The sequence below is a fragment of the Nyctereutes procyonoides genome, unplaced genomic scaffold, assembly GCF_905146905.1.
Source record: "Nyctereutes procyonoides isolate TBG_1078 unplaced genomic scaffold, NYPRO_anot_genome, whole genome shotgun sequence".
In the NCBI taxonomy this organism is placed as follows: domain Eukaryota; kingdom Metazoa; phylum Chordata; class Mammalia; order Carnivora; family Canidae; genus Nyctereutes; species Nyctereutes procyonoides.
In genome coordinates, this window is record NW_026575146.1 from 36725923 (window position 1) to 36980296 (window position 254374).

Sequence of the window (254374 nt, forward strand, 5' to 3'; positions counted from 1 at the left end):
GCTATGATTTGTTCAAATACATATTCTGGCCCTCTGTCCCTTTTGGCGCCCTCAGGAATCCCAATTAAACGTAGGTTTTTCTTCCTCAGGTTGTCGTTTATTTCCCTTAATCTATCCTCATGGTCTTTTAATTGTCTATTTTTTCCTCAGTTTCCTTCTTTGTCATCAACTTGTCTTCTATGTCACTCCCTGGTTCTTCCACCTCGTTAACCCTCCTCGTTAGGACTTCTAGTTTAGATTGCATCTCATTTAATTGACTTTTAATTTCTGCCTGATTAGATCTAAATTCTGCAGTCATGAAGTCTCTTGAGTCCTTTATGCTTTTTTCTAGCCACGAGTAGCTTTATAATAGTGCTTCTGAATTGGCTTTCTGACATTGAATTGTAATCCAAATTTTGTAACTCTGTGGGAGAGAGGACTGTTTCTGATTCTTTCTTTTGAGTTGAGGTTTTCCTTCTAGTCATTTTGCTCAGTGCAGAGTGGCCAAAAACAAGTTGTATTGGGAAAAGGAGAAAAAGAGAGGAGAGAAAGAAGGAAAGAAAAGAGAAAAAGAAAAAAGAGAAAAGGAAGAAAAAAAGAAGAGAAAGAGAAAAAAAAAGGAAAGAAAGGGGGATAAAGGGTGGGGGAAGCAAACAAAAAGCAAAAAGCAAACAAACAAAAACACAAACAAACAAACAAACAAAACACAGGGGAGCATCTTCTGATTCTGTATCCTTTAAGTCCCTTGATTCCGGGCAGCCTGGCGGAGCGGTTAGCGCCGCCTTCAGCCCGGGGTGTGATCCTGGAGACCCAGGATCGAGTCCCGCGTCGGGCTCCCTGCATGGAGCCTGCTTCTCTCTCTGCCTGTGTCTCTGCCTCTCTTTCGCTCTCTCTAAATAAATAAATAAATAAATAAATAAATAAATAAATATTTTAAAATAAGTCTCTTGATTTCCCCTTGTCTGTCTAGCTGATCTTCTGGGGGAGGGGCCTGTTGTGCTGATTTTCAGGTGTTAGCACTTGGGGGAGCTGCTCAGCCCCCTGCCTGGTGCAGGGCTCAGTGAATAATGTTTATCCTGTTTATCCTGTGAGGCCACCGTGAGGCTCAGTGGGGGTTGTTTACCCCGTGAGGCCCCAGGACGAACGAGCTGGCGGGGCCAGCTCTGGAGCCCTGGATTCAGCCCCCGCAATAACTACAGAGCTCTCGGTCTGCAGTCTCCCCAATCCTGAACTTTGAGGGGGGTTTGGTGGGGGAGGCTGTGTTCATGGCCATGGTGGGAGGTCAGACAGGTGAGTGTCTGCAGATTTAGTATTTGGCAACTGGCGAGGCTGGGAGGCTGGAGGGTAGGATCTGGGCAAGCCGCTTGGAGGAGGGCAAAGATATGCGGCCCTGCCCCATGGGACACTCAAAATCAGTTTATAAAAATTGGGGGCCAGAGAGTAGAAGAGAACGGAATCATCAGAATCGAAAACTAAACAGTGGAAAGATTTTTTTTTTCTTTTCTAAAAGGCAGAAAACTACAAACACCCCAGGTCCTGAGCTCCCCAAGACTTGGGTCCTCCACCACCCCCCTGAAACCTGGCAGGAGGGGGCTGGGGAGTGCGGAGAGGTTGGGTCTTTAAAAAGTCACCCCTGGGGATCCCTGGGTGGCGCAGCGGTTTGGCGCCTCCATTTGGCCCAGGGCGTGATCCTGGAGACCCGGGATCGAATCCCACGTCGGGCTCCCGGTGCATGGATCCTGCTTCTCCCTCTGCCTGTGTCTCTGCCTCTCTCTCTCTCTCTCTCTCTCTCTCTCTGTGACTAACATAAATAAAAAAAATAAAAATAAAATAAAAATAAAATAAAAATAAAAAGTCACCCCTGGACGGGAAGGGAAGGCTCTTCGTCTTTCGCTGCCTTCCTCTGCGTCTCTCGGGCTGCCGAGGAGAGGGATGGCCGAGCCCAGGGCTACGCCGGCAAACTCAGCTTCTTCCCCTTCAGGACTTTGGTGATGTAGAGGTAGAAGAAATCGCAGTAGAGGACAGTCTGGACTAGTCCTGCTACGATGGCAATGAGGTCGAAGAAGCCCTCGAAGTGGTAGCGCTAGATCCAGTTGAAGAGATAAAGCGTGCGGTAGACGCCCAGAGCAAACAGGTAGTGGCTGGTGATGGTCTCTGCCTCGCCGGTCTTGCTCACCGTGAACAGCTGTGGCAGGATGGCTACCGACTCCAGGTAGATGGAGAAGGTCCGGAGGATCTCTACAGGGGTAAAGTCATGGTTGACCAGGAATGCCAGAATAGCCGTGGGAACAACGAGGAACTCCACTCGGAATGTGTTATGGTTCCCATCATAAGTGGCTTTGAACTTGCTGTAAATCATCCAGACTGTGGTGAAGGAACAGGCAATGTAGACCACCTTCATGTACGTGTTGTACAGTGAGATGTAGTTGGTGAAGAGGTCCAGGTACCGGGCAGTGAACACCGCAGCAAACAGGACCTGGCTCTTCCCTGAAATCCCGGCACAAGAGCGGGACTTCCAGATTTTAAGCAGTAGCAAGATGATGGCTAGGAGGTGGGAGAGGTCTCCCAGGAATCAGAAGAGATTCATGCTTTGGGGAGGTCTGGCAGGGCTGGGCTGGTGGAAGGTAGGCTGGGCTGGTTTGCCCCCCGGGGCTGATGTTCTGGCCGGGTGGCTGGGCTGAGGGGCGGGAGAGGGGTCCTCGGGTGGGCTCCGCTCCGGGGAGGGGGCTTTGGGAGGGGGAGCCGAGGCCGGAGCTGGTCACTCATTGTGGGTTTTTAAAAAAGATTTTATTTATTTGAGAGAGAGAGACAATCTTTGTCAATAAAGATAGTGAGAGAGAGAGAGAGAGAGAGAGAGAGAGAGAGAGAACATGAGCAGGGAGGAGAGGGAGCCCAGGGCAGGGTTTGATCATGCCCTGAGCCAAAGGCAGATGCTTTACTGACTGAGCCATGCAGGTATTTATTCCTCTTGTGGTTTTAATTTGCATTTTCCTGATGATGAGTGATGTTGAGCATGTTTTCATATGTCTGTTGGCCATCTGTGTGTCTTCTCTGGGAAAATGGCTATTCAGGTCCTCTGCCTAACTTTAATTGGATTATTTGACTTTTGTTGCTTAGTCTTTATATATTTAGGATATTAACACCTTTTTGAATATGCCATTTGCAAATGCATTCTCCCAGTTCACTAGGTTGCCTTTTTGTTTTGTTGATAGTTTTCTTCAGTGTACAAACATTTTTTATTTTGAGGTAGTTCCAATAGTTTAATTTTGCTTTTGTTTCCCTTACCTTAGGATATATGTCTAGAAAACTGTCTCTACAGCTGATGTCAAAGAAATTACTGCCTAAACTGTTTTCTAGGAATTTTATGATTTCAGGTCTCACAGTTAGGTCTTTAATTTATTTTGAGGGTTTTTTTTGGGGGGGGGTATTCTATGTATTTTGGTGTGAGAAAGTCATCCAGTTTTATTTTTTTGTTTGTAGCTGTCCAGTTTTCCCTGCACAATTTATTGAAGAGACTGCCTTTTCTCCATTGTATAGTCTTGCCTCCTTTTCATAGATTAATTGACCATTAAATATGGGTTTATTTCTGGGCTCTGTTCAGTTCTATTGATCTATGTATCTATTTTCTTGCATTAATACTGTACTATTTTGGGGATCCCTGGGTGGCGCAGCGGTTTGGCGCCTGCCTTTGGCCCAGGGCGCGATCCTGGAGACCCGGGATGGAATCCCACGTCGGGCTCCCGGTGCATGGAGCCTGCTTCTCCTTCTGCCTGTGTCTCTGCCTCTCTCTCTCTCTCCCTGTGTGACTATCATAAATAAATAAAAAAAAATAAAAAAAAATACTGTACTATTTTGAATATTATAGCTTTGTAGTATATCTTGAAATATGGAATTGTGATACCTCCAGCTTTGTTCTTTTTTCTCATGATTGCTTTGACTATTCAGGGTCTTTTGTGATCCCATGCAAATTTTAATATTATTTGTTCTAGTTCTGTGAAAAATGCTGTTGATATTTCAATAGGGATTGCGTTGAAACTGTAGATTGCTCCGGGTAGTGTGGGCATTTTAACAATATTAATTCTTCCAATCCATGAATGTGGAATATCTTTCCATTTGTTTGTGTCATTTTTAATTTTTTTTATCAATATTTTATAGTTTTCAGAGTATGGGTCTTTCAACTCCTTGGTTAAGTTTATTCCTAGGTATCTTATTGTTTTGGTGCAATTGTAAATAGCATTGTTTTCTTAATTTCCCCATTACTTCAAATTAGTGTTTGGGAACACTACTAATTTCTGTGTATTAATTTTGTATCCTGGAGCTTTACTGAATTCATTTGTTACTTTTTTTTTTTGGTGGAGTGATTATTTTTTTTAATTTTTTAAAAATTTTTTGTGATTAGTTTTTTAAATGTATAGTATCATCTCATCTGCAAATAGTAACATTACAACTTTTTCCTCACCAATATGGATGGCTCTTTCTTGTCTGATTGCTGTGGCTAAGACTGCCAATACTATGATGAATAAAAGTGGTGAGAATAGATATGCTTGTCTTGTTCCTGATCTCAGAGGGAAAGCTGTGTTTTTCACCTTTAAGTATGATGTTAACTGTGGATTATTCATATATGGCCTTTAATTGTTGAGGTATATTCCTTCTAAATTCACTGTTGAGAATTTTTATAATGAATTAACGCTGAATTTTATCATATGTCTTTTCTGCATCTATTGAGATAATAATTTGATTTTTATCCTTTGTTTTGTTGATGTGCTGTATCATGTTGACTGATTTGTGAATATTGAACTGTTCTTACATCCCTGGTATAATTCCCAGGTGATCATGGCGAATGATTCTTTAAATGTGTTGTTGAATGCAGTTTGCTAATATTTTGTTAAGGACTTTTGCATCTCTGTTCATCAGGGATATTGGTCTATAGTTTTCTTTTTTTGTGTGTGGTGTCTTCATCTGGTTTTGGTATGAAGGATTGCTGGCCTTGTAGAATATATTTGGATGATTTCCTTCTTCTATTTTTTTGGAATAGTTTGGAGAGAATAAGTATTAACTCTTATTGACATGTTTGGTAGAATTTGCCTGTGAATCCATCTGGTCCTGGATTTTATTTTATTGGTAGTTAATTGATTGCTTTTAGATTTATTTATTTAAGTAATCTCTACACCCAACATGTGGCTTAAACTCACAACTCTGAGATTGTGGAGAAGCCTACTTTTCTGACTGAGCCAGCTAGGCATGCCAATTATTGATTATTGACTCAGTTTTGTTCCTGGTAATTGGTCTGTTTGGATTTTCTATTTATTCCTGATTCAGTTTTGGAAGATTTTGTGTTTCCAGGAATCTATCCATTTCTTCTAGGCTGTCCAATTTCTTGGTGTATAATTTTTCAGAGCAGTCTCATAATCCTTTGTATTCCTGTAGTGTCAGTTGTGACTTTTCCTTGCTCATTTCTGGTTTTATTTGGGTCCTTCTTTTTTATTTCATGAGTCCAGTTAAGGCTAAGGGTTTATCAATTTTGTTTATTTTTTCTAAGGAATAGTTCTTGGTCCTTTCTTTCTTTCTTTCTTTCTTTCTTTCTTTCTTTCTTTCTTTCTTTCTTTCTTTCTTCTTTCTTTCTTTCTTCTTTCTTTCTTTCTTTCTTTCTTTCTTTCTTTCTTTCTTTCTTTCTTTCTTTCTTTCTTTTTCCTTCTCCTTTCCCTTCTCCATCTCCATCTCCTTCCTTCTTCACCTCTATGTCATTTATTTCTGCTCTGATCTTTACTTCCTTCCTTCTCATCACCCTGGGCTTTGTTTTTCATTCTCTATTTCTTTTTAGTGTAATATTAGATTTCTTCTTTGAGCTTTTTGTTGTTTATTGAGATAGACCTGTATCACTGTATATTTCCCTCTTAGAACTACTTTCACTGCATCCCAAAGATTTTGGACATTGTGGTTTCATTTTTCATTTGTCTCCATGTATTTTTTTATTTCTTAATTTTTTTTCTTCATTGACCTATTGGTTACTTGGTATCATGTTGTTTGGCCTTTACATGTTTGTTTGTGTTTTCTCCTTTTTTTTTTTTCTTGTGATTGATTTCTAGTTTCATATTGCTGTGTTGGAAAAGATGCATGGTATGACTGAAGTCCCCTTAAATTTATTGAGACTTGTTTTGTGGCCTAACATGTAACTTATTCTGGAAAATGTTCATGTGCACTTAAAAAGAATGTGCTGATTCTGTTGATTTTGGATGGAATGTTCTATATATGTCCATCTGGTCTCTTATACCCATCCAGTCAAATATGTCATTCAGACATTGTTTTCTTATTGATTTTCTGCCCGAATTATCTATCTATTGATGTAAGTGGGGTATTAAAATCCCCTACAATTATTGTATTACCATCAATTTCTCTTTTTATTTTTGTTAATACTTGCTTTGTGTATTTAGGTTCTAAATACATCTAAACAAAGATGTTGGGTGCACCCAATGTACATATTTCCAATTGCTATCTCTTCTTATTAGATTGATTCCTATATCATTATGTAATGTCCTTGTTTGTCTATTGTTACAGTCTTTGCTTTGAAATCTATTTTGTCTGATATAAGTATTGCTACCCTGGCTATTTCTTTGCTTCCATTGCATGGTAAATATTTTTTTCATCCCTTCGCTTTCAGTCTGCATGTATCATTAGGTCTGAGGAGAGTCTCTTGTAGGCAGTATGTATGTACATATGTATGTATGCATCTGACATTGGCTGAAAGAGAACTTTTTATTACTTTTATATACAGAAAATTTAACAGCATATACTTAGTTCAGTATGGTGGCCAGTTCTTTAGCCTTTGCCTTTTCCAACTTGGCAATGTGATCCACTGATTTGAATCCAGAGTGTTGCTTCCTGAGTGACAGCAGATCTCTTCATATCTGTCATTGTAAATGGTCTTGATAGATTCCACCAGTTTAGCCAGAGCTCCTTTGTCTTCCAAGTCAAGCTATGTGAAGGCACAGTGGTGAAGGTCTTCCTGTGGATCAAGCCTTGCCTTCTCCTTGATAATGAGTAAGGAACCCCCATCTTACAATGCAGGGCAACCAGCTCAATGGATCCACATCATGTGCAATCATTACCAGCTGAGCCTTCTCATCTACTAAGGTGATGACAGTATTAACCCCAGCTTGAAGGAGAGTTGGCCTCTTAGTGGGGACATTCCCTTCATCAGCAGCTTTCTTCTCAGCCCAGACCAACAATCTGTATCTTCTCTTGCTTTGTCTCTGGTCTGTATTTTTAGGCCAGCTTAAGCAGTTGAGTAGCTATTTGGCAGTCCAAGGCCCGGGTGAACTGGCTAATTGTGGGAAGCACTTTTAGACATTTATAGAAAATAGCCCTTTTATTTTGCAGCTGGATGTAGTGGGGCCATTTGACAAAGTGGGTGAGGTCCCGTTTGGGTTGGATGGCTTGTCCCATGCCAAAATTCTTGGGTCTTTTCACAAATGGGATTGACCACCTTCTTGGCCTCCTGCTTCTTTACAACAGCAGGGTTGGGGCCACCTTCTTCCCTTTATCCTTCTTTCTTTTAGCATCTTGGATGGCTAGAGGTGAGAGCTCTTATAAGCAGCATTTAGATGAGTCTTGTTTTTTTTTAAGATTTTATTTATTTATTCATTAGAGACACAGGGAGAGAGGCAGAGACACAGGCAGAGGGAGAAGCAGGCTTCCCACAAGGAGCCTGATGTGGGACTCAATCCTGGATCCTGGGATCATGCCCTGAGCCTAAGGCAGACGCCCAACCGCTGAGCCATCCAGGCATCCCGGGTCTTGTTTTTTTAATCCATTCAGGCAATCTATGTCTTGATTGGAACATTTAGGCCATTTAACTTTAAAGTCATTATTGATAGATATGTACTCATTGCCATTTTGTTCATTATCTTCTGGTTGTTTTTCTTTTAATTTCTTCTCTGTTCCTTTTTCTCTTGCTCTCTTTCTTTGTGATGAGTTTCTCTAGTATTATGTTTGACTTCCTTTCTCTATTTATTATAGGTTTTGTTTGGGTTTGTGGTTACCATGTGATTCATTTATAATTTCAAGACTCTTCGTGCAATTATATCTAGGAAAGGGTCTATTTCGTGTATAACTTTGAATAATCAATTGAAATAATTCATTATAGTCTGACCAGCCTTATTTGAGTTTGTCTTAATTGTAGTTCATTGATTTTCTTGTATTTATGTTTTTAAGCAAATTTGGCCATTCTTTCTTTAAATATTCTTTCTGACCAGTTTTATATTCCTCTTTTTCTGGAACTCCCACTATGCACACGTCACTATGCTTGATGATGTCTTGCAGGTTTCTTAGGCTCTGTTTACTTTTCTTTGTTTTTTTTTTTTCCTTTCTGTTTCTTAGACTGGATAATCTCAAGTGACTTATCTCCAAATTCATGGATTCTTTTTCTGCCAGCTCCTATCTAACACTGAACCACTAGTAAATTTTTAATTTCTGTTACTGTACCTTCAGCTCTAGACTTTCTATTTTGTTCCTTCTTATAATTTCCATCTTTTTTTATTTACTACGTGGTGAGACATCATTCTTATACTTTCCTTTAGTTTTTAAGACATATCCTTAGGCTTTTTGAACATTTTTTGAACATGTTAACTGACTGAGCCACCCAAGAGCCCCCAAAACTGGACATTTTAAATAGCATAGTGTAGCAACTCTGAAAACTGGATCTGTCCCCAGCTTTGGTTGCTGCTACTTATTTTAGTTGTTGTTTAGTGAGGTTCCTGAATGAATGCTATAAAATCAGTATACTTTGTTGCATGTCCATACTAACCTCTCTGCTTTGTTAGCCTAGTGGTCAACTAGTGATTGCACAGAGATGCTCTTCAATGCCTGGAACCAATGAATCTACAGTCTTTCCTAAGGAGACAGTGCTTATTGGCACACAGTTCAACACTCAGCTGCAAAGTTTACTACTCTGCCTTAGCCTTCACTCTCTGCTTATGAGGAACCTCAAGATTAGCCGGAGGTGAAAACTTAGGTCTTTCCTGACCAAGTGCAAAGTTTCACACACTTGTCTGACCTCTTAGGTTCCAAAAAAATATCAGAGCTTTTCAAAGTCTGAATGGATATTTCATTTTTCATCTTTTCCTGTCAAGCTTTTCTGATAGTCTATCATTTGCCTCAACTATTACATTGCACTTAATCATTATCTGTCACCTCTGGCAGTCATAGCATTAAAATATTACCAATAAATATTTTTGACAAACACTCCATTGGCATTACTTTTTTTGGTAGGTCCCAAAAAAGTATTAATACCAGTATCTTGGGAAAATAAAATAATCACAATCTGTTGTTTCTATTTTTAATAACTTTTTAGAGAGGCTTTAAAAATCACTTTTATTGAATAAATCCACAAACAGAAAGTAATTATATGTAGAACAATATTCTCTTTACCTCCCACCCTTTCATTTTGATACTTGAAAAACAATTCTTTTTTTTTTTGATACTTGAAAAACAATTCTTATGTCTTAGATAAAATTTGATTACTTGAAAACTGCCGGAAATAAACATGAAACATTGTTTTGTTTTTCTCAGTGTATCTCTCCATTTCTTATTTTTAAAGATTTTTTTAAATTTCAAAATTATAAAATGTTAATAAATAGTATATTGTAGTTATCAGTGTATAGGTCTTTCACATGTTTTGTCAAATTTAACCCTAATTATTTCTATTTCTGATGCCGTTATAAATAGTATTTTTTATAGATTTTAATTTTTAGAGCAGTTTACATTTATTCGAAAAGTAAGCAGATAGTACAGAGTTCCTAAATGTTCCCTGCAAACAATTCTCCCTGTCATTAACATCTTATGTAAGTATGGTATGTTTATTACAATTAATAAACTAGTATTGATACATTATTATTGACTAAAGTATATAGTATATTCAAATTTCCTTAGTTTTTACATAATGTCCTTTTCTTTCCAAGATTCTACCAGGATACTATATTACACTTAATTGCTATGTCAAGGAAACTTGGTTCTTCTTGGCTGTGCTATTTCTCAGATTTGATTTTTTATTTATGATGGTGGCATTTTTGAGGAATTTGGGAGATATAGGATGTCTTTCTGTTGGAATTTGTCTGATATTTTTCCGACGGTTAGACTAGGGATGTGGATTTGTGGGAGGAAGATCACAGAGGCAAAGTACCATTTTCATCGCATCATCAGGATACATACTATCAACATGATTTATTATTGCTGCTATTGACCTTTATCCCCTGGCTTAAGTAGTGTTTGTCATGTTTCCCCAATGTAAAGTTACTTTTTGACCACCTCTTTCCATACTATATTCTTACTTGGAATTCTTCTGCATTGGAGATTCCTCTCTTCTCCCCCATTATTAATTTAAGCAATCATTTATTCATATAATATGGATGCATGAGTATTTATTTTATACTATATGTTATAATCCTATACCATATGGTATTGTTCAAATCACTCCAGTTTTGACAATTGAAAGCTCTTTCCATTTACTCTTCTGTCCCTTTGTCATACTCATATCAATGTAGGGCTTTTTTGTTTTTTGATTGATTGATTTTTTTTTTTTAGCACTTTTCTTATTTTTTGGCACTACAAGAAGCTTCAGGATCATCTTCAGTATTTCATAGTATCAGCCATTTCTCCAAGGAACCTTGGTTCTTAATATTGATGATTTTTATTAGAAACCAAGATCTAGGGATCCTTGGGTGGTGCAGCAGTTTAGCGCCTGCCTTTGGCCCAGGGCGCGATTCTGGAGACCCGGGATTGAATCCCACATTGGGCTCCCGGTGCATGGAGCCTGTTTCTCCCTATGCCTATGTCTCTGCCTCTCTCTCTCTCTCTCTCTCTCTCTCTCTCTGTGTGTGACTATCATAAATAAATAAATTAATTAAAAAAAAAGAAATCAAGATCTAAGAACTAGGCATGTAAAATACTTAAAAAATGATATGAAACTGTTTAATGAGTAGTTTCTTAAATATAACATCAAAGTAACAAGGAACAAATTGAATTCATCAAAATTAAAAGACCCCCCCAAGAAAAAAAAGACCCTATAAGGAGAGTCAAAGGATGCACAGAATGGGAGAAAATATTGTCCAGTCATATAGCTGAAAAGTCTAGTATTCAGAATATATAAAGAACTCTTAACAACTCACTCGTAAAAAGATAACACAATTAAAACTAGGGAAAGTATTTCTTTTTTAAAAAGATATTATGTATTTATGTGAAAAAGAGAGGAGTGCATGATCAGGGGTAAAGAGGAAGAAGAAGGCTCCCTGCTGAGCAGGGAGCCCTATGTGGGGTTCAATCCCAGGATCTTGGGATTATGACCTGAGCTAAAGACAGGTGCTTAACTGACTGAGCCACCCAGGTGCCCCTAGGAAAAGTATTTCAATAGACATTTCTTTTAAGAAGAAACACAAGTGGCCAATAAGCACATAAAAAGATGGTTAATATCATTAATCATTAGGCAAGTACAAATGAAAGCCACAGTGAGATAGCATATCACACCCACTAAAATGGCTATGAATTTTAAAGGAAAATAACATGTGTGTTTTCAGGAAGTGAAGGAATTGGACTTCATACGTTGTTAGTGGGAATGTAAAATGGTATAGCCACTGAGGGTATTTGGCAGTTCTTCAAAAAGTTAAATATAGAGTTATCACATGAACCAGCAGTTCCGCTGTTAGGTATATATCCAAGAAAATTGAAAACATGTATAGACACAAAACTTATACATGCAGCAGCATTATTAATAATAGCCAAAAAGTGGAAATAACCCAAATATTCATAAACTGATAAATGGATGAGCCTTGAAAACATGCCAGGTGAAAGAAGTCAGACACCTAGTCACATGTAGTATGATTCCGTTGATACAAAGTACCCAGAATAGACAAATCTATAGAGCAGGTAGATTAGTGATTTCCAAGGGATTGGGGAAGAAAATTGGAATCTGTGGGGTTTCCTTTGGGGTGATGGAAATGTTCTGAACATAGATAATGGCACTGGCTGCACAATGCTGTGAATCTACTAAAAATCCTTAATTGTATATTTTCAAATGGTTAAAATGATAAATTTTATGTTGTGTAAATTTTATATCAATAACAAATAAGTGATATGAATAATGTGATCATTAAAGGAAAACTGGAAAATAGAGATAAGCAAAAAGAAGGAAATCTATATCCTAACTCCAACCCCTCAATACACAATCTTCCTCATTATCTCCTATGCATCTGTATACATCTAAATAAATGACATCACAGCTTATCATTTCTGGTTTGCCAGAGCAGATTCTGAGACAAGGATCTGAGGATAGTAAGTTTTTTTGGGAGAGAGGAAACCCCTGGCTGGAGGGTAGGGAGTGAAACAAGGAAGGGAAAGCAGTTGGTAAAGTCTGCCTTTTCAAGCAAGCAAATTACCACTGTGGGCAACTGAAAGTGAATTTCACTGGGGAAATGCTGGGAGCGAGTGCAGATCATGCACCTGACCCATCACACCCGAGAGGAGCTGAGTATGTATACACCAACTGTTTCCATTGTTGGAGAGGTGCTGGGAGAAGGCAGTGGTATTAATTCCCCAGCACTTCTGATGCACCGCCCTAACATAAAATGGGGATTCTGGGGATGAGAATAAGTTCCCAAAGAGCTGCAGGTTCTAGCAGCTGGAAGTCCAGCAAAAGTATGTGCTGAAAAGATAAATATGAGAGGATATGAGCAGGGCACTGATAACATAAGACTACATATACTGTACATATATAAGAATCAGATTGATAGATTGATATAGCTAGATCTCAAACTATATTTATCTGAAATATTTTCACCAAAGCATCAGTTTGGATATACAGATTAATCCTTTATTTATGGCTAAATGCATTTTTACTTTATTAAAATGTTCATCACAATTGGACACTTCCAGAATGTCATTGAGTTTTCTATGATTCTAATAGAGAAATTCTTTTTTTTAAAGATTTTATTTATTCATGAGACACACACACACACACACACACAGAGAGAGAGGCAGAGACACAGGCAGAGGCAGAAGCAGGCTCCATGCAGGGAGCCCGACATGGGACTCGATCCAGGTCTCCAGGATCACACCCCAGGCTGAAGGCGGTGCGAATCCGCTGGGCTACCGGGGCTGAGAAATTCTTTGTCAAAGTAATTTTCATTAAGGCTATCATGAGAATACTAAGTTAGTTTAAATTTTCACTACATAATGTGAATATGAATATTATTACGTTTATTAACTCATGATTATTACATGAAGCTACATTTTGTATTATTCTGATGATATTGATATATATCCTTGCTTACAGGAAACAAAACGCCCAATGTTAAGGTGATGTTAATTGCAGAAAATATGATGCTTCATTGGAGTTAGGCTTTAGGAGAAAATATCTGGATGTATTATTAATAACTAATTTACATTGTCCTTTCTAAACCACGTTGTTTGTTTATTTTCTTTCTCTCCTTTTCCTCCCTTCTTCCTTCTTTTTTGCTTTGGTTTTTTTGTTGTGGTTTTTTTGTTTTGTTTTTGCCACTGGGGTATGCTAGATCATTTTCCTACCTGTTGCTGCAAGTCAGCCATGTGGCACAAAGGTAGCTGGTCAAACACTCTCCAAATCTTCTAAGTAGGGTGTTCTCTGGAGATTGAAAGCTTGGGAATTGCTGAAGATAGGGCAAAAAGTGTTGGGAAGAAATCTTTGGGATCTTTTCTCTTTAGCTAGAGAGTTTCTAAATTCAAAGCAGTACAGATTTTAGTCTTGTACTACTTTGAATTTAGAAACTCTTCAGCAAAGGGGCACAAGAGAACTTTCTAGATGGATGGAAATGTGCTGTGTTCACTGGGATGGCATTTAGGCAGGTGTATACTGTTGTCAAAAGTCACAAATCTGAATTTTATTGTATGCAAGTTTATTTCATTAAAGTTGATTTTGAAAAAAATAAAATATTGTTGGTAATAAAACAATAGCAACATAGGAAACAACAAAGCAAGTAAAATATCAAAAAACAAAAACAAATTAGGGGTGCCTGCGTGGCTCAGTTGGTTAAGTGTCTGCCTTTGGCTCAGGTCATGATCCCAGGGTTCTGGGATCGAGCCCCATGTCAAGGTCCCTCCTAGGAGGGAGCCTGCTTCTCCCTCTGCCCCCATTCTTGCTCTCTCTCACTCTCTCTCTCAAATAAATGAAATCTTAAAAAAAAATTCAAAGTAGTATGTACGATGTAACCAAGTGAAGAAAATGTTATTATTTACATGGTTACAGATGGTGAGCATTGAGTAATGTATAGAATAGTGTATTACTGTGTTGTACACTGCATGTGAACTATATATATCAATAATTTTTTAAAGGAAGAAAATGATATTACTTCATGTGGCTCCAGAATCCCTTCTAGGGAGACAGCTAATATTGGGACATTGTGCAGCTCTCCCCACTGTCTCTTCCATTATCTCAATGCAAATCCCACTATCCCAATGGATAGCTCTGTACCCATTCAATGATAACTTCCCATTCTCTCTTCCCCCAGCTCTGGTATCCATACTACTGTGTAATTTTTGAGTTGTGATACACTGAAAAAGGGGTAGAGGTGTACATTAGCATGGGCCAGTGGATGTTGCACATGAGGGAGTCAGAATATGGGAAACAGAGAGAGCTAAGAGAAGGAGGAGTCTGCCTCAATCTCAGGAACTCTGGGAAGATTGTCAACTCCTACCACGTGTGAAATTGGAGGACCAAAGCAATTTAATTTACCTCTCAAGCATCAGAAAGGCCTGCAACAGAAGATGAGATTACAAAAAGCACTTGCTAGTTTCTGCAAGGCTTACAAAATTCATTTATTTATTCAGTAAATACTGACCAAGGACTTACTATGTGCCAGGCACTGGGATGACAATAGTACCTAAGATACGTTTTCCACCCTTATAGAGTTTACCATCTAGGAGGAAGGCAGTAAACAAAAATCCCAAAACTTTAAAGTTATAAGTAATTGTATTTGTAATCGGCACAAAAAATCCTCAAAGAGTTTGCAATCTACTGAGGATGCAGTTGGGCAGGAATAACCCTAAATATACTACATTCTATAATATCCTTCCAGTAACAGCTAATATATCCTTTTTTCTTTGAGGATTTCTGGATGCCCATCTTTATAAGTGTAATTAATCAATCCGTTATCTGCTCTAGTACAGTTCACACCAGTCTTTAATTTTGGGCAATCACATTGGATTTAAGTTATTGTTATTTGGTCTTCCCCACTAGACTGTCATCTCCTCAAGGGCAATTAGTTTACTCAACTTGGCTTCATTTGATTGAATAAACTTTGGTTGAGAACCTGCTGTGTACTGGACACAATGCAAAGTGCTGGGGACCCAAAGATATAAATATCCTTAGCTGTTGGTTTCATACTTAAGGAAGCTCACTTCCAGGAAGTTGAATAGGACCAGGGAAGGGAGACTGACGGAAGGGGGTCCGGGGAGGAGGGCTTTTTTTTTTTTTTTTTTTTTTAGAATTTTAGAATTTTATTTTATTTTATTTTTATAATAAATTTATTTTTTTATTGGTGTTCAATTTAACCAACATACAGAATAACACCCAGTGCTCATCCTGTCAAGTGCCCCCCTCAGTGCCCGTCACCCATTCACCCCCACCCCCCGGGGAGGAGGGCTTTATAACAGGGTGAGAAGAAACAAGCAAAGTCTGAACTAGGGCAGTGGCAGCGGGAATGGAAAGGAGGGAATAAATTCAGAAGACATTCTGGAGATATGATTTGGCCATTCATTGAATATGGAGGAAAGTGGAGTCAAAGTTGAAGACAGTTGCTATTTTTTTCCTCTTCTAGTTGAAAGCAAATAAAAGGTTGATTCTGCTTATATGAGAATATATCTAAAAAAGGCAAATTCTTTTTTTAAGATTTTATTTATTTATTCATGAGAGGCACAGAGAGAGAGGCAGAGACACAGGCAGAGGGAGAAGCAAGCTCCCTGCAGGGACCCCGATGCCGGACTCAATCCCGAACCCCAGGGTCACGCCCTGAGCTGAAGGCAGACCCGCAACCGCTGAGCCACCCAGGCATCCCAAGAATAGGCAAATTCTTAAAGATGGTAAGTGGAATAAAGGTTGCCAGGGGCTGAGGGAAGAGGAAATGGTGTTCACAGTTTCTGTCTAGGTTGATGAGAAAGTTTTGGATGTGAATAGTATTGATGATTGCACAAAATTGTGAGTATACTTAATGCCCTTGAATTATACACCTAAAAATAATTAAAATTGTAAATTTTATGTTATATATATATATTACCACAATAAAAACTTAAAAAAATAAGTGAAAGGATATATTTTTAGAGAAACGATCAGCAAAATTATTTACACATCAAAATCATTCCTTTTTTAAAATTTCAGATTTTTTTCTTTTTTCTTTTTTTTTTAAAGATTTTAGTTATTTATTCATGAGAGACACACAGAGAGAGGCAGAGACACAGACAGAGGGAGAAGCAGGCTCCATGCAGGGAGCCCGACGTGGGACTCAATCCAGAGACTCCAGGATCACACCATGGGCTGAAAGCAGCGCTAAACTGCTGAGCCACCCGGGATGCCCAGAATCATTCCTAATTAGGGACATACATACATACTGTTGTGGCATGCTTTATATAATTAATTCACATGTGTTCACTGAAGAGTATTATATAGTTGACTCCAGGACAGCATAGGTTTGAACGGCATGGGTCCACTTATGTGCCCATTTTTTTCAATATATACAGTACTGTATTTTTTCTTATCATTTTCTTAATAACTTCTTTCTCTAGCTTACTTTATTGTAAGAATGCAATATTAATACACATAGTACACAAAATATGTATTAATTGACTATACTATTGGTAAGGCTCCTGGCCAACCTTAGGCTAATAGCAGTTAAGTTTTTGAAGGAGTCCAGTGTTATATGCAGGTTTTTGAATCTCCACATTGTTCAAGGGTCAACTGTAATCAGTGCTATAGAGAATGTAGAGAAATGACTTGCAAAGAGAGTCAATTTAATTTTTAAAAACTATACACTGAGTGCCAAATTTCACACTCCATCTCATTTACTCCTTATACAATCATGAGGAAAGTATTAGCTTCATTTCTTAATGTTTTTAAAGCTGGATTATTCTTAAGTAAGTCAGCATTTTCTGATTTGTCATTATAAATTGATGTGCATAGCTACTGAATCTTTTTCAAAACCAGTAATTGTTTACTGCATCTTTATGTAGCTAATCAGAGTTTTGAGAGTTTCAAGCATGAACACCATATTTCAAAGTTAAATTAGTGGTAGTGTCTACTTACATTAATTCATTCACTAAGTAGAAGAATCAGTGTCATATAATGAGTCTTGATCATTGACATCTCTTTATGAAGTTCTTTGGTTTATTTTTTTTTTTAGATTTTATTTATTTATTCATGAGAGATAGAGATAGAGAGAGAGAGAGAGAGAGAGAGAGAGAGAGAGAGAGAGGTAGAGACACAGGCAGGCTCCATGCAGGAAGCCCGACATGGGACTCGATGTGGGACTCGATCCTGGGCCTCCAGGATCATGCCCTGGGCTGAAGGTGGCACTAAACTGCTGAGCCACACGGGCTGCCCTAATTTTTATTTTTAAGATTTGTTTTGCCTCTTCTTGTAAATTTCGTAAAATAGTTTTATATTTTACCCTTGAAATTTATATATTTCCCTACATATTCTACTAAACTTGAGATAGTTCTTAGAACCTCCAAATAATAGTAAAAATGTTGTCATTTTTTTAAGTCCAGATATAGAAAAAAAAGACAATATCATTAAGCCTATGAATCATCCCACTTCCATTCCATGAAAGCCACACAAATATTAGCAATAAGGACAAAGATCATTCAAAAAGGGTCAGGAAGGTTATATTTAGGGGATAATTTTTCTTACTTCAGCATGTGCACATTTGGAAATATCAGTGCTTAGGGGTGCTGGGTGGCTCCCCTGGATAAGCCTCTGGCTCTCAATCTGAGCTCAGGTTCTGATCTCAGGGTCATGCATTCAAGCTCTGCATTAGACTCCATGCTGGTTGGAGCCTATTTAAAAAAAAGAAGAAAGAATATATGAGTGCTTAAGGTAACTTATTTGTAATATTCATTCACTTTATGACTTTTAATTAGAAAAGTTTGAAATTTATTGCCTAATATAAATATAGTGTTGTAATAGATCAGATATTTCCCCAGCAGTGCTTGAGAATGTAAGAGGCATTCCAGTTCAGGTTAGCAAGGGAGCCCCAGACCATCAGACCATCAGACCATCAGGGGGTCTGCTATTGTTTTTCTCATGTTAAGTTAAAAAAAAAAGATTGTAACCTTCAAAAATGGGCAAATCCTTAGAGACAGAAAGAAGATTAGTAGTTGCCACAGCCTGGGTAGAGAGGGAGGAAGGAGGAGCCGCTGCTTCATGAGGGCAGGGTTTCTTTTTGGAGTGATGAAAATGTTCTGGAGCTAGAGAGTGGTGATGATTGCCTGACATTGCCAATGTACTAAAGGCCACTGAATTTTCACTGTCACACGGTTAAATCGATAAAGTTTATGTTATATCTATTTTACTGCAATAAAAAAGTAACCTTATTACAAAATGGTAATTTAAAATTATTTATACCAGCATGAGGAGATAAACATCACTGGCAATCTGGCTACCCAGATGGAACCAATGCTGCCATTTTGGGGACTATCCTCCTAATTGTGCTTCTGTGTATGTAATTATGGTCTGTCTTAGTTAAGTAACACAAAACAGAAAGCAGGTGTCTTCTGGAGACCATGGGCAGAAATGCAGTGGGGCCTCAGAAAAGGGCCAAGGCCTCTGGGAGCTGAAGGGTCATCAAGAGGTCAGGCAGAATGGGCTCTGTGGGTCATAAGAGACACAGAGAAAGGCTGAGACACAGAGGGAGAAGTGGGCTCCCCGTAGGGAGAGCCTGATGTGGGACTGGATCTCAGGACCCCGGGATCATAACCTGAGCCGAAGATAGACGCTCAACCACTGAGCCACCCAGGCGTCCCTTACATTATCTTGCTTCACTTCCCCATCCACATGGCAGATTGCTGCCCCATAGCCCCTCAACATACCTGTTGACATGCCAGTTCCCCACAAACTGGCTGGTTTTCTCAGACCCAATTCCAAGTTCTGCTCAGCTTTAGCCAGGGGATTCAGGTCAGGCAATATAAACAAGAATTAATTCAGATCATTTGCTTTGAAAAATTTTGAGACAGAGGTATCATTAGCTTTAGGTGTTTTCCAAGGCATGAAAAAATCATAATGATAATAACAGTTATGATTATAATAACAGATAATAACAGGAACTTTAACAACATATTGTACATATACAGTTAACAATTTTCTACATTAGTACGTATTTCACAACCAATTGCAAAAGTAGGTGTGATTTAATTAATTGTTTAATTAATTTAAAAGTTGATGTGAAAAAAAAGTTGATGTGCACTATATCTTCAGTGAAGTCATCAATTTGGCACTTCACATGGAATGCTCTGGAATTATTTTTTTCTTAATTTATTCTCTGATTAAAGGCCAAGCAGTGCTTAGGATGCAGGTTCTTTAGAGAATTTTTCGATAATATGAGGATTTAAGTAAGTATTCTTTTTTTTAAAAAAAATTATGTATTTATTGGAGAGCAAGAGAACACAAGCTGGAGGAGAGGCAGAGGCAGTAGGAGAAGCAGGCTCCCCACTGAGCAGGGAGCCCGATGCCAGGACTCAGTCTGGGACCCTGAGATCACGAGCTGAGCCAAAGGCAGATGTTTCACTGACTGAGCCATCCAGGTGCCCCAAGTAAGTATTCTTTTTAACTGAAAAGGGCAATTTGGGGTTTTGTTAAAAATTAAAGTATAATTTACATTCTACAAAATCCTATTGTAAATGTACAATTCAGTTTAATGAGTTTACGAAGTTGTGCATATGTCACCACAATCTCATTTTACAGCTTTCCCTTCACCCACAGAAGACCCCTCTACCTAATCGCATTCAATCTCATTTCTACCTTTAGCCCAAGGCAACCACTAATTTCTTTTCAGTCTCCATGGATTTGTAAAAAGGATCATTTTATAAAAATTTTTATAGACTTTGTGGAGCCCTCAATATCATCATATACAAATAATGTCCAATTTAATGAGATAATCTCTCATTTGATCTTCATCAAAATATGTAATTTATTCACTACCCTGTTTTTTCTACTATACATTCAAAGTTATACATACACATAGCTGAAGTATGTAAATATATATTTATGGGGGGTGAGCTCATTTTTAAGTCCTCCTGAATTGTCCCACATCAGCTGCTGCTCCCTGACCCCATCAGCTTTTTTTTTTCTGCCAGTCACCATCTGAATTCATGGGCTCTAGAATGGGATGCTGCTTTGTCCACACAGGCCGAGGAATCATGAGTGAGGAGACAGCCAGACTTTCCTTTCTGCTTCGTCCCGTATTTTTCATATGACTATGCCCCATGCTTCTGAGGATACGCTAAGCTCATCAAACATTTGGAATTATCACACAAGGGTGGAAAAATTTGAAAGTATTCCTGAAGTCCTAGATATAAGTGCTGAAGGAGTTAACACTCACAGGGACTCCTCATTCCTGTTTGAATCTCTTGCTTCTGTCATTAGGCCTATGAAAGTATCTCCTTCTAAATCCTGTCATACATAGATGTCCCCCACCCCTGCCACTTTCCCGGAAACTCTAGTCCCAACACATAAGGATTAGTCTTACTGGAGATCCACACTTCTCTCAGCACTCTAAGTGTTCAAGTATGAGTTACTTGATCCCTGGGTGGCTCAGTGGTTTAGTGCCTGCCTTCGGCCTTGGGTGTGATCCTGGAGTCCCGGGATCGAGTCCCGCATCAGGCTCCTGGGGATGAGTCATGCACTGGGCTCCTCACAGGGAGCCTGCTTCTCCCACTGCCTGTGTCTCTGCCTCTCTCTCTCTCTCTGTCTCTCATGAATAAATAAAATCTTAAAAAAAAAAAAGTATGAGTTACTTCATCCAGGTTGGAGTTATATACTCCAGGAAGAGGGCCTAGGAACCAAAGTTGGTGGTGGCCTCTCAAGTGTCAGAACAGGTGGGCATAGGTGTGACGGAAGACTGGTGTTCCAATCTCAGGAAACGTGTCAGAGTAGCTGTGGGTAACTTAAAATTGAATTCTCTTGATAGCTCTCCTCCACTGGAAGTTGAACATAACTTTTATTCTCTGGCCTATCCAGGCTAACTACAGAATAAAATACACAAATATATCATCATGTTTATCATACCATCTCCCAAGGACAAATTTTAATTCTCAGAAGTCGTGCAGTAAAGTCATGAGGAGGAAGAGAAGTATTTTCCTGCTGACTCATAATTTGCAATCAATAAAATCTGTCTTGTACATTATTTACTGCACAAATATAATATAAGCAGTATTGGTTCTCTTCCCTCTCCCCCTTCTCCACTCTCTGCTTTCAAATTATGACCTCTCGGGTCTTCTAGGAAAACAAAGAAATCCTATTGTTAGCTCATAAACTGTATGTTTTCCTGGCTGTTCCCTTAGCTGTCTTAGACTCAGCTGAAGCTGCGAAATCAGTACTTATAAGTTCTTGATTAAATTCTTGGCCAAAGTCATACTCTGTCTAGGAAAGGGGAGAGGTCATGATTTCATTCTTCTAGTTAAAAGCACATAAATTAGTATATGTTCTTAATTTACATGATTTCTACTTACCCTATTTACTAAGCAACTCATGGATACAGTGGCATTCTGTTAGTCCTGTCCAGTGATGGTTCTCAAATATGGGGAATACAGTTTTGATGAGATAAAGCTGAGTTTACTGCTTGGATTGGTAAGAAGCACACCTCCACAGAGCTTTGGCAATGTCTCAAAGAGGGTAAGGTCAGGTCAGAATTTATTGAGAATTTGAAGTTTGTCTTAAGGTGAGTCTATCAATGCAGAGATTTGACTAGAATTGGGTAAGGATTAGACAAAACAGGATTGGTGGAGACAATAAGGAATGGGTTTTGAGGCTAGAGCTTCAAAGAATTGCAGGGCACAAACTGCCTATTGATGCCTTCCATTGGAGACTTTCTTTTGGGAAGTTCTGTGATGAACTCTCAAAGCTTGCTGGAAAAAGAAACTCCTAGAAAAGTAATGAAGATAGAGGAATAAAAAAAATAGGTTAGAGAATAAGGTAAGTGAAGTAGTTTCAGTTCTTAGTGTCCAGGGTAGGTGGAACGTAGTTGGTTTGGGTTATTAGCCCCCTTTTTCAATCTCTCCAAGTGAATTAAGCTGTTAGAAACAGATAAATTCCAAATGTATGTTGCTCAAATATGAAAAAATTTACTCTTCATTCAGGTTAAGTCCAAAATAAGTGTTCCTAATCAATGTATGGTTTTCCTCCTTGGGGAGAGGACTCCAGCTTTTTAGAAACTGAGCTCCTTTATCTCTTAAGGCAATGACCCTCACATTTGAGCAGTCACCAGAATCACCTGGAGGTTTTGCTAAACTATAGGTTGCTGGGTCTTATCCCTAAAGTTTCATGTCACATGACCCCACCTAGACACATAGATAACTAGGAAATCTTATCCCTTTGACTGAAAAATAATTTTTGTAGAAAATGAACCTTAGTGGATATATATCCACTTCTCTCTAGCCTAGCATGTAACCAACATAACTACAAGAGCACCCATTTCCCACACATAGAACACACTCAACTCCTCCAAAGACCTATCCAATTTACTATATCCTCTTTACAAAACCCAAAAGTGTCTCCTCATGATTTACACCTTATAAACCAAAAAATTGTTTGCTCTACAATACATAATGGTTAAACAGGGATAGGAAAAAATGCCCATTTAGACAAGAAAAATGGAGAAACACAGCAGTCATACCAATTTGTCCATAGCAATGACAAAATCCTGTAGGACAGGCATGGGTAGGAGCGGGAGAGCAGTTCACTTAGTGGATCCAAGCATGCTGTCTAGAAAGAACTCCCTTTGGCCATAATCTGTGATGCTTGTGGTCATGAATTCATTGTGACCCTTAGTAGGCTTCTGATCTATTTGCAATCAGGCAGTTCAATGTGCTTGTAACTGCACTTTAGGCAGAATTCTGAAGCCTAAATCTACTTTTCTTTTTTTTTTAATTTTTATTTATTTATGATAGTCACAGAGAGAGAGAGAGAGAGAGAGAGAGGCAGAGACACAGGCAGAGGGAGAAGCAGGCTCCATGCACCGGGAGCCTGATGTGGGATTCGATCCCGGGTCTCCAGGATCGCGCCCTGGGCCAAAGGCAGGCGCCAAACCGCTGCGCCACCCAGGGATCCCTAAATCTACTTTTCTATTTCTTTGTTCCCTATTGCTCTTTTAAAAAAAAAGAGAAATGCTTTTCTTTAAGATTTTTTCTTTTTCTTTCTTTCTCTCTCTCTCTCTCTTTCTTCATGAGAGACACAGAGAGAGAGAGGCAGAGACACAGGCAGAGGGAGAAGCAGGCTCCATGCAGGGAGCCCGATGTGGGACTCGATCCCGGGACTCCAGAATCACAGCCTGGGCTGAAGGCAGGCACTAAACTGCTGAGCCACCCAGGGATTCCCCACTATTGCTCTCTCAATGGGGACTACATTGAGGCCCTTTTGAAACAGTAGGTGAAAATGTCGCATTCTTGATGGCTTGTTGGTGTAGATATAAGTTTTGGTATCTAAGACCTCTTTCTCTGGTCTCTTACTGTTGGGGTCTGCAGTCATTTTCTGCAACCCTTGGAAGTCCCAAAACTTTGGATTCTCATTACCTTCCATTTTTCTGTTTGCAAGCTGGCCAGTTCTTCCCAAATGTCCATGACTTATGATAACTTGCTAAAAGCAAAGTAAATGTTAGCATACACTAACATGCCTACTCTTACTAACCATTTCCACTCAAGCTACTGACTTGTAGACTCTGGTCTTTTTTCCAATCCATCAGTTTTGCCAAATGTCTTGCGGCTGCATGAAACAATAAATCTGTGTGTATTCAGTTTTTGACTGCTTCCCCTGATCACTAACCAAGCTTCATATACTTTAGATTTTTGTCACATCAATATCCTATTTCTGATACTAATTTCTGTATTAGTTAAGGTAAATCTGGCTGCTCTAACAAATGAACCAAAAAAATGTAAGCTCAGTCATGATAGATGCTTATTTCTCACTCATGTGAAGTTTCATGAGATTCTTAATTGCTAGCAATTTCCATCTTTGTAGTGATAGAGCCTGATTGGGGCTCTGCTATCTCCTAGGGCTTCAGTGTTCTTGGCTTGATTTTCTGCATCTAGCTTACAGTCAAGAGACTGTGGGCTAGGCATATTCTCTTCTTAACATTGCTGGTCTGGAAACAACACACATCACTTCTGCTCACATTTTATTACTGAGAACAAGTCACATGGCCCTACCCAGATGTAAGGACTAACAAAACATTAGTCTCTACCTGAGTAATCCTTTTGTAGCAAAACTCCACACTGTGGAAGGGAAGCACAAATCTTTGGTGGCCATCAGGTCGTATGCCACACCAGCAAACCCTATCATTTATGCCATCCAGGCAAAATCTAACTTGGATATAGGTTAAGTATTCTACCAGTTAGAATTGCTTTGGGCTATTAGTAATATATTTCAGAAATAAGAGTGACTTAACAAGACCAGAGTTTATTTCCCACTCACATAAAACATGTAGAAATGTATCTACAGAGAGAAAAGAATGAAGCACATTTATAATGAGAGGAACTGAGGCCATGTGTTTTCAGAAGGTTCTGCTGACCAATTCCAGGTTCTAACCCTGACTTTGGAGTCCATTAGACACCTTTCTTTTTTCTTTCTTTTTTTTTTTTTAAGATTTTATTTATTCATGAGAGACACACAGAGAAAAGCAGAGACACAGGCAGAGGGAGAAGCAGGCTCCCTTTGGGGAGTCCAATGCAGGACTCAATCCCAGGACCCTGGGGATCATGACCTGAGCCGAAGGCAGAATCTCAACCACTGAGCCACCCAGGTGCCCCTAGACACACTTGTTTTCTTTTAATAATTTTCTTTGTTCTCTGAGCTGGTCTGACAGGCTTACTATTACTTGCAACCCAAATCAGATCTCCTATTTGAAACCAAAAGTTATTTCTAAGAATATCAGCAATACTATCATTGCTTATTAGGAGGTATTTGGGCACTTTTGACAGTATATAGGGCAAATTGATGCTAAAAATTATTTCCTTACTCTCTTGACTTGCTGAAACTTTCATGGGCAAGGTTCTTAAAAATTTTTGGGGGGAATGGTCTTTTGTATGAAAAACGTACCTAGTTTGTGCTTAAAAATTGCTTTGAAATATTGTGGGAAATGATTTCCTCCTTAGATTTGTCTTTATAAGATAACTTTTTGGAACTCAAATTTGAGTCTGTTGCCAAATAAAACATTGAGAAAATTATTTTGGAGAATTTTTATGGTAAAATATCTTCCTGTTACTCTCAAAACAAGTGATCAGATATTTTTATCCTATTTCACCTACACCTATTTGCAAAGCTATTTTATTTGCATTTTTCTTTGTGAAGACATCATTTAAAAGGATTTACGTTATGCTCAGTCTCCCACAATAACTAGATTTTTTAGCAATCAAGCAGCTTCAAATACTCTTATTGATATGTTTTCAAAGTGAGAAAATCTTGCTTTGTCTTACTCAGGTTTTGATTTATCTTAAAACTTTAAAATACATTTTAAAAAGAGTCGGGTTTGAGCTATATATTGTTAAAAAGAGACAAAAGGCTTTAGACAGAGTCACTTATTGTAAGTCCCACACCATCAAACTGAGACTTAATGCCTAACTTAATTATAGTTTCAACCTCTCCTTGGAGTAGAATTTTAAACTAGTCAATCTGGAATTACCTGGTCAGCACTAGTAAGGTAATCTTTCTGACAGACTGCTGTTGTCTTCTAAAGAAAGATAAGCTTGTCACAAACAATCCATTTTTGTCTACTTTCTTGTCCTTCCCTCACTTCCCCCACCCTGCCTATAAGTCATTTTGTACAACTCCTTGGAGGTCCCTTATTATTTGCTAGATGGGATACTGCCTGATTTATGAATCATTGCATATAGCCAATAAGGTGTCTTTAAAATTTACTCAGATGAATTTCATTTGTTTGTTTAACAATATTGGTGGCAGTGGTGGGATCTGAGAGAAACTTCTGTTGGCTTTAGGGACAATGAGAAACACAGAAACTGGTACACAACAAACTCTTTAAAAAGAAAAAGAAAGGAAGAGAATTCAAATAGATTTTATCTATCTATCTATCTATCTATCTATCTATCTATCTATCTATCTATCATCTATCTATTTTAGAAAGAGAGTGTGTGAGAGCATGAGCGGGGTGGGGGGCGGGCAGAAGAAGAAGAGAGAGAATCTCCAGCAGACTCCGCACTAAGTGTATAGCCCAACTTGGGGCTCATCTCATGACCCATGAGATCATGACCTGAGCTGAAGCCAAGAGTCAGATACTTAACCTACTGTGCCAACCAGGCACCCCTGGTGTTCTCTTTCTTGTCATTTCTGAGGGTTGTGGGTAAGTTCCTCTCCATTCTGAACTTCACTTTCTTTCTGTCAAGATCACAATCTAATTGGCTTTCCTGTCCAGGGCTCAGCATGTCAGCCTGAGCTGGCAGATAGTTCCACCTGGAACCCAAGTCTCCAGCCTTTAGCTAAGTCTGCAGTTCCCCATTTAATTGAAACCTTCAGCTCTTGGTTCAGTCCCAATCCCACATTAGGAACTGTTGCTGGTTCAGTTTGTACTCCCCATTTGTTTGGGTTTGCTGGTTCAGTACTTTCTTCAGTTGACAATTGCTGATACACTCAAGGCCTCTCTCAGTCAGTCCATAGTAACATCTCTTTCGTTACTGTGGTATGTTGATGTGCACACGTTTATCTTGTTTTGTGTAAATAAAATTAGTGGGCATGAGTCAAGACCTAAAAGCTGTTTCAGTGCTAACCACTTAACTCAAAGACTTCTGGGTTAGGATAACTTGGTCACAGATTGAGTTAGACTGATACTAGGTCACCTGCCAATCTCAAGAAAATTTCCATGCAGTGAGGTACACTGTAAAATACCACACAATCCCCAACACAGTGGCATGCTCCTCTTAGGTATTAATTTGGCTCTGTGGGACGTAAGGCTTAACTAAAGAAATGTGATCCTTAGTTCCAAAGAGTTGAGCTTGTCACTTTCTAGCACAATTGTTTATTTTATATCTAAGAACTGTGGTCCTGGAAGCTGTAGATGTCTACACAAATGGCAAGGTCTTACTAAAATTTGTGTCCTGAGAACTTGGCTTGGTAACTCTCAGGTTGGGGGCCCCAATATATGGCTGGACAGTACTATGGGTTAAACTCCATTTGTAGCTAGGGTCCTGCGAAACTGTCAGCCCTCAATCTAAATTTACAGTGGCCAGTATGAGAAAATGATCTAGTTAGACAAGATCATTCATTTAAAAGTGAACTTCAAATCAAGTGAACTCAAGTCAAACAAATAGAATGGGACACTTAGTTTAACTGGCATTCAGAAGTCTCCAAAAGGCTTCCAACATTCCAAAATAGCTTTATTGATAGATTCATTACAAATGGTTAATGAAAAATTAAAGATATAAAAAATACTGACATTAACTCCTATGATTCCCCTCTTTCTTCCTTTTAAAAAGTACTTATTGTAGTAATTCTGAGTTGTCTTTCTACTCTGAAGACATCACAAGATCATAAACAAAAGTTCACCAAGTTGATGGCCCTACAGATGCCTCTGTTATCTACCCTTGAAGGAGTACCCCCATAGAGCCCCTCCTAGGGTTGATGGTACTCTTGAGGGATTTTCTGATACAATGCTAGGATATTCTTTTAAACAGCCAGGAAAAAACTAAAATTATTATTATTTTTTTGAAAAGATTTTATTTATTTATTCATGAAAGAGAGAGAGAGAGAGAGAGAGAGGCAGAGACACAGGCAGAGGGAGAAGCAGGCTCCATTCCATGCAGGGAGCCTGACGTGGGACTCGATCCTGGGTCTCCAGGGCCACACCCTGGGCTGAAGGCGGTGCTAACCGCTGAGCCACCTAGGCTGCCTGAAGAAACTAAAATTAAAATTAAATGGAAAACTGTCAAGTTTTGATAGACACCAGAGTCTGCAGATGAGATCCTCAGAAAACTGGCAGAAGCCAATCAACGGTAAAAATTCTTACCAGAAGGAGAGGGGAGAAGATGGTGGCAGTGTAGGAGGACCTTAGGCTTGCTTTGTGTCACAAATACAACTAGATAACTATCAAATCATCCTAAATACCCTCAGAAATTGACCTGAAGCCTGGAAAAACAAACTCCACACCTAAAGTTAGAGAAGAGAACATATCAAAGAAGGAAGGAAGTGCAGAGACATGGTTCAGGGGAGAAATGGATCATGGCACCGTGGAGGTGAGGGAGCCATAGTCACCGAGAAGGGTGAGAGAGAGGAGCGCAGAGGGGAACACACAAGGAGGATGTTTCCCCATAGTTACTGGCTTGGAAAGCAAGAGGGGCTGAATTTTGTAAGTCCTTGCAACCAGAGAGGCTTAAAGCCTGAGCTGCTTACACTAAGCCCCACACCCTGCACTCTTGTGGAACTTCCCTTCTCAGTCAAGCTTACCTCAGTCCCAGATTCCGGGGTCCTATTCACTAGAAGACTGGCACAAAACTCCGCCCCTATCATGTCTCCTGACCAGAGAGTTTTGCATGGCCTTGGTTCTGGAGAAGGTGGTGACAAGTCTCATTTCACAAGGGGACCAGAGCACAGCTAGTTAAAACTTGTCATATTCAGACCAGAGACTAAACACTGCCCACAGAAGGCACTACACATGACTGGCCTGAAGGACAGAACAGCCAGAACACAACAGCAGAGTGCCTGCAGCACACACTAGAGACACTCCCTGATATGCCAGGCCCAGACTACTTCTTCGTAAGGCCATTACTTTCAAGAGCAGGAGACATAACTGGCTTTTCTAACACACAGATACAAAGACTTGGACAAAATGAGAAGACAGAGGAATATATCCCAAATCAAAGAACAAGATAAGGCCACAGCCAGAAATCTAAACAAAACAGTATAAATAACATGCCTGGTGGAGAATTTAAAGCAATGATCATAAGGATATTCACTGGACTGAGAAAAAATAGAAGATAATCAGTGAGACCCCTATGACAGAGATAAAAGAGTTAAAAAAAGAAAAAGTCAGAGATGAAGAGTGCAATCAATGAGCTAAGAAACACACTTGTTACAATAAACATCAAGCTGGAAGAAGAGGAATGAATTCATGACCTAGAAGACAAAGTAATGGAAAGCAATGAAGCTGAACAAAATAGAGAAAGAATTATGCAAAACAAGAATAGACTTAGGGAACTCAGTGACTCCATCATAGTAACATTCCTACTATTATAGGGGTCCCAGAAGAAGAGAGAGGAAAAGGGGCAGAAAACTTATTTGAAGAAATAATAGCTGAAAAATTCCCTAATCTGGGGAAAGAAAAAATATCCAGATCCAGGAGAAAAAGAGAACCCCCAACAAAATCAACAAAAAATAGATCCACACCAAGATACATTATAATTAAACTGGCAAACATATAGCAACAAAGAAAAACATCTTAAATGTAGCAAGACTAAAGAAGACAGTTATAAGGGAAAACCCACAAGGCTATCGGCAGATTTTTCAGCATAAACTCTCCAAAGCAGAAGGGACTGGCATGATATATTCAAAGTACTGAGTAGGAAAAATCTGCAGCCAAAAATACTCTATCCACCAAGGCTAACATTCAGATTAGAAGGAGAAATAGAGTTTCACAAACACTAAAGGAGTACATCACCACAAAATCAGCCCTGTAAGAAATACTAAAGGGGACTTTGTAAGTGGAAAGAAAGACCAAAAATGACAGTATGAAGGTAGTAAACACAAAAGCAGGTAAAAATGAATATTTCTATTAAAAAATCAGTGAAGGAACTCATAAAATAAATGGATATAAAATATGACAACACATAACTAAAATATGGGGAAGACAGAAGTAATGAATGGGTTCAAACATAAAAGACCATCAAGTTAATACGCAGATGTTATATACAAACCTAACCACAAATCCAAAACTACTAATAAATGTACAAAGAATAAAGAGAAATAAATCCAAATATATCACTAAAGAAACCAGCAAACCATAAAAGAGAGAAAGATAAGGATCAGAAAATATCTCCAAAAAAACCCACAAGTAATAAAATGGCAATAAGTACATATATATCAATAATTACTTTGAATGTAAATGGACTGAGTGCTCCAATAAAAAGATATAGGGTATCAGAATGGATAAAAAACCAGGACCCATCTATAGATTGCCTATAAGAAACTCATTTTAGACCTAAAGACATTTGCAGATTGAGACTGAGGGGATGGAGAAACATTTATCATGCAAATGGTTTTCAAAGAAAAGCCACAGTAGCAATACTTATATCAGACAAACTACAGACTTTAAAACAAAGACTGTAACAAGACACAAAGAAGGACACAATATAATAACAAAAGGGACAATCCAACAAAAAGATGTAATAATTGTAAATCTTTATGCACCCAACATGGAAGCACTCAAATACATAAAACAGTTAATAATAAACATAAAGAAACTAATTGGTAATAATACAATAATAGTAGGGGACTTTAACACCCTACTTGCTTCAATGGACAGATCATTTAAACAGAAAATCAACAAAGAAACAATGGCTTTAAATGACACACTGGACTGGATGGACTTAAAAGATACATTCAGAACATCCCATCCAAAATTAGCAGAATGCACATTCTTTTCAAATGTACATGAAAGTTCCTCCAGAAAAGATCACATATTAGGCCACAAAAGAAGCCTCAACAAATTCAAAAATATCAAATTCATACCATGCAATTTTCATGGCCATAATGCTATGAAACTTTAAGTCAACCACAAGAAAATCTACAAAGACCAGAAATACATGGGGGGTAAATTACATGTTACTAAACAATGAAAGGGCCAACCTGTAAATAAAAGAAGAAATAAAAAACACTTGGAAACAAAAAAATGAAAACATAATGGTCCAAAATCTTTGGGATGCAGCAAAGGGATGTTATGTAGCAATACAGGCATACCTCAAGAAGCAAAAAAAAAAAAAAAAAAAAAAAAATCTCAAATAATCCTAGCCGCAGCAATCAGACAGCAAAAAGAAAAAAAGTCATCCAAATTAGCAAGGAAGAAGTAAAACTTCCAGTATTTGCAGAAAACATGATACTATATATAGAAGACCTGAAAGACTGCTAAAAATTGCTGGAACTGATAAAGAAATTCAGTAAAGTTGCAGGATACAGGGGGCATCAGGGTAGCTCAGTGGTTGAGCATCTGCTTTTGGCTCAGATTGTGATCCTGGGGTCCTAGGATCTAGTCCCATCATTGGGCTCCCTACAGGGAGCCTGCTTCTCCCTCTGTTTATGTCTCTGCCTCTCTCTGTGTGTCTCCAATGAATAAATACATACAATCTTTAAAAAGTTGCAGGATACAAAATCAATATACAGATATCTGTTGAATTCTATACACCAATAATGAAGGAGCAAAAAGAGAAATTAAAGAATCGATCCCATTTACAATTGCACCAAAAATAATAAGATTACCTAGGAATAAACCTAACCAAATAGAAGAAAGACCTTTTTCATTGAGGAAAGAAACTGAAGATGACACACATAAAAATGGAAAGACATTTCATGGTCATGGATTAGAGGAACAAATATTGTTCTACACAAAGCAATCTACAAATTCAATGCCAATGAAATCCCAATGAAAATACTAATAGCATTTTTCACAGAGCTAGAACAAATAATACTAAAATTTGTATAGAACCACAAAAGAGCCAAATAGCCAAAGCAATCTTGAAAAAGAAAAGCAATTCTAGACTTCAAGTTATATTACAAAGCTGTAGTAATTAAAACATCTTGGTACTGGCACAAAAAGACACATATATCAATGGAACAGAATATAAAACCCAGAAATGAACTCAAAATTATATGGTCAACTTATCTTTGACAAAGCAGGAATTAATATCCAATGGGAAAAAGACTGTTTCTTCAACAGATGGTGTTGGGAAAACTGGACAGCCACATGCAAAGGAATGGAACTGAACCATTCTCTTTCACCATACAAAAAAATAAACTTAAAATGGATTTAAAACCTATATGTGAGACCTAAAATCACAAAAATCCTAGAAGAAAGAACAGGGAGTAATTCCTCTGATATCAGCCAGAGCAACTTCTTTCTAGATATGTCTCTTGAGGCAAGGGAAACAAAAAGAAAATTAATCTATTGGGACTTCATCAAAATAAAAACTGCACAGAGAAGGAAACAACAAAACTAAAAGGCAACCTACAGAATGGGAGAAGATATTTGTAAACAACATATCTAATAAAGGGTTAGTATCCAAAATATGTAAAGAACTTATAGTACTCAACACCTGAAAAACAAATAATTCAATTAAAAAATGAGCAAAAGACATGAATAGACATTTTTCCAAAGGAGACATAGTGATGGAAAATAGACTAGATGCTCAACATCACTCATCATTAGGGAAACATAAATCAAAATCACAATTAGATACCACCTTACACCTCTCAGAATAGCTAAAATAAAAAAACACAAGAAAGAACAGGTGTTGTTGCAGATGAGGAGAAAAGGGAACTTTCTTGCCCTGGTGGTGGGAACGCAAACTGGTGCAGCCACTCTGAAAAATAGTATGGAGTTTCCTCAAAAAATTAAAAATACAACTACTTTATGATGCAGCAATTGTACTATGAGGTATTTACAAAAATAACAATCCAAAGGGATACACACACCCTGATGTTTATAGCAGCATTGTTTACAATAGCCAAATTATGGAAACAGAGCAAGTGTCCATCAATTGATGAATAAATAAAGATGTGACATATATATTATATATAATATATATTATATCTATAATGGAATTTTACTCAGCCATAAAAAAGAATGATCTCTTACCATTTGCAAGAGAATATGATGCGGGATCTCTGGGTGGCGCAGCGGTTTGGCGCCTGCCTTTGGCCCAGGGCGCGGTCCTGGAGACCCGGGATTGAATCCCATGTCGGGCTCCCCGTGCATGGAGCCTGCTTCTCCCTCTGCCTGTGTCCCTGCCTCTCTCTCTCTCTCTCTGTGTGACTATCATAAATAAATTAAAAAAGAGAGAGAGAATATGATGCTAAGCAAAATAAATCATTCAGGGAAAGACAAATGCTATATGATTTCACCCCTATGTGGAATTTAAGAAACAAAAAACAAGCGGGGGGTGGGGGGGAGAAAGAGACACAAACCAAGAAACAGACTCTTAGCTATAGAGAACAAGGTGCTGGTTACCAGAGGGGAGGTGGGTGGGAGGACAGATAAAATAGGTGATGGGGATTAAGGAGGGCACCTGCTGTGATAAATATCAGGTGATGTATGAAAGTGCTGATTCACTATATTGTATACCTGAAATTAATATTACACTGCATATTAACTATTTGAAATTTAAATAAAAACAAAAAATTCTTACCAGAGTTAGCTCTCCTGAATCTGCTGCAGTGCCCAGCAGAGGAAAATAAATTTTTACACCGTCCCTTCCTTTACTACTTGTCCCCACTGAAAACTGACAAGATAGTTGAAAGGATTATTTTTCCAAAGTTGATTTGTGGCCTGAAATTGCCAAATTTGAAGAGCCTGATAGGACCTTTTTTTGGCCTTCATATGCTAAAAGTACACAGTGGCAAACAACACTTTACTTCTGAAGCCTTTGTGAAAGGATTTATTAAAACATCCCAAGGACACACAGCTCTCAATCTAGAACACAAAATCCATGAATTCTCATTCCTATCTAAGATAAAAATCTTCTCCCTGTTATAAAGAAGTGAGGATAATGTGGTTGGATGGGTAGATCAACCCATGATATGATGTAAATCATAGCCCAATTTCTTTTTTTTAATATTTTATTTATTCATGAGAGACACACAGAGAAAGAGAGGTAGAGACACAGGTAGAGGGAGAAGCAGGCTCCATGCAAGAAGCCAGATGTGGGACTCCATCCGGGGACTCCAGGATCATACCCTGGGCTGAAGGTGGCGCTAAACCGCTGAGCCACCAGGGCTGCCCATATAACCCAATTTCTTAAGGAATTAAAAGCTAACGTCTTTATCTTTAAAAATCTTAGTAAAACTAGAAAAACAGCTTCAGAAATAGTTCTACTTTTACGTATCCTTTCTACCAATCCCCAAACCTCCACAAAACCAAACGAACTTCTGAATATTATAAAATTTCTGGCTTTAGGAGACAAAAGTCCTTCTTAGAGGAACTTGCTTTCTTTCCTAGTAGCTTTGAGACATAAAATGGTCTACTTGGCCTTCTCAGGAACCCTTCTAGGTCATTTCTTTGAAATACAAACTGTAAGGAAGTAATTCTTATCAGAAGGAAAACAAAGGCAGGGGGAATGTTATTTGAAACTCAGGCAAATAAAAAATCTTAGGAGTCCTCCCCACAAATATTAGTAAAAAGCTTTAGCCACCTAAGCAGGTAACCTTAACTTATTCCATCTACCAAAAATAATTTGGATCTAACTTCTTTTGTAACCAGTAGGTTTTGTATTATTGCAAGTGATTCATGGGTTAAAGTTTAGAATGGGAGCCACTTAGAAAAGTCTCAGTTTGTGTCTGTCTGTGATTATGGGTATCTGTATATACACATATATTCATGTGTTGTAGATACATGGTATTTTTCTACCTCCAGATGATAGAGCCACAATTAATTTGCAAAGGAATTCTATTTAATTAGCTTAAAGAAAATTAAGGATTCTCTAAACTCTCAGAAATATAGAAACTAACCCAAATGTTTTTCAACTTTATGTGATCTAGGCTTAATTATTAGTAAATAAAAGTAGTTTAAGTTTGTTGATTTTTTAAAAATATTTTTGTCCATCTTAATGTGTTTTTATTTAAGATTTTATATGCTTATTCATGAGAGAAAGGGGGGGGGGGCAGAGAAACAGGCAGAGGGAGAAGCAGACTCCATGCAGGAAGCCCGACATGGGACTCGATCCCAGGTCTCTAGGATCACGCCCTGGGCTGAAAGCGGTGCTAAACCACTGAGCCACCCGGCTGCCCCAAGTTTGTTGATTTAATTAAAACAGGCATGTGTCTTTAGAGTAATTAGCATTAAATATAGTAATTTTATTCTGCCTCGATTTAGTAAAGGCCAATTAAGTTCATGTTATCTCTTTAAAAATTTGTCAGCAAGAAAAATACTCTGGGATGATGGCTGACTTCTCTTAACTTTTCACAGGTGGTCTAAACATAACTGTTAAGAACAAAGGATTTAAATAGAGTAGTTAGCTAAGTGTTTCTAGGTGAACTCTTCAACAATAATCATGTTTTAAGGTATTTAGTTTCCAAAATTGTGTTGGTTACTTAAAACCTTAAAAATATCCTGAAATAAAGTAAACGATGGATTAAATATCCAAATCATTTGCAAATAAAATAAAATATTAAAACATAAATCACTGAACATAGTTTTATCCATATTTTGGTTTCTTTTTAGAAAAGAACTAAACAGGGATCCCTGGGTGGCGCAGCGGTTTGGCGCCTGCCTTTGGCCCAGGGCACGATCCTGGAGACCCGGGATCAAATCCCACGTCGGGCTTCCGGTGCATGGAGTCTGCTTCTCTCTCTCTCTCTCTCTCTCTCTCTCTCTCTCTCTGACTATCATAGATAGATTAAAAATAAATAGAAAAGAACTAAACATATTTGGGTATATTAGAAAACATGTTTTGTGCCACATTGGAAATATTACTGTGAGGAAGAATATCCTTCTATAAATTAGAAAATGTACTTATAAATTTGCCAACCCACAGAATGTTAAGGTAAAGACAGTACGCAACTACTTACTTCTGTTTTTACTAGGAATTAAGGATTCTAAGGGTAGAAAACTCTTTTTTAAAAAGAATTTAAAAATTCTTTTTAAAAACAATCTCTACCCCCAACATGGGACTTGAACTTACAACCCTAAGATCAAGAGTTGCAAGTTTTGGGGATCCCTGGGTGGCGCAGCGGTTTGGTGCCTGCCTTTGGCCCAGGGCGCGATCCTGCAGACCCGGGATCGAATCCCACGTCGGGCTCCCGGTGCATGGAGCCTGCTTCTCCGTCTGCCTGTGTCTCTGCCTCTCTCTCTCTCCCTGTGTGACTATCATAAATAAATAAAAATTAAAAAAAAAGAATTAAAAAAAAAAAAGAGTTGCAAGTTTTATCACTGAGCCAGGCAGGTAACCCAACTACAGGTTGAGAACTCTAATCAGTATATGTAATTAAACTAGTTAGAACTAATAAGGGTAAGAGGAAAAAAAAAAATAAGGGTAAGAGGAAACAAGTTTGTATAAAAGGTAGGTAAGGAAAGTAAAATGATTCATTATTCTATAATGAGAAAGAAGAAAAACATAGGACAAAATCTGAAGGGATTTTCTTTTAAAGATTTATTTATTCATGAGAGACACATAGAGTCAGGGACACACAGGCAGAGGGAGAAGCAGTCTCTCTACAGGGAGCCCAATGCAGGCTCTCTACAGGGAGCCCGGTGTCCTGGGATCACGCCCTGAGCTGAAGGCAGCCACTCAACCACTGAGTCACTCAGGTGCCCCAGAGACAGAGAATCTTAGGGAGGCTCCATGCCCAGTGTGGAGCCTGACATAGGACTCTACTCACAATGCCAAGATGGTGACCTGAGTTGAAATCAAGACTTGGATGTTTGACCTACTGAGCCACCCAAGGGCCCCTGTACTTGCCACAATTAGACATAAATATCTTTGTAAATCATAGTACATTTGCACTCCCATGTTCTTATGGTTATCCTGTATCAAACCTACCCCCAATTGTGAAAGGATCTATCAGCACCCATCTTGGCAAAGAATTTAGAACAACTTTTTATTTCAGGCCAAGATATTTACTTTTCAAATGCACTAAAAACCTAACTGACTCCCTGGTTTGAATGGGTAAATGCAACAATCCCCATGAACGATTCCATTAACAGTCTCAACTTAGTGGGAGCAGTTTGTTCCCTGACAGGGTTTGTACTTGTCTGTGGTGGTTATTTTCCTTGAGCCTGTGAATGCTTCCATGTTGGGTGCACAACTGGGAATGTGCTGTGGGCAAGGTTGTCTAACTGTTCCTCTAAATGTTCACAAATAAATTGGGAGATCTCATTGGTCAATTCCCCTGAATTTACATTGTCAAATTAGAAAAGACATACCAGGAGGTATTCACAATTCAGGATTTGCTTATTATGGCAAGATTTCACTTACTTTCCTGGCTAGGAGTGAGTTCAAAGGAGCCCATGTTCAGGGATCTCTCCTTAACTCTTAAAAATATTTCAGAATCCAGTGTTAAAGGAATAGCTGCCCGATAAAATCCCTTATACTCTCTGGCCAAGGTTTTGTTTGTTTTTTCCCAAAGTTGTTGTTAACAATAACATAGCCTTTGATTATCTTTTAACTAAATGAAGTATTTGTGCTGTGGACAACATCACTTGTGGCACTGGAATGGACAACTCCAGGGAAGTTGAGATTCAGCTACATAAGATCACTGAATAGGCCTCTTGGCTTAAGAAAGTGACTTCTTCAATGGGATCTTTCTTTGACTTTTTTTTTTTTTTTTTTTGAGAGAGAGAGAGAGAGAAAGAGCAAGAGTGCATGGGGGCGGGGGGAGTAGGGGAGGGAGAGAGAGGGAGGACTACATGCTGAGGGGAGAGCCCTACATGGGGCTCCATCTCAGGACCCTGAGTTCAAGTCCTGAGCTAAAACCAAGAGTCAGATGCTTAACCGACTGAGCTAGCTCCTCTAGCTAGCTCCTAGAGGACTTATTTGCTCCTCTGACTTATTTGATTTTGATTGATTTGGGCCTTGGAGACCATGGCTTTGAAGTACACTCCAGATAGTATACTCCGGAATTATCCGGTTCATAATAATCAGAATAGTCTCCCTGTGTGCTATATTTTGTCAAAAGCTTTATTCATTTTTTAATATTTATTTATTCATGAGAGACATAGAGAGATGTTGTGCCCAAGATTGCGAATCCGAGAAACCACCAAGGAGCCGACAACAATGCAAACACACGAGGGCTCATTTACAAGCTCGAGCTTGGGTCCAAGTATACCCGACACAGCGGAACAGGGACTTGGACCCCGAAGTGGGTTACAGCTGGGTTTTTTATACGCTGGTCTAGGGGATTTTCAGAAGGGGTGGAGGAATTTCTCAAGTTCTGTTTACATTCTGATATGGGGCTTTTAAGGGCATTGAGCTCTGTTCTCATTCTAATATGGGACTTTTTACCACTGCTGTGGGGTCTGTTGTCTTTCTGATATGGGATTACCTGCCGAGGACATTGAGGACATTCTGCAGTTTTTCCCATAAAGTTCAGCTCCTATTCACAGGGGCTTAAGATGGCTGTATTTGTGTTAATGCTAAACTTGAGGTGGAATGGCCTTGATTTTTCTCGGCCTCCACAAGAGAGAGGCAGAGACACAGGCAGAGCGAGAAGCAGGCTCCACACAGGGAGCCCGATGTGGGACTCAATCCCAGGACCCTGGGATCATGCCCTTAGCCAAAGGCAGATGCTCAACCGCTAAGCCACCCAGGGGTCTCTCTCTCTCAAAAGCTTTAAATACATGTTCACAGCTGCAAATCACCAAACAGATAATCTCTCTGAGACTGCATCTTCAGGAAATGAATGTAATAAAGAGAATGACCAGTTTAATCAATGTGAACCTGAAGTGATGATGTGTGAATACCACAATGATTCAGCAAAAAGACATCATGCCCCGTGACTATCACAGAGCACTGGCAAACACTGCCAGAACCTCAGAGTTGTCTCTGGGAGCGGTACTAATATCTTACATTTTGATTACATCTTTCCATTAGGCTGAAAGCATGATTAAAAGGGGGCTATTGTTTTTTTTATTTTTAATTTTTATTTATTTATGATAGTCACAGAGAGAGACAGAGGCAGAGACACAGGCAGAGGGCGAAGCAGGCTCCATGCACCGGAAGCCCGATGTGGGATTCGATCCCGGGTCTCCAGGATCGCGCCCTGGGCCAAAGGCAGGCGCCATACCGCTGCGCCACCCAGGGATCCCAAAAGGGGGCTATTGTTAAGACAAAACAGGCCCTAAATGGAGTCAATTGTGCTAAGCCCCATGTCACTAAACAGATTTAATATCTAACTTAATTAGTTTCAACCTTTCCTAGGAGGGAACTCTTAAACCAGTAAATCTACAATTACCTTATCTCTAGGGAGATAACCCTCCTGATATAGACCCCTGCAGTTCCCTCAGGAGGTAACCTTGTTGCAAACAATCCAGTCTTGGCTAATTACTTCCCTTTCTACCTATAAAAGTCTTTCTTTTTGTATAGCTCTTCAGAATTCCTTTCTATCTACTAGATGGGATGGGGCCCGATTCATGGATCACTGAATAAAGCCCAACAAATCTTTACAATTTACTCAGATTAATTTTAAAAAACAATATCTCTATCAGAAGATGTCTGTATTTTTAACAACTGGAAAGATTACTATAATAATAAAAAGTATCCTGAAATGGGTTTTAGTATTCTTCAGAGTTAATATACACTGTGGGATGTTGATGTCTGGGCAGGACAAAGACATCAAAAATATGATCTCACACACTTCAGCTTCCTAGTTGCATGAACAGGGAGCCAAAGAAGCAGATCTTGCATGACCTCAGTCTGTTTCTGGAATCACCCTCTGTTCACTTCACACATTCCTGGCATGTCTTTCATTCTCTTGTGCGGAGAACAAGTAGAGTTGCCAGGTTACTGTTGATGAAGAGTAGTTTTTAGAAACAGAAAGTCAGTATCCTGGTTCTGAATAATTTATCATGCTCTCTGGGGCATGTTAAACAGTAACTATTGGTTGGTGCTTAATCTATTGGATCTTACTCAACCCATGATTTGAGTGTCTATGATGGATATATCACTTTTTCTTATCTTTCAAGTATAAATTGGATGTGTTATATTTCCCTTCCAGAAGTATATCGTGCAGTCATTTGGCATTAAATTGTTAAAGTTTACTAAATTAACTGAAATGAAAAATGAACTTTCAACTTTCCACATCAACTATTAAAGTATAAAGTTGGATTTAACCCCTAAAATTTGAAGGTTTTAAATATGAGAAAGTTCTCAGAAACGTGGGGGCCCCATTTTTCAGTGCCTTTTGTTCAGCAGACTCAATGAGGTATAAACCAGTAATTTTCAGAGGCCAGAAATATCAGTTATGAGTTATGTGACCTTGGACAAGTTTCCTCATCTGTAAAATGGGAATAGTAATATCTCAACATCACAGAATTGTTGAGAGTAGTAGAATGTAAGTAAGTACATCACCCAACCATATTAAATGTGTATCAGTAGACATATGCTATTATAGTAGGCCTCCAAAAAATGGTAACTATATACAACCTTATTTTTTGAAAAGATACTTTCACTTGGTTCAAAGTGCAAAAAATACAAAGAGTTCTATGTATCTCTTGAAATCTTTTCACTTATTTTTTCATAGTCACATATTACACTTCCCTGGTAATAACTGATGTGTCAGTTTCTTGTGTATCTTGCAAGAGATATTGTGTATATCTAAAAGCAAGAATTTAGGAGTGCCTGAGTGGCTCAGTGGAGTAAGCTTCTGACTTTGGCTCACTTTACCATCTTGGGGTGCTGGGATCTAGCACCTACTCTGCAGGGAGCCTGCTTCTCCATCTCCCTCTGCCCCTGCCCCCACTCAAGCTCACGCTCTCTCTCAAATAAAATCTTTAAAAAAAAAAATAAATAAAAGCAAGAATTTATACTTCTCCCTTTTGTGTGTAGCTGAAATTCTACAATTCAAGGTTTTCTTTTTATTGCTATATAAGTAACTTAGAAGTTACTTATATAGGTTAAATGTTTTTAAACAGTTGCGGCTACATTAATTTAGCCATAGCTGTGTATTTGTACGTCTCTCTCACACACACATACTACTCAGCCATCTATTATACAGGCATGTTCCAATTTAATGATCAATTTTAACCCAAACTACTGGATATTTATTCATTGATCGAACAAGTACTTACTGAAGGCTTACCATGAGTCAGGCTGTGCAGGGCAACGCATCAAAGAACAGTCAGTCACTTCTTTCATATCTAGTGAATGTGAGGCTGGACATTCCATCTCGCCCCATCCTTTGCAGCTTGGGGTTTCTGAGCCCCCAGCGGCTCCCAGGGGGGTGTCAGACAAAGCTCGCCGTCCAGCATCCCTCCCGTGCGGGGTGGGATCCCTGAGCCAGAGCCGGCAGACAGAGGAGTCCGGAATGAACGGAAAACTCCATGCAGGAGCGGGGAGGCAGGCCGGCCCCGTGACGGCGTGGAAGCAGCCCCGGAAAGGGGTGGGGGTCTCGAGGGTGGGAGCAGATCCTTGCCTGCCTTCTTGTCCCCTCCGCACTGTGAGCGGCACATGGGGGCTTCGGAGACGACTTCCTACCTGTGGATGGGAGACCCCATCTACACCGGAGAGACCCAGCCCCGGAAGGCGATCCCACCGGACCCCACCTCAGCCAGGGGGCGGGGGGAGACTGAGTTGGGGGACATGGCAGGGTCAGCGGAGCCAAGAGCTGGGCAAAGGGAGTCGGCTAGGAAACTAGGCACCTTTGGGTGTCTACCAGAAACAAGCGGCGGCGGGGGCCCAAGCCCTTTAAAGTCCCTGCGCGGGGGAACGGCTGCCCAACAGCCGCGGGCGGGGCTGCAGGGAGCGAGCCCCCGCCGCCCAACGACCGTGCCCCCGGCCTGGCCCCTCGCCGACGCCTCTCCAGTCAGAGGTTGGCCGCCTCCCGCCCCGGCCCGCGCCCCCGACACGACACCCCGCGCAGACCGCGGGGCGGCGCTCCCGAAGGGTGTGTCTGCCCCAGGGCAGCTGTTGCGCGCTTCCCCGGAGTTTCGAACGCGGTTGGCCCGCGAGGCAGAAAAGAGAGCAGCGCGGTGACCAATCGCGCGGCAGGACGGGCCCGCGCGCAGGCTCGGCCCCGCCCCCCGGCTGCAGACACGTCCGGGCGCGGCCATTGGCTGGCGCGGCCTGTCGCTCGGCGCTGCGGCCAGCGGGCAGGGGCCTCGCGGTGACTGGTTCCGCCCAGGCGCGAAATGTAACGCGGGAAAAGCCGGAGCGGTGACCCAGGCGGCAGGTTGTTATTTTCGGGGGCTCGGCGCATTACGTTCTGCTGTCCCGTCACCGAGGGCTGGCCGCCCGCAGCTCCCGCCGCTGCAGCCTGCGCTGGGAGCACGAAGGACGGAGGGCGGGCCTGACCGGGGCTGGGGTTTGGGGCTGGCCGCCGGCTGCCGGCCGAGCCAGAGGGTTCCGGGAAACGTCCGCCAGCCATGAGCCGGCGGCACTGAGCGCCGGCGCCTCGGGAGCAGCGCGGGCGAGCGGAGCGAGGGGCCAGAGCAGGGCGCAGGGAGTGCGGCTGCCGAGCTGCACCGGGGCCGGGCGATGATCCGGGGCGCGGAGGCGCCCATGGCGGACAAACCGCCGCAGCCGCCGCCCGTCATCTTCTGCCACGACTCCCCGAAGCGGGTGCTGGTGTCGGTCATCAGGACCACCCCGATCAAGCCCACGTGCGGCGGCGGGGGGGAGCCGGAACCGCCGCCGCCGCTCATCCCCACCAGCCCCGGCTTCAGCGACTTCATGGTGTACCCGTGGCGCTGGGGCGAGAACGCACACAACGTGACGCTCAGCCCCGGGGCCGTGGGGGGCGCCGCCTCGGCCGCCTTGCCCGCCGCCGCCGAGCACCCGGGGCTCCGAAGCCGGGGCGCGCCCCCGCCCGCCGCCTCGGGAGGTGAAGACGAGGAGGAGGCGAGCAGCCCGGACAGCGGCCACCTCAAGGTGAGCGAGGCGGGTGGGGGGCGCGGGGCAGCCGGGGCCCGTTAACGGCGCGGCCGGGGAGCCGGCAGCGCCCGCGGACGCGGCGGGTGGGGCGGGGCCGAGTTTAAAACGCGAGGTCTCTCTGGCCGCGGCGAGGGCGGGGGCGGCTGACAGGACGCTGACGTCACTGCCGCGCGCCAAAAACGGGTCCCCGCGGGGGAGAGGCGGGGCGGCGGTCACGTGACGCCCGCGGAGGGGCGGTGGCCGACCGAGGGGACCCGGCGGCAGATGCGGTGAGCCGCGGCGCCGCCTGAGGTCGCGGATGATGACGCTCGGCCGGCGGAAGAAAGGTTGAAGGGGCTGCGGGCGGTCCGCCGCTCCTCGGTGCGGGAAGGGAGGGCTTTGCGCAGGTGCGGCTCCATCAGAGCGGACACCCCGGCCTTGCTAAGGGTGCCCTGCGGAGATGGCCGAGGAGCGAGAAGGGACTCGGGGCACTCCTCTGCCGCTCGTGCAGCCAGAGTGCCGCTGGGCCTGTTGCTGAGAGCGCACGGTGCGGTGGGACGCGCGAACTGCTTAGAGCTGGGAAAGATGTGACCACCTGGTTCTGGTTCAAGTCTGCGCTTGACAGCAGGCAGCTAAGCCTGAGAGGGATTGGTGAAGGGACTTCCCTAAGGTCACAGCTAGGTGATGGGAGAACGGGGACTACAGTCGAGGTGTTGTGGCTCCTGCTCCTGAAGCGTGTGTTCATGGTGACATAGTTATCTCTATAGACTTTGAGCTCCTCGAGGGCGGGAATCGTTTTCTCTGGAAGACTGTTCAACTATAATACCTCACACTCTAAATGCTGAATAAAAGTGCTTGGTAAAAATTTCTATCATGAATGAATTGTGCCGATATAAGGTTAATATTCAGGTTCTCTTTGCTAAATAGTAGGTTAGATAAGCAGTTGACTGAAGATAAAGCAAGTCAGTTTACTGCAGTAGCAAAGATGTTGAAACTCCGTTTTTTGAGCCCTGAGGAAGTTGATATACTTTGTTGCTAGTGGCATTGTTATCAAAGAACTACAAAGTTATAAAACTGCTTTGACGCCCTTTTGGCTCTTGAAGTGTCACTTGAGTAAAAATTTGAAACAAATTTGAAAGAACAAGCAGTGGAAATATTAATGACAGTGCTGAGTGACTTTGTAGAGGAAACAATCCCTGTTGCTGTCTCTAGGTAGCCCTTGGGAACATGGCTGGATAGCCTAGAGATCTTTCCTATGTTAACATATTTAGCCTTTTAAAAAACTAGGATATATAGCTGAGAACCATAAAGGCATACGTGCACAAATAATTGTGGAAGATTTTGCATTGACTATTAATGATAACTCAATTTAATTTTGCATTATCCAGGATATTAGTGTTATAATAGATAAATGAAATTTATAGGTATATTCTTTGTGGCCCAAAATAGACTTAACTTCACATATGTTGCATAAGAGTTGCTCACACATTGCATGTGTTTGAATTTTAATTCGTTTGCCTCTTTTCAGGGGTAAAATATACCTGAAATTATGAAGAACATGAAAAAGTGAAAACGCTGTTTTATATTTCACTTTTTTTTCCTCTTCACAGTAATATTTAAAAATTACTAGATGAATTCATTTTAACTTGTCCTTTTAGTCAATGTAGCAATCCAACTGCAGCTCCAAAAATTCACTTAGCTTTCCCATCTTGAGGGGAAGGGTCTAGAATATACCTTTATTTAAGGATATTAACCAGTTTCATTTGTGATCAGTACACTCTAAAGATAGGAAGATCCAGCCCTCTTCCTTGTTTTGTTTCTCTAAAGTACTTGTAGTTCTTTATCTCTACATGCATCGTGGGTGAATCATGCAGACTGAATCTGTTTACTTTATGGAAAGATGGGAGACCAGTAACATGTTTCCCCCATCCCCTTCTCTCAGTTACAGATTAGAGGCAATAACAGCTGTGAGTTTAAGAACAACCTTTGTGTTCTTTATTGTCTATTTGTTGCCACTACTTCCTGGGGAGGTGTTAACATCTGAGACCCTCCTACCAAGTGTAGGCTCTTGCTTGCTCTCTTGTTTCTGCCCTACGCTCCCTCCTCCCCTGCTTGTGGGGAGAACATCCATCATCTACTAATTTATTTTGGCTCCTCATTACAGGATTGCTTAGCACCGTCAGGGTATAATTATATATTAGCACTATCTTCTTAGTTTATAGAATTCCAGGAGGGGAAGGAAGGGAACAGGTCTAATTTCTCTCTGCCATAGGTCATTTCCAAGCCTCTGCATGTTGTGCCCTCTACTCAGACTGTGTTCATGAGGTTACTTCAATGTGGGATCTGTGGTTCCGCTTCTCTGTGCATAGCCTCAGATACTATTCACTTTTCAGGACTTGCCAGCTGCCTATCCCACTTACCCTTTCTATCACCTGCACACTACACACAGTCTTACAAATAGATTAGTACATATAATTTTGATCACCATGTTAAACATGTAACATAGTAGCCACCATTTATTGCCTGGCATAGCAAAACTGCCAGGGTCTGTGCTGAGTGTTTTGAATTCTTTATCTTGTTAACTGGATGAACAAGGAGGAATTAAAGAGTCTCCAAGATTAGGTTTAGTTAACATCATATAGTAAGTGGTAGAACTGAGTGCAACCTTCCAGAGCCTTTGTTCTTAATCCCTACATGATACTACTACTCCTGTATATAACATGTGTAAATTGACTTTAGGGATTTCTTATTTTTTTAGTATTAAGCTGATGAAAGCAGACTTAGGAAATATACACTATTTATACCTATATGTATCTCAACTGAAATGCTTTATGAGGGTACACACAGAGCAGACAAATGCAAATTAAGACTCAGTTGCACAGATAGGTCGAGGTGGGGGATAGAATGAGAAAGCAGATATGAAAGCCAAAGGAAATTTTTATCTAAACCTGAATTTGAAAAGGGAAAGATGATTAATTACTTTTTTTTTTCATTTTCTTGTCAAGGTGCATGTGCCTTCCTCTGAGACCCATTTCCTTGTAGGTTGTGTTTGTGCACTTTATTTGAATTTTAGTTTGTATGAAAATGTGTTGACTTTTAGGTTTTTTGGTTCTCACATGAATACCCAGTTTGACTACACCTTTCTCTAAAATCTAGGTAAATGTGTACATTGTTCTAAATGGCTTGAGAAATAACCAATGTTTTATAAAATAACCTTTTAAAGATAGTTGTTGACATTGAAAACTCAAAACATCATGTACTATTTCAGAAATCACTTGGAAAATCACTAATCTACCTTCCAGTGGTACTGAAATTCTGTATTAGAAGTTAAATGTACTAGTGTGCAAATATTTTTGGCAATCAAATCATTTTACTTCTTTCTAGTAGCTTATGTCACAGGTGTTGCCACATAATAGAATGTGTTGCATTTCTTGTTAGCTCTTGTGAACCAGCAGGCAGTTCTGACAAGATCTGTTAGACTACTGGTATACTTGATTGCTAATGAGTTAGTTAACACTTTGTTATTGTCAGAATGTACCTAGAAACATGGTTTTTTAGCTAAGGCCAAAATGAAGAGAACCTTCTTTAAGTAACAGCTTCTTTTTGTATGTATCGTTAAAAGATACTCTTCATTCATTTACTTAGGGCATCAGGTGATTATTTACCTTCTTTGATTTTCTCAGAAGAAATTAAACACTCAGTGAAGCCTTACCTGTATATAGGATGTTGTGTCATACTATATTTTTTAGCTCTCTGTTTCTCATTTGGAAAATACAAATATGTGATTTAAGCTGGGAAACAGCCAAATTGTTAACTTTTAAAATACTCAGTCCCTTGGGAATGCCTGGTTGGCTCAGCAGTTAAGCGTCTGCCTTCTGGGCAGCCCGGGTGGCTCAGCGGTTTAGCACGGCCTTCAGCCCAGGGTGTGATCCTGGAGACCTGGGATCGAGTCCCACGTCAGGCTCCCTGCATGGAGCCTGCTTCTCCCTCTGTCTGTGTCTCTGCCTCTATCTCTCATAAATAAATAATATTTTTTTTTACAAAAAAGTGTCTGCCTTCTGCTCTGGGTGTGACCCTGGAGTTCCGGGATCGAGTCCCACATTGGGCTCCTCACAGGGAGCCTGCTTCTCCCTCTGCCTGTGTCTCTGCCTCTCTCTCTCTCTCTCTCTCTGTGTGTGTGTGTGTGTCTCTCGTGAATAAATAAATAAAATCTTTAAAAAAACAAAAAAAAAACCCCTCAGTCCCCCATAAAACATACTTGAAAATACATATACATATATATATATTTTTTTTTACTAGAAAGGGAAAATAGTAATGGATAACCTAAAAATTTGGATTTTAACTCATCAGTTATTTCAAAGTATAATAGAGGCAACAGTATATTTTTATGTATTTAAAAATACTGGGAGGGGCGCCTGGGTGGCTCAGTTGGTTAAACATCGGACTTTTAGTATCAGCTCAGGTCATGATCTCAGGGTCTGTGCTCAGTGTGGAGTCTGCTTAGGATTCTTTCTCTCTTCCTCTCCTTCTCGGGCTCCCTCCCTCTCATCTTTTTTTAAAATATTGGGAAAAGAGTGTTTTATGGCACAAGAGTTGTATCATTAAGGTTTTTTAAAAATTAAAGTATAATATGTTATTTGTTTCAGGTGTACAATATAATGATTCAACAATTCTATACTTTTCTCAGTGCTCATCAAGATAAGCGTAATCTTAATCCTCTTTATCTATTTCACCCATCCTTCTATCTACCTCCCCCTGGCAACCACCAGTTCTTTAAGAATCTGTGGTTTTTTGTTTTTGTTTTAAAAGATTTTATTTATTTGAGAGAGTGAGAGAGCACGAGAGGGAGAGGAGAAGTAGGCTGCCAAGGTGGGGCTCTATCCCAGGACCCTGGAGTCCTGACCTGAGCCAAAGACAGATGCTTAACTCACTTGAGACACCCAGATGTCCCAAGAATCTGTTTTTTTTTTTGTCTCCTTTTTTTCTTTGTTATGTTTCATAAATTTCATATATGAGTGAAATCATATGGTATTTGTCTTTCTCTGATTTATTTCCTTTAATGTTATACTGCTAGATCCATGTTGCATATAGCAAGATTTCATTCTTTTTAATGGTTGAGTAATTTGTGTGTGTGTGTGTGTGTGTGTGTGTGTGTGTGTAAGACTTTCTCCATTCATTGATGGAGAGATACTTCGGTTGCTTCCATATCTTGGCTATTATAAATAGTGCTGCAATACACACAGGATGCATATATCTTTTTGAATTAGTGTTTTTGTTTTCTTTGGGTAAATAGTAGTGGAAGTTTTGGATCAGATTAATTTTTAATTTTTTGAAGAACCTCTGTACTGTTTTCCTGGTACAGGATGCTGCACCAGTTTGCGTTCTGACCAATAGTGTTCCTTTTTTTCCACATTCATGCCAACACTTGTTATATCTTGTCTTTTTGATTTTAGCCATTCTGACAAGGGTAATGTGATATCTCACTGTGGTTTTAATTTGTATTTTCCTGATGAATAATGATGTTGAACATCTTTTTGTCTGTTGGCCATCTGTATGTTTTTGGAAAAGTGTTTGATCAAGTCCTCTGCCCATTTTTTTTTTTTTTAATTTACGATAGTCATACAGAGAGAGAGAGAGAGGCAGAGACACAGGCAGAAGGAGAAGCAGGCTCCATGCACCGGGAGCCCGACGTGGGATTCGATCCCGGGTCTCCAGGATCGCGCCCTGGGCCAAAGGCAGGCGCCAAACCGCTGCGCCACCCAGGGATCCCCCTCTGCCCATTTTTAATCACATTATTTGTTTTGTTTTGGTGTTGTATAAGGTTTTTTATTGACTAACAAAGTGCCCAAGTCAGTTTAAGTGAAAGCATGCTGTAGAATACAAACTGAGAAATCCCAATCTCAGCCTAATCATGGTTCATGTTATATCCTATGAGGGTTGACTGCAGATATGTGCCTTGTCCTATTCATCCTGGGACCCAGAAGGAACATCCCCTACCTGGGACATTTGGGTCTAAAGGCAGAACCACCGTGTGATGGCTTTTAAGGCTTTTGCACTGAAGTCCTACATATACTTTTCATTCACATTTTATTAGCCAAAGCAAGTCATGTGGTCACATTGGCCTCATTGGTACCCACACACAGTGAGAGAGGGGCACTGAATATTTTTACAGTGGTGTTATTGCCATAGTGCCTTTCCATGGTCCCTTTTTTTTTTGATGGCAAAAAGTATAACAAAATTTATCATCTTGATAATATTTGGTTAACAATATGCACATTGTTGTGTAACAGATCTCAGGAACTTATTTTTGCAAAACCAAAACTCTGTACCCATTGAACTCTCCTTTTCTCTCTCCCTGCAGTCCCTAGCAACTGCAATTCTACTTTCTGTTTCTAAGAGTTTGACTAATTTAGATACCTTATATAAGTGGAATCATGTAGAATTAAGAATACTTAGCATAGTGTTAAGGTTTATGCACATTATAATACATGGCAGGATTAATTTTTTTTAAGGCTGAATAATTTTCCATTGTATTGTATATGCTATCTTTCCTTCCTTCCTTCCTTCCTTCCTTCCTTCCTTCCTTCCTTCCTTCCTTCCTTCCTTCCTTCTTTTTTTTTGTTTTCTTTCTTTCTTTCTTTCTTTCTTTCTTTCTTTCTTTCTTTCTTTCTTTCTTTCTTTCTTTCTTTCTTTCTGTTTTTTTAGATTTTATTTATTTATTCATGAGAGAGAGAGGCAGAGACACAGGCAGAGGGAGAAGCAGACTCCATGCAGGGAGCCTGACGTGGGACTTGATCCTGGGTCTCCAGGATCATGCCCTGGGCCGAAGGCAGCGCTAAACCGCTGAGCCACCTGGGCTGCCCCTATGCTATCATTTCTTCATTAATCTACCAGTTGACATTTCTTTATTCATCTGTTGACTGTTATGGAAATAGATTTTAATATCTAAATTTTTTGAACATGACTTACCCTATAAAATAACCCAATCCATGTTGAGATTGGGCCTCTCTTTCAAAGTGAAAGTTAATTGAATGGATTTTTTTTCCTGGAGCTTATTGTTATCAATCAAGGCTTTAACCTGATGTTTGTAAGCATATGGAATGCTTTAGGTATTTATATTGCACACAGTAAAGGCAACTTCATTTTGGATGTAGTTGTACATAATACTTTTTATTATTTTTTTATGTAACTTGTATGTGTAAAATTTAACCTAACCTGGGAAATGAGATTATTATTATTATCATTATTATTTGCAAGTGAATGTTTGTTTTCTATTAGCAGGGTGTTCCCATAAATTACATACCCACCTTTCCCATTGTTAACATCTTATATTAATTAGCATGGTATATGTGTTGCAATTAATGAACCAAATTGACATATTGTTATAAACTGACATCCGTAGTACTTTCAAATTTCCTTAGTTGTTTTTTTTTAAAGTTGAGGTGAAAGTAATGTAGCATAAAATTAACCATTTTGAAGTGTGTAATTCAGTGACATTTAGTAATTCACAATGTTGTGTAATGACCACCTACATATCAAGTTTAAAATATTTTCACTACCCTAAGGGAAAACCCTGTACTCATTAAGTACTTCGTATTCCCCAGGACATGCAGTCTCTGGAAAGGAATCTCTTCTGTTTCTATGCACTTAACTATCCTGGATATTTCATTACATAGAATTGCACAATGTGTGGCCTTTTGTGTCTGGCATCTTTTTTTTTTTTTTTAAGATTTTACTTATTTATTCATGAGAGACACACAGAGAGTCCAAGACACAGGCAGAGGGAGAAGAGAAGCAGGCTTCTCACAGGGAGCCTGATGTGGGACTCAATCCCAGGACTGGGATTACGCCCTGAGCCGAAGGCTCAACCACTGAGCCACCCAGGCGTCCTTGTGTCTGGCATCTTTCACTCAGCATACTGTTTTTGAGGTTCATCTGCCCTGTAGCATGTATCATTTCTATTGTTGAATAACATTCCATTGAGATATATATGTATATGACATTGTACCACACTCTCAAATTGTTTTTTCCATAGTGGCTGAACCAATTTACATTCTCACCAACAATTTTTGAGGGCTCCAGTTTTTCTACCTCTTTGGAGTGTAATCTAGTTGGTGTGAAGTAGTATCTAATTGTGCTTTTTTTTAAAAAAAATAAGTTATTTTCTTCCTTAAGCTTTATTGAGATATAACTGACCCATTGATTTTGATTTGCATTTCCCTAAAGATGTGGGGCATCTTTTCAGGAGCTTGCTGCACATTTGTGTAAGTACTTTGGAGAAGTTTCTATTTATGATCTTTACACATTTTTTTTTTAAAGATTTATTTATTTTAGTGGGTGAAGGTAGAGGGGAGAATCTGAAACAGACTTTCTGCTGAGCACAGAGCCCGACATACGGGGCTCAATCCCACAACCCCAAGATCATGACCTGAGCTGAAATCAAGAGTTGTATGCTTAGTTGGCTGAGCCACACAGGCACCCTGCTCTTTACCCATTTTTAAATTTTTTTTTGTCTTTTGTTGAATTTTAGAATTTCTTTATATATCCTGATGCTAGACCCTTATCAAATATTTAATTTGCAAATGTTAATCTCCTGTTCTGTTATGTGTCTCTTCACTCTCTTGAGAATGTCCCTTGATAAGCAAATATTTTTTGACTTTAAGGCCAGCTTATTTATTCTTTTTGATGCATATATTTTTTATGCCATATCTAAGAATCCATTTCTACATACAAGCTCATGAACATTTATCCCTCTTTTTTTTTTTTAAAGAGATTTTATTTATTTATTCACGAGAGACAGAGAGAAGAGAGAGAGAGAGGCAGAGACACAGGCAGAGGGAGAAGCAGGCTCATGCAGGGATATCATGAGGTGTAGGGATTCAACTTCATTCTTTTGTATGTAGAAATGTAATTGTCTCAGAACTGTTTGTTGAAGAGACCGTTCTTTACCCATTAAATGTTCTTGGCACCCTTGTTGAAAGTAAGTTTGCTGAAGATAAGGGTTTATTTCTTGACTCTCAATTCTGTTCATTGGTCTATGTGTCTTTCCTTATGCGACTACCATAAGTTGCTGCTTTGTAGTAAGTTTTGTAATAGGGATGTGTGTGTCCTCTGCTTTGTTCTTTCTAAATACTGTTTTGGTTATTTGGAGCCTCATCCAGTTTTACATGAGTTGGAGGATCACTTTTTCCATTTTGGCAAAATAAAAAAGGCCTTTGGAATTTTAATAAGGATTGCACTAACTTTGTACATCACTTTGGATAGCATTGTTATCATGTCCTTCGATCCAAGAACTGTATCCCCCAGGTTTTGATATGTTGTGTTTTTGTTTTCATTTGTGTCAAAGTATTTGTTGATTTCCCTTGTGATTTCTTCTTTGACCCATTGACTGTTTAAGACTGTGTTTAGGGGATCCCTGGGTAGCACAGCGGTTTAGCGCCTGCCTTTAGCCCAGGGTACGATCCTGGAGACCCGGGATCGAGTCCCACGTCGGGCTCCCGGTGCATGGAGCCTGCTTCTTTCTCTGCCTTTGTCTTTGCCTCTCTCTCTCTGTGTGACTATCATAATTAAATAAAAATTAAAAAAAAAAAGACTGTGTTTAATTTTAACTGTTTGTGAATTTTCCAGTTTTCTTTTGGTTTTTGATTTATAGTTTCATTCCATGTCTGTCAAAGAAGATACAGTCTTTTAACATTTATCAATACTTAGGTTTGTATCCTAACAGATAGTCTTTTCCGGGGAATATTCCATGTGCACTTGAGAAAAATGCATATTTTACTGTTTTTATGTGGAGTGTTCTGCATATGTCTGTTAGGTCTAGTTAGCTTAGACTGGTGTTAAAGTCTTATATGTCTTTGTTGACCTGTCTAGTAGTCCTGTCTTATTTAAAGTGAAAGTCTCCAGCTATTTTGAACTCCTTCTCCTTTCGATTCTGTCAATTTTTGCTTCATACTTTTTGGGAGCTCTGTTGTTAGGTGAGTGAGTCTTTATAATTGTTATTCCTTTTTCCACCCCCTCTCCCTCTTTTTTAAAGTAAGCTCTGGGCCCAAGGTGGGGCTTGAACTCACCATCCAGAGATCAAGAGTTGCATGCTCTACTGGCTGAGCCATCCAAGAGCCCCTCCATACTTTCTCCTTTAACCTATTTGTGTTTTTGGATTTATAGAAGTCTGTTATAGGCAGCATATATAGTTGGATCACTTTTAAAAACCCATTCTGCTAATCTCTGCCTTTAAATTGGCAAATTTAAGCTATTTACGTTTAAAGTGATTACTGTTAAGGAAGAACCTTTATTATTTTCTATATGTCTTATACCTGTTTTGTTTTTCAATTCCTCTCTTACTGACTTCTTTGTGTTTATTATTCTTTTGTAGTGTATTATTTTCATTCCTTGTTTCTTTTATTGACTTTTAATTTTTTTTTTTTTTAGTGATCACTGGGAATTTCAATTCATCTCTTAGACATAATCTATTTTGAATTTGTACCACTGTAGCTACAATGGTATACAAAAACTCTGCTCCTTTCCAGCTCTGTTGCTCCCTCTTTGTTATAGTCACAAATTACATCTTCTTATGTTCCCATTAATGTGGATTTATGGATTTTAAAATACATTTAACATTTGTCTTTAAAAGTTTATTTATTTATTTAAGCAATCTCTACTTCCATCATGGGGCTTGAACTCATGACCCTGAGTTGCACACCACTGTGACCGAGCCAGCCAAGTGTGCCTGGCATTTATTTGTCTTTCAAATTATATAGGTAAAAAGAGGAGTTGTAAGCAAGAGATACAACACTTTTGGCATTTGTATTTACTTAGGTAGTTACCTTTACTAGTGTTGTTTCTTTGTATGGCTTTGCGTTTCTATCTAGTGCCCTTTTGTTTCTGCCTGGAAACTCTCTTTATATTTATTGCATGGCAGGTCTACCAGCCATGGACTCTCAGCTTATGTTTATCTGGGAATGTCTTAATTTATTTTTTATTTTTGAAGGATAATTTTAGTGGATGAAAGAATATTGGCTGACTTTTTTTTTTTCCTTTCATCACTTTAAACATGTCATCCTGCGTTCCATAGTTTCTCCTGAGAAATCAGCTGTGTATCTTAGAGAAGATTCCTTATACCTGATGAATTGCTTCTACTGTTTTCAAGGTTCTCTCTGCCTTTTGTCTTTGGGCAGTTTGATCTAATGTGTCTCATTCTTGAAGTTCATTGAGCTTCTTGGATGTTTAGATTTATGTTTTATCAAATTCTGGAAGTTTTCATCCATTATTTTCAAATATTCTTTTTGCTCGTCTTTCTCTTGCCTTCTGGGTCTCCAATTATGTGTATATTGGTATGCTTGATGTTACAGTCTAAGTGTTCATGTACCCCAAAATTTGTGTGGTGAGTGAGATCCTGACTCCCAAGATGATGTTGTTAGGAATTAAAGCCTTCGAGAGGTGCTTATGCTGTTAGGGTGGTGTCCTCTTGAAGGGGACTGGTTGGTGCCTTTATGGTAAAGGCTCCAGAGAGCTCTGATGTGAAGACACAGCTAGAGGGTGCCAACTATGAGCCAGGAAGAGGGCCCTCACCTGACCACACTGGTGCTGTGATCACGGGCTTTCCAGCTTCCAGAACTGTGAGAAATACATTTCTGTTGTTTCTTATCTTGTTACAGTAGCCTAAATGTACTAAGACACTTGATATCCTACAGGTGTCTTGGGATCTTTTCTCTTTTGGTTCCGCAGACTGGATAATTCCAGTTGACCTGCTTGAAATTTGCGGATTCTTTCTGACAGTTCAAATCTACCATTTAAATTCTTCAGTGATTTTTTTTTTTCATTTATTATACTTTTTGGCTTCAGAATTTCTATTTGGTTTCTCTTTACTTTATTTTATTTTTTAAGATTTATGTATCTATTTTAGAAAGACAGCAAGTGAGCAGGGGCAGGGCACAGGGGAAAAAAATCTCAAGCAGACTCCCTGCTCAGTGCAGAGCCTGCCTTGGGTCTTGATCTCAAGACCTTGAGATCATGACCTGAGCCAAAATTGAGTTAAATGCTCAACTAAGTCACCCAGGTGCCCCTTTATAATTCATTTCTTTATTGGTACTTTGTTTGTTGAAAGTGTTCTCCTGTTTTTCCTTTTGTTCTTTGTCCGTGGTTTCCATGAACTCTTTCAGCATATTTTAAGACCATTTAAAGTCTTTGCCTAGTAAGACCAGTGTCTATTTCCTCATGGTCTGTTTTTATTAATTTCTCCTATGTATGGACCATACTTTTGTTTCTTTACATGTTTAGTTACATATTATTAAAAATGGGCTGTTTTGAATATTATAATGTGATGAGTCTGGAAATCAGATTCTTTCTTTCCTCTGTTTTTGTTGTGTGCTGCAGGTTGTAGTTACTTGTTTTGAGAATTTTCCAAACTATTTTTAAGATTTTATTTATTTATTCATTAGAGACAGAGAGTGAGAGAGAGGCAGAGACATAGGCAGAGGTGAGAAGCAGGCTCCATTCAGGGAGCCCAATGTGGGACTCGACCCCGGGACTCCAGATCACGCCCCAAGCCAAAGGCAGCCGCTCAACCGCTGAGCCACCCAGGCGTCCCTCTAAACTATTTTTGTAAACTCTATTCTTTGTTGTGTTCTCTAAATTTCTGTTTCGTTCAACATTGGTAGATATTTCCTTGAATGCCTGGAGCCAAAAATTGAATGAGAAAAAACTCTTGACTTTGCAGAAATGGCTCTGTGTTATAGTTCTCCTTCAATTCCTGAACTGATTGAGTCTACATTTTTATCTTTAGGATACCAGAGCACTTTTTTTTTTTTTTTTTTTTAAATACCAGAGCACTTTTCAATGCCCTAATTTCCCAGAGAAACTCTCTCTCTAGCTTTTCCTCTCAGGCTTTTGATGTATCCTTTCGTCTCAGTTGAAATCTTTTGCCCTATGGTGCAGCAAGTTATTATTAGCTTTACAAGGTTTTTGAGCAATGCTTTCTGTTTAGCTGCTTTTCTGCCCTGAGAGTTCTAAATTAGGTAAAACAAGGACATATACCTTGTGTCAGTTCTTCAGGTAGCCCCCAGACAGCCTAAGACAAACACAATTCTTTTAGAATCAGGTCTACTTTGTTTTCTCTGTAGCCAGGGACTAAGTTCCCACATTGAGAATGAAGAAGGTTCTTCAAGACCACTCTGGGTAACAAGGGCAAGCAGTAAAAATGCTGCAAAGCCTTCCTGCTGTTTCCAGGTGTCTCTTCCTGATTCAGTGTTCACGAGTTGCTGTAAATCTCTATTTTCTGGAGTTGTGATAAAAGGTGATTTTGACAGTTTGATTTTTTTTCAGTGATCTGTGGTGGGATTGCCCTTTGGAACGACCATTTTCGTTGATATCACTCAAGAATACGAAAAGTGATTTATTGTGAAAGTCTATTCTAATGAGTAGATACAAGAAATTATGTTAATGTTTATACAAATTGTTAATAGGATGGAATCCGACGTGGAAGACCCAGAGCAGATACTGTCCGGGATCTAATAAATGAAGGAGAGCATTCATCCAGCAGAATCCGTTGTAACATCTGTAATAGGGTATTTCCACGGGAGAAATCGCTCCAGGCTCACAAAAGGACTCATACAGGTAAGCTGAGTAGAATACAGCTGATTTGATGTTTGGGCCCATAAGTTAATGTTTTAGTTGCCTTATATTTCATCATTGTGAAGTTTCTCAAACAGGCATTGTATAGTCCGTTTCTTTTTTGGTAGGAAGGAATGGTTTTCTCAACATTGGTACCATGTGACTTGTAAAGGTATTACGGTAATTAATCTAATTGTCCTAGGAATGTTAATGCTAAACGTAGTTCTGTCATTTCACCTACCCAAATTTTACTCGATAAGCCCATTAATTGTCTGTATAATTGTTAAAACTGGTTTGTAGGCCAAATTCTAAAACATTAAGTGTCAAGTGTTTAGTAGAATTTCTAGAATCCCCAGTGTGCCATCAATATGTTTAACTTAGCCATTTAATCTAAGATGAAGTAGAATTTTTCAGAATTAAATGTATTGTAGATAGCTATCCCAGGACTATCAAATATCTCTATTTGTGTAGAGAAACTATATTTACATTTTAAATACCATATAGAGAGCAAAGAAATGACACAGAGATGGCCCTTGTTCTTTCCATAGAGAAATTTAGCTCCAGAAGAAGGAGCTAATAATGGTTTTGGTTCTAATAATGGTATTTAATAATTTACAGATGAGGAAACTGAGGCACCAAAAAAGCAATGACCACTGCCTTACAACCTCCCACACTCTTGAGTCTAAGGTGATGCTGGCCAATATAGTAGGACATATGGCTCGTGAGCACTTGAAATTTAGCTAGTCTATATTGAGATGGGCAGCATGTATAAAATACACTTAGTATGAAAAAGAGTAAATGGTGTTCTTGATAACCTTGATATTAATTACATATTGAAATTATATTTTAGATTTATTGGGGTAAATAAATTATCAAAATGAATTTCATTGGTTTCTTTCTGCTTTTGTAATGCGGTTACTAGAAGTGGTTCCCATTATATTTCCATTGGGGAGTACTGGTCTAGAACTTGGGCTTTTAAGCCTTAGCTCCCTTTTTTTTCCCCACTGTGTTTATGGTCATCACATGTTTTTTTGTTTTTGAAAAGATACATTTTAATAAGATGCTGGAATATACATTTCTTAGCTAACTCCCTGAAAAAGGGTAAAGTTTTAATATTGAATCATTATAAACTAAGGTGGCCAAGAGGTTTTGACTTAAGGTGTCCCATTCAGTAAAACCATTACTAAATGAGAAATCTGATTTTGAGAATTTTCAGATTTTTAATAATCTAATTAGTCTGAAATACCCCCAAATAACTGGTTCACAGGCCATAAAGTATGTGTTGCCAGTGTGGATAAGGTTCAGGACCATGTGGCATAATGAGACCCCCGAGTCTCAGGCCTGATCTACGCCAGCCTACCACATGTCACCCAATACTTCAGGCTTTGCTGTATGCCAGAGAACTGAGCCCAAGATCTCCATGGTATGATTAAGCTCTAGTATATATATACATTGTAAGAAACTTCTGTTACTATTTTCAGTAACCTCCCATATCCTGTGTTTTATTAATTTGTGTTTAATTATCACATTCATTTAGTACATTTCTAAATAATAAGAAATTTAGGGAGGAATTGTTACTGTTCTTTGAGTCATGTGGGAAGGATCAGTGCATAATTACCGATCAAAGAATGATTTTTCAAAAAATGATAAAGTTTAATTATGGTTGGTTGAACAATATTTTCCAACACCTTCTCAAGCCTTCTCTAGCACTGTGTTGTATGTATAAATTGCAGTGGAGTACAAAGTATTGTACATTTTTGTATCAGTAGAGTACCAGGATGCATAAATAGCAGTAGATACTGAATTAGTGAAGGGATATATAGTTCAATTATTTGGAGGTAGCAGGGAGTTCCACTGAGGACCTACAGGGTCGGGAAGATTTTGGATTTTCAAGGAGTAGAACGAAATGAGGAACTGCCTCCCGGAATGAATCTCAGGAGTGTGAAGTAAGATCAACCCTGCTCTCTAATGCAGTAGCTATAGTGCAGTTGTTAGGGGATCACTGAAAGTCAGCAGATCATTTCACCCATTGTTTAAGGGATGTAGTAGGGTTTGAAGTAATGTAGGCAGTAGTTTGGATGACAAAAGCAAGAGTTGAGTGTCATTCACTCCAGAAGGGCTGTGCAGGGGTAGAGAATAGAGGTCAGTTAGGCTTCCTTCTGGGTGGGAGGGGCTGCCATGCCAGTCTGACCAGGGAAAGTTGCAGGAGTGGGAGACACTTTGAAGAATCCAAGAGCTAGTATTTTAGATTATGGGGAGAAAAATGACCGGATAAGCTGAAGATAACTTCAAAGCTTGAACCTGGGAACCTTTTAAAAGCTCAAGGCCTAAAGACCATATTACTGTGTTTCCAAGTAGATAGCTGCTTGGTAGGCATCAAAGTGCTGTTGTTAGCATTAACACTTGCAGCTTTATAGAGGCTGTGACATGTTTTATTGTTGAGTTATGACCTACATAGAGGTTGATTCTCTCTGTCCCTTTCTCTTTTCACCTTATTGTCTCAGAAATAATATATAATATTTGTCTACTTAGGTGAGAGACCCTATCTGTGTGATTATCCAGACTGTGGAAAAGCCTTCGTTCAAAGTGGACAGCTCAAAACACATCAGCGTCTTCACACCGGAGAGAAACCTTTTGTTTGTTCAGAAAATGGTATGGTGTTAGTTAAGTTTATGTAATGAGTTTTTAGGAGGAGAGATTTTGATGTAAATTTTATAAAACATCATAAGCCCTCTTTGTAAATTGTGATCCCTGCTCATTTTCTGGGAAATGATTGATTTTTAAATAAAATATTCTTTTTAGGTGAAAATCTTAAAGGACAATTAAAAGTAGTGTATTCAGAGGGTGCCTGACTGGCTCAATCTGTAGAGCATGTGACTCTTGATCTTGGGGTTCTAGCCCCATGATGAGCAGAGAGATTACTTTAAAAAAAAATAGCAGTATTTAGTTAGAGGTGGTAGAAAGATCTATAAAAGTAAATACAGCCTTTATAGTAGTCTTTTATTTTGGTTTTAAACTTCTTAAGTATTAAAGGAAACACATCGTTGTCTAAATTTTTCACAAAGAGGGAGATTTTACCATCTTACTACTGCCACTGTTAGTAATTTCTTATCACTTTTTTTTTTAAATATTTTGTTTATTCATGAGAGACACAGAGAAAGAGAGGCAGAGACACAGGCAGAGGGAGAAGCAGGCTTCATGCAGGGAGCCCGACAAGGGATTCGATCCCGGGGCCGCAGGATCACACCCTGGGCTGAAGGCAGCGTTAAGCTGCTGAGCCACCTGGGCTGCCCTCTTATCACTTTTCTTAAGTGATTTTCTTTTTTTTTTTCTTCTTAAGTGATTTTCTAAATCTCATAGCACAATTTCTTGATGTTTTCCTTATGCACATTTTTACATAGTTATAGCTGAAATTCAATAGTTTTGTGTTGTTGCTCTGTAGTTTTTTTGACTGTTGTCACTTGTTACAAATGTCTACACTTTTCTCCAGAAACCAATATTGCCCTGTAAGCTAACTCAAGTTTAAATTAAAACAAAAAAACAAAAAACAAAACACCCAAAACAAATGTCTACACACTTTAATTTGCTTAAGCATTGCCTCAGTGTTGGATATTGAATGTTTTTAAAATGTGCTTGTTGCCTACAAAGCTGAGGGGCATGGTGTCCCCCTTAAAGCTTTGTTCGTCTTATAGGATGTTTCCTTACCCCAGAATGAAATTCTTGGCCAGTGGTTTTGAGCACTTTTGCTATGAAATCACTTTCTGGTGGGGTTGATGCATTTATGCTGCTGTGCGCAAGCAGTGAAGGAATGGCTTCCTGTTCAGGTGGTTTTTTCCTTCCTCTATGCTACAGAATGTTAAATCCCAGGGTCTTAATGTACTTTCCTTGGGTACAGGTGAAACTGAATATTTTCCATGTCTGCTGGATGTCCAGATTCTGATAAGTGTTTCCCTCTTATGTTTTGAAGGCTGCCTAAGCAGATTCACCCATGCAAACCGCCACTGTCCGAAGCACCCTTATGCCAGGCTCAAACGGGAGGAGCCCACAGATGCTCTCAGTAAGCACCAGGCTGTGGACAACCAGGCTGCCGCTGAGTGGTTGGCAAAGTAAGGTTTCCCTATGCTCCACTGCAGGATACCACCCAGCACATGGGTTGAAGTTGGGAGCTTTGACAGTTTTCTCATTTTAAATAAGTTGCTTTTATACACAGTTTATAAAATAACTTGAAATGGTTCTTTATTTCCTTAAACCACAGAATTGTTAGCAGCCCAAGGATCTGGTGTGTGGTAGAAAACAAGTATGAGATAATTAGTCTGAGTGCCCAGCGCAGAGTTTATTTTAAAAGCAAGATTTTCCTCATTCTCAGGATGTTTTATATGTACTGTATTCCACGGTGCAGCCTCTCCTCATTTTCTTCATATTAGATATGTGCTGATTATTACTGGGATACAAGCTAGAGGTTCTTCTAAAGTAAAGCTCTACGGAACACCCAGTTTAATTTTCCTTTTAACAGCAATAAGGGGCCATTTGAAAAAAGTTTCTCTTAGGGTATTCTGATTTAAGGAGTCATCTGTTGTGTACAAACCAACATCAGCTGTTTGGGACACTCCCTACTTTTTCAGATTTCTCTGCATTTAGAATGAAGTCCGGAATCCCTCTGCTGTAGCTTTGCCTCCCTCTAACAACACAACTGTCTCCAGCTACCTGGGCTTCTGATTTGTTAGCACCACTCTCACTGTGGCTCCCACGCCTCCCTGCCCCCTCTGCCCAGAATGCCGCTTTCCTCTTCATTTAGCCACCCTCTCTTTCTTCTTTTTACTGGTCGAACATCCCTTTAGGAAGTTCTTCCCTCATCTGTTCACTAACCCCCAGAACAAACAAGGTTACACTGACTTAAGAGATGCTTTTACAACACGCTGTTTTCTCTTTCAAAACCTTCATCACAAAAAAAAAAAAAAAAAAAAAAAACACAAAACCTTCATCACACACTTACTTGTTCGATGTCTATCCTCCCTGCTGAACTGGAAGCTCCACTTGGGCAGGTGTTGTATTTGTCTTGAGTACTGCATCACTTCCTCCCTCTTTCCTTCTGGCTGGCCTCTGCTACCCCATTAGCTCTAATTTTGCCCAAGTCCGAAACTTGTTGGTCATTTATATCATCCTTTTTCCCATCTACTCAGTGTAAAGTCTAAACCCTTTATTTTGGCATTCAAAGTCCTTGATTCCTGGTCCTTGCTGACCTTGCTAAAAGCTTCTTTGCCCTTCTCTATTCCTAGTTGTCCTTCAAGCCATGCTGAACTATTTGGATTTCTTTTTTTATATCTTTGAGCATTGCCCAGATTTTTCCTGGCATGTCTGGATTTCCTGAAATCTAGTAGTTGTATTATTTTTGTGTGTATAATTATAAAAAACAGCTTTACTCAAAAAAAAAAAAAAAGCTTTACTGAGGTATAATTGACTCACAATAGATTGTACACATTTAGAGTGTACAATTTGGGGCACCGGCATGACTCAGTTTGTTTAAGTGTCTGCCTTGGAGTCAGGTCATGATCCTGGGGTCCTAAGATCAAGCCCCATCTCGACTCCCCACTCAGTGGGGAGTCTGCTCCTCCCTATCCCACTATCCCTCCTCCCTGTCTGTGGTCTCTCTTCCTCTCTCAGATAAATAAATATTAAAAAAAAAAGAGTGTAGAATTTGATACATTTCAACCTATGTGTATATCTGTGAAACCATCATCACAATCAAGATGGTGAACGTATCCATCACTTGAAAAAGTTTTCTCATGCCTCTTTGTAATTCATCTATCCTTCCTTCCCTTCCCTGCTTTTCATATCAGTGGGGTTTTTTGTTTGTTTTTTTGTTTTGTTTTGTTTTTTCCGCTTATTTTTTTACTGAAAGTATAGTTGGCACATAATTTTATGTTAGTTTCAGGTGTACAACATAGTGACTAAGTCTGTACATTATGTTTGCTCACCTCAAGTATGACTACTATCTGTCACCTTACAACCCTAGGTTTATTCCTTTTTACTGTTGAGTCATAATCCATTGTATGGATACAGCTCAGGTTATTTATTCACCTGTGGCCGGGCCTTTGGGCTGTTTTTGCCTATTACAAATAAAGCTGTGAGTGTTATACAGGTCTTTGTATGGGGCATTTTTATGTGGAGTGGTACTGTTTTTAAACATGCTTTTTTTTTTTTTTAAGATTTATTTATTTATTCGTGAGAGACAGAGAGAGAGAGAGAGAGTGAGTGAGAGAGGAAGAGACACAGGCAGAAGGAGAAGCAGGCTCCATGCAGGGAGCCCGATGTGGGACTCCCATCCAGGTCTCCAGGAGCACACCCTGGGCCGAAGGTGGTGCTAACTGAGCCACCCGGGCTGTCCTAAATATGCCTTTCTTCAGTTACCTAAAGGTGGAATGTTTTCTCTAGGAAATTATCAGTTGGCTATGTAACAGAAATAATGGTAGTGCCTCTTAAATTTTTGAATAAGCTCTCTGTGTTAGATACTAATTTGTCATTTTGTGTGAGGTTTCAAATTTCTCATAGTTAACGCTGTCAGAAGTCACCATCTCTCTGTGAATAGGATAAATAGGTTTCTAATGATAATCTTGCTTTTTAAGTTTATTTCTTTTTGAGGCATAATTGACATACAGCATTTGTTCTATGACTGTATTTTACTGTAGTCCCTTTAACATATAACCTTAAAGGCAGCTGTGGTTTATTGGTGAAAACCCACGACCAGAGAATTGAATAAAAGACTCAGAACTGCCAGTGTTTGATTTTTTGGAAATCTTAGCAAGTCCCTCAATTTCTTGATCTTGAACTTTTCCCTCTATAATGGAAAATATATGTAATATATATGAAATCACTTTATAGCTTTATAAGCTAAAACACAGAAAGTAATACTGTGGTCAAGAACCTGGTTTCAAAAGAAAAATTGAAAAGGTCATGTTTATATATAGCTAATGCGCATGCATTTCGTATAGGTATTGGGAAACCAGAGAGCAGCGTGCCCCCACCTTGAAAGGAAAACTCGTTCAGAAGGCCGATCAGGAGCAGCAGGACCCTCTGGAATTCCTTCAGTCCGATGAGGAGGATGACGAGAAGCGCGGTGCCCAGCGCCGGCTGCAGGAGCAGCGGGAGCGGCTGCACGGAGCCCTTGCTCTCATAGAGCTCGCCAACCTGACCGGAGCGCCGCTCCGCCAGTAGCCTGAACTCTGACTCTTCCACTGTACAAAAGTACTGCCCAGCGTACTTACAAAGTAGATCCTTGGGCATAAGCTAAGCACCTTATTTGCTTATCATAGGCTGCTATTCTGTAGAAATTTATGAAGAATGTCATTGCTCCATAATATGGGGTGAGAGAGAATTGCACTTTTTTTATATGGTAATGGATTTGTTGTAAAGTTTAAAATATTTTGTAAATACGGGACTTCTAGTACAGGGTAGAAAAGGACATATTGTGGGAAGCTAGATTTTGCAAGTTTAATGCATTCATTGGAAGCAGTTCTCACAGGAAGCACTTTCTGAATAAGACACTTGTATGAAAAAACAATGGTACATGTAGCCAAAGAACGTTGAAATAGATTATTTATAAGATCATTAACAATGTATATTAGTATGTTTAACAATACTGTAAACACTGAAGCAAGCCAGAAAGTATAAGATATGTGTATAAGATACGTATTTTTAAATTGCAAAATAGTGTGCCTAATGAGAAGTGGAAAACTGACTATTTTGGAAAATGTTCTAGGTTGTGGACTTTGGAAGAAAAGAGATACTTGAGGATCTTGGTAAGATGCACAGTAGTTGAGGATTTTCAGAATTGGAGTAATATCAGTCTTATTCTATTTTCCTGAGGCTTTACAACTCACTATGATGTTTAGGTTTGAAAAGCACTTGGCATCCCTATTATGTTAACTTGGGAACTTTTGCACATTGCATATTTCTCATTTGCTGAAATTGAGTGGTTAATCTTGCAAAGTCTAGGTAACTTGGTGATTGGGTTTTTTTTGTTTTTTTGTTTTGTTTTTTAATTATGGGCCCTGTAAGGAGATTTGGCACTTGGATTTTTATTGATAAAAGGGACATCTACAGGGTTGTTTTGTAGTGAACTGTTTTAGATCTTTTGTTAGCAAACACTAAATTTTAATTGTACTGCTTGTTTAGAATTATTAGCAAATGGAAGCCTCCTATTTATATTTTCAGTGCATAAAGCCACCTTCTTGCTTTTACTTCAGAGTAACATGCCAGGCTATTTTGTGTTCACTAAATTTAGTTATCAGTTAAACACTGCAGAAAATATTAGCTACTCAGATAAGCAGTTTTCTGGAATAGGTTCGACTGCAAGTGTGTTAACTTGTGTGGTGGTTTTAAGCCATTTTTCCAAATGAAGTTTTTTAAATACCACTTTATGTACTGAAGCATGAACAGAAAAAAACCTGAGCAGTTCACCTCCTATATGTAGGCATAAACCTCCATCATTTAAGCTTTTGTTTTAAGCAAACTAAACAACATGCATAGCATGATAATTTGGTAGATTGCTTAATTGGAGTAAACCTCAGAGTAATGAGAAGGAAATATGGGCTCTTCAGCGCCTTTTTTTCCCCCTTTTTTGAAGTAGTAGCCTACAGATGTAGTTTAAACATTATCTAAAATGTAGGCTTCTTTATCCAAAAATCCCAGTGTGTTGCAGTACACACATAGTTTAAAATACGTAGCCATGGGGAAGGGGTGGTTTGTAAATGTCTTGGAAAGAAGCAAAAGTGTGAAAGATGATAGTAACAAATAATGTGTATGAATGAGGACATACTTTAAAAATGTAATTCCTCTGTACAGTAAATTACAAATCTTGAGGGATTTTTTTTGTAATAAGAATTTATATTTGTAATGGTCTAAGAATTTTGTTTGTAATCTGGTATATAGAATTTTAACTTGGAGCACTTATAAGCACAGTAAGAGATACTGTAGCATCAGAATTTTTATGGGTTAGGCTTCAGCATTTTCTCTAGAATTTTTCCTCTCGAATATAACTTAAATGAAATATTAAAAAGCAATACTCATCAGTCTTGGGAAATTTAAAATTTGATGAACTTACCTAAAGGAAGGACAGTAAAATTGTATTAAAAAATACAAATACTTGGCCATTTCATGGTTAATAAAATTTAAGGCCTTCAAAAATAAGGGTTTTTATTTGTTTTTCTGGTCAGCTTTCGTCAACTCTAATAGTTATATTCACAAACATTTTTTATTTGTATAATTGGAAGTTTAAGAAATTATTACAACTAACTATAGAAATATTTAAAATGTTCTTTCTTGATATAAGCTATATACTTGGACAAAATACATTAGCATCTAAAATTTGAGGTGTGTTAAGACTGCTTTTTGTTTTAAAAATGTGGTTTACATTCAAATTTTTGAAGTGTTTTATGCTTCATATGGCTAAATTGTAGGTTGGCAGAGATGACAGCATAAGAATAAACATGCTGTAATTTTAAAAGATGCTTTGAATAAAATTTTATTTTAATTTACAGTTTAAAGTACATGTCCATTTTTGAACCCTTTATACTTTGCCTCTCAACAATATAACTATAAAATAAAAAATTGAAAAGGTAAAAATGTTGCCTCCCCTCATTGTCATTTTGGAGCGTTTTATGTTTCATTTCCAGTCTCCTCAGGCATCTGTTTAGCATTAGTAGAAACCATAGTGTGAGTTGCTTTTTCTTACTTTAAAATTATGGCCTTTTAGATTGTACATATTAATTTAACTTCCTCATCTCATTCATCATTACAGTGTTAAAAATACACTGGCTTAGATAAGTAATACCGTCCGTATTCCAGGCCATATGGTAATGGTGATCAGGAACTGGGATTTTATTTCACTTATAATCTGGATATGTTGCATGTGGTCACCTCCCTGAGAAGCCACTTAGGGCCTGTTAATATTTTAGTCCAGCAAGTTGGTCTAATTTTTTTCATTAGTTACTAATCTTTAAAGTATACTTGCAATAGGCAAGGTTCAGTCTGTCTAGGCTTTGAGCAAAAGAATTTCATAGGGAACTCTTCAGTATGAGTTGTGATTTAAACAGAGTTGGGATGAGATTTTGACAGCCAATACGGTCTTGAAAGTATGCATGTAGAAGCAAATTAAGTGCAAATATGATTAAGGCTGTTATTAAAAGTGAGTTTAATGTTAACTTGTAAAAGTGGGCTCCATACTGGGCAGAACTTGAACTCAAGACTCTTTAGATCAAGACATGAGCTGAGATCACCGAGTGACACAGGCACCCCATTTTCAATTTTAAAATGGTCTTAATGTGTGTCTGCTTTTTAAATTTTTATTATTTTTTTTAAGATTTTTATTTATTCACTCATGAGACACACAGAGAGACAGCCGGAGGGAGAAGCAGGCTCCGTGCAAGGAGCCCGATGTGGGAGTCGATCCCAGGACCCCAGGATCATGACCTGTGCCAAAGGCAGATGCTCAACCACTGAGCCACCCAGGTGCCCCTGCTTTTTTTTTTTTTTTTTTTTTTGGGTAACATGGACTCTGGTTGTTAAAAGTTCTGGTTTAATTCTTACCAGTGCTGAAAATGTTCCTGGTTGTTCCGTGCCTACAACAGAAATACAATTGAATGGCATCAATACAGTTGGCCCAAACATTTTCATTTGAAATCTTTAGCTTTTTTTCTAAAAAGCTAAAGTTTCAGATTCTTAATAGTTGAGAATGAAAATATGGGACACTTGAAAAAATGCTCCATCAGATTGGTCAGAGTAGGCAGTTCTGGGAGACTCTCCTTGGATTTGGGTGAATACAAACACTGAAGCTAGTTGCTGTTGGCTTAGGAAAGAAAGGGGCCCTGATGTTGGGAGAAGCAGCCACCCAGCACCCAGAGGCAAGAAGACTTGAGACGTTGCACCACCTTCACCCTTTCTACTCCTGTGTATTTACCGGAGAGAAAGGAACGGGTGTTCCTACAGGAACCTGGGCATTAAGGTTCATGGCAGCGCTTCGTGTCACAACCCCACGGGGGAACAGCCACTGTGACCCCATCAGCTGGGGAGTCAACTGTGTCCCAGTCAGCAGTTTAAAGAAACAACAAGGTGGGTGGTAAAGGCCTCGAAAGGGACCAGGACCGTACCTCTGAAATTCCAGAAAAGGAAACTCTAGGCCGATAACAAGTCAGAAGGAGCCGGGCGGACTCCAGCTGGGCACGGAGGCGCTGAGGGCGGTGAGGGAGACGGGGATGTGGGTAGTGTCGGGGCGCGCACGTCTCAAAACCAGCGGGGGGCTCCTAAAACCACTTCATGGCCCGTCCGTTACGCGTCAGACACTACTGGAGGAAAGGCAAACCGGGCGCTCGGACTGGAGGGGAAGCGCTGCTCCCAGCGGGGGAGCAGGAAGCCAGGTTTCTGCGGCGGGTCCGGCAGAGGAGGCGCTGAGCCCTGGGCGCGGGGGGCTCTGCGGGCGGCTCTGCGGGCGGCTCTGCGGGCGGCTCTGCGGCGCGGGGGCCCTGCGGGTCGCGCACTCGGGGCGGCCGCAGCCCTTCCTGTCTCGGACGCCCTCCCTCGGGCCGGCGGCGGGCGGGGACGGAACTGGGGCGGGGCGGGGCGGCGGGGGCGGCCTGGGCGCGGCGGCGGCGGGCTGCGACCGCAGGACATGACGACCGGCCGCCAGGCTGAGGGCGCGGACCCGGGCCCGGGCCCCGACCCCGACCCCGACCCCGACCCCGACCCGGCCTCGGCGCGGCTGCCCTCCCGGGTGGCCAGGCTGCTGTCGGCGCTCTTCTACGGGACCTGCTCCTTCCTCATCGTGCTGGTCAACAAGGCGCTGCTGACCGCCTACCGGTGAGCGGGGCGCAGGGGGCCGCGCGGGGGCCCGGGCGGGGGCGCGGCGGGTTGGCCGCCCTCGGAGCGCGGGGCCGGGGGGCGGGGGGCGGGGGCGCCGCGGCGGCCGGGCCCGGGACTCCGGAGCGGGCGTGCTGGCCGTGTGCTCCGTGCACTGAGCACGTTTCCGCGGAGGCTGGAGCCCGGACCTGCCCCCGCTGCTGAAAACCGGACCACAACCTGACAGAGTCGCTTTAGGACCAGCAAATGTGGACACGCCTCAGCACCGCGTACTACCGCGTGGCTGGCAGCCCTGCACCCTGAGGCTTTCAGATGCACCGGGGAGCTCAGACAGGTCGTCTTGATGTGGACTTTAAAGGCGAATAGTTCTTTGCGCAGACCTAGACTCGCAACAATCTGCTGAGTCCCAAGCGGATAAATTTATGTGCATTGTTTGGTCGTTTATTTTCAAATTACCAGTGTGTTCGTGGAAGACTGGGGAAAAAAACAAGTAGAAGTGCACATGATGTACTTGTTGGGATTAGCGTGCAGTAAGCCAGATTTGTGGTTCTTTGAGCCTATTTAGAAGGACTAGAAATTCCTGTTTAATTCTGCTATGCATGTAGCAGCACTGAAAGCATAGTGGATTTAGATCCGGCTGTACCACCTAATAGCTGTGCGTCTTGGGCTACACCTATAGTCAGCAGTTTCCTCAGATACAAAAGCCGGTTAATTACAACCCTGTTCATTACCTCCCAGAGCTTTGCAGGAGCTGACATAAGTGAGGACTCTTTGTAAACTATACTAGTGCTACAAGAATGTGAAATCATAATTGTATAAAGAGCCTAAAGAGACCTCAGAGAATATCTTTAGCTTTCTTATTTTATACTTGAGAAAGTTGAGACCCACATGAGCGTGGCTTGCTACACCTCCAGCAGGTGCTTACTGAGTGCCTACTATGAGCCAAGCCCATGACAGGCACCAGGGAAGCAGCTGTGATCAACACAGAGCTCCCTGCTCTGGAGATTCCATACAGAAAAGAAGTGGGTTCATAAAGAAGCAGGGTGATTTCAGGTATGTTATGAGAGTGACTGGGGTGGAGTGGTTGGCACAGGAGCATCCCAAACTGAAGGGAATGTGACAAAATGGACATGAGTTTGGTCTGCTGGAGGAACCGAATGAGCAAATGAAGAAGAAGGTAGGAGAGATGACGAGGAGGGAGGCAGGGAAGGCAGGATCAGATCTTTCATTCATTCAATATTTTTTAAGCACCTGTTAAGTGCCAGGCATTGTTCTAGGCCCGTGGGATATAAGAGTGAATAAAGCAGATCAAAATCCCAAATGTTATGGAGCAAGCATCCATCCTCCTAGAGCTTACATGGAACTTTCTAGTGAATCAGTAAATAAGCTGATAGGATTTATATTATGTCAGATGTAGTTGTGTGGTCAGGAGTAAAAAAAATAAGGCAGGAAGGGGGGTTTAGCAGAGTCTGCCATCTCAGTGTGATCAGGGAAGCCTCACTGAGGAGGTGGCATTTGAGCCAAGAGATGAGTGAGGTGAGGGAAACAGGAAAAAACATTGCAGACATGAAAGATAAGAGTGTTTGGGTGGGAATGTTATTAGGTGAGGTCCCAGGGTAATGGATTGCTAGATCCTACAGAGCCTATGAAGCCCCGTGGGAGCTCTGAGGGAGATGGGAGCCACTAGAAGGTGTTGAGCAGAGTAACATGAACTAAATCACTCTGGCTGCTGTGCTGAAGGCAGATGTTGGGGGCCAGGGTGGAAGCAGGGAAACCATGATAAATAGTTTTAATTTTAGTCTAAATGCATTTGGCAGTCCCTTGGAAGGTTTCAGTATGAGGAGTGATATGACAACTTATGTGATTAAAAAGATTTCATTGGCTGGCAGGTGGTTGGAGTACTGATGGCATTGGAATCCGGGAGAGGAGGTAGGAAGTGATTGCTGTATTCTAGATAATTCTAAGAGATGGCCTGGACTGAGGTGAAGGGTAGCAGCACATAGGCAGGAAGAGAGAGATTTAGGATATTTTTTGGCAATCCCATAGACCTACAAGATCTCTACCAGTGCGTTGCTAGCATGTTTGCTGGTGTCCAAGGAAAACACAAACACTGTCTGAAAGAAATTAGAATGAATGTATACCTAACTAAGCCTGTATCATTTAACACTTACTATGCAAGCTAATGAAAGAAAAAGAAAATTTAAAACATCTATGATAAAAACAAAACAAAACAAGAGAATGGTATTAAGAGGCTTGTTTGGGAGTGATTGGCAGTTATGTTGGATGAAGTTTGAAGGTCAGTCTCTCTTTTCTGCGCTTGAGTGGGCTGTGTGCTCTCTGGCCATGTCAGTCACTGCCTCCCAAAACATGTGTCATCTTGTTGGAAGCAGGGACCAGTAAGCACTGGTTAAGTGCTTCGAAGATGAAGGGCAGCAACCAACTGGGAAGAATTATTATTATATGAAACATCTCACGTTCTAGTCTTTCCACCTTTAAAATTTTGAGTTCTGTGATTGAATGAAGAAATGGCATTTTTGTCTCTGCAAGACAAAACTCTTTTATCCTTAGAAGTAAACATTTCACATTTCTGTAATGTAACAAGCAATTAGAGAACGCTGTTCAAATAACACTGTTCATTCTCTCCTATCAATGTGTGCCTTAGGAACACATTTTTGAGGGGAAGGTTGGGCTGATTTGGTTACAACAATAAACCATAGAAATCTGATCCAAGCATTAGCTGGAGAATAGAAGGAAGATAGAATAAGGAATAAGATAGAATAGAAGGAAGAACATTTCAGTAATTACCTAATCCACAGGGTCATAGGAATGTACCTCAAGGGATGTTTTTTCTCTTCCATTTTGAACAGATTATTTCTTTCTTAGGACAAGACTGATGGGTGGTCTTCATTATTTGTTACGCTAGACTCATGTGGTTCATTTGGAATCAGGTTCATGAGGGTTGTGAGGTGGCCTGGTTGCCACTGTGATATACTGTTCTCTGTGACATGCAAGAATTTACTGATGGTGCTTAATAAAAATATTGAGCTTAATTGTATTCAGTTTAGCAAGTATTTGCTCTCTACTTCTTTCTGCATCCCAGGACTTTGGCGATCACTTAACACAGTGGTTTCCAACCCTGCCTGGGAGTGTGAATTACTCGGAGAGGTTTTATAAAAGCTGTTGAATCGTCTGCAATGGTGGAAGCTGGAAATCCATGTTTTTTTTTTTTTTTTTTTTTTTTTTTAAATATTTTTTTTAATTTTTATTTATTTATGACAGTCACAGAGAGAGAGAGAGAGAGGCAGAGACACAGGCAGAGGGAGAAGCAGGCTCCATGCACCGGAAGCCCGACGTGGGATTCGATCCCGGGTCTCCAGGATCGCGCCCTGGGCCAAAGGCAGGCGCCAAACCGCTGCGCCACCCAGGGATCCCAAATTTTTTTTTTTTTTTAAATTATTTATTTACGATAGTCATACAGAGAGAGAGAGAGAGAAGAAGAGACACAGGCAGAGGGAGAAGCAGGCTCCATGCACCGGGAGCCTGACGTGGGATTCGATCCCGGGTCTCCAGGATCGCGCCCTGGGCCAAAGGCAGGCGCCAAACCGCTGCGCCACCCAGGGATCCCTGGAAATCCATGTTAAAGACAGAGACAGCTTGTAGTTTTCTCCTACTCTGATAGAAACCTGCCCCCTCCGGAAGGCACCCCTCCCAGCCCCTGGATGCGGCTAGGCCTCCTTGTCACCTGGGGCTGCCCAGGATGGGGTTGGGTCCTCGTGCCTCCCCACGGCTCACACTCACCTCTTCTGTGGTGTCTCCTGAGCTCTCGACACTCAGGTGACGATGGGCCCTGGTCTTCCTCTCCACCTGGACTGGCGGTGACCTTGGGGACTTCGGATCCACCGAGGGACCCTAGCAGTCGCTGCGGCCTCGCTGCCTGCGGCCACCCTGGGTCATTCGGCCTGAGCCGCCCCGGTCTGTGCAGCCAACCTTGCGGGTCCCACCCAGGCCCACCGCGGGGCTCCGGGCAGCCGCGGCCTCCCCACCACTTGCTCCGTCCTCCAGCCTGCACAGCACAGGCTGGAGGGGACCACGCGCACCTGGGGCTGCCCGGCTTCACTTTAAGATGACATCCTGGAGCTCTGCTGGCTTTCGTGCTCCCCTCTGGTTTCGGCCGCCCGAGGCTTGCTGTGCTCAGCTCCACAGTGACTCCTTGACGCTTTCTCCTCCCAGAACCTTCCCTCACCCCCAACCTCCACTCCCCTCCCGGTACTGTTGGCAAAGTGGAAGCCAGTGGGTGAGGCTGCTGTGAACACATAGGGAGCTTCTGTTCCCGGGGAAGGCTGGCCCTCTCCTCCTGCAGGTCTGTCCCCCAGCCCCTTCTGTCTTCTCTTCTCTCCACTTTGGTAGCCTCTGGCCCTTGAAGACATATTCAGATTTCTCAAGCTGAAATAACCCCTGCTTGAACCCGTATGGACCCTCATTTGTTTCTTTAGAGACTGACTTCAAAAGTTATCTTCATTTCTTCATGTTCACTCCTACAAGAATTCTTTAAAAAATTGGAGATTACGTAAATACAGAAATGTATAAAGAAGGCAAAAATAATTATCTATATTCCCACTACCTAGAATAGATGTCTTGAAATATCTACTTAAAAAAAATTGGGGATGCCTGGGTGGTTCGGTGGTTGAGCGCCTCCCTTCCACCCAGGGCTTGATCCTGGAATCCGGGGATTGAGTCCCACACTGGGCTCCCTGCATGGAGCCTGCTTCTCCCTCTGCCTTTGTCTCTGCCTCTCTGTCTCTGTGGCTCTCATGAATAAATGAATAAAATCTTTTAAAAAAATTAAAAATAAAAATGAAAAAATAAAAATTGTTTTAAACTAAGCTCTCTTCCCAATGTGGGGCCTGAACTCACGACCCCAAGATCAAGATTCATGTCATCTCCTGACAGAGCCAGCCAGGCGCCCCTCTATTTCTTTTTTTCAAGAAAAGTCATTCTGGCATGATCATTACAAAGAATTCAAACAAAATATTAAGGTGAAATAAAAAAAAATACTATGGTGATGCCTGGGTGGCTCAGTGGTTGAGCATCTGCCTTTGGCTCAGATCATGTTCCCGGGGTCCTGGGAATTGAGTCCCGCCGGCATCAGGCTCCCTGCAGGCTCCCTGAATAAAATATTTTAAAAATAAAATAAAATATTATGAAGATGTATGTATATGTATATGTATTTTTTAAAATATTTATTTATTTATTTTAGAGAGACAGAATGAGCAGGGGGAGGGGCAGAGGGAGAGAATCTCAAGCATAACTCCCCCCTGTGGGTGGAGCCTGAAGTGGGGCTCGAAGTCACAGACCTGAGATCATGACCTGAGATGAAATCAAGAGTCAGATGCTTAGCCAACTGAGCTATCAGGTGTCCCTAAATTACTTTTTTAAAGAGAGTCCATATTATAGATACCAGTCATTTACTCTTTTATTTATAAATTGTTTTCTTTAATCCAGTAAGTATTTGGAAAGAGGGGGCACTTTTAAAAATTAGTTTTAGAGAGAGCATTTAGTGATTTATCAGTTGCATATAAAACCCAGTGCTGATTAATTACATCAGGTGCCCTCCTTTTTTTTTTTTTTTAAATTTTTATTTATTTATGATAGTCACATTGAATGAGAGAGAGAGAGGGGCAGAGACACAGGCAGAGGGAGAAGCAGGCTCCATGCACCGGGAGCCCGATGTGGGATTCGATCCCGGGTCTCCAGGATCGCGCCCTGGGCCAAAGGCAGGCGCCAAACCGCTGCGCCACCCAGGGATCCCTTTTTTTTTTTTTTTTAAATTTTTATTTATTTATGATAGTCACATTGAATGAGAGAGAGAGAGAGGCAGAGACACAGGCAGAGGGAGAAGCAGGCTCCATGCACCGGGAGCCCGATGAGGTGCCCTCCTTAATGCCCATCACCCAGTTACCCCATCTCCCTCCCCTCCTCCAGCAACTGCAGTTTGTTTCCTAGAGTTCAGCATCTCTTATGGTTTGCCTCCCTCTCAATTTTCATCTTATTTTATTTTTTTCCCTTCCCCTATGTTCATCTGTTTTGTTTCTTAAATTTGACATATGAGTGGGATCATATGTGTATTTGTCTTTCTCTGACTGACTTATTTAGTTCCAGCCATTGTATTGCAAATGGCAAGGTTTCATCCTTTTTGGTGGCTAAGAAATATTCATATATGTATCTCCCACATCTTCTTTATCTGTTCATCTGTCAGTGGACATCTGAGCTCTTTCCATATTTTGGCTATTGTGGGCATTGGAAAGAGGGGCTTTTATTTAATTATTTTTTAAGGATCATCTATATGCCCCTCCAGGACTTTTTATTATGAAAAGTTTCAAGCATACAGAAAAATGGAAAGCAGAGTACAATGAACAACCATATACATATCACTGAGATGCAATAACGAACATTTTGTTTTATTTGCTTCCCCCTCCAACTGCTGAAAGTAAGTTATAAACATCATGATATTGCACTCCAAGGTTCTTTAGCATGTCTCTCCTGAAATATGGATAGTCTCCTGCATCGTATCATTTTTGCTTTTAACAATCTTTAATGATTTCCTAAAATAATATAATACCAAATATGTAATATTCCCATTTGTCCCAAGATATCTTTATGGTTGTTTTATTTATTTATTTTTAAAGATTTTATTTATTTATTCATGAGAGACAGAGAGAGAGAGAGAGAGAGAGGCAGGGACATAGGCAGAGGGAGAAGCAGGCTCCATGCAGGATGTCCCATGTGGGACTTGATCCCAAGACCCCAGGATCACTCCCTGAGGCGAAGGCAGATTCTTAACTGCTGAGCCACCCAGGCATCCCTTATGGTTGTTTTAAACATTTAAATCAAGATCCAGTCAGGCTTCATGAAATGCACAGAGTTATGTCTTTATACTTTATTTTAATCTAGAAAAGCACCTCATCCCAGTTCTTTCCCATGATACCGACTTTTTGAAAATCCTGGACCAGGTATTTTATAAAATGTCCCACATTATGGATTGTCTGAGTTATATTTTTGAAGTCTTGCTTACCTTATTTCCCAACTGAAATTTAGATCTAAGAGCTTGATTACATCCAGATTAAACTTTTTTGGCAGGGTTGCTTTATAGCTGACCCTGTGAATTCATATTCTATCATATCTGGGGCTGTCCCACTATTTGTCATGCTGGCTACATTTGAAGGCTTATTTTAGGTGGGGATTGCAAGGTAAAACTGATTTTCAAATACAGGTTTCTTTACTACAAATGTCTGTATTTCTTAAAAGATCCCTCTAAGATGAAGAGGTCATGAAAAACATTAAGAAGTTGATCTCTTGGGGCACCTGGGTGGCCCAGTGGGTTAAGTGTCTGCCTCCAGCGCAAGTCATGATCCCAGGGTCCTGGAATGGAGCCCCAGGTCAGGCTCCCCGCTCACCAGGGCTTCTGCTTGTCCCTTCCCCTCTGCCCCCCCCCACCTCGGCTCTCTCTCTCTCTCAAATAAATAAATAAATAAATAAATAAATAAATAAATAAATCTTTTTTGAAGAAGAAGAAATTGATCTTGTCATGTTTATTTTGTAAACACATTTCAATTGTAAACACGTGTCAATGGAAGACCTCTCTGCTCTGAAGGATGAAGATGTTTGCGAGTTTCTTCCTAACCCGCCCCACCTCCATATCCTGTTTTATAATGTAATGTCCTATTGTGTAATTATAATCCTACAGCTGTTTGAATCTGTTCTGTATTTAAATGGATACAGTCATCAGCAACAGCCATTTTACCACAATGTCTCCGTTCCCAAATTCATTATTTTGATTTGACTCCTGATTGGTGGAACCATTGTCTGTAGTTTTCTTATGGATTTCATGGCTGCTGCTTTACTTACAGTGAACATTACTTACATTGAACATTCTTTAACAATGTGGTTTTAGATCAGAAGATTCAGTCTGAAAAAAAAATAAAAAAAATAAAAAAAAGAAGATTCAGTCTGTTTTCCTTGTGTCAACAAATTTGCTTTTTATCTTTGAATCATTTTCTCTCTTTATTGAGTTCCTTCTCTCCCTGTATTGTATTTTCCTCTGACTCAATCTCTTTGTCTTCTGTAAGCCTTTTGTTGTTGTTGTTTTACTGTTTGTTTATGTTGCTGTCTCGTGGCCTTCTTTGATGTGGAAGGTTATATTCTCTGGGAAGCAGACTGTGAGATGCGGAGGAAGTGTATGAGGGAGAGCTCTTAGGATCACTCCTGTGGTGGAGTGAGGGCAGCAGGACTTGGCTGTTCTGCAAGCACAACAAAGCCTGATCCCAGGGGCTCTGGAGCTGGGATGGCTCAACAGACTTCTCCTGAACTGGGGTGGGGGCCCTGGCCTTTTACACCTTTGCTTAGAGCAGAGATTGGATGCAGGATGCTCACAGGGAGGATGTTTGTGATTGGCAAGGCAGCTTTCTTCAGTTGAGGATGTTCTTGGACAGCTGGAGAAGGACTGCTCAGTCCAGAGGGCTGTCTGGGTGGCACAACTGGCACACATCCCTTGCAGTTAATTTAATTCTCCTGGTGGTGCTGTCCAGACATTCGTTCTGTTTCCTTTGATAAGGTAAGTCAGTTCTTTATTCTCATCTTGCCCTATCTGAAAAGGTAATATATAGATTGAGGGGTGTGTGTGTGTGTGTGTGTGTGTGTGTGTGTGTGTGTTATTTCCCTCTATTTTAGTAGCCTGAGAGAATGACTGGGAGCCAGTGGAAGTTTAGGCAGTGAACAGGGTGTGTGTACTGCCTTGTTAAATACAGTGTGAAGTATCTAAACTACCTGATGCCATTTGTGGAAAGGTCATTTTTCCCTCACAGCTCTGCTCTGTCATCTTTGTCATATCTGTGTGTATCTGTCCTCATCTCTGTCTCATCCATTATGTCGATGCAAAATGAACAATCTTCAGAATCTCTAAGAGTAAGAGAGTTTTATTCGAGCCCAAGTTAGGACAGCTGCCTGGGAAACATGCTCTTCACAGGGAAGAAAGAGCCAGAGAATGAACAGTTTTTATAGGGTTACATATTGTTTTTACATCTTGTAAAAGCTCAAAAGATTATATATTAACATATATGCAAGAACCACAAGTTTTAACATCAAGGAATGTAGGGAGTAGCATTGATTGTTATCTTAAGGACAACATGGTTTTCCTTTAGGCCGCTCATTTGTAAAACAGGTGTACAATATATGCTTGATGGACCATAAATCGGGCTTTTGGTATAAACAAAGTTTATATATAGCTATGCTGACTTGGGAATCTAAAATAGCTTCTCTAAAAAATAAAAATAAATAAATAAATAAATAAAATAAAATAGCTTCTCTTCTATCTCAGGCCTTGAAAGATTTTTTTCTCTCATCAAATATAATAAATGCATTTATTGTAATCTTTAACTAGTCTTTTATTAGATTTGTTCCAGAGTATACTATTACTTTTTAAAGTTTTTATTTATTTGAGAGAGAGAGAATGAGCCTGAGTAGGAGAAGGTGCAGAGGGAGAGAAAGAGGGACAGGGACAAGCAGACTCTCCACTGAGCAAGGATCCCGATGCAGGACTCGATCCCAGGGTCCTGGGGTCATTATCTGTGCGGAAGTCAGACACTTAACCAACTGAGCCACTCGAGCGCCCCAACTAGGTATATGATTTTTTAAAAAATGTTTTTATTTATTTATTCATGAGAGACACAGAGTGAGAGAGAGGCAGAGACACAGGCAGAGGGAGAAGCAGGCCCCATACAGGGAGCCTGATGTGGGACTCGATCCTGGGACTCCAGGATCATGCCCTGAGCCAAAGGCAGGCACTTAACTGCTGAGCCACCCAGGCATCCCGGTATATTATTTTTAAAAAATAGCATAGACATACCTCTGAGGTCTTATGGACTTGGTTCTAAACCACCACAAAAAAGTAAGTATTGCAATAAAGTGAGTCAACTGAGTTTTTTGGTTTCCCAGTTCATATAAAAGTTAGGTTTACACTGTACTATAGTCTATTAAGTGTGGAATTGCATTATGTCTTTAAAAATAATGTATATATTAATTAAAAATACTTTATTGCTGAAATAATGCTAATCATCATCTGAGTTTTCAGTGGGTCATAATCACTGGTCACAGATCACCATCACAAGTATAATAATAATAATGAAAAAGTCTGAAATATTAGGAGCATTATCAAAATGTGACACAGATGAAGTGAGCAAATGCCATTGGAAAAATGGTGGCAATAGACTTGCTCAAGTAGGGTTACCACCAACCTACTTTGTATGGTGAAGAGTGGTATGTGCAAAGCATGATAAAGTGAAGCGCAATGAAATGAGATATGTCTGTATAATGATGAATTATCATAGAGCCCTCACCCAGTTTCAACAACCTTACTACATTTGTATCCCCCCCTCCATTCAGTCCTACCATTTCCCCCCAGATGATTTTGAAGCAGATTAAAAATATATCATCACATGCATTTCAGTATGTATTTCTTTTTTCAAAAGATTTTATTTATTTATTTATTTTAGAGAGAGACAGCTTGTGTGAGCAAGGGGTTAGGGGAAGGGCGTGGGAGGGGAAAGAATCTCAAGCAGACTCCACTCTGAGCATGGGGACTGACATGGGGCTCGATCTCACCACCCTGAGATCATGATCTGAGTCGAAATCAAGAGTTGGATGCTTAATTGACTGAGCCACCAAGGTGTCCCTCAGTATGTATTTCTAAGAGATAAGAAGGGCTCTTTCGTTTTAAAAAAATATCACCCTAATATTTTTCATACCTAAAAAAGCAAAAATAATTCCTTAATATCATAAAATGAACAGTTAAGATTATTTGATGTGTTTTTAGTGCTATTATAAAATGATCTTTTTAAAATTTTCACTTTGTTTCTTATTGGCATGTAGATATACAAATGATTTTTTCATATTTTCATCTTGTAGCCCATGACTTTGCTAAAGTTATTTATTAATTCTAATAATTTATCCGCAGATTATTTTGGCTTTCTACATACATAGTCATGTTGTTTGTTAATATCATGACAGGCAAGGGACAATAGAAAATCACCAAGTTTAGCAACAATCAGTTTTAAAAAAAAACAAATGAAAAGTCAATGAATTTTATGTTAAGTTTTAATTGTCTAAGAATGAAAAAAAAGTAATATCTTTTTAAATAACTCCTGCCATTATGTATTAAAGACTGCAAATTTTTATCAGTTGCTAAAGTTATTTGTTATTCTGTGTTTTTTTGTAGATTCCCATCACCAATTTTTCTTGGAATTGGACAGGTAAGTGAAAAAGAAAGATTAACTGCTTAGTTGTCATTATACATGATGAAATTTTAAGTGCTTTTGTTTAAGACATAAATTTGTGCTTTACAAATTTATTCAGCTGGCGGAGGGCCAGAGGATCAGGATACTTGTGGTTAAAGAGCATGAAATAATGATACACATTTTATGTCTTTCTATAATTTAGAAACAGTTGTATTTGGAAGGGGAAAAAATGAACTACTTGTTTCAACTTCCTTAATTGAATTTAATTGCTGTAAAGCAAGGAGCCAGGAGAAGGAAAGCCTACAAGACCTGGTGGATGACAAATGAATGGGTTGGAGACTGGGGTGGGATGGGCCACTGTACCCAGAGAGAAAGGGCTGGGGAGATGCAATCCCATTCACTATGCCCTTATTATCAAAACTCTGGAGGTGTTTCAGGAGAAGCAAGGCTTTTGAATTTTTACATCAAATTTGTAAATGCTGGCCACACATTCCAATTTTTACAAAACTCTCTATGGGCCAAACGAAACATATTTGCATTCTGCTTCTTGCGGTTTGTGATTTTTTTGTTCTCGAGTACAAAGACAAGGTTGGATAAGCTTTCAGACTATCCCCATTTGGCTACTTCTGAAATTTCCCATTAATATTAATTTGTGACTTGTTTACTCTCTTGATCATATGCTGGTGATTTCTAATAGGCAAGTGGTAAAAGGCACCCAAGTTATTTTTTTTTTTTTTGGTTTGGATTTGCTTTAATTTATAGGGAGAAAAATGTAAAATTATTAAAATTGTATCTGTTAGCTAAATTTTTAATTGCGAATCTTGGAAAGGATGTCATTTGTATGATTAAGCATTATTCTGGTTAAATGTTTTTGATAAGGTATTCTTTGTGACAATGTTTTAGGGAGAAAAAATATTAAGAAATGAAAATAGTTCCTTGAGGTCAAAAATATATTATCTTAGTCTTTCAATGTGAAACACATAGAAAAAAGTACTTTAAAAGATCAGTGAATATGTGATAATGTGCCCCTAGTAATCCCCAAGGCAAATAAATTCACTGGCTTGTACTCAAGGTAAAGCCTTTCTGATATGCAATTTGTGGGGAAGAGAACAGTAGACCTAATTTAAAAAGCCTGAGTTATAGAATATTTTAAGTAAGTGTTAATATATTTCTGTAAGAATTATAAAGTAAGTCATAAATAAACTAATTATAATTCAAGATGGACTCATGTTATATTTATCATAAGTATTACATTTGTAAGCTCATTAGGCTCAAGGTTTAGGATGATGATCATGTTGAAGGAATTCTTAAATTCTTGCATCATAAAATGGAGAAAATTGAGTAAGTTCTAAAATTTGCATAGGAAGATGATATTAAAATTTTTTCTTTCATAATAATAATCTGGAGTATTTCTAATATACTTGATGGACTCCAGATTAATAGGGTTTGAATGAGACATTTTCATAGTACTGGCTAGATTGAAGAGAACAATAAATCTTTTTTAAAATTGTTTTTCTCCTAATTTGTCTTCTGTATTATAGGAATATTGGACTTAACAGAAAGTGTGTTTATGTGTGGATATTTCCCCCTTTGCCCTACCCATAGATTCACTTTATGTGGGAAGGTGGCCATAGGCTTGGGACACAGGAATTATGATCCAGCATCAAGGAGTGGCCTCATGACCGTGGTCACTCTGACCAGTTTTGGGGACACCATTTCTTTATTCCTGTCACTGTTCCTTGAGCCCCTTGATATCATATGTATGTGTGTAAGTCTATTTGATCTTGTACTTTTTGCCTATAGTTCTGATGGAATTCATACATTGGCAAGAAAAACAATTTTAATATTCTAAGAAATAGTTATTATTTGGAACCTAGAGTATGGATTTTTCTGAATAATATTTTCTTTTTGATGAATGTGTTTTCTTCTGATGATGTCTTTGTACCTCAAATAGTCTTTTCAGATATTTTATTGAAGTTTCTACCTTCTACCTTTTTTTTTTTAGATGGCAGCTACCATAATGATACTATATGTGTCCAAACTCAATAAAATAATTCACTTCCCTGATTTTGACAAGAAAATTCCAGTGAAGGTATGTGATGAAGAGTAAATACAACTTTGTTGGAAGATGTGAAAATACTATAGAGTTATAAATTGATCTGAGAATACACGTCATGTTCCACACACACTGTGCTTCCTTCCTGCTTACACTGAGTAGAAACTTAATAAAGATATTCTGTTATTCATTCAGTTGTCCATTAATGTAATGTAGTAATAGTAATAGTGTGTGTTTAGCAAATGACATTAAATAAATACTTTATATCTTCTGAAAAGGAAATTGGTAAGCTTTTTTGGTTAAAAAAAAAAACCACACCAAGTAATATATATTTAGGCTTGTAGGACAGACCATTTCTGTTGGAACTATTCACTGTATCCTGATATATAAATGAATTGCTGTGATTGTGTGCTAATAAAACTTTATTTACATGGACAAAAAAATGGGTGAGATTTGGCTGGTAAGCCCTACTTTTCTGATCTTGTTAGAAGTTTTCATTTGTAGCTTGGATTGATAAGAGCTGTGAGTGGAATGAAGAATACAATTTGATATACCTAGAAATATACGAATTTTTCTGTGGAGGAACTAGAAACATAAAACCTGCCTTTCCTTCCTGGGAATGTGGAATAGAACTACCTTTTTAAAACAGTTGGTGGTTCAATAAATAGTTGCTTTAAGCCAGACATTTAATTCTTAGATCGGTCCTATAAACAGGTGGTATTGATTGGATTATGATGACATTTTTAGATTTAGGGAATTAAATCAGACTGTCACTTCCTTGAGGATGAGGACCTTGCATGGCTTCTTTACTACTGTGTCTCTAAGATCTGAAAGATGCTGGTGCTGGCATCTAAATTATTCATCACTAAATTGTTCATCAGTCTGACTAAGCACATGCATGTGGCATCAGTAATCAGGGACATCCACATAAAGAGAAAAACAAAATATTGAAGTATAATGAAAGCTATTAATCCAGTCGTAATAGGAAAAATCAGAATATTGTTGGGCTTGCTTACACTTAGTTTATGATACACTATAGTTTTTAAACATTTTAAAATTGTGAAATCCGAATCTAAATGTAGGGTAAAAAGGCATCAACATGAATGTATAGTTGAATGAATAATAACCTGTGCAGTCCTTGCCTAGGTCATGAAATGGGATCACAAAATCTTCCTTACTCATTATTCTCTTATAATATACTTTTCTTGCTTTCTTTGTAATTATTCTAATACACATTCCTGAATTATGTTTTGCTATTTTTGCATGTTCTGGAAAGAGAATACTGTTCTGAACATACTTAGGGTTGGATCTCAGAGCACATATATCAGTCAGCTAGGGCTCCCATAACAAAAACAACAGACTTGGGGGCTTAAACAACAAGAATGAGTTTTCTCACAGTTCTGGAAGCAAAAAGTCCAAGATCAAGGTGTCGGCAGGGTTGGTTTGAGGTATAAATTCTTTCTCTGGTGTTTTGATAGCTGCCTTCTTGCTATGTCTGACGTGACCTTTTATGTTTTGTGCGTGCACTCCTGGTGTCTCCTCCTCCTCCTCCTCCTCCTCCTCCTCCTCCTCTTCTTCTTCTTCTTCTTCTTCTTCTTTTTTTAAAAAGATTTATTTATTCATAGAAAGAGAGAGGCAGAGACACAGGCAGAGGGAGGAGCAGGCTCCATGCGGGGAGCCCGACATGGGACTCGATCCCGGGTCTCCAGGATCACACCCTGGGTTGCAGGCAGCGCTAAACCACTGCACCACCAGGGCTGCCCTGGTGTCTCCTCTTCTTAGGAGGACATCAGTCCTATTGGGTTGGGCCCCATCCTTATGACCTCATTTAACCTTAACTACCTCTTAAAAACCCTATCTCCAGATAATAGTCACATGGGCATTAGGGCTTCAAATATGAATTTTAAGGGGACACAACTCGGTCTAAAATGGCACTTGTGGCATGAGTTTCTCTGGAAGGTCTATTAAGAAGTGGAATGGGGGACGCCTGGGTGGCTCAGTGGTTGAGCATCTGCCTTTGGCTCAGGGAGTGATCCCAGATTCCCAGGATCGAGTCACACATCCGGGTGCCTGCATAGAGCCTTCTTCTCCCTCTGCCTGTGTCTCTGTTTCTCTCTGTGTCTCATGAATAAGTAAATAAAATCTTAAAAAAAAAAAAAAGAAGCGGAATGGTTGCAGTGGTTGAGTAGATAACGTCAACGTGTTCTCCAAAGTGGTGGTACTAGTTCACACTCCTGACAAAAGTGCGTGAAAGTCCCTGCTGCTCTGCCTTCTTGCCAATCCTTGATAGGTCAGTCATTTTATTTATTTTTTACTTTTTTGCTATTTTAATTACTATGTGTTGAAATGTCAGTCATTTTAAATTGTGCTAATCTGGTGGGATATAATGACCTCGGCTTTAATTTGCATTTTCTTGACTATTAGTGAGGTTTTTTTAATGCTCATTTTGGATATCCTTTTTTGTGAAGTATTGGTTCAAGACTTGCCCATTTTTCTGTTGGGTTGATGTCTTTTTTTCACTGATCTGTTTAGGAGTTAAAAGAAAATTTATTAATGATAATCCTCTTGTTAATTACATACAGTATTGCAAATACATTTTCTCCCTCTGGGGTGTATCTTTTTATTTTGTTTACATGTATTTATCATGTATTTCCTATCATAAGCAGTAATCCTAATTTATTTATTTATTTATTTATTTTTAAATTTTTTTTTTTAATTTTTATTTGTTTATGATAGGCACACAGTGAGAGAGAGAGAGGCAGAGGCACAGGCAGAGGGAGAAGCAGGCTCCATGCACCGGGAGCCCGACGTGGGATTCGATCCCGGGTCTCCAGGATCGCGCCCTGGGCCAAAGGCAGGCGCCAAACCACTGCGCCACCCAGGGATCCCCCTAATTTAAAATTAGTTAAATTTTCTTAGTCTTTTCCTTTATGATTAATCACTATTCTTAAGAAATCCTTCCTCAGTTTGAGGTTATGAATATATTTTCTAGATAAAAAATATGTAGTTTTTCAGAATTAGGTTTTTAATCTGTTTGCAGTTAATTTGTGTGGATGGTGTGGGGTAATGTTTCAATTTCATTTTTTTCCCCCAAATAATGGGCATTGGTATTCACATATTTTATTTCTGTGCTCTCTATGTCTTTTCATTTGTCTGTTTGGTTTTTTGCAACATTACCACACAGTATTCATTCCTATAGCTTTGTGAACAGTTTTGCTATCTACTAGAGCAAATCTTTCCTTTGTTCTTGATCCTTCAAATTTCTTTTCTTTTTTTTTTAAAAAATATTTTATTTATTTATTCATGAGAATACTCTGAGAGGAGAGAGAGAGAGAGGCAGAGACACAGGCAGAGGGAGAAGCAGGCTCCATGCAGGGAGCCTGATGTGGGACTCTATCCCAGGTCTCCAGGATCAGGCCCTGGGCTGAAGGCGGCACCAAACCGCTGAGCCACCCGGGCTGTCCGATCCTTCAAATTTCTATATGGATATTGGAAGCAGCTTGTCACGTTTCAGAAAAATAACCTTTTGGGATTTTAATTGGGATTTCATTGATGTTATAAGTCAATTTGGGACAAATTGATATTTTAAAAATATTGAATATTTCAATCTGTCAACATAGTATATGTATACCTTCTTTAATTGCCCTCAGTAAAACTTTATAATTTTCTCTGTAGAGGTCTAACATTTCTGTTAGTTTATTCCAAGGTACTTCTTCCTTTTTTTCCTTTTTTGCTCTTACATATATCTTTAAAAAAATATATTATTTGGAAAATTAGAGTGATATATTTTATAATGTATTTATATATTATTTTATATCCACAAAATTATAGAACTAATTATTGAATTAATATATCATAATTTACTTCTGGTTTCCTTTAGATTTTTTTTCTACATTCACATTCATCTGCAAAAAATGACAGTTTTGCTTCATTTTGTCCAACATTCTAACTTTTATTTCTTTTACATGCCTTAGTGTATAGTGTAGGACCCTAGGTGCAATTTTGATTGAAATGGTTATACTGACATGTTTGATTTCAAAGAGAAAGTTTTTAACATTTCACATTAAGTATGTTGTTTGCTGTAGGGTTTTTGTAGATACCTTATATGCCTGTTCCAGTTATCTTTTTTAAAAAGATTTTTTATTTGTGGGGGGTGGTGCAGAGGGAGAGGGAGAGAGAACCTCAAGCAGACTCCATGCCCAGCAGAGCCTGATGTGTATCTTGATCTCACAACTATGAGGTCACGACCTGAGCCAAAACCAAGAGTTGGATACTTAACTGACTGTAACTACCCAGGTGCCCTGTTCCAATTATCTTATGCTGCATAACTTATTGACTAAAAACAATAATCACTGTATTATTTCTCACATGTACTGTGGTTAAGGAATTAGGGACAGTTTTCAACTGGGTAGTTCTGGGTTAGGGCATCTGTATAGTTTCAGACAGACAATAGCAGAGTGGAAACAACAATGGGGGTTCTGGTTTGTGCAGCTGGAACCTGGTCCCAAATCTTTCTCTTCTTATTATCTCAGGCCTCTCTATATGTCACTCATGTAGGCTAGTTTGGGCTTCCTCACAAAATGGCAGGTTCCAGGTGGTCAAAATTCTTACATAGTACTGAATTCTACAAGGGCGAGTGTTCCAGCAAGCAGGGAAAAACTACCTTGCTTTTTGTGACCTGGCCTCAAAGATCACATAGTATCATTTCATCTGTACATTATTAGTTGAAACAGTTCCATGCAATTTTAAATGGAAGGGACCTAGATCCTACCTCTGGATGGAAGGAAGTGTCAAAGTCATGTTTTAAGACCATATGAAATGGGGAGTCCTGTTGCAGCCTTCATCTCTGATTATGGATTTGTCTATTTCTCTTGTTTTTTGTTTTGTTTTTTTTTTTCTTTTTCTTGTTTTTAAAGACTTTATTTATTTGACAGAGAGAGAATGAGCACAAGCAGGGGGAGTGGCAGGCAGAGGGAGAGGGAGAAGCAGGCTCCCCACTGAGCAGGGAGCCAGATGCCGGGCTTGATCCCAGGACCCTGGGATTATGACCTGAAACTCATGAAGGCAGATGTTTAACAGACTGAGCCACCCAGGTGCTGCTCCGTGGATTTTTTTTTTATAAGTATAGTACAGTATTGTAGATGTGTCTTCTCTTTCTTATCATTTTCTTAACATTTTCTGTAGCTTTCTTTATTGTAAGAGTATAGCATATAATACATATAACATAGAAAATACACGTTAATTGACTATGTTATTGCTAAGGCTACTGGTCAAACATAGGCTGTTAATACTTACGTTTTTGGGAAGTAATATTATACATGGATTTTCAACTGTGCAGGGGGTTGTCATCCCTAAGCCCTGCATTGTTCAAGGGTCAACTGTATATGAGGTGTACCCTTTCTGTTTGAGTTCTTTTACATTTCCCTGGAAATTACAGCAAGCATACCTAACTTACCAAAATCTAAAGTTGATTAATAAATGTGTCTTCCTTGTCAACATTTACCTCTCCTCCCAATTTATTTTGCTCTTGTCAGCAGGTACTTTAATCCTCTAGCTTTATGTAAATCTCACAGTATGTTTTTCTTTTCTTTTTTCTTTAAACCATCAATATTTGTTTATATTTATCCATGTATATTTACCCATGTATTTATTGCTTTCTTTGCTTTTTTTTTCCTTTTTGCATCTCACACTTTCCACTTTCCTCCTGATTAAAGTATACCTCCTTTAGGATGTACTTTATTAATGGTCTGATTAAATTCCCTTAGTTTTTGTTTGTTTGTTTGAAAAAGACTACAGTTTTCTTTGCTTTTGAAAGATATTGTCATTGGGGGTAGCATTCTAACTTGACAGACCTTCGAGGAGGCAGTTTTGCGGTCTTCTGGCTTCCATTGTTTCTCTCTGGGTTTCTGTTTTCACCTTAGTTTTGGCCTAGGGACTCACTATTTTCCCACATACTTTTGGAAGTTTCCCTTCATACTTTTATGAAGGCTTTGAATTATTTTATGTAACACTTTTAATTGTTTTTAGTGGGGAGATTAATACATATAATCTAGCCCATTGTTACTAAAAACTAGAAGTCAGTATTGTTTTTATTTTGAATCATATAAGGAAAGGGGGCCAACTGATTCTTTTCAATGCCTAATAACTTCTAAAGTTATAATATTCCAGGATCAGTTGTAGGCTGCTAGCCAGATTGTTGTGAATGAAGGGGAAGGTCCTGGATCTGAGGTCCTCTATGTCTTCTTTCTTGAACAAATCTCCTAATAATAACATTTTATAAATTTGGGGGGGTAGATGACACTATTTCAAAATCCTTCAAAGAGTATCTTATCTGAGTTGCATGCTTAATGTCTTTTTAGTGGAAAAAGAAATGCTAGGCTCACCTTAATAGCTATGGATTATTGTATCAGTCAAAAAGTTTTCAGTTATTGTGTGACCTAATGAAAGGATATATATATTTTTTTCGTTTTATGGAAGACTAGGTCTTACATGTCGTGTGTTTCTTCAGTATGTTTTGAACAATATTTCTCTTGATAATCAGAAGATAATTCAGGAGCTAAGAGCTCAGTTAAACCTAACTCAAATACTACTGTTAACATTGTTTAACCTTGGTAAATAGGTAATCATTATGCACCTTGAAAACAAATAAAGTAACTCCAAAGTAATGTGGCTGGTAGACACAACTTTTTTTTTTTTAATTCTTATTTATTTATGATAGTCACACAGAGAGAGAGAGAGGCAGAGACACAGGCAGAGGGAGAAGCAGGCTCCATGCACCGGGAGCCCGACGTGGGATTCGATCTCGGGTCTCCAGGATCGCTCCCTGGGCCAAAGGCAGGCACCAAACCACTGCGCCACCCAGGGATCCCAGACACAACTTTTTGAAAGGGTCACCAAGTTTGTTAATTCCAGTGAGATCTGAACCTTTGTTGTTATCCAGAAAAGTGCATAATGCATAGGTAGCAAGTTTGTCCACCTTCTCAGGGGACCTTCTGAATCTTATGCATATACTATAAATACCCATTATTAGCTGAAACAGTCCCGTGCAATTTTGTCATCTGAAACCCAGGGGTTTCCACTTGAGAGAGATGCTTATTCAGAGCCTTCCTGTAGAGAAATAGTCTGCTAAAGTTGTCAGGGTCAACATTTCTCTTTCAATGCAGCCCTACCCCACCCTGCCATGGTTATAGCTATTACTGCTCACCTAACTAATTTGGGCACATGGAGAAACTCATGATGTGTTTTAGGTTGTGAAAAATTCACAGCTGCTACAGGGGAATGGACTAGAATGATTTGCTTACTGACAGGGAGTGTCACCGTTCATACATGTGAAGGAAAATCATTTTTGGAGTCCTAATCAAATATTCTCTCTTTTTTTCCATGGAAGCTGTTTCCTTTGCCTCTTCTCTACATTGGAAATCACATAAGTGGATTATCAAGCACAAGTAAATTAAGGTAGAGTGCAGGAGAATGGTTGATGGGAGGTTCTTGGCTCATTTGTTTCCAATGGTACAAAGACCAAGTTTGACCTTGAAGGTACTGCATGGGCTACATACAGAAGACAATAATATTTAATAATTTAAGGAAATTAAATGGAGTTTTGAGTTTGATTTGCTAATGTTTTTAGGAAAGTTAAAAAGTTGATTTTTTTTTCTTTATAATCAAATCTGAACATAGAACATGAGATCTGTGGGAATCAAGACAGAGGTCTGATTTATCCAGGAGGATTTATTTATATTATATATCCAATATCCAATTCATTTCTCTGAATGGTTCTGTGCAACTGATTTCATCATGGTTTTGTAAAAGCAGGAACATTCTGTCAGATTTGGTATAGGTCAGGTTTGGTACAGAGGAAGAAAAGTGATAGATGTTATTTTTAAGTGCGTTGTATACTTCTGAAATTTGTATTTGCATGTATTGCAGGGTCCTTTGATTAACTACTTTTGTTAAAAGTCACTGTACTGTAAAAAGTGGAAATGAAAGTATAGAAAGACCAAGCCAACCATCAGAATACATGGTGCAAGATGTGTAGCCTAATTAACACAAGTGAATAATGAGAAAATGAAGTTTGTGCAAAGAGTGACAGAGATGGAGGAAAACCCTGTGAGTTTGGTGAGAGTAAAAGGGGGCAGGTATGAGGTTGAGTAGAAGGAGAAGATCGTATAAAACTGAGAACTAAAATTAGACCTGTTGTCTTTCCTCTTATGTGGAAAGAACAGGTTGTGGTTGTGGAAAACAAAATGTGAAATATTGGTTTTAGTTATACATTTTAGTTGATTTTTGATAGTTTGCAGTTTATATTTAAGAGCAGGATCTATTTTGAGTTTCTTTGGGAAAGATGTAGGCTCTATCTAGATTCTGTTTTTTTGCATGTAGCTGTCCAATTGTTTGAGCATCATTTGTTGAAAAGATCATCCTTTCTCCATTGAATTATGTTTGCTCCTCTGTCAAAGATCAGTTGACTATATTTGTGTATATTTATTTATGGGTTCTCTAATCTGTTTTGTTGCTCTATTTCATTTATTTGATGTTTCAATTCATCATATAAAGAATTCTTTTGATACTCACATTATCCCATCTCAGGCCAATGGAAGCCCCTTTGAGTTGTCTCTTATCTTCTAGAGCCCCAGTAGCTTGATTATTTCCTTGCTGTATACCACATGATGTCCCAGGCTTATTTTGGACTTTTCCTGCATTTCTCCAAGGATCCCCTGGTTATTTTTAATGTTAGAGATTATGTGGAGGCCACAATCTGGGTACTGGATATTTTGTGAAGGACCAGCCAACACAATTTCTTGATGATTAACATGTGAGGTGAAACAAAGAAAGGAGACAAAGATGACTTCATGGTTTTGGAAGAATGGGATTGCCATTGATTGGATCTATGCCTGGGAGTAGGATTGTTGGTCATATGACAGTTCTCTATTTAAATTTTTGAAGAATTGTTGAACTGTTTCCCAAAGTGGCTACACTAATTTACACCAGCAATGTAAGAAGGCTACAGCTTCTCTACATTCTTGCCAAATTTGTTGTTGTCTATCTTTTGGATTATGGCTGTTCTAGTAGTTGTGAAGTAGTACCTCATTATGATTTTGATTACATTTTTCCATTGTATTGTTTTGGCATGCTCTTGAAAAGAGCTCTTGAATTGATTATAATTGTATGGATTTATTTCTTGGTTCTAAATCCTATTCCTTTGATTATATGTCCATAATCAATAACTAGATAATACTGCTCCTTCTAGACTCTGAAGGACTTGTTAAATAGATACGTTAGTGTTGAGAGCAAATATTACGGTCTTCTTACTGATCTTAGGGGGGAAACATTCAGCTTTTCATCATTAAATATACCTTTACTTGCTTTTATTTTTTTTTAATTTTTTAAAAAGATTTTGTTTATTCATAGAGACAGAGAGAGAGAGAGAGAGAGAGGCAGAGACACAGGCAGAGGGAGAAGCAGGCATCATACAGAGAGCCCGACGTGGGACTTGATCCACGGTCTCCAGGATCACACCCTGGGCTGGCGGCGCTAAACCGCTGCACCACCAGGGCTGTCCCTTACTTGCTTTTAAAAGACATCATCTAAAAATGCTTTTTGGAATTAATTGACTTTTGGCTTGCTTTGAAAAAGGCACTTCTAACCAGTCTCATAAGACATCTTTAATTAAGTTGTGGATATAAAGTTCCTGAAAATTCATTCCTACCTGCTCTCTGGATGTGGTGTCATCGATGACATGAAACCCCTCCTCAAGTCTGGTTATGAGGAGCTGGCCACTACCCTCCTGGGTCTGGTTCTCACTTTCTTTCTTCAGGTCACCATCTACTCAGGGTCATACCTGGAAGCAGATTGAAGTGGGCTGTTCCAGCCCAAGCAGTTCGTTGACTGTGCATCGAACTATGTCTTGGAGTCTCTGGCTTTTGAGAGCCACTGGAAGGTTTTTAAGGATTTTTAAAAGACAGTGAATATAGCTTTATTACATAAAATTTTGGGGAAAAATAACCCATAATTTTATCCTATAACATACTATTTTAAATGTTGATTTCAGTCTTTTCTCTTTCTCATATGTAAACTGTCTTGTTTCAGTTGTAGACTGAAACTGTCCTCCTTGTTTTATTTAATATTCATTTTTTAAAGATTTTGTTTATTTATTCATGAGAAACAGAGAGAGAGAGAGGCAGAGACACAGGCTGAGGAAGAAGCAGGCTCCATGCAGGGAGCCCGACATGGGACTCAATCCAGATCCCGGGATCACACCCTGAGCCAAAGGCAGATGCTCAACCACTGAGCCACCCAGGTGTCCCAGTATAAAGTTTTATATTATATAGGTAACATACCATGTTCCCTCAAGTAGATGTGTCGTATTTATTTTATCATTGTTTTATGTGACTTTTAAGTTATTTTTGATGTTTTCCCCAAGACACAATTGCAGTGAACATATTTGTGCACATGATTTTTTTTTTCTTTTGTATTATTACCTTTGGTTAAGTTTCCCAAAAGAAATATTTAGGTTCAAGTTTAGCACCACTAAATGCCTGTTCATACATAGTTTCAACTTGATTTGACAAAGGGTGTGTTTGTTGGTTTACATTGCATACACTCTTTTAGAATGGGCTTTGTAATTTTAGCACAATCTTTGCGGTAGTTGAATAGCATGGTTTTTAAAAATTATTAATAAGTGAAAAAAAATTGCTATAAGTGAAAGTGGCCTGAAACTATTTTTTTAAAGATTTTATTTATTTATTCATGAGAGACACAGAGAGAAAGAGAGGCAGAGACACAGGCAGAGGGAGAAGCAGGCTCCATGCAGGGAGCCTGACATGGGACTCTATCCTGAGTTTCCAGGATCATGCTCTGGGCTGAAGGCGGCACTAAATCGCTGAGCCACCCAGGCTGCCCGGCATGAAACTATTAAATCTCCATTTCTTTTTATTATTTAATGTGATTTGCTAATAGCATATGTGAGAATTAAGGTTAATTTCTTATATTTAATTTGGAAAGTTAGTGGGCTTAATTAAAATGCAAAATATGTTTAAAAAAATACTTGGTGTCTGATGTTATTATACTTGAATCTTTTCCCAACAGCTTGCCGATGTTCACCGTGCTCAGGAAATTTACCATTCCACTCACTTTACTCCTGGAAACCATCATACTTGGGTGATTTTTGTTTTTCCTCTATTCCTCTAGTGTCCTTTCCCTTCACCCCACATTATTTTTGCATAGCAAATTCTCAACATCTATTTTTCCAAATAGTTAACTTGAACTGCTAGTTGCAGTAACTTAGGGCCCCTTGGTTTACTCACTTAAAAGTATCTCCTGTTTCCATGATTCCTTAAGAACATAATGAGTGACTTTTTTACTTTTTTTGCTTGTAACTTTATATTTAAATGTTTATAATAGAAAATTATTTTAAAAACGCAACAATGCACCAACAAATGTAAATATGTTTCCTAGATGGAATATACACTGATTTTGGAATACAGAGGAAAAACTGTCCATGTATACATACCAGATAGGAATGCAGGAAATCACAGAAATCCATTCTGCTGCAGTGATTATGATGTAACATAGGAATAAATTAATAAAATTTAATTTAATTTTTATAAAAATATTTCATAAAGATACTCAGGCTGATGTCAAAAAAGATGATTCTTAATTTTGCTGTGAAGATTATTTAGCGATGAAATTTGGATGATGGCTCAGTGTTCGAAGTCCTGCTTTTGAATTTTACCTTAATCTTTGGGTGCTTGATATAAGACTGAGTAGAACTGCTAGCAGGGCCTCTTCTCCATTTTGTCACACATCTTTCCAATGAGAACGGAAATACATTTATATTAGATGAGATAGCTGATTAATAAATAGATTTGGTGTGATTTATTAACCCACTTATAGATACTTACAGTGTTTTCTTTATGTAAATTGATATCTGTTTGATGTTAGCTATAAAACTGTGAACAATGTCTATATTCAGTTGAAGAATTATAATCCATGTGTTTTTCCTCTCCTCCTCCTTTCTTTTTCTGTCCATCCATCCATCCATTTATTTATTACAGGAAACAGTATTCCTTGAACATCATTGCCAGTGTTTTTACCATCATACTTGGTGCTTTCATAGCAGCTGGGTAAGACTTTGGACTGTTTCTGGTCAATAAGCTCTTTGTGCCTCTGACAATAGGCCCGACCCCGCCCTCATTTTCCATTTTCCATCTGGCTGCAGTTGAATTGAGCAGCCAAGAGACAAGTCTGTTGATGTTAGTGGATTCCCCATGTGTTCCTGTGAAAGTCAGATGGGGTTCCAACTTGGCCAGAACATTTCTGAGAACGTATAATGGGAACGTTAGAAGCTATGAATATAGCTTTTCTTCATAAAAAGGAATACGCTATTTGCTTTTATTACTGAGTGATTGTCTTCAATACAAAAAATTTACTTGAAAAGTTCTTGGGCATTTGGTCAAGAACAACAGCTTTATAAAGCCCTTGTATGCTGATTTGTTTTATCACCTGGGATGTCTTAGCAGTCTGTTTCCAAGGGTGGGATACTCTCATTAAATGTATTTGTATATTTGGGACATGAGCCAGTGCATGACCAAGTTGACCCTTGAGCAACACAGGGATGAAGGGCTCAACAACCCTCCCCCCCAACTCTCTGCACCCACACAGTGGAAAATCCAAGTGTAACTTTCGACTCCTTAAAAACTTCACTACTAATAGCCTATTGTTGACAGGAAGCTTAACTGATAACATAAATAATTGATTAACATGTATTTTTTTAAATTTTTTTTATTTATTTATTTTTTAATTTTTATTTTATTTTATTTATTTATGATAGGCACACAGTGAGAGAGAGAGAGGCAGAGACATAGGCAGAGGGAGAAGCAGGCTCCATGCACCGGGAGCCCGATGTGGGATTCGATCCCGGGTCTCCAGGATCGCGCCCTGGGCCAAAGGCAGGCGCCAAACCACTGCGCCACCCAGGGATCCCGATTAACATGTATTTTGTATGCTATGTGTACTATATACTGTATTCCTAAAATAAAGCAAGCTAGGAAAAGTGTTAAGAAAAACCTAAGGAAGAGATAATACATTATGCTACTGTACTGAATTTATTGAAAAAAAAATCTATGGATAAATGGACCAGCACAGTTCAAACCTGGGTTGTTTGGGGTCAACTATGGTATCTTATTCGATAATATGCAAGAGCAAGAATGAGGACTCCCAGGTTTGCATTTGAAAGCAGACCCTCAGACTCCTGGCTTTTATAGCCTAGTGGTTAATAAAGTATGTTTGGGTCCAAGACTTAGCCTGGCCCCTTGCCAGCTTCTGCTCAACCTCTCTGTGCCTCAGTTATACTCATCTGTAAAGTAAAGAATGCAATGGAAAAGAAAAACCTACCTGAATGAAGGGAAGAATGCCAAGATTGAATGAATTTCAGTTAAACTAGTTTCCTTCACTGATTTAGAAATCAGAGTTCTGGGGGTTCCTGGGTGGGCTCAATTGGTTAAGCGTCCAGTTCTTCATTTCAGCTCAGGTCATGATCTCGGGGGTCCCTAGGTTGGGCCCTGCGTCTGGCTCCATGCTTAGTGCAGAGCCTGCTTCTCCCTGCCCCTCTCTCTTTTAAATAAATAAAATATATATATTTATATATATATAAAATATATATATATATATATATATTTAAATAAGGGTTCTGGATCACCAGTTGCAAAATAAATAAGGATATGGGTATTATCCTAGTCTCCTGGCTTACTAGCTATATAATCAGGACAGGCTATTTAACCTCCTTGCACCCCAGTTAGTTCAACTAGAAAATGAAGATTAGAATAGACCCACCTAGTAGGGTCTTTGTGTGAATTAGACGAGATAACAATAAACTGAGGTTTACATGAGTGCGTGGCCAAGTTCAACAGAAACATGTGGAGTGTTAAGTTGTGGGCTGCCTGGCGCCCTTCCAGGTGCTGGGGAACCCAGCAGGAAACTGAATGGACATGGAGCTTCCTTTTTACTTGGCGGAGACAATGATCAAAACAGAAGATATAGCAGGCCAGATGGTGACATACTAGCAATCTATTTTTTACTATAAATGTGTTTAGCCCTTTGTCTGGACCAAGGTTTGTTATTTCTGGTTTCGTGTGTGACGTCCTCGGCGCTGTGCTGGCCACGGCCGACTTGAGCTCCTGCAAGCACTGGTGGAGCCCACAGGCCCAGCAACATTGATAGCCTGTGTCTTCATGAAGATTCTGTTTCAAAGAAGTCAGAGGAGCAAAGTGGCTAAAAGAGGGAGGCCCTGTGTGAAGAGTACACCCATCCCACAGGGCATTGGGGTGTCCACTGGGCAGCTCTCTTTTCTAAGCTTCTTAGAGCTCAGTTTGGAAACTCCTGACAGAGCCAGTCATGCACTTTTACAAGGTAATGGGTCTGCGGAGCCCTGGTGAGGAATGGCACTTCAGACGCTGTGTCTTTCCAGGCCTGGTGAATAGAAATTCAGCTCATCGTTACCATATGTGACATTCTCATGAGCCGAAGGGGTAAATAGGGTTTTGAGAGCATCTAACTTGCCCCCAAGAGCTGGCTTGGAAGAGCACTTCTGGACTCTTCCCTTCCTCAGCTCCCAGAGAATGGGCACTGTGCATGGGGGACAAGCAGCCTCCGTAGCTGCAGGCCTGCCATGACCCCACTGTGCTGTCCTCCTGCGGATCTCCTCATCCAAATGCAACTGTAGAACTGATTAAGAAGGGCTGGGTTGCACTGCTGCAACCAACAGCTCCCATGTCCACACGCAAATGTGTTCTGATCCTGCCGCCCACTTAGACCAGCCGAGCTGGGCTTAAGGCCACGGTGGGGCCATGGCGGCCACGTCGGGGCTCATCGTAGCTACTCAGCGGTGAGGCTGATGGAAGCCCTGCCTCAGAAGGGATGTCCTTACTTATCCAGGAGAGAAGAGGGCCTGTGGGCAAGCCTGCATTGGCTTTTCAACCTTTTGCCTGGAAATGCCGTGTGTTGTCTCCTCTTACGTTTTATTTGCCAATGCAAGTCACGTGGCCAGAAAAAGTTGAAATACTACATCTGTAAACAGCCCTAAATGGCAACTACAAGAGTTAAGTAACCATGAATTGGCTTTCATTTATTAAAGCAAGTAAATTCTTTTCAAGCTTCTGTGCTTTTACCAGTGGCCTAAACAACTGCTGCTGGGGACAGTGGCCCCGGGAGCAGGAGGCCTGAACTCCGGGAATTGCCCTCAGGCTCTCTGAGGGAGCGAGTAACTCCCTCCCCCTCCCCTAGAACCCTGGCTTTTTTATCCATTCAGCTTTGCCATTTTATGGAACAGCAGACTCTTGTTAACATGGAGCCAAATGTGTGTAGACATGAGATTTGGGAGATTCTATTTCTTGTGATTGAGCCCAGAGATTCTGATTTATGATGATCTAAAATGAATTTGCATTCTTACAAATATATCATACCAGCAGAAGCCTCAGGCAAATTGGCCTAATTTGCATTCAGATTTTGATTTAATTTTTGCCTCTTTATTTCCTTCTCCTCGGTTAGAAATAGCCTTTAAAAAATTCATTTTTTTAATATTGTAGGGGATCAGGATATGCCACTCCAAAATTTGCAGCTTTGGCATAAACATTATTTTGAACTGATGGCATTAATTGAGAATCAACAGATGTAGGAAGAGTTCTGTCTTCCCCTTTCCTGCCTAAAAGCAGACCATAAATATCCCTTTGTAGAGGTGGTCTCACCTGCGCCCCCCCCACCCCCCTTCTCCAGTAATAGGAAAGCAGTTCTTATCACTGGTGATAGAGAATCGGTAGCAAGATGAGTCTGCATAAATAAAGCTCTTACAATAACCCTTATCTTCAAGTAGTTTCATCCATGAATTTCCTAGCCCTTTTCCCATAATTTATTTGTTCCTTGGAATCCAAACTTCTTTTTTAAAATGGTATATAAGCCTTAGAGTCTAATTACTTATTTGAAATTTTTTGTGAACTCCCGTATATGTAAAATATTTACTTAAAGTCATATTCCTTTTCTCTTGTTAACCTACTGTCAGTCAAACTTGAAGGCTCCAGTCACTGAACCTAACAGGGTAGAGGAAACCTTGATGCTGGGTATTTATGAATTATGACATGGGTCTGGTACTGTCTGTAAGATCAAGTGTAGTAGGTGAGTCATATCATGGCTCAGCCGTTCTCTCTCCTTCCTGTGCCATATCCCCCTGAACATTTTTATACTAGTATTATTTGTGTAAAGTGGAAATTGAAGAGAAGAGGTTTCAAAAGAATGGGGCGAAAGGAACCTTAGAGAAGTTGCAGAGAAGGAACAGATCTCTGCCTTGCCTTTCTGCTGGACAGGGGTGGGGGGTGCTGGTGGATGACGGACCGGCTGGGCGCCAGATGGGGGGTGTCAGTTCCTCATTGGACCCTCTTTGCCCCAGTAACTGCTCAGCTGTCCCCACAGGACTGTACCCTGGAGATGGCCCTGTTGATTACAATAAGCAAAGCCACTGGGTGGGTTGGACAAACCATTCCCCTTAAAAAAAGCAGGGCTCACCAGTTATTATGCCAGTGGATCGTTAGCCAAAGAAAGGGCTTTGCAGTAAAGGAAGATGGTTAATGTCCCTCTGGTTTTAAGCCATTCATGATTAAATTGAAGCCACCTGATGGCCTGGTTTTGTTTTGTCTGAAGGCAAAGCAGAGGAATTAACCACAGAAGGGGAAAAATCTGCCAGAGGAAGAAAAGGTAGTTACCAGCATCACAAGTGGATTTGATTAGGGAAAGATAAAACAGGCAGGCAGGCTTTGAAGGCCAAGTTGTGTTGTGAGTTTCTGAATAATCATCCTCCTTTTTGTGTTCTCCCTCCCAGTTCTGACCTTGCCTTTAACTTGGAAGGCTATATTTTTGTATTCCTGAATGATATCTTCACAGCAGCAAATGGAGTTTATACCAAACAGAAAATGGACCCAAAGGTACCAGATCTTCACTCCTAGGGTTTTTGGGCTTTTGTCATCTGGACCCTGAAATTGCATGAAAAAAAAAAAGATTGTAAAGTTGTCATATAATTTAATTTACATGGTACGCTTTATAAATCACTAATTTCTTTTCAGTTATCTTTTTCAGTCTGTATGGGGTCTTGTGACCCCTGAACTTGCAAAGTTTTGGGTGACAATCAGGGAGGGAAAAGGTACCACTATTTTGGATGCAAAGTCAAAATATAGAAAGAGATTATTTTGAAAGGCCAACTAAAAGAAGTTTTTTCGCCATCCTCCTCAGTGACCAGGGCAAAGTCAGGGGTATTCTAAAGCAACTGAGTTTGAGTCTGAAGGTGTGGGTTACAGAGAGGAGTTGTGCTGCTGACGGGTCACTGTGACTCGGACGGACTTCTCCAAGGGTCAGATTCCTCTGTGGAATGGCCCAGGTGGCAGGGCCGGCCCGGCAGGAAGTTCCCTTCCTGGCAGTGACTGAGCAGGCCCCCCATGGCGGCCAGATGAGTGCCTCTCGCTGGGGCTCCCCCCCCCCCCAGTCCGAGTCCAGGCCCCTGCCCACCCTCCCCACTCCCCCAGCTGTTTCAGAAGCTTGGGAGGATGAGCCAGGCATATGTTGCTTTGTTCCAAGTTCTTTGTGTTGAGTGAGGGAGTTTGCTCTGATGGACAGATTTATTTCTATGAGCTGTTTTTTTTCTCTGCAGCCTCCTTTGTTTTTTACTGGTGGCAGTTTTACAAAAACAGGTTTGTTGCCCTTTGAGGGTCACAATATGTCACCATTCATGAAAAATGGTGAAGTGCTGTAGTCACATTAATGAAAAGTAAATTTATGCAAGATTAGAAAGCAAGAAACCTGATGTTTTAACCCTGCTGCTCCTTAACAGAAAGAGCAGATGTTTTTAAGGAGTTCTGTTTATATTAACATTTTAAATGTTCTTTATTTTGTTCCAGATTTCCTATTTTGAATACGATACTTTAAAAAAATACCCAATTAGAATGTTAGAGATGGGTGGGACCTCAGAGGCCCTCCATGTTCATTTGTTTTATTTCCCATTTTTGTGTAAAACAAATGTTTATTTTGCTATCATGATGTACTTGAAGGGAAGCCTTTTACATGAGGAATTTGATTTTAAAAAAAAGGAATTTGCTGAATATATTCCAATATAAAGTTGGTCAGAATAATTTTTTTCAGAATAATTTTTAACTCAATAAATACGTAGTTGTATAATTGGCCCTTGGAAATCTGATGCTTTATATTTCAAAAATTCAATGTTTTCTTTGTTTTTATAGGAGTTAGGGAAATATGGAGTGCTTTTCTACAATGCCTGCTTCATGATTATACCAACTCTTATCATCAGTGTTTCTACTGGAGACCTTCAACAGGTGAGATGGTGACAGTCATGACATTCCTGCTGAGCAGTCTTTTAAAGCCTTAATAGGTAACTTCTGGTGGTAACTGCAGTGGGAACTGTCCCAGTAACCAGGAGTACCAGGAGGGCCCAGGAAAGTAAGGTCTGTGATATCCAGAGTAACACCTTTTGGCACAACCCTTTCTGTGCTGTTTATTTTTAGACATGTGGGAAGCAGCAAGAAGTAGCCAAAAGAACTCTGGACTTGAAGCTTTTTTTGAAAACAATCACAGCAAAAATCTGAGTTTGAGTTTTAATATCCCTATTTGCTGATGTTGGATCCTGGGAAAACTAACTTAGAAGGGGATTTTAACAGTTTTAAAATGGGTTTATCTACTACCTTTATAATGGACATTTTGAATCCTATGCAAAGCAGAATCACTTAATGGATCTCACATACCCACCACCCAGTGTCAACACTTTTTGGCATTTTGCCATTCTTATTTCATCTATTCAGTTTTCATTTATTCATCTGCTTTCATTTTTTTTCCTCCTGGAATATTTTAAAGCAAATTCCAGACATCATGGCATTTTGCACCAAAATATTCCAGGACATATATTTGAATTTTGAAAATGTGTTGTGCATTTGGCATTTGCCCTGCTCACGTGTCTGCTGCACACAGATGAGAGACAAGTAAAATGGGCAATTAGTAGAAATAGAGGCGGCCCAGTTGGAGGAAGTGAAGGCCAATCTCTCAGCCGACAGGGTTAATATTCACCCCGTAGCACCCACAGTGATGGTCTTGAAGTGTGCCAGCCCCTGCCAAATTCTACTTTCTCATAAAGTTGCTAGCCACACCACTTCTAAGACTTTTGCCTGTATCTCAAGGGAGATGTTTAAGTTCATGTGAGAAAATTTGCTAGGCAAAAATGATGGTTCGGCCTGGCCTCTGCCCACAGAACCAGCCCTCAGACATTAACTCTCCTGTTGCTCGATCTGGTGTGCGGTTCAGAGGGGCCCTGTGCAATAGCATGCCCCCTCCACGTGCCAGTGTTTATGAGTTTACTAATCAGCATGCTTCTGTGGTGCACACAGGTTGAGTAGATCCCATTTGTTGGAATACTTTGAGAAGGCTGCAGGCTCCTGTGGGTTCCTTGGGTGGACGTCAGGGCTCTTGTTCTCTCTCAAAGCTATACTTTCTCATTTGTACAATTTCTTTCCAAAAGAGGGGACAGCAGAAGGCTTAGTAGCAGTGTTATGAATGGCATGGTGAGCAGAAACTGAATTTTAGGTTACCTTATGAATTAAATCCGCTAGATGTATCATGTTAATAATTTATAACATTGTTTCAGTAGGAATGTATGTTTCCACATCCAAACCATTGCTTTATCACCTTGTAGCATGTGCTCTCAGAAGTTTCACCTGCTTGTGGGATGCCCAGGTGGGGCACCTGTGTGGCTTGTGGGGCGCCTGGGTGGCTCAGTTGGTTGAGTGTCTGACTCTTGGTTTCAGCTCAGGTCATGATCTCAGGGTCATGGGAAGGCCCCCCCCACCATAGGCCCTGTGCTCAGCAGGGAGTCTGCTTCAGAGTTCTCTCCATCTGCCTGTCCTCCCTCTCGTGCATGCGCACATACTCTCTCTCTCTAATAAATCTTAAAAAAAAAGAAAAAAGAAAAAGTTTCACCTGCTTGTAATACTTAGGATTGCAGAATTATTATACTTTCTCAATTAATACTAAAAATAATATCTAATATTTACTGAGAACTTATTCTGTCATTGTTGAAAGCATTATACGTTAACTGTTTTACTGCTTTCCACAACAGTGCTCTGAGGAGAGGGCACTGCTAATTAGCTTTTAGACAAGGAATCTAGAGCACAGTGTTTAAATAGCTTCCAGGTACAGGTGGTACATCCAGGCAGCCTGGCTCTGGAGCACTTCCTCCACTGTAATCCTAGTTACTTTATTGTATATGAAAAGTGTTTGTTTCTTTCCTTCATGCATGAAAAACCATAACCCATCACTTATGTCTTAGAAAGTACAAGTGGCCAAACATATACTTTAACTTATTAAATAGTGGTGTTCTAGGAGAATATTATGCTCCTATTCTGGCTTTTGTACTGAACTATCTCAGTATTTACCCCGTGTAGCCTCTTCTGTTTGACCAGGCTCCTAGGATTTCAAACAGAAGATCCTCTAGGTATCTTAGAGCCCCGGTTGTGGTTACTATTCACTGTAATTCCAGATGGATCAGAGGTAAATATATAGATTTATTTAAAAATCTGTAAGAAAATTATAATTTAGAAAAAAATAGAATGTGTTTATAACTGGAAGAAAGGGCTTCTATAAAAATGACAAAATACAAAGTCATAAAATTAAAACTTTGACTCTTTTAATTTAGAGATAGGAGATGCCAAAAGATATGGGATACTTACTGTAATCATTTTTAAAACCCTGTAGAAAAAATAATGACACTTTTTACTAGTAAGATTGTTCTGCTGTGTTCCATTGAACCATGACAAGCTTCTTCCAATTGGTTACTTTTAATCATGTTTGAATCCATTTTAGATTGTGAACCAAATGATACAATAAAGAAGAGAACTTATGTAATTAGGTATGTTAGTCTATAAAATTGCATTTTATTTGCCCAGTTTGGTGTGATTGTACAAAAATTGATGAATTAGGGCGAAATGTTAACTTGTTAATAGAAGAAGTACTTTGATGAGTCATTTTTTCCTGCTGACTGGAGAGTATCAGAGGTTGTGGTAAGACTGGTGCGTCTGACTCACACCTGGACCTTGGACTTACGTGGTCAACAAATCTGGTAACAGCACCTTGATTCTCTCTGGTTAGCATAGTCAGCGATACCAGCAACTCTTGTCAACAGATTAGGCCCCTGGAAAATACTGATTGAGTGACCTTTAGTCATTCGAATTGCTGCAGTCAGTTCAGAGTACATTGTTTATTACAGCTGATGAATAGGGATAAACAGGACTTATTTTTCTGATTAAAAAAACCACATATATGCAAAACAGATTCACACTCTACCATAATTTTATAACAATAGCAAGTCATAAAGAAGCAGCACGTTATTGTTATTCATCTTTATTTTGCTTTGTTTTTTTTTTCAAAGATTTTATTTATTTACTTGAGAGAGAGCATGAGCAAAGGGCAGAGGGAGAGGAAGAAGCAGATTCCCCGCTGGGCAGGAAGCCTGACACTGGGCTCAATCCCAGGAATCCAAAATCATGACCTGAGCCAAAGGCAGATGCTTAACCAACTGAGCCACCCAGAGGCCGCTGTGTTTTAAAATAAATGTCATACTATATTATTTTTTACAATGCCACCTGCATAGCCTCATCATTATTAAAGGAACAAAATCAAATCAAAATCTGTTAAAATTTAGGTTGGCAAAGAATCCAAATATTTTTATGAAAAGTACTGTGTATCCCTTAGTGGTTTATATAGTATCAGGAATATATAGTTTTTTACTGTTTGCAGAAATACTTCCAGCTTGTTGAATCAATGTTTTCCTACTCTTGGTTTGAAGTTTAGAGCATATGGTTTTCTCTTATTGCCAGTATTATTTTAATTTTAGATATAGAGTGTTTTCTATTGTTTTTGTTTGGTTTTGATCTTTGCCTTGGATTTTTTTTTCTGCCCCTTTGATTGGCTCGTGCTTGCCAGTAAGACAGATTTATATTTATTATTACTTTTCTTTCACCAGTAAGCATTTAAAGAAAATAATTTGATGATGGAAACCTTCAAACCTATACAGAAAGAGAACAAGTAGTATAACAACTAGGTTCAACAATTATTAACATTTAATGTGTCTCTTTTTGTTGAGAGAGGTGAGTGAAGTCTTACCAATGAAACAATGACAAGTATGGCAAGGATGTATTAATTAGAGGAAGAGAATTCCATTCTAATTGGCTTAAAATTTTTGAATTATAAACTTAACAAAGATTTAAATAGTTTTCAATCTATAAAGTTACTAAGACATGGCTAACAAGTTTTATCTAGTAGAAAGTAAATAGAATTTATATTGAATTATATTGTTCAGCACATACTTAATGTATAATCTTGAGTCACTTTATAATCATTTTTGGATGCAGACAAAGGACAAATTATGAATAACATGCTCCTTTTTATTGTGACCTATCATTTCAAGAAGGTTAATTTCATTTTCTCAGCTAAGGACTCAGTTCTTCGAGAGCTGAAACTGTCTCGTAAGCTTCTTTGTCCCAGCTCTTCCACCCTGATTACTTGCTTGCTTTGTAAATAGCAAATAATAGTTTGTTTATAATACTTACTAAACATTTAGAAATTCTTTTTTAAAGATTTTATTTAATTAATTTATGTATTTATTTTAGAGAGCATGAGTAAACAGGGAGAAGCAGAAGGCAAGGGTGAGGGTGAGAATTTCAAGCCAACTCTCTGCTGCATATAGAGCCCAACATGGGGCTCAGTCCCTTGACTCTGAGATCATAACCTGAGCCAAAACCAAGAGTCGATGCTTAACAGACTGAGCTACCCATGCGCCCCAAGCATTTGTAAATTCTTGAAAACAGTTCATGGACTTAAAATTTTCTTAACCTGCTAACATCACTAATTTTATAATAAGGTTTCTTCTAAGATTATTTATAAAAAGTAAACCCAACCATAATTTTGTGAGTATGGATTAGTAAGGAGACAGTCACAGCAACATATAGCTATGTTGTAAACATGCCACCTGCTGAGTTCTAAACAATTTCATTAAATCCTCACCTTGACCTTTTGAGGAAGTTTTAAAAAAAGATCCCTGTTTTGTAAAATGAATCTGAGATTCAGGGAGTAAAAGCAATCTGCCCAACATCAAACAATTGGTGTTGTCTGGGATTTTTTAAGCTGTATTTCTTGTTTGGGAAAGTGGTTCCTGTATTAAAACACACAATTTGGTAAAAGCCATACATCTGAACTGCAATATCATTAGTCTAATCATTGGTTTTCTTTCTTTTTTATAATAGGCTACTGAATTCAATGAATGGAAGAATGTTTTATTTATCATACAGTTTCTTCTTTCCTGTTTTTTGGGGTAAGAAACCATGCATAATTAGAAGCTTGATCTATGATATCTCTTGACAAATCGAATCAAAATATACATTCCATCTGTTCTGTCAGAATCCCTCTGTCTGTGCTTCTCCAGATTTCTCTGGAAAGGACCCCTGCAGCAGAGGAATGGGACTCAGGGTCCCTGGGAACACCACCTAAAAGACCAGGAGCAAGCAGGAATCAGTTTTATTTTTGAAACTCATGCTAATGTCACATTCTACTCCAAAATATGATGTTGCCTATTGATTTCTGAAAGTTAGTCTGAATGACATTAGTTGATGTATCAAATTTAGTACTGTTCGTCATCTTGGGCATGATGTCCCAAGTTTTTCAAGATTTTCTACCTCACCTAATATGTGGAAATGATGACCATTTACTCTAGTGCTGTACCTGCTATATTCAGGGAAATTTCTGAGGTGAGATGTCCAGGCCATTATATTGTCCAATAATTTTAGGCTTTTGTTCTTAAAATTTTTCTTATTTCTGTCTTCCTTTTGAAAAGCCATGTAGCTTGTTTTGTTTTTTTTTTTCCAAAAGCTTGAAAATTCCTTTTCATGAACAGATAATACACACACCTAGTAAATAATCCAAGAATTGCAACAGAATGCCCGGGCAACATAAGCCCTCCTTCTTCCCTGCCTCTAGCACTGTGTTTTGCCTCTCCAGAGGTCACCACTGCTCAGTCTTTGGAGTATCGTCCCTGAGCTGGGCTTCCTGCATATACAATACCTGTGTCTTATCCCATATGGAAAGGTGCTTTGAATGACTGTCTCAGGAAATTACTCATCAAAATATTTTTCCTGTGAAGAAAGATGAGTTTCCCCCTTATTTTTTTTTTTACTTCCAATACTATAATTTTCACTACATTTATTTGTTTATTTATTTATTTTTAAGATTTTATTTATTTACTCATGAGAGACACACAGAGAGAGAGGCAGAGACACAGGCAGAGTGGGAAACAGGCTCCATGCAGGGAGCCTGACATGGGACTTGATCCCGGGTCTCCAGGATCACGCCCTGGGCTGAAGGCAGCGCTAAACCAGGCAGTGCTAAACCGTTGAGCCACCCACGCTGCCCTTTTCATTACATTTAAATGAACCAAGAGCAACTCACAATCTCTTTGATCAACGCTTAAAAATTCTCAAACTTAATTTTAATTGCAGTGATTAGTCACATAAAATAAAAACATTTATGTATATCTTCCATTTCTCTAATTCTCTCCTTAGCTGTGTCTGATTTAATGTTTAGCCTGGTGATGGAGTCTTTTAAAACAAATTTTTTTTTTAAGATTTTATTTATTTATTAATGAGAGACACACACACAGAGAAGCAGAGACAAAGGCAGAGGGAGAAGCAGGCTTTATGCAGCAAGCCTGAGGTGGGACTCAATCCCAGGACTCCAGAATCATGCCCTGAGCCAAAGGCAGATGCTCAACCACTGAACTACCCAGGCATCCCTGATTTTTTTTTTTTTTTTTTTTTTTTAGAGAGAGAGTACATGAGTGGGGGGTGGGGGGTGGGCACAGAAGCAGAGGGAGAGAGAGAATCTTAAGCTCAGCATGGAGCCTGATGTGGGACTTGATCTCACTACCACGAGATCATGACCTGAACCAAAATCAAGAGTCAGTCAACTGACTGACCCACTCAGGACTTTTTGATTTCAATAATTTTATATTTTGTTTGTAAAAGTTTCACAGTTTTTTTTTTTTTTCCTCCAAACTTACTGTTCATTCCTAGTATTCTCTCATTGGTGATCTTTGTGATTCTTGTAACTTTCATTTCTTTAAATGTTATACACATAGCTATTCTGTATCTAATGATTTCAATATATGCAGCGTTTAAGAATCTAAATATGTATGTAGAAAGCGATTGCCAAACTGTGGGTGGTTGGTGACTTGTGATTGTGAGCATATTGCTTCAGTCTTAATATTGTGGGCTGATTACCAATTTTCAAATTGAAAATTTGAGAAACTTCCCTGTAGAGAAAAATTGCTTTTGCTCCAGCTGGTATCCAGGTATTGCCCCTGACCTGCACCACTCCAGGCATTTTCGAGGGTCTGGGCTCAGTGGGCTAAAATGTAACTCCCAACTTGGAATTTGGCTCAAGGTTCGTTTCCTTCCTTCCTTCCTTCCTTCCTTCCTTCCTTCCTTCCTTCCTTCCTTCCTTCCTTCCTTCCTCTTTCTTTTCTTCCTTTCCTTTCCTTTCCTTTCCTTTCCTTTCCTTTCCTTTCCTTTCCTTTCCTCTTCTTTCTTCTTTCTTCTTTCTTCTTTCTTCTTTCTTCTTTCTTCTTTCTTTTCTTTCTTCTTTAGTGCTGCTCTGCTAAGGTATCTGCCCTGAGGCCCCACCCCTGTTCCATTCTAACTCTGCTGCTCTGACTCCTGCCTGGTCCTAATTCTTTATCACTGCATCCAGTTCCTCCTTTTTTAAAGGAGGAGAGTTTGGGTGCCCTCTTGTGACCTCTTCCTTCTATTACATACATAGTTGACCCTTGAACAACACATGTTTGAACTGTGTGGGTCCATTTATGTACAGAGTTTTTTCAAAAAATATATATAGTACTGTAAGTGCATTTCCTCTTCCTTATGATTTTCTTAATAATATTTTCTTTCCTCTGGCTTTCTATAGTATAAGAATGCAGTGTATAACACACATAATATACAAAATATGTGTTAATTGACCATGTTTTCAATCAGGCTTCTGGTCTACAGCAGGCTATTAGCAGTTAAGTTTTGAGGAAGTCAAAAGTAATACCTTGGATTTTTGACTGTGCAGGGGGCCGGCACCCAAACTCCTGCAGTGGGTCAACTGTACTTTACCTTCAGTGGTCAAATTTTAATTCTGAAACGGCTCCGGAAGGAAGCTCCAATTTTGGCATGTTGGATTTTTCAGAATCCTTTATCAAAGTTTCTCATTCAAAGGATTGAGTCATTTATTTCTTCATTGTAAAAGAAGCCATTGTAAGCTTCTGAGCACATTTTCGGTTTTCAGAACAACTGGTCCTAGGCTCATCTGTCTCTTTTCTTAGTCCCTGCTCAACGAATGACTTGAGGCTCATATATATGCATCCCAGCCCTTGATTTCAGAGGACTCTGATGCTCAGCTTCTCACTTTTTTCACTCTTTCAAGTTTGCATTTCAAACTTGCTTTTTCTAACCACTAAACCTCTATCCCATGTTGAAAACATAATTATAAAATTTTAATGCTTTAAAAATGCATGTTAAAAAATAAAAATAAATAAAAATGCATGTTAAGTGAATGGAATGGTGAAAAAAAGCAGACTTTTAATTTTCTTTTGAGTTATGATGGAAAGACTATTTTCAGAAATGCTATTTGTAATCAGGAGTTTGTAAAGAATATGATGGAGTTTAATTATGTCAGGAAGGTAAACTGGATTGTGGGTACTAAGATAGTTTAATGCAGGCAGAAATAAAATATAGACAAACCTGAATTGACGAACTCGATTTTATAAAGCTAGCTCTGGGGCACCTGGGTGGCTCAGTCAGGTAAGTGTCTGCCTCTTGATTTTGGCTCAGGTCAGGGTCTCAAGGTTGGGAGATCTATACCCGCAGGCACAGTGCTCAGTGAGGAGTCTGCTTGAAGATTCTCTCCCTCTCCCTCTCCCTTTGCCCCTCCCTCTGCTTGCACACACACTCTCTCTAAAATAAATAAATCTTTTAATAGAATAAAATAAAAACCTAGCTCTGCAAGTATTTTCAATCTTGCTGAAAAATTACAGGTTCTGGTTCATTCATACCAGCGGCTGGCAGTAGCCCTCAGGCCTTGGTGGTGATTAGTCTAATCTGTTTCTGCTCCAGTAGCGGACCTTTTGTTCCCAGTGAAGCAGTGATATATTCCTTAATAAAAACACAAAAGTACCAAATATTTTCTAATCCCAGGATAAAAAATATTCTATTCCTTAAAAGTTCCCTGATATAGGATTCTGTGGATAGCATAGGGCAACAGAACTTCAGAGTGCAGATATTCCCACATTCCCAATAAACCAATCTTCATGTAAAATCAGTGCCCTGGGAAGATGGACCACATATATCCCATGACTTTGACATCCCTGGCACACCACAGAGGCCTTGGGTAGGAGTGTGTTCTTACTAGAGATGAGTGAGATGAGATTACTTGAAATTCTTTGAAATCTGGAATTAGAGGCATGTGCTAGGGTATCATTGTGGTTGAGAGAAGGGAGATAAATGTGGCCTTTTATTATCTGAACATTTGTGTTAATTTATATAAATGCTCCTTCATGGAATGATAACTGTTGCAAGTTGTAAATGAGGTCATTTGAATTCTATTTGTGACTGCCATGAGTGTGCCATAGAGCCTTGGGTAGATAAGTTATTTTTCGTGTCATTTTCAGAAATAGTAAGAACCTTGGAGCAGGAATTCTGCTCCAGGGGTTTCTATGTGAGCACATCCATCTCTTGGGGACCTGTAAACCCAAACATACGGCTGGCATATGTTGTCTGAATGTATATCACATACATGTGCTATTATTTTTCAAGTGTACATAGAAGATATATGATTTAAAAGTTCAGAATGGCAAGGAGCTACTGATAATTCAGCAATACTTTTAAATATCTTTGCATTTTTTTAATCCATAGATGCTAAAACCAAAACTACTGTCATGTGGAGGTGGATATTTTTAGTGTTAAAAGTGGTATGTTTTCCTTTGTACTGAATTAGCAGAGGTTATTTTAATTTAGAACCTTGGTGTTCTTAGCCAAAGGATTATATAGGAACATACTCTCATGTAGAAATTTTTTCTTAGAAAATTGTAATACAGATTGTCCTGCACTGACTACTTTGCGCCTTGTGGTTTTCCCCTTATCTTCTCTGGGGACACCTAGTGGGACACGCTGATAAGTGCAGCCTCTTTGTCTGCAGGCCCCTTAGGGACAGTGGCTGTTTCAGGCACCCCCAGGCCTCAGAGAGGGGTTCCTCCTGTGCCCAGCCCAGCTGGTGAGTTTGTGTCCTAGCTGTCCACACTCATGGTGGATAGATACTGGAATCTTATATTCAAGGTATCAGCCAATTCTGATGCAGGTGGAGGTGATTTCACTAAAAGGTAGGATGGAGAAAACATTGCATATTTGGAACCCTGGAGTTGGAATTTTTAAACAAAAATAAAATAACATCCATGATTGCCTTGGGTTGAAGTCTGCAGGACTTCATTTAAGAGGCCTGCAGGAAACTTTTCTGTTTTCCCTAAGTTGGGGTAGACCCCCTCCCTGTGCTCTTATCTCTAATATTTTATTAGACTTACCTCCTCCAGGGTGGTTGCTGTGTTATGTACTCTCACTATCTGGGCAAACACAGTAGGTACTCAGTAACATCACATTGAGGTTTTTTGTTTGTTTGTTTGTTTTTTGTTTTGAGATTTTTAAAAATTTATTCATGAGAGACACAGGGAGAGAGGCAGAGACACAGGCAGATGGAGAAGCAGGCTCCATGCAGGGAGCCAGACGTGGGACTTGATCTCAGGTCTCCAGGATTACACCCTCGGCCGAAGGCAGACGCTCAACCGCTGGGCCACCTGGGTGCCCCACATTGAGTTTTTTTTTAATCTTTTAATTTTATGGAAGAATAGGATTATTTATAGTTCCTGGGGCTCTGAATTAATGTCGAATTTATTAAAATTATAAACATTAAAAAAACTTAGATTTTGGGGCACCTGGGTGGCTCAGCAGTTGAGTGTCTGCCTTCGGCTTAGGGCATGATCCTGGGGTCCTGGGATCAAGTCCCACATCAGGTTCCCCAGAGGGAGCCTGCTTGTCCCTCTGTCTGTGTCTCTGCCTCTCTCTCTGTGTCTCTCATGAATAAATGAAATCTTAAAAAAAAAAACTTAAAATTTTTTAAGTTCAATTTATAAATACTGTTGCTCTATAAAGCTAGTAATTTTTGTATTACCATAAGAACATTTACTTTCATTATTTGATTAATGGCTTCTTAACTCAAGTTTAGTTGATTAAAATCTCCTGAACAATTTACTATAAGTTGGTATTGTTTACTACTCAGTGAATTTAAAAAAAATTAAACATTTTAAACACCACTTACAAATACGATTCACCTGATATTTCTCCAGCTAGTCCAAGCACTAATGTGGCCCTGCAAAGTTTATGAGCCAGGTTGCTTTACATACCTAAGCAACTCTTCGAAATCTAGTAAACCAAACTTAGAAATGTGATGTCACCTTCTTTTTAAACATCAACTACTGTGTTCGTACTGACTCAGATTATTTTACTTCTTGCAACTGAAAATTGCAAATCTAATCTCAATTGCACATTTCAGTTTCAAACCACAGAGGTCAAGACGTTGGGTCCTCGAACTTGTCAAATTGCTGTAATTACCTTAATAACAGAGACACATGTTCTTCTGAAGATTACAGAATTTAAGTTCGTAATTGAGTTTATTCCCTAACATAAAAGCTTGGTATACTTTATCTCTAAGATTTTTTTCTTTACCATCCCTGGTAAGAAACATACTCAGGCTGAAAGTGTTTATTGATTTGTGATCCAGGTTCTGTTACTAGTAGGGATTCTGACCTGGACCAGGGGCACTAGATTTCTGCAGGAAGAGGCTACCTAACACACAGGGGCTGAGCCCATTCCTTAGAGTCTGATTCCCTCTGTTCTGCCAATGGGGGATCCAGCCTTATGCTTCCTAACGGGGATTTAGCTTTAAAATCCAACACACCTAGGATCTCTCTGTATCCTTTGGGCAGATGGAATTTTGCACCCCACTTAGGTTATTTTCTTCAGTTCTTGATTGGAATGAACATATTTCTTCTGATTAGATTCTGTATTCTTCCCTGTACATATGTATTTTTTGGCTGGTGCTTGGTCCCAATTCTATAGTCATTTTCTTGACATAAGCATCAATATAGTGCTCAATGTTGAATGCCTGGTGAACTAACTTTGGTCCAAGGGCACAGGAGTATTATTGGCATGTGGAATCCATTAGTTTATTTCTTTCCTTTCCTTTCCTTTTGTGTACTCTTTAACAACCCTGTTTCACCCATTCCCACCCACCTTCCCTCTGATATCCATCAGTTTTTTTCTCTATTGTTAAGAGGCTGTTTCTTGGTTTGTTTCTCCTTTTTTCCCCCTATGCTCACCTTTTTAAAAAATTTCACAGATGAGTGAAATCATATGGTATTTGTCTTTCTCTGACTGACTTCACTTAGCATAATACACTCCAGTTCCATCCATGTTGTTGCAAATAGATTTCATTATTTTTGATGGCTTTGTAATATTCCATTGTGTGTAAAGACCACTACTTCTTTATCCATTTATCAGTGGATGAACACTTCGGCTGCTTCCATAATTTGGCTGTTGTAGATAATGCTGCTATAAACATCAGGGTGCACGTATCCCTCTGAATTAGTGTTTTTGTATTTGGTGGGTAAATACCCAGTAGTATGATTACTGGATCATAGAGGTGGTCCTGTGTTTAACTTTGAGTGACCTCCACACTGTTTTCTACAGTGGCTGCACTAGTTTGCATTGCCACCAACAGTGCACAAGTATTTCTTTTTCTCCACACCCTTGCCAACACTTGTATCTTATGTTTTGGATTTTAGCCACTTTGACATCTCACTGTAGTTTTGATTTGCATTTCCCTGATGATCAGTAATGTTGAGCATCTTTTCATGTATCTCTTGGCCATCTGTGTGTCTTCTTCAGAGAAATGTCTGTTCATGTCTTCTGCCCATTTGTTAAATGGCTTAATTGTGTTTTGGGTGTTGAGTTTTGTAAGTTCTTTATATATTTTGGATACCAGCCCTTTGTCAGATATATCACTTGCATATACCTTTTAGTTTTGTTGATTGTTTCCTTAGCTCTGAAGAAGCTTTTTATTTTGATGCAGGCCCCATAGTTTACTTTTGCTTTTATTTCCTTTGTCTCAGGAGAGCTATCTAGAAAGATGTTGCTATGACCACTGTCAAAGAAATTACTGCCTGTGTTCTCTTGGGATTTTTATGGTTTCAGGTTTCACATTTAGGTCCTTAATCCATCTTGAGTTTATTTTTGTATATGGTATAAGAAAGTGGTCCAGTTTCATTCTTTTGCACATTGTTGTCTAGTTTTCCCAGCACCATTTGTTGAAGAGCCTGTCTTTCCCATTGTATATTCTTGCCTCCTTTGTCTACAATTGACCATAAAATTGTGGGTTTGTTTCTGGGTTTTCTATTCTGTTTTACTGATCTATGTGTCTGTTTTTGTGCCAGTACCATACTGTTTTGATCACTACATTAATGTAACTCGAAGTCTGGAATTGTGATACCTTTGGCTTTATAGGATTGCTTTGGCTCTTCTGGGTCTTCTGTGGTTCCATACAAACTTTAAGGTTGGTTGTTCTAGTTCTGTGAAAAATGCTGTGAAAAATGAAATTGTTACAGAGATTGCATTAAATGTATAGATCACTTTGTATGGACATTTTAACAATATTCTTCCAATCCATGAGCATGAAGATGTTTTTCCATTTCTTTGTGTCATCTTCAATTTCTTTAATCAATGTTTTATAGTTTTCTGAGTAGAGGTCTTTTACTTCTTTGGTTAAGTTTATTCCTAGGTATCTTATTATTTTCAGTGCAATTGTAAATGGGATTGTTGTTGTAATTTCTTTCTGCTGCTTCATTTTTAGTGTATAGGAGTGCAACAGATTTCTATACATTGATTTTGTATCCTGTAGCTTTCCTGAATTCATTTATCAGTTCTAGCAGTTTTTTTTTTGTGGAATCTTGCTATATACAGTATAGAATAAATATAAGTAGTATAAACCTGCAAATAGTGAAAGTTTGACTTCTTCCTTATCAGTTTGGATGACCTTTCTTTTTGTTGTCTGATTGCTAGGGAATCCTTTAATTCTCTTCCATCCAAAGCAATGCTTTGCTAATTTTCCCTTCTAAACACCAGTGGTTCTCAGCTGGTAGCATGTGAGAATGACCTGTAGAGCTTTGCTACTGCACGCAGCCAAGGACCCCACTTCAAACCCACTAAGGGAAAACTGTCATGCATCATTGTGTGTTAAAAGTGTGCCGGGTGATTCTAATATACATAGAGGATTAAAGACCACCGTTGTAACATAGCTGTTAAAAGATTTCAGACCATTAAAAAAAAATCTTCGTGTTCTTACCCTCTTTACATGGAAACATAATGGGAAATGCACAGACAGAATGAAAAGGGCACCGAAGGTAGAAACTTTCGCTAATGCCCAGCTGGACCACTTTACTGTACAAAGATGGAATTATAAAGGAGATGTTTTAAGGTGTAGGTTATAAAATCTTTTCTTTTTTACTTGTTTAAAGTACTTGTGGGTGGCTCACGTGCAGATTCTTCTTCAACTGTTATTATACCTGGCACTGTAAGGCATGCATCTGGCGCTTCCTTCCTTGATCCAGGTTTCTGCTGATGTATTCCACGGTTCTGTGCAGCTATTACAATTCAGCCCTCACTACAGCGGTGGTTGGAGCCATCAAGGTAAGTGGGTGAAGACTTGGGTGTTGGGGAACTAGCTGTGAATCCAGTTGTCATGAAAGAAGCGGAGTTCGATTTTATTGTGGTAACGGAGATAATGCAAACATGGAGGCTGGTGACATTTTCAACTGTAGCTGGGTAATCTCTTCTTAGATCTTCTCATCCCTAATCCATAAACAGAGGGAGGGCTCACTAATTTAAAAAGGAGAGACAAATTTTGATGTTTACTTTGGGGTTGATAGGAGGGGATGGTCTAGGCAAATGTAGTAAAAAAAGCAAAGCAGAAAAAGTCCCAAATTTCTGCACTCACCGACATATCTTATTCTATACCTTGCTTGTACAACTTGGTTTTCTGGGAGAACCTGTTGACTAAGAAAGGGAAGCCTTGTGAAGAACTGCTTTTAATCTAGATATATGCTCAGTTGTAAGGTACTAAACTCATGGATTGCATGTAGGTATGTTTTGTCTGTGCACCTGATACACAGGAATGAAGAGGGGGGTGTCCTGTGTTCTATGCTACAGTTGCTTTATTTTCCTATTCACGTGGATAGAGTGAGAAAGACCACCTACTTTAACAGTAGACTCCTCCGTTGGCCACCTAGGTCCTTCTGGAATGCTCAATGCAGGGCACTGCTTGGAATTCGCTGGATGTCTAATCTGTGCAAGTTTAGGGTCCATATGATTAAAATTCACCACCCAGTGATGGTAAAGATATGGGATCTGGAAAGCTGATGACAACTCAACTCATATCTCTTTTCCTATGTATTAATTGTAAGGGGCATGAATGATGCAGTGTTCTGTAATTATCATGCCATGGTTCACATTCTTTATAAAGCCATATGTAATGTTTTTTTATTCATTTATTCAACATTCTGTGAACAGCTCTGTGTACAAGTCTCTGGGCAAAGTAAAATATTTAGTTTCAGATTTTACCATATGTATTTTATATATGGTAAAAATATATATTTACTATATGTATTTTTCCCCCTAAACCCTTCACTTTGAAAATGACTAATCCTCTCTCTTTTTCTGCAGAATGTATCCATTGCCTACATTGGGATGTTAGTTGGTGGAGACTACATTTTCTCTGTGTTAAACTTTGTAGGGTTAAATATTTGGTAAGTGGGATTTCTAAATGAACATCATTTTAGTAAAATGTGAATTTTAAAAAGTCTGATTCATCTATTATAAGTGAAAGAATGGGAGGTGTTTTGACATTTCTGTTTTTGAGATAATTTTACTTAAATCCCTCAATTCATCTGTTTTTATGACATGTTCCTTCATATGGATTGTGGGGACATGTATGATGAAAATTCAAGGGGCTGAGATCTGAATTTAATCCGTGTGTCTTTCTCACAAAAAAGTCTCCTAAGTTATCTGTCTTCCTTTTGTGAAGTGGGCCTTACTTATGTCCTGCTCTGTCAAAGCACCATACACTAAGGATATTGGGAGGGGTGGCTGAGATACCTTTGAAAGGCATTTTGGGATCCTAGATGTGGGATACTGTCTTAGGATAATAGTATAGTTTATTCAGCAATAAACAAATGTTTATTTTCTCTTCAAAGTTTTTTTTTTAAGATTTTATTTATTTATTCATGAGAGACAGAGAGAGAGAGAAGCAGAGACACAGGCAGAGGGAGAAGCAGTCTCCATGCAGGGAGCCCGACGCAGGACTCGATCCCGGGACTCCCGGATCACACCCTGGGCTGAAGGTGGCGCTAAACTGCTGAGCCACCCAGGGATCCCCTCTCCAAAGTTTTGTATTAGATATGATCTATTCTTTTTCTGCCTCTACAGATTTCTAAATAAGAGGGGGTAATTCTCATCAAGTAATCTACAAACTAGGAGAAAAACAGAGGTCTCAATAAGCTGGCTATATCTATAAAGATGTATATTTTATGAAGATCTGGTGGTACTACCTGTGAGATTTATTTGTTTTCACTCCTCCCCCCTCCTTTCAGCATGGCAGGGGGCTTGAGATATTCCTTCTTAACTCTGAGTGGTCACTTAAAACCTAAACAACCTGTGGATGAAGAAAACATTCCTCTGGATTTGAAGAGTTAGAATGTGAGACAGAATTGCAGACTGGCTTGCAGACTGGGGACATGGGGAGGCATTCCCCCCATGTAGGAATGTGAATCCAGATGTTCTGGTCATGGACAGCACTCACCTCCCCACCCCCACCCCCGGTTAAAGAACAACAGGAACATCTGCAAAATGTGAAGAGAATCTACCTCACATGCCACTGCACAGTGAGCCATCGTCGGCCCTGAGAAACTCATCCTGGCAAAGCCTTACCATCTGAAAGCAGATCTTTCAGAGTAAACCGTTGATTAAAGGGATTGTAACCCAGGGTCTTGTGTGGGCAGAGCACTGACTGTTTGCTCACTCATTCACAGCTCTGAGCTGCTGTTTGCCAGTACCACGTGTGCTTCAGAGGACGAACAAGGCCGATGGTGTGAGAGTGATTATTATCAGCACGTTGGCCTTAACTTCAAGGATCCCAGCCAAAGCAAAGTGCCAGTGAGAACATTTTTCTTCTCAGTTTAAACAGACATGTCTTTATTTTAATAAAATTAGCCAAATTAACTGCAAGTTATTGTTAGCTCTGATTTGATCATATATACTGGTATCTTTTCCCAATCATCAAAGCAAAATAAAAAATAATTTATATACACAGCCTCATACTGTGATATTACTGTAGATAGACAGGAAGACTCTGCCTGGAGGAAGATATTCCTTTTAAGGCTCATGCTGGAAAATATTACAAAATAACTCAGTGGGGGAGAAACACCCTCCATGTGTCCTGTTCACATTTCAGTAGCTTACATTTCTCTCCCCACCTTCCCAGGTTTGTTCAGTGGGCTTTGAAATTCAGATCACTTGGATTTTAACCAAACGTATATTCCTTCATGGACTCGTCTGGCCTCCCAGTGGTGTATGGGCAGGAGCCCTGAGTGGAGGAGCGTTATTATTTTCATTAACATCAAAAAATGAGCTGGGGTGCCTGGCTGGCTCAGTCGGAGGAACTTGCAACTCTCAATCTAGGGTCATGAGTTCAAGCCCTGCGTTGGGCATGGAGCCTGCTTAAAAGAAACAAAGCAATGGGCTGTCCCTGTTGGGGTTCAGGTGTCAGGTAAGGCCCCAGTCTGGGAGCCTCGAGCCCTTCTAATCCCACTCTACCACTAACCATCCAACATCCGCACAGCTTACCTCGCCATTGGGGTCTGCATTGCTTTATTCTGTAAAAATTGAGCAGGATCTCCAAATCCCTTCTAGGTCTCACTTTCTCAGTTTCTAGAAGCTGAGTCAAATGTGTGGCAGAGAGCAAGTGAAGGAATGATTGTATTGATGTGTTGTTTCAAAGTACCTTTTAAGGAAATTTAGTTTTAATTGTAAAACACACGGAACATAACATTTACTATCTGAGCCATTTCTAAGTGTGTTCAGTAGTGTTAAATACATTCTGATTGTTGTGCACGCAATCTCTACAACATTTTCGTCTTGCAAAACTGAAACTCTGCACCCTTGAAATGGTAGCTCACCACAGCCCCTGGCAACTGCCATTCTACTTTCTGTCTCTGTAAACATGACTGTTCTAGATATATAAGGGGAATCGCATAGTGTTTGTCTTTTTGTGCCTGGCTTACGTTGCCCAGGGTAATGCCTTCAGGGTTCATCCTTCTTATAGTAACTGTCAGAATTTTCTTCCTTTTGAAAAGGCTGAATAATATTCCATCATATGGATGGATATACCACATTTTGCTTATCCATTCATTGCAATGGACACTTGGCTATTTATGAATAATTCTGCTATGAGCAAGAGTGTGCAGATGTGTCTTTGAGACCCTGTTTTCAATTCCTTTGGATATTAAAATTAATTTCCTCTCTGTATAGACACTTCTGACATCAAACGTGTGGAGTTTTTACTCCTATCAAGGAATTCTCCTGTTCTCTGGACACCAACTAGGTGTCCTGCAAATTCTGTTCAATTCTAACTGCCTGGCATGAGTGCAGACCCCACAGGTGAAGGGCCCAGTCCCACAAGGCTGCCCCCACTTCTGATGTCAATCCCAAGTCCCAGGTTGTGACCTGTTCTGCTGACCAACTGGCCATGAATCAGGGGTTTGCACATACCCTCCCTCGGGTTGGATAATTTGCTGGAATGGCTCACAGAACTCAAAGAGAAGTGCTTGAATTCTATTACTGGTTTCTTATAAAGAGTACAGCTTGGGAACAGAAAGAAGAGATGCATAGGAAGAGGTGTGTGGAAAGGAGTGTGGAGCTTCTGTGCCCCCTCTAGGTGTACCCCAACCTCCCACACACTGATGTGTTCCCCAGCCCAGAGCTCTCCTAACCCGGGGGTGTAGGTATCCTTACTGTTTCCTATAGCAGCTGCACCATTTTACATTTGCACAAGGGTTTCAATTTCTCCATATCTTGCCTGACTTGTTATTTTCTGCATTGTGTTTTGTTTTTGTAGTAGCCATTCTGACGGGTGTGAGGTGATTATCTCATTGGTGTTTTGATTTGTATTTCCCTAATTTTTAGTGGGGTTGGACATTGGACATTATTTATGTGCTTCTTGGCCACTCGTATGTCTTTGGAGACATGGCTATCTAATTCCTTTGCCCAGCTTTGATTTGGGTTGTGTGTTTTGTTGTTGAGTTCAAGAGTTCTTCATTGGGGAATCCCTGGATGGCTCAGCGGTTTAGTGCCTGCCTTCGGCCCAGGGTGTGGTCCTGGAGACCTGGGATGGAGTCCCACATCGGGCTTCCTGCTTGGAGCCTGCTTCTCTCTCTGCCTATGTCTCTGCTTCTCTCTCTCTGTGTCTCTCCTGAATAAATAAATAAAATCTTAAAAAAAAAAAAAAAGTTCTTCAGTGTTTTACCTTACTTTGAAGAGGCTTTGGAGCTGCTGTAACCACCTTCTCCTGCACCATGAACATCAGTCCTGAAACCCAGAGACCAAAAGTGCTAAGATTTAAAAGATGTGAACATCCATTCCTCATTTTTTTAGTGACAAAACAAAATGGTAGCACATTTTTGCTTTCTTCCAACAATTTTTTTTTCTGGTTTTCATTCTCTGAATTCTTAAAGGAAGATGATTTTGTACTTTTCTACTCTTAGTATGGTCAATCCTTTGTTTCATAGTCAACACGCCTCTTTGGGGGTTCCTATTTAAATTTTTTCTTCTGCAATCACCCTGAATGCTTTTTGGCCTTTTCTCACATGACCCTTTATTTTTACCTGTGGAGACTTGGCCTGCTTCCATGTGTGGCCAGCAGAGGGCAGCGAAGAGCAGCCCAGCGGCATCTGCAGTTTCTTTTTGTGTATTTTTTTTATTGGAGTTCGATTTGCCACATATAGCATAACACCCAGTGCTCATCCCGTCAAGTGCCCCCCTCGGTGCCCATCACCCAGTCACCCCATCCCACCGCCCACCTCCCCTTCCACTACCCCTTGTTCATTTCCCAGAGTTAGGAGTCTCTCATGTTCTGTCACCCACAGTTTCTAGAATCTCTAGAGACCCAGTTCCCGCGATGTCGCTGGTGGCATTGTGGTGGGAGCTCCAATCTGATTTTTGAATTAATATTAGTTGAAGCTAGGAGTCCAGAGTTGGTACGAAAGGTATTTGTGAGCCTCAAGGAGGCTAAAGGGTAAATGTAACCTCATGCTTCAGGTCTCCAGATTTCTTTTTTCCATACTAAAAGGAGTTGTAAAAGCCAGTCTGGATGGGACAATGAAAATTAAAATCCTCAATATTTTGCTTGCTTCTGGCTATTGCACTGCAATAACAGTGACACCACCTGTTAACTTGGACTTTTTCCTGCTGTTTTAATATTTTTCCTGCATATTAAATGTATCTCAAGTATGGGGACACTAGAGGTTTGGACAGCTGAGTTTGCTTAAAGAATAGAACCTAGGTTAGAGAAAAGTTATATATTATGTATATGTACATATACACACATTTATATTTATATTTGTATATATTATCTGTGCCTTTGGGAAAATGATGAAGTTGCATATGTCAATAATTTCAGTTTTAGTCACTTTTTTTTTTGCACAATCATTTGAACTTAGTTTTCTCCTTTCTTTTCAACTTCATTGTCTTTAGCTACAAAATCAGCTTAAAACCACAGGTTTGGGGGTACCTGCTGTGAGAGTACATGTTTGCCTCCGCCCCCTCCCCCCAGTTGGCTCTAGGATAACCTCCTATCATAAACCACACTCTGATGCTGGAGACCCAGGACAGCATACTGTTTGCCAGGGATCAGGGGTGGGGGCAGCACCCGGCACAGAGCTTGCTTACAGCCATCCTGTGGATAGGGAGGAGCAAGGAGGAGGACCTCATCACCGGGAGGAAGAACTCCTCCAGCTCCAAGCATGCTTCTTCCTGGCTCTCTTCATCCCCCTCCATAGCTGCATTCCTTCTCCAGCTAATCGGTGAATGCCATCAATCTCAGCTTCTCGCTGTAAAAGCTCTGTGACTATCTGTGAATCTGGAAATTCCAACCACTTTTCCTTTGATTTGCCCTGCTTCCTCCAACAGGCCATTCACTCAACCACTTAGGCTCTCATTGTTCCAACATTTGTGTTTTTTTCTGAGGATGATCTGTCTTCCCCTTTGCCGTCTCCCCAGGTGCCCAGGTCAGGTTGTGCTCTGCATGGAGTCTTGTTTGGATATTCCTCATTGATGGGTTTTTCATCAGAATCTTTTGAGGGTTTCTGTGAAATTTTCTCAGAAGACATGAATTCTCTTGTCTTTGTATTTGGATCTGGTTCCAACTTACATCATCTTTTCTCACCACTACTTGTTGGACTCCGGTGGCTCTTTGTTCTGAGTCAAGTTTGTATACTCTTCAAATAAGCTGCCCTAAAATCCGAAACAGCACTCCTGTGCTCCTTGAGGGCTTGTGTTCTTAGCTGCTGGATGGCTTCTGAGCAGATCCTCAAGACTGTCTGAATGTCCTGGTCTATCTGATCTTCTGTGCCTATCATCCTTCCACACTCAGGCATGATATGGTGGTAACCATTCATATAATCTGTCCTGTGTTCCAGAAGATAACTTCTCAATTTGTCAGCATGCAAAATCTTGTGCAGGACAGAAGCACAAGGATGGTGAGCCCTGGGGGTGTGCAGTAAGTGCTAGAAAAGAGCAGGTATGCAAGGCACAGAGATAGAGGCCACAGGCATTTTTCTTCCCCAGACTACAACCATCCAATCCATCAAATGGAGACAGCACCTTCTTCTAAGTGTTATAAGAATTACATGAGATAACACGTGGAGAGTGTTTTGCCACTGCTTGCCCCTAGCGACTGATAAAAGTTAATTACTGTTGTTAATAATAATATTATTGTTATCATTCTTGTTTCTAATTACAGTGGGGAGGAACTGCAAAGAGAGCTTCGCTCTACAGAGAAGGTGTATTTGGAAGAATGACTAGGAATTTATCACTTGGGGATGAGGGCAGAAGACCACTTCAACTCTAAAGTCTTGGTTACTTGGCCTTATTAATCATTGCTGTTTTCTGTGAATGGATATGTGTACTTGGGCTTACGTTTTGGGTGCTGGGACTTGGCAAGGGTCAGCACCCTAGTTGACCAGCAGGTGCTGCTCTGTGGCAGCTTTCAGGAAACCGAGGGTCCCAGCAGCTCAGAATCTCTGTTTCCTCTCTTGTCATCAGACACTGAAACGTGGAAAAAGAAAACATGCCCCTAGGATGAAGTCAGAAAATCCCAATCCCATTCCTGGGGATGCTCAGGGTCAGGAAACATTTTCTGTGTGCCTTCAACTCTTACCTCCACTCCTCCCATGATGAGCTCAGGGCCTTTTCTCCACGCTGTGTGTCCGCAGCCTGGACCAGAACACCAGCATGTTAGGGGATGTGTTAGAAAGAGACCCCCTGCAGGATGTTGGGGTGCACACGAACAGAAGCTGCATTTTTACCCAGGTGATTTGAGAAGCACCACTGCAGATGATTGGTCCAGACCACACTTTGAGTACCAGTTCTTAGCCAGGGGTTCACAGGATTTAGGGGGCTGGTGACTGGGGAGAGGGAAAGAATACATCTTAATTTTCCCTGACCAAAATTTAGCATTTTTCATTTGAAAATGTAGACAAAACCGTGTAGTAGTAGCTTTATTTCTGATTTTGTTATCAGGAGAGGTTGAGATATTTTCATATCATGTACAGTTTCTGCAGAAAAATCATTTATGTCCTGCTGGGGACTCTGAGTTACTAGACCTTCCACCAGTTCTTGATGTTAGCATTAGTTCACAAAGAAGCTTATGTGTCATACATCATATTTAGAAAATATTGTGATAGATTTTTTTGGGGGAATCTGTTTATCTTTTTATGTATTTTATTTTAGGGATTTAAAACCGTTATTTCAGGAAGGAGGCGGTAGCTGCCCCTGAACGACTGCTGTGGTCCATGGCACTGAAAAAAAAGGGAAGGATCCCTGTCTTAGAGGGAAAGAGAAATTTCCAGATTAGTATGTTTTCTCTGGAAATTGTTCCATTGCTGGCCTTTCTACCAGTGGAGATCTGTGGCCTGAATGGGTGTGGATGTGCCCAGGAGCTTTTTTTTTGCATCTGCCGCCTGGTGGGAGGGGGTCATCCTTCAGCCCAGGGCCGGCTGTCTGCAGCTGCACAGCCAGAAAGAGTGGAGCAAGAGAGGGACAGACAAGGGCAGCCAGGCTCCCTGCTGCAGCCACCGCTTTTGGAGGTCAGAACAGACACAGGGATCCTCAGTCGTGTCATAGTACAGAACCTTATTCTTCCAATTCTGTGACCACTTGCCTGGGGTGTAATGTTTAAGGTCTATCGATGCAAGGGTGGGACGGCAGCGTGAGGAGCTTTGCGGAACCTCTCTCCCGTGAAACAGGCAAAACTGGAGAAAACGATCAAAAACAACCATTTAAGTAAGATCTCTAGAAGTTATCCTAGGGGCAGGTAGCAAAGGAAGAAACATGGATTTGAGAAAACGTAATAAACTTGGTAATGAGAGTGTGGCACTGGAGCCTTGACCCACCTCCTTATCAATGACCTGAGCTCAGCTTGGGGAAGCTGCATCCCAGGAGGCTGAGGCCAGACCCAGGGGCTCCTGCTCCTGGCACCCAGTGGGGTTTGTGCCTGACCAGGGGGACAGGTTGCCCAGGTTTCTCATCTTCTCCCCATTGGAGAGGCCTGGCTCCCGCGGAGTGTGGCAGATGGACAGGGCCTCCCTGTCTAACCCCCACCCATTGGATGGAGGCTTTCCCCAGGTGTGCTAAACCAAGAATCCTGAGTTCCCCATCACCCTCACCCCAACTTGGTTGTAGGGCGGAGCTTTGATCCCTGAAGCTGACAAGACCAGAGACTACTGCCTGGCTGGTATTCATAGCTGAGGCTCAGAGAGCGTGCTAGAAAGAGCCAATCTGTGCAGGAAAGAATTTGACCTTACAAAAACAGATGTCTGGCCTTTGCCCTTGGCTTCTAGGTAGTTCTATGCCCTTGGAATATTATGCCTGATAGAAATGTTATTATTTGCCTGGTGTCTTCAGGTCATACTGGATAGTCTTGACAGTGTGATTTAGGATGATTTAGGATGGGAAAGCCAATAATGTGGTTTAGGATGGGGATTCTGTGAGGCCCAAGGAGGCTGGAGACTGAGATCAGCTATCTGGGCCATCAATCATGTTATGTAATAGAGCCCCAATAAGACTCTGAACCCTGAGGCTTGGTTTGGCAATACTCCATGCATATTATCACACACCGATACTGGGAAAGTTAGTGTCCTGACTCCACAGAGAGAGAACAATGGAAATCCCACATTTGGTAAATTCCACTCTATGCTTTCTCTTAGAGCTTGTGGCTTTGGGATGGAATGCTATTGTGTAATTTGGGTTTTTAGGGATACTGAAAATTACTTAAGGGTGGCAATTTCTTTTTTCAGAAACTACAGGGGATTGGGGACTTCTGTTTTGGGCAACTCTTCTAGACTGAGTTTTTCAAGCATTCCAGTCTCAAACTTGTGGTATTGGCTTGAGGAGCAGGGGGTGGATAGTGTTACCATGTGCACATTTTTGAACCGAATGGTCATGCATATTTTATCTTGGAAACCAAATGAGGAAATTGCTGACATCTAGATGACTTGCATTTTCCAACTGTGATATTATTCTCCTGTTGGTGATTGTACAGGAAGGCAACAGTTGTGTAAGGGCAGCTTCCAGCATCAGATGGCATGGGTTTACATCCTAGCTCTGTCAATTAAAAAAAAAATTACTGGGACACCCGGGGCTGAGTCGGTTAAGCATCTGCCTTTGGCTCAGGTCATGATCCTGGGGTCCTGGGATGTCCTGGGATTGAGCCCTGGTCATGCTCCCTGCTCAGTGGGGAGTCTACTTTTCCCTCTCCCTCTGTCTCTCCCTTCTGCTCATGCTCTCACTCTCACTTTCTCTCTCTTAAATAAATAAAATCTTTTTGAAAAACAGATTTATTGAGATATTATTTAAGTGCCACAAAATTCACCAATTGCAAGTATATAATTTAATGATATTTTTGGTAAATGTATAGAGTTGTGCAACCATCACCAAATTCAGTTTGAGAATGTATCCATCACCTCAAAAAGGGCCTTCATCCCATTTCTAGACAATTTCCAATCCACCCCCAGCCCTAGGGAACCAGTAGCCTGTTTTGTTTATAATGCATTTCAAGAAAATTTTCCAGTTATTTGAGGGTAGTACTAGGGCATGAAGGACGAATATGAGGTTTACTGCACCCTCATGAGTGCTGAGTAACAGCCTCAAATTCTGCTTGCTAATTTAATTTACATGTATGTAGCATTTTATTCACTTAATTTGCTTTTCTAATGATACAGGGAGTTAAATATTATTCCACACATCTGCATATTCATTATATTTCTGTATTTAATTATTTGTTTATGTCTTTTACCTCAAAAATTTCTTTGACCGTTGGCCTCAACATTATGTCCTGAATCTGGAGACCCCCCTTGGGCCCATAATCTGGGCCAGGCCTTAAGCATTTGCATATTTGATCCCAGTTTGTTCCAGAGGCCAGTTCTCAAACTATTTGTCTCCATACTATGTGGAGTTGCTAGATATGTATGGCAGGGAAATTTTTTCGTTACTATTTATTGAGCTTTAATAATATTGTATTTATAGAGAACAGATTGGTGGTTGCCAGAGGGGTGGAGGGAATGGGTGAAATGAGCAAAGGGGGTCGAAAGGTACAAACTTACAGCTATAAAATAAATAAGTCCTGGGATGTAACATACAGCAAGGGGACTATAGTTAGCAATAATGTATTGCGTATTTGAAAGTTGCTAAGGGTGTAGGTCTTAAAACCCCTCATCATAAGAAAAAAAAATTGTTACTATGTATGGTGATGAATTAATTAATTGTAGTGATCATTTTGGGATGTATACAAATATCAAATCATGCTGTATACCTACAACTACATAATGTTATATGTCAATTATATCTCAATAAAAAAATAAAATAAACATTTTAAAATTTTGCTGATTTAAGTACACTTATGATAGCTTTCCAGCTTACACAGTTTTTTAAAAAGATTATTTATTTATTTATTTATTTGAGAGACAGCATGGTGGGGAGGAACGGAGGGAGAGGGTGAATGAGAATCCCAAGCAGACTCTCCATTGAGCGCAGAGCCCAACATGGCATTTGATCGATCTCATGACCCATGAAATCATGAGAGCCAAAATCATGAGTTGCAACCTTAACCAACTGAGCCACCTAGGCGCCCCCATACAGTTGTTTTTAAAATAAAAAGTATATAATAAATTTTTTAAAAGACTAAAAAATGTATTTAAAAGTTTTTTTTTTTAAGATTTTATTTATTTATTCATGAGCAACGGGGGGAGGGCAGGACACAAGCAGAAGGAGAAGCAGGCTCCATTCAGGGAGCTCAACATAGGACTCGATCCCGGGTCCCCAGGATCACACCGTGGCCTGCCCCATTAGCGCTAAACCACTAAGCCACCAGGGCTGCCCCATTTAGTCAAATTTTTTGAGTAGGGGAGATAACAGCTGACATAGACTAGAAAAAACATTTCTGCTTTGAAAACCTTGATTTTCAAATGCACGGAGCTACTCTTGTAAGTAGTAAAAGACAAATTTATTTAAATGTTTTTCTAAATCCATAGTCAGACATTGGCATGTAGTTTCTTAACTTATTAAAGGTGTTGAATATATAAATACATATGTATATTAAAATTTTATTTATTTATTTGAAAGAGAAAGCACAATCAAGGACAGGGAGGGACAAAAGGCAAGGGAGAGAGAGAAGGAATTTTTTTTAAAGATTTTATTTATTTATTCATGAGAGACACACAGAGAGAGGCAGAGACACAGGCAGAGGGAGAAGCAAGCTCCGCCACAAGGAGCCGTATGGGGAACTTGATCTGGGGTACCAGGGTCAGGACCTGAGCTGAAGGCAGATGCTCAACCGCTGAGCCACCCAGGTGTCCCAAAAGAAGGAATTCTATTTATTTATTTATTTATTTATTTATTTATTTATTTTCAAAGAAAGGAATTCTTAAGTAGACTCCCCACGGAGCACAGAGCCCAGTGCAGGCTCCATCCCAGAACCTGGAGATCATGACAACCAAAATCAAGAGCTGGCCGCTTAACCTGCTGAGCCACCCAGGTGACTCTGAATGTATTTTCTATATTGAGAGGTAAAAGTGGGAACTTTGATCTAAAATCAAGCATACAGGGATCCCTGGGTGGCTCAGCAGTTTAGCACCTGCCTTCGGCCCAGGGCGTGATCCTGGAGTCCCGGGATCGAGTCCCACATCGGGCTCCCTGCTTGGAGCCTTCTTCTCTCTCTGCCTGTGTCTCTGCCTCTCTTCCTCTCTCTCTGTGTGTCTCTCATGAATAAATAAATAAAATCTTAAAAAAAATAAATAAAATCAAGCATACAAGTGAGCTGCCGTTTCCATTTCTGGTAATTATGTAAGGCTTAGTTATCTACACCATTAATTGTAAGATAAAATTTGTTTGAAATTGAAGTATAATAATTTATATTCAGTAAATCACAGACTTTAAGTGTGTAGTACAAGCAGTTCTAAAAATGGCATACTCCCAAGAAACACACACATTTATCAAAATATAGAACATCTTCATCAGCCTAGAAAAGTTCATTATGACCCTAACCAATCCTGTACTTCTACCAAGAAATATTCTGATATTTTGGAAGATATCGGAAGATATTTTATATTCTGATAAACCAATATTCTGATTTATTTTACTAAAGAATAGATTTGCCTGTTCTTGAACTTCTTGAACTTTGTCTGTGAAAGATCTTGAACAAGAGACACCCAGCCAATCCATGCTTGCATTCCTAGCCTGCAGGAGTCATGAGATAATAAGAAGTGTTATAAATGGAATGCCTATGTGGCTCAGTGGTTGAGCCTCTGCCTTTGGCTGAGGGCGTGGCCCAGAGTCCCGGGATCCAGTCCCACATCAGGCCCTGCTTCTGCTTCTGGTTCTGCTGAGAACCTGCTTCTCTCTCTGCCTGTGTGTCTCTCTCTCTCTCTGTGTCTCTCATGAATAAATAAATAAAATCTTCAAAAAAAAAAAAAAAAGGAAAGAAAGCTCTCATCCCACACAGGGAAGAAGGAGGACTCTTAAAAAAAAAAAAAGTGTAAGGCCTGAAGTTTTGGCTTAATTTTCCTACCAAACAGAAAAATAATGCAGTACTTTTCTATGTCTTCTTTTGCTCAACAAAATGTCTGATTTTCACTCGTGTGTTTTGTAGGTAGAGGAAGATGTATTCTTAAAAATCTTTTAAAAGCATGAAAAGCTATCAAGACAGCAAGATATTGCAGTGTAGGAGTAAACTCCAGTCTAGAGCATTAAAACCACATTAGCCCTACATTTGCTAAATGGGGTGACTTTGAGTATCAGTTTTATGAGGACAAAAATGGACTTAGGAAGAGTCTAGTATAATAACATCTTCCATGAAGCTGGGATCCCAAATGGCTTTTACATACTCAGGATATACGTGATATGGAAGAGTAAAGAACATAGTTAATAATATTATAATAACTTTGTGTGGCAACAGATGGTAACTACACTTATCGTGGGAAGAACTGAGAAATGTGTAGAGTTCTTGAATCGCTATATTGTATATCTGAAACTAATATGACATTATGTGTAAACTATACTTCAATTTAAAAAAGAGGATGGGGCACCTGGGTGGTTCAGTTATTTAAGAATCCAACTCTTGCCTTTGACTCAGGGTCTTGAGATAGTGCTCTGTGTCAGTCTCCATGCTCAGTGTGGAGTCTGCTTGATATTCACTTGCTCTCTCCCCCTTTGCCCCTCCCCTAACTCTCTCTTTCTCAAATAAATCAAGGATAGACTCAAGACTTTCCTGAATGAACTTTCTATTGTAAATTTGACTTTGAAGTCAAATTTATACATTTATAAAATGTTTATACATTTATAAAACAAAGTTAAACCACAGAGAATTTTTAAAAATGCAATCTCTGAAAAAAAAAAAGAAAGCAAAAGGAGCAAATATATTTACACCCCAGAGGACAAAGCCAATGTGTTAAGAATGAAGATTTTCAGTGTCAGAGAAAAATAATCCACACATAAAAGATACTAAGTAAAACTCTTATATATCTAACTTTGACTCATGAAGTACATTGACTTAAAAGAGTTTCCCAGTATTGCCCTATAAAGGGTTAGAACTAATGACAAATTTGGCAACAAAGAGTACTCTTGGTGTCCAGTTTATAGTCTCTAGATGTCATTTTCCACTAAAAGGACTCAGGCTCCTCTGAGAAAAGGCACATTCCATGTCTGAACACAAACTAGACAAAATGTCATTCTGGAAAAACATAGACACTAGCAAAGACTGCTGGGGTCTCGTCAATCTTGTCCGAAGAATCCAGGAGTGAACTGGAAGAGGTCCCACTGACCGAAGGTGGGATGCTCTGAGCACTGGTAAGAATAATAACTGCAGGGCAGCCCGGGTGGGTCAGTGGTTTAACGTCACCTTCTGTCCAGGGCATGATCCTGGAGTCCCGGGATCGAGTCCCACATTGGGCTCCCTGCATGGAGCCTGCTTCTCCCTCTGCCTATGTCTCTGCCTCTCTCTCTCTCTCTGTCTCTCATGAATAAATAAATACAAATCTTAAAAAAAGAATAATAACTGCAAAGGATTGAAACAAATAAAAAATGTTAATATCCATGTTTCATAATGATTCTCTCACCAAAAACCCTGCAAAAACAAAAACCAGACAAACCACAGGAAACAACCAACTAGGTCTTTGGTCCACCTTTTAGGACACGAGAAAACCAACTCATTACTTTGAAATTGGTAAATAAAAGAGAAAGAGTCAAGCACTTGCTTTACCTTTTCTGTATTAACTATACTTCAGTGTTCTGTGCAATCCTGTAGTTCAGGTGTTTTGTTGTTGTTGTTGTTGTGGTTGTTTAGAATACTGCAAGAAAAATGATAGAATTAGAAAGTCACCATTTTGCAACTCATAATTAAAGACTGGATCTAGGCACTGATCATGAGTCATACTACTTTCAGAAAAAGAGACAACCAGACATCAGTTACCCCCTCTAGAAACACACAGCACAGCCTATGAAGATGGCTTGCTAGGAAATTGAACCTCGAATCTAACCAAGTGTTTAGGGCAGGAGTTGGCAAACTATGGCCTGTAGTCTAAATCTGGCCCATTGACTTTCTGTAAATTAAGTTTTATCAGAACACAGCCATTCACATAGTTATAGTTTTTTGTTTTTTTGGGTTTTTTTTTTGCTTGTTTCTGGTATTCAGAAAAAGAAAACTGCACTTATCAAGTACTTCTATAGCCCAGGATTTAAAATATACATACATATTTATTTCAATATATAGAGAGAATATTATATATAGAAAAATATATAATATACGATGCATAAAATATATATTTATAACACATTATATATATAATACTGTATATATATTTTTCATTTAAAGGTTTAGTCCTCATTCTATTTTATTAAGATTTTATTTACTTATTTATTTAGAGAACTTAAATGGGGGGAGGAGCAGAGGGATAGGGAGAAAGAATCTCAAGCAGACTCTGCCCTGAGCATGGAGCCTGAGGTGGGGCTCCACTTCACGACCTCGAGCTCAAGACCCAAACTGAACTCAAGGGTCTGATGCCCAGCCGAGTGAGCCACCCAGGTGCACGAGTCCTCACTTTATAGGCAAGCAATTTAGGTCTCAGAGTGATTCCATAACTTGCTCAGAGAAGGATCTCTGGCAATGGAAAGAGCTGAGAAGTTTTAACAAAAGAAGTGTCAACTCAGCTGGTTCTTAATGGTTTGGTGGAATTTTAATTCAAATTCATGATTTTTAATTATAAAAATAATACACCTTCATTGTGGAAATTTAAGAAATATAAAAAAGCACAAAGATGCAATTGAAAAAACAAGCCCTTAAATCTACTATCTCAATATAAAAACATTGTTAACATTTTGGTGAATATACCTATATTTCTTTTCTGCTAATTATCACATCTAAATGTACAATTGGGACCACACTGTTTAATCACCTGCACTTCTATTGATGTCATTTCATTTAAACTTCACAGTAGCTCTGTAAAGCAAGGAGTATCAATCTTGTTTTATAAGAATGCCTTGAGGAGTAGAAAGTTTAGCTTGTCCAAGTCACATGACAAAGCCAAAATGCACATCTGGAATGTCCTTCTCAGAGCCCATGCCTTCCTCCCAGCTGCCTCTCAGATCATGAGCTGTGCTGTGGAGATGGCAGAGCATGGAAAGGAAAGAATCACTGGGAGGGATTGGTTCTAATGTTGGATTTGGTGACTGCTTCTATCTACAAAGGAAAGAGATTCAGGAAGCTCATCGCTTCTTTTTCTTTTTTAAGATTTTATTCACTTTTTTGTGAGAGACACACAGAGAGAGGCAGAAACACAGGCAGAGGAAGAAACAGGCTCCCCCGTGGTGACAAAAGTCCAACAGTGCTATAAAAATATTAGAAAGAATACTTTATTTCAAAGCCCGTGAATCAGAAGATTGTGTAAAGAAGTTACTCTAATCTAAATGTCTCTGCACAGTGGAATGCAGCTGGTGACTCCAAAGGGTGACCAACTTGCCTCTGGAGCAGCCACACCCTCAGAGGTCTGTGGAGGGGCCAGGCCATATCTGAAACTAGTCCAGTGCAGTCATGGGGGTGGCTCTGGAACAGTTCTTCATTTTTGTAGGGCTGCTGGTGTGCCTGGTGTGCCTGGTGAAGAGTGTGAGATTCTCCAGGTATATTTTCCGACACTTCTGGAAAGTTTTGCCAAAGTCGTTCTTGAAGTCAATGGGACAGTGGGCAGGTAAATACAGCTTTCCATCTCCTGTTTCTTGTTTATGTCTTATTGTTATGTATATCTCAAAAGATAAATTGCATCCCTTCCTTTTGAGAGCAAAGATGTAATTCCTTTGGGTGACTTTTATTTGGGTGCCTGGAAAGCATGAGTGAAATTGGAATTATCTAAAAGACAAGAGGTGGGGCATGAGGAGAATTAACCGGAAGGATGCCACCCAATTCTTGCCTCTGTTTGTCCTCTCATCCTTATTAGCTGGATTTTCTCCTTTTTGGAGTTTCTGGTGACACAAATAATAGTACTGCAGAGAGTTCTGCATCCTTTTCTCCATATTTTTGAAAGCTCAGGGTACTGCCATTTTATGAAGAGTGTTTCAAAACTCGGAAATACAAATAATTTCACTTCACTTTATCTAAAAGAATTTTGCTGAGCCCTTTCATGAAGTGAGGGTATTTACAAAATCAAGGTAACAAAGGTCCCTACAGGAACACATGTTAGAGATGGTGAGATATAGAATCTCGGTCTGGTTTACATCCCAAGTAGACTGATCACCAAGCAATGGGATTTATCTTCTGGAACACTCTCACAGAATTTCAGCCTGATGACTGGGTTTAAGGTGAAAAACATGAGGCTATGATTTCAGCATCTCTTTGAATGAAGTGCTAATGTTACATGAAGAAATCTAGTGACTTAAAAAACAACAACAAAGAATTCAAACAGCTTCAAAAGTACCATGCCAGGCCAAATAGGCGAGATTATAAACAACCTTATAGGGCTGCCAGATAAAATATAAGGTACTGAGTTATATTTGAATTTTGAATAAATAGGAATAATTTTTTAGTATATGACATCCCAAATATTATGTGGGACATACTTCTACTAAAAAATTATTTATGATTTACTTGAAATCCAAATTTAGCTGGGCATGCTGTATCTTTACTTGCTAAAGCTGGCAGCTGCAACCCTACTAGCAGAAATAAGAAAAATTGACACATGAAAGTCATTTGGAATGAAAAATGGGTTTTTAACTGTTGCATGTTACATCTGAACTGTGTGTTTGTGTGTGGTTTGTGAACATTCCTTCACTCTTGGGGCAGTATCTTCAGAAAACGTGCTCAGTAGCTTGAACTTGACCGTTCTGGATCTAAATATCTTGCTCTACACAGATCCAGATGCCCATGCACTTTGCAGGGGTGGGGTGGTGCTTAGAGCTCTGCACAGTGCTGCTCATCAGTGTAAGGTGAAGCCCTTCTGAAAACACACACTCTAAAAGAAGTTCACGTGGGGCCAGAGACAAGTGTATTTTGTTGCCTCACATTGAATAAACATAATCTTAACCTGTCCTTTGAGTCAATATTGAATAGAGTCATCACTAGCGAGATTAAAATGTCTTTGAGCATAGGCAGATCTCTAGGAGAGTATATATTCCTGGTGGGGAGCCAGAAGAAAATCCAATCACTAAAGACGAAAGTGTTCAACTCCTCAGAACTCTGTGGTCGATTAGGCAATTATGTCACTGGTGTATCTTTATAGATTTGTGGCCCCAAAGTCAGGTAGCTGGGTTTCAAACCCTCTTGTCATCATTTTTAGCAATGTGACCTTGATTGAGTTACTTTCTCTCCCTTAGACTCCTCCTCTATAAACTAAGGAAAACAATGGTCTGGGCATTAGGAGAATGTTAAAACACTTGAAACAGTACACGGCAGAAAGTAAGCACTCCACAGAAACCAGTCATTTATCGATGTTATTATTTTAACTATTTTGAAGATTCCCATAAAAGGGGGGGGGCAGTAGATAACCCTGATCAAAGCACCTGTTTCAAGGGGATCTGGTGATATGCATGGATGCACCTAAAGGAACCCCAGTGGAGAGATAAAACCATTAGCAGTTCTGCAATGAGAGTGGCCTGAGGCACCTGGCTGGCCCCATTGGTTAAGCATTGGGCTGTTGATTTCAGCTCAGGTCTTGATCTCAGGGTCGTGAGATGGAGCCTTGAGTCAGGATCCACACTCAACGCAGAGTCTGCTTGTCCCTCTGCCCCTCGCTTACACTCTCTCCTTCTCTCTCTCTGTCTCTCTCAAATAAATCAATAAACAAACAAATAAAATCTAAAAAAAAAAAAATGAGCGCGCTCTGCCAGTGTGTTTCTGGAAGCTTGTACAGCTTGGCTCTTACTCTCCAATAAGCTAAATGTATGTTTTATTCACACTTGTGGACAGTACAGCCTCCCATTGATGTGCAAAGGCAAACACAGACACATAAATACTGAACTGTAGCACTGTTTCAAATCACAACATTCACGAGAATGAGAACTCGCTCATAAAATATGGGTCTAATGTTTGGATGCAAAGGGTCTAGGCCCATCTGGTTGTTACATGTTAATCAATAGATAAGCTGAGTGCAGATTCTTCAGGTCCCTTTATGTCACTGTATCCTCTTTTGGCATTTCTGTGTTTTCCTCTTTGTTATGTTCCTCATCTCCCTGGGCTTTGGGCACTGCTGACCTGTGGGGGGGATGGGAAGAGGAAAACACTCTGAAATGTCCTTCCTTACAGTGATAGTTGGATGTGTTGGTAGAGAGATAACAGGACACACTCTTTGGGGTCTGAATGAAACGTTCCCTGGCTGAGGTTCTTTGTTTTGTTTTGGAGGGTATCTTCCACAGCCTCACCTACTCTTCAAAAAAAAAAAAAATAAAGGAAAGAAAGAAAGAAAGAAAGAAAGAAAGAAAGAAAGAAAGAAAGAAAGCTTCATTTGGAACATTTCATAAGGGAAGTGAGGGCTGGTCACTCCGGAGTCGAGTGGAATAGGGCTGTGTAGCTGAAGGATGCTGTTTTGAAACGCTGTGCCCTAGGCAGTAAGCCTGCAAAAAAAATGTAACTGGTGAGAAAGAGCACTTTAGAGATTAATTCTGTCTTTTAAAACCTTTTCTGCTTTTTGCAGTGATCACTGGAGCAGGAGATGGGATTGGGAAAGCTTATTCATTTGAGGTAAGTTGTGTTCTTGGAGAGTTTCCCCTCCCTTGTATTAGACTCACCACAATCATGTGACAGCCACCCCCAACACTAGTTTTCTGGTTATAAAAGTCACAGACATGAATTTGTGAAAACAAATATTTTCTATAAAAAAGAAAATTTAAAAATTATAATCTCACTCTCTAGACACCTTTAAAAAAAAACCCACAGTGATATTCAGAGGTGCCAGTATCATCCCTTAGGAGTTGTTTTAGGAATTTATAGGGACATTGTTATTGTCTATGAATTCCTTTTATTTATCCTTACTTTATAGCTAGGGTATGTTGATTAAAAAAAATTGTGTGTGTGTGTGTGTGTGTGTGTGTGTGTGTGTGTGTGTGTGTAGGCAGGACATACTACCTACAACTGTCATTTCAAGAATAATGGACATTATAAAGTATTATACAAAGAGAGGATCTGATAGGGCTGAGAGTCACTGGAGTATGATTAGGATCTCTGAGTATTTCCTTCCAGGCTTCTTATTTACCTGCAGATAGATATATGGGTAATTATCATTTTTAAAAATGTACTTCTAGCATATGTAGTTTTGTATATTGCCATTATTGTTATGATTGCTATTCTTACAAATTCCACATTTTCATTCATGAAATATTGTTTCCTGGAGTTCCTCTTATTTTATTTCTTCATCATGCCTATTACTGACCTCTAGAACCATGTAAAATACAGCAGAAGAAACAATTTTTGAAATTATAAAAGGATGAAAAAATCAATAACGCTTTAAAAATATAATGAAAAGTGCTTCAGTTACAAAAACCACATTCAATGACAGTGCTGTACCCATGCATCCTCTCATCCCCAAAGCCCACATCGCGATAGACACCAAACCATCGTGTGTGAAATGGACAGTGCAAGGTGCATCGGAAGCACTTGCTAGAAACATTTTTTAAAATTTTATTTATTTATTCATGGGAGACACGGAAAGAGAGGCAGAGACACAGGCAGAAGAGGAAGCAGGGGGCAGCCCCGGTGGCGGGGGCAGCCCGGGTGGCTCAGCGGTTTAGCGCCGCCTGCAGCCCAGGGTGTGATCCTGGAGAACCAAGATCGAGTCCCATGTTGGGCTCCCTGCATGGAGCCTGCTTCTCCCTCTGCCTGTGTCTCTGCCTCTCTCTATCTCTGTGTCTCTCATGAATAAATAGATAAAACCTTTAAAAAAAAAAGGAGAAGCAGGCTCCTTGTGGGGAGCCTGATGTGGGACTTGATCCCAGGATCCTGGGATCATGACCTGAGCTGAAGGCAGATGCTCAACCACTGAGCCACCAGGGGTCCTGGGTTCTTTATCTTAATTTGTAGATAGCAACGTTCGGATGAATTGTGGTGCCCACTCCGGACATTGCATTTGGAAACGGTGAAGAAATGCATGGCTAAGTTTTCACATGATTTCCTCTAAGTAGAAAAAAAGGGCCAAGTCTTAAGCCATCAAGGGGACAATTAGTAGGTCAGGTCAGTATGAATTTGAGGAAAGAATCTGGAAAATCATAAAGAAAATCATGGATTTCAAGGCAATCCAAAGAACTAAGAGGTAAGGCCATGGATCTTTTGTATGAGAGATTAGGCCCTCTCCAGAAACCTTGCCTCAGGTAGAAAATAGTTGTATAAACGGTGATATAATTCTAATGCAAACCGCTGGAAAAGCTTTCCTTCTGATTTTTGGGTGAAGAAGACACAAGGTATGGAACAGGTTGCAGAGTGGTCTCCCCAACCTCCACACTCAAATATGACCCAGGTGCCCCCATTCATTCTTCTTTGACTACTTTCTCTGCCCAGCCCTCTTCTCTTTTTCTGAGTCTCCAATCACATGGATATTAGATCTTTCTTATATAGCCCAGTGGATTTCCGAGATCCTGTTAATTTTCTTCATTGTATTTTTTCCCCTGTTGTTTAGAGTGGGTAATTTCTATTGTTTTCTCTTTAAATTCACTGATACTTTTCTTGGTCCTTTGTATTCTGGTACTGAGCCCATCAGTTGAGTTTTTTATTTCATTTATTTTATTTTTCAGCCCTTAAAGTTTCCATTTGGTTCTTCTTAAATCATCTATTTCCTTACTTAAACTTTCTCTTTTTGCATTTGTCTAAAAAATATTTGCAATTGCTTTTCAAAGCTTTCTTATGATGGCTGCTTTAAAACCCTAGTTTGAGGGATGCCTGGGTGGCTCAGTCTTAAAGAAAAAATCCTAGTCCAAGAACCCTCACATCTGTGTCATCTTGATGTGGGCATGTCGATTGTTTTGTTTTTGTTTATTTTTTTAAGGTTTTATTTATTTATTCATGAGAGACACACAGAGAGAGGCAGAGACATAGGCAGAGGGAGAAGCAGGGTCTCCACAAGAAGCCCGATGTGGGACTCTATCCCAGGACTCCAGGATCACACCCTGAGCCAAAGGCAGAGGCTCAACCGCTGAGCCACCCAGGCAGCTCGATTGTCTTGATCTCATCCAAATTGAGATCTTTCTCAATTTTTTTGGTTTTTGGTATGATGAGTGACCTTTGAATTGTGGTCATTTTTAGTTTTCTGTTATGAGACTCTGGATCTTATTTCAATCTGATTTGGGTTGTACCAACACTGCATCAGCAGAGGGAGGAGGGGGTGCCAGCTTGTTCCTACCAGGTAAGGAGCCTAGGCTTTCCACTTCGTCTCCATTAGGGGACAGCACTGCCTCCTTGTCGCTGCTGGGTAAGGGTGAGACTGCTGGCTCCCTGCTGGCGGAAGAGTGGCCTCACCACCCCTGGGGTAGTAGTGAAAGTAGTGAGAGTCCTGACTCTCCACTAGCTTCCTCCTTTACTGTTCCAGGGAAGGGGGAGAGGAGGGAAGGGACAGATAGCCTTGGCACTGCCGGGTGCAAGTAGAAGTTAAGGTCTGCTGACTTGGGAGGAGGTGGCTGGGATGAATGTCCTGCCTCCCCACTCAGCCTTCCCTGATGCCAGCCTGGCCATGGCTGGGGACCCTTGTTCCAGTGGTCTCCAGGGTGGAAGACTCAGCTCCTGACTCAGCTTCTGTGGGTGGGGGTGGGGTGTGATCATAAAAATTTTGTTTTTGAGCTGTTTGCCTGGAGTAAAGCAGTACTTTTCTATAGTTTTCTGCCTTGCAAGTCTTCCTCTTCTTTGGTTCTTTGGCTAGAGAAAGCAGGCTTTTGCTGTGACTTTCTATGTCTGTACCTGCAGTGTTTCTAAATTGCCAGCTTTTCCACCAATAAGTCTGGGATATGTGAGGCAAATAGAAAACCCTTGAACTCATCACTGTGCTGTGTCTCAGGTCTTGAGGCCCTTTGCTCATCTTCTCCCTATCATTTGGAGTCATTTTCTGTTCATTACGGGCAGGTCGCACACTTTAGTTACATATCATAGTAAGAATGGGGAAAAGTACTTTTCCATCTTTCTGGGAGTCTATTCTATATTGCATTTTAGCCTAATCTGTATTTATACTTAGTGGAGCAAAAGAGGCTTTGCCTCCTGCTAAAGGAATTTCAAGTGGTACTGGAAGGAGGTGGAAAACAATTGTGGTGAGGGATGGGGGGAAGCATGAGGGGATTTGCTATTCCCCCCTCTGAGGCCACTGCTTCACCCTGTCTTCACACCAGTTGTGCTCCTTTACACCTGAATTTCTTTTATTCAGAACCATCCAGAGGAGGCCTTGTCTTCCCTGGTGTCACGCACCTGTTACAGACTAGCAGCAGCAAACACATTTCCTGGGGCAGGCCCTCCCAGCCGCAGGGCACCTTCATCTCTGCTGCGGCCCTTCTGGAGGATGGGGCCACAGTGCATTCTGGGAGACGGGGTGCTTCTGAGCTCTACCTCTTGAAGGAAAAGAGGAAACACCTGTGTATGGAGCCCGTCAGCCTGGACATTCTAGGAATAAAATTGAACACTGCTCAAGTGGATAAAGGGAACAAATGCTAGCTGGACAAATAAGTGTTTTCTGTGCACCACCACCCCCCCCCGGCCCAGACCACTTCACATAGAACCTTTAAAATGTCTGTGGCTCTTGAGAGAAATGGCACAATTCAGGAGAGGCTGGACACCCACCAGGAAGCAAGCATCCTTTGTGCTGAAAATGCAAATTGTTTTTCATTTAATGGGCAATCTTCTCTTCAGTAGGCTGATGAGAAGTGAATTGTGAGACAAAGGTGCTTAATTCTTTAGCCTCAATTTTGGTGGATTCCAATGCTCAAAATGAGGCTTTGGAGGTGCATGTGGGAGGTATTTCCACAGAGAGAGAGAGAGAGAGAGAGAGAGAGAGAGAGAGAGAAAACAAAAACTCTGGGATATCACTGGAAGGATCAGCCTTGAAATGGGACAGTCTTTTGTTTTTTATTTTTTTAATCCTTTTATTTTCCATTTAATTTTTTAAAATTTAAATAGACTTAATTTTTATTTATTTATATATTTTTAAAGATTTTATTTATTTATTCATGAGAGACACAGAGAGAAAGAGAGGCAGAGACACAGGCAGAGGGAGAAGCAGGCTCCATGCAGGGAGCCCGACGTGGGACTCGATCCAAGGACTCCAGGATCACACCCTGGGCTGAAGGCATGCGCTAAACCACTGAGCCACCCCGGGATCCCTAGACTTAATTTTTAAAGAAATTTAAGGTTGACCATGGACTTGAGTGGAAGGTACAGAGAGTTCCATATCCCCTCTACCCTAAGCATGTGTAGCCACATACTATTGACATCCCCTACTGCAGCGGCATGTCTGTTACAATGGATGAACCTACATTCACGCTGATCACCCAGAGCCCGTAGATTACCTCAGGGTTCACTCTTCTTGGCTCGATTCTTCTGTAGTGCTTGTTTTTTTAGAGGAAAGCATGACACGTGCATAGCTGAAGATGTTTTTGTTTTAGAGAACCTTCTTCCCACATTCCCTTCCTTTGCTCACTCTGGCCAGAATGGAGCTTCATCTAGAATCAGTCAAAATCGACATAAAAATCTTTGAGAGACCAGGATTTGGTCTTGTCACTATTTTTTTAATTATAGCCATTCTGATAGCTGGGTAGTGATGTCTCATTGTGGTTTTAATTTGCATTTCTCTGATGCCTAATGATGCTTATGTATATTTTTTAATTTGAAGAGATATAAAGAAGAAAACAGCAAAAAGGCCATCATCTAGGCCATTGCCTAGATAATTCCTATTAAAGATAAAAGTAATGCAGGCATAAAATTGAAAACTCAAGCAGTACAGAAAAGCACAAAAAAGAGAAATAAAGTCCTCTCCACACCACTGCCATTAGCTGCTCTGTGAAGGTCACCAGTGTTAAAAATGTCTTGAGATTCCTTTCAGAAAATGTAAGGAAAAATTATAGCCGTTCCCATACTTCCATGCTGATGCTACAGTAAAGATTGGCTATAGAACAGAGACCCAACAGTAATGCAGAGACTTAAAAAAAAAATGTGAGCTTTCCTGGCTGGCAGGTGCTTCGGCAATGTTCCTTCTATCTTCAAGGTTGGAGCTGAGTCACCAGCACGTCTGTGTCCCGTGAGCCCACCTGCACAAGGAAGGCCAGTATCATGGTCTAGTCACATGGCCAGGAAGGGGAGGAGGAAGGCCTTAGTGGCCACTGGCAGTCTCCAACAGAATTTACACTTGTATGTTTAGTTTCTGCCCATGTGGGCACAAGTGGGATCTTACAACCATGACTCTTATTCTAAACTTCGCTTTATTCATTTAATAACACAGCGTGGAGATCTTCTATAGGTGGCTTGCATTCTTTTGAATGATTTCAGGGTTATCTTATCCCAGGGATGTACCATATCTCTTTTGTCAGCCTCTTAGAGATAGGCACTCAGGCTGATTTTCACAAATAATGTTCCAAGATACACTTTCACATATAGACTTAACGCACATCCAAGTATACACCCCTCTCAATAAGCTTGCTGGCTCCATGAGTATGTGCACTTATATGTTGGATACCCTTCACACTTGACACTAACATAACACTGTATGTTAACAATACTGGAATTAAAACAAAAATGTGATAAAATTATTTTAAAATGTTGGACACCCTTGCTAAATAGTTCTCTATATGAGACTGAACAAATTTTAACCCATCTCCTATTATTATAAGGCTTAATATTTATACAGAGTACATATGTAATATAATATACAATATGTATTTAAATATTACAAATTTTACTTTTTGTTTCTCTGATGCATGTATTCTTTACTGTTAACACCCAGAGAACACTAGAAGCAAATTGCATGACCAGAGATACTTTGCTTTCATTCGTTCCCCTCTGGCAGTTCCAGTGGCCTTCCCCAACATCTGGGATGGTGCAGATGCAGGCACTATCCCCAACCCCAGTGTGGTGGATCAGGGCATGGTGCTTCTCACGGTAGTGTGCCATTGCTGTGCGAGCATGTGTTTGTGTGTGTGAGACGGAGAGACAGAGACAGAGATGTATCAAACAGGAGTGTATGTCATCCATAGATGTGACTCAAAAAATAAAATGAGTAAAATTAACACATTACTCATTTTATTAGTAAAAATAAATTTTTATCACTCAGCTTAAGAATTAGAACCTCACCAGTGTCCTTGAAGCCTGCCATCTGGTCACGTATGTCACGTGTTTCCCTTCTCTTGGTGTGTCCCCTCTCTTACTCCCACAGATAGAATGATCATGAACATTGTGTTAACAGATTTCTGAAAAAAGTTCCATTACACATGCATGTATCCTTACACAATATATTGGTTTTGCAGTGTTTGTTTTGAACCTAATGCAAATCAATTCATAGGCCTTCTGTAATCTGTTTCTTATTGGTCAATATTATGCTTTTGAAATACACCCATGCTGGTATGTGTATAGAACACGGTTCATTCATTTTCAGTATTGCATAATATTCTGTGACATACATATATCCCAGTTTAGTTATCCTTTCCTTGGTTGACAGACGTTTTGGTAGTCTACTTTTATGAACACTTTGTCCATGTCTTCTGAAGGTCTTGTGCCGCAGTTGAGAACATGATCAGGGCAGAATTGCTGGCTAATTGGTTATGCATTGTCAACATTACTAGAGAATGCCAACTAGCTTCCAAAGTTTTGGTGTCAAACTTATATTAACCTCATAAACATGAAGGGAAATTTTACTTTTTTAATATTTGAAAAAGATTGTGCAATTTAGACATTTTTTTTATATATTTGATAGAACTTATCCATAAAACCATCTGTCATTGGAGTTTTCTTTGTGGGACAATTTAAACTACTCATTTATACCATTATCAGCATCACTTTACTGATATTATTGTTCTTTTTTTTAGTGGTTATAGAACTATTTGGATTTTTAATTTTTTTCTTGAATAAGTTTTGGAAATTTATATTTTTCTCAAAATATATCCATTTCATCTAAGTTTTAAATTTATTGGCATATTTTTTTGTAACATTCCCTTCCTATGTTCAAAAACAAAGGCAGGAAATGAACTTAGTCCGAGGCTGTCATCTAGTTCGAAAAATAACTGAGACTGTTCAGAAGGTGAGCAGAAATATCGAGAGGTTAGGCAGTGGGGACACAGCCAGGTCACCCCATAAAATAAGTCACACCAGGGTGTTCACTCTCCTCACTTTCTTCTTTCTGGAATTCCAATTACTCAGATGCTGTTTGTAGTTTTTTCTGGAACTCCTTTTATTCAGATCCTGAAATCATTCTCTATTTGTCTCTTTTTTCTCATAATTTCCATTTTGTCTCTGCTTTCCTTTCTGCAAAAGGATCTCATTAATTTTATCCTCCGTTTTATTGAATTTTTTACTTTTCACTATTTGTTCTTAAAATTTCAAATTTCTAAAAAATTAAGAATGAAAATTTTTTAAAGAAATTAAAAACTGTGGGACACCTGGGTGGCTCAGTGGTTGAGCGTCTGCCTTTGGCTCAGAGTGTGATCCCGGGGTTCTGGGATCGAGTTCCACATCAGGCTCTGTAGGATGCCTGCTTCACCCTCTGCCTGTGTCTCTGCCTCACTCTCTGTGTCTCTCATGAATAAATAAATAAGTCTTTAGAAAAAATTAAGAATTGTTTCCATTCCTGAGAGCTCTTTTGTGTTTTGTTTGCACCTTTGTAGAGCAGCCTGTTTTTGTTTTTTGTTTGTTTGTTTGTTTTTTGGTTTTTTTTTGTTTGTTTTTGTTTTTGTTTTGAACAGCCTGTTTTTTGTATAGAGTAACAGCTTCTATTATCCCTCTGGGACAGATAGATTTTTTTTTTCTGCTTTCAAAAAACTGTCTTCTCCTTCCAAGTTGCTTTTCCTCCTGTTGGCTCTCTGTCTTTCATGTTAACAGCTTTCCACAGATAATCCTTCGTCTGTCCAGGTTTGAGAGCTGGGCGAAGGGGATGAGGACTCTGCCTGGACTGTCTGAGTGTGGGGTGATGGCTTATGCTGGGGAGCCCCCAGGCCCGTGGCTTGATGTGGGTAAAGTTCCCCAGAGAGAGCTAGCCTCCTGCCTGAATAGCAAAGGCCTGGCTGCCATCTTCCTGGAGTCAGAACTGGCAGGGGCATAATTTGTGCCTCTCCTTGCTCTCAGAGAGGAGCCCTGTCTTCAACATGTGGGATGGAGGTGGACATCTAGGGCTTCTCCAACAGTTCTTACCCAATCTCCCCTCGTTTAGCTCCCCTCTACCCCAGGTTTGGTGCTGGCAGTGCCTGAGACTTTTGAGGATTTTAGTGCATACATTTTGTCAGTTCTCAGCTTACCCCATTGCTGGTGTGAGACTTGGGATCCTACCCATCTATTTTCTAAGAACCAAAAATTTGGGGTTGCTCTGTTTCTTATTACTCTTTGTGGATTCATCTTTTTCTTGAAAAAAGTTGCTTCCCATTTAATGGGATTTCGGGAGGTAGCAAAATTAACTCTGTGTGTTCAGTTTCCTCTCTTAACCCCTCTTCTGTATTCTAAATCTCATCTGGATCTCGAATTATGCCTCATCCCTAGTATTGCTTATGGTTTATTTGTGCCTTTTCTCTTTTTTCTTGATTAATTTTGCTGGAGATTTGCTAGTTTCATCAGTTTTTTTTTCGAAGACTCAGCTTTCAAAAGAATGTTGCCTGCAATTGTTTACTATATGTATATACCCATTAGATCAAATGTAGATTCAATAGTCTGTGTCTTTACCAAATGTTTGTGTGTGTCATCCAACAATTACCAAAAAGGGAAATTAAAATCTCCTATTCTTATGCTGTATTTTTCAAATCTCCTTGCAGCTTTATATAAAGCTATTTTATTAGGGAATCCAGGATTAGGATTGCTTTATCTTTTTGATGACTTGAGCTTTTTACTGGTCTTTGTTTCTAGTAATACGTGCTTTAGTGTCTGTCTTGATTGACATTAATAAAGCTATGCCTTTTTTCTTTTGGTTGGTATTCACTTTATGTATAAAATTGTTTTCTTCTTTTAGTTTCAACCTTTCTGTGACCTTATGTTTTAGGTGTATTTCTTGAAAATATCATAAAGTGAGATTGAAAAACTCCTCTCTTATATTCTTTGCCTTTACTAGAACATGGTAGTATACTCCTGAAATCTTGTGGATATTAGGGTTATAGTGTAACTGTTAGCCAAATAACTCAAAGGATAGAGTAACATTTTATCTTCAGTGTTGTAAAAACACAGTTCTCAGACTAACATACATGGTAGCACTTGTTAAAGTTTTATTCAACTTAGTAAGGAAGGATCCAGTAGGAGCCAAATTGCTGACTGCAGAGTGTTAGAAGAATAAAGATTTATATAGTCAGTTGGAAAGGAATGTGCAATAGTATTGCCAAGTGAGGTACCAGATAGGCTAACTTTCTACAGGGTAATAACCATGTCACCTCTGGGTTAGCTTCTCAGCCAGACTATGAAGTCCTGATGACTCCCCATCCCTAATCTTGCTGGCTGTGAGCTATCTGTACCTTAATTGGCTGATGACTGTCAAAAATTCTCTAACAGTAAAGTGCCCCAAAGTGTCAGATGAGGTCAAGCAGGCTTCTTAGAAAACATCCTTGGGTGATTTAAAAACAACAACAACAACAACAACAACAACAACAACAAAACACCAAGCAATCATCATTTTGCCTGTATTTAAGCTTGGGATGAAGTTTTCTTTCACAATTTAACCTGGAAATATAAAATTCTTTGTCAGAAAGTGCAAATGGGCTTATTCATTGATAAGGTTAGGGGTAACCTTAGCTAAAAAATTAGCTAGAATGGCCAAAGGCAACTGTAAAATAAGCTTTTATAAACACGAAAATTAACTTTGGTAGTATGGCTATTGTAAAACTTAGAATTGGTGTAATTAATAAGTAATAGATGGCAGGAAGATGACACAGCTACACTTATGCCCATGAAAATATAGGTCTACCAGGCAGGTGTGCTCTAGTGTTTTCTGTTTTCCTTCCTTCCCTATCCCCCACCACAATTTCTTTTTATTCTTTTTTCTTCTCTTCTTTTTTTTTTTACAGTAGAATTTAATATACATATATTTTAATTGACATGTAGTTGACATACAACATTATGTTAGTTTCAGGTGTACGACACAATGATTATACAACTCTATACGTTACTCAGTGCTCACCACAATGAGTGTAGTTGCTCTCTGCGACCATAAGTTATTACAAATTATTGACTATATGCTGTACTTCCGATCCTTGTGGCTTATTTATTTTATAACTGGAAGTTTGTACCTCTTAATCTCTTTCACCTATTTGGCCCATCTCCTATATTTATTGCAGCATTATTTACAGTAGGCAAGTTATGGAAACATTGTAATGTCCATTGAAGGATGAATGGATAAAGAAGATAGGATATGTATACACAATGGAAGGTTAGTCATAAAAAACAAAGAAATCTTACCGTTCTCAACAATATGGATGGACCTAGAGGGATTTATGCTAAGTGAAATAAACCAGACAGAAAAACAGATACCATATGATTTTACTTATACGTGGACTCTAATAACAAAACAAATGAACAAACAAAAATCAGAAATAGACTCTCATTTGCCAATCAGAGACACAGAAGATTAAATTGTTATCAGTGATCCATACAAGGTCCCTCTCTCAATTTCTTTTCTTTCATTCCCATCCCTCGTTTCTCTTCATCCCACATGCAGCCTTGCTAATATGTTTTGTGCCCTTTTGTTTGTATGTATATTTATGAAATGTTTACTGTTTTGTGAACATATTTTCATTTATGGAAATATTTTAGTAGTCCAGATACAGGACTGGTCTTTCTGTATTTAGTTTGAGGAAAATGGCTGGTTTTGTTTTTGTAACTTATTTTTCAGTAAGATAGAATTTGTCTTTGCTATAGTATAATCAAGTTCAGTTCTCAATTGCCCAATATTAGGGGAAGCTGCAGAGGCCTTCTGTTGAGATAGTGGAATCTGGATAGAAAAAGTAGGGCTGAGACTGGGGTGAGGCATGTGTGGTGACTGTGAACCTGAGAGTGAGACCCTTCTCAAATTTTGCACCTGGGTCCTTTGCTTGTCTCATCTCAGTTTGAGCCCTGGGGAAAAACTTAGATCCCTGAGTCATTGCATGGAGGAGTGTGGTCTGAACTGTTGGGTTCTCTGCAGAAGACATAGTGTTAGGAAAAGCAAACCTCTCTTTATCATGCCGCTGATTTGGGGCTATTTTGTCACTCCAGCTTTGCCTGTCCTGTCTTTCTTACTACAAAGTGAGAACAATAACAAAGAAAACACAGTGAATAGGAAAACTAAAACAAGATAGCTAGAGTCAGTGTGGTAAATTTGCAATCTCAATAAATGCGACTTGGTTATATTTCCTGATAAATATCAGATATTCAGAAAGAGCTAAAAATGAAATTCAATGGATTCCAACAGGACGGTCGAAGGGTGAAGGTTGAAGGGATGGAAAAACATATCCTAGGAAAATGCAAAAAGAAAAGAATGGAGTGGAAGCAATATCAGTATTAAAGAAAATAAAATTCAAGATAATAAAAGAGAAATGTTCATACTGATAAGCTTCATAAGATTCATGTTGAGCCTGTTCTATTTCTGACAATATAACTTTGAAATACTGAGAGTAGAAACTGATTGAAATAGAAACATTTGATGAATTTGTAACCACCATTGGATTTCCATGACTCTTTCAGAAACAGAAGTATACAGTCTTTTAGATAAGTGGGCTTCGCTGGACTCCCAGGGCATAATCATAATCACAGTTTCTCTTTGTCTCTTTGAACCTGTTCTTTCTCTACCTTTGCTCCTGGTACTTCACTGATCCCTCTTAGGTGAAACAAAGTCCTCTGGTTACTTCCAGATTCGGGCAGATTGCAATTCCACAGTCCCAGTGTCCAATTACCTGCAATAATCAAAATTCTGAACGTGAACTAAAGTTGAATCTTCTCCCTTCCTGCAGCTGAGACCACGCTCATGGGACGTGACATAGTGCCTTGGTCTGTTTCTCTTTCTTGGTTGCCAGCTGAGGTGTCCGAGCCTGCCAGGTCGGGGAGCAGGAGTTAGGAGACGGTGGGCAGAGAGAAGGCAGGCTACGCCTCCTACCATGAGAAGGAGCTAGGCCATCTGGGCGTGATAACTGTTTGATGTTCACTCCCGGAGGGGTACTTTCCTGGGTTCTCCACCACAGCGAGCTTCTGTCACATGGCTCTAGTGAGTGGGCTCTCGTCTTGCACCCTGACCTCCTGGGTCCTGAATTCCTCCCCCAGCCCTGCTTCTGCTGAGGGTTGTTTGCCTTGGGGTGGACATTTGGCATAGAATCTCACCTCACGCAGCTTCTTTCCTATAGTGGGTCCAGAAAAAAACTCAAACCAGTCTGAATGGTGGCCTAGCCCATAGCAGTGGAAAGCTCCAGTGTCAGACACAGCACCGAAAAGCGACGATTCTTGCTCTTTAGATTTTGGGGAGCACTGGTCAGATGGGTCTATAGTTCGAGCATAATGAGTAAGAAATAAACCTTTGTTATGGTAAACTGCTGAGATTTCAAGGTTAACTTGTGACCACAGCATTGCTGGTTAGCTGATTCAGGCAAAACTGAGGTGGGGAGTGATAAACAGGAAAGCACGAGGCACATAAAACATGAAATGGGATAAGATGGCAACCCTCTCCCTTGACCTAAGGCGTGAGGTGCATCGTGCTCCTCCCTCACCCTGCCCTTGGGGATAGGAGTCACAGCTTGGCAGCAGACAGACCTAAGAAATCCTCTTGATGAAACCTCTGAATTGCTACACTCTTTATCTTGTCATTTTTTTTTTTTTATATGAGTGAGAGGTGCCCTGGGGATGGGCTCGAGAATCACATTATTGGTTCTTAGATTTATTTTGAAACTTTTTTTCTTGGTTCTCTCCCTAAAAGCACTTTGTGGTCTGATTTCTATTAGGTCTATGCACTTCTGTTGAAACCTATAATTTAACATCTTATTATATAAATAAAAATAATTAAGGTTATAAGGAATTTGAATACCCTCTCAATACTGGTTTAACTAGAACTTGGTAAGTCATTTGGTAAAACTCTAATTTAAGAAACAAAAATACATAAAACCTAGCCAACAAAGAGCAAATATGTATTCTGTAAGGACACACAAGGAATATCCATAAAAGTCCACTTATTGGGCAACAAAGAAAATCGTGATAAGTTACAAATAGCAAAAAAAATACCATTATGTTCACTACTATGCAATGAAATGAAAAGTGATCTTAGAGAATGGTATCCAGGGGCACTGGTGGCTAAGTGGTTAAGCATCTACCTTTTGGCTTAGGTTGTGATCCGGGGGTCCTGGGATCCAGTCCCACATCGGACTCCCCTCAGGAAGCCTGCTTCTCCCTCTGCCTGTGTCTCTGCCTCTCTCTCTGTGTCTCTCATAAATGAATAAACAAACAAACAAACAAACAAAGCTTTAAAAAAAAAAGAAGGAATGGAAAAATAGAAAAATTTTGTCAAGAAAATTGCCACTCATCTTGAGAAAAATAATGCCAAGTAGTTTCACACTCACATTATTCTCAAAAATAAACAAGAAAGATAAAAACACTGTAAAAGGTTATAGGAAAATATATTTATAATCTTGGAGTAAGGAAGTTCATAAAGGAAATTTTTAGGAAGCCATAACAAATATTCAGAAAGTTGATAACATGAAAATTAACATATAATGTATGGTCAAGGTGCCATAAATAAAGGAGAAAATACTTGTTAAATATTTAGTAGGCAAATAATAAATATTCAGAATATGTTAAAAAACACAAGACACCTACAAATTTATAAGAAAATGACAACCCAGTAAAAGAATGGGCAAAGTGTATATACTGGTAATTCATAGAAACATACAAAAAACTGGCCAGCCCCACTGATAACTGGAAAAACACAAATTAAAAAAATATAGGGATATAATTTCTTGACCATTAGATTGGGAAATGTTGAAATGGTTGCTAATAAAAAGTACTGGCAGAATATGAAGAAATAGCTATGGTTGTATATTTGGTGGGATCGTTTTAAGGGACAGCATTTTGGCAAACTGTTAAGATATACAAAGCATGCACCCTTTGATACAACAATTCCACTTCTTTGCCTGTGTACTCGAGGAATCAATTCACTTGTATACACAAAGAGTTATAGAGAAAGGGGTTTATTATAGCAATATTGGTAATTGGTAAACTTAAAAGTGACTTAAGTGCTCACCCAAAAGTGAACTATGGAAAACTACGAAGCAATAGAAAAGGATCAAGTGGCTCAGACTGGACTGATGTGGAGACAGATGTGGGATTCATGGAGATAAGACACACCATGAAGGTAAAAATACAATATTTACAATGCCATTTATAGTGTGTGAATGGAAAGAAACCCCACAAAATGAATATTTCTGTATGTACTTATATATGCATGTAGGTGCAGAGAAAAAAGCAAGAGGGTCAAGAGCAGACTAAAGGCGGCCAGAGGCTAGGGGTGGGTAGGGAAGTGGGACTGGGGGGCTTTGGGGACATTGTCTACAATGGGCTTCTCCTCATGTATTTCATAGTATAATTTAATACATTAAAACAGAAAAGTTGTAAATGCTGATGCTTCAACCCTAGACTTTTTTATTTGGATGGTTTAGATGGGAATTGGTTTTTCTTTGACATCTCCCTGGGTGATTTGGAAACCACTGGCTTGAAGATTGAGTTGTTGGCTATTGGAGATCACATATTATAGTGTTTAAATCAGCTTCTTACATGTTTTCTGTAATATATAATTCCATATTAAAATAACGGTACAGCGCTTGCTTTGGCAGCACATATACGGAATCTGGAATGTTGCAGAGAAGATGAGCACAGCCCTGCACAAGGATGACATGCACATTCATGAAACATTCCATATATTTGTTAAGATGTCAATTTTTTTATAATAGATTTATTTTTTATTGGTGTTCAATTTACCAACATACAGAATAACACCCAGTGCTCATCCCGTCAAGTGCCCCCCTCAGTGCCCGTCACCCATTCACCCCCACCCCCTGCCCTCCTCCCCTTCCACCACCCCTAGTTCGTTTCCCAGAGTTAGGAGTCTTTATGTTCTGTCTCCCTTTCTGATATTTCCCACACGTTTCTTCTCCTTTTTATACTATGTGCATTTTATCACAATTAAAAAAATAAAAGTATGAATCACTTCATTAAAACCACAGAGAAAGATTTCAGTAAAGGGCCCCTTTGCCACTAACTCAAATGTCATCAGTCTCTATTTAAATGAATGCTGGTTGTTCATGTTGTCTTCAGGGAAAGCTCTAGCTTTTCTCACCGTGGCAGTTCCAGGTGTGAGGTGTCCCGTCCTGGGCCCTGGGCCTCTTTGCGCTGCCGCTTGGCCCCCTGGTCGGGGCACCATTCACCCTGAAGAGAAGCTCCTCCCTGATCTTGGGGAAGCTGCTGCTTACCCTTGGGTCCTTATTCTGTTTGTTGTCCTGCTGGGGGCCAGAGAACAAGGAGAGAGGAGAAGGCTCTGGCTTCCGATCAGGACGTGGCAGAGTGACCACGAGATGAAGGCCCTTGTGGATAGCAAGCAGCTGAAATGTTCCTGCAGAAATACCACTTTTTCACAGGGGGGTGCTGCCCTTGGCTTGTGATTATAGTATAAAATCTTCCAAATGATGAATTCCAACTTACAGTTGACCCAGACGTTTCTGATGAGAGGGGATTCAGATTGCCGGCCTGTATACAAAAAACACTCAGCCAAGTTCTTGGCACATAATGAACACAAAAGTAAACTACTATTGTCTTGTCACATGTAGCTTGGCCCGTAGCTGTGCTCATAATCCAGAAGCCTTTGCCACATTTAAACCCAGGAGAAGCAGGCACTGGATGCTGAGACCGCGTGGGTGATACTCCAACTCAGCTTTAAAACAAGCCTTTGGGGGTGCCTGGGCGGCTCAGTGGTGGAGCGCCTTTGGCCCAGGGCATGATCCTGGGGTCCTGGGATCAAGTCCCACATCGGGATTCTGCATGGAGCCTGCTTCTCCCTCTGTCTGTGTCTCTGCCTCTCCTTCTGTGCCTCACATGAATAAATAGATAAATTCTTAAGAAAGAAAGAAAAAGAAAGAAAGAAAGAAAGGAAGGAAGGAAGGAAGGAAGGAAGGAAGGAAGGAAGGAAGGAAGAAAGGAAGAAAGAAAGAAGAAAGAAAGAAAGAAAGAAAGAAAGAAAGAAAGAAAGAAAGAAAGAAAGAAACAAGCCTCCCTATCTGCTCATCATCTTTCTCTTTTCTGGTTTTCCCACTTCCCACGCTCAGCTAGCAAGACAAGGACTCAATGTCGTGCTTATCAGCCGGACACTTAAAAAGCTACAGGCCACCGCTGCAGAGATTGGTGAGTGACCCCAAGACATAGGGAGATGTTGGAGGAAGATCTGTCAGCATGCCTGAGGCTGCTCCTGCAGCCTGGGGACTGGCCGATGCGCAGGAAGCTCACTGGACAAAGGGAAGTGCAGGGTATGAAGAGCTTTAGTTCATCAGGGATTCCTTGGCTGAGTGAGGTCTGAACAGACTCATGCTGTAAGTGTCTTCATCTCTAGAATTACTTCTGTTCATCTAGAGGTCCCAGCTGCCTTATTGCTTCTGCTACACCCTTGAAAAGCAGCATCTATGTTTGGGAATTCATTTCCCCATGTCTATGCTTTGTTCCTTGCAGGAAGGTGAGGGACAATGCTTACTGGTGGTTCAGAGATTTTTTAAAAAAGATTTGATCCAGGGCTGCAATGTACAGTTGTGAAGTTTATACACTGCACAGCTCTATTTATATTACAGTGTTTTATTATTATAATTCAGTGTGATGTATTCATAGTTAATAGTTGTATCCGCTTTGGTGTAGTTTATTTTAATCATTAATTATTAATTTAGTGATTCCTAATCTCCTTCACTCAAAGACATGAGTCTTCAGTTATGAAAACTTGTGAAGACTGGGAGAGACTGTCAGAGGACGGCCTTGTGTCCCTGGGGGAGACTTGGGATAGGAGACAGATGTGGGAGGTGTGGGGGCATTGCACCGTGAAGGCTCAGTGCCCTTCATCTAATGAATTCTCCCTTTGTTTCATGTCTGGGTATCATAAGTAACTCTGATCAGGACTAAGACATTCTTCAGTGTTTCCTTCATGATGCTGAAATGTGCTTTTTATTGTCCTCTTGAAAAGCAAGAAGTGCTTTCAGCCTGAAAGCACCTCCCACCCTTCAAACTAAGCCTCAGATCACTTGTCCCAGAAATACTGGGTCTAACCCCAAAGGTGAGCAGGCAGCTGCTGGTGGAGTCGATGTGTTGCTCTTGCATCAGCTGAAAGTTCCCATCCAAGGGCCAGGTCCACATGGGACAGCGGAGTGGCATGGGCTTGGTGGGAATGGAGTGCGGATGTCATTGGGTTAGCTCGCTTCTCTGAGCCTTAGCTTTCTCCTCCTGAAAGTGAGTGTGATGTCCGCTTTATGGGGTTGTAGATAGGATTAAACTAAGACATGGTGCATGTAAGTGCTCTGTGAATGCCAAAGTGTTGGGCAAACACCAGGAGTCACTACATCTGAGCCAAGGGGACTGGTGTGGAGCAAAGGCAGCATCACCCTATGTTCTTACAGTCTCCACACCAGGAGTCGCCCACTTGGGTGTGCGGCAGAGTCACTGGGAGTGCATGCCAACACAGATGGCTGGGCCTAGTCTCGGGGTTTCTGGCTCAGTAGGTCGGGGTGGAGCCTGAGGATCTGTGTTTCTAGCAAGTTCCCAGGGAGGCTGATGCTGTGGTCTGCGGACCCTGCTTCGAGAACCACTTCGGTGCTGGTCACCGTAGTAACTCAGAAATACCAGAAACCACCGCTCACAAATCTTTGAGCACATTATAGGAGCATTGGAAAAGTCCCTGAGCTAGGGAGGAATTAGGATTCCCGTCACTCAAGAATAACTGTTGTCTCTCCTGCAGAGTGCGCTACGGGGAGTAGTGTGAAGATTATACAAGCAGATTTTACCAAAGACAACATCTATGAGTATATTGGAGAAAAACTTAAAGGCTTAGAAATTGGAATTTTAAGTAAGTAAATTGCAAAGTGCTCTGGAATGCATGAAATGAAGATGTTTCAACCTTCCTGATCATATCTTACAATACAAAATGGATTTTTTCCACTAATACTGACATTAATTAGGAGAGTCTCAGAAATACCATCCTAAGAATTAGTTTAGTAAACAAACATTGCTGTGATTGATTTATGAAATAGCAAGTCAGCATAGTTCTTTGAGAATTGACTCTCTTATTCAGAAAACAAGGTAATTTTTTTTCTTAGGTAAGTCCGTGTGTGGGGACTTACAGACAAGTTATTTTATGACCTCATACAGAACACGGTGTCTGTACTGTACTTGGAAGGAAGATTTGATTTCAAAACTTCCTGCTGAATTTTTAAAATAATATTTTTTACTAACAAAAATGTAAACCCTATTATTGCAGGAAAACCAGAAAGAATACATGAGCACATTGAATACTTAGAAATTTCTTAAAATCCCAACAGCCTGAGATCCTGTTTTGGTGCATATCCTTCCAGACACAGACACATACACACATGTTTTCAAAACCAGGATGAAATTTACACAGTATTTCAGAACATTTTTAAAAAACCCTACACCACAAATATTCCCCGTGTCTTCAAACTGCTAGGCAGCTGTGGCGTTGATGGAGCCCCTTGTGTTGCACCATGTGGCTGCTATTAGCGGACAATAGTTTTCCCCCTCAATTTCCTCACTGTTATCGAATCATGTTGCAAAGAACAATCTCGTCCATAAATTTTTTTCTGCATATGTTTCCTTAGGAAAATTGCCAAGGGAAAAAACTGCTGGGATTGAATATAAACAATTTTAAGGCTTTTAATAAATGTTTGCTCCCGGCTCTTCTGACATCTTTGCTTTGCCATTGTCAGTCAACAACGTGGGGATGCTTCCAAACCTCCTCCCGAGCCACTTTCTTGATACAGCAGATGACATCCAGGTAGGCCTGGGCCCTTTTTGGGGTTTCCTCTCTCTGGGGCCTGGGCGGCCTGGCTGGGTAGTCACTAGGGTCTGGGAAGAGTGCATGGGAGATGGTGGAGCTGGAATTCTGTATTGCACATGGATGCCTGTGGCCCTTCCCTTTCTTCACCTTAGTACTTGCATGAAGAGCAGGCAAGGGCACCGCTCTTCACGACCAGCTCTGGAATACCAACACCTTCCTTCTCTGCACCTCAGAATGCACCTGCCCGCTGTCCCGTTTTGTTGGGGTTCTGCATCCTGCTTTAATCTTTTAGGGCTTTGTGTCTGCTAACAAATTGATTTCTGTGGTTCTAAGTGAGAGAAGGCCAGTTCTTTGGCTTTCTTTGTCTTCCCACGTCATGAGATTTCTTTCAACTTTCTGTGAGGCACGTCTGCATTTGGGGGTGTTGCAGGGCCGTGGCTGCCACTGCAGGGCATGTCCTCAAAAGCACTGTTTGCTGACTCTTCCCCAGGCCCTGACTTTGGAAATCATGGCGTTATCCCCATCCTGGACAGGCTGTCCTGGCCCCTGGAGTCCTACCTAACCCCCAAGTCTATCGTGAGGGTGATCAACGCTGGGCGGCTTGGACCCCGCTGCACAGCTTTGCAAAATTCCCCTCTTGGCCACTTGTCTCACCCCATCTAACTCCCTGTTTCTGGCACAAGTCTGTGTCTCTTGATTAAGCAGGCTCCATTCTAGCTTTTCTTTATTTATGTCTGCATTTGTGCCTGCTTCTATTGGTCCCTCCTTTTCTCTCTGTCCATCTTGGGTGATTCTAGTAGTTTCTTTATCTGGCACTTGTAACACAGGACCTCTACCTTATATTATCACTTGCCTTTCTGTTCTCTCCGCTATTGTCTTCTAGGCCCACATAGGCTAACCGCCCTTCTTCCAGATGGAAAGTAAACATCTCCCTTTGATATATTGTGTTCTGAAGGAAAATCCCTAAATTTTGAAGTAAATTCTTAATTAACTTCTGTTCAAGATCAGATTCTCAGAGAATCATAGTGGATGTCAGATGTTCATCGGTTCCAGTGCATGCTTGGTGGGCATCACTTAGGAACCTAATTTCCAGGTGGTGCAAGGGAGGAGCACTGCTCAGACATGCACTTTTGCCCACTTTATGGTTCTTTAGCACTGACTAAGAGAATTTCTTACATCCTCCAGCTAATTGGCAGTTGTGATTTTTTGTTACAGAGTGTCATCCATTGTAACATCACCTCGGTAGTGAAGGTATGTAGTCAATATATGTTCTAAATGCATTAAAATATAGCTGTTGGAATCTAGCAACTCAGGAGAATTGCTTTCTTTCCTGCAGAAGTCTTTGAAATTGAACTGCACTTGACTGAGAGGCCATGTAGTGGTCTTTTAATTGTCTTATTCTGTTTTCATCAAGAAAACAGTGACAAACTTATTCTCCAGAGGATCTGAATGTTATTTTTGCATCCAGTTTTGTCACACATTGGAACATGTTAGGCCTGATGACACTGAAACTTATTCAGGATTTCAGGGCAACTTGAAAAAAAAAATAATGGTTTAGTTTCCTCTAGTTTTAGTCCTTGTTAACAGTGGAAAGTTCAGTCAGTTTGGAAAAATGACAGAAGGCCAGGCTTGGATTTTCTGGACTTCTGATGTTCAATAAATATTTATTGAAGTGAAATTCAAGTTCGTAAGTTCGTATGCATTCTGAGCTCATCTCAACTACTAGTTAGTTGGGCAGTGTAGCTGTTCCTTCCACTCCCTTGAACTCAGATTCTTCATCTGCTGTTCAAAGAGTGTTGGCGGGGGGGGGGGGGGGGGCAGCCCCGGTGGTGCAGCGGTTTAGCGCCGCCTGCAGCCTGGGGTGTGATCCTGGGGACCGGGGATTGAGTCCCACATCGGGCTTCCTGCCTGGAGCCTGCTTCTCCCTCTCCCTGTGCTCTGCCTCTCTCTCTCTCTCTGGGCCTCTCATGAATAAATAAATAAAATCTTTAAAACAAAACAAAAAAGAGTGTTGGATTGAGAGATGTGTCAGGTGCTGATCAGGTTCTTTGATTTGCATCAGCCACATCGGCATTTATAGGCACGACTACCACAAAGCTGTCCTATATTGTGCCTTTGAGAGCATAAGAAAAAGGCACCCCCCTGGGTGGACAATTTGGGAAAAGGTACTGCTTACAAGTGGATAGATGATGCTTTTGTGTGAACACAATGTTTCCCTTTCCTCTGAATGGGGAGAGCTCTTCTCACCGCCTGTGAGCGAACCCTGAGCTTTCAACTGATAGTCACCCCCACAGCTGGACACCTTGCTCAGTATGCAGCATTCACAACTGTGCCTGGTAGCCCTGTGACCGCTCTGGTTTGCAGTAGTGAGTTAGGTATGATCCCTGGTTTCCCAGCACTGGGAGCCCGGTTGGGGAGCAGCAGGTCTCGTCTGTACATAGTGTGGCCTGGCAGAGGAGGCCTGGGTTCCCAAAGGAAAGCAGGTTGCTGTTAACAGGAGAGAGATGAGTGCTGAACAAACCAATGTAAAATTATTTTCAGGTGGGTGAGTTGAGCTGACAAAAACTATTTTTACCATTGATCATTCCTCTGTAAGCATACTGCTATTTTATAGTTTCCTGCTTTGTTTTTATTGGTACATACATTCTTTTTATGCTGAGCAATCAGTAGGTTTTTACAGCCCCAGCTGATGTAATTGTAAGTTTTATGTGTCCAACTGTTGTCTCCTGCCCTACCACTAAAATCTTTCATGTTATTTTACACATTGATCTTTCAGGCTTGGTCCATTTGGTCACAAAATTTCCCAAATGTATTTGACAACCTTCTGACTCCTGTAGCCGAGAATTGCTTTGATTTGTTAAAAAAATTTTTTATATATATATATTGGTAGACACTAATTTCCTTAAATAGCAAAGAAAACCCATTGAAGATTAGCTGTGTAAGTACACTGTGCCTCAGATGGCCATGCTGGTTGGAAGCATGAATAGCATCACTTAGTTACCCCGAAGGAGCCATCTCGAAATAGTCAAGAGCAGGAACATGGGAATGAGTTTGTGTGCAAAGGTAAGGTGGGGTAAGAGACTGAATTTTGGGAGCTTTGAGACAGACGAGAGATTCACAAAGTCCAACGTTGTCTCTTTGTTGGGATCATTCATTCAGTGAGACCAGTGCACTTGTGGGGAGGCATTGAGGTAATGCTGGTGTGCTCCAACAGTGCCCCTGTCATGCCCTTCAGGAGGTGGGCAGAGCCAAGGGCAAGGTGACAGCAGGATCTAGTCCTCATGCTTCTCCTGCCTCCTTCAAAACCCAGTATTTCAGGACGTAGTCTATTGACACTCTGCCCCTGCTGCTGCTCCAGAGCGTGGAAATATTATCTAGAGGGCCCTGGGGTTGGGCTCCAGAGCCTGCCTTATGATGTAGGGACGATGGCGGGGACTGAGCCTACTGAGAAGCTCCTGCAGAGCCCCCAGACAATATGGAAAAATAGGCAAAATATTCAGTCTTCTTTATTTTTCTGTGTCTCCCCATCTGTTTGGATCCTTTCTTCTCAAACCTGCTCTGGAGGGAAGGCCCAATGCCACTCAATTGTACATTTGAGAACATTTCAGTCTGTGGGTTTGCCTCTTCCTTAATTCTTAAAAGGGGTGTCTTGCAATTATGGAGTGAAAAGCTTTTTACTGGGCTATTTAAGCTCCAGAACCAGCAGGGAAGAACTCTTCTGGGGCCAGCAAGTTGGCACATGGGAGGGACTTATCAACACTGCGTACTTCCGATGGACAGACAGACCTGGTCTGTCTATGGAGCTATTTTGCAGGCCAACAGCAAACTGCTTACATGGCTGCTGTTGGATTGAAGAGATATCCTTCTTTAGCTCGTGCCTTGTTTGTGAGATGCTCATGGACACTGGTTAGGTTTCCTGACGTCCCCTCACTTGTGACTCATGGTGAGGTTTATGATGGCCAACCTACTCAGGCCTATCTCCCAGAATGATGAGAATCTGGGGAACCTCAATGTTGATCCCATGGCTGGAAGCCAATTTCCATGAGTTTTCACAGCCCTTATTTTCCAAGAAGACTTTAACTTTATGGGGAAGAAACCAGAGGCCTCTAACAGTGTGCTGTTTATCTAGGTTACCTTTTGTGGGTTGTAGTCAGACTCTAGTGTGGCCAGAATTACCTCCTACAAGTATCAGCAGATTTTCAAGGCCACCTGAGAGATTAAGCTCTTTTCCTGGCTTCCTCCAGCACCTGTTTCCCCAAGCCCCCACCCACTGGATACTCAGCTCCTTTGTCAGAGGGCCTAACTCTATCCCTTCTCTTATAGATGACACAGCTAATTCTGAAACACATGGAATCAAGGTAAGGTCTTTTTTTTTTTTTGAAAAAAGCATGGAGCTGCATGGCCTCCCTGGCTGGGCAGTTAGCTGATCTGGGCACTTGGGACAGAGTGCAGGTGGTGGGGGGGTAGGCTTCATCCAGCTGCAGCTTTAAGCAATGGTAAAACTGTCATGAAGGACATGGAGATTGCAGGAGAAAATGTAACATTCTGGACCAGGCCAGCTTGGCAAACAGATAAGCATATTTGAAGGTCAAGTGTAGCATCTACGGGAGGAAGAGAATAGCTATTTCAGCACACATTGTATTAAAAATATTAACTCATGTTGAACATAAAAAAACTTCAGAGGTTGGCCTGAGATGAAGGCCAGCTCCTGTTATTACTCAAATTCTGTGGTAAAAATTGCCACCTATTGGTATCTCTATTTAGTCCATGGTTTTATTACTCTATTACAACATGCCTTTGGGAACTGGCTTTTCTCATGTGGTATTCATTAAGTGCAAATGGTTGACAGTTTGATCTTTCCTAGAGGAAGAAGGGGCTTGGCCTTATAGTGTAATTTGGGGTTTCTTGGTTTTTCCAGATTGAACTCACCTATTTGGGAAGAATTAAAGTTACCAAATTTGAAAAGGATTAAGTAAGAACCCTGGAGACTCAGGTGTGGGTTCCTGGGTGAGCAGATGATGGACTGTCAAATGCCACCCCAGACAGGATTCTTCACCTGCCATCTGTCCTGGTGTGGGTCACCTCTAGGAGTTAAAAGGGATCTTGAGCTCATGTGGTCCCACTTGAGAAAGAAGGGTCCCTTCTCACTTGATTCTTGTCTGAGCTGAGTGGGTCCCTGGCATTCTGTGGGGGGGATCTTCGCTGTGGCAGAGCTCGTTTCCAGTCCCAAGTCCATGGTGTCCGCAGAGCGCTGGGTGGCATCACCAGTGTCATAATCCAGGCCGTAGGGAAGCACCACTGGCAGTTCTGGGGAGCAGAAGTCGTGGTGCACATCGGAGCTTAGCGAGGAAGGACTCCAGTGGTCCCAGGAGCCCCTTTGCTTTCTCCACAGGATGTGTGGGATCAGGCAGCAACACATTCAGAACTTCACTTCTTTGTTTTTTAGGCAGAAAGGGCTTATCTTGAACATTTCTTCCGGGGTGGCCCTCTTTCCCTGGCCTCTGTACTCCATGTATTCAGCTTCCAAGGTGAGCGCCAGCATGTAGCCCAAATTTCCTTCTCTGCCTTCCCCTGGTTTATCCCAGTTGGCATCTTCACCTGGATGATGGCTCGTCTGGCAAGCTGGGGGGCAGATTTGCCCCAAGGGCAGATGCCCGGGGCCTCTGTGTGCAGGGCTCAGCAGCCCCGTTAGACCAGAGCACTGCCGGGGCTGGTGGAGCCCCTGGCCAGCACCCGGACTAGTGCGGCCCTGGGGCCCCGGGTCCGCTCACCTCCTCGCCCCAACCCTCAGCACTGCTTTCTTGCTGTGGGCAAGACACATGGTAGCTTTCTTTGTCCTGAGGCCCAGCCAGGTGTCCCCAGGCCCTCGTCATAAAAACAAACCCTCAGAGGTGGGGATGTCCTGGGTGAGAAGACAGGCAGGGCTCCTGGGGCAGGGTTGTCTCCATGCGGGGGCGCCTGGCTGGTATTTATCCCGACATGGGTGTTTCTGCTCATTGGTGGGGCTCCTCTCAGGCCGAGAAGTCAAGGCCTGGCTCCCATCAGACCAGCTGCTGTGTCTTAATGGTGGGGCGGGTAGGCTCCCTGCAGGGCTCTGGAATCGAGGAATGATGACAAAGCTACCTCTCCCGTCTGTGTTTTCTCCTTCTTGCTCCAGGCTTTTGTGTGCACGTTTTCCAAGGCACTGCAAGCAGAATACAAAAGGAAAGGGATCATTATCCAGGTGAGGTCAACAGCTCTGGGCCCTTGGGACTAGGAGGTGTGGCTCCCCATGGAGTCTGGGACAGACTGTATGTGCCAGGCCAGGAGGGAGGCTCTGGATGACAGCACATGAGATCCTATGCCCATCCGGGGCAACTGTGCCCCGCAGCTCTCCTCCGTGCCCGGGAGGAGGTAATGAGGGTGAGTGAGCACCAGGACAGAGATGGGGGTCTTGTCTCACCACCCTTTACTCTTTGACCCAGGTATAGGAGATGGGGTTAGCTGGAGGAATTGTGGAGAAGAAACAAAAGAAAACTGAGCAATCCATCCACGTTGGGAAGAGGCGGTGGGGGGGGGGGTGGTAGTGTACTTTGGGAGCTGCTCAGCTGGGATGGGCCACACAGATCCCCACACTGCGGTTCTTGAGCATTTGGGAAGAGGTCCTGGCTTCCCCTTTCACCTATGATGGCAGAGCCATCATGAAGATGCCCTTACCTAACTGGACACAGAGCTGCATTGTCACAGCATCTGTAGGCTGTGTAGTGATGTCGTGAGGTGTCTGTGACATACCTGTGCTTGGTTCAGAAACACAGTTAGATTTAAGTGCTTTCTGGAACCTGGAATAAACAATTTGCAGACATTTTTATTATTGTTTGGGAGAAGTTTTATGACAGACTATTAGAAGTGGAAAAGGTACACTCACAGTTAAATCTTGAAAATTATTGCTGTCTCTACTGATGGTGTTGGATTTGCAGGGCATATTGGGTGATTGTTATTTTTCTTACCACAACAGGAAAGATTGTGAGGTACGTGCCACTCCTGGCTCCTAACTGAAGTATGAAAGTGGGAATCCAAAGAGCTTTAAATTGCTCCAACTTTGGCTCTATGTAATGTGTTAGAAGTAAACTTCTCAGTTAAAGTTGTCAGATAAAATGCAAGACATCCAGTTCAATTTGAATTTCAGATAATAACTTTTTTTTTTTAGTATAAATATATCTGATGCAATCCTTGGGACATACTATACTGAAATTTTTTTCCTTGTTTGTCTGGATTTCAAATTTAGCCATCTTGCATTTTTACAGTTGGTCTGGCAACCATGTTCAAAGGCTTAACTCATGCCCCCAGTCCCTCTGTGTACATTTGAGCCACCTGACGTGTGTGGTCAAGGGCTCAGCTTGACTTAGTGATAAAGGTAAGCCAGAAACCAGGTTTTCTGATTCACAGCCCTATGCCAGTTCTACACTTTTCAGTGCTCCATTGTCAGCTGAGATCCTGAGGCTTTCTGTAGGAAGAACAGAGATGGAAAACCAAGGGGTGGTTACAGTAGGTGTGAATTTCTCAGGGGTGGGCAGATGGCTCCTGTGTGATGGCCTTTATTCCCCATTGTAGGTGTTGACCCCATACGCTATCTCAACCCCAATGACAAAGTACCTAAACACCAACATGATAACCAAGACTGCTGATGAGTTTGTAAAAGAATCACTGAATTATGTCACGATTGGAGATGAAACCTGTGGCTGCTTCGCGCATGAAATCTTGGTAACTGGTAACTTCTTTCCTGAAGCACAGGAGGCGGGTGTGCAGGTTGTCCTAGCAGAGCTCTTCCTTGCCATCACGTCCTCTCGTGGCAAGGATACACAGTAATGTAGCCAGTGAAAGAGCCATTGTGTAGCAAAGGGGAAAAGCTGGAGGCCTGGGTGCTCAGCCCATACATAACCCCCAAGTTGTCAAATATCACCCTTGGCTGCCTCACCTCTTTCCTCAGAAAGTAAGGTGGCTTCCTGAGCTCTTGGGAAGGGCAGACCAAGACACAGGGACCTTCCCTGGGTAGGGATGGGAGTTGATTGCTGCTGTCTTCTCTGGCTCCCTGTGTTAAGAAATCTTTTAGTATCTGGCTCTCCAGGGGGAAAAAAACCCCAAACACTTTGATTTGTAGGGTTTGCTGATTTCCATGCTTTAAATACTGCCCCCATGACTGCTCCCATTGTGTTGTCACTGCCTCTGAGTTTAGGAATGTGCATAGCTGGCTCTTGTGAGCAAGTACAAGCTGGCTTTAGCACAACATGAACTCCATCAAATATGGAAATAAAATTCAGTGGCATATGGTATGCTGCTTTTAGAAGCAATCACAAATGTGAAACAAAGGTAGACTTGACTTTTGCACACTGATACTGAAAACAAACACACACAGTGTCAAAAAATCTTAGACAGATCATTACTTTCCCTACATATGTCAATTTGTCCTCTGCCTCATGTGTTTTTCTGCCATGGGAATTATGTTCCTCCCCCTTCTCTTTCTCTCTCAGAAGGATTTGTGGGTGAATATGCTAAATCTTCCCAAAGAATTCAGTTACTCCCTGGGACTTCTGGACACTACAAGATCTGTATTGTCTTAAAGGATTCCTTGCTACTTTTACTGTAGAACCTCAACAATGTACAGCATTACCAATTTAACATACTATAAAGTGGACGTGCAGAAAGAATATAAGATTTTGATTTTGCCTATGCTGATCTGGTCTTTCTCCAGATTACCACTTGCTGCACGGCAGGAAAATAAATTAATGGAATATCCAATGAGTTTAAATTTAGTTTGACCTGGTATTCTAAACTGGATATTGAGGAAATGTGTTTTTGTCTATTACTTAATGTGTTCAATCTTTCTGGGAGCATCCCTTTTTCCTGCCTTTCTCACTAAGATGGTATCAGGGAGAAGAATCTTCATGACCTCCTGCTGGTCCTTAAGTATGTGTGTCAATGTCCACATCCAGCTGGTGGTTGTGCACCTTGCTGATTGTGGCTATGGGGAGTGATGACCTTTTTTATCCATTTGGCTTGGCCAGTGAACTCCCAGCTACTGATGACTGCAGGGCCCTGAATCTCTGCTACTTCTCTCAAGCAGCCACAGGTCTAAGGTCCTTCTGGAGCTTTGATTCATAAAGGCCCTTTGGCTCTCACTTCTGTATCAGCATCAGCATGGACTTGACTCACACTGGAATGTCAGCACCTCTCTTGCCATGCTGAGATAATGTTCTGTGGTTGTACTCTCGAAGGATGGGGCCAATATCTCTTCCTTTGGCCTCAGTGCCATTCTTATTTATTGATTACATGTTCATATTTTTCACCTGAAACCCCAGCCCCCCACCCCCCTGTCTTCTACCCAGCCTAGGCCCACACAGAGAAGGACACACACCCTCTGGGATGTTGATGGAATCCATCAGTATTTAGAAAATGTTTCTTGAGACTGTAGCCTGGCTTACAAGGTTATCATCTTGCTACATAATGCAATTCTAGAGGTCAAAAGTTGAAAACAATTTTAGCTTTTCTCTTTTGATTTCTTATGCAACAAATCAAATCTCTTCTGGCAAATAGATGCTGAGAACAGACTAGGCAAAAGAGTCTTTATGCTTGTTGAAGCAAAAGAAAAAACAAGGAGAACACACAAATTATTAATGCCAATTTGGAGTTTGCTGGAATTTAGAAAAGATTATTGAATCTAAAGGTATGAGCAATCAAGTAGAATTGACTGGTAAGGGGGATCCCTGGGTGGCTCAGTGGTTTAGCGCCTCCCTTTGGCCCAGGGCGTGATTCTAGAGTCCCAGGATCGAATACTGCATCAGGCGCCCTGCATGGAGCCTGATTCTCTCTCCGCCTGTGTCTCTGCGTCTCTCTCTCTCTCTCTCTGTCTCTGTCTCTCATGAATAAATAAATAAAATATTAAAAAAATATTAAGAAAAAAAGAATTGACTGGTAAGCAAGCAACCCTTGTATTTATTACAAAAGGGCAAGGCAAAAAGACAGCATGCTCTTCACTCCCAAGGAGTTCTGGGACAGGAACTGGGGCTGGAATGGAGCCTCTAATGTAGATACCTGAGGTTACTTTACTTAGTCCTTCTAATAATTTTGTAAGATAGGTCATTTGGCTCCTGTTTACAGTTGAGGAAATAAAAATTCAGAGCTACATCAGCTACCCAAGGCCACTTGATGAGTAACGGTGAAGCTCAGGTTTAAGCTCACCTTTGTCCAATGCCATGCTTCTCCTGGTGTCTTCCACACCCTCCTTATAGATTGGGAGGAGGTAAACAACAATGGGGATGAAAGAAGGGACCTTTTAGAACATTTTCTAGGGACCTGGAATTTTAATTTATTTTCTTTATGGCTGACTTCACTAAGCCAAAACATTTAGTTTAAGGCAAAGCTAATGAAAGCGCTTGATTTTGCTTATTAAAAAGCTCTAAAGAGCAGAAAAATGAAGTCCTTGAGGAAAAAAATTGCATTCACTCATTGACTTGGCTAGAGGAAGAAAGGTTCTATTTTGTTTCCACAGAAGCCATCTTTGGTTCCCTGCTTTGAAATATCTCAATGAATGCAATGATCTGAGAATCTCAGCTGTCTAAAGAATAGGAACACTCCCTGAAAAGCCCACATTTTCCTCTGGTTGAAATTCTGCTGTTTGGTGGGGAGTAGGTAGGTTGAGGAATGTTGGGTGCCCAGGATTACACTATGGACAAAATAATTGCTTCTGGAGGCCTGGACCTGTCTTACAGGACATGGGTATGATTTGAGGGCAAGAAGCCTTCCAATGCCTGTGTCTACTGCGTGATGTGAATCCAACTAAGCATTCATGCCTTGACTTGAAGTCCTCCTCAAAGCTCCCCCCACCTCAGCTTTTCCAAGCAAATACTCCATGTTATGATTTATACTTTGTTATTGTGCCAGGTGATAAAAGCATTTCCAACTGTTTTCTGGAAATTCACTGTAGTAGAACCTTGGTAAAAAGAACCTGAAGACACTGGGAGTTTGAGCACCAGGAAGAAGAGTGCTTGCTGAGAGAAGGAGAAAGGGGAGGAGAGTGTTACTGGAGGCAGAGTTCTCTTAATTTAGAATTCGCTCTGTTCTGATTCTATAGGTGACTGTTTGGTTTCTGAGAAAACCTTGTTTGTTGAGAAAGTTTTTAATTTAGCATGTGCTTAAGGGATTTTGAGACCTAAGTTCAGCAGTCAGAAAAAAATATATATTTTAAAGATTTTATTTATTTATTCATGAGAGACAGGGAGAGAAAGAGAGAGAGAGAGTCAGAGACAGAGGTAGAGGGAGAAGCAGGCTCCATGCAGGGAGCCTGATGTGGGACTCAATCCCGGGTCTCCAGGATCACACCCTGGGCCGAAGGCAGCGCCAAACCTCTGAGCCACCCAGGCTGCCCCAGAAAAATATTTTTAGATGATGAATATACACTGAGATGTTTTGTTCTAACTTGCTTGCTCTTCATTCTTCCACAAACACTCATATTTTTGTCTATTTAAGCGGATCTTCCTGAGCCTGATCCCGTCAAGGGTTTTGTACAGCAGCACGTTCCAGAAGAAATACAAGGACTACCTCAAGCAGAATACTGGCACTATATATAGTCCAAGTGCACTGACATGCTATCCAGCATCATTCTCTTCTCCATGTTCCCTGTTGGCTGCAGAAAATGAAGGAGCAACTCAGCCCCTGCCACTCTCCTGAAGAGGCTGTGTCACATACACAGTCCCAAAATACGACTTTTTATTTTTTTGCCATTTTACTTGAGTCTGGAGATCTTTGGGAATACTGTAGTATAAAAACATGTGTTGTTCAATGGGGTTTTAGGGTTTTGTGTGTGACACGATGAGTGTGTCTAAAGGAGAAACTGGAAGAATTTCTACATGGGATTATAATATAAATGTGCTGAGAAGAAAGCCTTTGATAGTTCGAATATTGAGAATAATTATGCATATAAGCTTTTATAGCTATGCTAAAGAATGTCAGAGGTTACTAAACTTTACCAAGAGTGCTGTAGTTCTAGGGCATCAAAATAAGCTTCTCAGAGACCCAGGAAACTCTAGGGGAATATGTGGGAGCCACAGCTACATCAGGCCAGTTTCTGGGGCCTCCCATTCCAGTTGATGCAAACCAGTTTTATCTATATTTGGGGTTCTATATCAGAGTGTATTCACAAAAATAAAACAGAAAAGCATACATTGATACAAATAGTTCAAAAACCATTGCTCTAATGCAGGAGTTGATATCTGCAGAAATTTAAAGGTCTCCAGCTTTTGGGGTACTGGACTGAGTGCTTTACTTGTTAACACATAGGGGATGGTGTGTTGATGGAAGTACTAGCCTTCAGCATTTGGGGAAGTTGGAGGAGGAGCATACCAGCTGGCGACCCTGTTCTGGCTGACATTGGTTAATCTACCCCGTGCTTCCCCCAACACATCACCATGCTCTAGACATTGAACACTTGGTGGCACTCATCTTTTCTGAGACCATCACTGGCACTTATGAGAAAGAATTTATGTACTGCTGCTCTAGTTATAAAAGGAGTCTGGGAGGTTTGGTTGGAATTTATGGGGCATTTTGCTGTTTTGGGGGAAGCACTGTATAGATAGAACATTTAAAACCTTGGTAAGCTTGGAAATCATGGGCTGATTTTATTAAACCTGCTCTGGGGAAAGGACTGGGACAAGTTGTCCATTCTGAGGTATGGATATCTGTTTAAATTTTCTCAGTTATGGATAACAATAATAACTTCAGTTTCTATGTTACCCATAGATATTGGTTATTTACTGTTATCTTCTCCTCAGCCCCACCTTTCATACTCTGATCTTTGATGTTGGGCTGGGAAATTTCAGACTCAGGTCTTAAGACACTTATGCCAACTGGCTTTGTGTGAGATTCTGCCCATGGGAGGCAAATTTGGGAGAGTAAGAGGAGATTGAAGGGCGAGGAAAACTCCTTCCTGTTTGCATTCTTGTTACTGTCCTTCTGCCTAGGGGACAGCATTTAGCCAGACTCAGCACCAACCTGGAGCCAGCATGTAAGGATGTTAGCACCGGTCCCACGGTGCTGCCTTTAGGGAACTGAGCATTAACCATTGGAACACCCAGTTCCTAAAAACACTACTCCTCTGCTGTTACTGACAACTGACTTACGTAGTATCCTCTTTTTGCTCTTTCAGCCTCCTGACTTTGGTGTTACCAATTCCTTCTCCTATTTTCCTTCTCTTTGAAGTGCTCAGTGTACTTTCTCCCTTTATCACTGGTCCTGACTGAGACTCTCAGTTGATTATCTTGCCTGGTCTGGGATGCAGGCTGGATGGATGGACTCTTTTTTTGACAGTGAAGAATCAGAAACTCCTCATTAGTCAGGGTCCCCAGAGTAAACAGCAGACATGATTAAGCTATTGGAGGAATTATTTGCAAATGTGTGGGAAGGGTGTAGGGAAGTTATTGAAGTTAGTAGAGTGATGCTTTTATAACCCTAAAGCCTAAGGTGGCTGGGAAGGGAGCAATCATAGACCCAATGAGAGAGACAGAGAGAGAGAGGGAACGGAGAGGAAGAAGAGGGAAGGATTAAGAGCAGTATGAGGAGCACTGCCTCAGAGGACCTGTGACCTGTAGCTGAGAAATGCTGCCAGACTGTGACCACACCATAGAGAGGGTGAGAAGAATTGTGATATTGTGATCTATTATAAGAAATATGTATGTCAGGTAGCCCGAGTGGCTCAGTGGTTTAGCGCCGCCTTTGGTCCAGGGCGTGATCCTGGAGACCCGAGATGGAGTTCCACATCGGGCTCCCTGCATGGAGCCTGCTTCTCCCTCTGCCTGTGTCTCTGCCTCTGTGTGTGTGTGTGTCTCTCATGAGTAAATAAAGAAAATCTTAAAAAAAAAAAAAAGAAATATGTATGTCATCTTCATCCCCATTTCTTGGAATTTCCCGGGTGATAAGAGCAGTAAATGTGCCATTTGTTATTCATAACAAGCCCCTTTCAACCACACTTGAGTTTATATTAATGATACGACTTTTGGAAAGCCCCTAAGGATGGGAGCTGGTTGCCAGGGGAACTGACCATGTTATTAGAAGGTTGGAACTTTCAGTATTATTCCTCAACCTTTGGGGAGGGTAGAGAGGATGGAGGTTGAGTTCAATCACCAATGATCAGTAATTTGATCAATCATGCCTATGTAATGAAGGCTATACCAACTTTGGGGTTTGGAGAGCTTCCAGGCTGGTGAACATGTGGAGGTGCTAAGAAGGTGGCATGCCTGCAGAGGTCATGGAAGCTCCACACCTTTACCCATATATCTGGCCCTATGCATCTCTCACATCTAGCTGTTCCTGAGGCATATTCTTTTACAATGAACTGGTAATCTAGTGAGTAGTTTTCCTCAGTTCTGTGAGCCATTTCAGCAAATGACTGAAGCTGAGGAGGGGTCGTGGGGACTTTCAGTTTATAGCCAGTACATTGGTCAGAAGTTCAGGTGACAACCTGGGCTTACAGTAAGCATCCGAAGTGGGAGCAGTCTTATAGGATCTGATGCTCTCTTCAGGTAGAGTGTCAGAATTGAGTTAAATTGTATGACACTCACCTGGTGTCTGAGAATGGCTTGGTGTTGGGAAAACGTCTCTACACATTTGATGACCAGAATTATTGAGAGTGTTGAGGGGAGAAATAAGAGCATTTTTCCTTTGCAGGACTAAATTTCATTCTTCTCAATTTCATTCTGCTGTCCTCTGGGTCTCTTGCTGGTGCCTCTCACTGGTCATCTAACTGGAAGCTAGCTCACGATGTACTTCATAAGGTTAATCTCCTGAGACACCAGGTTGGGGATTGGGGGAAGAACCGAGATTGGATTTGGAGAGATGGGATGCAACATAACACCCAACACCCATATATTAAGTGCTTTTCTCAAAGTCATACACCACTAATAGTTGGTAGCTCCTGAATTAGGACACTGGGCTTGTGCCTATACTCTATGTTTCGAAAGAGGTGATACTTTAAACCCAAAGAATAAGTATCTTATTGTAGAATTCAAGATTTCAGCAAAGTAGGAGCTATTTCACAGACATTAAAGCCTAATCTACTTAAACATGAGACAATCATGCTTGCTAGCATTTCAGTTATTATTGCCATGTAACAAGTGATCCCCCAACTTAGTGGCATAAAATGACAACCATTTTCTTGTGCTCACAGATTTTGTGGGTCAAAAAGGGCACAGATTTTGTGGGATGGTTGGTTTTACCCCATGATATCTTGGGGCTTGGCTGGGAAGACTCCAAGACTGGAAATGAGTCAGCCTCTGGAGCTGGAAGCATCTGAATGATTGCTTATTTACGTGTCTGGCAACTGATGGCAGTTACTGCCTGGGACCCCACTGGGGCTTCTGGATGGAAACCTGTACACAGCCCCTCTATGTTCTGTTTGGTTTTACTCGCAGCATTGTCATCTGGGTTTCCAGAATGAGCAACCCTGGGACCCCTGGGTGGCTCAGTGGTTGAGCGCCTGCCTTTGGCTCAGGTTGTGATCCCAGGGTCCTGGGATCGAGTCCCACATCAGGCTCCCTGTAGGGAGCCTGCTTCTCCCTCTGCTTATGTCTCTGCCTCTCTCTGTGTGTTTCTCATGAATAAATAAATAAAATCTTAAAAAAAAAAAAAGAATGAGCATCCCTAGGAAAACTAGGAGGAAGTCATACTGTCTTATATGACTAGACTTGAAGTCACATGATATTCTCAAGCCCTCCCAGATTCAGAGGAAAGGAACACAATGCCCAACTCCTGATGGAAGTACCATGTGTAATAAGGAATACTGCTGTGGCCATCTTTAAAAAATACAATGAATCATACTCATTAATCTTACAATGAGTGTTGTCCTAGCATGGATCATGAGGAATTACTTGGCATTTCAACTATTGATGGAGCCACTTACAAAAAGGTAGACATTATGTTCTTCATACATCCAACCCTAGTAAATTTGCCTTTGGGAAGGATCTTCCACAACTTGCAGCTTAGGTGAGCAAAAGAATGTGCGTCAGCATACACAACCTAGGGCAGATTTTAGGTACAGTTTTTAGTTGTGTAATATGTGGGTTTATCCAGTGTACTAATCCTGGGTTGATTTGAATGATTGTCTAGCAAGCTTTATGAGGGCCTTTATTTTGTTTTATATTTAAAAGAGATTTACTTATTTATTATTTGAGAAGGGGAGGGCAGAGGGAAAGCATCTGCAACAGATTCTCTCATGAGTGCAGAGCCAGCAACGGGTTCAATCTCACCACCCTGAGATCACGACCGAAATCAAGAATTGGGCAGTTAACCAACTGAGCCACTCAGGTGCCCCAGGAGCCTTTAAATTAAAAGCGGATTTCCTCATAGGAAAGGCCCCAACATATTGAATTAAAGTGAGGGTAAAAGATCTTTATCCAGTAACTACTAGCACAAGAAACTGGCAGACATTTGTTTAGTACTAATAATGAGTCGGGGACGATGTAAATCCTCATGACAACTTAGGAAGTAGGAACTATTATTATTACCTTCATTTTACAGATGAGGAAATGAAGACACAGAGAGATTGAATAATGCCCATAGGTTCACCTGACCAGTGAATGGTAGAGCTGGGGGTCGAACACGGGTCATCTTCCAGGCCATGGTCCTTACTCACCTGGGATAAGGTTTTTTAATTGGGCTCAAGAGCAAAGGGTGAGCACTATTCGCCAACACTGCATTTTCACTAACACACATTGCAGAGAGAGGGGAGCAATCAGGCTTTGCAGCCAAGCCCACGCACCTCAATTTCAACACTGACCACTTTCCAAATTTACCATCGTCTGGGAATCATTTGGGAAGAGGGAGGCTCGCCAAATTTCTCTGAACTTTTGTTTCCGCTGAGCAGTCCTGGGCTCTTGCCTCTTGCCTGATTCTCTTCTTGTTCGGAGGGCTTGGAACCCAAAGGAACAGTACAAGCAGCTGGTCGTTTGATAGAAGGATTCACTTTGTGTTCTTCCGGCCTTCCATCTGTCTACCTCCCAGGATGCCAGAGCCTGGAGAATCCCTCTGACAACACTTGGAGCAAGAAAATGAGGTGATTATGGGTTGCTGCTCTGAAAAAACTTGGGAGCTGTTGATAGGGCAGCTCCCTGGGGCATCATCCATGTCCTGCTCTTGTGGGATGGGAACCAGAATGCCCCACTTCAAACAGACTCCTTTACCCAACACTTGCTGGAGAAAACTGAAGACAGTCATCCCACGGTCAGCTTGATTTTAGTCAAATCTGTCTGCTTCTGATGCCAAAGAATGATGTTTATTCTCACTTCAGTTTATCCACTGTGTCTAGGGCTCAGACTGGTCTGACTTGCTACTGCCCTCTAATGGGCTGAGTGGGTCTTTCTATCTAATTTTATAGGAATTTTAGAACAGAATCTAATCTGAGAAAAGAAATCCCTCAAATCTTTTTTTTTCAGCTTTTTTTTAAAAACTGAGATACAATTGACACATAACATTATATTAGTTCCATGTGTATAACATAATGATTTTATACTTGTGTATACCACAAAATTATCCCACAATAAGTCTAGTCAATATCCATCATTGTACATGGTTACAATTTTTTTCTTATAACTTTAAGATCTCCTCTCTTAGCAACTTTCAAATGTAGAATATGGTATATTGCTAATGACTGTTACCATGTTGTACATTACATCTCTATGACTTATTTATTTTATAACTGGAAGTCTGCCCCTTTTGACTACTTTACCCATTTCGCCCACTCCTTAACACCCCACCTGTGGTAATCACCCCTCTGTTTTCTGTATATACGGGCACAGGTTTGGTTTTTTTTTTATGATCTCTACATATAAGTGAGATCATATGGTATTTGTCTTTCTCTGCTTGACTTATGTGTCTTAGCATAATGCCCTTAAGGGTTTTCTCTCAATTTTTTTCGTGCTGTTTTTGTGTGTGTGTATGTGTAGGTGTGTAGGGGGTTCATTAACAGAGAAAGAAAAGGAGTAAAGAAGAGAAGATGATTGTTTCAGATTCAGACACTGATGAGATGGCTGACAGTGTGCCTCTTGGGGCCCTCTGGTTACCTCATCAGTAAAATTAGAAGGTCTGACCGCATGTTCTATAATTTAGCTCTTATAGTTTATGCATTTTAAGTCAGCTTTGGAAATAAATTTTCTTTCTCAACCTTTAAAAACTAAATTCCTGATTATAAACATTTATGCAGTGTAGGAAATACAGAACCCATAGAAGAAAGAGAAGAGAAGAAAAATAATCATTTATCCCACCACCCAATATGAACCATTCATCATTGATTGTGGGTATTTATTTATTTTATTATTTCTTAAAAACTTTAAAAGATTTTATTTATTTATTCATTCATGAGAGACCCAGAGAGAGAGAGAGAGGCAGAGACACAGGCAGAGGGAGAAGCAGGCTCCATGCAGGGACCCCGATGTGGGACTCGATCCCAGGATTCCAGGATCGTGCCCTGGGCTGAAGGCAGGCGCTAAACCGCTGAGCCACCCAAGGATCCCTATTGTGGGTTTTTAAAATAAATTGTGTGTGTGTGTGTGTGTGTGTGTAAGTGCAGATTTTCTGTTCTGCCTTTTCTTTTAAGATTACACTATGAGGTTTCCTTGTGTTAATAAGTATTCAAAAGATGATTTACAGTGGTTACCTAATACTTATACATATGAGCAAACATAATTTATTTTATCATTCTTTTTGCTTTGCATTTAGGTATTTTTGACTTTTAAAATCTTACAAAAAACTCATAACAACATACATCCTTGGACACGTATCTTTTTGTTCTGTTGATATTAATGATGTATTTTTATAATGGCTTATCAATTCACATACTATATAACTCTCCTGTTTGAAGTTTACATTCAGATTGTTTCTAATTGTGCAACCATTGCCACAATCAATTTTGGGATAATTTTAGAATGCTTCATCACCTTACCTGGGAGCCCTGTACCCATCAACAGTCACTTCCCACCCCACACAGCCTCCTAAGCCCCAGGCAGCTGCTAATTTACTTTCCATCTCTGTGGATTTGCCTGTGCTGGACTTTTAATATAAATGGAATCATGTAATATGTGACTTTTTGTTATTGTTTTTTTTTCACTTAGCATAATGTTTTCAAGGTTCATCTATGTTGTAGTGTGTATCAGTACTTCATTCCTTTTTACTGCTGAATAATTGTCTAATGTGTGGATAGATCACATTTTAATTATCAGTTCATCAGTTGATGAACTGATTCATTTTGGTTATTATGACTAATGCTGCTATGAGCATTCGTGTACATGCTTATGTGTGGGCATATGTTTTCATTTGTCTTGGGTAGCTACCTAGGCGTGGAGCTGTGGATCATATGGTAAACTTCTGAGGGACTGCTAGGCTGTTTTCCAAAGTGGCTGGAATTCTACATTCTACATTCCTGCCAGCAGTGTGTAAGGACTCCAATTTCTCCACATCCTCACCATACTTGTTATAATCTGTGTTTTTGATTATAGCCATCCCAGTGTATATAAAATGATATTTCACTGTGGTTTTGATTTTGATTTTTCTGTTGGCTAATGATGTTAAGCTCCTTTTCATGTGCTTATTGGCCATTTGTATAGAGAAATATATATTCAAATCATTTGCTCATTTTGAAATGAGGTTGTCTTTCTAAATTGATGTGTGTGCATCTTTACTTACTATTTCCTTGAAGTAGAATTTCTGGATGAAAACATTTAAACATTTTAAAGTTCCTAGTACTTATTATCAATTGTTTTCTAGGGAAGTTGTATAAACTTATACCTCCATCTTTAGCAGTGGTTCTCAACCAGGGGTGTGATTTTGTCCCCTTGAGAACATTTTAGAAAGTTTGGAGACATTTTGGTTGTCCGAAATGGAAAGGAGGATGCTACTGGCATCTCTCATGGGTAGCGGCCAGGGATGCTTCTAATTATTCTATAATGCACAGCACAGCCCTTGTCCCTCCACCCAAGACAGAATTATTTGGCCCCAAAAGTCAATGGTACTGATGTGAAAAACATCACTGAACAGAAACATAAACTGATGTTTATGAGGGTGTCTGTCTCAATATATGATTGTTTTCCCCCATCAATTCTTGGCCTGGCCAAATGGTAAACCATTGTACTTTTTAATTATTCTCCTTTGGATCAGTGTGCCTTCCTTCAACAAAAACTGTGTGTGATATATTTAATTTACTCCCACAATTATTTGTTATCTAATGCTAGACCCAGAGTAGTTTACAGAAAACCAACAAGACTTTAACTCAAAGGATACAAAGCTGACTATTATTTAGTATTATTTTGGTACCTAATATGTGTTGTGGACATATGCATTTCCACATATCACTGCACAATATGAAGTTGTTATCATGTTAGTTAGGTTTAATTTCACTTGTAATTGTGTAATAAAGACTCCAGCAGTGGATTAAAAAGGAAGACATGCATTTCTTTTTCATCTGCAGGTTTGTAGATAGGCAGTGGAGGGCAGGAATGGTAGCCCAGCTGAACGATGCTTTGAAGTGCCTGGGGTCCAGCTGGCTTACCACTACCCTACTCCTAGAGTGTCCAGTTGGTGTGGCTGGATCTCCAGCCATCCATTCACATTCAGGCAGCAAGATGGAGGAAAGGAATGATAAAAAAGGAGCAGAGAGTGTATGCCATTTTCACTTTAAGGAAGATTCCTAGAAGCTGACATGTAATACATTCTTTTATTTCTCATACACAGAGCTCAGTCATCCCGCCACCCTTGGCTGCAAGGAGGGCTGGCTTTCTGCAACACCATACACACATCCTAAGACTTCTATTACTGTGAAAAAATGGGCAATAGAGAGAGGGGGACAACAGCAATCTGTGCACAATTTTTGCCCTCCCATTTTACAGAAAAGGGCATGGATATTAAATTGTCATAAGCCTCATAGATTAAAAATGGGAGACCTGAGATTTACCCTTACTCTGCCTGATAACAAAATTCAAGTTTTCTTCTCCATATCACATTACCTTTCACTTACAGTTTTAATGAGGTACCAAGGCATGAATCAATTACAAAACAAGGCAGATATTTGTTAAGTGTTAGAATATGTGGCAGAGAGCAGTCGTCTCTCCCCAGCAGTAGGCTGTGGTTTTAAAAGCACACATGTGCCGACCTCACACCAGAGCTGTGACTCAGCCCTCTGGAGAGAGCACACAGGATCTGTGTGGCAGAGGCCCCGGACTTGGGCAGGAAGTTGGGCAGCTCATCAAAAAGTTGGCTAAATCTGGGAATCAGAGTTTAATATGTACCTTAAACATTTTAATTTAAAATTTTATTTTTATTTATTTTTTAAATTATTTATTTATGAGAGAGAGAGAGAGAGAGAGAGAGAGAGAGAGAGAGGCAGAGACACAGGCAGAGGGAGAAGCAGGCTCCATGCACCGGGAGCCTGATGTGGGATTCGATCCCGGGTCTCCAGGATCGCGCCCTGGGCCAAAGGCAGGCGCCAAACCGCTGCGCCACCCAGGGATCCCTTATTTATTTATTTTTAAAGATTTTATTTATTCATGAAAGACAGAGAGAGAGAGAGAGAGGCAGAGACTTAGGCAGGGGGAGAAGCAGGTCCCATGCAAGGAGCCTGATGTGGGAGCCGATCCTGGGACCCCAGTCACGCCCTGAGCTGAAGGCAGGCACTCAACCACTGAACCACCTAGGCATCCCTAATTTAAAAAATTATTATGGAAAATTTCAAACATACACAAAATAATAAGAATAGTATATTATACCTTCATTATACTAATCAATAATTATCATCATTTTGCCATTTTTGCTTTATCTATAATTTCATTTCTTGCCCATCCCTCACTTGTTTTAAAATTCCATTTTCTTTAAGTAAAATTTACTTATATTAAAATACACAAATCTTAGCTATACAATTTTGACAAATGGATACAGGTGTGTCCTATCAAGATATCGAGCATTTTCATTACCCCAGAAAGTTTCCTAAGTTCTGTCTCTATAGATTAGTTTTGCGTTCTAGAATTTTATATAAATGAAGTCTACAGTATGGGTTCTTTTATGTGTGGCTTATTTGGTATCATGTCTGTGAGATTCATCCATGTTGTTGCATTCATTCCTTTTACGTTAAGTATTATTTCATGTAGGAATATATCACAATTTGCTTATTCATACTTCTCTTGATAAGCATTTAGTTTTCTAGTTTGGGTTATCATGATAAGTACTCTATGAACATTTTTGCCCAAAGTTGTTTTTTTTTTTAAAACATATGTTTCCATTCTCTTAGGTTTATACCCAGGAGTGAATGTACTAGGTTAGTGTATTAAACACTTTATTTTAACTTAAAACATATAAAAGTATATTCTTTTGCCAACCTTTTGATGTAGGGCCAAGTCCTTTCTTTTAAGTATTCATCCCCTGATTGGAATTGCAACTAGTCTTTCTCACATAAATCACATCTATATTATGCATCAACTACAACATGTAGGTTTTATTTTTTTAAAGGGGAATGAGAACTTAAAGACATTTTAAAACAATCTGAATGCTAAATCCTTTTGGATTTTCAACCCCTCAACAATCTTTTACAGTTGTCTTGTCGACATCTAATTTAACTGAAGTCATTTTTATCAATTTGCTTTTATTATTTCCAAAGAATTCACCTTAATTTTCCTTATAATAATGCTTTTTCTTTTGATGCCAAAATTTTATTGGTTTATATAATTTTAAAATCAATTGTATGATTATAATTATAAATACAACTGACATAAACAGGTTTGGGAACAACATAATGCCTTTTCATAAGCACAGAACTCAATGGGTAGGAAGAAATGAAAGGGTGAATAGCAGAGAGGAATTTAATGCTTCCTAGTAGATGTTTAGTGAGCATACTCACTGATTTGCAGTCAGTAGGTTTTAAAGAGAGAACAAAGAGGGCCAGTTTGCTCTGGTTACTATTGCTGGGTAATGATTCCAAAACTTAGCAGCTTAGAGCAACTATTTTATTGTGCTCACGGATTCTGCAGGTTAGGAGTTCATATAGGGCATGGTGGAAAAGACTTATATCTGCTTCAGGGTATCAGTTTCAGCTGGGAAGTTTTGATGGATGGATATGACAATGGCTGAGGACTGGAATCATATGGAGGTCTCTTGATTTACACATCTAGCAACTAATGTGAGCTATTGGCAAGGACCTCAGCTGGAGCTGATTGAAGCCTCCCTGCGTGAGCTTCCACACAGTATAGAGATCGTCTTATTTGGCAACTTAGCTTCAATAGAGTGTCCCAATGAATTTGTAGAATACGTGTTTTTAAAACTGGTGTAGGGGATCCCAGGGTGGCTCAGCGGTTTAGCGCCTGCCTTTGGCCCAGGGCACGATCCTGGAGTCCCGGGATCGAGTCCCACTTTGGGCTCCCGGCATGGAGCCTGCTTTTCCCTCCTCCTGTGTCTCTACCTCTCTCTCTATGTCTTTTTATATATATATATATATATTTTTTTAAATTTATTTATTTATGATAGTCACAGAGAGAGAGAAAGAGGCAGAGACATAGGCAGAGGGAGAAGCAGGCTCCATGCACCGGGAGCCCGATATGGGCTTCGATCCTGGGTCTCCAGGATCGCGCCCTGAGCCAAAGGCAGGCGCCAAACCGCTGCGCCACCCAGGGATCCCATCTCTCTCTATGTCTATCATAAATAAATAAATCTTTTTAAAAAATAAAACTGGTGTAAAGTTATTTCTATTTATTTCAAATAGATGATATTGCACATCTTTTTATGGACTTTTTTTTTTTTTTTGCCATCCATGTATCTTTTTTGGTGAAGCACCTATTCCAGTCTTTTACCCATTTTTGAAATAGATTTTTTTTGTTTCTTACTGTAGAGTCTAGATAATTTTTATGTATTCTACATACAAGTCCTTTGAGTTTTGCAGATATGATTTGCAATCCTCTGCTTTTCCCATCTCCTGTCTGTGGGCTTGTCATTTTATCCTCTTACTATTATGGGTCAGTCATCTTGTGAAAAGACCACCCCTTTTCCATTGGTTGCCTATTGCATCTTGGTCTAGATTCAGTTTGCCACCCTTGTGTGGGCCTATTCCTGAAACTTCTACTCTGTTTCATTTATTTATGTGTCTATGCTTCTTCTGACACCACATTAGCTGTTTTTTTTTAATATTTTATTTATTGATTCATGATGGACAGAGAGAGAGAGAGAGAGAGAGGCAGAAGCAGGCTCCATGCAGGGAGCCTGACGTGGGACTCGATTCCAGGTCTCCTGGATCACACTCTGGGCTGAAGGCAGCGCTAAACCGCTGAGCCACCCGGGCTGCCCCATATTAGCTTTATTGCTATAGCTATAGTAAGTCTTAAAATCAGGTAATACTTTAAAAACATCATTTTAGTTACTTTGCCTTTCTTTTTTTTTTTAATTTATTTATTTATGATAGTCACAGAGAGAGAGAGAGAGAGGCAGAGGCATAGACAGAGGGAGAAGCAGGCTCCATGCACCGGGAGCCCGATGTGGGATTCAATCCCGGGTCTCCAGGATCGCGCCCTGGGCCAAAGGCAGGCGCTAAACCGCTGCACCACCCAGGGATCCCCTTACTTTGCCTTTCTGTATAAACTTTAGATTTAGCTTGTCTATCTAAATCTGCAAAGAATATTGTCAGGACTTGTGATAGAACTTATGCTAAACCTGTAGATCATTTTGAGAATAATTAATATTTTACTATGTTGAGTCTTCACGGTTCATTAACATGATGTCTCTTCATTTATTTAGATCTTCTTCAATTTCTTTCATTAGAGTTTTGTAGTTTTAAGCACACAGATCCTGTACATATTGTGTTACTTAACTCTTTCTCTCTCTGTTCTTCTACACAACGCCCCCCTCCCCCTGCCCGGCCCCGGGAATTATAAACGGTATTGTGGTTTAAATTTCACTTTCCATTACTAAAATATAGAAATTAATTTTTGCATGCTGATCTTAAATTCAGTGGCTTTGCTAAGGCCACTTATTAGTACTAAGAACCTTTTTTTGTGGGGTGCCTGAGTGACTCAGGCGGTTGAGTATCTGACTCTTGGTTTCAGCTCAGGTCATGATCTCATGGGTTGTGATATCAAGCCCTATGTTGGGCTCTGCACTTAGCAGAGAGTCTGTTTGAAGATTCTCTCCCTCTGCCCCTCCCTCCTTGGGCACACACATGATCTCTCTCTCTCTCTAAAATAAATAAGTAAATATTTTTTTAAAAAAGAACTTTTTTGTAGATTCTTTTTTATTTTATACATAGACAGCCATGTCATCTGCAAATAAGGACAGTTTTCTTTCTTCATTTCCAATCTGTATGGAAATGTAATGAAAGGAGAAAAATTAAAAAAAAAGAAAGGAGAAAAATCCTTGTTTTGTTTCTGAGATTAAGTGGAAGTATTCAGTTTTTACAATTAAGTAAATGTTAGCTGTGAGTATATTACATCACTTTTAATATTCTAGTGTATTTAGCCAATGCCTCTATTGGGCATTCAGTTTGTTTATTTATTTTATTGCAAACAATGTTTCAATAAATGTTCTTATGGCTAAAGCTTTATGTACATCATTATTGCACACTCCTAAATGTCCACATTCTTTACTTTCCTCCTTTTACTATAAATGAAAGATTCCTGCTCTCATCCAAGGCCACTGTCCTTTGGTTTCCATATCATCTTGGCTATAACTGTCTCTTCTCCTTTCTTCATTGTCAGTTTTTCTCCAACTCCTTGATCATTCTCATCAGGATGCAAACAAGTTCTAGTACGTACCATTAAATAATATTCCTACTTGTCTGTACATCATCCTCCAGCTACTGCCTCCTGTCTCTGTTCCCTTTCATGGGCTTCCTGAAAGAGTTTCCCTTTGTCACTGTCTCCATTTCTTCACTTCACATTCTCTGTTCAGCCAATTCCATTCAGCTTCTGTTCTCATGTCTGCTGTGACTGTTTGTCAAGGTCAGCAATGACCCTCATTTTGTTAATCCAGCAGTCACAGTCACTTTTGGGTTCTCATTTTTTTTTTTTTTAGATATTATCTCCACTTTACTTTTTTTTCGTTTTTCTTTTTATAAATTTATTTTTTATTGGTGTTCAATTTGCCAACATATAGAATAACACCCAGTGCTCATCCCGTCAAGTACCCACCTCAGTGCCTGTCACCCAGTCACCCCCACTCCCCGCCCACCTCCCCTTCCACCACCCCTAGTTCATTTCCCAGAGTTAGGAGTCTTTCATGTTCTGTCTCCCTTTCTGATATTTCCCACTTATTTTTTCTCCTTTCCCCTTTATTCCCTTTCACTATTTTTTATCTTCCCCAAATGAATGAGACCATATAATGTTTGTCCTTCTCCTGGGTTTTTATTTTGATTGTCATCTATGTGACTTCATGATATCACACCTTTATTTCCTTCTATCTTACCGGCTGCTCCAGAACAAGCCTGCTAATTTTTTTAAAAAGATTTTTATTTTTATTTATTTGAGAGACAGAGAGAGAGGCAGAGACATAAGGCAGAGGGAGAAGCAGGCTCCCTGTGGGGAGCTGGATGTGAGATTTGATCTCTGGACCTGGGATCACGACCTGAGCCGAAAGCAGATGCTCAACCATTGAGCCACCCAGGTGCCCAAGCCTGCTAATTTATCCTTCCACCAGCCATGGCATCAGGATTGTGCTAGTTTAATAAAATGAACTTGGAAGGTTTTCATTTGTTTCTATTCTACAGAACAGTTTAAATAGCAAAGACATTTCCAATTTCCTGAAGGTTTGAAAGAACTTACCTCTACAACTGCCTGGGTCAGCATATTTTGGGGAGATGATTCTTAATTAAGACAGCTTATTCCATAACCATTGATTCATTTTAATTTGCTAACCTCTTTAAATATCTTATCTTCAAACACGGTCACATTCTGAGGTTCTGAGAATTAGGACTTCCACATATGAAATGTGGGGAGACACAGTTCAGGTCATATCACAGGGGAAACGCAATGGAAAGACCAGCATTATCCCCATGAGGTGGGCTCCAGGGCCAGAGCTCTCTATTGGAGATGTAGTGTGGATATGCATTCCAGGAGAATATTGTCAATCATCATTGCCCTCTGTCATAGGGGAAGCACAAGAGGAACCAAGTTAGTGAAGACATGTGCAAACCACTTGGGCACCAATCTGTATTTGAGTGCCAGCAGTTCAAAAGATTAAAAAGAGTTATGTGGGAAAGCACACCTGTAGACCTTGGGAAGTCATAGCTCATCAACTTGGTGGAGAGGAAGAAGCCAAGGATCATGTGGGAGACTGAACCTGATGCAGCATCTCCTGTTGGGATTGGTGAGATCTCACTGCTCAGGCAAAGCAGCAGAGTTCAAAACAGGGTCATTTCAAAAATTATGGAATGTGTGTGAGGTGGAAGAGGAGAGTAGAAGGCCATGCAGATACTTCAACTTTTTTTTTATTTCCCTTAATTCTATAGCTTGTGTGGGGCAGATTCACTGCTTGACATTGCAAACATCCTCATTCTCCTTATAGAACAATGTCCTCTGGACCTACCTGAAATAAATAAAATAAATTAAAATGAAAAGACTAGGGTCCATTAAATATAATTAAATACATAAAAATCTACTCAGCTATTTTCTTCTAGAACACTCCTATTATCTATGCCAGTCGAAATATTGATGTTAAAAACATCAAAGCCTATCTGAAATTCAATCTTTCTTCTTTCTCAGAACCTTCTTACCACTTGGCACCTCTTTTATAAGATGCTGCAAGAACGATATACGGTTCAGAGTTAAGTACACGTGTCTTTTAAATATTATGTAATTTCTTATATTTACTTTCTTATCTTCAAAACAAGATAAAGAATGCAATCCTTGGGGTCGTTGTGAAATAACAGGCAGGTGAAGCCTCTAGGACCTGGCTCATCCAGGCACCCAACGAATGCCATCTCCCTACATTGCTACTACAGTAGCAATCTGCCTTGTAGTCAGACATTCATGCTCTTGGCATCTTTCCCCTCAAGGGCAAGAAAAGAGCCCACCTGACTTTATTACCTACATGCGATTTCCTGTTCCAGCAGCATGTGCTTGATGAACATGTGCTGCATAGTGGAGTGTACCCGAGGAAACTGAGCCAGAACCTTCTCTCTGGGCTAGGACAGTTTGGGTTATATCCCTTTGGGGACTACTAGAGTCACTGAGTGGGGCTCTGCCCTCCTGGGAGCCCCTGTCTGGAGACTTTGACCCTATTTCAAGTTTTTCTTTTTCTTTTTTTCCTTTCTCCCCATTTGATAAACATTTGATAAAATATGCTGTTATGTCCATTTGATATTCACCATGTGGCTAGTGTATGCCTGGTGGTGTGCAGGACACTGAAGACATGGTATAAGCTGCCCTGGAGCTGTGGCCCTGGGGAGGAGACAGATAGCCAAACCCCACAGAAGTGGAGGGAGAAGTATGGCTGTGGCAAGTGCTGCAGAGAAGGGCACCCAGTGTTCGGGAAGCCTCCTGGGGACTTGCAGCAGTCAGGAGGCTGAGAAGCAGGCTGAGACTCTAGCAAGGCAAACAAGGTGTGCAGAGTGCAGAACATAGGGGTACTCACTTTCAAGTTCCTGGTTTTAGTGGCCTCGGCTCCAGCTGCTTCTCTTTTACATTTAGTTGGAGATAAAGGACACAGAAAAACTTGCTGATGTTTTTCTGTGAGCAAAAAGTTTTGAAAATAATGGGATTCAGGAAGAGTAGTACTTGATGAATTGGAATCTTTCATTTGGGGGTGAGGAGGTACAAACTGTGTGGGGCTGAGGGTTCAGGTCTGTCCTCTGGCAAGTTTGAGAACAGACCTGTGCCTGTCCTCAGAGCTGCTGCTCTGCTGGGGGGCGCTGGAAGGCAGGCCACCCTGCTCCCCAGCCCAGACCCTGAACCCACCTTCCACCTGCCTCCAGGAAGGCCCCTGCCTCCCAGAGGCTCAGAGAACCAGGGCGAGGTGCAGCTGAGCCCTACCTTTAATAGCCATGAAGGATATTTTTTTGAGTTTTAAAAAGTTATATTTATTAAAAAATAGTTTTTCATCAAATAAAAAGATGCAAGCTTATTTTGACCACAAAGCTTGCTTCACATTTTCAACCTACTGGAAGCTTAAGAACTAATGGTTTCTGAATATGAATCAGGTGTGATGATTTTCTATGTTGATTCCCACTTCTGAGTAGTTCTTGATAATTGGAAGTGTTTCACAGAACGCATTTTTGGTAGTGCCAGGTTGGACCTTACGCTGGAATAGGCCAGTTTTTTGAGAATAAAAACTAACAGTAAGCCTTGCTCTCTGCTTCAGGGTACCTCTGTAAGCCCCTGAAACTAAAGGAAAATAAAACAGAAGAGCTTACACACTGGCACCAAGCAGGGGGTATGCCCCCAGCCTCCCCACCTTCTGCCCGGGTCTTTAGCCTTCATTACTGCACTGCTTGGCTCATGGCCCTCCTTCAAGGCACAGGCATATTTTATGCAAAGATCACCATTTCCCTGGGTCTGGGTGTGATCCTTGCATAGGCCGGTCAGTGCCTTAAGTGTCCTGGCCCTCCAAGGGCTCATCAGATTTCTCTTTCAGGAGCCTGGGGATCAGAAAAAGGGAGACTGAGGTTGGTGGCCGCATTTTGTAAATGTGTGACTGTGAACAGATAGGACAGCCCAACTGGGACACAGATCTTGGAGCCAGAAGCCATGTGAATGACAAAGGGAGTCAGGGGCTATGATGTGGCATGGCAGCCAAGGCGACACCCCACAGGGCCAAGCCTGCACTGCGGTGGAAGGGCGGCCCTGTCCTTAGATTTGGCCCGTTTCCACTGTGAGGCCACAGTACCCCCGCCTTGTCTGGAGTATCCGCTCCTTACAACCGAAGGCTCCCAGGAGAGCCCCAGAGCCAGGCTGCACTATGTGGGAAGGCAATGTGTTTCTTTAAAGTCCTTTTAAAACTGGACAGTGACTATCTTGCCCTGTGCAAGCGTGTGTGTGTGCATGTGAGTGTGCATGTGTGTGTGGTACAGTCTGTATCACCTATTACCTCGTGAAACCTTTACAATTACTCTGGATGTAAGCAACACAGTTTTCAACTATTTTCCTGCCTTTGCAGAAGAGAACAGAGAATTCCAGCACCAGAGCCAGAGCTTCAACTGTGGCTTCACCTCCGGGTCTGGCACGCCGTCCTACCCAGTTATCAGTCAGCCAGATGCTTCGTCCAGCCATCTGTAGCTGGGACACAGGCCAGCCATCCTGAGAATCTAACTCCCACAGCCTGGGGGGCAGAAGCGGTGGCAAGGGCCCCTGGTGGGCCTGTAGGCCGGGGGCGCGCTGGGAGCCACCACACGGGGGCAGTGTGCCTCCGTGCTAGTGCTCCAGGCCCTCACCCCACCCCAGAGCCCCCCCTTCCTCAGTGAGGTTGGGAAGGAGTGTGGGAATGGGTTTGAGTCATCGGAACACCTTCCAGAAGTTAGAAAAAATTCGAGGGTGTTGGATAACGAGGGCCCCCATAAGTGGGAGAGAGCAGCGTCTTACATCTTTTGTGACCAGGGCCTGTGTTTGCTTTTATTGATGTGGCTGAGGTCAGTGTGTCCAGGGTCCCAGGGAGATGTCTAGCCACTGCCTCTGCTTAGAAGGGTCAGGGCTCAGGCCTTGACCGGACAATGTGTCAAAGTAACACTTCCTGGGACAACTAGTCGGTGTGATCAGCCCGCGGGGGAAGAAAGTTTCAGGATTGGCAGGGGAAATTTGGTCCTTTGCTACACGAAAAGCATCACGGGTCAGCAGCCATCCACAGGCGGGGCGTCTGCTGGGCCTGGCAGGTGCTGTCCCAGGACAGGTCTCCCCCGCCCGCTCAGCATGGGCTTGATGAGAAAGACCCAGGCTTGGGCCACCGGTTGGTTTTGGTAGTTTCTCTTTTTACTAAGAGAGACGTTGGGATTTCTTTCCACTTCCTGAACCCCTCCAAACAGGACGCCATCCCTATAAAGCTGAAGGAGCCTTTGGCAGTGACCTCCTGGCCTCTCCGGGGAGACGGGAAGGCAGAAAGGGGAGCCACAGTGCCCCAGGCTGGCAGCGGCCCTGGCGCCCCGAGGAGGGCCTGCTGCTCAGACTGGGTGGGGAGAACCAGCTGCAGCTCTCAACTTAAAGGAAACTTGTTCTACTCTGGCTTCTGTTGGACAGAGCTCCAGCAGGGCTGGCCTCCTCTCACTAGCTGGGGGGCCTGCGGCTGATGAAGATGACCTGCAGGCCTTATCAGCACTTATCTTTCAGTAAAGCCCTCAGAGGCCAAGCGTTGTGTGTGTCTGGCTCTCTGACAGCCCGGGTGGGCAGGGCCGGGCTTTTGTTCCTTGTTCTTCCCCGGCTGTTGGGAGCTTTGCGGTCAGCAAAAATCTCTCCCATGGGTTCACAGCACAGGCTTTGAATATGGACACCTTTTCTTTCTGGAAAGTTTTACTTATTATAAAGTTAATGCACGTTTTATTTTTTAATTTATCATTTTGGAATAATTTGGGGCTTATATAAAAGTGGAAAAATTATACAAACAGTTCCCATTTACTTTTCACTCAAATCCCCTCAATAATAGCAGCATTTGAGGGTGACTTGCAGATGTCCCCTTTGCCTCTTGATGCTTCAGGCTGTATTGCCTAAAAGCATGGCCACGGTCTAACGATCGAATCAGGAAATTAACACCAAGGCAGTAACTAGTATTTCATCTCCAGACCCCATTGCCCGTGAACGTCCATTTTGGGATCACACTTTGCATTAGTTACGGCATCTCTAATCTGGAACAGTTCCTCAGTCTGGCTTTGTCTTTTATGAGCTAGACATTTTGGATGAGTATAGGTCAGTTATTTTGTAAGAAGTCCCTGAAATGGGCTTGTCTGACGTTCTCTTGTGATGGGACAGTGCACAACCCCACAGAGGCTGCACGGGGCTCTTCCCAGGACATCCTGTCAGGAGGCAGATCATGTCCTTTTGCACACTGCTGGGGAAATTACTTTTCACTTGATGAAGTGGTGTCCTTTAGGTTTCTCCAATGTAAAGTTATAATTTCCGCCTTCATAATTAGTGTTTTGTGACTATCCCATTTCTTATATGCATTATATAGTTTAGATAATCAAAAAGTATAGTCAAAGAGAAGGGCAAAAATTCACTCCCAGCTCCCCACCCAGAGATCAGCGCTGTTTTTGTACAGAGTACTTACCCTCTTAGGTTCACTGGAGTCTCTGCTGTCTTCTGCTGCTAATCCTCAGACCCAGCCGGAAATGATGTGATCCTATGCTGATGTGCTCATGTGGCCTCTCTTGCCATTCCCCTGGGGGCTCTGTGGACAGATGTGTGATTCTTTTTTTAAAAAATTTTTTTTAATTTATTTACGATAGTCATACAGAGAGAGAGAGAGGCAGAGACACAGGCAGAGGGAGAAGCAGGCTCCATGCACCGGGAGCCCGATGTGGGACTCGATCCCGGGTCTCCAGGATCGCGCCCTGGGCCAAAGGCAGGTGCCAAACCGCTGCGCCACCCAGGGATCCCCAGATGTGTGATTCTAACTGAACTTGCAGGTCTGGCACAGAGAGGAGGGAGAAGTCCTTCAGCCTCTCTAAAAATCAGAGCCCTGGGGAGAATGAACGCAGCCCACTCAGAAACATGGGCTTTCATTCCCCGTGGGCAGCAGAAGGGCCTTGGGCCCTGGCATGCCACCAGGGAGCTTGGGACTTCCTGCCCATGCCCCTGGAGGGGCCTGAGAGGCAAGAGACGAGGTGGCCCATAGCAGGTGAGCACTCAGCCCACTAGCCCAGTGGAGGGCTGGGGCAGTCCCACGTGAAAATTCAGGGACGCCCACATCTCAGATTAGCCAACCCAAGGCCCGAAGGGAGTTGGGGGATTGACACACTCACATTGAGAGTAACAGACTCAGGAGTCTCAGCGGGGGCGGCAGGGGTGTGTGGACTAAACCCTCACACCTTCCTGCCTATTGCAGGAACCTGGCAGAGTGACTTCTGAGGTTCTGGGGGAGAAGTCTTGGGCCAAAGATGCAGATGCTGGCAGCGGGGGGGCCAGGTTGTGGGGGACCAGGGGACACCAAGACTTACTTCACTGGCAGCCCACTGGGCTCTACATACAATGTTTGCTCATTTCTCTTCCGTTCAACTGCTACTGAGGTCAGTGTCCTAGCCCAGCCGCTGTCCCTGGCCACTTTCCTAAGGCAATAGCTTCCTAATGGGTCTCACTTCCTGATGATCCCTTCTCCACATAGTGGCCAAAATGAGTTTTAAAAAATATGATTCCCACTATCCATTCCTTTGCGTGAAACCCTCCAGCAGCTCTCCGTGGGTTTGGGGTGAATGGCAATGCTCTGCCCCAGTCTCTCATTCTCAAGTGATTTGCCGGCATATGTCCACACTTTCAGTGTAAGAAGCTTGGGAGTATTTGGGTGCCATAGGTCAGAGAAGGAAAGGAAATCCTATTTTACGGAGCCTATCCTTGAGTTTTTGCATGTTGTTCTCCTGCCACACCTCCTTCAACCCCCTGCCCCCCCCATCCCGGGCATTGGCCTGGTTATGTTTCCGGGACCTACTAAGCTTGTCCCCACTGCAGGGTCTTTGCACCTGCTTACTATGTTGCCTGGAAGTCTCCTGCCTCAGATTGGGCCTGACCGCTGCTGCTTGGCAGTTGGGTTTCAGCTCAGAGTTGAGCAAACCTAGCAGAGCTTCCCCCAGAGGGGGCTGTGATATGGGGACAGGTCAGGAACTCAGAAGAGGCAGAGAAGTCAGTATAAGGGGAGGTGAAGGGGCAGAGTCCTTAGGCTCCAGCCTGAGGGGAGGACCCAGGGAGTTGAGGGGCGGTGGGGAGTGGGAGGCCATCAGGCTGCAGGGGTGACTGGGGGAGAGGCCAGGGAGTCCTGCTTGCCTCTGGGCACTTGTGCATAGTGGTACTGGGGATGCTTGGCCCCAGTGCTTGGGAACATTGTAGGAAACGTGACAATAGAGGGACTAAGAGCCAGACCTCCTGGGGTCACAGAAGCTGATACGGAATGGAAGATGGTTATTCATGAAGGAGTGCAAAGATCTTGAGGCAGATAAAAATGGTTTTTGTTCAGTATTCATCAGACTGGTTGTGTTAGTAGAAAACTCATTAGTTTTCATGGAGTGAATTTTGGCCGGATCAGTTCTGAGGGTATCTTGAATTCGGGGGGCCCTCCAGGTCTTGGGGCATGAAGAATAGGCCCCAGTGGGTTCCCAAAAATGGTGGGCAGGCCGATGATTGATGGAGCAGCAGGGGCCCAGCAGTTGGAACTGAGTGTAGACAGTTTCTCTCATGGTTTCGGGGGGAGCAAAGAAGTGGGGGGCAAGGGGAGGGGTGGAAGGGCTGCCCAAAGCACATCTTTACTTTTCCAGAGATTTTAAATTTCAGAGAACTAAGCTACAAGTCAGCCAATGGGCTCCTGAATGCTGGGGACAATCCCAGTTCTAAAGCTCTGCTCTCTTTTTGCCTAAAGTGTTGTCAGGTCTTGGCGTGCTCAGATCGGGTCCATGGGGGCTCTTCTGGAATAGGCATTCCACCAGAGCCTGGCACCTTGACTTTGCTTCTGCTGCTTCTCAGTCAGGATCCTTCTCCCCAGCATACTTATTTTCCCTGTCACTCTTTCCCTTAGAAAGTTATTTGTGGTAATTCTTTGAGGCTGGGAATAAGGGAGTGTCTTTGGGAGCATCTGTGCTTTACCCTGCCACCTGAGGCCACTGTCTGTCTGGAACACTCTTAACTAAATTTGCAGCTTGAGGTTTTGTATAGTTGGAAGCAAACACCCGTGAGGGTGGGCTTGTTGGTACAACTTTTCAGGGTTGGTTCCCTCCTGACACCTCCCCACCCCCCCACCGCCCCAGCACCAGGCAATGTTTCCTTGCGGTTCCTGGGTGGGGGGCAGCCTCCATGGTCACATTTTTATATTAGACCTCCCACCTTGGGTGGTCCCTAGGTGTCATCTCCCCAGTGCTCCAGGAGGCTGTGAAAATTAGGGCTCAAATGGGCCAACTTCAGCAGAGGCCCTGGGGCGAAAGAGCTTCAGATCACAGCTATCTCTCTGGGTTTCTGCTTTCATTTAGATTTGGCTTGATAATGATCATTCTTTGATGCTATACAGAAGAAAAAAAAATCAGCATTTTTTTGGTTGTTTTCAGTGGGAGAGTTGGTTTAAATACCACCCAGCTGAGGTACCAGAGCCTTAGGAATTCCACATGGAGACCTTTATGTTGGTTGTCTTTTGCCCCCCAGGCTTGCACCCCATCAGCCATGTGGGCATACACTAGTAAGCAAAATTATATTGCCTCCAAGTGGATTTTGCCTTTACCTTCCATGTCTTGCTGTCTACAGGGTGACATAGGAGCCAAGCGATTCCTAAGTGCTCAGCAGTTTGGGGCAAGCAGTGAGCTGTTGGTATTGAGGGTGCTGGTGGTTGTGGGAAAATAGCCTTCTTTTCCTTCCACCCCCCTAGCCTGAGAAGTTTCAAGTGGCTTGTTTGGGAGCCGAGGGGCTTCTATTCTAGGGATTTTAGATAAAGCTCAAGAAAGAAAATGTTCTTTTCCTGGGGCATGAAACAGACTCAAAACAAAGGACTTTATATGCCAAGGCTTTAAACAAAGATCCCATAAAGCATGTTTCCCTCAATCTAGCTTTAAACCTTTAAAGAACTTGCCCAGCCCATGCCCGGAAGGGAGAATTTCATTTTATTATTACTGTTTTGTGCCTGCTACAATTATTCTTAGAGCCATTGGATTGCACCGGATCCTTTATTGTGTGTGTGTACATGTGTGTTCATGCCTAGGAGTGTGTGTGTCTGTGTGTGCGCATGCATGAATGCATGCACATGTGCTTAGGGGTGTCTGTTACAGATAATGGAGAACTCCAGATTCCCCTGTCCATCTGACTTCCCATCCTAGTCCCTGATTAGACAACTTCTTTAGACTGTGATGGATGCTGAACAAAATTTAAGACTCAGGAGTGCCCTATCATTACAAAGTGATTTTTAAATAATTTATTGAACTTCTCTGTAAGTTGAGAGTAAAACTCATACCTTAAGGGATTGCAGTAGGCATCTAATGAGCTAGAATATGTGGGAGGGCTTTGAAGCTACCCACCCTACATCACTGCCATCTTGGCTGACTGTATTTCTGCTTGTACTGAGCATCTGCCCTGTGAGGTTCTCTGTCCTAAGCTCATGGCATTTGGATCTGAGTGAGAGATGGCTTTGTTTCTCAGGACTCAGGTCAGCCGCATATTGTAAGGCCTTGTAGTGTGTCATCTTCAAACCATGGGAGGTTTGATAGTACAACTTCTCACAAAGGTAATTTAGATGTCAGGAAAAATCAGAGACAATGACAAGAAAATAATACATTGCATTTGTACAGCATTTTTAAATTTTCAGAGTGTTTGGATTTAACTCAGTTGGTTCTCACATTCATTCTGAGCAGCAGGCAGGATAACTCCATTTCATAAGGAGAGAAACTGAAATTCAGAGAAAACAAGGGATTCATGTGAAAAGTGATCACCTGGGCCTGAAGCTCAGGTCTGAAATATTTCCTAGAGACCTACTGGTGTTCCAGTGAAAATGGCATCCTGATTTAGCCTGGTGGTCCAGTTCCTTGTTTCTCACAAGGGTATCAACCACTCTTTGATACAAGAATGTGATAGAATGTTTTCTTTGCCGTATTAGCTATGAAAATTTAGTGACACTTCCATAATGGTCCTGTGGAGTCCTTTGTAGGGGATCCAGAGATGGTGTAGCTAAGGTGGCTGTTCATTCCCTGTCCAGGGATCTCCTTCATGAAAACTCAGCGGATGAGCCATCGATATTCTCCTGAGTAGTAGGCACAGGCTGGATAATCTAACTTTCCCAAGGTGGATTCTGTCATGTTAGGTGTTCAGTTTCAAATAAATGATCACATTTCCCTGTTCATATTGACTGCTAGAACATGGGAAGCTGAGTTTAAGGGGCACTCACTGAGATTGCAGAACTTGATACACAATAGTATATACTCTTGTCTTGGTTCCATTTTACATCTATACTCTGGCTTCTCCCTTTCCCCCCACATTCTAAAGTGTGTTAATTATAGCATTATATTTTATGCTCCCTTATAAACCACTTAGAAACTTTTAGAAACAAGTTCCCAATTAATAGATTAAAATTAAAAGAATGAATGTATGATGAAATTCATAAAAAGGGTAGAACCAAAATGTTATTATGGGCTGACCCAATCAGTGAATGCTTAATTGAGGTAGTGATATTTGAGGTCAAATTCATTCAAACTAAACGTGGAAGTGATATCAAATGAAGAAAGCAATGTGAACAAAAGAATGAAGTTGGGAATGGGTGTGGCGTTTGCTTAGAGGTAAAGGCCTGTATGAATTCAGGGTGGGAGATCAGAGTGAATGTGTAAGTTGGGCCCATTGATGGATAAAAGCTGTGTAGAGAACTCCACTCTGATTCAAACAACAAAGATGGCTTCTTATTAGACATGGTGGATTGGCTGCATGTGTTTATCTCCTATGCCCTCAAAAAATCACTAAGATGACAGTAAAGGAAATACAAGAGTATAACCCACAAAGGCCAGCATATCAGTAGAAGAGAGATTTTAGAACATCTTGGGAAGACAGCTGCCAGAGAAGTAATAATGGACAGAGCAGGGCCCACATTGTCCACTGCAAGTGTTGGCAGAAGGAAGACAGGTGACAAGATGGTTTACTCGTTGCCCAGTAGCTGTCAGATCTCAAAGGCCCACCAGGTACCATGGGAGGTGGAGCCAAAAGCCAAGGGTTGATAAAGGTGTGGATGAAGCTGCCCATTCACCCAGCAACTACAGCCCTCTTCCCTGAGGACCCTGGAGGTTATCCTGTGAGACACTAAGCCAGATCAGCTCTGGGCTAGGGAACAGTAGGCACAGCAGAGAAGAGGGTCAGATAAGGGTTTTAAATGGGAAGATATGGGGAAAGGCTTCCTATCACACAGCAGGAGCTCCAGATTTCTTAATGAACCTTCTTATTCTCAGAACATCAGAAGGCAGACCTGCTGCTGGCCCTGCTCCTGCCCCATCACAGGCAGGAAACTGAAGGAGCTTGTCTTAAGAAAGCAAATGGCCCCAGAGAAAAGCCCTCCTGACACTGGTACAAAGGACCTCCATCAAAAAGGAGAGCTTGTCGCCTAATGGTTCAAAGGGAAACCCCACAGACTGAGAAGCTCTTGCTCCCACACTAAGCTTTCAGGCAGACTTCAGCACCCAAGTCTTACACAGAAGCACATAGTCCTGGATCATCAGACATTTAAGGAACATCACTAATGGTGACAGAGTCAGAATACAAGAATCTGGAGGAAAGAGAGAGAGAAAAAAAAGGCCAGACACAAGAAAAGTAAAGACAACAACAAAATAACCACAAAAACTCTGAGAAATAAAGTAATATAATACATCTGTATAACAAGTATGAGACCTTTTTAAAAATATGCAATAAAAAACCAATCAGACAATAAGAAGAGCTTCTGAAGCTTAAAAAAAAAAACCCCAAAATATCAATCGAATAGTTGAACTAGAAATTAAATGCCCCAAAAGGAAGAACCAAAAGGCAGAGGTAGGAAAAAATAAAATATAAGAAACACAAGACAATCAATTAAGGGTGTCCAAATATGAAGAAGCCAAAAATGGAACCAGGAGGAGGAGAAGAAATAAAAAATAAAAAGAAATTTTATCTGATTTTATGGATGAATCTCTAGAGCTGCACTGTCCAATATGGTTGCCACTAGCCACCAAGGCTAACTAAATTAAAAATAAAATTAATTGAAATTAAATAAAATTAGTATTTCAGTTCCTCTGTTACAGTAGCAACACTTTGAATGCTCAGTGACCATGTGTGGCCAGTGACCACCATGTTGGGCCAGGCAGATAGAGACCATTGTCCTCACTATAGCCAGTTCCATGGGATGGTGCTGCTCCAGACAGAAAGCCCCCACTAAGCACCCAGCTTGTGAGTGAGAAAGCACTGACGTATTCTGTTGTGGAGTTACCTAACTCCTAGCTGCTGCTCCACCAGCCGCAGGAGGAGACAACTCCGAAGCTCCCTCCCCTGACTTATCTGCTTCTCCCATCACAAGCTCCACATCTAAGAATAAAGAAAAGTCCACCGGACCCTTTCAGGGACCCAGTCACTGGTAATGAGCACGAGGCCTCCCTTATATTGTTTCTCTATCACACCAAACCCAAGAAGTGGGTTCTCCTGTGCCCATTTTACAGAAAAAAAAAAGGGGGGGGAAGCTAAGTAGCTTGCTTAAGGTCATGCAGCAAGGCCTTCTGTTTCTACCTTAACTATTAGGCTCTACTGCTTGCTGCCTGTAAGCTATGTGTGTGTGTGTGTGTGTGGGTGTGTGTGGGGTGTCTTTGATTTGACCTATCACAACTTTTCCTATTGGAGGGACTAAGTGCATAGTAAAATCCAGAAGCCCCAAAGGAATGACCCTTCCTTCCCCATGATGCAGTGACAGACTAGCAGGTCTAGACAATTTTAAGGGAAGGTTTCTCTGGTGTTGCCTCAAGACACATGCACAGATTGTTCTTAATCCAAGTGACTCCTCAAACCAGCATAGGGGTGCCTCTGCCAGACCCCACTCATGGTTCTGTCTCCTGGCAAAACAACTGAGGGCCCTGAGAGAGGGCAGGGGTATGGGGGAGAACCATGACTTCCTGCCTAAAACCCACGAAGCCCCATTGCTGTAGTTCCCAAGGGTGCTCTCCTTCCAAGAGGGAAGAATTAAGCCCAAGGCCGCTTGCGAAGAAAACTACCAAGGAGTCTCCAGCTGCAGCATCTTAACGTGACAGGACAAGCCCCGGAAAGGCTCAGTGTTCAACACCTGTCTGCCGGGGGGCACTGCGCATGCTCTAGGTGAGCCACAGAGCACGTCCTTCTCTGCCTCTCCCATTATTTGTACTTCCTTCTAAGTTACTTCAAAGTGTGGTGGTAGAGCACACTTCTCTTCATGCTCCCTTTTACACTGCTATTCAGAGCATTGGATTTTACCACAAGTGGTTTTTTTCCCTGCTAGGTAGTTGAGGCTTCTTCATGGGTAGAAATAATAAAACCAGAGGTTCTAGTGGTTGTAAGCTGAGGCAAGATGGTGTGTGTGTGGTTGTATGTGTCTAGGATGAGGATGAGAGGGCAACACGATGGCCTCCCAGGTTGATACTTGGAAGGATGGAGAAAGGAAAGAAAGAAAAAGAAAGAAAGAAAGAAAGAAAGAAAGAAAGAAAGAAAGAAAGAAAGAAAGAAAAGAAAAGAAAGAAAAAAGGAAGGAAGGAAGAGAAAGGAAAGAAGAGGAAGGAAGGAAGGAAATGAAGGAGGAAGGAGAAAGTGAAAATTAAGAAAAAAAAATATCCTGCCAGATAAAAGTTTTGTGGCAAGACAAACATTTCCTTACTTCAGAGCCTCTCATGAGGGCCGTTTGCCACAGAGCACTGTGGTCGGCGTGGAGAGACACCCGCGTGTCTTGGCGTCTGCAAGGCCCTGGGGAGCCTGCTCCTTGCGGCAGGCGGGGCATTGCCAGTGGATGCGTGTGGCCGTGTGTGTCGGTGCAAACAGCACGCGTGCCCCCACCTCCTAGGACCTCCACCTGGGTGGAGCGCCAAGCTGTTGGGCCAACGCTGACTCCAACGCAGGCTTCTCAGGGCCTCTTTTGCCACCCCCACCCCCCAAGCCTGCTCCCCTGGGACCTGCAACCCAGGGGAAAGCGTGGGGTCCGGTTCTGAGAGCCAACTGGAGCGTCTGGGGCACAGCTCTGGAAGGAGGCCTGGCCTTGGGCGCGGGGTGACAGCGTCCGGGTCCCCCCGCGGGAGCCCCCCCCCCCGGCCCCCCTGCCCCTGGCCGCGCTCCCGACGGCCTGGAGCCGGGAGGCAGTTTTCACAGCTGAAAGCCCCCCGTAGACTGGAGGCTGACTCAAAGGAGCGGAATGCTTCTTTCTTCGTTAACCCGCGTAGGCGCGACGGCAGCTTGGTCTTCGCCCTCCACCTCCGGAGAGAAGAGGTCCGGCGCCAAGGCCCAGGCGTCAGAGGTACAGCCTGAGCAGCAGCAGGGCCCGCACGTGTGCACCGCGGACAGAGGCGGGGTATGTCGCCCCGACGTGCTGCCTCCCCGTTTCCGGGCCCCGCACCCCCTCTCCCGGCCTCGCGCCCAGACCAGAGCTGGAGACGTCTGGGGCTCGTTTCCTTTCACTGAGTCTCCGGTTTTTACTGATTTCTGTCACAAACCCGGTGCCTCTTAAGCCACCTCCTTGTGGCTCCAGGCCCGGGGCGTATTTCGGTGTGAACACCCGTGAGCCATCGGCGTGATGACACCGCCTCCAGCTGACCCTCCACGTCCGTTGCTGTGGACCACTGGAGACTCCTGCCGCCCCCAGGGCGTGGGAAGGGCAAGGCGGTGGCCGGGGTGCGCAGCGCACGGCAGCGGGGGAACCCGGACTCTCGGGGCTGCAGGAGAGGCTGCTTCTACTCCCTGCTCCGGCTGGCCGCGCCCCGTTCCTGTTGGGGAGCCTGGGTTGCCGAGCACCTCCGTCTGGCACTGGCCGGCAGAGCTCGGGGAAAGCCATATGGCCGCCCTGGCCACCGGGCCTGCCGCAGGTCACCCGGCCGTTCCTGCGTCCACGGGAGGGGGTGCCTCGGGCCGCCTCCCCCATAGGAGGGTCGTCTCAGGGCGCGGCCGGGGGCCTCCACGCAGAGGGGCTGTCCCACAGCCCTTGGACCGAAACGGACTCCGGGGACTCACCTGTAGGAGCCGGTGCCCACAGGTGTAGGAGGGGTTATTCGGAGGAAGCCCGCAGGCGGTTGCAGCACCGCGGGAGGGCGGCGGCCCAGGGCCCGCGCTGTCCCCTCCAGGCTCCCACGGGTGCGAAGGGCGCGTTCCTTCAGCTCCACCCTTGCCTTTGAAGCCCAGGCGCACGCCCAGTCCCGTCAGGCCCAGGCCTGCCCACGCGCCCAGGCCACACGCTCCGCCCGCCCCTACAGCCCCCGCGGGCCCCGGGTGGCCCGGCCCTGCCGACCCCTCCCTCGGGACAGCAGGGGTCCCTCCGCCCCACCTGGACCCCAGAGCCCAGCCGTCTCTCTCTCTCTTTCTCTCTCTCTCTCTCTCTCTCTCTCTCTCTCTCTCTCTCTCTCTCTCTCGGCTGCGGTGGCCCCGGGTGTCAGTCAAACTCACGAGGGCTCCGTTAGTACTGGATGGGTAAGCGCCGCGGGGCTGGCAGGGCTCCCTGCGCCTGACAGATGGCGAGCACATGCCCGGCCGCGCGGCGCCCTCCATCAATCTCTCTCGGCCTCCTTTCAGCACATCCTGGGAGCCAGGCCCCTTCTGAGCTTCCACCGGTGATTGCACCGCGTGGTCTCTCCGGAGAGACAAGGGTGTGCAGAGGCCCTGGGGGCGGGCAGTCTCCGGCTGCTATCCGAGGCCGTTAGATAAGGACGGGATGTGCCTCCGCGGGCCAGTCCTGCTGCTGAGCCCCCCCTGGCAGCTCCCCTGTGGGCCGGGGGCCTGGAATCTCGCCAGCCCCTGGGACCCATCTCGGGTTCGTCAGATCGGACCCTTCCCATTTTCGTCAGGCTTTTCTTGTACTCTGGATTTCAAAATCAATCTTTCTCCACATCTGCTTAGGAAGCTTCGAGCATGTTGGAAAGGGCAGCCCATGCAGTGTGTCAGGATTCGGGGAGACAGAGGTGCATTTCTGTGAGCCCTACGGGCACCGGGGCTCTGCCGCAGGGCGGGTGGTGTGCGTGTCGGGGAGTGTCCTGCTGCTCCCGCTCCCTGCCGCTGCCCGGAGAGCCCCGCGCCTGGTGGCTCCGGGCACCTGGCTGCAGCGCGGGCCTCCCTAGGCCTCTCTCCCACCACACAGCCAGCTGCCTTCTCCGTGCCTCCATTTGGGTGTCTCATGAGCATCTCAACTTTCCCATGTCCAGAACCAAACTCATGAGTTCAGAAGCTCATCTTCCCAGCAGTTTCCAGAATGTCAGTGGAGGTTGCCACCCTCTCCCTCTGCTTAAGGCAGAAACCTGGATGTCGATTTTGGTTTCTTCCTCTCTCCTCAATCTGTCCTGCCCCTCACACATTTGCTACACCAGCAAATCCTTTCCTATCTGCCTCCCACAGATGTCTAGAGTGTGTGGGCTCCCCCATCTTCGTGATCACCAGTGGGATGCAAGCTGCCACCACTTCACCCCAGACTATTCTGGAAGCCCTCATCTCTACCATCCCATCCCAACCCTGTCTTGATCTTTTCTCCACATGGAGCCATTGGGATCTCCACATCAATGAGGCCATTCCAGCTTTAGGCTGGGAGCCCCTCCACGAGCTTCTCTGTGACACTCACAGGCTGGGGTCTGTCCCTGGGTGGTCCCGGCCCTTCTTTACCGTCTTCCAACGACACTGGTCTCTGCACTCTCCCATTTTGCCCTAGCTCTGTGTGGCTGCAGGGACTCTACACATGCTTCCCCCACGGCCTAAAACATGCTTGCTGGCCTTTCACATCAACCACTTTGTCTTAGCCCAGCAGTGTGTAGCGTGAGGGAGATGTCTAGATTGGGGTGACAAGGATAAGGGGTGGTCACCAGGCAGGGATCTATCGCAAGGGTGCATGTTGGGGGTGACCTGGCCAAAGCTGCCCTGGGACACATGGACGAGGAAACGCCCAGGGCAAGTAGGCTGGGTTAGGAAGATGACACAATGGGCCAGGGGAGCCCCAGGAGGTGGGCTGCCTCCAGCAGGTGCCAGGGGCCAGGCCGGGAAGGGGGGGGTGTGGGTCCACCCACATGCCTGACAGGATCGTCTGAGAACATGTGTCTGGGTCGGCCCAGAGCCCCCAGGGCTGCACTTCCAGCGTCAGTGACCCTAAAAGATCGTCGACGTGTGTGGCTCCGTTGGCTGCACAGCCTGTGGCCTGGATGTGGGAAGAACAACCCACTGGGCTGTCTGCACACGTGCTCCAGGAGAGGAACATTCCTTGCCGAGGGAGCACCTGCTGAGGGAGCATCGCCCTGAGGGAGTACCCTGCTGAGGGAGCACTGCCCTGAGGGAGCACCTCATTAAAGGAGTACCTGCTGAGGGAGCACCACCCTGATGGAGCATTTTGTTGAAGGAGTACTGCCCTGAGGGAGCACCTGCTGAGGGAACATTCTGCTGAGGGAGCACTACACTGAGGAAGCACCCCGCTGAGGGAGTGCCTTGCTGAAGGAGCACCTGCTGAGGGAGCACTGCCCTGAGGGAGCATCCGCTGAAGGTTCCTGGGGTAACTCAAGGATCCTGTGCTCCCAGGGGCACCCTGGGCAGGAACATCCTGGGGCCATCTATCCAACACCACAGCCAAATAAAAACCTTCCAGAAAACCGTGTGAATCACTGCTTACCAAAAATAGTAATGGTGAGGAGGAACCCAAAGGCGTCCTCTGTGTACTTTCTCACACCACATATTTAAAGTCTGTTTTCACACTGTGCGTTGACATTGAATTTTACATTTAATGATTTTCCTCATTTAGAGGCTTGTCCTGACTCACTGTATCACCTGACTGTGCGTCCTTGGTTTGTCTACTGTCTGGGTGAGTAAAAGGCTACTTACTTCAGGTTGGTGTAGAGGCAAAGGTCTTACTCATTTCCTCCCTTAGTTTGAATCTATCTCTCAGGGAGAAAGCTTTACTATTTTATAATTCTTCATTCACTATTGAATATGCAAAGCTATCGTTAGTGGGTAATGAAAAGAAAATGCTGATTTTGAGAAAGAGACCGGGGCCTCTAGCAAGAAATAAAGATGTAGGGTGGCTACTGTTCAGATCACAGTCCACTTACATGGTTATAGAAATGCAGGACTTAGGACATTTTTTATGATGCCTGAGACATGAAGAAACCACAATTAGATACTTTGAAAAAAAATAGGCACAGTGGTACTGTGTTCCGCAGATAATTTTTGTAGACAGTGAGTGATTTATTATTCCATGTGACATGTCCAAACCCTGACTAAATTCACATTTGAGCAGATGATTTTATTTTATATTATACATTATAAGCCAAGATGTGTCCCCCAGAAGATCAAAGGAAGGAAGCTGGGATTGATCCCTTTGTGGCATTGTGCTCTCTTATCTTGTGGCTCATGCTGTTGGGATTTGGGGGTAATATGGAGGATGTAGGGTTTGGAATGAAATTTGCTTTATAGATTCCAACCGCCCTCCCCTTGCCGCCAATGTTTATCCCTCTATGAGACTCAAAAAAAAGCCATGAGTTTTATCTGTGTTTTTCCTCTATCTTGATTTTTTAAAAAGACTTATTTACTTATTTATTCATGAGAGACAGAGAGAGAGAGAGACAGACAGACAGACGGAGAAGCGGTCTCCATGCGGGGAGCCTGACGTGGGACTCGATCCTGGGTCCCCAGGATCACATCCTGGGCTGAAGGCGGTGCTAAACCTCTGAGCCACCAGGCTGCCTTGATTTTTAAGAGGTAATAGGTAGACTGTTCAAGAAGCATATGCAGTATTTAAAAGGGTCTATAATGAACAGTAACCTGCCCTACTACTGCTGTGCCCCAACCAGCCCCTGTTACCAGTTGCTTTTCTCCGCTATCAGAGGTGAGCCCCCTCCATGCTAAAGTGTGTGACAGAGGTTTTGTGTCTATATGTATGCTAAAGAAAGTCAGTGGTAGCTACATGCCTGCTCACTACACCTTTCATGGTTGACCTCGACATGTTTCTTTGGGATGGAAACTGAACTTCTGTACAAACAAGCCCAATGGGGAAACTCTCCTCTGTGAGCTCCGGCCTCATGGCAGCTCGGAGGAGCCTGCTCTGTGCTGCATGTTACTTATTACAATTGCTGCAGGAAAAGAACCTTAATGTGTTTATAACCCAATTTTAGCTTTTCCCCCCGACTTTCTTCTCTCTTATTAACTTCCATTTTCTCATGTTTATTCATTGTCTCGAGTGTTTCCTCCTTCTGTCTCCCATGACTATCGTGCTGCTCCCTCTTTTCTCTCTTGCACTCTCTCTCTGTTTCAGCGTGGCCCCTCCGAGCTGCTCTTGCTGCCTCTGACATGTTCTCATTTCTTTCCAGCAATTTTCCTTCTCCCTGAAGGTTTAGTCCAGCTTTGCGTGGGGCAGCCCTTTCACGTCTGTGATTGACGCAAGATGCTCTTTTTGGCAATTGAAGGTCTGTCTTTTCGGTAAAATATATTAGTCCAAGAGGATTCTGCTTGAAGTTGATGTTATTTCTGGTTTGCAGGGAAGTGTTGCTCATCATTCTGGCTTTCCAACCAGTGGAACAGAGGGAGACCAGAGAGGCTTTTCTGCTGCTCAGGGAGGGCCTCAGGGATTCGGTGAAGTCAGGACTCGTCATCAGCTGTCCCCTTGTGCCCAACAATGAGCAGTTGTCCGTGAGAGATGCAAAGAGAGAGGGGGGAGAAGCCAGGAGCAGCAAGACGGGCAGATGAGGGGATCCCTGGGTGGCTTAGTGGTTTAGTGCCTGCCTTTGGCCCAGGGCGTAATCCTGGAGTTCCAGGATCGAGTCCCACGGCAGGCTCCCTGCATGGAGCCTGCTTCTCCCTCTGCCTGTGTCTCTGCCTCTCTGTATCTCTCATGAATAAATAAATAAAATCTTTTTAAAAATCATATAAAAAAGAGGGGCAGATGAGGGGTAAACATGGGAAATAGCTGTTAGTAACAGAAGGAAGCTTGTGCAGGAAGGTCCTGCCATCAGAAGAGTGTTGCTACAGGGAGAGAATTCAGTGCACATGTAAGTCTCGGGGAGGAAGGATTTCCTCTCCCTCTGCCCTTGCGAGGACCCCACAGTTCCTCAGACATCAGTTCCAAGTGGGCCCAGAGGCCAAGAGCAATGCAGACAAGTGGGGGGCGGGGGCTGGCTGGCAGGAAGGGGGCAGGTGGGAGAAGCAGGACCCCGGGGCAGGGAGGGAATTCTGAGGTGGTAGGTGGTAACATGGAAAACAGGGCTGTGCATTTACTGCTCCAGCCAGGACCTGGTCCAGAAGGCTCGAGAGGTGGGGTGAATGCACACTTCTTCCTCCCCTCGGGCATAGCTGGGAAAGAAACTGAGGGGTTCCTCAGCCGTTGTGTGGGCAGGAGGGAGCCTGTCCTTGGGCTCTGCTCAGATCACTCCTCAAAGAAGCTCCCCAGCCACCCTGCCCCCACACCAACCCCTGACTGCCCCCAGCCTTGCTTTTCCCCTCAGCATGGGTTCCTTGCCTACAGGTAGCTTCTCTTGCTGTTTTCTTTTCTTCTATTGTTTCATTCTATCTGCTTTCCAGCTTCCCTCATTAGAATATAAACTCCAGGGCAGAGATTTCAATCTCTCTCTCTTTTTTTTTTTTTTTTTTTTACTTTTCTTCCCATTTTGTTCACTTCAGTAGCCCCAGTGCTCAAGACAGGGACTGTCATGTAGTAGGTACTCATGAAGCACTTGTTGAATGAATGAATGAATGAATGAATGAACAATTACTAAGAGGACACCTTGTGACATAACCAGAGCAAGGAGGGCATGTGTCCTTAGCAAAATGAAGCTAAGCTTTTTATTCCATAACAAATATGGCCAACATCACATTAATTGAAGGAACATGAGTCTCTGGTGCAGGTAAGAAATGAGCATCTTCAAGTGAAATCCATCCTCACTGAGGCCAGTGTGTTGGCTTCTGGATGTTTTCAGAGCAAACCAGCTGCAGTGGAAGCTGCTGGTCATTTCCCTGTGCTTGCTCCTTCATCTCTCTCCCAGACCTCAGCCCCCAAGAACATGAAGGCCTGGGCTTTCCTCATCTGAAGGGGTGGATGGGGCAGGAAATGGGGCAGAGAGTGGGGAGCATTCCTTCAGAGGGAGGCCTCAGGCGTAATTCTCACCCATCACACCCCTATGCCCTCAGCTCCTGTGCAGCCTTGGGAAAAAGCCTTCCCCAAAGCAGAACTCCTCAGAAGAGAGCAACTAGAGCTTTCTTCCAGACCTGGGACAGGCCCCATACTCCTGTGTATCTTGGGCACCTCTGTCATCCTTAGAGCCCCATGGCTCTGGGCCTTCTCTCCCCCACCATCCCCCATGCTCCAGGGGCTCATGGCCCGGGATGAACTGATCCCCCACATCCTCAGACCATTCTGACATCATCATGGCATTCAGTCTTTGTGTGGGCCAGCTTTCCTCTGAGTGCAGAGCTCCCCACTTGCTGTGGTGGAGGCAGCTTGTTCTCTTACACTCCTGCTCCTCAGGGTTCGAGGTGCAGCTTAGTCGACTCCTCACTCCCCGTTTCTGCTTCTGGAAGGTCTCTATCCCTCTTTCTTCCTTGGCCTTTCCCAGCTCAGTTAATGGTTTCAACATCCACCCAGCTGCCTTGATGAGAAACACTTGGTTTCTCACCTCCTCTCACACTTGATGTTTAATCCAACAGCAGTCCTTCTGGCCCTGCCATGGGAATGTGGCTCACATCTGATCCTGTCCCCCTGTTTCCGTCACCCTTATTCAAGCCACCCTCATCTGTGACCTGAGTATTGCTCTTGCTGGTCTCCTGCCCCCCTTTCCCAAATCCATTATCCACAGTGCTCTAAGAGGAGAGAAATTTAAGAACCATAAATCAAATTTAACCCCACTTAAAACCCTCCAGTGGTTTCCATCACACTTAAAATAAAATCCCAAACCAATGGACATCAATTTGCATTGGTTTTGGATTTGGTAAATGTAGGATTTGGTAAATAGGTGACTCAGTTGGATAAATTGGGAGCTGAGGCCCTGATGATTGCTTCCCAAAGTGGGCACATCTGAAAGCCTAGGTTACAGTTGGAATTATTTTTGCAGTTGTGGGGGTATGTTTAGGGCTATTCTAGCTGCATGAATAAGATCTTGTAAGACGGCGGGAAAGGCTCACATGGAGAAAATCATCCTGTGGCCTGTTATCTGTCATCATCAGACCCATGTGCTCACCAACTAAGGCCATGCAATTTCTCAAAGGCTAAGCCATATTTAAATTTCAAAGTTTAGGCTCCTCATTAGGCCTCCAGTGATACCACTCTGCTTGGGATGGGGGAGGTTGCCTTATTATTGCTCCCCACATGGCCTCCACTGACCATGGGAGATGTGGCCTTGTTACTGCCGAGCAGTGGCAAAAGCCTTGACTCTCTGCTAGGTCTCCTGACACTGCCCTGGCAGGGATTGAGAGGGGCGCCTTGGGTCCTGCAGCTGCAGGTGGAAGTCCAGGCTCCCCATAGGCTCTCCATTGACACTGAAGGGGTGGGGTGTCTTGGGAGGGGCTTATTATTGCCCAGTGGGTTGAAAGCTCTGGCTCCCTGTTTGGCCTTCTTTGGTACCACCCTGGTGAGGGACTGGGTGCCTTGTTATAGTTTGGTGAGGTTGGAAGTCTAGGCTATCCAACCTTTGCTGGCAGAAGTATTTGGGGGTCTTAGTTTTTTCTATGGTTTGGCTGGACTAGAATTGTTGTCATCCAGAAGTTTCTGTCTTGATGGGCTGCCCTTTTCCTGGTCCTTTGGCTAGAGAGAGAAGGTCTTTCTTTCAGATTGTTTTTGTCTGTGCCCATTGGTATTTTGGGATTGGCAAAAAGAGTGGATGTCCATCATATATATAGAAGCTTGCTAATGATGGACACTCATTAGCTGCAACTCACTTCCAAAATGATTTTAATCCTTACCTAAAGATATTGGAAAAGAAGCATATTCCAGTCTGTAGTCTGTAGGGTGTCTACACAGCAAGGCTCCTGACTTGTGATCATGGCCACATAGTAGGATGCTGACCACAGAAAATTAATTCTGAGAAAAGCAAAACCATAAAAGAAAATCTCTGAAGAACGTCCAGGGGTGCTTTAGGACTATCCTGTTGTGGGGCACCTGGGTGGCCCCGTCATTTAAGTGTCCAGCTCTTGGTTTCAGCTCAGATCCTGATCTCAGGGTTGTTTGATGGAGTCACACATCAAGCTTCACGCTGAGGGCGAAGTCTGCTGCAGTTTCTCTCTATCTCTCCTTCTGCCCCTCCCCAGCTCACTGCACTCTCTCAGGAAAGGAAGTTAGAGACATAGGATTGTTCATGGTGCAGGCCAGAAGCTGAGGGGGCTGCAGATGTGAAGAGGTGCTCTTTCTCTCTCTCAAATAAATAAATCTTATAAGGAATAAGCTTTTGTGATTCTGGGCAAGCAATGTTCAAAGGAAGACGGCACTGAGTTTAAGTACAGTTCTACAATTTTAGAAGCATTTCTGAAAAAAATCCCAAACCTGTTATGTGCTGAGGCAGTTGCCCCAGTTGTACCAGCCACATGCACTCAGAACACTCCAATAACACTCCTGTTAGCTATTAAACTTCTTTATCCTCAGGAGAGGGATAGTCCCTCAGCAGAGCAGCCTGTCCGTGGCTGTGGCCCCCCGTTCACCCCGTAAGTTGATATCTCTTTCCTGAGCTGTCAGCTGGCAGTCTTTCCATTGAATCCTCCACTTGGGGAACATCAGTATTTCTTTTCATTGGGTGGTATGAAACCTTTGCTTCATATAATCAATGAGCCTCTTTAGCTTTAATTTTTAAAATCAGTAAAGTGTAAGTCCTAGAGTCAGCCAATTGACTGGGAATATAATACATGTTTTGCCTTATGACTCTGAGGATGAATTCTGGGAGGCTGGTTATTTAAAGACAGATTGCTGGGGTCTTTGGACCTGTCAACACGGAGCTGTTATTTAAAAATCATCTCTTCCAACTGGACTTGAAGGTTTTAATGGACCTTAAATTTTACTTAGGCTATTTGTCCAGATGTGTCTAAAACACTAGGCAAATCCCATGTTGCAATCATGGCAATTCCAGAATGATGATCCAGGTGCCCACTCTGCAGAAGACTCAGTTGTGATGTTTTCAAGGAGCTTTAGTCTAATTGAAGAGATAAAACCTCAACATGTGAAAATCTGAAGCTATAATCAAAGGTTTAAGTGATTTGAAACTAGTGGCTGCCTCATGGTTAACTGATCAATGATTTGTATGTATTATGCTTTGCCAGAAGGAGACAACTCTTTGTAGTCTGGAGGGGTTGGAGTTTGAACTGGTTCAGGGAAAAAAAAGGAAGGTGGAATTTGGAAATGTAGAGTGGCCAGAGGAGTCAGCCTACGTATTGATGAGGCATATTCCCAGCAGGGAAAAAACACGGATGTTGGAACCCACCTGGGACCTTCTCAGGCCCAAAGAAGACCGGTCTAACTTGGACAGAGAGACAGATAAACTGAGCGAAGGAGAGATTTTCATAGAGTGAAGGAGAGATTTTAGCATAAGTGGGAGCTGGCTCATGCAAGGCTTTGAAAATCAGATTAATAATCGATGGATACTCACTCATCCCTGACTAGGTGCTGTGCAATGTTCTAAGCACTGAACATATCTATGCTTTAGTTCTCATATCATTGTCAACATCATTTTGTATCTGAGGAGACTGAGCATGAGGGAAGCTAAGTTGGAGTAAGTGTGAGGAGCAGGGTATGAACCCACATCAGCTCTGCTCCATTGCCCCTTTTAGGATTAAGTTGTTTCAGTGGCCCTCTGGGCTGTAGGACTCCCCTGACAGATGTGGTGGATGGGTTCTCAGTGATGGACAGGGCTACTAACAGTTTTGGTGAATACATACCTTGAAGTGTTATTGATGCCCAGACTTCTGGGACTGCATTTGTGTCTTGTTCCTGGGGGACCTTTGAAAGGCATTACTCAGCCTCTCAGGTTTCTGAATCTGGGAAGGGTGAGACAAGTTAACTGACTTCCTTCCCATCACTCTGGCGGTAGAGGGCTCTGACCTAGTTGTGTGGCATCTTATACTGAGCCCAAAAGGAGCCCATGTCCTGCCAATGTATTTGGGAAGTCAGCCAGGGGAATAACATTCATTGTTTCTTTCATTCATTTACTCAACTCGTATTAGCTGAGTGTTGTTCATGTGTCAGGAACTGAGCGGGATGTGAGCAGGCTAGTAGTCTCATACAGGTTCGCCTGAACGAATGACATGATGTTAGATGTCTGTGTGATATCAGTAGAATGGAGTGTTGTAACCAGGAATACAACAAGTGGTGAGGAGAGGCTTGAGTTCAGGATATGTGGGATGAACTTGAAGGACTCAGGGGAATGGCCAGGTTGAGAACAGGGATAGACATTCCCATAGAAGCAACAGGAAGTGCAAAGGCCCTGAGGGGAGAATGAACCTGGTGAGGTGGAAAAAAGAGAGACCAGTGCGGCTCGCAAGGACAAGTGGGGAAGTGTGACAAGGAATGAAGACTTGGAGAGGTGGGCAGGGTCAGGCCAGCCAGGGTCTGTTTATTGTGTGTGTGATGGGACATCATTAAGGTTTTCAATCTAAAGAATAAGGAAGACTCATTTTGTTGTGTTTCATTCATGTGTTTAGAGGAATTTGAACAAGTTTTGTCAAACTGCTTTTCTGAAGAAGAGCCTGGTACAAGTCATTAGTGACACATACAAAGGGTAATGGTTGGGTGGGAGGTGGGGGTTCTCCAAGGAGGAGCCCTCTAACATGGGACAGAGTGGCCTTCTGCCACTGAGACCAGAAGAACAGGATTCTGAGGGAATATTTCTCAGGAACAGCAGATGCAACCTCTTGTGGTTTTTGGCACATGTGACGTGGGAGGTAGACTCCATGTCCCCAGCCCTTGAGTCCGGGCAGATGGGTGACAGTTTTGGCCACTGGGGTGTGGTGGAGTGGGCTGGGCCTCCATAAGCAATGCAGCGGGAACAGGCCCTCCTGGGGTTCACCAGGTCACAGATGCCACATGTGTGACAGTCCCAGGTGAGCCTGCCTACAGTCCCTGCCCAGGTATGGAACATGGCAGTGAAGCCATCTGTTATCTGAACACCGGTGAGTGACCTTTGTTGCTCCCTTGTGAGGCATCCCTCGGGGAGAAGATCTCCTTAAGAGCATGATCCTTTGGGAGCGCCTGGGCAGCTCCATCAGTTAAGCGTCTGACTCTTGATTTCAGCTTAGGTAGGTCATGATCTCAGGGTCCTGAGATGGAGCCCCCCCCCCTCATTGTGCTCAGTGGGGAGTCTGCATCAGATTCTCTCTCTCTCTCTCTCCCTCTTCTTCTGCCCCTCCCCCACTAAAGTGTTCTCTCTTTCTCAAATTAAAAAAAATAGTAATAACTTGATCCTTTGGTTGACTGGACACCAAGGAAACAGAATCTCCCACTGGTTATCTGGAAACAGAGCATGGTGGAGGTGAGGACTGGCTAGCCAACAAGACTTAAACATGGTAGTTCTACCTGAGGATCTCACCTTGCAAGGACATCTAAGGTGGGAAGTGGGCTGCATTTTAGATGGGCCCAGGTAGGATCTATCTCCAGGTCCCATCGTGTCCCATAGTGTCCCAAATAATAACCACTGTGAGTAGGAAAGGAACAGCAAGTTAAGGGGGGGTGAGGAGAGCTCTGTAGGCCTGTGCTTCCCCCTTGGGTGGCATCTGGCTACCCTGGGACAGAATGGTCTTTTTACTGCGGACTCCAGTACTACAGAGTTTGGGGTCCCAGGCATCTCTCTGCAGAAGGCCAGGTCCTTCAACCATGGCTGACACGAGGGAGGGTCATGACCAGTGCCCCAGAGGGGGACAAGAGACATGCCCTGTGGCCAGCAGCTAGTCAGGAGGCCCCGCATACAAATGTTTCTTAGAATTATCTCCTCAGGGGCTTTCTATAAACACAACAGAATACTAACTCCAGAGCTGTGACAAGACCCCTATTGGATCTGGCATCCATGTCATCTTGATTTTGAAAACTGGTTCCATTCTGAAACAAAAATATGGGTGGTGCTTCTGGATAAGAAACAGTAAAAATTCATGATCTTTCTTCATAATAAAAGTTTATGAAAAGATAAGCCTTGTGTTGATCCCAGGCGCCTGGGCTGGCAGGATGACCTCTGGTTTGGCTTCTTTCCTGTGTGTCACAAAATGAGTTTATAAATGAGTGCTTAAGAAGACTCCAGAACAAAACAGAAAGGCCTCTCTGGCAGGATGAGAGTGGGAGCAGAGCTATCTTGCTCTGGGACAAACATCGTGTGAAGACTCTCGGCAGCCACTCCTAGTGGCAGTGTGACTTGGACTCCCTCGACTGCACTGTGTTTTACAACCGCTTCTTAAATTAGCCGAAGGATCTTATCCTCATTTCTGAAGGCGAGGGGCCTACGGACAAAGGCAGGATGGCCAACCAAAAGTTGGAGGTAAATGGTGTCCACGTGGTTCTTCCCCTGGTCATTCGTGCAGCCCTTCTCGGCCCTGAATTCCACGGTCACAGTAGGTCACTCTACTGTGTGTGTCTCTGACAAGAATGAGGCATTGCCAGCAACCAGAGACTAATTATGGCAACTCGGATTTCCACTTTCCAGATTGAATGACTGCACTTTGGTCTTTCTTTTAATCTCCCTTATATGGGGGAGATTTTTTATAATTTACTATCAACACTTTGTGGAGCACATTTCAGTTATGCTTATTAAGCTATCCTCTCCACAATATGCACATACATACATCTGGGCACACATTTCTACTAGATTTATCTCAGTTTTCTGTTGTTCTTTGATTCCCAGTTGGAATCACCCATTTAATATTTTTCCAGTTTTATTGAGCTCTAACTGGCGCAGCTCACGTGTACATGTAAGGTGTGCAGCATAATGGTCTGACTTACATACGCTGTGGGGTGAGCACCCAGCATTCATACAGATACAATGAAAAAGCAAAAGCATGAAAAGAAAAAAAAATTTTTTCTTGTGATGGGGACTTGTAGCCTTTCCTCTCTTACTGGCTTCGCCATGTACCACACAGCAGTGTTAGCTGCGGTTGCGATGCTGTGCTCCACATCCCTGGGACTTTCTTCTCCTGACTGGAAGTGTGTGCCTTTTGATCACCTTCATCCATTTCCCCTCCTCTATCCCCGCCACATATCTGATCCCTTTTTCTATAGTTTGTGTGTGTGTGTGTGTGTGTGGTATCATTTATTTAATAGTAAATGTCAATACTATGAGGATTCTATGGAATTAAAAAAAATTGAGACAAATAACACGGTTCTCCATTTCTTGAGTGTCTACTGATCATACCCCTTATGAGGTCACATATTGTTATCACTGTCATGTGGATGTAAGCAGAGCATCTTAAAATAAACAGTTCTAGAAACCAAAAAAGCAGAAACATGAGCCAATTGCTAACTGTTCTTATGTCCTGAGACCTTAAATTATTGTTATTCTTTTTTTTTTTTTTTGCTTCATGTCATTCTGCAAATCAGAAAACGGAAGCCCAAAGATGGAAATCTAATTTACAAATGCTCTTCTCCAAGGATTTTCTCTGAGAAAATAATGGATCTTTTCTCCTTCCTATAAAAACTTAGTGAATCAAATTCTTAAAATACACTAGTAACCAAGACTCTAATGATAATTCACGTAGAACAGTTGTACATGACGTAACACCTACCCCCCAAAATTTCTTTGCATTTTCATGTTTTAATATTCCAGTTCACCAGCTCGTAATTTTGAGAATCCACCCCTATCTCATCTGCCTTTCCATTCCTGAGGCTTGATCACCATGCCACTCCCTTGTGCACAGTTTCCCAGGAACACAGCATTTGATGTATTTTTTTATGAAGCCACCTGGAAGGCCTGTGTGAAGGAGCCCTGGAGAGGGAGCTGCGCGCAGAAAGGTGAGGCTCGCGTGCAGACTGAGCTGGGCTGCCGTTTCATTGATTATTTCTCTTTATTGCTTCTGTGCTTGGCAGTAAAGTCGGGCTCATAAAATCAGAGTACGGTTGCCACATCCGGCTTCCCAGATTTCCATGTCGTGTTGGGCAGCCCCAAGGTTCCTGATTGGTACCACTGCGTGTTTTCAACAGTCTTTGTTAAGGGTTTCAGAGATTGAGAGAGTGTGACTTTTTTAGAAAGCAGTGGAGGGGACAGGGAGGCTGATAAGGCGATGGCTGACATTTTAGAGGAAGCATACGCCTTATGTGGAAGAAGGGTTCTATTCCTTAAGGCAAAGTTGCCATCTTCTCTTGCACAACGGCCGTGGAGGCCGCAGGGCCTGGGAACCTGCAGCGGGGACCACACAGGGAGAGCCCGGGTGCTGCGGGGTGATCACAGCAGGGCCTGGGGCCGCCTGCCCCCCACCCCCCAGCACACACCAGGGCCTGTGTGGGGTGGCCTCTGGAGCTGTCAGCTCACCAGCAGGTTGTCTGACTTTTGTCTCTACTGGCCAGTCCTTTCTAAGAGGGAAGAGGGAAGACTCAAGGAGGTCTAATCACAATAACAGTGAGTAGAGAAGTTTTCTCTGTTGCTTTTTCCCAGAAGGGCTCCGATTTGAAAGGAAAAAAAAAAAAAACACAAGCAAACACTCCCCCTGCCTCTGCAAATATTCTCCAGAAACATGCAATCTAAAAAATATATGTTTTCGCTGTAGGGCCAGGAAAATAGCTAATGGTATTGAGAAGTACCTCTGGATGAATTACATGCACACGATCTCCTGTGGTGTTTATAGCTGACCCGAGAGGCAGGAACTGTGGAACCCTGTGCTGCAGAGAAGAGGATGGGGCTGATCCCAGAGCTTAGGTCCCTGACCCCGTGCGGTGCAGCGTTTTTGTCTGTGAACTTGGCCCTTGGCTGAGTGGCAACCACTGCCTCCAGAGAGGAACTTTCAGAGCACTGGCTCTTCACCATGAGCTGTGTTGCCCCCTAAGAACCATCTGGCAATGTCTGGAGATGGTTTGTATTGTCATGACTTGCAACTGGCCAGAGATGCTACTAAACATCCTACACTTTGAGCCCCCACGACAAACATCTGGCTACACTTGTCAATAGTGTTGAGGTGAAAAAACCCTGCCGTAGATGCTTTGATTTTGTGGCATGAAAGTTTAATGTGGTTTGCTTTGTTGTGAATACCTAAAGATGGGAGGATGGAAAAGCTTCCTCAAATCCTCACTCACGGCAACATCGGCCCAAGTGCTTATAAACAAAATGCTTCAGGAACCAAGCCAAACCCACAATACTTTCTCCTTAAAACCTGGACAAGATATGCACACCCAAGGGACTAAGTGTCCTGGACATTTGATGGATGTATTTCCATTATCCTTCTATCATTCTCTTCTCCCTCTTTGTAACAGCTGCTTCTGGATCTCTAGGGGATTCTGGGTGAACCGGTGTCAGCCCAGACCGCAGGGCAGAGCATATCATGGAGGAGTGGGTGTGTGATCTAAGCAAGAGGAATGTCTGGATATTTTCTGTGAATACTAAGACAGAAGCTCTCATCCTGAGGGTGGGTGGGAGTGAAGGTCAGAGATCAGGAATAGCTCCAGCCATTTTTCTACTGAGAGCCTGATACCCTACAGCTGGTTGGCACCTGTCATAACCAGGGGCTCACCTCCCCTGGGTTGCAGCCCATCTCTTCCTCCTCCTCTCTAATCCTTGGCTTTGGCACTTCTCTCTACCTGAAACAGCCTCCCAGAGTAGATTTCCTACTCTCATTCTTGGCTCAGCCCCAGGTTCTCTCTTCCATGAAGTCTACCTTGATTACTCTGAGTTCTTTATCTGCTTATTGACTGTAAGGGCTGAGTTATGTGGTGTATTTTCCATTGTCTACCCAACGAGAGTAAAAGCCCCTGGAAGGCAGGCTCATGCTCTATATTTCTCTGTATTCTGAGTGTGTGACAGGGGGTCCTTCTTCTCCTTTGAGAGAAAAGGACAGATGGGTGTGGGTGCTCACTGAGTGTGAGCCGTTACGAAGCAGCAGGGTGAGCGATGCAGGACAAGAAGGGGAAAGGGCAGCTTTATCAGCTATTTACTGTGCAGGTTTTCAGAGTTGGAGGGCATCTCCTTCCTTAGAGCTCTGTTGTCCAGTGTGGTGGCTACTGGCCACAGGAGGCTACTGAGCACTTGGAACTTGGCTGGTGCAAACTGACATGAGGTGTGAATGTAAAATACACACTGGATTTTGGAGACTTAGTATGGACGAAATAATGTACAATACATTATTAATGTAGATGACCTCTTGAATTGATATTTTGGATATATTTGGTTTAAGAAAATATATTATTAAAATGAATTTTAGTTTCTTTTTTTTAAGGTGGCTACTAGAACCTTTTAAAGTACATCTGTGACTCATTTTATTTCTTTTGGATAGTGCTGGTCTCAGTAGAACCTCTGCAGCGTGGCTTTTGGGTGTTGAATGGGGCTTCCGGCCCACAAAATGCCTCTTGCATGGAACTGTGATGGCTGGGATCCCACCATTAGAGCCTCAATCCTTAAAGCCCTAGAAATTTAAAATCTCCCTGGGGTATTTTAAACTGCTATCAGTCATTTCCACTAGTACAAATGAGCACCAAGACCTTTTTTGTGTGTGTGTGGAAAGCAGATTTTGACATGAAGAAGTGGGGTTAGAGGGAGGCAGAGGGGAGCAAGAGAACAGTGAGTAGGTAAGAACGAGAAAAAGGTCGCCACCCAAGTGGGTGAAGAGGGTGCTGAGTGGGACCATGGTAAAATTGACCCACAAATATTGCCTTCACGGCTTTGTGTCTTTATTCCTTTTGTATTTCTCACAGCACTGTCATGGTGGTCTCATGGAGAGCCCACAATAACTGTACAGACTGCGTGACCAGTGAAAAGATTTGAAAGGATTTCCTTATACAGGACAATTTCTTACCTGGCATGTTTCAACCTTGAGCCTGCAAACCATCACCAGGTTCGTTCTTTCTCTTTTCTTTTCTTCTCTTTTCTTTTCTTTTTCTTTTTTCCTTTTCTTTTCTCTTCTTTCCTTTCTTTCTTTCTTTCTTTCTTTCTTTCTTTCTTTCTTTCTTTCTTTCATTTCCCTCTCTCTCTTTCTTTCTTTCTATGATTTATTTATTAAAGAGAGAAAGAGAGAGAGAATGGGGGAAGGGGCAAAGGGCGAGGGAGACAGAGTCTTAAGTAGACCGGAGGCTGGATCCCATGACCGTGCCATTACAACCTGGGCTGAAATCAAGAGTCAGACCTTAACCGATGGTGCTCCCAGGAGCCGCTGTCATTTCTTTCTTGGGTAAGGAGTTGTACTTACTGACTGTTTTTCCTCTTAACCTATTTTCATAGCATATGGAAATGGGGTCAGAACCAAGACCTTATTTATAAGTGAGGAAACTGAGGCTCAGAGAGAAAGGAGTGGCTTGCTTTTTAATCATATAGAAACAATAGATCCAAGATAAAAAATTTGGCTTCTATCATTGGACCACCAACCCACATCCATTCTGGTGATCATCAGTTTGTTCTCTATAGCTAACAGTCTATTTCTTGGTCTCTCTCTCTCTTTTTCTTTTTCCCCCTTTGCTCGTTTGTTGTTTCTTAAATTCTACATATGAATGAAATCGTATGGTATTTGTCTTTCTCTGACTGACTGATTTTGCTTAGCATCATATTCTTTAGCTCCATCCATGTCATTGCAAATGGCAAGATTTTATTCTTTTTCATGGCTGAGTAATATTCTATGGTGTGTATGTGTATACATGTTATATATATACATAATACACATACATTATATACATACATATATATATATGTATATTCTCTTTATCCATTTATCAGTTGATGGACACTTGGGCTGTTTCCATAATCCGGCTATTGTAGATAATGCTGCTATAAACATCCTGGTGCAAGTATCCCTTTAAATTAGTATTTCTATATTCTTTGGGTGAATACCTAGTCATGCAATTGCTGGGTTGTAGGCTAGCTCTATATTTAACTTTTTGAGGAAACTTCACACTTTTCCAGAGTGCTTGCACCAGCCTGCATTCCCACCAACAGTGCAAGAGGGTTTCTTTTTCTTTACGTCCTTGCCAACACCTGTTGTTCTTGTGTTCTTGATTTTAGCCATGAAATGTAAATCTTGCTTTGTATGTGTTTTAAGTTACAAAAATAAATTTCCCCTCAAATTCTTGGGATATTCCCTGATAAGCACTGAGTAATGTATAGAATTGTTGGATATTATACCCCTGAAACTAATATAACACTATATGTTAATTAACCAGAATTTAAAATAAAAATAATAAAATGCTTTGCATAATGCATGGTACATGACAAGTACTCAATAACAACAATAACAAATTTTTGGGCTGCTCTTTATATTGCTAGAATTTCCCAGTGCAGTCAGATCTCAGATGCTCAGGATGCCAGAAGAATGTGGGTGGACAAGAAACTCTGATGGCAGCATTTTTATGGATAGTCAGCCTTGGAAAGGGTGTGTAATAAAGCACAGTTATCTATAGAACTCTCTCTCTAAGATGAAAAAATAGGACTCTCTTAGCCTTGTTTTAATGATTCTTTTCCCTCTCCTAACTGCCCCTGCTTCCAGCAGGTCCTGAATTTTTTAGTAAAATCCTAGAATTCTATTTTTTTACTTATTCCTCCATAAAACATTGGGATAGCCAGAAGTCTCAGTAGAGTAGTGCTTAAACCACATTTCTCTAACTGCTTTTTGTACCTGGAAGCTGCTCCATGGGTCTGTGTTGACGCATGTGTCCTTATTTGGGATTTGGAAGGCATTATTATCATATCCATTGGACCCTGTGCTCACTCTCACTGACTCTGGGAAGCAAGCAAAGGGAGGAAGTGACATGACCAGTGGGCGCAAGAAGAGGCCTGAGGCTGGCCTTGAGTCAGTCCCTAGGCATCTTCACTACCACGGTGGCAAGTTGTCAGCTCTACTCTCCTTTCAGGTATACCCCTTGTGGTGCTCCTTTCTTATTTTCCCAATAAGGCTTCTGATAACTTCTCTAACCTGATTGTACCTGCATAACACTGTGTGTATCTGTGGGTGTGTCTGTATATGTGTATCTGTTTCTGTGTGTCGTTCTGTGTGTGTGTGTGTTTATCTATCTCTATGTGTACGTCTGATTATGTGTGTGGATCCATGTGTATGTCTACACGTGTGTTAGGTGCACACATACAATGGGCTCACTCATTGCTTTGGAAAGATGATGTCACCACTGTGGAGGCCAGGACTTATGGAATGGAAGGACACTTCTGGGTGAAGATTCAGGGAACCTGGGTTCTACCTGGTTCCTCCTTTGCCACAGACCTGCTTTGTGCAAATCATAATGGTTGGCTCCAATTTGTTCTCCAATAAAATTCAGAAGTTGGTCAAAATGACCAACTCTTCTGGGGCTCTCATCAGCTTGAAAAACTTAGAAGGGACTCTACAAAGATGGGGGCACTTTGTAGAGAAACCACAAGGAACATGTAGGACCTGAGCCTAGCAACAGAGAGCTGAATTGATGAGGGCAGGGACCTACTGCCAGAAGCTAGAGAGGGCTTATAAGAGGGCCCGCTTGACAGGAGGCTGTAGTTGTGGGGTTCAGACTGACTAAAGTGACCCTATAGGGAGAAGGAGTGAATATATGTCAAGCCTCACCTCCTCCCTCCCTCTAGATCCAGCTGGGGCTCCTTGCTATCCAAACTCAACAGGAACCATGAAGGTAGGTAATCTGGTGATGTTGCCATAGAGCAGCCTCCAGGGCACCCAATGCATTGGAGAAGGTTGAGAATAGACCCAGAGAGGCCAATGGAAGGGCTTCTGCCCGGGTGCCTGCCACGTGCTTACACTAAGTTCACAGTGAGTGAGTGCAAGGTGGCATCAGCTTCCTCACCAGCCTCAGCTCCTGTTTTCTGCTACTGATAGGACTTTAGCCAAAATATAATTAAACAAACCCTCAGTGTCCTCCCTCTCAAAGCCTCCTATACTCACCCCCTCCTGATGACAGTCCACAGCTAGTCAGGCTCCAGAAGTACTGATCCTGCATCTCTTCCCTCTTTTTCACCCTCCAGCTCGCCCCCCCCACTTGGATTCCCATGGCCTCTTCCTTTTACTGTGGCAAGAGACTCCGAATTAACCCTCTCAGATCTGCTTCCAGAATTGAATTCTAAAACCAGGACTCTCATCTTCTCCTGCTCAAAGTTCGTCATTGTGCCTTCTTGTCTGAAGCTGTACTATAGTCTAATTGTGGCTCCCTCACCTCTCACGATCTGGATGAAACCCCCTTTTCAGTCCCATCCTTGGGTCCCTCTTCATGTCCCTGTGTTCCCACAACAGGCGGTGCTGCAACCTTTCCTGTCTCCATGAAGATAATCGTCATTTATGGAGCACCTAATGTGTGCCAGGAGCTGTCCTAGGTACTTACTTACCACTCTCTCATTAACTCTTCACAGAAAGGCAGGCAGTCAACAGTCCCCTCCTACTACTCAAATTTAACAAATTTAACACAAAAATTCAAAGTAAACTCAAAATTCAGAAAGGGAATTCCTGGGTGCTGGAAGCAAAACCAGAGTGGATAGCAGGAGCTAAATCCAGAGTCAGAGAGAATTGGAACCAAGAATGTCATGTATGGGTGAAGGCCTTCAGTCCAGGAATAGCAAGGGGCTAGAAGTGAGCCCCCTGCACAAAGCCAGGGGTCTCTGAAGACTGTCCATTCCCCTTTGGAGAGAAAAAATTCTACTCTCAAGTTCAGGGCTGTGGCAAGGAAGGGTTGCTCATTCAAGCCTGAGGAAGAAAGAGAAACTTTTGCTAAAATTTAAACTTCAGGCTGTCCATGTAGTTGGTAGTCTCCATTACTCTTGCACTGTGGGAATCCTGCGCCCAAAAATTAATATCAAATGCAGGCTAGATCTGCACAGCTGCATGGTGACAGAGCAGAGGCAACAATTCTACTGCAAACTCCTGAAGCTGATCCCTCATGAGGAGCTTGCAACTGCAGTAGAAAACAAGCCCTCAGTGAAGTAGTGTGCAGAGGTGACACAGAGATCTCACATTCCAACAGCACAAACAAAGGGTCACTTGGAGCATCCTCCTTAAAGAGGTGACAGAAGTAATGACCTTACAGAAGGCAAAAGTGAGATAGTATTTTATTTATTTATTTATTTATTTATTTATTTATTTATTTAAAAATTAGTTTCAGACGTAGAATTTAGTGATACATCAGTTTCATGAAGCACCCGATGCTCATCCCATCACATGCCCTCCTTCATGCCCATCCCCCAGGTACCCCGTCCCCCTCCCCCTCCTCTCCAGCAACCTCAGCTTGTTTTCTAGAGTTCAGAGTCTCTTATGGTTTGCCTCTCTCTCTCTAACAATTTTCATCTTATTTTATTTTTCCTTCCCTGCCCCTGTGCTCATTTGTTTTATTTCTTTTTTAAAAAATTTTTTTATTTATTTATGATAGTCACACACACACACACAGAGACACAGAGAGAGAGAGAGAGAGGCAGAAACATAGGCAGAGGGAGAAGCAGGCTCCATGCACCGGGAGCCCGATGTGGGATTCGATCCTGGGTCTCCAGGATCGCGCCCTGGGCCAAAGGCAGGCGCTAAACCGCTGCGCCACCCAGGGATCCCTTTATTTCTTTTTTAAAAAAGATTTTATTTATTTATTCATGAGAGACACACAGAGAGAGACAGAGACACAGGCAGAGGGAGAAGCAAGAAGGCTCCCCACAGGGAGCCCAATGTGGGACCTGATCCCAGGACCCCCTCATTTGTTTTACTTCTTAAATTCCATGCATGTATGAAATCATATGGTGTTTGTCTTTCTCTGGCTGACCTACCTTACTTAGCATAATACCCTCTAGTTCTATCCACATATCATGGCAAATGGTAAGATTTCATTCTTTTTGATGGCTGAATAATATTCCAATATATATATATGCCACATCCTCTTTATCCACTCACAAGATATCATTTTAAGATAATAGAAATTTTTAGAAAAAGAGCCAAATATGAATTCTAGAAACAAAAAGAGATGCAGTATGATATGAAAAACTCAGGACCAGAATTACACGGGAGGCTAGGCACAACTATGAACAGCTGAATTGGTAGACAGATCTGAAGAACTATTTATAACTCACCTTGGTCCTGTAGGCAGGCAATTGTTTCTCCCTGTTAACACAAGAAGACACTGGTGCTTAGAGAGGTAAGAAACCTCCCCAGGAAACCCTGACTTTGAACTCAGGTCTGTGTGACCTGGCAATATGCTGGGGTTGGTTTTACTGGTTTGTGAGGGCCCATTATATGCATTTCTTCCCAATTCCATGTTCAGTGACAAAATGGTAGTTAGAAATTGACCATAGTAAGCATCCACCACAGAGGCTGGCAAATGCTATAATCAGGGACTTTTTTCTTTGTTCTTAGGATATCTATAGCTAAACACTCACCAGCATACCACAGGTCTGACCCACATGCCCACTTTGCATCAGGAGTCCTGGCAATCTCCCACAGGGGGCTCATGGGATACATGGAGGGTGCGGTTGGCTGAGTGGGGTTCACGGTACACTGCTGAGCTGGGTGCCCTTTCTGGAGTGAACAGCTGTGACAGAGCTCGAGCTGACTCTTGTTGGTATGTGGGCCTGTGGACCTACTATTAACATTTTCCATGTTTTTTTTTTTTTTTAAGAGAAGCTGCAAAATCATCCAGAATTTTATGTGGCATCTCAATTTTAAAATGCCGTTTTAAAAAAACATTGCTCAGGCCAAAGAAAGCACATCTGTTGGCTGGATTTGGCCATGGGCTGCAGGTCTGTGATTTTCATGTTTAACCAATAAACTCCATTGCTTGTGTCATTGTTCCTTTCTCTTAATCCTCTCTGACTTGTCAAGATCCAGATAACATGACAGTTTCTTCACATCTCATCCCGATCCTTCAGCTGAAGTCATCTTCTAAATACTAAGAAGATAGTCTTGAATATTTTCCCTTAAAGAAAGTACATATGGGTTTAATATTATTTGTGCTTTTTTTTTTTTCCTCTCTGGTAGCTGTGACTTCCCTGAAGATCAAGATCTATGTCTTGGTGATCTTTGTTTCTCTGGAAATGTTCAGCAAGTCCCTTGTATATAATAGACATTCAATAAATATTAGGTAAATTTTAAAACTGGAAACTCAGATGTTTATTTGAATCATATTTTATGCTTGTATTGAGAATTGTGGCTTGTCTAACTTAGCCAGGAAGACTAAAAGTTTAGATGGGAAATTTCAAAGCCATGTAGATAGCACTGGGGATATTTCTCCTCATTCCTGCTTTTATGAGACATGCTTAAGGGAAACCTTTATTTTCCTATATGTGTTGATATGTGTGAATGGGGGCTCCTGTGCTAATTTCAGTGGTCCAAAGAGGGCTCTTCCCATAGTTGTTGTTGACTGAAATGATAGAATATAGAGCATTTTCCCATTTAAAAACTTTTTTAAATCAAAATAAAACTTATTAAATTAAAAACATAATATTTACTTATATTGGCATTTAAAAGAATGTTTAAATGCCTTTTAAATTAAGGTGTAATGTACTGTAGAGCAAGATTTAAAGGGAAACAAGCACTTGGGTGCAAATCTCAAACTAAAATTTGATAGTTATGGTTTCCCCTCTCATTTTCTTATATTGTTTTGAGCAAAGAATCTTTAGGTCTTTCTCTCACTTTCAGTACTATAGACTCGGAAAGCTTGCAGCTCTTTGGCACTTAGATTTCCTTTGGTATCTTCAAATGTCCTGGGATAACCTCTCCCTAGCTGCTATCTGCTAATTCCAGAAAATAATTGATTAATTGTGTCTAAATTCCAAGAACTAGTAGGGTTCCTTTAATTTTTGTTTTTTAAAGATTTTATTTATTTATTTTTCTGAGAGAGAGAGAGACAAAGAGAGAGAGAGAGCATGTGAGTGCACAAGTGAGGGGAGGGGCAGAGGGAAAAGCAGACTCCCCACTGAGCAGGGAGCTTTATACAAGGCTGGATCCCAAGACTCCAAGATCAGGACCCAAGCAGAAGGCAGATGCTTAACCGCCTGAGCCACCCATGCACCCCAATAGGGTTCCTCTTCTTTCACGGGCAGGGTTAGCTGCATAACCCCTGTTTCCTTTCATGGTATTTTTCTAAGCAGGACAAGTTTAGAGCCTTCTGTCCTCAGCTGGTTTCTATATTTGGTCAAAGAGCTTAGAATTAGAAAAACTCCAACCTCATCAGTACTTTGTGTTATTTTTTTTAATTTTTTTTTTATTTATTTATGATAGTCACAGAGAGAGGCAGAGACACAGGCAGAGGGAGAAGCAGGCTCCATGCACCGGAAGCCCGATGTGGGATTCGATCCCGGGTCTCCAGGATCGCGCCCTGGGCCAAAGGCAGGCGCCAAACCACTGCGCCACCCAGGGATCCCAGTACTTTGTGTTAAAAATAGGTTCAAAACAAACAGTAAAAGGATACTAAATGCAGATACAACATGCTTTCTTCTCACATTAATCATTAACTTTATTATTTGCATATTTTGGGACAAAGGTGGTAAAAAATGAGTATGGGCTAGTCATTTTTTTCAAATTTATTTACGAGTATATTTAAAACAAAAGATCTACCTTGAACCATTGCACAATTCTCCTTTTTTTTTATTTTCTTAAAAAGATTTTATTTATTTATTTGACAGAGAGAGCACAAGCAGAGGGAGCAGCAGGCAGAGGGAGAGGGAAAGGGAGGCTCCCCATTGAGCTGGGAGCCTGATGATGTGGGGCTTGATCCCAGGACCCTGGATCGTGACCTGAGCTGAAAACAGACTCCTAACTGACTGAGCCACCCAGGTACCCTATACAATTTTTCTTAATTGTAAAAATTTAGTCTAAAAATGGAATAGACACAATCTGTAGATGTCATTTAAGTTGAATTTTCTTTCTTTTTTAAAGATTTTATTTATTCATGAGAGACACACAGAGAGGCAGAGACACAGGTAAAGGGAGAAGCAGGGAGCCCAATGTGGGACTCCATCCTGGGACTGCAGGATCACACTCTGAGCCAAAGGCTTAACCCCTGAAACACCCAGGCATCCCCTAAGTTGAATTTTCTTGCCATAGTTCAGAGAGATTTCAACTCTGCTAGCCACTCAAGATATCTTATTTCTAAAACTTTGGAGATTCATTTGTATTGTGTATCATCTTGTGCAACAGATAATGCGTGTATTCAACAACCAGGGTCTGCTCTGTGGGGACACTGGCTTCACAGTGGTAAACATGACAGAAGGGCCTAGGCCCCATCTTGTGCCATCAACACTATGCAGCCTTTTAGGAAATGAGCCTACAATTTTGACATTGTTGTTATCACCTTCTGACCTCAATTGCTAAACAGCTTTGTGCTATAATACATTTGCTTTCAATTGCCAGAAAGAGATGATTGCCATCATGTCCAAAACGGAAGTTATTAAAGTTTGAAAGGAAAAGTTTTCATTATGTTAAGTTCATCCTTAGTATCACTTCATGCCATCAGCCGAAGGCCCTGACTCTACTCTTGACCTGTTATGTGCTGCTGTACCAGGTTGGACTGATCACCTTTGAAACAAACAAATGAACAAACAAACAGGCAAACACGGGACATATGTGGTGGAGGCAAACTGGTCACTCAAATGGGAGTGATTGCCTTTTGTCTTTGCTCTTCTTAAATAAGCATCTCATACTGGAAGTCTATAGGAGTTTTCTTTCATTGAGGCTGGAATGAATGATTTTGAAACAATACGAGTTAAAGGGGAAAGGGGAGTGTAGTGGTCATTGATGCCATGATTGTCACCCTATAGGTAGGTACCTGCTTATCATTTAGTGGTGTCCCTCAGGACACTCACGGTAGAGCTCCAGGAGGTCATGGACTCTAAAGGGGGCATGGTTCAGGGGGCAGCCTTACGTGATCTGGATCCAGTCTTCTCCTTTGACTGATGAGGGAGGGATCTGAGGCTCAGGGAGGTGAAATGAATTCCCAAGGGCACAAAGCTCCCAAGGGCACAAAGCTGGTCATGGTGTAGGATCCTGCCTCTTGGTCTACATAAGACTCATGCTCAAAATAGTCCCATCCCACATTTTAAGTCTCTATATCTTGTTACTCTATTAGTAGAGTTATAGTTATAGTTGTAGAATCTTAACTCCACTAACGTCATGTACTTATTTACCAAAGATAAAGCTTTAGGTTTTCTTCCATGAAGGATGCTTTTTCCCACTCAGCTCATGACTGGTTTCGAGTTGGTGTATCTACTCAGAAAATACTAACCATATGCTGCTTGAACTTAACCAAAAAGAGATATTTATAAGCAGTTGATGTTTTGAAGACCAAAGGAAAAGAGAGACCGAAAATTGCTTGAAGTTAGCATATGTTGCTCCTTACTTTTGCTCTAAGTGAGTTAGTTGATCTAGGGCTTTTAGGCCTCGTGTTTTTGTTCCACTGAGGAAATAGTAGTCACGTGGCTGTAAGCAAGTGGCTGGAGGTAGAACTGCCCAGACCCTGAGAAGGGGAAATTGTTTGTGCCAGATGGGTAATAAGTGAGCACTTGTCTTATCTGTTAGGTGGATCCACAGGAAATTGTCAACATTACATCACTTTTGACCTACAAAAACGGTGATTTTATGCGGAGTACTCCAATAGGGCCTGCCTTTTTCTCCATCCTTCCCTCTTATTTTCCCAAGCCCTTGCAAGTGTTTTTCCCTGGCCTGGTGGTAGGCTCTATTGTTTGAACTACCAAACTTATGCTTATTCTCCTTTCCTTATCATCAAAGACTTTCAGGCTCTGGGTAGAATGTCAAAGATTTGCTCCTTGTAAAGATGGAACCTAGGTTCAAAGGGGACATTCAAACTTAGCAATCGACCCCCAAACACTCCTTTATTCAGCATCTGCTTGGAAGATGCTACTTGAAAGAGCTTGGAATAGCAATAGTTCTGTGCTGTTGCCTCACAGGAAGTGGTCTGGCTCAAAGACTGGGGCAATACGCTTAATATTAACATATCTTGAGAGATGAAACTGCTCTCTTCTTGCCTGGGCAGATTGAGATATTATGCTTCTATCTTATCTTCAGAGGAATATTCTGGTCAGATCTCTATCATTCATGGACCTAGATGGGGCACATTGTGTTTCATTAGAAAAGCAGGGTGCCTCCTCGGACTCATCAGATAACCAGGCATGTGTGTAATCGATGGCAGTAGGACAACAGTTGGGTGGGCTACTGGTTAAAAAGAGGAAGTTAATTCCATCACAGGCTTGTGAGCCACTAGTTCTTGTATAGCTTTTGGGTAAGTCTCAAAATCTCTGGTAACTGCCTCAGTTCCTTCATCCTTAGAAAACTTGGGAACTTGCCTAAAATCAGAAATGAATGCAAAGTTGGCGACGAAGACTCATAGAAGCCTTGCTGTGGAACTAGTTCTCAGTAGTTGAAATGGAACAAGAGGGTGACAATTCTAAGTACTCAAGGCTAACGAGCTTTGGGAAAGTGGAAGCAGGAAGAATTGGAGGTCATTGGGTGCTGTTGCTCTTCTTTTGGTCATCGAGTAGAGTTGATTAATACAACCTGGACCTGAGGACCAATGAATTTTTTCCTAAGTTCCAGAAATGCTGTAGTGCAAACCAAGCACTAAGCCATCTTCACCCTTCACTGGCAGAAGCACAATCTGAGACACTGTCTTTTCATGCAAATAGCACACATATCATTGAGGACCTGGTATGTGCCAAGTCTTATTCAAGGCCCTGGATATCAAATGTAGCCTCCAGATGAGCAGCATCAGTGTCACCCAGAAACTTGTGAGCGACACAAACTCTCAGGCCCCCCTGGAGGCAGAGATTCTGGGAATGAGGCCCAGTGTCCATGTCCTAACAAGCCCTCCAGGTGACTCTGAAGCAACCCTAAAGGAGAATGACTGCTCTAGGCATGGGACATGGACAAGTGAACAACACAGCTGGGCATGGTTTTGGTGGCTTTGTTCCTGTGTGAGAAGGCTCATAAAACGTGCCTGACAAACTGTTGCTTAGAAAAAATTCTTTGTTTGTTAACCAGTGAAAAGGAGGCCACATTGGGGGAAACGATGAATTTATGTTTTGATGAAATGTCACCATGTCCTTTGAAGCTAGGCCACATTTAGGAAATTCTGGAATCGTTAAGCCATGAGGTAATGTTGTAATTTTGCTGTGAACAAGTTTATGAGCCTTGATGAAGATTTTTCCTCTTGACTCTAGTTCTTAACTATAGCCTGTAATGGGGTTTTGACACTAGAAAGTAATGCTCCTTGGCATGGATTCAACCTAAAAACTGAGGGCATAGCTGAAAAACCCTTCTATCAGTGCTGCCAAAAATGCATGACCAGTTTTGCTTGGGTTTTGTTTTCCTCCTTCCCTTCTTTCTTCCCCTTTTTCCTTTTTCTCTTTCTTTCTTCCTTTCTCTCTCCCTTCCTTTTTAAAAATTTTTCTTTCTTTTGTTTTTTAAGATTTATTTATTTATTCATTCAGAGAGAGCGAGAGAGAGGCAGAGACACAGGCAGAGGGAGAAGCATGCTCCATGCAGGAAGCCCGATGTGGGACTCAATCCCGGGTCTCCAGGATCACACCCCAGGCTGCAGGCAGCGCTAAACCGCTGCGCCACCGGGGCTGCCCTAATTTTTCTTTCCTTCCTTTCTTTTTGATTTTACATCAAAAATTTAAATCTGATGTCATGTCTCTGTCTTCAGATGCTAATCTACATTTATCCCACATACCTGGAAATAAGGTTGCTTTATAAACGTTCATTCAAAGAAAACATGTATCATGGTGAAGGAATCCTTACAGACACTAGTGTTCTACATTCCCACAACCAGTGATGCCTCTGACCGCTCATTTCTGCAGTTAGGACAGCACAACCTGGAGAGAAGAGCGGCCTAGCCAAGATGGAGTTGGTAAATTGTAGCAGAATTAGAGCCAATATATGAACTCCCAACTTCTGCCCTCCAGCTGCATGCATGCCTACTAGATTGTACATTGTGACCTGCCATTACCATACCTTCTGCTTAGCCTATTTTCACCGGTGCCCAGGGAGAATTGAGTCTAGAGGCTACTCCAAGGTGGGCTGGGTTTATTGGTGGCCCCATCCCTTTATCCTCTCAGGTGCTGCCTTCTTTTCCAACCCTTCTGTGTCCCTATCAAATGTCCTGCTGGAGGAGCCTCTGAAGGTAAGTCCTGAGACACCCATAGTATGGAGGGAAGTTCCAAGGGGTAGAATTCCAAGTGACAATTGTCCAGTGGGGCATTGAGGGTTCCAGGCCATCCTTAGAACTGTGTGGATCTGGTAGACCGTAGAGCCTGAGTTTCCCCTGATGCCTGGGACCTAGGTTTCCACCCCAAGTGATGTTGGCAGCATATATCACACTCATTTCAGGGAATATCACCAGCACTTATTCTAGGAACTCGGAGAGCTATTGCCCTTCTTCAAAACTTTCAAAAAGACTTGACCAAAAAAAAAATTCTTAATAAATGAGTGGCATATAAATATCAAGTAAGAGATGCTTCATACATTCCAATGTGATTATTTTTGAAAAATAGAATTTACCTGGGTGGATTCCAGAAAGGATTTTTAGTGCAGTGAAGTTACCCTGTTTTATACTATGATGGTGGATACATGTTATTATACATTTGTCCAAACCTATAGGATATAACACACCCAGAATGAACCTAGTGTCAACTATGGACTTTGGGTGATAATGTTGTGTCAGTGTAGGCTCATGGATTGTAACAAATCCACTGCTGTGGTGTGGATAGTGGGGAAGATTGTGGGGGGGGGGCGGGGGGAGGAGTTATATGGGAAATGCTGTACTGGCTCCATTTTGCTACAAAGCTAACATTGCTCAAAAAGGAAAGTCTATTTTCAAAAAAATACAATTTATCCTTAGAGAATGGAAAAATGGTTGTTAAGGCAAATGTTTTCCCCTTCAATCTGCGTAGCATACATCACCCTGCTGTTTGGAATTATTAGAGGAATTTGAGTACTAGTTAGATATCGTTTTTAAAAACATAGTTGTTTTAGTGGGTAAAGGACCCAATTAAATAGATAAGGTGAAAGGGCCGGTGAAACTGATCCATTTAGCTATGAGCATGGCCATTTAGCTAAGTCTGGGAAAGCTACAGAAAAATGAAAACAAAAACAAACACCCAACTTTCCCTCATTTTTGGAATAAGAAACAAAAAATCAGGTCAGCAATTCCTTATTCAAGACGTTGATGATCTGTCAGAAAGAAAGTAATGATATAGGACATGCTAGAAAAAAACCGAAGATAATATAGGGCCTGTTATATTGTATTTCACTTCGGTGGGTTTGAGGTTTCCGAGGTCGCCCGCATTTTCACAGGCCGACACGCGGGCCCCGGAACCCTGCTCCGAGTTCCCAGTGGGTCCAGCCCGCGGCCCCCGCGGCCCCATCCCTGTCCCCGTCCCCGTCCCCGCCCGCCCAGCGCAGCACCCCCCCCCCCGCCCCCCGCCCCCGGGCCACTGGGAAGTCCATCTGGGTCTTCCAGAAACAGCTTGTTTGTCTTTTCAGTGACATTCTGTTTATCCAGCTCTGTTTTCCCTTCTGTGGGAGAAAGCTTACGATTGTTTTTCTCCCCCCCCCCCCTTTTATCTGTGTCTCTGCATCAGCACCGCAGCCGGGAAGACTAGAAACTCCGCAGGAAACATGAAAGGAGACCGAACTGGGGGGGGGGAGGGGAAGGGCGGGGGAAGGGGAGGAGACGGGAGGGGAAGGACAGGGAAGGGGCGCCCCGTCACCCACCTTCCCGGGCACCGCCCCCCCCCCCGCCCCGTCCTTCCTTCCTCGGGGCGGGGCGGGCCGCAGGCCTCCGGCGACGTGGGTGGCCCTCTGCGGAGACGCGGTGCCCGGTCGCTTCCAGGCTCTGCCCTGGGCCCGGCCCCGCGGAAGGCGGGATGTTTGCCGTTTGAGTAAATAAACCGGCGGAGGCGCTGGCTGGCGGCGCTGCCCCCGCTCACCCCGCAAGCCCCCTGCGGCCCCGGACCGAGGCCCCCGCCCCCGCCCCCGCCCCGACCACACACCGCGACGCGGGCGGGGCAGCGAGAGCGTCCCGGGGGCTGCGGCCGCGTCCCCCCCCCCTCCCCCCGCAGCGCGCCCGGGCGGACAGACAGCCGGGTCTCTGTCCCGGGCCGGGAGGACCGCGGGCCTGCGGTTCCTCGGGGTTCCCGGTGCTCCCTTGGGAGCCCTCCCTGCCCCGCGCCCACACCGCCCAGGCCCCCGCCTGTCGGGTGGGGTCGGGACCCCGGCGGACGCGGTCCCCTTCCTACCCCTTCCGCGTGCGGTCAGGGGCCTGGCGGCTGGTCCCCTGCGCAGGGCTTCCGTCGCGGCGGTGGTCGGGCGGGTCTGCGGGCTACTGGGCCGGTGCTCCACGCGCTCTCCACGAGCGAACGAGTGAGGGACGCGGGAGGGCCGCCTAACGGGTGAGGGTTGCCGTGCCGGCCTTTCCTGCCCGAGTTCATCCCTGCCGCTGCCTGCTTGGCCTGTCCTGGCCTATCTGCCCCCCACTGGCCTCACTGAGAGCAGTAAAAGCAGACAAAGGTCAGTGATGGAGAGAGAGAAGAGGTCTCTCTTCCCAGGGTGCTTGGAAATCTTCCCTCCCCAGAAAAATTTCCATTACATGGCTGAGCTCTGTCTCTGTCTCTGTCTCTGTCTCTCTCATGCACACTCTGCCTGGCAAACAAGGGATTTTTTTTTTTTTTTAATTAAAAGTGCTTCAAAAGTCTCTGACCAAGTACAGTCAAGCATTCACGTCCTGCCACCTGGTGACTCGTTAGTGCCTAAGCCATCTGGACAGAGTGGGGCTACCCTGACAAATAGTGACCACTGACCACCTACCACCTGTTAGTCACCAGAGGGGGGTTGTCTGCGGTCAACAAAAAAGATTCTGTCTGTGCTCATGGCATTTCTTTCTTATATTAAGGAAGACCGCGAATTAAATAATTTCAATAAAATAAAATGTAACAAGTGTTAGGAAAGTTATTTAAGATGCAATTCATTATTTGCGATCTCATGATGTCTCTTGTTATCTTGACCAAATTACTGAAATTTTCACTATGTGACTTAGCAGGTTTACTTTTCCTTCCAGTTAAATGTTAAGTTTCTGGAGGTTAAGAACAGAGTCTTACCCAAAGCCTTCCATGGTTGAGTGCTGTGTACTTCGGATGCTCTGGTGGTTCTGGCGGCGGGGGGGGGGGGGGGGGCTCTTGCCCTAGTCTAGGATAGCCCTTTGGGTTCTTCCTCTTGGCATCCTCCTTCTAGCAAGGCCCGAGGTCATCATGATTTTGATTATACTTCAGGTCACCAGTCGTGAAGTGGGTCCTGGCTGAGCCTGTGTCAGCTGGTGTGGCTCCTTCCGAAGGTTCCTCAAGGTTGCTAGTTAAGATCGTTAAGCGTGACTGTCTCCTTCCAGAATGGCTTAAGAAATACCCTAATCCTATGGTTAGACAGGATGATAATCTGAAGCAGCACGGCAGTGATGACAGGGCTCGGGGGGAGTGTGAAAACAGCTATTTGCAGAAATGCCCATGAAAGGATATTCTTGCAGTTCCACAGAAAGCTCAAGCAGACCGGAGCCACTTGACAATTGGTGGGGAAGCATGAGCTCAAAGAGCTTGAAACTCAGGGTCACCTGCATTACAAGTGTTTACAAGCATACAAGAGTTTTAGTAACTAAAGGCTATGTTGAGAGGCCCTAGTGGGATGGGGTGCTCCAGTGGCCTCAGAGAAAAGCAGCCTGAGGCCTTCAGTATAGGACGGCATTCAACCAGTTAGACAGCTGTTCTCAGATGGTGATTTTGCTTCCAAAGGGACAGTTGGCCTTGTCTGGAGACACTACTGGTTGTCACAACAGGGAGAGTGCTCCTGTCATCTACCGGGGGGGCAGCCAGGATTATCGCTAGATATCCTCTAATACACAGGACAGCCTGAACAGCAAAGAATTATCTGACCTAAAATATTGAAATTTCCACCATCGAGTGACTCTGGGCTAGAACAGAAAGAGAGATAGAAACTTCTGGAGAAAGACTTCAAGATAAGGCTCATGGGAGAGCCAGTGTTGTGAAGGAGGTCTGTGAGAGAATTCCATTCCCCTGAGGAGCACATTGCAGACACAGGCCACCCGTGTCTGCTTGAGATGTGCTGGCCTGTGTCCTACCCTGCAAACCTAACATCAGGAGAGAGTTAAATCCTAGAATATTTTCATGCATGCATGACTGTAGGCCTGTCTCTCCCAGCCAGGTTCTCTGTAGCGAGGAGAGGTGAAAATCCCCACAACTTCCTCAAGGGGCCTGGAAGAGCATATAAGCTGAGACGCTGCCGGGCTTCTGCTGAGCATGGCTGCACCTTGCCTGGGGTCTCCAGGCCTTGCCCATCAGTCCTTGTCAGAAGCATCACGTTCCAACTACGATGTCACCTTGTGAAAGCTGCAGGGTGGCAGTGACAGCGCAGCGAGGACGTGGGTGGGCTTCACTTGGGCTGTGCAGGAGCCCAGACTCCAGGGCAAGAACAGGTCTCAGGGGCGGGGAAGGTAGAGCAGGCGATGCCTCGCTGAGGGAAGACAGGGAGGATGGGGCCTCCTCTGGGGGGCATGCTTCCATCCATGTCTGGTTTGTGTCAGCATCTCTGTGTCACCTTGTCCCACCCTGCCCAGGGGCTCGGGAGAGGAGCAGCAGCACCCAAGTTCTCCTGAGATTCCTAGTCCCTGAGAGGACTTTTCTTTTCTTTTCTTTTCTTTTCTTTTCTTTTCTTTCTTTTCTTTTCTTTTCTTTTCTTTTCTTTTCTTTTCTTTTCTTTCTTTTCTTTTCTTTTCTTTTCTTCTTTTCTTTTCTTTCTTTTCTTTTTCTTTTTTCTTTTCTTTTCTTTCTTCCTTTTTCTTAGATTTTATTTATTTATTCATGAGAGATGCAGAGAGAGAAAAAGGCAGAGACATAGACAGAGGGAGAAGCAAGTTCCCTATGGGGAGCCCGATGTGGGACTCGACCCATGATCCTGGGATCATGCCCTGAGTCAAAGGCAGATGCTCAATGGCTGAGCCACCTGGGTGCCCCTGAGGGGGTGTTTCTGTGCAGCCTCCTTGGTGGGGCCTCTGTAGAAATGCTGTTCACATGCACATGCACCGGCGGCACAGACTGGGCCATCTTAGGGTTAACTTTTCCAAAAATGTCCATGTCTTCATTTTCTCATTCCCTAATACCTGTATCTATATATTCACTCTTTAATATATATTGAGTACATTTAAAATATATGGAAAGATGCCATGGTTAGACAGACACCATGGGAATATAATGTGTAGGACAGAGGTCCTTTATTCTAGGAGCTTATTAGGCAAATTAGAGAAGATGCCCCTCTTTCTTTTCCTTGAAATGGTTCAACGTGGAAGAGATTGCTAGTTTTTGAAATACTCATTCTCATCTTGCCAGTGGGATACAATTCGAAGTAGAGGTGGATACCTTTAAAAAAAAGATGTGTCCTCCTGTCCTGTCCCCCTTCCTGGTGGTGGTGAGCCGGGCTGCTGCAGGTGCATGGCGGAGCGCCGGTGGAGGAGGCATGGGGGACCCACTGTGGGGCTGCCCTCAGGGGTAACCCACTGGGACAGCTCTTGCAAGAGAAATACACTTGTATCTTGTTTAAGTCATTGTTGTTTTGGTCTCTGTTCCAGGAGTGGAACCTGTTTCTATTTATGATGGGAAGTCAGCGTGAGCAGGACTACAGCAGGTGGGCTGTATAGAGAAGCTGCACTCTACTCAGGTTTCGCTGTTAGAATTTCAGCAAAGGAGAAGAAAGTCGAGGTCACCTCAGATGGTTCAAAGAATGATGCCTGTTCGGGGGCGGCAGGGAGGCCTGGCCAGCTGGATGGAAGGGGGTACAGAAGGAAAGCCTGGGTGCATGGGGTGTGGACAGGATTGGGAAAACCTGGAATTCCCAGTGCAGAATTTCAAAACTTATCCTAGAAGCAACAGGAAACCCTGGAGTTTTGGAAGCAAATTGGAAAGAAACTCTGGAGCTGGCAATTTTACCAGTGAAAGGAGACTAACTAGAGACAGTCCAGGGGTTTTCCAACTGTGTTCCACAGAAGCCTTGGGGAATCTTCTAGGACACCAGCAAGGGATGGGAAAAGGCAGAAATCCTTGCTTCTCCTCCTCATTTGACCCAAGGACCTCCATTTTATCTGTTTAGTGTAGATTTGTGGCTTCTATGAAAGATTTTACTTGAAGAAAGAGCTTCTGGGGTGAAACATGTTGAAAGCTACAAGAATGCAGGTGGTCTGGGAAATCAGCAAACCCACCAGAGGTCTGCATTCACTGCAGTGAGCTTTGTGTTTAGATGTTCTGTCTTCTGAGTTTAGAAGCTCTAGAATCACCATCTGCAAGCACATGGGCTCCCCTGCCCCTAAGCTGATGATTTTAAGCCTCAGTTTCCTGATCTGTAAAATTGTAACAGGAGGGTCCCTTCCTAAGAGATGTGATGAAGCACATAAAATGGTGCTTTGCACGTATTAAATAGTAATCAGGACTGATATTGTTGTTGTTATTCTTATTGTTTTTTCTCTCCCAGTATGTCTTCTTCTCTGACTTCTTTCTTAGATATGTCCCTGGATTTCTTCTAATTCTTGCCTTGGAACCAGACTTTCATGGTTCTGTGTAGGTGGGGTCTCAGATCAAACAGTGTAGACTTTAGCTAAGAACCACAAAAAAGATATATTCTAAAAACCCCATTAGGAACAAGAAGACAAAAAAAAGAATCATCTTTGGAGTGCAGGTTTTGTAAGGGTGACATGGGACAGGAAGTGGGATCACTCATCTCTGGTTTCATGATTCTGTTTGTCTCCCCTCTCCCTTCTCTCTTTATCCTGGACATATCAGTAAGGTCTTTTCTCTGCCTGCAGGCATGCTCGAGCCCTGCGGATATAAACCAGGAACCCCCCCCCCCTTCCCACTGTGACCCATGGTGAAGGTTCTCGTGTTGAAAGGTGTTTGCCCATTTACAACACAGTCACTAGCTTGATGGTGTTCTTCTGGGAGAGTCCTGCACCAGAAGATATGCAAGAACCTTTTATTCAGAGCTCCTATTGAGGTGACTCACTGGTGAGACCATCTTCTCCTGCCACTGCTAACAACAAGGTAGGGTAGGGTTAGGGAGAAATTAGACCATGTATCAAGAGATGGTTACTGCAATAACCATTTTCATCCAGAAATGTATAGCACCATACTTAGCACTTAAAGCCTTAAACATGCTGTGAAAACAAGGTTTAGTTCCCAGGGGAAAAAAAGAACTGTTGCTTCTATTTTCTATTCACGACGATGTTAGGGTGGCCCCCGACTTTGTGTGACCCTGAAGTGGTGAGTCAGAGTTCAATATAGCTTAACCTTTAAAGCTTCACTAAGCAGTGGGCTCAGAGGTTAACATGGCACAGGTACCAATGTCTGTGCTGTCTCCCTGGGGTTGGTCTTGTTGGAAAAGCCACATTCACTGAAGTGTTTTCTATCAACAGCTTAGTCATTAGAGAAGTTGCTCTAAGCAGAAGGGGAACTGATTCGCTGTGGCCAAGAAATGTCTCTGCATCTGTCTCTTCACATCTGAGTTGCATTTTTCCCCCAGAGGAAACCACAAAAAATACCAACTACAACTGCACCAAAGGCTCCTCAGGCAGATGCCGTGAGTGGTTGGGGAGGCAGGGCTGTCGTGAAGTTGTGGTTGAATCACCTCCAGGACCAGTAGGAGGTCACCAGACTTCTTTCCTTAGAGACATTTACTTCTCTTCAACTCCATTGTAAGAAGTGTTGCCAGGGTGAGATGAACTCAATTTGCTCCTGGCCTGTTGCTTTACTTTGTTTTTTTTTTTTTCCTCTGCTGTTTGGAAGTGTGGATGGTCTGGGCTGTGCTAACTGTGTGGAGCAAAGACCTCACCTGTTGTTATTTGTGGATTTTCATGAAAACCAGGATGTTTCATGAAAACCAGGTGTCAGAGAACCACCCCTGTATGTAGTCTTCTGAAGCAAAGGGGTCAAGGAATCCAGGAGGGAAAACCTGGCCTAAGGAAAATATTCACATCCTCTGACAATGCTGAGCTACAAGCGCATTCAGCCAATTCCAAACATCTATTGAGCACTTTTGTACCAGAGCACCACTAAGTGTTAGACGGGGTACCAGCAATGGAGAGAAGATAGAAAGCCAGGTGGACTCTGATTCCTGAAGCAGGAAACTGAAGAAGACCACTGCTATGGTTGGTGGTAATGAAAGTCAGATTTTCCAGTTTGGTGAATTCTTTGAAATGTTCCTGTGGGACCAGCCCTTGCTGGTAGCATCCTAAGCTAATGGGAAAGCTGTATTTTCTCTCTTCCTTACTCTCAACTTCAAATCTCTGAGCTTTGCTGTGCCTATTTGTACATTTGTAGGATCACATGAAGGCTCCCACATGGAGCAGGGCCTAGACTTCCACCTGCTGTGGTCAGCAAGCCATGCCCTCTGGTGGGCTTTGGCTGCCCAAGGGGCATGCTTTTTCTCTCATCCTCACAATGTATCCCACAGGTTTATGGCTGTGAATTTGATCCACTGAAGCTTCCTGCTACACCAGCTACCTAAAGATCCTGGACCAGGAGATTAAGAAGCAATGACATCTCCTTCATGTTACCTGACACAGGAAACCCTAGTGGAGACCCAAAGGTATTCCTGAACTTTTTCAAAAGCCTGGTCAAGAACATATGTGCATACCTCTCACCCCACTTCCCTCTATCTGACTTTTAGCTCTGTTCTTTCTTTGGAAGAACAGTGGTGTTTTTATTTGGGAGGAAACTATGATAAATGCCAGAACGTTCAATATCTTATAAAAATTGGAGCTGTCCATTATCGAGGCATGAAGCATGATACTCACTTCTCGACATGGACATTTCCCTCTCGCTCTTGCAGCTTGTGGTGCCCGGTATCACTGCCCCACACATGGCCTTAGTCTACCTGCCCAACCACTCCTGCTGCTCTCTTCAGGAGTCACTGCATTTCTGAAGAGTTGCAGGTTCCAGAGAGAATCGGGGCTGAACTCCCCATCAGGCAACTGCTGAGGGACAATACCCAGCCTGGCTCTGAGGGCTGGGCACGCCTGCAGCCATGAAGAGAAGTCTCTGTTTTTCAAAAAGTGAATGGAAGTAGCTCCTGTGTTGGTGAAGCTGACATTGCAGGTGTCGGGGGAAGAACAAACTGTGTTATTTAAACTTCCATCTATTTCTTGAGAAAAACAGAAGCCTACATTAAACACCGCAAACAAAAAGAGAAACAGGGCTTTCCTATGGGCGTGGCCCCCAGACCCAAGACAAAAGTGAGCTTGATCCTCTTTCGCACAATTAGCATTGGCACAAATTTCAAAGGCATTCCTGTCTTTGGGGCTGATACTTGGCTGCTCTCAGCTCGGCCTCTGGCATTTGAATCCTGCCCTTGTTAGGAGAAGCTAAGGAAGCAGGGACCCAAAGAACCCACCTTTGCCTTCTCTTGTGCATCTGCGTGTGCCCTCTGCTCCTTGCACACACACAAACCCCCTTTCTTTTCTTTTCTTTCTTTCTTTCTTTCTCTTTCTTTCTTTCTTTTTCTTCTTTCTCTTTTCATTTCTAAGATTCTATTTATTTATTCATGAGAGACACACACGGAGAGAGGCCAGAAATATAGGCAGAGGGAGAAGCATGTTCCACGCAGAGAACCGAAAGCAGGACTGGATCCCAGGACTCCAGGATTATGCCCTGGGCCGAAGGCAGGTGCTAAACCACTGGGCCACCCAGGAGAACTCTTTTAGTGTTCAGAAGCATTGAGGAACGACGGAGTCATCAACACCTGACACTTCCAGGGCCAAACATTCCAGCAGACGCTGCCTAGCTGGGCTGTCAAAAGTGTCATGATTTGGCCATTTTTGGAAAAGCAAATGGACTATTATTGAGCCTTGCTTTCAGTGATTAATAAGCGTACTATATACATTGGTCTGTACACACATGTATATGTGCATACACCTGCACCTGGGCACGCAAGCCCACACTTGCTGCTGACTCAGAATTCTCGTCAGCTGTACTTTCTCCTGTAACAGGAGTGATTGTTGTGATGGGAAATGCAAAATTAAGCTCTGAAGTGATTTCTTTAGAAATCAGTAAGAAGGGTTTACTGGAACTTTTTTTTATTTTTTTAAGATGAAAAGTTTGTTTTCCCTTAAGGATTTGCTCCAAAAAAAGCAGCTCTCACCATATGTTTTCCTGGAGGGGGGAAGGGGACAGCTTGTACAAGCTCCATGCTGACTAAATATTGCAGCCCTGGATTCCGCTGGCCTAGTCACCAGAATCCTGGGATCGCCTCTCGGTAGCCTGTCAGGTTGAAGGCTACCTAGAAAGGTCATGGGCAGACTTGGTGCCCCAGGTGTATTGGAGTGCCCAATAGCTCAATCTATGATTAGTAAATGCATTTTTTACTCCCAGGATAAGTGAGGAGAGGATCAATCTATAAAATTTTTTTTTTTTAAGATTTTCTGAGCTGGAATTTCATAGACTTTTAAAGGAAGGTGTTGATGAACCTTTAATCCTGACCTGAACATGGTGGTGGCTTGGCCCAGTGGAACCCATACTGGGTAGAAAGCCATAATGTCAAAGAATCAGGACTCAATGTAATTGTCAGAGTTTCCTGGACCCACTCTTGTCCTATAGGTAGCATTATACATTATCACTAAACTTATTTGGTCAGGCCTTGCCTGCTACAATGGTAAGTCCCCACTGGGATTATCATCGATTCATTTTTTTTCATTCACTCATTCAACAAACATTTATAAAGTGCTGACTCTATGCCGTCCTTCCTCTGATCTCTGAGGATATAATAACCAACCAAGTGCCTAAATCCCTGCCTTCATAGGACTTAACATCACACTTACATTGGGGGGTGGTGAAGGGAGTTCAGAAAATGTGAGGCTAGAAAAGAAATAAAACAAATAAGTCAAGTATATAGTAGGTTAAATGGTGAAAGTATTTGAACAGTATTAACCTGTAACTTATATTTGCATGAGGCTTCATGATTTTCATGGGCCAGGACATGTGTATTCTATGTGCTTGTCACAAGAATAAATGGCCTGGAATGTTAAGGCAATTCCTCAGGGTCACATGATTCACAATGATTTTTCTGGAATGGGAATGCAAATCATCAGGTGCTGGGTGTCCTTCCTTGTTCTCTAACTTAAGAAATGAGCACAGCAACTCGACCACCTGTCTCTTTTTGGTGCTCAGTGGGGACTGGACAGGAACTGCTCACTCTCCTCCCATGGAAGACAGGGAATTCTGGTGTAGAGCTGGCGAGGCAACCCATTCTGCGGTTTGAATACCATGGTCATTCAATAATGACCATAGGCCCGTGAGGACTAGACAAAAATCATCATAGGAGGATGGCATTGGAGGGACACCAACCCAGGAAGCCAGGTCTGTCCCTCAAGTCCTACTGGGGAGGAAGCAAATAATTGTACTCCTTCAGACATTTTCAAGTGGGAACATGAAAATACAGATCGGGCCAGGCTCTGCCCACATCATGTCACTGTGACACAAAGCTGAAAGCCAGAGGATGTTGAGAGACAAACAAATGACCTAGTGTTTACTTTTGTAGTATGTTGTGATTCCTTGTACCAGGAAATCTAATTCCCCTTTTATTCCCTTACCATCCCACCTGTTCTTCCTTGCTGTAAAACAGGGAGCAAAGGAGAACCAGATGTTCTATAATAGTCATCAAAATAATTAATTATTTTCAGTAGCTTTCTTTGAACTTAAGTTGGAGAAAACCATGGACTTTTCATTATTGAGGGGAGGGGGAGTCAAGAGGAAACATTAGTATTTGTGGCTGATCTCAGTGCACCATATGGTACAGGAAATAAAAGAGTAGAAGTTTTGGAATCAGGCAGAACTGGATGTGAATCCCAGATTGGTGACTTCACTAGCCTTGGACCCAAGACCAGTTTTTTTTTTTTAAAGATTTTATTTTATTCGTGAGACACACACACACACACACACACACACACACACACAGAGGGGGGGGCAGGGACACGGGCAGAGGGAGAAGCAGGCTCCATGCAGGGAGCACGACGTGGGACTCGATCCTGGGTCTCCAGGATCATGCCCTGGGCCAAAGGCAGCTCTAAACCACTGAGCCACCCAGGTTACCCCCAATACCAGTTTTTAAGCCTCAGTTTCCTTATTGACAAGATAGAGATGCTGTCTACCTGGAAGATTGTTTCAAAGAGTGAGTGGGATCACAGGATATCCATGACACATGGCAGTGGCTCGCTAAGGATTACAGTGTTATGGTTATATCATAGGTGACTTCATGCTTTGCAAATTCAACTATTCATCCTTGGCAGGGAGAGAGTGTGAAAGCAGACCAAGTTAAAAATGTGTGTAGTTCCAGAATGTTTAAATATCTTGTTCAAACAAGGCAGCTTGAGTGTGTTCACTCTTCCATTCAGTGAATCTGTATATGGGGAATAAGCACCTGCTGTTCCTTCACAGACTTCAGTTCCTTCATGCTCTCAACATGCAAACACTTTTCCAGGCCACGTGTGACTCTTGGTTTTAAAGCTACATATATCTCATACCTCATGTGCCCCACCTGCCATCCAACCATGTCGTCAGAGGCTCAGATAAAGAAACAGTGATGGATGGTTGTTTTGGTGCGATGTAATTGTTCGTTCTGAAACCAAAGAAATGTGAAATAATAAAAAGAAGATACAATGTTTTCCTATCGTGTTAGTAAAGGTCTTTGAAAAGAATCATAATGCCCAGGGTCTTCCAAGACATTACTGATGGTGTAAATGGATTTTTCTGGAGGACACAATAATAGGTATAAAAAAAAGCATAAATATGTTCAGATCTTTTTCTGTTGTTGTTCTTTTTTTGTTGTTGTTCAGATCTTTTGATGCCATAATTCTACTTCTAGAAAATTTTTTGAAGGGGATAACTGGATTTAACTGCATAGTGATTTAAAAAGTTCATCACAAAGTAATTTATAAAACCAAATTATTGCAAACAACTTCACTGCTCCACAATATAGGGTTGGCTAACCGAATCATTCATTCAGCAGACACTGCTAAGCACCCCTCATGGCCCTTGCCCTGGTCCATTCTGGGACTTCAGGATACTTTCCTCAGACATACACTCTAAATACATAGTTTGACCCAATGTTGAATACACATATTTATAAACTGATATTCTGTGAGAGCCACATATTGCCATCTTAGAACTTTGTGCTCCATGGGTACTTCTGAAATTTTTCTTAAAAACTTACCTAACACATCAATGTTCACTAAGGAATTCCAATAGTTAACTTTTTTTTTTTAAAAAAAAGATCTTTTAAAATATATTTTAGAGAGAGTGAGAGCAAGAGTGCACAAACAAGTGAAAGGAAGAGCAGAAGAGGGAGAGGGAGAGAGAATCTGAAGCCGATTCTGTGCTCAGTGTGAGTCTGACATGTGGCTCTGTCTCATGACCCTGATTGAAATCATGACCTGAGCAGAAACCAAGAATCAGAAGCTTAACTGACTGAGCCACCCAGGCACCCCCTCCCCCCAACCCAGTAGTTAACTTTTAAAAGTTTAATGATATAGTGTGATAACAGTGACATCTTAGCACCATCAACAAACAGAGTGCTCCTGTGACTCTGTGCTCATGGGTATGAGCTAAACAGAAGTCTGTTTCCAACTGAAATCAGCCTGGGGAACGTGGTGAGTTTGGGCAATTTTGTAAGTGTTGGGTCTTGTAGAACCCCCTTGCTAATGCCTAGCAGGGGTTGATGGCAGCATGTTTACGGAGGCTTATCATGTAAGAAATGCTTGTACCATTAATTAAGATTTCCTTCCTCTAAACCAATGGTTCTCTGGGTGATTTTGTCCCCCAGGAGACACTAGGCAATATCTAGAGACATTTTTGAGCATCATAACTGGGGAGAGAGATATTACCTATTGGGTAGAGGCTAGGGATGCTGCTCAACGTCCTACAGTGCACAATACAGCCATCCACTCACAACAAAAAATTATTAATTCTGAATGTCAATAAGGCAAATGAGAAACCCTGTGTAAACATAACAAGTTAAAGTCAAATCTTTGGTCTTCAGTTCCTGGGCCTGGAGATTTTGTCTATGGAGCTGGAGCAGCCCCCCAAAATTGAAGAGGCTTTCTGAATATAACTTCATCTTTCTTTTTCCAAATAAGTCTCAATTTTAATAAGTTTATGCACACACATTTATTTGCTACTGAAAATTGAAATAACATACAAAAATTTTTATTACAATTCAAATTTTTGAAAACCAGACAATCTAGTTTATGCACGCTGCCCCAATTGTGCTCCAGCCAAACCTCTCAGTGTTTTCTATATATTCCCTCTGCACAAGTTACTTGGCATCCAATTTTTGATGTTAGGTTTTATCTTAATGACCTCAGGCTTCAAAAATACACAGGCAACACTCAAAACCCATTAGTACTTCTTTGGGTCAAATCAAAAAGTGGAGCTAAAGTATACCAAAGTCTTCAAATGCAAACTACATGGCTTCTTCACACATGACTGTAATCAGGATAGAAAAGACACAAAAAAGACAGAGCTTACACCATAGATTATCAAAATATTATACAGTTTGTCCTAACACGGAGCAGCTTTCCCAAGCTGCTGCACAATGACCCTAACATTACTAGTAAGAAAAAACAGTACAAGAGTAAGGTTTATGTTTACATCGACTCTGTGTCATAATTCTCCATGCTGGTATCCTCAGAAAGATGTCTGTCATACAGGCAATAATGACAGCTATATCTAGATATTTTCACCTTGATTCAACATCAATTTCCTTCTACTGTTATTCTTTTTGCAATGTAGAGTGCTGGTTGAGGTGGCGCTGGTATTTAATAAATGGCACTATCCTTTCCATCCTTTCTTTCCGAGCAGTTAATGATGTCCTTACTCTACCCCTCCTCCTGTTGAGTGTGCAGTCCACAGGCCCCTGCGAGGTCTTCTCTCTGCCTGCTGTTTGTAGAAGGGAAGGGAGTTTGATACTAGGGTTGAGAGTCAATTTACTATGATTCTTTATTGAAACTTTTGAGATCAGCTGAGCCTCCCTAGGAATTCTCTTCTTGGGACATCTGAGAAGACTCTGGGGTCCAGGTTGGGTAAAGTTTCTTTTGTGAATCCATTGAAAACCTAGTCACAGGCTGAAGCTCCTTCTTGATCTTCAGTTTTGTGGAAGGTGGTGCTCAAGACTCAGCTTGCCGCAAAGTAGCCTGGAAAGAACTAGATAGCCCAGGAAAAGCAAGAAAAACCCAAACTCCAACAAACCATGGTGAAAGAAAGAACAGGCCTTGGTCATATTTATTTCTAATACTTTTGCATGTACTCGAGGAAAAATTTGTCCTTAAAATGTTCACCCTAAAAATAGAGCCAAGGTAATTGGCTTATAAGATAACACTATCATCTGAATTTCCACCTGCCACTCAGTTTGCCCTTGCATGTGTGCCAAGCCCAATACCTTCTGAGCAGCGGGAATGGGAGGACCTTACAGCAGGCTGGGGAATGAGACACTTACCTTCTCAAAGCCCATGAGGTGGTGCACTTCTTTGGCATGGCCCACAAATGAGCTACTTGCTCTGCAAGCAAACTTTGGTTGGACTCATGCTGAATTGGTATTCTCTTCATGGCACAAATTTAAGGCTTTTGGTTGCTCAAGCAGCCTTTGAACACGCAATAGCAGCTATTCCAGTTTATTGGAACATTTTACAAAATCACACGATAAGACAGTTCCATAGTCTCTTCTGTGTCATGTGGTTTGTCTGTGAGTGGAAAGGAATGATGGAAGGCCCACTCAGTGGTGGTTGCAGGCAGCAATTCTATGCCATCATAGCTTCCTCAGTATGCAACTGAAGAATGCCAATGGCCATGGGATGCTTGTGACTCCTAAATCACTTGTAGCCTTCGCTGTGTTTGTTCTTGTCAGAGGCAATTGCCCAACACTTTTCTTGATGGACTTTTCATTTTATAAATATTTCTTCAATAAGATTTGCTCTGCTGGGGAAGAATCAGCCTCTTGGCATCAAAATAGATGAAGTACACTAGACTTCAAACTGATGTAGAAAGTACAAAAGTAGCACATTTAATAACACCACTAAGCCTTCTGCACATAGCAGAATATGACTCAAGAAAAAAAGCTTCTTAAAATGTGTTTTCTGGGAGTAACTTTGTAGCTTATCACTTGAGTAAATCAAATTGCAAAAGTCCTTTGTCTTCATCTACTGACACCAGTCTTCACTAGAGCAACATTTTGACAAGTTTTTGATCAAAATTTTAGTTTCCATAGACCTCAAACCATAAAAATTATCTTTTGAAAGAATTAATACCATCTTTTGTTTTGATGGCTAGTAAAAATATATACTTTGGGTATCTCATTTATCTGCAGTATTTCTTAATTAATTTTTATTCTTTATTATATCTGGATTAACAGTTATTTATCAGGCTGTGTAGGTTATAGCACATGATTCTGGATATGTTTTCCTCCTGAAGAAATTTCAGGGTGAAAAGTATGAAATTCTGCCTCAAATTCATTCTCATAGATAAGAATTCCTAAGTAGGGAACTTTCCTGGAAAGACTCCTGTTCTATGTGGAGTTAAGTAACCAAAAATTCAACATAGTTCTTAAAGTTTGCTTTGTGTGAAATTAGTAATGCTCCTATGCCAAATAATTCTCTAAATATGAGAATTACAGTATAATCTAGTGGTTATCTTTACCCTTATATTGTTGAAAGTTTTATTGATGTATATTTGCTTTAAAAAGATACAACTTTTTGAGCTATAAGTAGCTTTACATGCTCTTTTAACATTTGTATTAACCATTTGTCTGTGTCCCCATTTAATCATTGGAAAGTTACTGATAATTGTTTTCCATGTGAAGTTAATATTTTTCATGATCTATATGATTTGTCTCATCATTCTACTTATTTATGTATCAGCTAGCTGATAGAATTTTATAAAAATTCTATATTATTTGTTTATATAAAACAGATAAGGAGATTTTGCCTCATATTATATCCAGAATGCTTACCTAGACCTTAAGGTAAATAATAAGATATTAATAATTAGTTCATGATGTCTTGCTTTATTCATATTACTATTGTTCCCTTGATTAGATATGATGAAAATCTATGGGTTCTCACAATCATTGGTCGTACACAAGTTTCGGGATACCAGAAATGATGTTGAAGTCAGCATTCAGCTGATGCCAAGTCTGAAGTAGATTTTGGCAAAAATTCAAGGTTGAATTCAAATATAGGAGCATTCTTACATTTAGTGGAAACTATTGTATATGTATAGTTATATATGCATACACAGATATATAATACACACATATTTATCTATTACTATAATATTTTAAAGATTATTTAGGAAAACGAAAATATGCCTACATGTTATTTATGAACAGTAGGCTGCAGAAACAGTGTTAAGGAATCATCTCAAATGAAAAATTAACTAGTAACTAGTATCTTTTAGATTACTTTGTAGATGTACCAAGGAAAAATGGAAGTATCTTCCTTCTTCCTCTTAAGGAGGCCCTGCCACTAAGGGGGTATTTAAAATTTAACAGCCTTTAAACAATGTTTCAAGGGCCACCTGGATCTCTGTTGAAAAGAGTTTAGTCCCCTGAAGAGAGGCATATTTTGTACTTCCAAGGTGGAGAGGGGCAGGGTGCCCAGATGAGAAGGTGGGTTGGCAGATACTTCAGGACATTGTGAAGGGATAGAAGCTTTGCTCTCAAGTGTGATCCCAGGTGACTGGCTTCATGAGTACCTGTGGAGCTGGGTCACTAAGCTGTGGCTTTGGAATGGTAGCAAGGGTCTTTGTGACTCAGCAAGTAGTCAGCAGGAAGGACCCCTATGAAGGGCAACCTGATGCCATCTGGGGTAATGGTGCCTACCAATGGTGAAGAATTGCTGTCTGATGGCAGCAGCACCATTAGCTGGTGGTGCATAATGTCAGCAGTGACCACCCCCACCCCCAGCAAGGACCATACCTGCCTCTTTCCCCAAGCAGAGTAGTACAGGTCCTTAGTTGGTCTAATATAAGACATAGAATGGAGCCCCCAAATGACTGACATTAGCCTTCTCACTAAACTCAGCCAGATTAGGATTTGATTTAGAAAAAGAAACATGATGTCTCTAGTACTCAAATGTCATGGAACAGTTGGGTTCCACCCGACACGTGAACACATGGATATGTATCCACAGAAACAAAACCATGCTAGATATTCATCAGTGTAGTAACACTGGTTTCTGTGGGCTGAGGGATCAGAGGAGATTTTAAATTTTAAAATTGTCCTACTTGATATATCTCCTCAAATCTCTAGAATGTATTTCTATTAATTTTACAATCAGGAAAAAAATTCTAACAAGACAGTTGATGACTTAAAGAATATCTACAGTAATCAGGAAATTCAGAATGGTGAGAATTATGTCTTATTGTCTATTGCACCTCTTTGTGCCAGGGTAAAACAGTGGCTGCTATTTTTTTTTTAAGGCTTTTTATGAGCCAGGTATTGTCCTAAGCATTTCACCTTAATTAACTTAATCTGCACGTCAATAGATGGGTACTATCATGATCCTCCTTTTAAAGATAATGAAAAATTATAAAGCATCATTGAAAGAAATAAAATAGGATTTGAACAAATGGAGAGACGTACAGAGATTTAAAGAAAGAAATGAATTGGATCTGAAGAAATGGACAGACACGCAAAGATCTTAACAGTGTAAAGGTTGACAGGCTTTTTCTGTCAAGAGCCAGACAGAAATAAATATTTTATTCTTTTATTTTTTTAAAAGATTTATTTATTTATTTATTCATTGAGAGAAAGAGAGAGAGAGAGACAGGCAGAGACACAGACAGAGGGAGAAGCAGGCTCCATGGAGGGAGCACGACTGGGACTCGATCCCGGGTCTCCAGGATCACAGCCCGGGCTGCAGGCAGCGCTAAACCGTTGCACCACCGGGGCTGCCCCAGAAATAAATATTTTAGGTTATTTGGCCATACAACTGTCACAAATACACAACTCTGCCATTGTGGTGCAAAAACAGTTATAGGCAATATGTAAATGAATGAGAGTGTCTGGGGCCAATAAAATGCTATTTAGGAACACTGGTGATGGGCTGAAGTTGGCCCACACGCCATAGTTTGCTTGGAGGAGCACAAGAATGTAAACACAGAGCTTTCTAAATTAGTATCTAATTTGATGCAACTCTAATCAGGAATTTAGGATAATGTTTTTAACCTCTAGGAAGTTTTTTAAAGCAAGACAGGAAACCAAAATGTCTTAAGGGAAAATAGGCAAACCTGCTACATAAAAAGTTAATATTTTTATGTGGCCAAATACAATACAAAAATATTAACATAGAGATGATGGGACTAGAGAAAATATTTGACACATATGAGAGACTAATATTTCTAACATTGAGAATCTCTTACAAATTATTGAGCAAAAAAGAAAGAGAAACAAAGAAAAAAAAAGGAAGAAGGAAGGAAAGTGCACAATTCACTGAAGTTGAAATGAAAATGAATGTCAAACATTTGAAAAACTGCCCAACATCACCAGTATTTGAAGGAATGTTATATAACAATAAAGAGATCCAATGGTTTGCTAATCAGGTTGGCAAAAAATAAAAATAATGATAATAATCAGTGACAGTGAAGATGTGGGGAGACTTATCTCTCATGCCTTGCGATGCTAGCAGGGTCTGAACTGGCAAACACTTTGGGAAAATAACCTGGTGGTAGCTGTTAAAAGGAAAAAGGCAAATTAAAAGTGATAAATTATCTAATCAAAGAGGTAAAAGATCTATACTCCAAAAACTATAGAACACTTATGAAAGAAATTGAAGAAGACACAAAGAAGTGGAAAAACATTCTATGCTCATGAATTGGAAGAACAAAAACTGCTAAAAAGTCTAAGCTACCTAGAGCAATTTACACGTTCAGTGCAACCCCTACCAAATACCATTAGCATTTTTATAGAGCTGGAATAAACAGTCCTAAAATTTGTATGGAACCAGAAAAGACTATGAATAGTCAAAGGAATGTTGAAAAAGAAAACCAATGCCAGGAGCATCACAATGCTGGATTTCAAGCTGTATTACAAAGCTGTGATCATCAAACAGTGTGGTACTGGCACAAGAACAGATCCATAGATCAATGGAACAGAATAGAGAACCCAGAAACTCTATGGTCAACTAATCTTCAACAAGGCAGGAAAGACTATCCACTGGAAAAAGGACAGTCTCTTCAACAAACGGTGTTGCAAGAATTGGACAGCCACGTGCAGAAGAATGAAACTCGACCATTCTCTTACACCAGACACAAAGATATATTCAAAATGGATGAAAGACCTAAATGTGAGCTAGAAATCCATCAAAATCTTAGAGGAGAACATAGGCAGCAATCTTTGTGACCCTGGCCACAGCAACTTCTTGCTAGACATGTCTCCAGAGACAAGGGAAACAAAAGCAAAAATGAACTATTGGGACTTCAGCAAGATAAAAAGCTTCTTCACAGCAGAGGAAACAGTCAACAAAACTAAAAGGTAACCTACAGAATGGGAGGAGATATTTGCAAATGACATATCAGATAAAGGGCTAGAATCCAAGATCTATAAAGAACTTATCAAACTCGACACCCAATAAACAAAAAATTCAATGAAGAAATGGGCAGAAAACATAAACAGAAATTTCTTCAAAGAAGATAGACAAGTGGCTAACAGATGCACGATGAAATGTTCAATGGCACTCGGCATCAGGGAAATATGTATCAAAACCACAAGGAGATACCACCTCACACTGGTCAGAATGGCTAAAATAAACAACTCAGGAAATAACATATGTCTCGAGGATGCAGAGAAAGGGGAACTCTTTTACAGTGTTGGTGGTAATGCCAACTGGTATAGCCACTCTGGAAAACAGTGTGGAGAGTGCTCAAAAAGTTAAAAAAAATGTTAAAAATAAAACTACTTTACAACCCAGCAATTTGCACTACTAGGCATTTATCCAAAGGATGCAAACATAGTGATTCAGAAGGGCACATACATCCCAATGTTTATAGCAGCAATGTCCACAATAGCCAAACTATGGAAAGAGCCCAGATGTCCATTGACAGATGAATGGATAAAGAAGTGGTCTGTGTATACATAATGGAATACTATTCAGCCATCAGAAAGAATGAAATCTTGGGATGCCTGGGTGGCTCAGCAGTTGAGCGTCTGCCTTTGGCTCAGGGCATGATCCCAGCATCCGAGATCAAGCCCCACATCGGGCTCCTTGCTGGGAGCCTGCTTCTTCCTCTGCCTGTCTCTGCCTGTCTTTCTGTGTCTCTCATGAATAAATAAAATCTTTAAAAAAAAAAAAGAATGAAATCTTGCCATTTGCATTGATGTGGATGGAACAAGAGTGTATGATGCTAAGCAAAATAAGTCAGTCAGAGAAAGACAAATACCATATGATTTCACTTATATGTGGAATTTAAGAAACAAAACAGATGAACATAGGGGAAGGGAAGGAAACGTAAAATAAGATGAAGACAGAAAGGGAGGCAAACCATAAGAAACTCTTAACTACAGAGAACAAACTCAACATTGTTGGAGGGATGTGGTTGGGGGGATGGGGTAACTGGGTGATGGGCATCGTGGATGGGATGTGATTTAATGAGCCCTGGGTGTTATATGCAACTGATGAATCACTAAATTCTACCCCTGAGACTAATAATATATGTTAACTAAATTGTATTTAAATTTTAAAAAATGATAAATTATCTTAAAATTAAGGAAAGAAAAATTTCCTGTCAAAACCTAAGAGTTATGGTCAGATCTCTATACTGAGGAAAATTTATAGTCTTTAAATGATGTGAGTATATTTCAAAAGGACCTTTTGTTCTACAGTTATGATTGTTTATCTCTTTGTAGCTTCAGGAGGATGGCTGCTTCTTTATTTTGGTCAAAATGGGGCTTTCCTCTCAGATCTGGGGACACTCTCTTCAGTTTTCCTTTGCTTGTCTCTCATGCCCATTTTGGGACTTACTACATTTTGTGGCATGTAGTTCTAGTCTGACATAGCTATGTTGGTGGTGTCAGCCTATGGTGTCACCTCTTAGAGTTTGAGCCTCTCTACTAGGACATACTCAAGGGTTAATGTCCAATCACTTCTGGTCTCATAAATAGCTCACTTACATGAAGGACGCTAGACACATTGTGACACATTAAGACATTTGATCAAATCACGGGTCCTGTAAAAGTCCAAACTGAAAGTTAGTACTCAAAGGACCAGAAGTCTAGGGACTTCTTCAGGTCCCTAGAGTCTTTGCTCTAATAATCATGCAACTTAAAGACATGATTTATTATAATAAAGAAATGTACTTCCTATCTTTCCAAATCAGGGAACTTCCAAATCATGATAGTGACAGCCTGTCTGTGGACCCAGGCTGGAAGCTGAAAAAAAATAAATGCAACGAGTTTGTATTATGTCTTTCCCTGTCTTCAAAGATGAACACACATCTGTTGGCTCCTTAGCCCACCCAGATATCCACAGCCAAGAGGCGCCTATGAATCCTGCTAAATAATCTTCTGCAACCAACTCAATGTGTAACAGGGCCTGAATTAAACAGATCCCAGCATGAACTGGATAGAGCTGAGTGAGAAATGAGAACAGAATTGTCTCCATATGGCCCTGTGTGTAGAAGTCACTAGGCAAAATATGAGGCATGGTGCGAAAAGGGTACCAGCCCAAGGCTTGGAAGTCCAATGTGGATGTGCAAACTGTTTCTCTGAGCTTCCTTAACAGCACAGGCATTCCCTGTATCTGTTTGTCTCCCTTAACCATTACCTGGGTGCTGTGCTTTCGCCCTCCAGACTAGGGTGAGGAAGTGTCAGATCTTGTGTAGGATATTTTAATTTCATTTCTTATGACAATTTATTACAATAGCTTCAACATGAAAAGTTAGGGGTCTAGTTCCATCCGGAAGTGAGAAGCAGAGGAGGCTTTGTTCTGGACGGCCTTGGCTTACCCGTCATTCCTCTCTCGTATCTTTCCCTCCAACGCTGGCCAGTGTTCTACCCACCGCCTGGCAAGGCCCACCCTTCAAGTTTCTGGGTCAGCAGTATCACCGGGCGGTGTTAAGGGGGACAACACAGAGGATCACTTTTTACTTTTGGCCTGAGTTGGCAGCGGGGATGGGATGGGGTGTAAGTGCTCATCATGGAGGCATCCAAATGTGAGCTGGGTTTGGATCATGCATGTCATAGGGCTCTGTATGCAAACATTCATTTGAGGGCCTCCGGGTGCCTCCCTTCCTCCTGGAGATGGCCTGCAGCAGGCTCTGTGTGGTGTGGTGTTTTCGATTCCATCAGAAATCTAAAACCTGTAAACACACTGACAGCAGTCGGCTGAGGGATGTGAGAAACTCGCAAATGAACAACAAATGCAGGCAGAGAAAGGCCAGACCAAATGGACTGATGTTTTTCACAACCGTGTAGGGGTTTAATCCGCTGGTCTCAAACCATATGGCGAGCTGAACATGAGCCGGAGAGGCTGGGAGGTACTTGGCGGCAGACCATGGAAACATAAACGCAAGGCATTTTGTTTCCTTGTGTGTGCTTTTTTCCCTTTAAATATTTACTTTTTGTGTTTTGCCAGGACACAGTTTCCATCCCATATGCAGAGCAGGCTGTTTTGCAAATGGGGGCAGGGATAAGCAGGGTACAGGTTGGCTCAGGGGACCTGTAATGGGATACTGATTCTGTCGTGTCCATGTTGCTGGCTTTCCTCCCCAGGTTGACCATGAACAAAACCTGCCCCGATCTCCGCACCCAGGTTTAGGGGCTCCTGGAAGAAGCCCCCCCCCCGCCCCTCCCTGTGGTGCAGGCGCAGAGCCGCGGGCGGCTGCTCTGGAAAGCTCCGGGCTCTGCTGAGCCGCTGGTAGGTGGCCTGTGCCCGTCAGCTCGGAGGCCCCGGCTGGGCAGGGCGCGCGAACCCCGAACCCCGTGGGCGGAAGCCGAGCCTCTGGGTTGGAGGCTGCCGATGGGGCATCTGTCACGGACCTTCCATCCCACCGGAGAGTCGGACCGGGAAGAAGGGTGGCAAGGGGCGTGGGTGGGCGAGGGACAGCAGCTGGGGAGAGGCCGGGGGTGGCAGATCCCCAAGCGAAGTAGAAATGGGCCATATAAAAATAAATAAATTAGTGCCGGGCCTGGAGCCATGTTTGAACCAGAATAATGTAAGCAATCAAATACTTACTGTCTCTAATTCACTCAGGCTTCCAAACACATTGCTTAACAGAAAATGGAAGGGTTGGTAATAGAGGCCCCGGCTGCACCGGGAGGGCCGCACGCTCAAAGGCGAGGCGGTCTCGGCTGCAGGGCGTCGCCAACCAGAAACGCCCGGCCCTGGCCAGTCTTCAGGGGTCCCGGGGCTGAGGGCCGCACACGCATGCCGACAGCCTCAGGAGGTCTCCCCCGAGTCCATCTGCTCCACACGCGACCTCGGGGGTGGCCGTGAGAGACGCGGGGCTAAGCCGGAGCCCGGGACGTGGGGCCCGGGGCGGGGGCCCCCGCCGTGCTGTGGCGCGCACTCGCTGGCCCGTTTGCGAAGCAGCCCCTAGTGCCTCACACCTTATGGGGTCGCCCCAGACACACCGGTACCGCTACACACCCTAGCGCAGCCTTGGGGCAGATTGGTGCGCACCGTGCCCGGGGACCCAGGCCAGCGAGTCCCGGTGGGACCCCAGGATTTACCGGGCTAGGAGGCTCCAGGCGCCGCTGCTATTGCCGTGAGCGACACCATCAGGTACTGATCTCCTGAAGCCAAGTGATGAGAGCCTTTATCAGCCGGGGCCGGGTGGCTCAGCGGTTGAGCATCTGCCTTGTGTTCAGGCTGATCCCGGGGTGTAGGGATCGAGTCCCGCATCGGGGCTCCCTAGGGGAGGCCTGCGTCTCCCTCTGTCTGTGTCTCTGCCTGTCTCTGTGTCTCTCATGAATAAACAAATAAAGTCTTTTTAAAAAGTGGGAGGGGCTTTATCAGGCTGGGTAGCTGGATTCCAAGTCCAGGTTTCCCGCCCAAACCATGATGCTTCTGACTCTGTACATGCCCTCTCTGCCAGCCGTGTGCCCACATCACCTGAGCCTGCAGTTGTCCTTAGAACCCTTCCTGACAAGGTCCTCTAGGCAGCCATCAGCAATCAACCAGAGTTGATTTGCAGATGGAACTTGTCATTTTTGAGGTGGCAGCAGGGGCCCTGGTCTGAAAGTCAGAGAACCAGGACCAGTCATGAGTGAGCCATGAACTAGGTATGGAGACCCCAGGTGAGATATGTACCCCACTGTGTTCCATCTCCTCACCTGACAAATGAGAGGGCTGGGTTGGGTCAATGGTTCTCAGTCAGGATAATTCTAGAATCATATTGTATGAGGCTGTTGGGGCTGCCACAACAGAATACCGTAGACTGGGGGGCTTAAATGGTGGGAATTTATTCCTCACAGTTCTGCAGGCTGGAAGTTCCAGATCAGGGTGCCGGCTGATTCATTTCCTGCTGGGGGCCTATTCATGGCTTGCAGATGGCCATTTTCTTGCTGCGTCCTCACATGGTCATTTATCCTTGTATGCAAGTATCTCATGTTTCTTTTTATAACAGCACTAATCCCATCATGCCCCCCCCCCCCCCGCCCTCATGACCTCATCTAAACCTAATTACCTCCCAAAGGTCCCCAACTACAAATACTATTCCCTCAGGGTTTAGGACTTCAACAAATGAATTTGACGAGGGGGGCACACAATTCACTCCGCAGAACATATGGATAGCTTGTTTTAAAATACAGCTTCCTGAAAAAAATAAAATAAAACACAGTTTCCTGGGTTCTTCTTCCAGAGGTTCTGATTCAGTCCGTCTGGGGTGAGATCCAGGAATTTATGTTTTTAGCAGGCATCTCACATGATTCTCAGCCTTTTTCAGGCTTGAGAAGCTTTGGGGGAGTTGATCACTGCATTCCCCAATTCCTGACAGTGAGCTGTGGAGTCCTCCCAACTCCCAGCAGCCCTTGGTCCTTTCTTCCTGAGCATGTGACCTGCCTCAACTGTATCTGCTGACAGTAGATGGAGAGTCTGGCTCATTTGTATGCAGGGCTCTAGCCCTGTGCCCCGCCTAGAGCCAGGCACACAGTAGGCACATAAGTGATGTTTGTTGAGGGTCTTGCTCAGGACTCCTTCTAACTTCAAAAGTCTTTGAAATGTGCAGATCATCTTTGAAGGGCTCTCAAAGGGGTTACCCTACATTATTTAGGAAAAAAGCAGTAGAGCTGTCTTTATTTTTACTGTCCAGGAGGCTTAACCTACAGGGAGTACATTTGCATTTCCCTCTTTCCCCAAGCAGCGGAAAGCAAAACAACCTGTGCTGTGGCTAGAAAATGAATATATACAGACACAAAGGACAGACTCACTGCCCGTAGCGCTCTGGCCATCAGTGTCTTCCCTTCATTCCCTGCTGGCTACAGCGCCAGTGGTGAAAGCAAGGACAGGCCATCACCGAGGCTTGGTTGGGACAGTATGACCCAAGAGAAAATGGGGACCTTTTCTACATTCCTTTAATCCTATGAGGAATAATGAAGAGAAGAAAGAGAAGCGGATGTGGAATGAGTTTTCTCTGTTAAAAGTGTGGCTCAGAGGAAGAAGACAGTAATGCAAAGTAGTTGAACTGGTATGTGCCAAATTATAAACCGTTTCTGAAAAATTACTGTGAGATATCACTACACAACTGTCAGACCAGAATGTGCTTTAGCAAGGGAGTCAGCCACCATCACTTGCATTTGGCAGAGACTGAAGGCAGGCAGATGAGTGGGAAAGCTTTATAGTGGCAAGAAGGGAAGGTTTCAAGTGTACACCTATTGGAGGCTGCTTGGCCTGGGAAAGCTGGAGGAGGGGTAATTACAAGGGGGGGCATTCTACGTGAATGTCCGGAGTACACATTTGGCTTTCTCTGGTTGGTCTTAAGCAACCAGAAAAAAATTAGGGTAGTTGTCCATGATTAACCAAGTCCTGGCTATTTGGGTCCAGTTGTTACAGAGGTTATTGTTTGGCTTCCTGGAACAGCTGCTAGACATAGTGATCAGAGTTTTTGTAAAAACTTGTAGATAGCAGGTTGGCATCCTGGGCTGGTTACTGAGTTATCATGGGCTGGTTTCCTGGGTGGCTGATGCAGTCTGTGGGTCAGAGTACCATTTTTATATAGGCTTTGGCCTGGCCATTGCCCACATGTGTATTCAGTCCCCCGGTGATTATACCTAGAGAAATTGACCACTTCTTGCTCTCTCTCTCTCTCAATAAGCACCCCTCCCTTCCAAGGCTGAAATGAAGCAGCACATTCAGGAAACATGCCTCCATCTTTTTGGAGAACAGAGCCTATTCTGTCTACCATGCCCCCCACAAGCCTTCCTTAAACACTGCTTTTCTTATATTAATTCTCTGCTGAAAAATATGTGCATTAACTCAGGATTAAGTCTGACCCTCCTGCATCTCCCACTCATCCAATCTATTCCTTTCCATGCTTCCCTCTGACAGGCATCCCTGCCTCCCCTGGCTCTCCCATACCTCCCTGTACTTCCCTGCCCTTTCCCCCATAGACCTTATTCATGGAATGCCTTCTGCTCTTTCCCAAATCCTGCCCGCAGTTCAAGTTTCAATTTTAATCCATGAACCATCTCCCCACCACTCTGGTGTGTATGCTAAAAGTGTGGCTCAGAGGAAGAAGACAGTAATGCAAAGTAGTTGAGCTGGTATGTGCCAAATTACAAACCATTTCTGAAAAATTACTGTGAGATATCACTACACAACTGTCCTTGCTTTAGCAAGGGAGTCAGCCACCATCACTTGCATTTGGCAGAGACTGAAGGCAGGCAGATGAGTGGCCTGAGACTCAGAGACTCAGCTGCGGCAGCTGGTTAAAAGGCAGAGTCCAAAGTCCCCCTTGGATTCTGATTTATTAGGTCTAGGGCTGGTCAGGAAAATCACATTTGAACTGGTGGGGAACAATGGGAAAGGGTTCTTTAATTAAAAAGTAAACATTTGGGAGCACATGAGTGGCTCAGTTGGTTAAGTGTCTTACTTCTTGATTTCAGCTCAGGTCATGATCTCCGGCTCCTGAGATGGAGCCCCGGGCTCCTCATTCAATGAGGAGTCTGCTTAGGATTCTCTCCCTCTCCCTCTGCCTCTTCCCCCGCCCCCCAGCTCCTGTGTGCTCATTCTCTCTCTCTCTCTCTCTAGAAAAAGAAAAAAGGAAGTAAACAACATATGCATGAACAGAGAGGTGGAAAACCACACCCTTGCATATGTGTATGTGTGTGTGTATATATATTACATATTAGGGAAAAATTGTGAAAGGCTTTCAAATGAACCAAAAAGATAGCTGGGCAACTTCAATGGAAAACTAGGTGTTGTCTGGCATGACTTCCAGATCTATTTGATTTTATGTCCACCTGGTTCTCATGCGGCTAGGCAGCTGGAGCCGCTGAGCCATTCAGAAGCCATTCAGAAGCCATTCAGAAGCCAGCAACACCAGAGGAACCACATGCTCACCCACCTCTCCCTTCCTTCCTTCCTCCCTTCCTTCCTCCTCCTCCTTCCTTCCTTCCTTCCTTCCTTCCTTCCTTCCTTCCTTCCTTCCTTCCTTCCACAGAGAACACCCACCTCTCCTTCCTTCCTTCCCTTTCTGATCTTTGTTTTAAAACCATTAGGGAAAAGGTCCAGGTGCTTCCGCACCTTTTGCCTTTCAACCTTCCATTGGACAAAGACTCTCTCACTGACTAAACTTTAGACTCCTCTGAACCCTTTTCTCAACAAGGCTTCGTCCTGGGGCCCTGCCTTCAGCCTGCCTCATGATGCACCGAGTCCTGCTGAGTCGGGTTAGAAGGAACCCCACTGTACCTCCCATATCGGATTAAATTCCTCAGCCCTTCCCCTCTGTATCTGATCACTCCCAGTCCTCCTCTGGCAAGAATCTTAGATTAGGTT

The 254374-nt window shown here is 42.0% G+C and overlaps 3 protein-coding genes, 1 non-coding gene and 2 pseudogenes across 5 annotated transcripts; 4 read left to right on the forward strand and 2 right to left on the reverse strand.

Moving 5' to 3' along the window:
* Positions 1 to 1833: 1833 nt before the first annotated feature.
* On the reverse strand, positions 1834 to 2644 carry LOC129499711 (ER lumen protein-retaining receptor 1-like; annotated as a pseudogene).
* A 39892-nt stretch (positions 2645 to 42536) lies between these two features.
* Positions 42537 to 66115, forward strand: ZNF367 (zinc finger protein 367). The gene is made up of 5 exons (XM_055311616.1): positions 42537 to 42990; positions 56433 to 56583; positions 59113 to 59232; positions 60548 to 60686; positions 63570 to 66115. The coding sequence occupies exons 1-5, from the start codon at positions 42598 to 42600 to the stop codon at positions 63790 to 63792; spliced, it is 1026 nt and encodes a 341-aa protein (XP_055167591.1). The 5' UTR covers positions 42537 to 42597; the 3' UTR covers positions 63793 to 66115.
* A 2096-nt stretch (positions 66116 to 68211) lies between these two features.
* On the forward strand, positions 68212 to 117356 carry SLC35D2 (solute carrier family 35 member D2). 2 transcript variants are annotated; one of them, XM_055310835.1, is made up of 12 exons: positions 68212 to 68430; positions 79700 to 79733; positions 81724 to 81810; positions 89162 to 89229; positions 92860 to 92931; positions 93828 to 93896; positions 98639 to 98741; positions 100047 to 100139; positions 105111 to 105178; positions 114608 to 114686; positions 115719 to 115801; positions 117083 to 117356. In XM_055310835.1, exons 1-12 carry the CDS (start codon positions 68243 to 68245, stop codon positions 117231 to 117233), a joined length of 1095 nt encoding a protein of 364 aa, XP_055166810.1. In that variant the 5' UTR covers positions 68212 to 68242; the 3' UTR covers positions 117234 to 117356. The 2 variants fall into 2 exon arrangements, with proteins under 2 accessions (XP_055166810.1, XP_055166811.1); XM_055310836.1 differs by having other exon boundaries at positions 116645 to 117225.
* Positions 117357 to 121036: 3680 nt separating this feature from the next.
* Positions 121037 to 128985, reverse strand: LOC129499992 (syntaxin-18-like; annotated as a pseudogene).
* A 2919-nt stretch (positions 128986 to 131904) lies between these two features.
* Positions 131905 to 166189, forward strand: HSD17B3 (hydroxysteroid 17-beta dehydrogenase 3). Its single transcript, XM_055310152.1, has 11 exons — positions 131905 to 132058; positions 134993 to 135039; positions 151767 to 151842; positions 153431 to 153538; positions 154416 to 154483; positions 155702 to 155737; positions 158810 to 158844; positions 159933 to 160014; positions 160644 to 160709; positions 162077 to 162226; positions 165989 to 166189. The coding sequence occupies exons 1-11, from the start codon at positions 131905 to 131907 to the stop codon at positions 166187 to 166189; spliced, it is 1023 nt and encodes a 340-aa protein (XP_055166127.1).
* On the forward strand, positions 150266 to 150371 carry LOC129501070 (U6 spliceosomal RNA). The gene has a single exon (XR_008662642.1). It is a non-coding gene; the product is annotated as a U6 spliceosomal RNA (small nuclear RNA).
* Positions 166190 to 254374: the final 88185 nt, after the last annotated feature.

Excerpts from the sequence above, each read along its gene's own strand:
- ZNF367 (XM_055311616.1), top strand. The coding sequence starts at position 42,598 with ATGATCCGGGGCGCGGAGGCGCCCATGGCGGACAAACCGCCGCAGCCG. Across the intron at positions 59,233-60,547 it reads TTTTGTTTGTTCAGAAAATG|GCTGCCTAAGCAGATTCACC; the intron begins GTATGGTGTTAG and ends TATGTTTTGAAG. Across the intron at positions 60,687-63,569 it reads GCCGCTGAGTGGTTGGCAAA|GTATTGGGAAACCAGAGAGC; the intron begins GTAAGGTTTCCC and ends CATTTCGTATAG.
- SLC35D2 (XM_055310835.1), top strand. The coding sequence starts at position 68,243 with ATGACGACCGGCCGCCAGGCTGAGGGCGCGGACCCGGGCCCGGGCCCC. Across the intron at positions 79,734-81,723 it reads TTTTTCTTGGAATTGGACAG|ATGGCAGCTACCATAATGAT; the intron begins GTAAGTGAAAAA and ends TTTTTTTTTTAG. Across the intron at positions 98,742-100,046 it reads AACAGAAAATGGACCCAAAG|GAGTTAGGGAAATATGGAGT; the intron begins GTACCAGATCTT and ends TTGTTTTTATAG.
- HSD17B3 (XM_055310152.1), top strand. The coding sequence starts at position 131,905 with ATGGGGGTGGCTCTGGAACAGTTCTTCATTTTTGTAGGGCTGCTGGTG. Across the intron at positions 153,539-154,415 it reads CTTAGAAATTGGAATTTTAA|TCAACAACGTGGGGATGCTT; the intron begins GTAAGTAAATTG and ends TGCCATTGTCAG. Across the intron at positions 160,710-162,076 it reads GGAAAGGGATCATTATCCAG|GTGTTGACCCCATACGCTAT; the intron begins GTGAGGTCAACA and ends TCCCCATTGTAG.